General features: G+C 47.0%; 3 protein-coding genes across 9 annotated transcripts; 2 read left to right on the top strand and 1 right to left on the bottom strand.

The window, feature by feature from the left end:
- Positions 1 to 21,396: 21,396 nt before the first annotated feature.
- On the top strand, positions 21,397 to 177,126 carry Crtac1 (cartilage acidic protein 1). 6 transcript variants are annotated; one of them, XM_063245092.1, is made up of 15 exons: positions 21,397 to 21,564; positions 38,565 to 38,764; positions 108,708 to 108,904; positions 120,184 to 120,320; positions 125,731 to 125,887; positions 135,475 to 135,609; positions 138,607 to 138,752; positions 141,607 to 141,743; positions 145,538 to 145,620; positions 146,470 to 146,570; positions 146,996 to 147,164; positions 155,439 to 155,584; positions 156,245 to 156,287; positions 158,435 to 158,578; positions 177,026 to 177,126. In XM_063245092.1, exons 1-15 carry the CDS (start codon positions 21,541 to 21,543, stop codon positions 177,109 to 177,111), a joined length of 1,905 nt encoding a protein of 634 aa, XP_063101162.1. In that variant the 5' UTR covers positions 21,397 to 21,540; the 3' UTR covers positions 177,112 to 177,126. The 6 variants fall into 6 exon arrangements, with proteins under 6 accessions (XP_063101162.1, XP_003479613.2, XP_012998983.1 ...); XM_003479565.5 differs by lacking the exon at positions 177,026 to 177,126 and adding an exon at positions 166,565 to 167,167; XM_013143529.3 differs by lacking the exon at positions 177,026 to 177,126 and adding an exon at positions 166,570 to 167,167.
- Positions 169,927 to 204,679, bottom strand: Golga7b (golgin A7 family member B). 2 transcript variants are annotated; one of them, XM_013143530.3, is made up of 5 exons: positions 204,489 to 204,679; positions 176,284 to 176,409; positions 173,349 to 173,501; positions 173,171 to 173,272; positions 169,927 to 171,976 (listed from the first exon to the last, which is right to left on the bottom strand). In XM_013143530.3, the coding sequence occupies exons 1-5, from the start codon at positions 204,516 to 204,518 to the stop codon at positions 171,866 to 171,868; spliced, it is 522 nt and encodes a 173-aa protein (XP_012998984.1). In that variant the 5' UTR covers positions 204,519 to 204,679; the 3' UTR covers positions 169,927 to 171,865. The 2 variants fall into 2 exon arrangements, with proteins under 2 accessions (XP_012998984.1, XP_063101164.1); XM_063245094.1 differs by having other exon boundaries at positions 204,414 to 204,550.
- A 50,439-nt stretch (positions 204,680 to 255,118) lies between these two features.
- On the top strand, positions 255,119 to 260,475 carry Sfrp5 (secreted frizzled related protein 5). The gene is made up of 3 exons (XM_003479564.4): positions 255,119 to 255,777; positions 257,820 to 257,897; positions 259,556 to 260,475. Exons 1-3 carry the CDS (start codon positions 255,249 to 255,251, stop codon positions 259,900 to 259,902), a joined length of 954 nt encoding a protein of 317 aa, XP_003479612.2. The 5' UTR covers positions 255,119 to 255,248; the 3' UTR covers positions 259,903 to 260,475.
- The last annotated feature ends 5,751 nt before the right edge of the window (positions 260,476 to 266,226 follow it).

Consider the following 266,226-nt stretch of genomic DNA (forward strand, 5'->3'; position numbering starts at 1 on the left):
GCACAGTTACCATTACAGATGACAGAATGGAAGTAAGAAATGACCTCAACAGGAAAAAACATAGGGCTGAAACCAACATGATGGAATAGAGCAGAGAGAAAAGCAAAGTCCTGCATTGAGGTTAAAAATTAATTGCACAGGTACCGGATGGTGTAGACCTGGTTTGGCAGCAATCCATGTAAAAATGACCTATTTGTTTGTTATTCTGGAAATTGGCCACCAGCTCAGTCTGGTCCAATTGTGCTATGTGGTTGATACATGATACATAAAGTGAACATCATCTTGGCTATGTTAAGGGTGTAAGTATCTCTGGTCTAGACTAAAACATGGCCTCAGTATGCTAAGAGATGGTCAGTCCTGTCCAGAGCACCAAGCTCACCGTGGGCGTGATACAGTAGGAAGACACTGAGGAATTACAGCCTCCCTGAGAATAGCAGCAAGATGGTGCAGAAACTAAGAGAGATGCACATAGAAGAGGCTTGAGAGAGCTGGGAGACTGGTCCAGGGGAAGGGGAAATTCAAGGGATTATAACTGTGGCTGCATTAGGCGATAGTCATCATACAGAAGCTCAAATAGACCTCCACATGGATACTCTCACCCTGCCGTTCCCAACTATGTTCGTCTGCTGGCACCCATGTAACAGGTGAAGTCCATGTGCCCAACACATTCTCATTACAGACCCTAATTTAAATTCCTCATCCCCTATATATGCAAGAAATGAAGGAATGACAAGACTGTCATTACCACAACGATCAAAGTCGCGTTAGTCATGGTGACTTGGCCTCTTGCAAAGGTCTGGCGCCTGGGGAGGCATTGCAGCTCTCTTCTGGCATCCTAGCAGGGGTGGAGCCTAGCAAACAAATAACGTAGCATGACTATGCTCCCAGTACCCTGTGCTCTCATCTATTTCTTGCTAGCAAGTATGGTTTTTTCACCAGTTGAAATCTTAAAAGCTGAGAACTGGGAAGACACATTGGCAAGAAACTCAGCAGAGCAGACCTTTTGCTGGCTTTAGTTCTAGGCTGTTGTTGAAGTCAGTGTTCTCTAGAGGTCCAGTGGGACTCCCTGGCCATCCTGTGCTAAGGATAGGCCAGAGTACCAAAAATAATCATGTATTCCTTTGCCTTTTTTTAAGTTCCTTTTTTTCTGTGTTCCTAGGTCCTCCTCAGAGAGATATGGCAGGATTCCCTTATCCAGGTCTCTGGACAAGGATCACACAGATTTCCCCATGTAACCTCCATGTCATGGAACTACAGTATTAGATTTACCAAGAGAGGCTGAGGTACCTACCTCCTCCAGACTCTGTCATAGTGTGTTTGTTTGCTTGCAAAGTGGGTAAGCTCAAGCAAGTTAGCCAACCTTTCTTTTGTTTCTTCATTCATAAAATAGAGCCAGTAATGGTTCTCCCTCCAAGGACCAGTGGCTAAGATCCAAATGAAAGAATACATGTGAAGTGCCTAGTACGCGGCTGGTCACAGAGTGAGCCCCAATATCAGAGTTATTATTGACCCACCTTTCCCTTTCCTAGATTACTGACATCCCTGGGCAGAGACAAGATTAGGTGAGACTGTGCACAATGCCTGTCATGTGACAGTGACACCATACCCTTCCCTTCCAGCCCAAAAAGTGTCCAGGCAGGCAATGAGCACAAGAAACACTACTGCAGGAATAACCTTGAGTTTATACAAGTTAATTTAAGATGCAAATAATTTGAAAATTTGCCCACTTTATTTTTAGGAAAACTTGCTAGTGGCATGTTTTACAACTGATCATACTGTTGGCCACCAAGATAGAGAGTTCCTGCTCATGAGTTTGTTTCTCACAAGTGGTAAATGTGTCTGTGTGTGCCTGTGTGTGTAAGACAGGGAGCCTTGGGCACTGTAATTGGGCATTACCCAGGACAGTTTGATTTGGCAAGTTAGGGGCACTGAGCTCCTTTCCATGTTTTCTACAGTTTTGAGAAGCACAATTCCAAAAAGTCTGAGTAGGAGTTATTTATGGATTTTAAGCTCTGATAAAAGGAGGCACCATAAAGAGAAGAGTTTTATAAAAAGTAGAACTATCCAACTGTGGGGCAGACAGGGGCATGAGCTCTCTGTCACTGGACGTGCTCACCCAAGGATCTGAAGAGGATCTGCCCAGAACAGGATGCTATGATCCAAAAGCACTCCCAGGCCAAGAGTCCAACTCCCTTTCCCATTGTTGGGCCTCTAAGCTGCAGGTTAGGATGTCCATTGAACCAAATGTGGGCCTTCACTGAGCCCTGGTCAGAACAGGAAGCAAAAGTTCATTTGGGGCAACACTTCCTTACTTTGCTGCTCCTCCAGTTCGGCAAGCAGAAGGATAAATATTCAAGGTCAAAGACTTAGTTTCCCAAGGCCATTCCCAGACTTCCCTGAAGAAGGCTTGGGACGTCATTCTCTCGGAGGTGTCTACACCTTGAGAAAAGAGCCCTTGATACTGGCAGTGCACTAAGAAATTGTATATAGAAGCTGTAATGACGTTATTACCATATCATAACTTGGAATTTCAGTTTCCAGAAAATCTTCACAGCTGGCAACAACATATTAGCAGTTATGAGTCAGGGCTCTAGGCCATGTAGTCCAGTGAAAGTAGAATCTGAGCCACATGTGCCTTTAATTCTAATTTGTTTTATTTTGTTTTTGGTAGTGAGGCATGAACCAAGGGCCTTGTTCATGCCAAGCATGCACTACACTACTGACTTAAAACTTTTTTTAGAATAAAGAGAGCTGGGGGGTACAGCGCAGTGGTAGAGAGCTTGCCTAGCATGCATGAGGCCCTGAATCTGATTTTCCAGCACCAAAAAAAAAAAAACAAAAAAAAAACAAAAAACGTTAGGTTTACTTTAACAACATTATTTAATCCAATATATATCCAAAAACATTTTAATATGAAACCAATATAAAAATTATTAATAAGGTATTTTACATCTCTTTTACACTGTCTTTAAAATATGATGTGCAATTCACTAGCCTCTCCCAAGGACTCAATAACCATTATCAGCCAAGTGGTTATATTATTGGATGACATTCTTATAGGCCCGACACCATCCAAAAACTTCCTAGTTTTTCTTGCCACTACTAAATGACCTCAAGCCAGTTATTCAACTTTTTAAATTTAGTTTATTTACTTTTAAATAATAATTATAATAATCACTACTAAATGATATCAGTACATAATAATAAAGTCTCTGTTGTAAAGTGACCATAAGGCTTAAGCAAGTTAGAATGTATGCAATATTCTACTCTATCTCTTCTTTTCCTTCCCTTATTCCTTCCTTCTTCCCTTCTTTTCTTCTTTCTTTCTATTCTTCCTTCCTCCCTTTCTTTCCATCTTTCTAATTATACAATTGGGGATGCAACTAGACCCTTGCATATGCCAGGAATCCCCTCAACTACTGATCACATCCCAAGTTCCTAAAACATTGCTACATAGCAATTTCTCAAAAACTCAACTTCCTCAGGTCTGTCACATAGAAGGGGCAGGAGTTTCCATCTCTTCTTTATGGATAAGACATGAACATTTATTAAATGCTTACAGAGTGTCGGGCTTAGAGCTAGAGATCTGGATCTCATTAAATTTCTCAACATTCCCAGAGAAAGAAAATTATTGCCATGTTTTAATTATGAGCTTCAGATCGGTCATCAAACCTAAGGCCACACTACCAGAGCAGAGATTCAAACCAGGTGACTTGACTTCAAAATCATGTTTGTTTCATTGAACTATGTGGCCTGAGATGAAACAGGGTGGTTTAAGATCTCACAGAAAGTACTGACAACCATGAGTCTGAGCTGTCACCTGATTTTTACAAAACTCTTCCCTCAACCAAGCTGACTCCTTAAGGGTAGACGTATGGCACATACAAGGACCCAAGGCATTTTTGTAGAGATCCAGGATGCCTTTGAATTATATCTCTTCATTTGCCAACAAAAGGAGTTTTAGTACTTGACCTGAAGACACAAAGAGGGTGAAAGAAATAAGAGTTACTGAGGTTCACCAAGATACTCCAGAACCTTGGGACCCAGCAGTTTCCCAGGTTCTTCCATTTCTACGTCTTTAATGCCTCTAGGCTTCAAAAGAAGCACATGGGTCCTCTGGTTAGAAAGACACAGCAAAAGGACACGTCCAGTGCTTCTTCCTGGTTGCCCCAGGACACCTTAGTTTCCCACCTGCAGGTGAGAAGTAAGCAGAACAAAAAGACTAAAAGAAAGACAGGAGGCCCAAAGTATCATGACGCAGTTACAGAAAAAGCCGGGGAGAGGGAGACAGAGCGAGCACTGAAGAACAGCAATGCTGCAAAAGGGCTTTTAGTGATAATTAATAATTAACATTTCTAATGATGTCCCGGCGACAGGAAAAGGCCAGCACAGAGCCTCTGGGGCACTACTCAGGGTGACAGTGACCTCCAGCAGCCCGAGTTTCATTAACCTTCACCAGCCCTCCATGGCCTTGTAGCCGGTAGACCACTGCTGCTGAGCTGGACATTGTCACGGCAAAGCCAGGTGAAAGGGAAGAAGTAACACGACCGGACGGGATAGGCTGTAGGTATGATAAGTTTTAGAAAATTCCTCACCTGGGCCTGCACATCTGGCTCATGAGAAATCCTGGCTTTCCCGTGGCTAAGGCAAGGGGCCTAGAGAAGGAGTCCTCAAAGACATACAAAATGCCTAAGAAACAGCAAAGTTCTGACAGCCAAAAGAAAAGAGCAAGTGATAGAAGGAAACAGAAATATTTGAACAGGTAAAAGATGTACCAAGTAGAACGGGAACAGCCAAAGCAAAGAGCCAAAGGGATGGTTACACAGTGGAGGTTATGGTGGTGGCAGGCAGAGTGAATGGATAGTTGCTGATGGATTGTGTTCTCTTAAAATTCTTACACTGACGCCCGTGTTAGCCAGTTTTCTATTTCCATAGCCAATGCCTAAGATGATCAGTTGTAAAAAGAGGCTCACTTTGATTCACGGTTTCTGTTTCCAATCAATAATCAGTTGGCCCCTCAGCTTTTAGGACAGTGGTAAGGCGGTGCCAAGATGCACCATGGTGTAGCATGCGGCTGAAGAAAACTTCTCCTCAGGGCTAAGAGGTGAAAAAAGAGGGATAGAAGCTAGGGCCCCAAATCCCTTCTGAGAGGACCCCTCCAATGACCTGAAGACTCCCACTAGGCCCCACCTCTTAATAGTACCCAGCTGGGGACCAACCCATTAACACAGGTCTTTGGGGGACATTTTGAATAGGTCTTCCAAATCAAGCACAGGGATACTTTGGATCCAAACAGCCCCAACCCCAAAATGACTGCATTTAGAATTAAGACCTCTTCAGAAGAAATTACGCTTAAGGTAGGTCGTAAAAAGTGCATCTCTGATTTGTGTCAATAGAAAGTGATATCAAGCCCTTCTGTCTCCTTATAGGAGCACAGCTCTGTCACCTTTTGGAGACACAGTAAAAAAGAGACCATCAATAAGCCAAGAAGAGAGCCACAAGCTGGAGCCAAATGGTCTAGAAATCTGATCTTGAAAGTTACAAGAAAATTAATTTTTGTTGCTACAGCCACTCAGTGATATCTTGCTATGGTAACCCAAGGACATTAATACAGCAGTAGCTGAAGGGGTTATAGCAATCAAATACTAGTAATAGGCTCTCAAATGACCAACCATCCCACTTTATCCAGAGCAAAGGGCTTTGCTGAACTACAGGGTTAGGGTTGTTGGTGCTAAAATTGGGATAGTCCCAGGCAAATCAGGATGGTTGGTTACCCTAGGGAACGGTAAATGTGGTCTAACAATGACTTAATGCTTTACAGTATATTTATACTTGTTCACTTTTAAGCAATCTCATTCCCAAAGGATGTGGGATGTCTTAAGCTGCTCCCCATACAAAGCGTTTTCACAAACACATCTGCCTCACGAACTTGAGCCAACACTGCCAGCCAGACTGAAGCCCAGCCCATCTTCCTCTAAAGCCCAGTGTGGACTCAGCCAGCTGGATGGGGCAGCTCTGCCAAGGCTCTGTGTCCCCAGGAGTGGGGCCCGCCTTGCTGTGTGCCATGGCAAGACTTTGGCTTTGGCTTTGGCAGAGTCAAAGAACTTTTCAGGGGACTCTGAGAAGGACAAGGGCTCAGAGTGCTCTCTCTGCTGCTGCTTGTGTTGATTTGGTGTAAGTCTTAATTTGCACGTGATGTAAAACTTACAAAAAACTTTCAAGAACTATACCAAAAATTCTCATAGCCTTGTTACCCAGATTCAACACAACTGATTGATTCATCCATTTGCTTAATAATTTTCTTGCATTGACTTTTATTTAAAAAATAAAACAAGTTGGGGCTGGGGATTTAGCTCAGCGGCATAAGCGCCTGCCTTGTAAGCAGGCAGTCGTGAGTTCGATCCCTGGTACCGATAAAAACGAAAAAGACAAAAAAAAAAAAAAAAAAAAAAAAAAAAAAAAAATAAAACAAGTTTTACTTGTATATATGACACAAATTGACTGCTGTTCACAGATGAAACATAAGTAAATGTGTTCACATAGTGGGAGATGTGCATGAATTTTGACAGCTGAACTACGGATAACTGACAGAGATCTACCACCATAACTATTGGGAAAGGTCAGGGTCCCCTGACACTTGTAACAAAGGAGGGTGGGCTGGGATGAGGGCAAAGAAACTTCATGGCATGATGGAAACATTCTATATCTGGATTGTGATGATGGCTACCCAAATATGTAAATATACATAAATATATTTTTTAAATCCATTTAAATATATACTTACAACAGGTACATATTATTACATCAACTTATTTTTCAATAAAGTTGATTTTTTAAAGCTGATTTTTAAAATCTAATGATTTTTTAGGTTTAAAGACTGAACCCTGAATAAGTATAGATTATTTGCTCTTAGTTATTACATATTTATATAGCACTTATATGTCAGGCTCTGTTCTTGGCACTTTGGAAAAAATGAACTCATTTAATCTTCACAAAAAGCCTGGGATGTGAAGGTCTTTATGGTACCCATTTTACAGGCCAGGAGGAGAGGTTAGCTAGTGATCCAACATCACACAGCAAAAGATGACTCTGAACCGAGGCAAGCTGGCACCAAAGCTCCTGCTCTTCAGTGTGCTAAGATGGTTCTTAACCTGATGGTGAGGGGGACAGGCCCTCTCAGAACGTACACAGCTCTCCCTTGAGCCCCTAAGACCAGCCAGATACAGACTTCAGATCGCCGTCCTAGGGCTCTGCTGCCTGCACCCAGGCACACCCCCAGACTTCCCTCCACTTTCCTCCAGGCCCTACACTCACCAGTTCTGTGCAGCCCGTGTCTGGAACTTTCTGACTGTCCCATTTACAGAACATCCAATGGTGCCTGTGAGGCTGGCATTGGAGACAGAGTTGGTTGTCTGAGCCACTCTGTCTGTCCCTGAGAGATATTAACGGAAAATAAGTATCAGTGTGGGGCTTCCTGAAGCTCTGTGTTACAGCAGCCAGGGCTGATTTCCCCGGGATCCTTGGGCTTCCTGTAAGCCAGGACTCGTTGGGGGAAGGCGCAGGACCTTGTCTCAGAAGATGCTTAAGCATTGGCTTTGCCATCAAATGGCTACAAGATATAGGGCCTGCTACTTTCCGACTCTGGGTCTTACTTTCTCACCTAAAGTAACAGTAGATTTGACCAGATGAAGTGTCCTGGGCCTGTAGCATCCACAGAAGCCCAGGGATGGATTTTCAACCTTCTGGGGAGTCTCCACATTGATTGCAAAGTGTTTTCTGTATATTTAGGTGAAAGCACTCACAGATTTCATCTAATTTTCAAAGGAATCACTTTTGTCCTAAAATTTCATACCACTTGTCTGACAAGATATTTTCTAGCTCCAAAACTCTTAAGACTTTGTATCTTAATCAGAGTCTTTGTACTGCACACAGGCCCAGAAGCTTCATTTATAGAAAATAACAAAGAAGGTCCAGGACATGAGTGGCAGAGCCAGGACCTACATGGGTCTCCTGAGTGATTCACTGATCAATTCAGCACCGATTTTAATAAATATGTTATTCAGGTGAGAACTTTGACCATCATCTCCAATGTGTTCAGAGTCCCTACAATGCCCCGGGTCCTAGTGCAGCCCTCCACACATGGCACACATGGCAGCAACTCCACAAGTATTTGTTGAATGAAACTGTAGTAGATAGGAAAGCTGGTGAGATAGTAGGGGTGGGGAGGAAGACTGAACCCTGAGCAGTTCTTTAAGTAGATCAGTTACCTACTGTGGCGCAACAAATCAGCCTGAATTTAGTAACTTCAAACAACATCTATTTGTAATCGCCCCCAGTTTCTGAAGGTCAGGACTCTGGAAAGGGCTGAGCTGGGAAGTTTCACTCAGAGTCCTTCATGAAGTGGCAATCAGAATGTCAGCTAGGGCTGTGTCATCTAAAGGCCAGACGGGGGCTAGCAGGCCTGCTTCCAGGGTACTCACAGGGCCATTGGCTGGTGGCTTCAGGTCCTTATCACTAAAGCCTCTCCAGGGTGATGTTCATGACATGGCAGCTGGAGTCACCAATATGAAAACTGCGACCTTTATGACCTATCAGCCCCCATAACTTGTGCAGAATGTACCTGAGGAGGCTCCCAGTGGGCTGACAGCAGAGGGTCCTTCTGCTTCTTTTCAGAGCAAGTCCAAGACTCTGCAGGACTCTTTGCTGAAGCTTTATTGCCCAGTAGGATACTGCAAAAGAGGGAGCCAAAGTTGTGCTGGTGGCTTGGGAGAGGCCATCCTAAAGCTCAGCAAAACTTCAATTAACCAAGGCAAAGGGAGCCAGGACCGTCATTTGATCCAATGTCTGTCTTTATTCAACTATCTCACAGTAATGAATAAATCTAAATGCTGTAGGAAATGATAAAGACATCAATGCCAAGCATGTTTATTGCTACTGAAGATTTAAAAGACTCTTTAAAAAGCCTGTATATATTAGGCTCTATGTTCTCTACACCTAAGATATTATAAAAATCTGTAAGATCTAAGGTTATCAATGAATGAACGGTTGCCTTAATTTTGCTTGCCAAGGAAGGAGAGTTGAATAAAATTTTAGGAAGTTTTTAAAAGCCAACATTTGTAACAAAGCAAATCTTTTGCAGAACTTCCATCATTTAGGAAATTAAATTAATCAGACCATTTCACTTCCTCAGTAAGTGGGACTAAATTTCTTGCAGCGATGCAAACTCCCTTCTGCATTTTCCTGACACATCTACACTTCCCCACCAACACCCTCTCCCCACCCCCATCCACTGAGCCCGAGACTCTTGTGAAGCCTGGAGACAGAGGAAGAAGACGCAGATTCTTGTCAGTGCTCCAGCACATACACCTAGGGGGTCGTGCCTTTGAAATTTCCTTTTTCTCACGTGTAAAAGGGAAAGATTAAAACAAATGAATAGTTCTCCAGGTCTCTGCACTCCTAGCATTTGTCCTAAAACAGTGACGGTCAACCTTTTAGAGCCTTCAATGATAACGATCTGAGGCACACATGTCGTAGGTTTGCCACTACTGTCCTAGAATGATGCTCAGGCTGGACGTTTTTTTCCTTTTTACTTTCTGAAATTCCAACTGCCTTTTCAAGACGTAGCTCAAATGCTAGCCTCACTATACAACCTCCTATATCTCTGGGCAGAATTAATTTCTCTGTTCTTTGTGAGCTCACAATTAATTTAATAATATTAACCCATTGTGTGGTAGGTTGTGCATAACATATATGCATATTTGATCTCTCCTATCAGACGCTAAGCTCTTTGAGGATAAAAGCCCAGATCCCTCTTTCTTTATACCCCTTGACACATAATAGGAGTTCCTATTCGTGGTTTGAAGTGAATCTCAAAGTTGGGCTGTGGTCTTGATGCACACTGATGTATTTGCTGCCCTCAACCAGCAGGGGGCGCACGTTGGCTCTTAAATGAAGAAGCCACTTGTGAACTGTTTAACTCTTTGCCATAGCCTATGGTTGGATTTACAGTACCTCTAGGGGTGAGAGAATTCCATAGGATTGGGATGAGGGCAGGGGTGTGGGAAAGCCTGTTATTTATGACAAAAGAAGACATCATTTATTTCATATATTGGTAAACAGGACAGCATCCCAAGAAGAGAGAGTAGCCTTCATGATAAATTCAGAGCACTTCCTATCTCTAAGGCCAGGAAGCTGCATGCGGTTGCAACAGGGAAACATTCTTAATTAAACACTGTGTAACTTGGGGCATTAGGTCTATGATAAATTGGGAGATAGGGACCTGCAATCTCATTTCTTTTAAGGATATTTAATTACAAAATTCTGTAACAAAATTACAGCTTTATTAAAACGGTTTCTCATTGAAGAGAAGGTTTTGAAAGGTGAGACAATGGGAACAGGATAGGTGCTGTAGAGTTTTCCAAGGGCTGCGTTCCATTTAGAGACCAGAAGGAGAAGATGAAGCAGCCTACTTTGGAAAAGCCTTCATGGTTCTGCCCCCATAGAGTCCAGGGCACCCGACAGCTCAGATCCTACAGGACAGACCTATCTGATGGGTAAGTTGTCATCTCTTTAAAAGGACAGACATTGGCCACTACCAGGCAGCCTGTTAGTCATTCATAGCTTAGTATGAATTATGCCAATTTGATATCAGTTCCCCTAAATAAATGGAAAGAGCCTGAGTATGTTTGTTCAATTGGAGATTGGAAGGCATAATTTTGAAGCTTGGAAGACTCTGGAGGAGATCAGAGTGAAGAGCTATTGTGGGAGGGCTGTGAGCAGCCGCAGAGTGGCTTGCAGAACACTGAATGAGGAGGTGACCAAGAAGCAGGAGACCATACTGAGAACTATGTGAGTAGGAGCTGCTCCGGCCTCCTCACCACTGATGCATCAGACCATGTGCTGCGACCTTTCACTCAGGAAACAGACCCCCCTGGCTCGTGTAGTGACTTTACATCTTCTCACCACCCAGGAGCAAAAACAGTCTGCTTCGTCCGGGTCCGTTTTCCTCTCTTGGAGGTGGAGACCCGATCTCCTGAACTGAAGAACAGGGAGCTTCATTAGTCTCCTCGCAGGTAATGTGCTTCCGGATGTCACCTCCCCAGGGCACAGTGAGCCTCCACAGTGCCACTGGCAGTGGCGCTACCTCTGCTCTTGTCATTGTCATGCTGCTGTTACTGCGGCTGCAGTTGCTGTTGCTGTTGGCACTGTTGCTAGTCTCAGCACACACGGGGCACTCAGTGGACATTGGAGGTAGACTTGTCCAGTAGGTTGGCCTGGGACACAAAGTCTGCTGCCACTGTGTACATCAAGGCCAGATTTCAGCCCTGAGCTGCTTAACCAGGGAGCCAGAGAATGCTGCTGGAGTAAACCCAGCATCCTGGCCTGGCCTTTCCCCATTGTGCTCCGTAGGGAGTGAGGGCCGCCCTGAAGGGTGAGATGCTCTAGACCAGAGATGCCAGATGCATGTGTTAAAGCAGGAAGCCCACTGCTCTGCCTCTATCCCTACCACACTGAGGCCATGTGGTGTTAGGTTTGCCACGTAACCTCCTTCCCTCTTTCCTGCAAACTGAGCCTGCTTCAGTGTCTGAGGTGGAGTAGGATCCTACTCGATAGACACTACCCTTCTTTCCTCCAGCACTTTCTCCCACCCACCCCAGAGGAAGGCCTAGGATATCAGAGCCGTGGGGAGTCAGAACAATTATCCAGCTCTGTTAATTTTTCCAGCACAAGAAGGGGAAACCATGAGACAGTTTAAGGTCAGGTTGCCTGGTGCCCCGCCTGATGTGTGTCACCTGGTTTCCACTACCACTCTGCCCAGATCATTGTGCTGTGGCTGTCAACTTAGGGTTCAGTTCTCTGTCTTTAATTGGAATCGTGGATCTCCTCATTCTCTGAAATTGCATCAGCTGAACTCTGATGACCATTCACCGCCACGGCGTTTCCTACCAGCCGCTTGTGTCCTTGGCCATGAGCTCAGCTCTGTAAGTATTTACAGTTTGATTTTCCTCCTGGCAGTGTTGTGCCTGGTTCTGAGCTTCTCTTGACAGATGCAGAATTCTAAATTCCGATTCACAAGCCAGAGTCTGCTTCCTGGAGCACATCCAAGTGTGAGTGAGTGAGAACAGGCAGTTTATAACACTGAGATGCTAATCTACCTTTCTAGGTTCTGAATGTAGTAGACATAATAAAGTTGGAGAAGAGAATAGGTTCCAGGCCTGAATGACCAATTAAACCCCCTTTTAAATGACCAGGAGCAATATCTGTAAGATACAAGCTAATTACAAGAATTAACAACAACCACTACCGAGAAAACCTAGACACTTCAACTATATCAAATCCTGAGGACCAGAGCTGCAAGCAGTCTTTTTTTTTTTTTAGCAGCATCTGATACTTTACTGTATATCTGCCAGACTGATCCGAGTCCTAGCACTGGCCTTAGTTCATCTTTGGTCCTAAATAGCATAGAGGAGGGGTCTGAAGGGGAAGCAGGCAAGGATGACAGGAAACCACAGGGCTTGAGAAGAATCTGAGCTAGCTAGACAGAAGGCCCATGATGGGAGTCTTCATCCCCTGCCACTTGCCTTCCAGCACTCATCCAGGAAACAGCTGAAGCCACTGCTACACAAGCACCGTCCTAGGCGCTAGGGTGTGGTTGTCCTGCCCCAAATGAATAATTTCAGAGTGTGCCAGGCCCTGAGAAGGATACAGTTAATTGAAGGGATGTGCAGTTAAATAGTGAGGACTGGGCTTGAGCAGGGGTAACCTGAGTAGATGGTTGGAATCATCTCTTTGAGGCGGTGACCTGTGAGTTGAGACCTATTTGATGAATAGCAGCAATGAGCAAACCGTAGAGAGCACTGCAGGCAGAGGGTACAGCAAGTTCAAAAGCCCTGTGGGAGCGGAGCTCGAAGAAACATGAGTGGGTCTGAGTGGCTGCCGCTGTGGGTGAGATAGGACAGATGGACAGTGCCCAGATGGCAGGAGACCTGGGGAGGCAGGATAAGGAGTGGTTTAAAAGAAGCCAGACCTGGAGTTCAGAAAACCTGGATTTGAATCCCAGCTTCAGGACGGACAGCAGCTTGACCTTGAGCAAGTTGTTTAACCTCTGGATCTCATCTTTCTCGTCTCTGAAACGGGGATGATAAGAGGAGCTTCTTCACACGCTTAATGTGAGGAATAAATGAGCGAGGTCACTTTAAAATGCTTCACAGGTCAGCTGGAGCATAGTCGGTAGCCAATAAGTCTCCCTTTTGTTATTACAGAATTAACTTCTAAATTGGGGTTCATAGTCCCTGCCCAATTTCCATCGCCGCCACCACCAAGAAAGCCACCAGGTGGCAGTCTTTCAAGCGTTTCAAGTTGCAGCCTGGTCAAGACCATTTTGTCCTTGTTTTCGCCGTGCAGGAAACTGAAAAGACCCAGACCTCGGAAGGCCAGGCTGATAGAGGGTTTCTGGTATCACACAAGGACTAGTTTCTGATTTCTACCACACACCAAATAGACTGAGCACCAGCTCAGAGTCAGACTTAGATCTGAACGTCTGTTTTACTTACAGACCAGTGGAGCTTGTCAATGCATTTGCTGCTCTGGGTCTCAACTTCCCTCCTACCTGTACCTGGCGCTGTCATAAGGTCCACCCGAGCGGAACTGAGCAACAGTCCCAGCTTTGCCCCTCATTTGTTAGTTCCTTCCCCTCAGCTTTCCATCTGTATAATGGGTGCAGCGGCAGAACCATAGCCTCACTGGGTGAATTAAAACATCAAAGCCCTTGCACAGTGCCAAATCTATGCACACAGCATCCCTGTGTGCTGTCGTTATCTTTAAGCAACCCTTCTGCGAGTCCTCTTGTGGCTGTGATGGCTTTAGTCAAAGTGATTGCATAAAAAGAATATTTGATGGAAGGTGAGGATGAACAGAGACTGAGAGTTTCATATAGAGATGAACCAGGAGTGACTGGACATGTCCCCTGCCCCACAGTGCCTTGGTGGTAGAGGTCACAGTCTGCAGGAGAGGCATCACTGTCACACATCTCTCAGGCCCACAGCTAGCTGACATCTCTTTCACCACAGGTTGGGTATCAATTCCCTGCTGTGTTGTAAGCTCCTTGAAGGCAGAGAAAGTCTTATTTATCTTTGTTTTTTCACTGGCCTAAAAAAGCCCACACCTAACAAGCCCTGGATAAATGCTTGGTGGTAGGCCATCTATCCTGGGTCATATGCTGAACCAGTCACATCCCAGATGACCCTGGGCTATGCACTGAGCTGGAACTCCACTGCCGACCTCAGAATTAGATGCTCTGCCTGTGACCCGGGGATGCCAGCTACTCTGTGCTAATGTCCTTACCTATAAACATGAACAGGCCATGTCATGGTCACAGGCAAAAAGTGAAAAGGCACAGGCACCAGCTGGCATCTCTGGTTTCCCATTTGTCTGCAAGCCGTCCCTCCCCCTAGAAGGCTCTTGGGAAGGCGGCACGTGGCAATGTATGCTGGGTAATTGCTTAATGGAAGGGAAAGGTGTAGGAGAAATTGCAGAAACACAGCAAAGGGCAACTGGCACAATGGAAGGGGCAGGTCGTGCAAAGAAAAAAATCCTGCATTCATGACCCTGTTTGTCACATGAGGACTTTGGATCTTTTTGAGCCTATTTCCTAATGCCCTCTACAGTGAAAATATACATGTCCACACCTTTGTCATAAAGAATATAGCGAGAGGCACATACAAAGTACTCAAATGCTTGTTGACTACTGCAATGAGATGCTGCCTAAGACCACGCTTTGCACATACTAAATTTACAGCTGTCCTGAAAAGTCCTCCAGACACATGTGCTCACTTCAGCACATACACAAAGGGCTCTAAATGCAGTCGAAAGTCCCCTTGATCTGGGTTGGGGTGGACTGGGGGAATCATCCAGCAAGAATACCGAATGGTCTTCCCAAGGGTCATTCTTTGTCTACATTATTGTTGCATGATTTTGTATTCAACCTCATGCTAAGTGGAAATTTATTTTAAAATCTTTCTATGTTTTAGTTCTTAAGAGTAAAATGACCATTTACTCCTCTTGCTTCTGCCCATAGTACATCTTCCAGTAAAAATGGATACTCTAGGAAGATGTGGTATTTTTATATGGGATATTTTGTCTCATAGGTACTCCCAAACATCCACTTTTAAGGAGCATTGTGCAAGATCACATAGTTCAGGGGTGTTGGCCTGCATCTGCACCCTGCTCTGCTCAGAAAAAATAAAAACTTGGATTTTGTCCATGTGGGTCCAATTGACCTGAAGGTCCAGCCTGTGGTCCTTGCCTCCACACTGGCTTCCCTCTGCCCCAGTCCTTGGGGAGCAGTGCACACATCAAGCAGCAGAAAGCCCTGGGGCTCCCCACCAGGAGACTAGCTGCCTGCTGGGCAGCTCTCACCATCTGACCCTCTGATCTGCCGCCCTGGGACCTGCTTTCCTCCTCAGCCCAGCACCACCCGCTTCCACCCCACTCACCCCACCTTTGAGGACCTGTTCCCTGAGGTGTCCAGTCAGTCTGCATGTCGAGCCCCCTCCAGCTGCCAGAGCTCCCTCCCCCAGGCTCAGGCTCAGGCTCCTCCTGCTGCCATAGCTCCGGCCCTCTGCTCAGGCCTCAGGCCGACATACACACATCCTGTGAAAGCCAGTGGCTCTCCAGCTCTTAAAGACCTCCAGGGGAGCAGTTTCTACAACCTCCGCAGGAATCTGTTCTAATGTCTCACAGCTCTCACAGAGAAGAAATTCTTCTTTTCATGAAGTCTCAATTCCTCTCTGTTGCAATGAGCATGAAGTTGCTTTAATCTCTACCTGTCTGAGCTGCACTTAAACAAGCCTGATTCTCCTGATTTTCTCCCTGCCCTGCCAGCGTGTGGAACAGTGACTTGGCACCTGGTCAACCAACCCTCAACCACTGTACATGGGCTTGGGCTGGGCCACAGCCTTCCAAGCATGAACAGGTAATACTAAAGCACAGAAGACTCTTCGCCAGGGGGCAGGACTAAGCAAGGACCACCAGCGCTCCCTTGGGCTCTAGGAAGTGGCTCAACTAAAGCTGATAGAGGTGAGCTGAAGATCTTTATGGGAAACACAAAGCCAGGTCTCTAGCCTCCAGAACAGCACTGGGCAGTGAGAGATGCTCTGTTTCGGCCCCAGCTCTGATTTTCGCTAGCTGTGCTATGCTGAGCAGACCACTTCATCTCTCTGAGCTTTTGTTTACTTCATAGGTAAGCATTATTAAGGACTATCTTATTCTGTAAGGTGCGAAGCAAATTAAAGGACTCCTAAAGATTAGAGCAGGGAGAATATAAAGGCAAAAGGACCTACAGATCTGCTTTTGCAGGAATGGAAATACTACATGCTGAAGTACGAGGGGAAGAGAAAGGAATGAAAGTGAGTGGTACGTCATGGGAAGGAAAGAGGAGGCCACAGCTGGCCACAGAGGCTGGAGGAGAGAAGGGAAGAACTAGGAATGCTGGTGGAACCCGGTGTGAAGGAGGAGCTCTGCTGCGCGCGAACCATGCACACATCATCTCAGGAATGCTCTATCAAAGCCAGGGAGTGTGGTTTTATTCTCATTTTACCTTGCATCTAGCAAGACAGAGGAGCTTTAATGGAGTTTGGTGTCAGAGCAAGGCAGAGTTTCAAACCAAATCAGAAGAGAATCAAGAGGTACAGATATGGGGGAAGAAGACATCCAACAAACCATCAGAATGGAGCAATCAGAAGTAAAGTCCCTTTCCCATGGCTCCTTTCCTGAAATGCCACTAGTTTTGGTCACCTGTACTTATTTACCCTTCCTAGAGAACCCATTTCTGTCTTTTTCCTCTCTCCTTTTCCTGTGTCTTCTTTCTCTCCCTCTTTCCTCTCATTCTTCCCTCCCTTTCGCTCCCCCTTCCACACACACTGAACCCCCTTTCCCAAATTATTTCATGTCAATGTTTGGCTCTTTGTTGCTGACAAGATAGTCATGTTTAATTTAGACACTGAAAAAAAATTACATTTTCTTTCCATTCCTCACATTCCCTCCTCCCTTTCTCTCTCCTGATTCTTCTCCTTCCTTTGTCTTCCTCTGTACTCCCGCTTTCCCTCATTCCTCTCTTCCCTCAGGGTGGAAGCTGCCAAGGCGCCCCTGGCAAAGTCTTCCTAGCATTTTCAGTTAATGTCTGATACCAGTACCCAACTGCTAGAAGGATTTTCCTTCCTTCCTTCCTTCCTTCCTTCCTTCCTTCCTTCCTTCCTTTCTTTCTTTTCTTTTTCTTTCTTTCTTTCTTTAATTTCTTTCTTCCTTTCTTTCTCTTTGTTTTTGTTTGTTTGTTTTGTTTTCCTCTTTATATCAGGATCATGAGATCCTGCATCTGTTAAGAATCTGGCTAGGCTGGCAGTTGCAGCTGCCAGGTCAGAGAGAACCTGGAGCAAGACCTGCCCTCTGAGGTAGACCCAGGATCTGGAGGGACAAGGAGGTCCTGGCAAGTGGCAGGGAAGAAAGTAAGGCCAAGTTGGGGGCTGTCAGAAGAAGCTGGCAGGAGATAGGTGGCAGAGGCCAGGAAGTCAGTGGATATCAGGAATGTGGAGCGGCTGGCAGAAAAGACTCAGCCATGGGAGGAAACTAAAGAATTCTGGATTCCAAGGACTTGTGTCACCAGGAAGTGAGGAGGTGGAGACCCACTTACTGGAGCTACGAGAGCCAGACAGAGCTCTGTTAACAGAAAAGGGTAAGAGTCTTAGCTGCTAGGACCTAGGAACAAAGGCAGGGAAAGAACAAGGTCAGCAACAAGATCAACCTAAGATCTCAAGCGCTTCTATGCCGCTGATCTTGAGTTCCAGGGAGCCCCTTATCATGGGGGACACTGTTGGCTGAGCATCCCAGGCAGGGAGTGAGAGCTGTGCAGTAATGGGCCTTCCAGGGATTTGCCTTTTCATCTCTCTCTCCCTGTGTCCTCTCTTAGCCAGCCTTGGAATTGCAGGGCCACCCCTACGATAGTATGGGGAAATCCAAAGCATACCCACAGGAGGCCAGCACTCAGACCCCAAGCCATCTTGCCATAGACTGACTCGATGAACAGACATTTGCCTGCATCTCCTCCCCAGGTTTCCCCCAGCCCTGAGGAGCACTGAACTTTCTAACCAGCTGCTTCTAAAGTTCCATAATACCCTTTTTCTAGCACTCCTCCTCCTGTCTGCATGCTGCCTGTAAGAGTTTGCCTCTAGCTCCCAACTCAAGCTGTGCTAAGCTAACTCTGGCCATCTGGAAGACTCCTTCCTGTATCTACCATATCCCTCTATGGAACCTGGAACACACCATGCCTAAGGGCTTGACACTTCTCTAAAGGAGCTTCTGTCCACCATTTCCTCTACTTGCACCGCCTCAAAAGGCCATTCCATATATCAGCTCTTTACAGGCTACACTGACCCCATTGTATCTGAATGTCCTCCTGCAGAAGGGACTATACTATGACGCAGCTTTGTTTAAGGAAGGGTTACTTCCTCCTACCTAAACTTTTCCGTCTTTACAGTTTATGGTTTCTCATTTTCACTATTGCTGCTTCTCCATATCCTCATAAAACATTCATTTCTTTTGGGACAGTCAAGCTTAAAATACCATTCCACAATCTCTTATTTGCAAATCTTAACATTAAAAGATTCTGGGTCTTTGTTGTTTTGGGTCTTTGTTTTTCCAAGTTTGGTGCCAAAACTCATCTGGTGACATTATCTAAATTGATGTGAAGCCATTTTACCCCCAAATCTACTTAGTATAAAAATTCCTACATTTCATTGCAGGAATGTGAATGCATCCGATTTAGATTTGCTGCTCCAGACTTCATGGGATGGTGCAATATGTCTGGGCCCTTTCTGAATTCTAAAATGCCCCTGGCTTCAAGGGTTTCATAATGAACATGGAAGACTTAGCGGAATTAGGAATTATAAGATCAGAACTGTCCAGTTTTTTGGGCTCCATTCTCATAAGTTCAAGTGCTGAAAGCAGACTGCATTTTCTGAACAACTTCCTGGATAGAATGTCTGTCACTTCCTAGTTTTTTGCCCTTTTCTGGCACCTCTGGTCTGTTGTCCCCTTACCTAGCTAGCTGCAGACAAGTGTGAGAGTATTACAGAGCTGTTGGGAGCAGAGCGCCTACTCACATCTGGATGCCCAATGCTGATAATTACCACAGTGGTTACTAAATCTGTCAAGTTTAGGTGAGGTGAGCTCCACAGCTGGAGCTGCTGCTCACAGCTTCCTAGGCAGAGAGAAAGGTGAGAACAAAATCAAGAAAAGTGTGCTCCAATGCTTGGGACTGAGTGAAACTGGTTAATTACCAGTCACTTGCTGTCTCCTCAAGCTGGAATTTCTGGCTAAGGAATACTCATGAATCAGACAGAATTTACAACCTACAACTTACTTCCACACTAAGAAAGCTCAAGAACTGAGGTGCAGAGGACCACTGTGGAGACAGTCTCTTGGATTCCAGGCTGGGGCCACATAATGTAGATGCCCTCGGAACAGGGTGGTGGCATGACCCTGCAGGATGCCAGCTAAATGCTCTCATTATGAAGAGAGCTAGGGATAAAACTGTGACCTTGGAGGTAAAGTCTACTTGCTGCTAGGTGAAAGGTCTTAATCTAGAGCTCCAGATTAAGTTCTTATGATCCATGACCCACACCCCACCCATTGCATGCATGCATGAGTATGTGAGTAGTGTTTTGCCTGAGAAATAGATCCACAACATTTACTGACTTCCTAAAAGATACAAAAGGGTCTCTGATTCTCCCAGAAGGAGGGTGGTAATAAACCATTGTCTTAGACTCCTAGACAAACGAGGGACAATTGGGCAATGCCACTTAATTATACTCAAGGAGAGAGAGAGAGAGAGAGAGAGAGAGAGAGAGAGAGAGAGTGTGTGTGTGTGTGAATATAATTTTCGCCAGATTCTCAGAGAGATCAGAGTTAAGAACTACTACTTTTCAGAGGAAGATCACAGAGACCTGAAAGGGCTCAAAGTACAGTAATTCTGTCCAATATCTGGGGATACCAGGATCCATCCAGGGGCTGGCTGGTAGGACCCTCCATAAAAGATCACTCTGCTGTCATTTTAAGAGTCAAATGACCAGAAGCCAGTCTGGTGGATTATGATCACAAATGTCTCAGTAGTTGGGAAAATAGCCCTAGCTCCTTCCTCATCTGACAGCATATTCGGAGATCTTTCTCTTCCAAAGCTCACTGCTCCCAGCTTTTTGAAACCCCAAGTTAAGGAAGCTCGAAATTCATTCAATATTAGTGAGTGCCCACTACATGCAAGGTTCTATTTTATGTACAAAATAAGAGACTTTGCTTTCAGAGTGTTATCGACCTAGGCCAGTCTCTGCCCCACATGAGTATTTTGGGCGCTGCTGAACAAGCGCATTTTTTCCCCCGAGCTGAGTTCCCCACCCCACCCCAGGCCCCTGTTCCAGAGACGCAAAAGCCACCCCACCCACTGCGAAGGGAATGGAGCGAGGAGGGCTTAGCAGCACCCAAGGGCAAAGCAGTAAGGGGCTAGAGCTGGTGGGCCAGGCCCAGCCCAAGCACTACAAGGAGACTGGGTGGGGTGGGGACTCGGGTGGCGTGGGAAGAGGGGGGAGCAGACGCTGCCCGAAGCCGTCCTGGCCACCGCGCCCGATCACGAAGCCGTGCTCGTCCCCCACCCCCCCGCGCCGCCCGCTGGGGCCTTGCGAAGCTCTGCTCCCCATACTGAGTAGTCCCCGGGAGGCGCCGAGGCGCGCGGACACGTCCCCAGGCTGGATAAAGATCGGCTCGGCGCTCGCTCCGCAGCGCGAAATCTCGCCATCAGCGCGGCTCTGCGGCCGCTCCGGCCCGCCCGGCGACGCCAGATCCCTATCTTGTGGGGAGGGGGCCACCACCGCTCCCGCCGCCACCCTCCGCCCTGCACGCGGGGTGTCTGCGGGGTCCTGGGGCGCGCCGCGCTCCTAACCCCCTTTGCTTTCCTTCCTGGAGCTCCCAGCAGTGAGACTTGTGCTTCCCACCGACCCAGGCCCCCAGCGCCCCGCTAGGTGCCCTCTTTCCTCGCGCCAGGCCCGGCTGCCTCCTGAAGGTTACGCGACGCAGCGGCGGGGCGCAGGGGGGCACCCGCCCCCGCCGCCCACCCCCGCGCCAGCCGCGGCGCGCCGCGCGGGACCAGCAGCTCTGCTGGCTGCTGCCACCGCAATCCCGACTCCTAAATCAGCGCGGGGAGGCGCCCCTTCCCCCATCCGGCTCCCCGAGCTCCCTGGGCCGCGATTGGCCGCCCGGGCGCCCCCCAACCCTGGGCCCCCGGCTCCAGCAGCCACGCCATTGGCTGCGGGCCTCCGCCAGCCTTTACATAAGCCCGGGCGCGCTCGAGTGGAGTTGTATAAAGCGAGAGCGCGGCGTCGGGGCGGGAGGCTCGAGGCCAGCCCGGGACCGGGACCGGGAGCTGCAGACGGCAGCAGAGGAGGCGGTGAGCGCCCGCGCTCTGACGCCCCCAGGCGGCGGGGCTGAGCGAGCACGAGGATGGCTCCCAGCGCTGCCCTGGGCGTGAGTAACTCGCTCCCACAGCCCCCACAGCATCGGGCGGAGAAAGTTTCTCCAGCCTTACGGACCCCTCCCTATACGCGCGCGGTGGTGGGGGGAGCCGTCGGGAACCAGGGAAGACTGAGACCCCGAAGGCGGTGGCTTTGCTGCCAACTTGCCAAGAAGCGCTAGACTCAATTGGCGCGCAGAGCCTCCCCCGCGGGCTGGGGCCGAGGCGGGCGCCGCGCTGGAGGTGTCAGAGAGACTGGAACTGAGGTGTGGGGGCCGTAGCCCGCCACTGGCACAAACGGTGTTGGGGTGCGCTGGAGGTCAGCTGTTTGAGGAGGGGACGCGGGGATTGGGAGGGGGTGAAGCAGGTAAGCAAGGCGTGCAGGGGGCTTGAGGAGTCACCTAGCTGGGCAGGCTCAGCTTCGGCCGGGGAGGATACTGGCCTCGGCCGTGTGTTTAGCTTCCAGCTAGAAAAGAGCCCCTTGGAGAGCCGCTTTTCTTCCCCGGGGAAGCCGAGCTCTCCTTTGCACAGCGCTGGGTGGCAGAGAGCTTCGGGAACCAGACCGCGCGCGGTGTAGCTGCCAGCGGCCTTTTGCTGGACCGAGGTGTGGTCTCGTTTCCAGGCTGTCACAGGCAAGCCCGCGTTAGGCATTCAGGAGAACCGGAGCCCCCGGTTAGCTGGAAGCACACAGAGGTTTTGATGGGGCCGCAGGCTGGACTTGGGGACATGCCCAGCAATGCAGCGTGCTTCTTTGCAGTACAGTAGGTGGGAAACCCGGTTAGCCTCTATTCTGCAGAAACCAACTCAAGAATCCAAAGTCACCCCAGTCAGGATGGGAGCCTCCGAGGGGGTGGGGGTGGAGGCTTCCTCAGTGGATGGCTAGTGCATCTTGTTGCTGCTAGTGGTGGGTTCACCTAATGTGGCTTCCGTGCTTCCCTAGAGGTGCTTCAGTTCTCCACCCAGAACACATTCTTGAGTTGCACTTGAGGTACCTTCTGGGATGGGTAACAAGACTTCCCAAATGAAATCAGGTGGAAAAAAGGGCAGGGGGTTCTGAGAGTAGGAGGGTAGCTCTAGGATGCTGACTGGGGTGAGAACTTGTGGAAAAGAAAAGCTATAGATGGGAGATTTTGAACGTTTACAACTTGGGACATGAAACACCAAAAACTAAATTAGAGCTAATTCCAGCAATCACAGCATTCTCAGCCTTACAGAAGGGGAGGTGGAGGATGGCAAAACAGCACCGTGACCATTGTTCCTCTGAGGTCCTTAAAGGAGTGTATTCAGTCTCACTGGCCTGGGTAAGCACATCTTTCTGGCAACAAGTCCTAAAATCAATTTCAGAGCAATGATGAGAGTTTAGGGGCTTGATGCTAGCATGGAGGGCCATAACTAGAACCCCCAATTTTTACTTGGTACTAACGGACTCTGGAGAAGGCCAAAGGTGTGTGATAGTGACCTGCTTTTGAGCTATTCAGCTGGGGCTGTGTCCTTCCCTTTACTCCATTCCTGAACGTAAGTGTATGTTCAGGCTGCTAGGATAACTGGCCTCAGCCTGGAGCTCCTTTTTGGGAGCTCCTGATCTATACCCAAACCCCAGCTCCATTCTCTGTCTGTTTGCAGTCAACATTTTTCTGCTGTGATTCTGAAGCCTTCTTTTCACTTGGGATTTGTGCAGTGATATACTGCTTGTTGCTCTTTCTTCCCTTTTCTCCATCTGGGCTGCACCTGGTGTTCTTCTGAACTCTGGTGTTTATTCCTTGGTGCCTTGATGTTTGGTTAAGACATCTTACGGCTGGCAGCACAGTGGTGCCCCTGAGAATGTGTGGACTTGTGTAATTCTAGGGGTGATGTATAGACTGTTACAGAGATTGGACTACCGACTAGGAATAATTGCCTGTTAAACAGTTATAACAGCCTGGGTTGATTCTCAAAGCATCTTTGTTGCTTGCCAAGTTAGTGGATGCTGAAAAGAGCAAGCTCTTTCATGTCCAGAAGGGGGCGCCTAAAGTACCTAGCTCAGGACCCCTGACTTTCTCTCTTCTTGCCCTTCACTGGCCATGGTAGCTTAATGTGTAAGCAAGCCCAGGCCACAATCCCCAACTTTCACCGTTGTGATGGGAGCCCTTCCATCATATGCTTTGTGGACTTCAGGTGGTCCTGTGGCCTCAAGTGCAGTCGGTCAGGTGCAAGCACTGCATTCCAGAAAGCCAGACTATAGCCCCACTTGCTCCCATCTGCTTCTTTTATGTTTCATCCTATATTCTTTGAACTCATTAAGGTCTCAGAGAACCCACGAACATCAGAAGTAGAGAAAGGAGCCTTGGGAAGCATTTACTCCAACTTCACCCTGCCCCAGCATTCATATGTACACTTAAATTCCAGATGACAAAACTGAAGCCTGATAGTGTGTTACCCAACATTAAATAGCTATTCGGTGGAAGAGATAGAAATGGATCTTAAGGTTCCTAGTTGACTATTCAGAGCTTTTTCTGTTCTTATGAAGAGATGGGTACATGGTGTCTGTGTGGTAGGCACTGGTAATTACTGACTGACCAGATTTTCGTATATTAATGACTTTAGTAAATTTGGAGAAATTTCCTTTAAATTTGTATTCAGATAAAGATACAGATACAGATAAAGTTCTTGTAATGCATATATACAGGTCATTGAAATTCATAATTATTCTTTCCTCTTCCTGCACTCTTTTGCTTAAAGCAGCCTTCTTAGCAAAAGCAACACAACTCCAAGCTTACATTTATGCATTTAGGAATCACAAGTCCCCAGGCTCTTGCTGTGGTCTTTGAACCCAAGCCTGCCTTTTTCTGCCAAGGTATGCTGAGATGGGGTCTCTGTGGCCTGTGGTCACTCTTTCCGCTGGTGGGACTTAAACTCAGATTCTGGATGAATTGGAATTTCCAACATATACTTGCCAATTTCCACCTTCCTTCTTGCTCCTACCTCAAGGTCAGAGTGCAAGGATGTTCTATTTTTGCAAAATCCTCATGTCCCAGCTTCTTGAGTGACCTGGAAGATAATACCATTTCTGTTGCCCTTTCTTCAGTTCTGGGAGTCTGACTGTTCACATATGTGAACGATTCTTAGGAACCAGTTTTGCTATGTGGCCAATGGGCCACTCTTTCTCCTTTTCTCTCTTCACCTAGTGTCTTTACCTGCTGGGATTCCTCTAGAGCCTTGGCAGACTTGATGAGCTACCTTCAGAATTCTGAGAGGTGGAATCCTCATCAGTTCCTCAGGCTCTACTATGGGTGTTTGCTACCAGGGAAGATGCTCAGGGTTGATCATTTCACTCAGACTCACAGACAACATGGATCTTTATCTGTAAGGGAGGATGTAAATGAAAACACATGGCCCACCAGAGAGCAGCAGTCCCTTCTTTAAGCGGGGTTCCAGACTGTGCTTAAGATCCTTACCTGCTCTATGCTGTAGCAGGAGAAATAGCCCTGTCTTCTCAAGGTTTGGTCTGATGCTGGATAAGGCCAGAGCAACGACATGGAATATGAATAGAGTGCAATCCTTTGCATGTTTTTTAATTTAATGGAGAAGAAAGAGAATAGAGTTTGAGAAGTGGCATTAGACACAAAAAACAAGACATTGTCCCTATTATGTGTCCCACGATGTGGCTGCCCTGACCTACCTTTATTAGAATGGTAAGGACACTGGCCTGAATCGCTCTCCTCATATAGTGGCTTAGAGACCTCGTACAAACCACTTGACCCCTGTGTGCCTTGGTTTCTTCCTCAGCTAAGTGGTGAAGCTGGAAACCGTGTGATGAAGGTAAGGTAGCGGACACCAGGGGTGACAGGCTATAGTGTATCTTGCCCTTGGTAAGATGCAAAAAGGTATTCAGTTGGAAAGGGGTATTAGTGCTGGGTCACTAAGAACCACACAGGCGAGCAAGGCTGGGTGTCCAGGCTTGCATATCAGCCTCTCATAGCAACATCTGGGCCGATGGATGAGGTCTTCTTGGTAGGGCTGCTTTTTTGCTGTCTTCTCCCCCCATCTCAGCATTTTCACTTTGGGGTTCTACCATGCTTGGGGAAAAGAAGTTTTACAGGTCCCAGGATAATTCTGAATGTGATGTAGGGCCCTTAGCTATTGATTCCTAGGGAAGGATCTTTCTGCTGGGAGAAGCCTTCCTCAGAGCCCAGTGATTTAAGAGTGCTGACAAATCCCTGCTCACTGAGCCTTCTGCAGGCTGCAGATACAGGCTTCAGGGCCAGCTTGGACTCCGCGAGGGATTTCTGGGGAGCCGGGCTGGTCACTCAGGGGACACAAACCTGTGAACCCTTCTTAGGAGAAAATATGAAATCAATTGGTTCATTATCACTTAGACACGCTGTAGACCACTTAGGGTGTTTAAGAACCAAGAAGTAGCAAAGCAGTAAGAGATCATGCTGGAAAAACATGCAGAAGGGTTTGAAAGAGTTGGTTAAGAGGCGGGGACAAGAAGACCTTTTTTTCCGCTGAACTGCTCATGATCTTGACCTTATTGAAGTCCTTAGATAGTGACTAAAGAGGTTATTTGGCAATGTCTGGAAGCATTTTTCTTACAACTGGATTAAGGGATGCTACCAGCACCTAGCGGGTAGACAACAGGGATACTGCTAAACATCCTTCAAAGCCCTGGACCAAACAAACAGTTATCTGGGCCCAAATGTCAATGGTGCCAAGATTGAGAAGCCCTGACTGGGGCGCTGCAGCATAGGATCGCAGCGTGTGAGAGGTGGGAGAGATTTTGGAAACAGTTTTATCCAGTTTTCCCACTTCCCAGCAGAGGACACTGAGAGCCAGAGAGGAGAGGAAAACAGTCAGGGTTACAACAAATAAGCACAAAGCTAGCCTGGAACTCTGAGCTCTGTGCTCCCCTGAGACTACACCCTCCTCCAGCACACACACAATTGTTGTGAGCATTAAATATGAATTGTAAAAACACTTAGAAAAGTCTGTGAAGGCTATTACTAATTTGCTATTATTATGAATTTGGGAGTTTGGAAAGTTCTATTTCCGGCTGTGCCACGGACTCATTGTACAATATTGAACAAACCATTCCTCCACCCCAGTGCCTCTCTGTGTAAGTGTGCATTGTAGAAGGTGGTCTCTTAGCAAAAGATAAATATGTCATAATCATAATCTCTATGTTTAGAAAAAATCCAAAGATTTGCCCTTCAAAAACTCTCGACACTTAAAAAAAAAAGAGATAAAAATTTTCCTTGAAAGAAATCATGTTGACTTGGTAAGCAAAGCGTTTACTCCTGGAAAAATTCCAGTCTCCTGGCCCTGTGAGTTGGTTCCAGCCCAGGAAATCTGATCAACATCCGGAGGAGAAACTGATAGCTCCACAAATGACAAGCAACTGGATTTGTCTCCACTCCCTCCTGGTGGGAGAAATAGTGACTTCCCTGCCACCCTGTTCTGCTCAAACTCTTGGCCCAGAGATGTTCTGCAGGAACTTTCAATGAAGGATGGGAAGGCATGTCATTAATTAGTAAAACCTTGTTTACTTAACAGACATATTCTTAAAGATCTCTTCCAAGGGACATTTTGACATATTACTTTAATTAGCTACAGAAAAATCGAGAGTGCAGAGAGTATAAAATGACCCTTGCTGTTGTTTCCAGTTACGCTTATCTTTGTGCTTGAAGAGTGACAAGGTCATGGAATCGCTTCTGAGTTCTGGGTCTGTCCTGGCGACCAGGTGAGGACTGCAGGGACTTTTCCTCTCCCTCATGTCAGCCCTCACCTACCTAGAGAGTAGCCACCTTGGTGGAGAGTTCTGTGTTAGCCTTTCAGCTTCCTTTGATGTGTTTGTCATAAAGGAACCGCCAGGCCCTGCAAACCCTGGCTCATTTCTCAACAGGGAAATGGGCCTTGGCTGTGTAGTAGAGCTCTTTAGCACTGGTGGGGACAGCTTCTGTGAGTGTTTTTCTGAGTAAGATTCAACCCTGGTTTTGTCTTCAGCCACAAATTCAGCACCTCGCATGGTGATTGGCACCTGGAAGGGCTCAGCAGTGCTCCGTGGGTGAACAAATGGAGGAAGGAGTGTAGATAGCCATTCTGGGCCAGCAGTGGCTTTTGGTGTTGAAGTGGATATCCCGGCTGGCCTTGGGCAGTGAGGCCCACTTCCTTTCTATCTCCCTCGCAGAGCTGACATCTGGCAACAGGGCTGGGTAAACCTCCACTACCCCACTAGTCAAGAAGAATGTGAAGACCCCGTGCATGCTTACCCCATGAGATGGTGTCCTGCCCTGACACTGAGCCTGGCTGAGTTTATCTTCGTTTTTACTTTTCTCAGCTGCTTCTACCTCTGTTCCCTTCATCTCCTCCCCCAGGTGACTGCAAGAAAGCTCCATGTGGCTTCATCTCGCTTTAAGCTGATGGAATAGATGAAGATTTGGATTTCCACCAAAGACAAACTAGGGAGTGAATCATTGCTTAGCAGAAAAATTCCCAGGAGGATGCTTTTAAATAGCAAGGTCCACTAATGCATTTTAAATGATTTAGGGGTTGGGGGAGAAATCCTGACCCATAGACTCTTAGCCCTGGGAAAGAAATTTGGAGGTCATCTAATGGCCTGCCCCACTCCCACCCCAGGCTGCTCACATCCTGGGACACTGTCACTCACTGTTCAATCCATCTGTCGTGCACATTGCTACACCCAAACAAATGCCATTTCAAAAAATGCAAGTCTGATCGTGTCTTTACCTGACTTCACAACCTCCCCCACAGTGTGACTGCAGCCTCCTTACTGTGGCCTATCAGGCTCTACATGCCCCAAGTGCCACCTCCAAGCAAGGGTGCATCTCCTGTCTTCCCTCTTCCCTTCTGCCTCCACACTGTATCCCATCCCCGCATTCCAGTCGCAGCAACTGCATTCACAGCACGTACCAAGCTGTCTCACTTGTACAAGGCTGTACCATGCCTTTGATCCATAGGTCTTTGCCACCTGGAATCCCAATTCACCTGCTCTAAGGAGCATTTCCTGTTTGCCTTTTCCATCCCCCTCACTTGTAAATCCCTCCCTCTTATGGGTCGTATCTAAACTTTTTACCTGTTGTTACTCTGAATTTATACTGTATTGGGTGAAGGGTCAGCTCCCTGAGGTCAGGAACTGCACCTGGTCCATTAGTTCCAACCTGGCCAGTGGGCATCTTATACACGTATGAAGAATGAGTGTATGTGTCAAAGTATTCTTGGGAGTTCTGGGTTTAGAAAGCAGTTGTTTAAGGAGTCAAAGAACTCCACTGGGGTCCCTAGTAACAGAGCAAGCGTATTCTTCACAGTCTTGTAGTCCAGAGCATTCCACTCGCTGTTTGACAGCTCCTCCTAGAAGGGGAGCACCTACCTGCCTGGGCGCCATCTCCTGAGATGCATTAGTTCAGCCAGGAAACATTTATTTCTAGTGGTAATACTGTGATTGTTGTCACTAGTACCTACCATGTGTGGGCTCTCTCTGTGCCCAGTGCTATGCTCAGGAGTTAACATGCAGTAGCCAGGTTGCATCCTCAGGTTGCAGTCTGAGAAGCCTTCATTCCCACAGTACAGAACCAGAAGGCTGAGCAGTTAGTAACACTTGGGAACCTACAATGCCTTAAGCATGAGCTGGGAGACTCCATGTGTCCTCTCACTTTCAGAAAGAGCATTCCATTAGCCTAGTGTGACACCTCCTGGCCTGGGTCTTCTGGGCTTTTTTCTGCCTGTTTCTGGAAAAAACCAGGTCTCCTCACTGAGTGCTGCTTCAGTGGTGTCTAGAGCTCTCTCCAGGTAGAGGGAAGGACATGAAACCTCCTAATTTCTTGGTACTGGGGAAGATGTGTAAAATATGAATGGGCAGGTGCCTTCCTAGGGGCAGTGATGGGGTGTGCAGATCTGGAGCTCCTTCCAAGCTGGCAACCAGGACAGGGCAGGGGCGCTGGAGAAGCAGAGCTGAGGGGTTAGAATGTATGTTCCATGGCGCCAGCCTTTCTCATGTTCTGGGTGTTTTCCTGATACGCAAAACAGTGCCTGATGTGGGGTGTGCACACAAGGATGAATGAGTGAGTGGCAGCCTCTGTGGTGACTCTTTGGGGCCATAGTATTCACTGCCCAGCTATGTTCTCTGCTTCCAGCCCAGCCCTTTCATGGCCTCCTGTTTAGGACTCCTTTGTGCTTGATTATTTTGTGGGGTTTTGTTGGTTTGGCTTGGTTTCATTTGGGGTTTTGGAGTGAGCTTTGAACCCAGAGCTTTGAGTGTGCTGGGCAAGCACTATACTCCTGTGCTCTGGCCCCACTGCTGCCGTGTTCTGTCTGTGTGTCCCTCAGGCCATGTTACTCACTACGCTCTGGGCCGGTGTTACTCATGAGGGCAGAGTCTTTGCCAGCCACCTGCTCCCCAACTACACCCCTTCCCAGTAGTTGTCGCGCCCCGTCATGTGGAGGCCGGATGCTCTACACAAACCTGAGCTTCCACCATGCCTGGGCCTGTCTTCAGCCTGAGTGCTCTCTCCGCCTTGCCCCTTAGACCCTCACGCTACCTCTCTCTTAGGCCTTCCTCAGCTTCCCCAGGCAGAGAGGTTGCTCCTTTTATTGTGTTCCCTTCTCACTTGTTTTGAGATAAGTTTTGTCATGAGAGAAACTGTTTAGTGTAATGTCTACAAACATCAATTCGGAAGCTGGCATGCTTGGATACAAATTGCAGGTCCACTGTGGACTAGCATGTGACTTGCAGAGAATTCCTTGGCTGCCTTACCTATAAAGTGGGACTACAGCAACCCACCTTACAGGCTTCCCTGTGGAGTCAGAGTCATTTGTGCAAAGGGTTAGAGTGGTGCCTGGCGCACAGCCAGGGATAAGGAAGTGGCATTTTGTTACTGTCTGCTCCCCATCCCGTGCCTGCTACTTGAAATCGCAGCTCTGTGCCTCTCTGGTTGCCTCCAGTTCAGGGCCCCGAGAATGAAGCTGACAAGCCACAGGGTCAGCTGTGTGGCTCAGGAATGGAAGCTGTGTAGGAGGAGAGAGGGAAGAGTCAGCAAGTGTTGCTCTGGTTCAGTTAAGGGATGAAGGGGACAAATCCCTAGCAGCAAGGATGAAAACACTGGCAGCACCGAGAGATTTACCGCGGAGAACTGACTCTGTGACCCAATGGTTGTGAAGGATGAAGAAGCAAAAGCCAATATGACAGCAGATTTCCAGCCGGAGTGACAGTGTTAGGGTTTAAGGGGCCCAGTGAGTACACTCCACTTCCCACCTCACACTCTTGAGTCTTCACAGCGAAGATGAAATGCTAACTTCACTGCAGATCCAGCTGTATGGCGCCTAGGCTTGAGTGTGGAGTCTGTTGGGTTGCTGATGCCCCTGCACCTAACCGCAGCAGGCTCCCTATAGGTGGGGCAGGGCTAAGCATGTGGCAGAGGAGTCTGGGCAGGGAGTCAAGTTCAAGAGGACTCTTGTACCCAGATCTCTCAAAGTGGCCAGTCTGGTGAGCTGGGCAGGTGGTGGGTAATACTCAAATCCAGGATTTCTCAGCTGGACACTATTGACATTTGGAGCTGGATAATTCTTTGTTGTGGACCCATCGTGTGCATTGTAGGGTGTCACCAGCTGCCAGTGCCACCCCATTCCCTGGCTGGACAATTAAAATATCTCTAGATTTGACAAATGTTCCTGGAGGCAAGAGGAAAAAGATGACAGCCAGTGCTCTAGTCCAAAGCATGGCTTGTGGATGGACTTGACCAATGGAGAATGAGTGTTCCCTCCAAATTCATGGCCCATGGCCTAGAGATAGGCAGTCCTGAAGGGTAGGTAGAGGGGCAGCTGGGCCTCTCTGACCTGTGTGGTTTCCCTGCATAGCTCTTCTCTCCCTTCTCCTGTTCTGTCTGTCTAACTTAACATCCTTCAGCCTCCAACAATGGTACCTCTGAGACGTACTCCCCAGCTCCCCCACTGGGTCATTTAGGTCTCTTGGTGGTCCAGCCTCCATAGCACCCCTCACCTTATACTACATCTGTTGGATAACCTTCTCCCAGTGATTCGAGAAACTAGCACAAAGCCTACTCACTCCACTGTGGACCTGCAGGAAGTATTGCTGTGGGTGAATGAACTGAGCTGCTTCTGTCATGTGTTTTCTAGTTTTTGCTGTCGTCCCAGGAGCTCTTTTGTGGGTCTCTGTGAGGGTCTGGTGGTCCAGCTCATGTCGGGCAGAGGGTGCCTGTGGCTGCTTCTCTCCCCATGTCTCAGGTCTCCTAAGAGTGTCTGAAAAGGGTCTGTGTGCTGTTTGTTCTTGACATCTGAAGCATTTGGGCCTCTTGCTTTGGTGGCACCTGGGGTATATCCTTGCCCTTTGGATAATTGCAAAAGAACTGCTTGCCCTAGAAATTGCCCTGGAAGCCTCTCCCGCAGCTGCCTGACCCCATGGCAGAGGAGCCAGGTTGCTTGGTTACCAGTTTTCAGGCCCAATTCAGGGAAGTCCTGAAGCCATAGAAAACTGAGTTTGGCTGCACGTGACCCTAGAGCCAGTGTCGGAAGAGTCCTTGCCCTGCACAGTGAGGGAGGCTGCTTCCTACCTGGCCCCCTGCCCAGCCCTTACTAGAGCTCACTTAACCATTGTGACCTTGAAAGGTCAGGTGATACACTGTTAAACATGAAGGCACAAAAGGTCAGAAAGATGGGAACATGCTTAAGGTCACTGGCTGGTTGGGGTGTGGGCTTGAGACCCAGATTCAGGTCACCGACTCTAAGCTTTGGGCTCTCTGTCTCCAACTTGCGGATTGTTCCAAGAATTCACTTACGAAGCATTTTAAAGAAATTATTATTACAAAGCAATTATTCTCATAGTTGAAACAAGTCCCACCATCTTGGCCCTTATTAGGATCTTTTTGTTCTCCTTCTGCCTACCCAACGTACAGGAGAAGTCCATGTATTGAGGAACTGTGCGCTCTGGCTCTGGGCCCTGCTGAAGCTCCGCCTTTGATGGGTGGCCTTCCCTCCTCTGGACTGCTTTACTTCTGGCCAACCTTCCATGGCCCCTGCACAGGCTACCCCACCTGCTCTACTGCCTTTTGGCAGAGCACGGTGGGGACAAGAATCAGGTTTTATTCATCTTTACATTCCTAGAACTCACTGCCTCTCTAGCAGATGATACAGAGTACTACACACTGTGCACCAGACTATGTACAGTGTAGCACCATGTGCTACTCCTGCTAGTGAGTACACTCATGGTACCCTACCTAACACATAGAACCCTACCTAACACATAGTTAGATAGCGCTTGATACATGAGCATTCAAGAAAACAGAAATACTCAATTCAACCTACTTTTCCCTTCCATTTTTAACTTTTCTACCTGTTCTCCTTCAGGATTCAGATGTTTGCAGTAGTGTGACAGGAGGCTTCCCAAGTGAGCCATGTCAAATGCGAGGTCACTCTAGGTGCCCGCTGCCCTTCTGCTTCCGGCAGTATCAGCCTGCTCTGCTTTCTTCTCCAAACTTCATATTCCCTGTCTCTGTTGACACTTTGTAGCTAAATAGATTTTTTTCATATACTTCAACAAGCCGATGATGAATTTTTGTAGCAGAAACATTTTTCACTTCAAATCAGATTGCAGCTTACATTCCCATCGGGGAACCATGAGTCCAGGGCACTGGTTCTCAACCCAGACTGTCCATTAAAATCATCTGGGCAGCTTCTATAGAGATGCAGCAAGCCCAGCCTAGACCAGTTAGGTCACATACTGGCTGAGGGTGCAGGCAGCAGCTCAGTGCTCCCCAGGTGGTTCCGCTGGGCAGCAGAGGTTGGGAGTTGCTGGTTGTCAGCCTTGCTGCTGGATGTAGGGTCTGCAGACTTGTGACCCAGGTGATCATCTGACAGCTTGTTAGACATGTGGATCACCTGAATTAGAATCTGCATATGAACAAAATCTTCAGGTGATTGTCAATCACATTACACTTTGAGAAGCATTGCTTTGGAAAAAGAACAGTTTATACACCTATCACAAGTTGCAAGCAGTTTCTGCTGATTCATAGTATCATTTGGACATATCCCTTCTTTTCTTTTTCCTTCATTTGACAAATATTAATAGATCACCTCCTATGATGGTTTCTGGGTATGTGTTGGCATGTGTTGCTGTCTGGCCTGAAAATTCTCACTGTATCCCATTTTCTCTGGCCCTGCCCTTTAATGGTATCTGTCTCTTGTCTCCTTGGTGTGACCTCCTCCAGTTGCAAACCTTCCCCTCTTCTTACCTCTTTGCAAAAATTAGAGCCAACATCCCTCTATCATTCTGCATCAACTGTGGTTGTTTAACCTTGAGCTGAAGACAACAAGTATTCTGAGTATACAAAAATGAGCTGAGCCCGGAGATCCCTGCAGATTGCATAGCTCTGGGGTTGATTTCAGCCCATTAGATCTAGAGGCAGAGAGGAAAGTTCTCGATCATCTTATACCTTCACTGGGATGTGTAACTTGTTTTCATGACTCTGTGAGCTGTGGCATAGAACCAATGTGTAGTTTATGGGCCAGCATTCCCAGTGCCACCTGGAAACTTGTTAGATATACAGAATCTTGGGCTCTTTGGCAGAGTTACTGAATCAAAATCTGCATTTTAACAAGACCATCAGGTGATTCATGGGCACATTAAAGTTTGGGAAGCCTGAAGCACTAGTACAGAACAATGTTTTTCAAATTTTGCAACACATTAGAATCATATGGGAGCTTAAAGAAATCTGATTCCCGGGTTGCATCCTAGGGCAATTAAATCAGAACAGCTTAGCAAGGTGTGGAGGTGCACACACTTACAACCTAACATTCAGGTGATGGAAGTAGGAAGATCACCTTTGTTTGACGCCAGGTTGGGTTACATAGTGAGCTCAAGCCCAGCCTGGACTACATAGCAAGACCCTGTCTCAACACCTCCTCCAAAAAATCAGGCTATCTTGGGATAAGATCCATGCATCAGTACTATTTTGTTGTGGTAAAATACACAAACATAAAGCTTACTAGTAGTATTAAGTAAACTCACACTTGTGCAACCATCCTGCCATCCATCTCCAGAAGGCTTTCATTTTCCCACTTTGGAACACTATGTCTAATGAACACTAACTCTTCACTCAGCTCCTAGAAGCCACATTCAATTTGCTGTCTCTGTAAATTTGATTACTCTATGCTCCTTAAGTAAGTGAAACCCAACCGTACTTGTCCTTTTGTGACTGGCTTACTTCACCTAGCACAGTCTTGTCAAGATTAACCCATATTGTAGCACAGGTCAGAATTTCATTCCTTTTTAAGGTTAAATAGTATTCCAGTGTGTGTATACACTATATTTTGCTTACCCATTCATCCATCCACCGGCATTTTGGTTTCTTCTACTTTTTGACTATTATGAATAGTACTGCTATGCACGTGGTTGTATGAATATCTATTAAAGTCTCTCCTTTTACTTCTTTTGCCTATGTAGTCAAAAGTGGAGTTGGTAGGTCACATGGTGATTCTATCTTAATATTTTTGAGGAACTGACATACTGTTTCCCACAGCACCTGCACCATTTTATATTCATACCAGCGTGGCACAGAGGTCCAGCTTCCTAAAGTCTCACCAACATTTGTTGTGTTCTGGCTTTTTGATTATAGCCATGCTAATGGGTATAAAATGATATTCCATTGTGTTTTGATTTGCATTTACTATGTAGCTAGTAATATTTTATGATTGCATTGGCCATTTGTATATCTTTAAAGTAAGGTCTGTTCAATCCTTTGTCCACTTTCAATAAGGTTGTTTGGGTTTTTTTATGTTGTCACAGTTTATTGATATATTCTGGATAGTAATACCTTATCAGAGTTATGATTTGCAAATATTTTCTCTCATGCCGTGGGTTGTCTTTTTCACTATTTTGATAGTGTCCTTGGGTGTACATGTTTTTAATTTTGATGTACCCCATTTTATCTATTTTTTCTTTCATTGCCTGTGCTTTTGGTGTCCTATCCAAGAAATCATTGTCGGGCATGAGGATTTTTTTTAAGCTCCTTGAGTGATTCCAGTGTACTGCCAAGATTAAACTACGGCTCTCAATTTTAATGTACACTCAGATCACCTGATATCTTGTTAAATGCATATTCTGATTTATTAGGTCTGGGGTGAGGTGCAAGTTTCTATATTTCTAAGACTCCTAAATGATGCTAATGCTTGGTCTGTGGACCACTCTGAGTAGCTAGGGTGCAGAGGAGCATTTTAATGATTACTTAAGAGGATATTTACCAGGTCTTCTCCTAAGCTTTTTCACCATAACGGTTTCCTGATTCACCATTAAGATAACCCACTGCTTACCCTCTAGCTTTTGATTGAGCCAAGTGCCCTGGAGGGTCCATCTGGCATGGCAGAGGAATGATATGTAAAGAACACAATCTTCCTGCCCCACTTCTCCAGGAGAGGCCATTCACTGGTCTACCCATGCTGAGTGAATTCAGGACCCACACAAATGTTGACATGTCTCTCACGAGCCTTGGCCCCTCTGAGGAACTACTAGGACTCCTGGAAAGCTATTTTGTTCAAAATACTTAATATGCTAGAAAGGAAAGCCATATAGAAGAAGCCAGTATGGAGGCAGGGAGAGACTTTTGAAAATCTGCTTCTCGAACAATCCTTTAATCCATCACAAAACGATCTAACACGAGGCAGTGACTTGTTCAAGATCACCAAGCAAAATACTTGTTCAAGAGCACAAGTACTTAGTTTTTTATTCACCTACTTTAGGGTATTTATTTGGAAATGGGTAATAGAGAGTAGCTTCTTTTTTTTTTCCCCCTCCACCTGACTCCTTTAGTTAAAAATTCTATTTTTTCAGAGAAAAGGTAAAAATCAAGAGGCTGGATCATAGTTTTTGTCCCTCATGACCTCCCTTAGGAAATTTCTACCAGTTAGGCTCACATTACCACAATAGGACACCTGCCGTCCCTGAGGTCAGTGACTCAGGTTGCAGATGTGATGCCTGGAAGGAATTACCTAGCTTCTAGAAGGCATACCCAGTGCCGCTTTCACTTCCATGCCCATTGCAGGTGTTGTAAGCTGATCACTCTTTCCAGCCACTGCCAATCAATTGGATTTGGCTCTCCAGTTAAACTCATTTGCTGTCCCTTCAGTAGAGGTCATACCCTGAAAAGTCCAGCGATCTTCCGATTTGCGCTGTATTTCATCGTGTCTACAATGGTTACTAAATACCCTTTATCTTCCTACACCAACTCCCACTGCTTATTATCCAATTATGAGTTTCCTTGATCCTGTCAAACTTCGGCCACATTGCAGAGCTCTTACAGTGATGCATCTGTCTTTAGTGATTAGACAGCCACAGGGAAGATACTGTCTCATTCTGATGCTTCTGTAGTTTGGAATAACCTCGGTCTGCTAGTACAACTTCCAGCATGAGCCCTGTGGACACACTACAAGAACATTCTTACCAGGAAGGCTGACTCAGGTGATTTGCCCTATGATTGGAACTCTGCCCCTGTGTCTTTCACTAGCCTGTCCATCAAGGCACAGGGAGGCTTCTGCTCCAGAGAAATTCCAATGGCACTGTCTGGGCCCCTCATCATGGTCTCTGGGCTCTTGACCTGGAGCCAGGAGCTCATATTCTGGCAGGAGCACCTGTCTCGGTATGGGAGACAGTTTTCACATCTTTGTGCTTCCACATTCAAATGTTAGCCTCACTCATCCTTGCTCTCAGCTCCCAGATGCACAGATCAGACAGCAGCGAAAGTTCCATCAGGAAGAGGTTTGCTGCTTGTTGAAGGCAGGAAGATCCCTCGTGGCCTAACAGGATTGCAGTTTTAGACAGGGTGGTCAGGGCAGTGTAAGGACTGTCAAGCCCCATGACAAGGGAGAAAGGAACTGCTGAGCCTAGTGGGACTGGATCAGGCCTGGACCTGCACAGGATTTGGGGTACTTGTACTAATGAACCTTCAGAGCACTCCACAGAGGTTGATTCTACTCCTTCAAGTCCTGTGGGCGTTTCAGGGTGGCACCATGTGCATTCTAAGTGTTTCCCTTGCCCACAGTCAGAAAGGCCAGAGGCCTTCTACCTCACTGGCCATTCCCAACTGTCTCCTGAGTGAGTGCCACAGCTCCCGTAGCCCCAGACTGCTTGGCCAACACCCTGAGTTATGTTACAAATATAATAATGAATTATACAATGCATTATACATAATTAATTTATAATAAAACACACAAGCAATGGTTTAATTTCTCCAAGTGAATGATATGCTGCTTGCCAGACCTTGCTGGAATGTATCCCCCGACTGACTGCTTCTTGGTCTGGAGGCGATGGCCAGCTGCCCTAGGAAGGCATCTTGGCTTGGGAATCTGCCAAGTCCCAGATTCCCCCAAAGCCACCCCTGGGTAGGTTCCACAGGAGGACAATCCTTCACCACCTCTGTTGGTCTGTACCTGCAGACTCATGGGCTGTCTCATCCCCCACCTCTGCGCTGTTTGAGATATTAGTTTCCGCACTTTTCCAACCTTTCTGCCATTGCATGGGAGACTGTATACACTCTATCCTGTCTTTTTGCCTTCCTTCTTTCTTTCCTTCCTCCCTCGCTCCCTCTTTCCCTTCCTTCCTTCCTTCCTTTGCTTCTTTCTTTCCATCCTTCCTTCCACATATATTGAGTACCTGTTATGTAGCCTGCTTTTGGCTTGGTGTATACCCGTGAATAAAATAGACAAAGATGCTTGCCCAAGTGGAGCTTATATTCTAGCAGAAGAAAACTGGCAGTAAATAAGTGTAATAAATAATTGAATTGTGTTGAATTATGTCTAATTCTGGGTGCTACAGAAAAAGGACAGCAGAGTGGGATAAAGGTGGTCTGTGATAATGGGGCAGCTTGCACTTTTGAAGGGGGCGATCAGGGCAGTCTAAGGATTGCCAAGTCCCCGTGACAAAGGAGAAAGGAACTTCTGGCCTTAGGTGGGATTGGATTTTCCTGGCTGCTTTAGCAACAGGATTTTCAGCAACATTTGTTACTTTTGGTTTCAGGTGTTGAGGATGTTACCGCTTCTGCTGCTGCTGTGGTTTCTGCCTCCGACTGAGGGGTCCCAGCGGGCCGAGCCCATGTTTATTGCAGTCACCAACTCGGTTCTGCCTCCCGACTACGACAGCAACCCCACTCAGCTCAACTATGGTGTGGCAGTTACTGATGTAGACCACGATGGGGACTTCGAGATCGTCGTGGCAGGGTAAGTTCCTCAGAGGAACGCTAAGTTTGACAGATATAGTAATTGGCTTTTTGTAACATGCTTATGTAACAACTCCAAAACCCAGTGGCTTGTGATAATAATTGCTTTATTCATAGGTCAGGGGTACTCAGCCAAAGCCTGGTCATCTTGGCCAGATTCTGGGATGTGTGGTGTCGCTCATTGCCACAGCAGGAAGTTGGGAAGGCGGGCAGTTTGGAAGACTTTTTGAGCCATACACTTTTCAGAGGTTTAAGGCCCTCTTGCCACATGTAAGCCTGCTTGGTTATGCAAGTATTACTTCTTTTCCAGAGGGGCTGTAGGTGAGAGTGGCGAGCGATGATAACTGTACTAGGAGATGCTCGATTCTGCCTTTGCACAGCACTTTATGTGAGATTATGAAGTTATTAATTGCTCATTGAAAAGAAGGAATGGTGGGAATCAGAGGGTTATTAAGCCTCGTCTAACCATTCCTTGGTACCCACTGCTTCTTTCTCTCCTGAAAAAGCAAGAAAAGCATCACCGTGGTGTTTAAATAGGTTGAGCTCATGTCTAGATGTACAACTTTCCCTGTTTATGACCTCGAGACAGTTCCTTCTCCCTGAGATTCAGATATATCATATTAAAAAGGGATAGCTTCTTTTATATAGTAATGACTTGTTCCAACATTTCAATAGGCTACCACACGTGACAAGGCATTGTGAATTCTGCAACTTACCATTACTAATTATTATGTGTTAAGCTCTAACATGTGCCAGGCACTGTATATCGTCTTATTTCATCCTCCTGATAATGCTGTCACCCCTATTTAGAGAAAAGGAAGTGGAGGTCAGAGATAGTAACAGGCTTGCTCTCTGTCAAACAGAGTAAGTAGATGATTCAGGATTTGAACCTCAAGGGGTCCTAATTCTAGTGCTGCCAGACTACACGCTACACAGTTTACTTATCACTTCAAAAATTGATGAATAAAAACACTACAGGGGCTTGTCGACCTTATTCTGGGAAACTGAGCTTATGCAGGATCACTGAATAACATGCCAGGCAGATAACATGATCTGTAGCATTGCATGTAACAATAAAATTGTTGACCTTGGAATTGGAAGACCTGGTATTGATTTAACTATATATAACCCAGTAGTTGTGGTGCTCGTGCAATTCATTTAATGCCACAGATCAACTTTCCTCATCTGTAAAATGGGTGTAATGAAACCTACTATTCCTGCCTCACAAGGTAGTTGTAAGGGGCCATGGCAATGATGTTTTCAAAAGACATTTTATAAAGTGCCTTTCTTCTTTATTAATTTCTTCTATCTTGTGAAGAGGAGTGGTACTAATTCTAGACCATCTAGAAAGTCAGGATTAGATGCCATCCAGTAGAACTTTCTGTGATGACAGAAATGTTCTGTGCTGGTATAGTTAGTATCCACCAGCTGCATATGGCTAGTTTGAGCAAGGAACTGAATTTTTAATTTGATTTAATTTTAATTAAACAGCCAGATTTAGATTGGACAGTTCCACTTGGGGGTCTCAGAAGAAAGTACTAAAGAGAAGAATGTGACCAGGAGAATAGGAGTGACCACAGCGATCCTTTCTACCCACAGGGAGCTGAGTAGTGCTGTGAGCAGCTGCTGGCCGGGTTCAGCTCCGCAGCTGCTCAGGCTCTCTCCAAGTCAGAGAGAAGCCCTCCTGGCCGAGTCCATGGCCAGCCTGATGCTCAGAGCCATGAGTCACCTTGCCAGAGTCTCTGGTTAGAGGGCTCTGATGCACTTCTGAGATGTTCTCTTGGCCCCACCTTCCACTGGGTGACCCCAGCAGCCCTTGGTAGGAGACAAGGACAGAGAACACTGAGGCAGCCTTCCTGCCTGTCTCAGTTACCACTGGCATGCTCTTTTTTTTTTTGAATCTTAGATGGTGACATAATCTTGTATTTCCACAAGATCAAGACCTGAGATGTGAACAGAAAGTCTTTTTATCCTCTTTTCCTCTCTTGCTGGAACACCTGGCAGGAGCCTCCAGTTCCGTCACTCAAAAAGTCTCCCTGTCCCCAAAGTAAAGGCATCTCTGGTCTCAGTCCTTGCACACCCGACACCAAGCAGGAGCTCTGGTTCCCACAGCACAGCACACCACCACCACCACCCCCCCCCCCCGTCACTTCAAGAGGTCTTTGGTTCTCTCCTGCTTGGTGCTTGTTCTTCTCCTGAGGCTCCTGAGCAAGGTAAGGAAAGGCATAGACAGCTGAGCACATTCCCTGAGGAAGACACAGAGCTGTTTGTAGCTTAGCTGTGTTGTTTCTGCACTGTTCTGCCCCTTGTGATGTCTCTCTCAAGGCAATGCTTTCAGTAGATCTGTTGCTGAGGTTGATTACTGGAACCCTAATCTAAAGGTATCTTGCAGCGCTGGTCTCCCTCCCTTCCATCCTCTAATGTGCAGGGCTTTGTGTTTCCTGAGTCTGCAGCTTCTTCCTTCCCAAGCACTGGGCATGCATTTCATCTTTCTATCATGAGTCTTTTTTTCTTTCTCTTCCAAGGAACTCAAGACATTTGCTTGGGTGTCCTTTGTGTTAGAGAAGCCAGACCATTATTTATATTAGCTTATAACAATGTCTAAACCTTGGCTAGCTTGCTGCTTACCTTTGGTCCTGTAGTACACTGGAGTTGACCTCTGGAAACCACAACCCAACCATCCAGGATCTTGACCCTGGATCAGCCATTCAGAAAAATCCCTGGGAGGGGGTTGTGACAGGCAGCCTCTGTCTGAGAAAGCTTGGGATGCTATGTGCTATTTTAAAAGATGTATTTTGCTCACCCTTAGCAAAGGATGAGCTACACAGAAGAGCTCATGTGTAGATTGGGCAGCCTCCCAGCTCCAGGTCAGGGTTGGTTTTTTTGTTTTGTTTTTGTGGCTGTTGTGAACCATTGTGAATTCAGAGAGCATCAGAAAGACAAGTTCTAATTTAAGTACCAAAATACATTCCAAAGACAAATATAACTTTTTATTATCTTCAGCTTAGGATGATTTGTCACTGTCTTTTCCTTTGGGCCAGATAACCAAAAGTTGACATATTTAAATCAGGACCTTGGAAGGTCATTTGGCCCACCTCTTGCCTTCCAATAAGGCCACACTTACAGGATTTGAGAGCTTCGTTTACTACTAAGAGCAATCCCAGGGAATGTGTGTGTGACCATTAGTTATGTCAAGCCAATTTGACTAATCTAAACTCTTTATATTAGAGTTTAATCAGCCATTTCTTCTAGCTTTTTTTGTGCTATTGCCTTTGAAGCAGTAGCATGTGGTTACCACCTTTTTCAATAATGAAGCTAGAATCACTGTCCTGTCTTTCATCCCACCTGGACTTCTGTCAACAATTCTGGTTTTGACTTGTAGTCTGTTTCATCCGCCCTGCATCCATATTTAACTCTGTTTCCTTCTCTGTTTGATTTGTAGACTCTAAGAATCATGTAGCAGGAGTTGAAATTTTAAAAATTGAATTTGAATGCCTTTACCCAGGGCACCTGTGGTCCTGCTCTGGACAGGCCTACTCTCTATTATCTTATAGATCTTTCCATTACCTGGCCCCTGAAGGCATTTACTTTTGCTACCTCTGGGATAATGGTCAGCTCTCCAGTTTATAAGGCTTCCAGTACTTGAACTTGCCTTGAATTCGTTGACCTTGTAGTGTGTCTGACTCCAGTCCTGTAGCTTTGAGTATTTACTCTTTGAATAGGTTTGTTTTGTTTTGCTTTTTTGGTACCCTTGTTCTGGATATTGATGGCATTGATTCTGAGCATGTTGCGGGTGGGTTCATGTTGTGTTTCGGATTCTGGAGTTAATTGTGATGGAAGGCATGTGCGTGCCTCTGACTCTGGGAGGAGCAGAAAATGACCGCCCTTTGTTCTGTGGGGATGGGGGAGGGAACTGGCCGGCTGTGTCTCCTCTGCCACAGCTGGGCGAGTGCCTCAGCATACGGAGGGCTTATCTGTTAACCGGCAGGTGCATGATTGCGGTCTGTGCGCACTGCCGCCTCCCCACAGGGCCAGGGGAGGATTTGATCACCCTTAGAGAAGGCTGCGCACGCACAGACCATTGAGGATCTTCAGGACTGGTTCCCTGGGTAAATGGAAAGCCCAGTGGCTTCCCCTTTTCTTGGTACAACTAAACACCCAATCTACAGTCACATGGAGTCTGGAAAGGAATGCCTGTTGGTGACAATTCTGTACAATTCCTTTAGAGTCGCTTTTGTTTCCTGGGATATCCCCCGAGGTCTGAGATAACCCCCCTGCCCTCTCAGTGTTCAACAGGAGTTTGCTCAAAGGGAGAGATTGTAGTGGTTGTAAAGTGTAAATCAGGATTTAGATCGGTTTTTCTACACAAAGAGCATTCATTTGATAAAACAACGCATTCTTCACACGGGAGATTTTTATGTAAAGAGATGCTACATTTGTAAAGCATTTAAAGAGATGCTACTTTGTTTTATTTTTTTCTTAATTTTTCAGCTACGTCTGTAAACTTTGTTAATTTACTAAAGTTAATTGAATTATTTAAAAAGCAAACTGCATTCAATTAGTAGATTAATCATGATCATATAGGAGATATATTTGCTATTGAATATAATAAAATCAATGATAAAGAGTGGGACATTTATCTGTGATTTAATCAAGGCAGCAGCATTTATGCTTATTACAAATACAGATGGATATGGGGGCTGGGGATTTAGCTCAGCGGCATAAGCACCTGCCTTGCAAGTGTGTGGTCGTGAGTTCAATCCCCAGTACCGATAAAAAAAAAGACAAAATACAGATGGATACGTGTAGTATACACACATCTGTAATACATATAGACAGGTATGGTAGTTAAGGGTGATATGTATAATGTAATACTATGCATATTTAAATATGTCCCTTCACATACATACACATGCTATTAACAAAATGGGGATAAGTGTTTTTGACTTTCAGTCTAGTTGCTTAGTAAACTATAACATTTTAATCGATTTGATCATCAGTTTTGATAGCATCCTAAAATGTTACCTTTGTTGAGTTTCTCTTTTTCAACTTAAAATGTATTTTACCTTTTGTTACACTGAAATATGTTTTGCTGCCAAAGAAAAATTATACAATTAGATGAAGGTAAAAATCCACCTGTCCCAACTCCCAAGCCCATCCCAATCCCCTCTCAGTAACTGTTTCGAGCCTGGTATTTATGCTTCCAGAAATATATATATTATAGACATACAGGTAGGTAAGTAGATAGATACAGAGATATATAGAAAGATTCTGTTACATACATTTCTATGATCTATATATGCATGTCATATAATTTTGGAGGAACCACACTGATATATATTATCCTACTTGTTTTTCACTGTATGATACGTTCAGATGTGCAGATCTAGCTTTTTAAAGGGGATGCTTGGTGTGTATGTACCGTATGCACGCTGCCATTCCTCACGCGCCACTCAAGCTGTTTCCGGTCCGTGACCATTGCAAATATTACAGTACTTTATGCACATCCTCACATATGCATGAAGTTTTCTCTAGAATAGATGCCAAGTGGAAAGACTGGATCAAGTGTATGTGTGTTTTTAATCTTAATAGATATCTCCAAATTGCTTCCAGTTTCAATCTTGTTCTGTTTATTCACAGGCTAAGAATGTAAGGTAAGCTTGGGATTATTCCGTTTAACAGCTATTTGAGCACCTACTATGTATACAGTCACTTATGTTCCAGGGCCCAAACTTTATCAATTTAGATTTAACAGCTCTAAGAAGGAAGAAAAAAAAAGAAACTATTCTGTCCTGCAAAAGAAGCTGCTGCTGGGGGAAAAAAAGAAAAAACTTCAATACTTTCTAATTCAAACTGCAAAAATGACTTCTCCTAAAGCCTCCACTGCAAAAATATATTTCTTAAATGGGTCACCCTTAACCCTGAAATTCATTGTCATCAGTATCATAGAAGAAAGATTGTAGTTACCAGTTCTTCTGCTGTGGTACAGCATGGACTGTCCCTGATTTTGAATACTAACAAGGCACAAGTTGGAGCAGGAGCCAGGCTTTTTTAACCCATTCTTAACACGTTTCTAAAAAGGTCACTCAGTAGTGCACGGCAGGCTATCAGAGCTGTCTCACTGCTACAAATATACCTCTTTCTTCCCAGCCCTGGGCAGCCACAAACAAGGGGCAGAAATGCTACCACCCCACTCTGTTACAGACTCTCCTGACCACCTCAAAGGTCTAAGGCTTTGATGCCCTCTTTACCCCAGACATATACACAGAAAGGGTTTCAGTAGGTGTGCTGGAATAATGGCCTCCCAAAGAAGCCCACAAGCGAATCCCTAAAACTCATGGATATGTTATCTTACATGCTGAAAGGGACTTTGCATACCTGATTAAATTAAGGACCACAGGCTGGAGATTATTCTGAGTCATCTAAGTTGCCCAGCTATAACCACAGTGTTCAGAGCTCTAAATGTGGAAGAAGAAAAGCAGAAGAGGAGCTGAAGTGATTCCATGTGAAATGATTCCTAACTCTCCATTCTTGGCATCAAAAGTGAGAGGAGGGGCCCAGAGCCAAAGATTAAGGTGGCTCTAGAGGCTAGAAAAGGTGAGGAGCAGAACTAGCCCTGGACCCCCAGAAGGGAAAGAGGCCTTCTACCAAGACCTTGGTTTCTGCCCAGTGAGACTCAGGCCCACCTTCTGACATACAGAACCATAAGGTACTCATTTGTATTGTTTTAAACCTTTAGGTTTGTCGTGATTTGTCATAGCAATCATAGGAAACAAATATGTAAAAGGTCAAGGGCTCAATGTCATTTTTCAGTGAGGTGATGGCCTACTCCAGATGCATTTTAACAGTGTTATTTTTATAATTTCAAGCTAAAATATATTTCACCAACAAGAGTATGTTTTAAAACATCAATAGCAATACATTGCCATAGGAAAAGTTTTGAAAAGAATTCCTGAAAACACACTTTGTTTCTTGGTGACCACCCAAATTAATTCACCCAGCCACTCACTGTTTGACACCCCGTGCTAAGGGTCATTGAAGGTAGTGAGAGGGAATTCAGAGCCTTTAAAGATCTGTATGCTGGGTGACACAGACTCAAACTGGGTGAGATTCTAAGCGACCAATGCTACCCACCAGACACAAGAGCTCCTGGAAGCCAGAGATCGTCCAAAGCGCTTCTGCATGGGACTCATGAAGGCCTGGGAGGGGCAGTTGGGCAGCCTCAGAAGGACAGGTAGCCCAAGAGGTCAAAAACCTCTCCAAGTCAAAAACAATTTTAAGCTTATTTATTGTCATTTGTTTGCCTTTAAATTTATTTTTTAAAAGACATTTCAACCAAAAAAAAAAAAAACAACCCCAGATTTTCACAAAGAAGTAAGTTTTTTTTTTATAAAAAGCCATTCAAAAATAGTAATATAATTAAGACACTAAAATTGCCTCTGCTGAAAATGGCAGAGCTACTTTTAGTAATGTGAATTTTTCATCCATTCAGAAAGTCACTGTGCGCCCTGTCGCTCATCCCTTCCCTGCAGCCTCTCTCCTCCCATTTGTTAAAGGGACGGCTGACAGCAGCCTGCTCAGGGCCTTGGGCCCCACCATAGCTGAAAGCACAGGCTGAGGCAGGCAGCATGAGGCCTCTCCCCAGTGACTTCCCAGACAGCCACTTTTTGCCCTGCACCCTGAGCACTTACAGCTCTGGGGCACAGGTTGTGATCCCAGCCTCCCCTCCTACGATTTGCACATCCCCTCTCCTCTGCAGTCCCACCGACTGGGGAGTGGGTGGTTTTACTGCTTTCTCACTAGGATTTCAGAGCTCTGACTTGATTTTCCCTCTGAGGAAGAATTGCTTTTGAGGTCCAGGGTCTAGAAACCCCCAAGAGGTGTGAAGAAGCTACAAGCAAACATTTCCACCCCCAGACTTTACCAGGATCTCCCTGATTTATCTTCCCCTGCCTGCAGAGTAGGGTTTTGAAGGGATGGAGAGCAGAGGTAACATGTGTGGTATTTTACTTACATCTTCTCATGTAATCACAGCGGTTCGTGTGATAAGCAGCACTGCACTGACTCTAAATTGCAAAGTTTCTTACACTGTGATATCTCCAGAACTGAGATGTGACTTTCAATTGGCAGCTTGCATTGAAGTGGCAGACTTTTTCCTTGCCTAGAAACACATGCAATAATAGTTAGTTTTATTGCTGGTGGTGCCTAAGGTTGGGGGAAACACCTGACGTAGCGCTGTCCCTGATTTGTAGATGGGGAAGCCAACATTCAGAGATCTCCATAGAGTCATGCAGTTTGTAAAAGTTTATATAGCCCCATTAAATTAAGCTTGTTAATGTGTTATTCAAATCATAACCTTTATTAAAATTTTCTGCTTGGCTTATTAATAACCAAAAAGAGTGCTTTGTAATACCCTACTGTGCGGGTGCATTTGTTTCTCTGATTCTGTCAATTCTGTATTATAAATTTTGAGACTTATCTATTAATTGTAACTTTAGAATTTGTGTATCTTCCTGGTGAGTGGATCTACTATTTTTATGAAGCCCCATCCATCCCTAATCATGCTGTTGGTCTGATATTATTATAGTTGTCTTATTTTTCTCTTGATTAATGCTGCCAGGTTCTGTTGTTTGGATCTGAAATGTCTCGTAAGGGATCATATGTTAAAGGGCTGGTTCCCTGCTTGGCATCACTAGGAAATAATGAGAACTGTAGGAAGTGGGCTTCAGTGGTCTTCCACTCGTGGGGTGTGTGCCCTTGAATGGACCCAGCCACTGCTTCCTCTTCTTCCTCTTTTTGTCATGTCCTGAACTTGAGGTGACACTTCCATCATGATGCACCACCTTGCCACAGCCCCAGAGCAACGGGCTAACCCACCATGGTCTGAAGCTGCTGAAACTGCAAGCCAAAGTGAACCTTCCTCCTTATAAACTAATTACCGCAGATATTTGTTACTGTGGTAGAAAACTGAGTAACAAGCCACATATATCTTTGTCCATAGTTTTACTTGGAACTTTTCAAAATGTTTATGTTTTATGTGTGTTTCTTATATGCAAAATAAGTTTTTTCAGCTATTTGACATATCTTTCCTATTGCTATGTTTAGTCCATCTCCATTTATTGCAAACATCAAAATGTTTAACTTGTTTCTGCTATCTTTTTAAATTTTCCATGTTTTCAGTGATAGTTTTCTTTTCATTTTCTTTCCTCTTTAATTTGCTTTTAAAAATTGTTTTATTGAAGTGCTTTTTAAATTGAAGATGGGGAAAGTTCATTTTTCCTAGATCTTGTTTATTGGCCTCCATTGATTTGGGGTTTATTTCCTCTACTTTGTGTGTACGTCAGCAGTGTTACGATGTAGATGCAAAATGTCCCTCAAAAGCCTCATGTGCTCAAGGCAGGGACTTGTGGAAAGTGAGTGGACCCTGGGAGCATGGTCATCATCAGTGGGGTGAAATACTGGTGAGTTCACCAGTGGAGTGAGCTACTGGAACGTGGGGCAGCGGGGAGCAGGTGCTCCCTGGGGTAGGGTAATCTCCTTCCACTGTTCCTTGCCTCTCTCTCTCTTACTCCTTACCACCATAATGTGAGCAGCCCTCCTCCGCTGTGCCCCTCTGCCATGTAGTTTCTGCCCTGGAGCTGGCCAACTATGGACTGCACCCATGAACCAAAATAAACTTCTCCTCCTTTAAGTTGCAGTGTCAGATGTTGTTATCAGTGTTATCAGTGAGTAGAGAGGGAGAGCACTAGGCATTGAACCAAGCAGATATATTCACACCTCTTTTTATTTTTTATTTTGTGACAAGCTCTCTCTAAGTTGCCCAGGCTGGCTTAAAACTCAACTGTTTTCCTGTCTCAGCCTCTCGAATAGCAGGGATTATAGTTTCATGCGACCAGGCCTGACTTATAACCTCTACTTCTGTCCTTTCTTCAATTTACTTTGAAATTTTATGATACCTGTAACTTTACAAACTCTAAAACTGTCTTAACTTCTTTCTACAACAATATAAGGACTGTAGTTCACTTGAACTCTGCACCTGCCCTCCTGGCATACATGAGGTATTTTAGTCTTGCCCTTTATATTTACATCAACTTTTAGTATTTTAATTATTTTTCTTTCTTTCTTGCATCTTAAAAAGATCTGAAATAATTTTTCTTCTTGATTTGCCTCCTTTAGAGGCATTTTTACTGAATGCTGGTAAACTCTGTTTTTTTTTTTAGTCTAAAAATTCTTTATTGTATCCCCACACTTGAAAGATCGTTTATTAGTTGACAGCTATTATTCTATTGTATTCTATTGTCTTCTGACTGCCTATTTTGACACCTATTTTTAGTAATGACATGCCTTTTAGGTGATGTCTCCTTTCCATATTTTTCATCTTTTGAATTTTTCAGTTTTCCTACCATATGTATACTCAAGGCTCTCTTTTCTGTAACCCAGCTTGTATTTCCTGGATCTTGAGCAGTTATCATTTCTGAATTATTCTCAATCATCATCTTTTTGAAAGTCTTTCCTTCCTTCTCTCTTCTTGGTCCTTTTGGTCCAACTAGACAAGTCAGGTTTTTTATTCTGGTTTTCAAATTCCTTAACTTCTCTCTCCGTGATGCTGCATTCTTGATATTTTTCTAGGTACAACTTCCAGTTCACTAATTCTTTCTTCAGTTGCATTTGAACTACTGACTCTTCATTTCAAAAATCTTTTCATTTCTAGGAGTTTTATATGATTATTTTTCAGAGCTCCCTAATAATTTCTTTTAGTGTGTTACTGCTTATTTACTTTTGTGATTTTGTATTTCTTCCTTTAAACATTTTATGCATACATACATATTTATAGTTCTACTACCTTTAGTATTTGGAGATTGCATGTGTTCTTAGTTGTTTTCCTTGCTGTTTAATTGAGGTAGCTTGCCTTCTTATACTTGCTTGATTTTAAAATGTGGGGATTCTATAGGCCCAAAGGAAGATACCATTTACTAGAGGGAATTTGTATTTACCATTATTGAGGGTCACAGATCCTACTGACCTTGGAACATGCTAGCGCTTTCCAAGGGTTTAATGTGAGATTCTGGAGTTCAGCATCTCTATCTTGCCACCAGCTGAGAAGTTAGTAGTATTCTTCGTGGGACTATTGGTCCCCCCCTTTTTTTTTTGTTTTCCTAGTCGAAGTTCAGCTCACTTTTCTGTGGCATAGGGTTATTCTTGGGAGAGAGTGGTTCTTAAATTTATGAACTCAGTAATACACTAAATGGGAATTACATGTTCTGTAGTGGTAAGATTCTTTAGAGGTACACATATAAATGGAAATAGAAATTTTGCGCTATCAACAGACATAGCGTCCCCAAAGCATATGATCTTTTTATTACAAGAAGACATGTGTATGCAACCAAAGGAAGCACTGTTTAAGAGGTTTTGCTTCTTAGCTGTTCAGATATGCTTGAACTTGCTTCTTGCAAAATTGAAAAAACTGTACGACATTGAAGACTTGGCATGAGATGAAGAGGAAGAAGTGTGTGTGTGTGCGTGTGTACATATTTACATGTGTGCACATGAATGTGGAAAGAAGTATGCCTATTAAGCTTTGCATACTCATGTAGTCAGGCCAGACCCTCCAGCTGGGCCTTCCTGGAAAAGCACGGGACAATTAGGGTCAGAGTCTGTTGCCAGTAAGGATGATGCTGCCAAAGTCACTAGTGTTGACTTTGCCAACCAAGGATTTATGTGAGTGCATGCATTATAAGGTTTCTTATTATCTAAGACTGTCCCCAGTGTCTTGATCTGAGTTTAAATATAAGTATTTATATATTTTTTAACTATAAGAAAGAAATCTTCCGTTTGCCCTTAGATCATAACACAACTACCATTTGCCCCATCCCTTGACTCTGGGAGGAATCCGGGATAATGAAGAGACACTCAGAGAATTCTGGAAGCAATCAAAGCCTTGGGACCGGTCCTTGAGACCCTATACCTTTTGGTGGCCTGCGACTCTCCCTCCGAGTTGAAATACCTTTGTATTTCCCCAGTACGTCCTCTTCACCTTTCTTTTTCTAGAGCCACTTTTCTCATCTACTACCAAAACTCACAGCTTGTAAATCAGACAAAGACCATCTCTTAGCAAGCCAGAGAAAGCCTCTTATCTGCGCTGTGTCACAAATTAGAACATGACCATATCTAGTCCCAAAGGAGATGTTGTAACTATTTAGTTGGAGGAAAGAAGAGTCTTAAAAATATATATATAATAGTTGACAATCTGTGATCAATATTAATTTACATTTCTGAAAGAATTTTTCCTGTTGAAATGGATCTAAAAAGAAACACAAACCCCAAAATTCACAGTTATTTAATTAAGCAATGCATTCTGATCAATAATTCTTTTTAAGATTTCTTTTATCACACTAGATTGTAGACTCCTAAAGGCAAGAATTTTATCTTTTTCATCTGTGTACTGACCATGCTTAGCACATCGTTGGTGTTCAATGACATGAAATAGGCAGGGGTCTTATGGATGGATAAAGGCTCTTAGGTAAGGGGACTAATGAAAATAATAAGCATTAACTACACTGAGAAGTGATTGATTCAAGGAACTTAGCCCTGAGAGCAACATCAATCAACTCAGTAAACAAATCCTATATGCCATCCTGCCGCATGCATAGCTACGTGCTCAGTGCTTTGGCAGATACAAGAGAATGATCCTTTCCTTCAAGCCATCTTACCCATAACAGAGATAACAGATATGTGAAAATAACAGAGCAGAATGTTATATGTGCTAGAGAGGAAACACTCATTTGTGTTCAGTGCACTTATCAGGTTCATGTCCCCAGTGAATATTCCAGTTTCTTATAAATAGTGAATTTCATTTGAAGTTGCAGTAATACGGCTTTTTCTTCTCTTCATGGAATTTCTCTAAGATGTCTTGGGTTTGATCTTTTACAATTGCAGCCAGAGTCCCTGTGTTCATTTCCCTTTCATTAAAGTACAGTAATTATTTGTTGACTGAGTAGTCACAAGGGACTGACAATATCATGGACCCTACAGTCCTGGTTCTTCCTTTTTCTTGTCTACAACTCAGAGAAGTAGTGAAATTCTCCAAGCTATTCTTTCAGTTGGTTGTACAAATGACAACCCTATTTCTGTTTTTGTTTTAATTGAAAAATAAAATCATAGGTATTAAGTACAACACAATGTTTTGAAGTACGTATATATTACAGAGTATCTAATTTCAGCTAATCAACATATGCATTGCTCTACATGCTTACTTTTCATAGTGAGAGAATCTATGTCTTAGAGATTTTGAAGGGATATAATACGTTGCTATTAATTATAGTTACCATGGCATGCAAAAGATCTCTTGAACTTATTCCTCCATCTAAGTGAAATTTTGTATCTTTTGGCCATCATCTGCCAGCCTCGCCCCACCAGCCCTAAAAACTACCGTTCTGCTCTCTGCTTTCCTAAGCTCAGTGTGTTCACATTCCCCACATAAATGAGATCATGTGGTGTTTTTTTTCAGTGCATGGCTTATTTCACTTAGGATAATAGCTTCCAGGTTCAACCACGTTGCCACAAATTATAAGATTTTCTTTGTTATTATGGCAGAATAATATTTCATTGTGTAGGTATTTCCTAATTTGCCCATTGGTGGACACTTAGGTTGATTCCATATCTTGACTGTTATGAATAAAGCACCAGTGAACACCAAAATGCAGATATTTTTCCAACATACTGATTTTATTTCCTTTGGATATGTACCCAGTAGTGGGATTGCTGGATCACATGGTAGCTCTATTTTTAATTTTTTAAAGAACTTCCATATTCTTTTATAATTAGCTTTGTATTTTTGAACATCTATATTTCCATCAGTAACCTGTTGTACTTATCCTTCCTCCTAAGCTAAAAGCAAAATATAGAAAGAGGAGGAAGGAGATAGCTAGCTATTTCCCTCAACCCCCTCCACATAAGATGGGTTGTAATTCTAGTTCCTCCAAGATTTTTTGAAGTTGCTTCCTTACTGTAGGAGCTATGACAGAATCAGCCTAAGAGAACACACTGCATACTCCTAACTCCATCAGCTATTGCTTCTTGTGACTTTCCTGGGAAGGCCTCAGCCAAGTCATTTCAGCACCACACTCCTGGGCAGCATGGGGGGGGGGGTGGAATGTGGAACAGGTCAAGTTCTCCTGCCCTCCCCTGCTGCCCCTCACATGCAAATCATTTGTTTCCTCAAGTTAGAAAGACTTTGAAAAGTATGACAAGTCTCATTATAAAAGTTTCCTTTCCAGACAATTCATTAATGTCAAAAGGCAAGAGCTAGTGAAATAACAGATATCTCAAAGATTCCAAGGCATATCTAAAATCTAAGTCAATCTTTTGAACACATCTAACATTTCATGGAGAAATAAATCTTTAATTTAAAAGCTAGATAGAAAAAGAAGACAAGTTCATTCTTGGTTCAAAAAGCCAGAGAACTGAAAAATTTTCAAGGAACTCCGGTAACTTTCTGATGGCTATCAGATAATAGTACTTCCTAAGTTGTGGTGAAGACAAATGAGATAAGGCACACAAATTGCTTAGCACAGCAGCTGGCACATACTAAGTGCTCAATTGGTAGTGTGTGGAGGGTGCTTATGTTTATTTAATGCGTATTATAACAGGAGAAGTCTACCTGAACCGACCTTAACTTAGAAACCTCAGCATCTCTCTTTCCCTCATTCCATCAATAGGAACACATGATACTGTATAACATTTTTGTTTTTAATTAGAATTATATACCCTCTGTTGTTAGTTTTTGACATAGTCTTTTAAGCACTATTATTCTGTGTTGTCTGCAGACCTACAACCCTAAAATAAGTTCTCCTGTATTTTACTTAGTCTCCTATAAATCAATGTCATACCTAGGAGAAAGTGTATTTACCCCTGTTATATTAGTCGGCTCTTATTCATTCATTTTACAATTATTTTTTATTAAGCTACCATGTGCCAGGCACCTTGCTGAGCCCTGGAGGTTAGTTGTGAATGAAAGCAACTCCTGCCTTCACAGAGCTCAGAGAGAATCAATATGCCTGATGGATTAAAGAAATTCTTACTTTGGGAAATAAATCTTTCATTAGAATTCATAATTTGTAACCAGAATCATTTCTCATCCCCACTGTCCATTCTTACCAAGAAAAGCTAGTAAGGAATGAAATGATAAAACAAAATGGGTGTAGAAAGGAGGATATGAGTTGGGCAATCCATGAATTAATCAGCCTCTGAATAATCAAGAGGTGATACATAAAAGGTAAGTATCATAGATTATGCCTTTTTAAATAATTAAAAATATTAAAGACGGGACAAAAAGATCACATTTCAGAAGAAACTAGTAACCTTAATGCGGAGGGTGAGCAAACTAGAGCTCTGAAATAGCATTTACAAGCTTTTCTATACTGTAACAAGCCAAGCAGGTAGCAGTAAGAGGGACAGTTCCATGGATCCTCCCAGCTGTTAGGAAGCAGTGAACACCAGCCTAGACATCACAGAGTTATTACAACGCATCTCAGAGGCCATCTGTGCATGATCATTTTATCAATAGATAGGAGTACAGATACTAGTATATGAAGATTTTTAACATTAAAAGGAATCTTCATACTTGAAGTTGGAAACCATGGCCTTAAAGATAGATGCTTATAGATTTCCATGAAATGGAATCAAAAGCACCCAGAGAAGGATCATTGAAAGGAAAAGAAAGTAAGACTTCAGACTAGGCATAAAAGAGGAGAGAACAGAGAAATGGGAAAAAGGAAAGGAGTTAAGAAATGTACACAAAATGTAGAAGGGAAATTAGAGGGTTACCTGTTGAGATTTGTAACGCCTCTTCTTAGCTGAGAGAAAGGAGAGAGAGAGGGAGAGAGAGAGAGAGAGAGAGAGAGAGAGAGAGATATTAGGGAGATTGAAAGATCCCACACTCTGTAAACTGAAGAATCAAGAAAGCTAGTGATGTCATCTGCTAAGTCTGGAGACCTGCAAACCAGGGGAATTGATGATGTAAACCCCACTTCAAGGACAAGAGAAGATGAAATCAGATGTTTGAACTCAGCAGTGAAGCAGGAAATAAGGGGCAGATTACTCCTTTGCCTGCATTTTGCTCTCAATGGACTGGATGATGCGAATTCACATTGTGAAAGCCGATCTACTTTAGTGAGCCCACAGATTCAGATGCTAATCTCATCTGGCATTATCTTCACAGACACACCCAGAAACAGTGTTTAATTGAGGCACTCAGTGACCCTGTGCCAAGGTGACATGCAAAATTAACCATCACAGCAGTTAGACAAAATCATGCATGCAATGCTTGGTCCTGCATTTGACATATGGAAAAATACTCAAATACTAGCTAACTCCACAACCACCACCATCATTTCTTGCTGTCCCACTCTGCATTTATCATGAGATTCTGCAGTCTCATCTGTCAGCAAATACCTGACTGCTACTTTGTGGTCAATTGTTATATTTTCATAAATTGGATTAGCCATAACTTTTGATGCAATAGAAACTAACCTTTTGCTATTCTCCTTTACCACTAAGAAAAAAATAAAAAGATCTGGTGGAGATATTCAGGGACAACTAGTATGACTGAAGACCTAATCAACTGAGTCTTAAAAAAGCAACCACATGGACATCAGTGGGACATCAGGACTGACAGGAGCCAGAAACCAAACACAGCCAGGATTGCTCTTTCTGTGTGCCTGCCTCTCTTCCCTGTATCTGTGTTGTGATCTGTCAGATTAATTATTTTAGAGCATCTTTCTCCATGAGTCTAGCACCAAAACTGCCAGCAATTCTGCATGTATATCTGACTACCAGACAGAAAGTTCCAATTACAAGAAAAGGATTCTTGGTGACCATATTTTTATCCCTGTGGCTCAAGGAAACTGTATGGCTGGGAAAGAGAAAGGGTTGGTTCTCCAAAAGTAAGGTGTTCTGTTGCTAGATCCAAGAAAAGCTATTGAGTGGACACTCCATTATGACATAGTCGTTCAATACACATTCATTGAGTACATATGGTTTGCTTAATCCTGTATTCAGCACCAGAGACACTTAAGTGTCTGAGATACACAGGTCCCTGCCCTCCTGGTACTGTCATTCTAATGGGAAACAGCAATGAACAAAGAAGCTGGAGATTTGAATTTCTGTAGAGAAACAGGTGCACAAATTTGCATACACGCGTGTGAACACAGGAAAGCCTCATCTCCAAAACGTCTGAAAGAGCCTTGTGTTGGCATGCATGCATCACCAGGCCGGGAGCCTCTGGCATGGTGCCCTCACCTTTCTTGGTTGCCTTGGAATGCCCTGGTTCAGTCACCCACCACAACACACATGGATCTTCTCTTCTAACCCTGCATTTTAGTCCTATTGAAACCTAATGTGATCCAGCAGTGCAAGAAAGATACCAGCTAGATTTCCAAGAAGGTTTACATGCTCAGAATTACAGAGACCTAAAGCAATGTCCAGATGAGCCCCTGTAGGCAAAAAAGAATCATGGAGAAGAACAGCAAGCAAAATCAATGTCTCAGAGTATGTCATTTATGAGAACAGTGGCTTGGAAAGGAGTTAGTGGGGACCTTCCCGGGCACTGAGGGCAGTTGGGCTCCAACTCTGTACTCACAAGTGTGACGTTATATTTGCATATGCATGTTTTTCTAATATTTCTAAAGTGAATGTTGAAATTATGTGAATTATTTAGATAACTCTCTCTTGGCATTTCTTCATTTTTTAGTAGACAGACTGTCCCTGACTTAACAATGATCCGACTTATGATTTCTTCACTTTATGTTAGGTTTATTGAAACCTTATCCAATTTTAAAGTGAGGAGCACCTATCCTGTGAGTCTCAGAATCTGGAAATGACCCAGTCCTCACTCAAACTGCAGAAGGCTCCGCCATCAGCACTTAACGAGCACCTGTCCTGTGCCCTTGACAGGCATTCTCACTCATGAAGGTGGTGCTTTGTTTCCGGTTTATAAAGGAGGAAAATGAAACCAGAAGGACAGGCCCCTTGCTGAAGGTTATGCAGTTAGTAAGAGGCAGAGCTGGGAGGTTTCCTGGGTTTGGCTTCACAGCCCAAGCTTTTCCTCTCTGCCCATGGTCCCCAAATACCTATTCCCGAGCTGAAATGGAGTCGTAAAGGTAAAAATATTCCATCTAAAAGACTGATGTTTTTAAACTCTGAAGATTTTGTCCTTGCTTTTTTAATGTTAAAAAATATTTTATCGTGATATTGTAGGCAAGTTTTTGTTATTACTGTCCTTAGTTGGCCAAATAAAGCATTGGCAATGCTGTGTGAGAGCTCAGAAGTTTGGGCTTTGAAAATTTACTGTGCCATGAAATTTCAAAGTCTGGAAGACACTGCTGTGTATGATGTTGGCATCTCAAACAGGAGGAGCTGCCCTTCACTGGGTGCCTGCCATGAGTGGGCAGGCTGCAGTTTCCATCCGTTACCTCTGGTAGATCATACCACTACAGGAAAGTGTTGCCTTGGTTTCACAGGTTAGGAAACTGAGCTACAGGCCTATGAAGGTCCTTACTGAGGGCTTTAGGGACTAAGCCCTATACCTCCATTGCCCCATGCATGGTTGCAGGCTATTGGTTATCCCCAAATCTCTTTGAGTGTCCCTGCCTTCAGTGCATTTCACCCCACGCAGCTCCCCTCAGGTCCTTCAGCCTTTGCTCTGAACCAGCCAGCTCCCTTGTAACCTGCCAGTCAAGTTCCTTTTCATATGAGTTAGCAGAGTGCATCTCTGTTGCTTAAACTCAAGGAACCCTGCTGAGAACATCACCTCTTCCCTGTCTTCAGCCTCATCTTCTCTTCCCCCTTCCTCTTTTCCAGAGTCCAATCCTTCCCCCTACACTGCAGCTCTGATGGCTCTTGGAGTCTCCAGAAACAGCATGTTGGGGGCTGAGGTCAGCTTTTGAGTCCCTCTTTTGGTGCCATGACTTGGAAGAACTTCCCAAGAAGCCCAGTAGGGAGGCTATGAACTCAATGTTTTTTTGTTTTTTGTCTTTTGCTGGCCAGGAACAACCGAGGTCAAATAGGTTTCCTAGAGCTCTTGGCAGTTCACAGAAAGATCTCTTATTTCAGTAACAAGCAGACTGGGGCCAGTAGCTGCCTCAGGGCCTGCCTTGCATGATTTTCCCTCTGTGTGTAGTGAATATAGGGTGCCCGTCCAGTAGCTAGGTTCCTTGGTAGCATCCACATAGGGAGGTTTGGCACCTTGCAGAGGCAAGTGCACCTCTGGGCTAGCCCAGGCTGTTGTTACTCATGCCCCAGTTCATCCCCTTCATCCAAATTGACAGCTACACAGTGTGGCCTCATGCTGCTGCGAAATGTAGCTATGACAGGCAGACACACAAGCAGGAAGCGCACCTGTGCTCTTCACCAGGAAGAGCTGAGCTGGCCCTCTGGATCTGTGAGTATTCTGAAGGACGTGGACACTCCCTGGCTGTCTTTGGAGAAGATGGACCAGATCATAGACCAGTGTATTTTTTAGAAAATATAAGATAAAAGACACAGACTCCACCAGCTCATAGTTCTGGAGGTGGCTAATGAGGCCAGTGTAACTCACAATGTGAGAAAAAATGTTGATAAAGAGAAACGTGTAATATTGTGCAGAACATTATTCAGTATAGTAAAAATAGTAAGAGGACTTATCTGAGGTTCCTGTCTATCATTCTTTGTGCCTTACATTTACTATCTCTTCCTAAAAACACCTTCATTTTACCCTTCTCTCCTAATACGTGCTGTTTTGGAGAAGGAATACTGCCCTCATTCTACAGAAGTCAGAAGGGTCCCTGAAATTTCTTCCACCCAACTGCAGAGGTAGAGCACAAGAGGTGGGCACAAAGTCTAAGCAAATCCAATTAGAAGTTTTCCCCAAGGCTTCCATTTTTGACCAGAGCAAGGCAAGGATGGACAAGTTGTCTGGAACTTAGTTATTTTAACTGCAGCACCTGAGCTAAGTCATGGGGGGTGTGAGCTTTTCCTGGAGCTGCCTGTTACATGCCTAGCCCTCTGTCCTCCCCTTTGGACCGGACAGCTCCTCCATAGCCTGCCAGTCAGTTTCCTTTTCATTTATATTACACAAAGCAATTTCTGTTGCTTACAACCAAAGAACCCTACACTGTGCATCACCCAACCAAATGACTGCTGTCCTCTCCACAGAAGGCCACAGAAAGGTCATGTCCTTGGTCCTGTGGTACTGCCACCCTGAACTGGAAGTGACTTTGAGAGCCTGTTTCCATACCACACAAGAACACAGGCCCTTATAATCATGCTTCAGTTTAGACCCAGAACAACATTACCAGCTCAATCAGCTGGATATTCACCAGGCTTGGCTACAAATGCCAAAAAGCCTCTTGACTGTTTCCAAATATAAAATACAGCTTCATAGGAGGAGGATCTGCTACCTTGTGCTTATTCCGAATAATGTGGTATCAAGTTGAAGAACATTCTCAAGGGAGCACCCACAGTGCCTGGAACAATGGTAGCATCCCAATGGTTGAGATAAATATCTGGCATCCCTGATGGCTGCTCAGAAAAGGAAGGATATTCATTTGAATGGCATACTCTCATAAGTTGATTGAAGGGTCTATTTTACTATCTAACAGTCATACTCTGTGGTGGAGCCATGTTCCCAAGACTGAGAATTAAACTTAGAACCTTTAGGAAATCCCTAACAGGCAGCCTGAGACCCCTCCCCATTCCTAGACATGGCCACATAAGAATTTCCTTTTCATGTGGAAAGCTGATGAGATTTAACAGGCAAAGTCCATTGTCTCTTGTTCTTAAGCAGAATGTATGACTTCTGCCCAAGGATGTGCTGCAAATCTAAAATAAAAGAATATGTAGCATCCATCACCAAGCCTTTGCTTTTAAGACCCTGTGTGGGCATCATGTTTCCTTTCTCTTTAAGGTTCTCTTAGACTGGGAAAAATCTTGCCATTAGATTTCCCAAACGAGTGTGGGCGCGCATGCGTGTGTGTTCTGATGACATAAACTGAAACATTCAAGTGGATAGGACAGGATGTGTTCTTGGCATGGCTCTCTGGCTTTGCCAGTCTGGCAAGAGGAATGGATGCATCCTCTGATACTCCCCTCCATGTTATTACTAGGTACAAGGTACCAGACCATCCCAACAATGGAAAAATCCTACTTTCAGGCAGGGAGGAGAAGAAATGTGGCCATTCTTGATGTGTCTTTTGATAGGAGACAAAGGAAAAGTGAAGCTTTCAGAATTGACTTTTGTCTCTTGGTATCTTACAATTTCCATCTCTTTGTGATCAAAAGATCACAGATCAACTGGGGGTGGGGTGGGGAAGGAATCTCCACTTTTGGCAGGCTCCAAGGCAGTCTTGGATTATTTATTTGTTCTGTAACTCATTTCCGTCAAACATTCTTTTTCTATCTCTTGTCATAAAAAATTGAAATGCTAGTTTCTCAGCGGATGTCTTGGCTTTAACTATCTATCTGACCTTGGACAAATTACCTAACCTCTCTGAACTTGTTTTCTTGAGTGTAAGCACAGTGCTTGACACAGCCTAGGTGCTCAGCAAGATGTGTGAGAGAGTGAGGTGGTTCCTGAGGTTCTCTCAACCCTAACTCTGAGGTCCCTGTTAAGAGAAGCAAGTCCAGCAGCAGAGTCCTTCGCTAGCGCTTGGCATGTTTTGTATTCCTTTGGTACTTATTCTTAAAGACTTGTTTTGCCAGTTTCCTGAGCATGTTCAGTTACCGCCTTTAGCATATAAGGTTCTTTTCAAAGGTCTAGAATTAGGGTCCACAGAGTTTACCCAGCAGCAAGACTATCAACTGACCATCATTCAAGGCTTTTGACTTTCGCTTATCAAAAGTTTCTTCTCTGTGATTTGAACAAATTTCCATGGGCAACAACTTCTCTCTTTCCTTCCTGTCACATCACCCTTTAGCAAATAAGCTAGACCATAAACTTTGTTCAAATGTTGTGACACTCATTTTAATTCCTTTTTCTCAGTTGGCCACTGCCTGAGTTCACACCATTGAGGCACTTCTGGGGTTAATCTAACCCTTTCATGAAGTTGATTTACAAAGTGTGTCCCCTAGCAACTCACCTCCTAATCTGAATTGTCAACTGGGGACCGTTAGAGATTGATGATGGGGGATTATGATTGTCTACGTGTTGCACTTTCATCCAATTTTCTGATGTGTTTTGGTAATGATGTTGACAGTTGTGTGAAGATCTGTTACTGAAATTAAAGCCGCCGCAGCAGCATTTTTGAGCCTGATGATTAGATTTGATTAGATCAGAGTGGGTTTTACTTCTCCCTCGGAGTCAGCAGAGATTTACTGTCCATCGACTGATTTAACTTCTTGCTGGGAGATGGTTAGTGACATAACTTACCATCAGGAAAAGAAATGTCAAAGAGTAGCAGAATGAAACCCAACATTGTGTGGGTATTGGGTTGACCTTGAAAGGTCTAAAAATGTGTATATTTTCAAAGATTTCTGCCTGGAAAGGTCCACAGGGAAAATAAATGGTGACACATTTTGGTAGGAATTTGTACTGATGAGCATCTTCTAACAGTAGCTATCATCTGAATGAGTGAGTGAGAAACTTTCATGAAATCAGATAAAGCAAAAAAAAGGATAGGATTATTGTTTTTTTAGTTTTTCTTGGCCCTGGAAAGAAGTAAAAGTAGCCACTTATGAGCCTAAATCTCAATGACTTAAAGCCACAGTGAGATACAGGAAGGAAGCAGCTCTTGTATGGGAATTTCTTATAATGTGATACCTATAATTTCACTTTACACATTCTTAAAATAATCCCAACCAATAATTCACAAGAGAAGAGATGCAAATGGTCAGATATCTTTATCTAACAATTTCCAAGATATAACGTAAAGTCAGATCCTAGTTTCACTAACAAAACTGGCAAAACTTTAAGCAGATTACACTGCTCACCATTGGCAAAGACATGGAAAGATAGATATTTTCACAAACTATTAATGGAAATTCAAAAGTCTGAAAAGAAAACTGTAAAAACAAAACTACTAAGAGCCTTAAAAATATACAAATCTTTTGACTGTATAATTCTACTTCTATAATCTGTCCTAGAGAAATAGTCAGAAATATATGGTCAAAAATTTATGTTCAAAGCTATTTGTTGCACTGTTTTACAGGAGCAAAAAATGAGAAGCAACTTTAAGATCCATTAATAACAAAATGGTTAAGTAAATTATGAAACACAACATGGTAAAATAGTGTGTGGTCATTAAAATTTTCTTCAAAGAATTTTAAAGGGCTCGAGTGAAATATGATGTAACTAAGAGAAAGAAGTATAATATAAAGCTTCATCTAGTATAATTCCAACTTTGTGAAACATTTAAATGTGCACAGAAAAGGGACTAGAGGGAAATACACTCAAGTATTAAAAAGTTGTTCTGATTTACAGGTAATTTTCTTTTATGCTTGTCCAGTTTTTTTTCAGTTTTTGTAAAATTTATACAAAGTACATTTTTCTATAATGAGGAGAAACTCTTAATGATCATAATCACAGCATCCAAAGGGTCACCCAAGAATTTTTTTCAGCATTTCAGATCCTAAGGATGAGAACAAAAAGACAATTATGTTTCTCTTCACCCAATTTAGAAAGTTTTAGCAAAAATTCTGTTGGCTCCAGATGCCTTGTTTTTTCAGCTGTTTGATGATTTTCTGCACCTTGTCAAGAATCAGAGGAATTTTACTGGTTCTTTTGTCTGATACTGTAGAATGGAGCTGAAACACATTCTTCAATAATTGTCTTGATGGAGAAGATTTCTGAAATGATCATTCCGGAGCTTAGTGACAGATTGATTCTTAGTTAGCATCTCTTCATCTAGGACTAACAAGGGAGCTGGTGACTATGCTATGTACCTGTGGGGCTCAGATATATACGCATCTTAGAATATTGATAGAATGGTAGGCACCTCGTGGGAATTCATTTTCTATCTCTTCTTGGTAGGCTTCTTTGAGATTCTTCCCTGGTACACAAATACCCATGTTTCTCTCCAGATTGGGGCCATGAGCTGGCAATTAAAAGTCTTCTACTTCCCAGCTATGGTATGAGGAAAGTAACAGTGTCATCTAAGGTGCCTTCAACTCCAGAAGCCTTGCTTCTGTGCCATTTGGAGTGGTTTTCTTCTTGTCCCCTTATTCTGTGTGTTTTTTGATACAACGTCTCGCTATATAGTTCAGGCAGGTCTTGAACTCACTGTGTAGTCCAGTCTGGCCTTAAACTCACAGTGATCTGCCTGCCTCAGCTTCCCAAATGCTGTGATTACAGGTGTGTACAAACTGAATGGTAGCCAAGTGTGATGGTGCATACCTGTATCCCAGAACTCTGGGAGGCTAAGGCAGGAGGATTGCTAATATGAATCTAACCTGAGCAACAACATGATACCCTGTGTCAAAATAAAAAGGAAAAGAACTAGGGATGTAGCTCAGGATGAAGGCTCCGGATTCAATTCCCAGTACCTCTAAACAAAACAAACACCAAAATGGATGTTTTGTGGAGGAATTCCAAGGATTTCCTCATGGGCAGCTTCAGTGGAGAAGTCTGAAGCTCCTGGAGTGGAGCACACAGCACTGGGGGCTTTGGAAGGTTGGAAGCAAATGGTAGACCTGGTCTCAGATTTAAAGAAAAAGCAGGACCAAACATCTGCCTAAAACTGCAATGAAAACAAGCATATTTGCTGAAGGCAGTTTCCCAGAACCACCTTGTATGAAGTGTTGAGCATATCATATGGATCTGATCCTCAGCCGTCTTCTGGGATTGATACTATTATTTCTCCTGTAATGCGTATGAAAAGAAACAGAGGCTCGAGAAACTTCTGAGGTTGCTTCAAACTGCAAAACCGGACATTAATCCCAGGCCATTGGGCCAATGCGTCCCCAGCTTGGTTGGAAGAATGACCTGACTGGATGTTTGTTAAAGAGATGGCTTCCAGGCCTTGCAGCTTGTCTGCCTTGGTGATCTTGGGAGGGACCTGGGAATTAGTAATTTTAACAAGAGCCCCTGGTGATTTTTGGCATGAGGCCACTGTGGGAGAATGGGTGTTTGACAAGACTGCAGTGGCTCTCAGCCCTGACTTCAAGTTAGAATTATCCAAGGAGCGTTTCAAACCTATTGGTCCCCAGCTCCACCCTCAACACGTTCCGATTTAATCAGACTGGGTGGGATCCAGGCTCTCCAGGTGATTCTAAAGTGCAACCAGCACTGAGAACTGCTACTCTGCTGCCTCCACTGATTAAAATTAAATTAGCCTGACTCTACAAAAACACTAGTAAAAGAAGAATCACTTAGTGCCAGCCAGCTGTTCCCACTTCCAGCCCTGCAAACAGAGGGTGCTATGGGGGAGGGGGCAGTTTGAAGAAAAGCCAGATAGCCAGCAGGGTATGACAGCATTCCTTTCACCCACTATTCCACTCCTGAGTGAACTCCAAAACCTGATGTCCTTCTGATGCTGCAGAGGTCAGAGTTTGTTCAGAGAAAGGGATTTTCTTGTTTCCTGGCCACACTGGTTCTCACACTCCTAGGTATGTCAGAAAGACATGGAAATCTGGTTAGAATGAATGGCAAGACTCTAGCCCATGGTTTCTGATAAACCATGGCCAGAGCAGGCTGATGGAAGTAGATGAAGAGGTCACTCTTGTATGTTGGCTGCTTTGGAGGAAGAAGGGAGTTTTCATTGGGTTTGAGACCCTTTGATCTTTGTGTTTTCAAGAGACACCACTAATGCAACCACACAAGTAAGACAGGCCAGCACCACCTCCATCACCTCCCCAATCATTAGTTCATACACTGCCAGACCCCATTGCTAATTCATCAGATTCTTCAATAAAGCATAATACCACCAGGAACAGAGCGGTGTTCCACTGGTTGAAAGAGGGACGGTAGGCAAGTCAGACCAGACTTTTACCTTCATGGTGCTCTGGCAGAGAGCTACCAAGCACAGCAAACATAAGCAAGGCAGTTTCAAAGTGATAAGCAATTTGAAGAAAGCAAACCAGAAAGAGCAGCAGAGAACAGAGCATTAAAATGGGAGAAGCAGGAAAACCTTTCTAGAGAGAAGATACTGAGACTTCATTGACACAGGAGCTAGTTCTTCAAGGAACTGGGTTAAGACTTCTGTCTTAGTTACTTTTCTCATTGCTGGGACAAAATACCCACCACCTAAAGTTAAGAGGGTTTATTTAGCTTATGGCTTGTAGAGGTTTCAATTCATAGTCAGTTGACTTCAAGGCAGTGTGGCATTGCAAAGGGGCAACTGTTTGTGGTGGTGGAAGATAGCAAAAGCAACAAGAACAAAAGGGAAGGAGCAAGCCTCTTTCCATTCCTTATATTGTACGCAGGGTACCTGTCTTAGGGCAAGTGAAGCACTCACGCCTCCAATCCCAGCACTACACAACGAACCAATTACAAACTCTAGATTCAGCCACTTCTGAAAAACTCACCCCCGCCATGATTGCATAAGGCTTTGGGGGACGTCCAGACAAAAACATAACACTCCCCCTATCAGGTTTGTTGAAACTAGTGTGTTTTTTTTAGGTGCTGTTGTTGTTGTTGTTGTGTTGGGAACTGAACCCAGGGCCTTTTCCCATCCTATTATTTTTTATTTTGAGATACAGTCTTCCTAAGTTGCTAAATTGCCCAGGCAGGGTTGGAATTTGTGATCCTCCTATGTCAGTCTCCCTGAGAGCTGATGTTACAAGTGTGTACCACCATACATGATTGATTCTTAAGTATGATGAGAGCCTTAAGGAATTGACCAGTGTCATAGAGCAGAATAAACAGATTGCACAAAATTTCTTGAAGGAGGAATGAGCTTGGTGTATGTGAAGAAGAGAAAACATGCTGAGGCCCATATACCACAATTATCACATGTCCTTCCTGCCTTGATAAACCTCTGAATGTCTGTTATCTCCTTGGAGCCTCATGATGTAAGAGGAAAGAGGATATTCATTCACAATTTGTATTGTGAGTAATTGTGAGTCTCCTTTATCCAATCAAACTTGGTACCTATTTGCAGAGCTCTTGTAGTGATGCATTTGCCGTTAGGGATTAGACAGTTGAGAAGATGCTGTTTTTTGTATGAAAAAGGACAAGGTGAACAGTGGTACAGAGACAGTCCCAAGCCTGGCAGATTGTATCCTTGGCACGAACCTCTTCGAACTGTAACCAGTGATCCACTGGTAAGCAGTGAAGTTTATGGCAATACTTTGCCATGTTTCATGTGCATGTGAATCACTAGCACCCAGTTAAAAGACAGAATCTCACTTGGGAGGTCTGGGGCAGGGTATGAGTGTCTGAATTTTTGCTGAGCTCCAAGTGATGTCACTCCTGCTAGTATACGGGCCATGCTTAGAGAAACAAGGTTGAAGGTCATTATGATTGTTGACCATGGCTGTGTGGTTAGAATAGAGTGGGGGTGAGGATTATTTCACATTTTGACCCCGCAGACTGTATCTTTAGAATTAACCTCTTCTAACTGTAACTAGTGATCCTGCATCAGAGGTTAAATCCATTGAGATGCTGAAAAACAGCTCTGGAAGTGGGCAGCAGGGAACTCCCCTCCCCTCAGGAAGAGAAAGGCCCAGCTGGTGTAAAATCCCTCCTTTGTTTTAGGCATAGCCTTAGGTCAGGCTATACATACGGATGTTCACAGCATATTGGTTCCTGCCACTCTGATTTACACTCAGAAGGTGCTCATTAATTCCAATAGGGATCTGTTGAGTTATTTTAGGTTTCAGTTTTGATAGCAAAAACCAACTCCATTTGGTTTCTCTTCTTAGTTATGTTTCCAAGTTTGCTATAGCTGTTTCTGATTCTTTGCTAACCGGATCAGTTTCAGGGTCTCAGAGCTGACATGTCTTCCCACACTGCTTCTCCAGGCTCATGTTTGGATTGGAACCCTGGAGACTGGCCATTAAGATTATCCCAGGGGAAAAAATCAGCATAGATTGTAAACAGCTGGCTTTCTTCCTAACAGCAGGACTGTCATTGCATAAGCCACTGGCATTACCCAAAGAGGGAAAAGACTGGCAAGCTTGATTTAGGGGAAACTTTTCACCATACTCTGCCCCATTGGGTGAACAGAAAGCACCCACTTAGATGTAATTATAGCTCTCTTTTTGCCTTGCCACACTCTCATGTGCCAGAAAGTGTACCTGGACCTGCTGCTCTGCCGTCATGTCCCAGATACCACATTGCAGCTCCTGTCATCATGAACTGCTGGCCAAAGGATTTAGAGACTTACTACTAAAGATGACTGAGTAGAGCCCCCTTATCAATTACCCTGGTCTCTTACCTATCAGGGGCTCACCTGGTCCAGCTGCTCAGAATGTATCCATATTGTCCAGGCAAACCCAAGACTAATTTGGCAGTATGTGACACATAAATACCAACTGCACAGAACTTGGCGAATATTTGCACTTTTCCTGCCACATCTTGATGGTCCAGCAAAGACTCCAAGGCACTGAAAGAATATCTTCATTGTACCTTTCAACAAGATGATCCTTGGGCCTACGCTAACAAAAATGACTGAGCTGGCCTGTGTCGGTATACATTTTATTCAGTTCCACAAACACTGAGCTGTAGGAAGGAACTTAATCAATTACTCAAGGAGGAACAAAGATGCATAAAGTGCAGTCCTGTGTTCAAGATAATGTTAATCTATGAAAGCTGAGCCCACAAACACATGCACTGATACCTGATACACAGAATGGAAGCAATAAACTCAACTAGAGGCAAGATGAAAGTGTGGTTGGGAGATGAGTGGAAGAAGAGATTAGTTCTAACTGGAGAAGTTGGGAACAATCCCCTGGAAGGGTGACTATGAATCTGGCTTGTCTGCACAACAGAGAGAAGTTCAGCCAAGTGATGAGCATTTGTAGTGAAACTAGCAATCATTCTCTTGTACTAAGCTCTCTTCATATATCAGATGCTTTACATGTGTTAGTTCATTTAGTCATTTCTTTGTCCCATTAGATGATGTTTAAATTATTATCCCTGTAGTACATGTGAGACAGGTGAAGCCCAGTAATACCAAGTAACCTGCCCTAGGCTGAACACTAGTCCAGGGGAAGCTGAGATTTGAACCCAGACCACCTGGATCCAGTGGCCCAACCATTATCCACACAACTCTTTCGCCTCTGTGTATAAAACACTTGGTTTTCCTTTTTATTACTGTCATGTTTAAATTGGTAATCAACCCTGTTGAGCTTTGTTAGAAGCAGAGTGAGCATTAAGGACCTTCTGAAGATGTTTGTTTATTTCTCATGACGGGCTTTTGAGCCACCTAATCAGCCAAGATTTGGATGAGAGGAAGCTGCAGCAGCCTGCCTCTCCGAGCTCTGGAAAGCCAAGGACAGGCTCTCCAGGCTTCAGCTCCTCGCCCTAGAGAGGTTCTCAGTCTTCAAAGGCCAGCTAAGCCTATCTGTCTTCCCATAAGCTTGGGGCTCCCTCTAGAAACTGTAAGCTATAAATTGTTAGTGGAGAGGAATGGGGCAGAGGAGATGCCTCCTCTTTCTTACCTGGCTTCAGGGTGTGAGACTGCCAGTGGCTTCAAGAGGCAGCAATCCGGCGCCTCACCTGTGGGCCCAGAAGTAGGCTGAGCCAGGCGTGCCTGGCTCCCTCTTTTAGTGGAAAGAGTAGAGAGACAGGCCCTTGGTGCTGAGATGAAGGGAGCTGGGAGCATGGCTCTCCTCTGTTCCCCAGTCCTGCCCTGGTCTATGCAGGCTTAGAAAAACAGACAATTTGTCCTTCCCGGAAAGGGTTAGACTATGCCAAGAGATGTGGCTGACCGTGTTCCTTAACAGAAATAGTGCCACATGGCCACAATCCTGCGGCCTTAATTAAGGAAGAGGAACTGGCATCCCTCCTGGTCCCAACCTAGGCCAGAGTACCCACAAAGCTAATCCTTTTTCTCCTCAAAGACGGATCTCTCAGCTCCTGTTCCCCAAAGATAGGGAAGAAAGGGGGGTCTGCAAGCCCACTGCACCCTCCTCACCGCCAACATCTCTGTCTGATACCTTTGTACACAGGACCAGGGAGCCTAAAGTCTTTTAGAGCCCCCAGCAGCAGGGAGGTCCAGGCGGGTCCTCCCTGAAGGACCTCTTAGCTGGCCCAGATCTCTCTCTGCCCCCTGAATTGGGACAGGCACTGCTCTTTGTGTTAAATGCTGACTTATAAATTTGTAGTCAATCTTTGTGAGCAAATTGGATTCCTTCACAGGGCCTTAAGTGCTGCCATTTAGCCAGATTTAAGGATAGGTTCTGGCCTGGCTGCTGCCCCTCTGGTGCTGCCCCTCCAGTCCCTGGGATCGATCCCCTCCCAGCCTCCTGGACAGCCTGTGTCCCCGCATCCTCTTGGCTTCCTCTGCCGTCTGCCGGCTCCCTCTCTCCGCTCCAGCCTCCCGCTCCCTTTCCCCCCAGCGTCTCCCGCCTGCCTGCCCGCCTTCCCCTCTTCCCCTCCAGTGTCTCCCTCCTCCTGTCTGCGCTGTGGCAGCTGCTTCCAATGCAGCGAGATGCACCAATTCATTCAGCCTCGCAGACTCTTTAAGGTCGTTACTAAATATATCAAGCAGAAGAAAAGGGTCTTTTTTCCTATCTCTGAGCAGGGAGCATAAATGCCGGCCTTAGGATCCTAGTACAGGAGGCAGCCGCAGCTCCCAACACTGCCACCACCATCACCGAGGCAGGGGAGATCTCTGGGGGTGAAGCAGGGTGGGGTGGGGTTGCCAAGTCCAGGGAATCAGAGAAGAAATCCACTTTTTATTTTAAAGGAGTTAAATAGATCCAGAGACTCTAAAAAGAAAGCAGTTCCTCCCTCCCCCTCATGATTAATATTTTTTTCTTTATTTTGAGGAAATTGGAAAGTGTTGAAAGAGGTCGACTCGCCAGTCCTAGACACGGAATTCTAGTCAGAAGCTCTAAGCAGTGTTGTCTGAATTTTTTTCTGAGTTGTAGGCAGATGACTTTGCAGCCTGAGCAGTAGCCAGAGGTGCTAGCACAGGGAAGCACCAACTTCAGTGTTGTAATCAGAAATGTACCACAGAGTTAGTCCGCCTGTTAGCCAGCAGGGTGGTTCCTGGTGCTGGCTGCTCTGAGGCCACGGCTTCTGTGCAGCGGCTCGCTGTATCCAGCCCTCCTGGCCACACATCAACACACAGTTCCTGGGCGTCTCAGACTTCTTCCCTTCCTGCTCTGTGTAGGCAGAGCTGGCTGAGCTGTGACTTCAAGAGACACCTCCCCATCCAAGAACATCTCCCACACAATGCATGCCTCACCCATGGTTTAGAAGTTCTTTGAAAGAAGATTAAAAATATAAGCGATACTTTTATTTTATCTTGAAATTGAAAGTAGATAAGGTCAGTGAAGAAAATACAGGCAGTCGTTTTTACCTTTCTTTTCTTTTTTAAAAATTTTATTTATCTATTTATTTATTTGGTCACATGATGTCTTGAGACAAAGAATGCCGTGGCTCTCTCACCAGGCAAAGCACACTCTGATCATTGTAGGACTCTGAAGTAGTTTTAGGAGAATCAGAAACCCTGAGAGGCTACACACAGTCCCAACTGACCTCCAAATGACAGTCAAAAGGCCAAGAAAGGAAACCTGGGAACGATGGCATTTCAGCAGCTGCCTAAAAGAAGATACAGTGGCAGTGGTCAAGGAGACATTGGAGAACATTCTAGAAAAGTCATCATTGAAGTAGCAAACTGAAAAGGGGCTCAGGATGAGGAAACACTGCCCATCAGATGTCTTGGAGGCTCAGAAAACAAAGACTGAGAAACATTCTCATTAAAATTAGAAGTTATCGTATAGTCCCAGCACTTGGGAAGTGGAGGCAGGAGAATCTTTCTGAGTTCGAGCTCAGCCTGGGCTACACAGGGAGTTCAAGGTCAGCATGAACTGCGTAGTAAGACCCTGTCTAAAAAATAAAAAGAGTTAGAAATCAAGTAAGTCGTGGTGACCTAGGGGAAAAGTTCCACTGAGAAGGAGACAGAAGGAAGTCAGACTTTCAAGATGTGGTCTAGAAGCAACAACAGCGGGGACAGGAGTGTAAAAGGCCCTCTTCCAATTCTCAGGTCACATGGGAAGAGACAGTAAAGAATGGGACTGCTCCTTTCTGAGTGGGAAGGAAACAGGAAGTGTTCACAAATGAGTCCATTTTCTAATGGGTCACTGAAAAATAAATAGGAATTCAACAGGCAGGTAAAGGGCTAGAGGAGGATGTGTCGGCAAGGAAGAGCATTTCCAAGAGATGGAAAGATAGGAGACCACACCATGTTTGAAGGCCCAGAATAATTTGTTGGAACATAGATAATGAGAGGAGAGCAGGGGGGAAAGATAACACTAACAAGTGAGACAAGAGCCAGAGGTAAGGGCCTGAGGAGTTGGTTCCTAGTCCTGTCAGGCAATGAGCAGTCCCTGAAGAGAGATTTCTAACATAGTGAGTTTCTTTTCTGATTTAAAAATAATACAGACTCATTATAGAAATACCTGAAACAGTAGGGAACAGTATAAAGAAATACAAGTATGCAATTACTGTTAACATTTTGACATATTACTTTCAGTCCTTTTTTTTCTATATACTATTTCATTAAATCTAAGACACCATCATTTGGGAGTACACCATTACTTTTTGTGCCACTCAGAATGCACAGGTAATTACACTTGGCATAGGCTTCTCACCAGAGAAAAGAGGCACATCCTATTTCAGATATGTGGAAATGTGAAAAAAAAGTCTGTGCATTGGAATTATGAATAAGGCTATGTAGTTCCAAAGTTAAGTTCTTACCATATTTCAAATTTAGTATTTTGCTTCTTTGTTCAGAGTTACATTACAAGAGTTCTCCAGGTTACAAAGTATTTGGCAAAATAGTTTTAACAGCTACATAATGTTCCACTGCATGGCTATTCCACAATTTACACAATCCTTTCCCTATCAACAATAAATACTGTATTGATTTTCACCATTGTACATGGCACCTCAGTGACAAAATAGTTCACATAAGCGTTTTTGTTTATAATATTTTACTTAGAGATAAATTATACCTCAAACTTAATGTTCCTATAGTATATTCACTTATGTTTGAAAAAATGTGTTACACTTTGTTTCTGAGGTACCTAAATAAACTGCCAATGAACTTAACTGCAGTTCCATGTTCGATCCTGTAACTTGCTTTTTAAAGCTGTAGGGAAATATACATAGCAAACAATTTACCTTCCTAACCATCAGTAAGCATCCAGGACAGTGGCACTGAGTGCAGTCACATTGTGGCACAGCCATCACCACTGTTCAGCCACAGAACTGTTCTTTGTCTTTGCAAACTGAAACTCTGTGCCCACTAACCTACAAATCATCCTTCCCCTTCTCCCCAACCCTGGCGACCACCATGCTTCTTCATACTTCTGTGAATTTCACTGCTCTAGATTCCTCATTTAAGTGGGTAGAATCATGCAAGGACAATCAGTGATTGTCCTTGTTCTGAAATTCACTCATCATAATATTCTCTAGGTTCATCCACGTTGTGGCATGTGTCAGGATTTTACTCCCTTTGTAAGGCTGAATAATATTTGTGTGTATATAATATATATTATATGTAACATTCATATATATTGCATTTTGTTATTCATCCATTGGTGTGCATATAAATTTGTCTGAACTTCAGGCTCTCTAGAATTAATTGCTAGTTATCAATCAAAAGATAGGAAAAAACTAGATTTTCGATATACATTGCTAAATTGCTTTCCAAAAGATTTTTACACCATCTCTATCATTGTATAAGTGTGTATGTCAGTGTTGGACATAATTACTTGGTTTATTTTTGTTACTTTCACATTAGAAATATAGCATGTAACTGTTTTAATATGCATTTCTTTGAGCATTCCTAATGAAGGTGAACTTTTTTTATATAACTTCATTAGCCAGAGTGTTTCCTTTTTGTAAATTGTCTTTTTATGTCCTCTGATTATTTTCCTATTAAAGATGTGGGGTTTTACATATTACTTTACATGCATTCCTTATAGATGAATGATTCCTACATTCCTGTAGAGTCTGCTATCTTGTGTCAGGCATATCTGGGCAGAGGAGATACTAATGTGAATTATCAGACACACTCCTCGCCCTCATGGAGTTTACATCGTTATGAGAAGGAAAGACATTAAACAACACCTGCACTATGATAGGTGGTGTAAGTACTTAGGAAGAAAGTTAAAATGGGGAAGGGAAATAGAAGTGTTGGGGCTGCTGTCAAGGAAGGCCTCCCTAAAGGGTAAGAACCAAGCCCAGAGGAAGCAGGGGAAGGAAAACAGGCCCATTGTTATCTGTTTCAGGCACAGTTTGAACCTGAACAAAGACCCAAGGTAGGGACACAGGAGCCATCTTGGCTGAAGCAGCCTGAGGAAGAGGAGAACAGGGAAAAAAAGGTCTCAGTGTGACCAGAACCACAGACCATACTGGTCCTAAAGGCTACATCTTAGTTGGTTTTCTGCTACTATCACAGAATACCTGAGTCTGAGAAATTATAAAGAAATTAGGTTCATTTGGGTTCATGGTTCTGGAGGCTGAAAGCCCAAAATCGGGACATATCTTTCGGGGAGGGCCACAGGCTGTTATATGACAGACACCAGAAGGGCAAGAGAGCACATGCGGAAGAGCCAGACGTAAGGAGCAAACTTTATAACACCCACTCTCACAGCAACTAATCTACTCCTCTAAGAAAGGCATTCATCCCATTTAAGGGCCCAGTTACCTTTTTTAGGTCCTACCTTACAACACTGCCGCAAAGACCACCAATTTCAGCATGAGTTTCAACAAGGACCAGTCATATCCAAAGCACCGGCAGGCCAGTTGCTCAGACTTTGGCTTCTTTCTTTACATGAGAAGAAAGCCATTTGTTAGGAGCGGGATTCTGAGCCAAGGGGCAATGTGTTGTGACTCACACTTTAAAAGCATTGCTCTGATTTCCAGATTGAAGGAAGGAAGGAGGAGACATGAAGAGAACTATTGGGAAGTTCTTGCAGTAATCAAATGGAAGTTGGTGGGGCTCAGACCACAGATTAGCAGGCATGTGAGGAATAATCAGATTCTGTGTGTACTGTAAGTCAGGGCCAACAGGATTGCTAATGCATTGGATGTGGGGTGAGAGAGGAGTCAAGTAAGACTTCAAGGTTTTGTTCTGAACACCTAGAAGTCAGCAGCTGAGAAAGGAAAGACAGCAGGAGTAGATCTAGATGGGCATTTGGGAGCTCTGTTTTTGACAAGTTAAGTCTGAAATGTCTATTAAACATTCAAGAGCAATGTCAAGTAGGCAGTTGGATATATGAGTCTGGAGTTCAGAGAAGAGGTCTAGGGTAGAGATATAAATTTGGGGGTTGTCAGCGTACAGATGGTATTTAAAGCCTCAATACTGTGTGAGGTCACCAAGGAATGGGAGAAAGCAGAGATGTCCAATGAATAAGCCTGCTGCCACCACTATCAGAGAGATTTAGGCCTTTTGCCAGGGGTATCGGTCTGGGAGACGTTATGGATGAAGAGAAAAAGATGTGATGTAGTCCATGTTTCAGATCCCTGGCTCGGTAGGATCCTGCATGGTTTATTCCATCTCTCCTAAGCAGAGAGAATCTGAGAGCTTCCCATCAGAGTTCCCAGCAGGCAATGGTTAATACGTCGGATTTCCATGGTTACATTTGACCAAAGATCAGCTAACTCTTTAATCTCAAGACTCATCATCAACAGGAGGAAGCACATTGCCAGCCCTTTGATATTGGCAGGGGAAAATGCAGGCTCAGGAGAAAGAAAAGAGGATAAAGAGAAAGGAAGGGCAAGGAGCCCATGGGGAGGCCGGGGCTGGAATGGCAGCCTCCTCGCTATCTGCCAGCTCCTTCTTTTAAGTAGTGATTGTCAAGGAGCTGGAAAGGGGAGGCACACCTAAACACCCAGGAAGTTCTGTCAATCTATTTTTACCTGGCCTCCAAGAATCCTGAGCCTAAGAAATTCTAGAACGTTCTGTCCCCATTGGGAACATACATTTTCAGTGATAAATATACTCTCAGACTGGAGCTGAGGTAGACTAGCCATGTTGAGCCAGAAATGAGGGCCACCAATATGTGACTTCTTCCCTGCTGCTCAGGGACATATTAGTGCTGACCAAAGTGACCATATAATTTTTCGTCAAACCCAAGATACTCTTTGACATGGTGAGGAAAGGGGTCCTTCTGATACCCTGGACAACAAGTGTAAACTGGGACTGTTCTAGGCAAACACCAGTATTAAGATTACCGCGCAGCTCCACGTGTGGTTGAGAAACTCCAGTATCAGCATCACCTAAAGAGATGATCTGAAGAATAAATCTCTGAGCTTATCTCCAGATGGCTCAAAATTCTCAGGGATGGGACCACAGTCTATGACATTTTAGTGAGCAGCCTCCGGTGTAGTAATTCTATCTTTGTCCCTTCATCTCTGTTCTTTCCCTGAGAAGTGACACCTGGCCTTTTTGGGCAAGGCTTTCACAGAAAGGAGGAACTGCTTGCTGGTCAAGGAGGGGTTCACTTTTGTGCAGAGTGGCCATCATGTTTCTAGAACAACCGAAGTGAGGGCCACGCTGCTGTCCAGGGGAACTCACCCTTTGTTCAGGATGGTTAATTACTTGTTTCCTTTTCTTGGACTCAGCTGCCTCCCCTCTCCCTGATTAGACCCACGATTAATGCAGTCAACACAAAGAACTGTCCCTCAGACTATCACACTCTTAAAGAAACAGTCGGATTAACTCCTTAGATGTCCTAGCTAGTGTCTCTCCTACAAATCCGCATCGTTCTCCTTTCATTATCCATCCTGGCTTTGCCACCTGTGAATTTAAAACCCATCTGAACTTCATTTATATTTTAAGCCTATTTTCTCTTCTATGGATTGCAAGTGCCGTAAATTCTCCACCTGTTGAATAGTGTTTCCTTTATTTGTCCTAAACGCTGCCTCTTTCTCTTTGTCTAGATCTTAGACTTCTGAAACCTTGAAGACAATGATTCCTTTAGGGAGCCATATATACCTTCTGCCTTTCCTTATGTGGCACTTCTCTGTCCATGGTCACAGGGCTGCAAAGGACTTTGAACATAGTTAAATTGAACTTACTTCTCAAATTCTACCCACCATATTTGACATCCTTCCTTGCTTTGTAGACACTAGGTCTGCTTGACTATTGTCAGTGGCAAAGGTCTTACTACCTCCAGAGGAAACCAGTTCCAACTCTGCAGAATTCTTTTGCCTCCAGGAGAAGGGTATATAAAAAGAACTAAATTGTGTTATGTGCATGTGTCATCTTTTCACAATGAATGTAATCATCATGTACTGCAAACATGTACTAATAAAAATTAAGAATTATTTATCTTGGGTCAGTATATACACATATGTTTCCTTGTTTCAGAGACCCAAAAACCAGGTGATACCCCAGGAACAATGAGGTACATTTAGCCACCAGATCTTGGTTTCTAATACCATTCTCCAATAAAAGAAACCAGGACACCTTGCAGAAATGACTGTTTTTATGACAGGAGCAGGAAATATGCAAGACGAGCCTGGAGCATCTGGGAATGCCAGAGTAAGGAAGTGCTCAAAAAAGCCTCAGCGATGGGGTATGTCAAAGAGACACAGGTGCCAAAGAAGACCTAAAGAGAAACAAAAACTCCCGCTAGAAAAAGCCAGTGCTCCGTGAGCAACAGTAGTATTGGGTTATAACCAAAGGTATAAAATAAATATCAGTGAATCTCTACGGATATAAATAAATGATTGCATAAATAAATATATAAGGGAGAATAGATAAATCTCCCATGTAGAAAAATTTTAGATAATTTGATGTGAATATTTTACCCTTAAGAAGGTGGAGTACAACTCCACACTCCTTAGGTGTGGCTCCGCATAGAAACTTCCTTCCAGGGAGTGCAGTATGCAAAAAGAGGGGGAATTGGACATGGTGGTACACGCCTGTAATCTTAGCACTAGGGGGGCTGAGGCCAAAGGATTGCCGTGAGTTCAAAACCAGCCTGAACTATACAGCAAAACTCTGTCCCCCCCCCAAAAAAAAAAATGAGAGGAGCACAGTAACTGTACAGAGGATAAACCTGACAAACACCACTTTCCCTGGGGGATCAAAGTCAGTCTAACCACAAGAAAACATCAAACAAACATCAGTTGGAAGACATTCTGCAAAATACTTGCTCAGTAGCGCTCAAAAATGCCAAGATCATTAAAATCAAGGACAGTGAGAAATTGTGGCAGCCAATGGGGGCCAAGGAGACATGAGAACTATGATACAGTATCCTGGATGGATGTGAAACAGAAAAAGGACATTGGATAAATACTAAGGAAATCTGAACAAGTATTTATAGATCATAAATAATTAATAATCATGAACAAGTAATTAATAATCATGAATTGATATTGGCTCCATAATTATAACAAATGTAATATGTCAGGTATTAATGATAAGGGTATTATGGTATATATGGAAACTACTACAGTGTGGTTGCGATTTTCTATAAATGTAAGACTGTCCTGACCTAAAAAGTTAATTTTAAAAAATTAAAGTCAGTCTTTCTTGTATTGTCCTTGGTTCTGTTCCAAGCCTGAAACAACTCAGAAATTACCTGCCATTAATATAACAAATATCTGAGCTAATCAACCTACAAGGAGATAAGGTTTATTGAGTCACAGTTATGGAAGTTCTAGTATATGAATGGTTCCATGGCTTTGCGCCTTTGGGGAGACCATATATCATGTCAGGAGCACCTGGTGGGACCAAACCTCTCACTTCATGGTCAGGAGACAAAATGGAGTGAGGAAGGAGACTGGGTCCTACAGTGCCTTTGCAGTCACGACCCACACGCCCTCCCCCTGTGACTGAAAGATCTCCCAGTAGGCCCCATCTCTTCATCCTGATTCCCCGGCTCCAGGCTCCAAAAGATAGGGCTTTGGGGCCATTTAAGATCGAAACTATAGCAATCAGTCATCCCTGTGGTCCTCCCAGCATGCCATCATAGTCATCTCTGCCCTCCCCATCTACCATCCACCTTCCCAGTCAGATCTCGCCTTCATTAGCTCCTCTGAGTCCTAGTTTCTGTCCCTCACTGGCCTGATCACCCTTCCTTGGGCACAGATCAGTTTGACAAGTACCTGATAAAGTTCACTGAGGTGTCCGGAACTTTGGCTGTGGTTACCTAACTCAGGAAAGAATGGACCGGTCACCTCCTTCAGGCTGCTTACTCGTGTCTCTAGTGTAGTCCACAGTGACGTCAGTGACTGTAGGGTGGGAGGGAGCCCTCTCACTTAGTATCTCCAACTCAATCCAGTTTTTTCCCAAACAGCTCAACCATAATCAACATAAAGAATAACTTTCTGCAAATTTAAAGCTTCCCTGCCCCAAGACAAAAAGGAAGGAAAAACATGGGTCTTCCAGGAGTAGTGAATATTCTAGTACTGGGTGTATTCCAGTGTGCGTGAGACCTACAAACAGATAAGATATTTTGTGAATGGAACCAGAAAAGGCAATTGAATCCAATAATGTGTTCCGTCTTTTGAATAAGTTACTTATCTCCATTTGCCTCAGTTTACTCATGTTTAAAATGAGGCTGATGGTAGTTTATTTCGTACGATGCTGAGAATTAAATTAATCCATGTAAAGATGCTTGGACCACATTGCCGGCACACTGTAAAAACTACATAAGTGTTTACTATTGTTTGCTGTTTAGTGTTTTTTTCTGAAGGTGGAGACAGTCCAAATAGAACTTCTTCCACCAGCCCCTGGTAAATCACCTGTGACTCATGAGTCTCTTTTGAATCTCAGCTCTGACACCCACTGTTGCTCCCTCTTCCGACTTTATGTCATTTATTCATTTGATCAGTTGGCCCATCAATGTCCTTTCCAAGTCATCTGCATGAATACTGAATAGACAGGTGTAGGGCAGAGCCTGGTGGCTAGTGTGATAGGGTGATAGGGCTGGGCCCCCTACCAGTTGGACTGGTGGCATGCCAACTAGCGTGAAATGCCTTCCATCTCTGGGCACCAGATTCCTCTTACCACAAATCATGACAAACGCCTCACAAATGCTAATGACCAACTTCCTTTGGTTTTAAAGACCAATCATTTCAGGAGCATCATGGTAAATGATGGGCTAGGTAGCTATCGAAAAAGGAGTTAGAGGTGCTGGCATCTGAACTTAATTAGACATCTGTGCTCTTTATACAGCCTGATAAGGTCAGGCAAATACATTCAGCGTTAATAACATTATCAGCACTGCATGGTCGGCAGGCCTTGCCAAAGTCGATATGTCAAAGTTTTTGTAGCTGAGAACATGTGTCTTCTATTCACACTCAGTCTTGTTTCTTACATACTGACAGCTGGTTCCACATCTGGAGAGGCTGTTCCTACTGTAGCTTCTTTTCTCCTATGAGTATTTTATGGGATGCTCCATCCCACCTCAGTCCTTTTCAGAAAAAAAGGGCTTCTTCATTCATTTGCTGACAGCCTGTCAGGCAGCAACCCCGCTGCCTGCATTTGCCACTGGTAACCAACATGAGTAAGACTCACACATGCCCGGGCATGGGCCTCACACAGATCTGTACAAAATCCTTATTAGAAGAAGGATGCCTAGCAGAGAAGCATTTCCAGCCATACTCCCATCTGTGCTTGAATTTAGGCGGCTAAGGGTGCACAGCCTGGACCTCTGGGTTTCTCACTTGCTCCCCAGACAATCTGATGTGGGTGACCTAAAGGGCAACCTTCACCGACTAAAGGCTTGCAGTCCCCTAATCACTAAGTCATCAATAGAATCCAAAGTTCTTTTTGTTTTGAATAAGGATGAGAGGGTTTTAGAAGACTGTCAGTTCTCCAGGTAGGAGAAGGGGAAATGGTGTGCCAAAAAGAGGGACCCAGTCAGGCCAAACCATGGACTCTTGAGAGAAGATGGCAGGTGAGTGCATGTGGAGAGGACGTTCACATTCGATTTGAAAGGAGAAGCAGTTAGGGCATAAGCTTGGGGACACACAGACCTGAATTTAAACTCCAGCTCATCACTTGCTACCTATATATTCTGAGGCAAGTTACGCAACCTCTCTGAGCCTCAGTTTCTTCATCTATAAAGAACAAACTCCTACCTCTATCATTCAAAGCTGCGAAAAATTTTTAAAAATCAATACTTGGTGTTTACCAAAGTGGCTGGAGTAGTATAGATGCTCTGAAGATGACAGGTATTAATAAAAACTCTACTAATAACAAATAACAATCAAATAAATATTATTCTACTGTACTGAAAGGTTTCTATTTTTATACCTAGGAGTAGCCATCAGCATTTTTAAGGCAGAAGCCATATTCAGTCAGCTAATAAATATTGCTACACACCTAGTATGTGCTGAGCTGTGCCAATAACCGAAGCTGATGAAATGTTAGATGGGAGAACATGGCGGATAGATAACAGCAGCTACGGAGGCTCTCTGATATACCATGCTTAGAATCCAGGAACGGTGCGGTGTGAGGAGTCCTAAGAAAGGGGAGATATACCCTGCTGACCCAGGAATGAACTAAGCTGAGAGAAACCAACTGGAAATGCAATCCCAGTGCTATAACAGGAACAGATAAAATCTCAGCTCGGAAGCTGGAACCCGCACCACTGGAAGCCACGATTTGAATTTCCTGCTGCCGCTGCTGTGTCTCAATCAGCACAGCAGGGAGAGAAACGCACGAAAGCTCTGAGAGTGGGAATCGGCTAACGGAGTTGAGAGTGGGACTGGCAGGGAGCCCTGTATCGACCTGCAGGAAGTGAGTGGAAGGGGGACCCTTTCATAGAGTAGGAGGCTCCAGCAAAGGACATTCTGGGACCAGGCAGACTAGCCAGAACAGGACGCTGTAGTGACTTTAGTCCCATATTCCCCTCTCAAGCAGGATTGGTGGGGAGCACTTGGCCTGGGTGACACCGCTGACTAAGACCCAGTAGGCTAGCCCAAACCAGGTCCCAGCACCTGGAGGTGCACCCTAGCAGTGAAGCCTTTGGTAGGTTGACCTGGAGGGGCAGGCCCAGCAGAGGCTGCCCAGGTCTGTGTCTCCCTAGTACACTGCAATGGGCGGGAACACCTAGCCGGCAGATTCAAACAAACTGTAACCGACAAAGAAAAAAACTGGGCCTCCTATATACGCTTGTATGGAAGGAACAAAAAGTATGGGAAGGGGGAGCAACAAAAAGCATCCTCAGTCCCCAATCCTGAGAACACTGATCCAGGAAATGCAAAGGAGGACAGAAAACATGCAATATCAGACACGGCACCATTAGACATAAAGCGATATCTCCGGAGCCTCATAGACAAGTTCAAAAGTCAAGTATTTAATGAAATAAAGCAAGAATAGTTAGAGAAATGCTAAGCACCGCCCAAGAAAAAACAGATGGTGGAATGGAAGAACAGAAAAAAAGGGGAGAATTGTTTGATGGAGAAAATAGAGAAAACATAGAATATGTGAAGCAGGTTCAAAGAGATTACCAGGAAACTAAAAACTCTATCGAAAGTTGGCATAACAGCTTGAAAGAAACTAAGGATAGATTATCTGAACTGGAGGGCAGATTTGTAATGTGGGAGCATGAAATGAAAAACTTCTTTAAAATAACAAGAAAACAAACAGCAATAATACAAAGGCTAGAAGATGATAAGAGGATCTATAACTTAAGAACATAAAAGAAGTAGGGACACAAACAAATGGACTACAAAAGCTATTCACAGAAATAATCCAAGAGAATTTTCCTAATTTAGCAAAAGGTAAAGATACTCAGATGTATGAGGCATACAGGACCCCAGCCACCTACAACCCAAACAGAGCTACACCCAGGCATATAATAATCAAAATTCTAGAAATCCAATATAAGAACAGAATATTAAAAGCCATCAGAGACAAGAAACAGATCGCTTACAAGGGAACATCCATCAGAATTACAGCAGACTTCTCGACACAAACCATCAAATCACGAAGAGCGTGGGGGGAAATAATTCAAGCTTTGAAAGATAATCACCTCCAGCCAAGATTGATATATCCCGCACAACTGACCCTAGAAACTGATGGAAAAACAAGGTGCTTCCAGGATAAAGAGGAGCTAGGGGAATTAGCAACCACCAATTCAACTCTACAGAGAATCCTGCAGGATATTCTAAAAAAGGAAAATACCAATATTCCAGAAACAGTGGCAGAGGCCATGATGAATTGAGCAGAAAGTGAAATGAAGAGGACAAACTGACAACTAATGACAGAAAAAGAGCTCAACGGAAATGAGGCAGAGAAGGTTGGATGGTAGGAACAGCTATTTTGGAGAAAACAAGACATCATAATAGCCAGTACTGATTTAGTATCATCTTGTTTTGAAGTCCCATCAAGCTTTTATTCTTCTGTCTCCATCGGTCTTAACAGGTTGTATCTTATTGGATTTTATTATATGTGATAATATAAACAAAAACTTTTATAGACAAGGAGATTTTACAGAAACCATTATTCATTTTCTGATAGGTGGTTCTAAATACCCTGTAATACTGTCATTCTCCTGAATGGTTTTTACATTGTCTTGATATGTTGGGTGCTACAATATATGAAGTTATACTCAAAGATTTCAAGGAAAGAGACACTATGGTAACTACTTTTATGTCAGGATATCTTATGGTGAAACATTATTTTGCTTAAATGGTTATGTTTGGACCTGTGCTGTTTTGTTGTTATGCCCTCTTTTTTCTCAATCTCCTTTTTAAAATTATTTACTTTTTTATTTTTATCTTTTTAATTAAGGGAAAAATAAAAAATAGCAGGATATATTATAGTAACCCACTTTGATTTCCTATTAACTTAATTTGAAAATCTGTATTGCCCTCACCATCTTGTTTTGACTGATTTTCCCCTATTCTGCTTTGCTTGATAGTACCAAGTTCGAAAGTATAGGCAACAACTGTGAAGACAATAAGATTCATTATGACGCCCATTCTGGTTGACTGTTATCTTCTTTTAAAGTCCTGTAATGTCTCCAATGTTTTGGTTTTATTCTTTACTGTTTTGTTCAATTTTATTATAACTGATGATATAGGCAATTCTTTTTAAGATAGCAAGAGGCAGTATGATAACCATTGTCAATCACCTTGTATTTTGTTTTTACATTATGTATTATGTCCATCCTTTTGATTTGACTGACTCTGTTCTGTTATGTCACATTTGGTTTTACTCTCTTAAAAAAAAGTAATAAGAACTGTGGGAGTAAAAAACCCAAAATGTGTAATTGTCATTGTACAAAAGAAAGGAAAAGAAAGTGCTCCTCTAAAGGATATAACTGCATGTATATATATATATATATATATATATTTTTTTTTTTTTTTTTTGTCTTTTTCCTTTTTATCGGTACCAGGGATCGAACTCACGACTGCCTGCTTTCAAGGCAGGCGCTTATGCCGCTGAGCTAAACCCCCAGCCCCTACTGCATGTATATTTAAGTATATAAGATAGATAACCATATTACTGAGTTTTGTTGGATCATTGAACAGAACTGTTTGCAGTCTCACTGTTTGAAAATCCACTTTATATGCTTTAATTTTGTAACTTGAACAACTATTTCCAAGATAACAATATGTAATCTATTAACTAGTGATTTCCTACTGTTTATTTTTTCTGAAATTCTATATAACTTGTACCCTTTTTCTGTTTTTTTTTTTTTAATAAAATTAAAAAAAAAAAAAAGAAATGTTAGACAGCCTGCTCTGCTAGTAGGAGGGGGTCTGAACCGCAGGCAGGAGACCATTAGAAGCTGTTATTATCCATGGTAACAGGTCTCAAAACTGAAAATTCATCAGACTCACTTGGTTAAACGTACCTATCTCTCAATTGGACAGAGTACTGGTCCTTATCCTCAGAGTTTCTAATCTGAAAATCCTGGACGAATCTGATAAATGCACATATTTACAAAACTGCCAGACTATGGCAGTATGGTTATTCAGGAGACCACACTTTGAGAATCACTGTCCCAAGTAGCAGAAGGCGCAAGCCAGACACGCAAAGACAGAGGACACATATACCAACTAATGATGGTGGGGTCCTGTGCTAAGCCAGGCTTTGGAGGTAACAGTGGGCAAGGACTGATGACAACAGAACCCCCAGGGACACTACCTCTAAGTGCCCAGCTACCTCTAAGTCTGGCCTCAGGGTTTGCTTGCCCCTGGATATCCTACACACTATTGGGGCCCTGCTGACCTACCACCTTCTATGGACACAAGGAGGGTGGCCACTGGTCCTGGCTGTAAATGGGAGCCATTAGTCCTGTCCTCCAGCTGAGACTGGCCTCCTAGTGTGGTCTCTTTGATCCTAATGCTTGTCCAGAGGAGCAGCTGCTTTTTCTCTTTTCTTCTCCTGTCCCCCATTCTATTCCTCCTGCGTTGTTGGTGCTGCCAAGATGTGAGACGCATGGGTACTGTTCCGCAAGAGTGCTCGAGGTGTGTATTGAATTTCGGTCCCGGATCATTTAATGTGTGGTGACAGAGAGAGTGGATGTTGTTTGGATTCATGTAGAACTCTCTCCCACTTCTGTTTTCTGTGTGGCAAGACTGCAAAACCTTGCTTTGTAGCTCACCCCCAAATTCTGATTCCCCTGTCCCCATGGCCCTGCCAGAGCTCTTTGTGAAACCCAAGCGAAAATTGGAATGTTTGTGCAGGTCTTCAGAGCACTGTTTTATTTAAGCTCCCCACAACCCAAGTTTTACTGAATTAAACATCGAAACAAACAACAATCAATAGCCTAATAATATTACACTCTGAAATGTGTCCCTTAATAATGACTGTGATGCTGTTTGGGGGAGGAATGAGACTGTATGTACACTGAATGGTGATCTATGTTAATTCTGTTACAGCTGTTAGTTTTGAAAAATGATTGTGGGTGTTTCTTACTGATGCAATGTCCTGTTTTCTGTGGATTAGAAACTTCTAGGAAGTGGCCACCCTTCATCTTCCTCGGGAAGATGGATCCGAAGATCCGTCATTTTTATTCCGTGCTTTTGCCTGGAGTGTTGACTTAGAAGCTTAGAAGCTCGATAGAGAGATGCACCCCTGACCCTTGTGACCCATGTGCAGATGGACAGTGGTGGAAAAGATTGAGTGTTACACATCCAGGGACAGGGATTTGCATGGTTTCTGAGCAGTGACATTCTACAGTTTTCTGAAAATAGTTAAGGACAAAAACTGTCTTCTAGGATCTCGTGTTCTAAAAAAGACACCACCAAAGAGGGTAGGTATAAGGAAGCCTCAAGCAGTAAGTAGTATGGAAATTAACCAGTTATCTTTAAAATCAGACTGTAGCCTTGGGTAGCTGTTTATCCTACAGGAAAGCATGAGATTGATGCCTGGAGCACTGGGTGTCTGCTCACAATTTTCTACTTTGGCCATCACCCACCTCAGGAGACGAATAAGAAGAATTTCATTTTGTGCTTGGTTTAGTATTTTTCCCTTTTTTATTTTTAAGACAAGCTCTTGCTAAATGGACCATGCTAGAGTCAGTCTCATGACCCTCCTGCCTCAGCCTCTCAGAGTGCAGAGATTCCAGGTCTGTGTGCCACCGTGCCCAGTCTGTTTCTGTTTCTTATCTAAGTGTCAGTCGTGGATAGAACATCCTAATGGCAGACATAGAGGGAAGGCTTTCAGTCTTTCGCCACAGAGTATGCTGTTTTCTGTGAACTTTTCATTGTTTGTTTGTTTTGAGGTACTGGGAATTGAGTGCAGGGCCTTTGCATTAAGCTACATGCATAGTCCATTTTTAAAATTTTTAAAGTTTATATATATATATATATATTTTTTTTTAAAGGGGATAAACAGAACAATAAAATGAAACAAAACAATAATAAGACAGTAGGAAATCTACATATTGCATATTGTTATCCTCTGAATAGTTGCTCAGACAACTAGCTTTAGGCTTGCAAAGTCAATCAAACAATACAGTTCCTCTGAGTCAGCTGATTGCTTACAGATTCTCTCTCAGGCCCTGGAGCTGGCTTGCTCACAGCTGGCTGGCTCACAGGGTCAGGGGGTGGGGGGCATATAGCTTCCTTCCTGGTTCTCCCCAGTCCACGCACCAGCTGGCTCACCAAAATTTTTAAATTTTGAAGCAGTGTCTCCCTATGTTGCTTGGCCTGGGCTAGAACTTGTGATCCTTGGTTTAGTATTATAAGGCCCTATAGTACTTAATAATTTCTGCAAGATCTTGTGTCTTTTTAAAAACTTTATTTTCAAGAGAGTAAAATTAAACATAACAGAACAAAACAGAACATAAGAAAACAGTATAAGAGACACAGATTTCAAAGCAAGACAATCAGAGATCTTCACTGTCTGTCATATTGCCTCTTGTTTTCTTCCAAATAGTTGTCCATATCTTCACATAACGTGAGTTCATACAAAACAACATAGTATAAAACTATGATTTTGTGTCTTATTTGGTCTACTTCCTGTGCCTTCCAACCCAAGACCCTGACTGTGTAGGTTTTCTAATGCTTTCAACATTATTTTGGTTGATTTTTAAAACAAAAATTATATTGAAAAAGTTTATACATATACAAGTTAGCCAAATAGTTTAATTAACCTCCTATAGTTTTGATGGACTGCTAATGACATTTTTTTCTCCTAAGTACCGATGTCTTGAAGTGCAATCTTGTGGTTCTTTTTTTGTTTCCTTTTCTTGTCCTTTCTTCCTTCTTTCCTTTTATTTTTAACTGGGAATTGAATTCAGGGCCTTCACACTGAGATATATCACTAGATTTTGGTTTTTTGAGACAAGGTCTTCACTCAATCACTATGGTAAGTTACCCAGGCTGGACTTGAACTTGTTTGAAGTTACAAAGAAAGAGAAAGAGAATTGGGGTTGTAAGTTGCAAGTGAAAGAAAGAAGGTAAAAATTACACCTTCGTCCTCTCCACAAGGACCTGTGTAGATAAAGCAATGTCTACTAAGGAAAGCCCAACCCAAGGTAGATGAGGTGCACTTGTACTCATCTGAACTAAAATTACAAGACAAGACGCAGCCGTGACCTGTGACAATCTAGAAAAATGCTGTCAGGAAAAGAAAAGGCAAATTATTTCAGATTGGAAAATTAAAGAAAGGTGGCTTCAAACAAATGGCTTACAACATTCCAGGGCAGCTTGTGATGATCACCAGGAACTAGCCCTGGCTACGTAAGGATAAGTGACACACAATCACCTGTTTCCTTGCAAAGAGGCATTTGGCTGTTGTGTTGGCGGAATTCTGGGGACATCATTTCTTTTTACTTTAGTAAGGTAGTTAACAGTGTCCTCATACTTCGACCTATATGTCAGGTTTAGTTGTCAACTTAATTCGGGAGCCACCCAGGGTATTAGTAAACCGCACTTTTGGGGAGGTCTGGTTAGGCTGCAGAGGCATGACCTTGGGGACTATACATAATTTCTGGTTCTTTGCTCCCTGGCACTTGTCCTGTTGTACTTCCGACTGCCATGAACCGAGCAGGTTTCCTCTGCCGTGCCCATCCACCATGAGTCAGCTAACTGTGGACTGGTGAGCCACTGGTGAGCCCCCTGACCAGTGAGCCAAGTTAAACCCTTCCTCCTTTAAGTTGTGGCTGTCGGGTATTGTGTCCCAGGGACAGAAAGCTGACTACTGCAACCTGACCGCTAGAGGATCCTTTTCTTAGCTAGAATCACATCCAAAGGTGGATTCAAGAGCATGTGGGAAGGCTCTGTCCAACGTCCTGCTTCACTGAACCCATTTTTATCAATGACTCAGCTAAAGACTTGGAAGGGATACTAATCAGAATTGTATCATAAAGGACAAACCAAGACCAGAGATGGAAGGATAAGTCTTCAGCATTTGGAAAGGAAAGGTTTATTAAGTGAGAACTTACTTTATATTAGATGCTTTATCACTATATACAGAGAGAACATCTTGAGAAAGTACTGGATTGTGTTCTTCATTTCCAAAAATGTTCCCCCATTTGATGTGCAGGATACTAGTGTGATAAGAATGTGTTTCCTTGCTGCAGTGGAAGTTACAAATATGCAAGATTGCTGACAATAAGAGCTACAGTTTACTAAACATTTGCGATGTGCCAAAGAAAGTAGGCTGTGTAGAAAGGAGTTACAAGAAGCCTAAGACTGCTACCCTTAGAAAGACCTGCATGCAAGGCTGGCCTGTGGCTGTGACCTGAGATGTTGGACGTGGGAATGGTCCCCAGAATGGGTATCATTAGCTCTCTGTACCTAAACTGTTATTAACGATGATGTGGTTTGTGCTAAACACCTACTTTTCTTGCTGGAACCTGGAATCTCAGTTCACACTAGATGGAAGGTGCCTGTGGGACCAGCCCCCAGTAAAAACCCTGGACACTGAGTCTCTAATGAGCTTTCCTGGTAGACAACACTTCACACACATTGTCACAACTAGTTGTTGGGGAAATTAAGAAATTGCTATACTGGGAGAGGATTCTGGCAGGCTTGTGCCTGGCTACCTCCAGACTTCACCCATGTGCCTTTCTCTTTGCTAATTTCACCCATATCCTACCACCACAAGTCTTAGCTGTGAGTATAATTATATGCTGAGTCTGTGTGGCCTCCACACAGGTGAGTCATGGAGCCTACAGTTTTTCTTGGGGACCCTTGAGCCACAGGCACTTGAGACTCATTATATCATGTATTTCTTGAGATCATGTTGCACTTACAACTAAACTCCCAAGGCTTTTGTAATGGCTTACTGATCCTTTATATCCAGTATTAATGAAGGCTCCAGCACCTCAGTGGGGAGTCCTGCAGATCTTAGGGTTCTAGAGTCTCCCAGTCTCTCCTCAGTTTTTTCCGGAATGAAAATAAATACCAAGCCAACAACCCAAAACAACAAATGTGCAGCGGTCCCTATTTTTTTAGACAAGGTCTCACTGTGTAGTGCAAGCAGGCCTTGAATTCACTTATATAGCCCAGGCTGGTCTTAAACTACGGTGATCTTCCTACCTCCACCTCCTGAGTGCTGGTATTATAAGTATGTGTCACCACATCCGGCAGAGGTCCCTATTTTCAGGGCCTGTGAAGTTTATTCCTGTTATTTGCATCTCAGTGGATCCTCTCTGCCTGCCTCTCTTCCTTGTTATCTGCCTCCTGCAAGACAAGTGGTTGTATTTTCTGGCACAGAAGATATGGACTATCCAGGGCTTAGGCATACGTGTTGGCTGTCACTTTGTCTGCCAGATGAAAATAGACATGCTCCAAAACCAGAATGTGCAACACCAAAAGTGAACCCTAGTGTAACCTGGGCCTCAGGTAGTGTGTTGTGTTGGTGTAGGTTCAGCAGCGTGACAGTATGTCACTCTGTGATGTGCATGAAGTAGGGAGCAGGGGCATCTGGAAATTTCTGTTCTTCCTGCTCAATTTTGCTACAAAATCTCTTAAAAACTAAAATCTATTAATTTTTTTCTTAAAAAAGGTCACGCTCTAGTTCTCCAAGTATGGTTTAAGGTATAGATTAGGATAGCAAGTCTTAAAAGAGTGACTAATTTTCAACATTCCCCCACTGCTTTCTCCATTAAATGTACTGAAATGTCTTTGAAAAAGAAGAAATCGTCCCCTTTCTTTTGCCAACTGGCATGTGATGGGCTCATCTTCTTCCCCAGCCTGAGAAGGTACAGAACACCCAGTTCTGTACTGAAACTGCATCCTTCACCTTAGAAGCCCTGAGGCTGAGAGAGTCAGAGGCTTGCTGTGAAACTGCCCTTTAGTGGGTATCCTGTTCCCCCAGTGAGCCCACTTTTCCACTACAGCTGTGGCAGGACCTGGCAAGGGATGGAGGAGGCACAGAAAAAAAAGATTTCCCATTTACAGCCATTGGGTATGATAGAGGATAGGGGTGAAGGCTCAGAAGACCTGCTCCAGTACCCCCAAATTCAAACCCACCTGACTGACAAACACAATTTGTGTTAATGAATACCATTGCTCCCTCCAGTCTCTAAGCCTCCCCCTTTACCATCCCTTCCCTACAGATTCTCAGTGGTCTTTGACATCCCACAAACTTTCAACTCAACCTCCTAGATGTGATGAATCTGTTGCATTCCAATATAACAGACACAGACAATGCCAGGGGACTGTCACCACTGTATCAAAAATGCACCTACCTTCAGAAAAAAAGGTGTAAAGGACACCCAGATGATAGGAAAGACACGAAGAAAACTATTACAAACATGAGTTCTCCGACTGGGCTGTGCTTCTTTTTAATTGTACAATCTCAGGCAAGTTACTTAATTTTGCTGAGACTTGGTTTCTTCATGAGTAAGGGGACACAAATAATAGTTTTTGCCTTACAGAGCCTGAAGATTAAATGAGATAATTCATCTGAAGGGCATGTGGCTCACAGAAACCCTCACTAAACATCAGCTCCTCCTGCTGCGGCTGCTGATGCTGCTGGGGCTGTTGGTGGTGCTGTTAGAGGCCTTAGTGCGCCTTTTAACGTTACTCCTCTCTCCATCTCATTCTGCTACCTCTCTCTGCTTGTCCTAATGAGTCTATGTCACCCCTTAGAGACAGACTCCCAATGTCAGGCACACCCTCCTCCCAAAGTCTTTTTAAAGCCTGGCCTTCTCACGCCAAAGAAATAAGGACATGGCCTGCTTCTCAGTATGCACTTCCCAGAGTTGGCTCTGCCCCGATGGTGCAGGTGAGGTCATTGCTTCCCCCCAGGCACCTTGAGTCTAGGGCCTCTGAAACTTTAGCCCTTTGAGAGTCATGGTTGCAGCCTTTTGTGATATAGAGAATGAGCCCAAATAAATTGTTTTTCTTTTTATTCTATTGTTGTTCATGGTAAGATTTTGTTTTGTTTTGTTTGATTATCATATTTCCGTATATAACATTTATTTTTAAGGATAGGGACCCTGTTTTATAAAGATGTCCAAGAGCAGGCAGTGTGAATTCTCCTCAAGACCAGTGATCCTGAGCGGGAGACTGTGTGCTGGGTGGTGAGCACCACCTCCAGAGAACATGCAAACCACACTCTGAACCGGGCACTGTTACTCTACAGCTAAGTGACCTTTGAGAAGATGCTTAAGTTTCTGTGCCTCATCTTTAAAAATGGATAATGGGTTCATTTGGGGGAACATGAGAACATGCTTAGAAGGTGCTTAGCCCAGTGCCTGCCAGGCAGTAAGCAGTCGATACATGCTGAACTGTCATTGTGATGCATTCTAAAATTCACTCAGGACATGTCCTCGAAGCAGCTGTTCAGGAATATATGGAAGAGTTTGGCGTCAGTCAGCCTGCCTCTGCGAGCTCGTATGTTTCATTCAATTTAAAAGCAAGGGTAACTGTGGGCCTTTAACAGAAGCAAGTCTGCTCCTTTTGCCACTTATCATAGATGGCTCCTTTCAGTGAGGTGTGCTCAGCCATTGAGGCTTCAGGTGCATTCTACAAGGTTAAATGGAAGTCCACAAGTAAGGCCAGGTGTGGTGGTGCATGTCTGTAATCCCAGCAAGATTGGGAGGCTGAGACAGGAGAATCACCTCAAGGTTGAGGCCAGTCTGGGCTACATAGTGAGTTCAAAAGCAGCCTAAACTACACAGTGAGACTCTACATCAAAAAAAAATGGACAAGTAAATATGTACAGTTAACAACAATATTGAGAAATTCCTGCATCTCCTATAGAACTCAAATTGTCACAGCAGCCTCTTTGGAATCCTGCCTGAGGCAAGGGGTGCACTTTGAATGCATCACCTTGTACCCATGCATGTGGTATGAACACTTGGGCACCACGTGGATAACCCTCATAGGTGAGCGGAGGAGAGCGGCATCGCGTGTTATTGTAGGCTGTTACTGTAGGCTGCCAGCATCTCCTGCAGAAACTCAGTGAGGAAAACAACTGGATCCAGCTGTTCTGGGCAACATTTTCATTTTCCAGAAGCCCTGTACTGCATACCAGGGGAACAGAGCAGTGGACGATTGCATAGTCAGTGAGAATAACTACTCTTTCCAGAGTGTATTTTAAGCACTATCTGTGCATTAACGTACTCAGTTCCTACAAGTGTTTCCATTGCACAGATGAGAACTATGATGCTCAGAGAGTTTAGGAAACTTACCCAAGAACAGCCTAGCAAGGAGGTTTGACACCAGCTGAGTCTGACTCCAGAGATGGGGCTTCTGCCTAGACAATACCAGCGTAGCCCTGTGGAACAGCATACCAATCTTAAGCAGCACCCTCATATAGCAATCAAACCACAGTTCCTCCTGCTGTGAGTTGAAGGGGACTGAGAATTTCTTGTCTTCTCTCTCTTTTTCTCTGGGGACTGTTGGGCTCCATAGGACACAGTCCAGAAGTTCAGAAGAATTCTGTTTTCTCTGTGAAAGGAAACAGAAGTGAGAGCTCCTCAGGGTTGTTGGGAAGATTAAATAAATTGTTGCAAGTGATACATTTAATACCCTCCCGAGCTACTGTCATTCTTAAGCTAACTCATATGTTCTCCAGAAAGTAAGTGTTCATCAAGAGTGACATACAGTGGTCAATGGTCCCCCAAATCTATGTCCATGCTTTTGGCCATGGAACCCAGACACATTACCATATATGGCAAAAGGAAGTTGGAGGGATTGCCAAGAATTTATCTTGAAGTGATGTAGCCACAATCCCAGTAGCTCATGCAACCATCAGAATCTGAGTAACACAAGTCTCACTTCCTCCTCAGAGCCTCAGGAGGGAGTGCAACCCTGCTGGTCTCTTGATTTCAGATTTCTGGCCTCCAGAATGCAGAAGGGCACATTTGTGTGTTGGGTCACAGAATACTTTGTTATGGCAACCAGGAAACTGAGACAGGGTCTTGGCCACAGTGTGGCCTCAGCCCTCATACTGTGTATGGGATTTGCCTTACCCAAAGAGAAAGGTGTTGGGCAAGTGCCATGACCCTTGAAATAATGCATGAATGTGCCCGTTTCATTCCTGCACCCAGGCACGCAGGCTCTGACAGGAATCTCTGCAATTTGGAGACTCCTCAGAGGGCAGAAACTTGGTTACTGCTCGACTTTCCACTTTCCTCCTGAATCACAGCTCCAGCAATCACAACGGCGAGTCAGTTATTTGTAACACCCAGATTGTCATTTCTGACAACGGGCCACATTTATCTGTTGAGTCTAATGATCGTGCAGACAGGAGCCTTATTTGTGCTGTCACATTCCCCTTTATCACCGTTCACGTCCAGGCCTTCAGGGGACTCTCCAGAGGAGCAGTAATACCTCCTGGATGCTGGATATGCTGGCCACGTGTCCTTTTCCCAAACTTTACTTCAATATCAGCCTTTTCTGGGCAACAGGAGCCTGGCTGAGCTGAGCTAAGTCTCTGCTTCCACAAAGTGACCAAGAGGGTCTTGAGAGGGGTCCAGCATGTCCTTCTGTGATCCTCAGCAGCAAAGATGTCCCTCCCAGAGCAACTGTACAGCCATCAAGCCATAAAGACTTCTCCAAGGCAGCCATCTGGCTCTGAGTTTTTCAGCTCTACCTCCTGAGAATTTGCCAGAGGCACAATGCAAAGAAGTAGTTACTGTTTTTTGGCCACCACACCTACTGAGAGGATGTCACGTGCTCACTCTGCACCCACTAGTGTAATTTGGAGAAAGCTTTGCCAAAAGGAATCCCTGGTCTAGTTAAAATAATACATTAGCTTATGAGCAAGAGAAAAAGAAGGCATTATGGTGAGGCAGGAAGAATTAGAAATTCTATTCTGAGAAACCAAATTCAGGGCTCAGCCTTGTCGCTTTTCAGCTATTTGAATTGGGCATATGATTAACCCCTGGCCTTTGTTTCTCATTTAAGTTGGGGAAGATAAATAATGATCCTATTGGATTGCTGAGAGGATTAAACCATCAGTGTGGGTAACCTATAAAGTACTGTGGGAACTGCAGTCCATAAAGATGGAAGGGAATGCTCTATCGTTTTAACTGTGTTTTGAATTCTGAGGTCAGAGCCAGGTAGCCCAACATAGGCACTGTTCCATTAAAGGACCACCGTTGGGGGTCTGCCGCCTCAGGACTATTTATCCAGGCTGCAAATCAACAGAGTCCGACTCCTGTTACACACTGTCCCAGCTCAACTTGAAGCACACTAAATTTCACAAGGTGCTGCTGACTAGTTTCTTTTACCTCCAAAAGAATGCTGTGGTAGGAGTCTGCCTCTTTCTGTGGAACTAAATACATACTTCATTTGAAGGAGGAGGAGAAAGAGAAAGAGAAAGAAGAAGAGGAATCATCCTTGCTCTGCCATCCCAAAGGTCTGAGTGCTTGCTGAGATTTGATTGGACCTGTTCTGACCCTTGTACTGGGAGCAAAGTTGGGCAGAGCTGCAGCAAAGTTGGGCAGAGCTGCAGAGGAACAGTTCAGCTGGTCCTTGAAACGGCTGGTGAGCACTGCATGAAAGAGAGGATTTCTAGAAAAAGCTCAAGAAGTACATGCTGGCTTCTCACTGTTCAGTGCAGGACACTAGAATGGCTGAGTCTGGGCCAGTCTCCTCCAAGTGACTCACAAGAATACAGAGTTCCTTGGACTAGGACTCATCTTAGCATCAGGAGGAGAATCAGGAAGGATGAAGACTACCAGCCTGCCCTCAGGGAAGACATATATTCTCACGTGTGGAAGGGAGAATTAAATGTATTGTGAAGTAATCAATAATATCTTCATGGGATATTTGTACCACAGCTTGTTCTCATTGTGTTCAACTATACAGCTATGTTGTTATAAATCCCTAAATGGCAGGAGCAAGCTTCATCCATATCTTTTCATATTGGACTTAGAACATCACGTATTAGCTTGTCTTTAATTGGTCATAAGATGGAAAGGACCAGAAATTCATCTCACACCTTAACGAACGTGAAAATCATCTTAGAGTACGTTTGGAATGCTGGTTTCTGAACTGTGATTCAGTATGTCAGGTGGTCCTTAGGAATTTGCATTGTAGCCAGCTCCCCAGGAATTTTGGATGCTCTTTCAGTGCCTCTGAATCCTTGATGTGCACATAAATCCTCCAGGCATCTTGAAAATAGAGATTCTGATTGAGAAGTCTAGGATAGGGCCTAAAATTGTGTATTTTTAACATGCTCCCAAATGATGCCAACCACTGGTCCCTTCCCTGTACTCTCTATTCTTCCTGCAGTTGGAATGAGCCAACTCTGGCAAGGGCTTTGCTCTCTACAGATGATTCAAACCATAAAGTGTCTGCTGACCTGATATCTTAGATTACAGCCATGTCCATTTGTAATTAACATTAGTTTAACTGCCACATAGATAGGTGACTTTTATGTAGCGAGCACTTTAAAGAAATAAATGTCTAGGTCCAATTTGGTGTTTTTTCAATAATACTTAATACACAACACTTCCCATTCCTAAACTTTAATGCACATTTGTTCCCACAGCCAGATTCTGATTAGTGTTAAATCATGGCTAAGGGAATTGAAACTAGCTTGGCAACAAAGCCCCTTCTGAATGAACGCCTTTCGTAGTTGGCAGCTCTGTATTTTTTTAAAGCAAGAGTCTCTTCTAGAACTATTTCCTTCCAATCAAAATAGAGTCGAATTCATCAGTTAACACTCCATAGCAACTAGAAGCTTTTGCTGCTTCCTCCAGCCATTATTTCTCAAAACACAGCCAGACATACCCCATTAGCTGCAGCATGAGAGAGAACTCCAGAAGAAACTTGATTTCCCCATTGGGATGAGAGAGCCAGGGAAAGTAGGAAGTAGAGTCCAATAAGCAGAACAGTTTGTGCACAAGGTACAAACAGCATATGTGGAGATACTGGTGAAGGGAGACAGCGTCCAACACAGTGTGGCCCCCATGTCCTGACAGGCTTAGAGGACTTGAGTAAATAATCATCATGGGGGAATTTTATCATCATGAAGAGGGCCTAGCTACTCAGAATCTGGCCCAGGACCCTAGCTGGACAGAGCCTGGGCCAGAAAGGCAGCCTTTTCTGATCTGAGGATGACCATCTCCATTCCCCACAGAGCTGTAATCAGCCTGAGCCCACCTGGTCCTTGTCTTTGCATGGCAGCCCTGACCTTTGCCAGTCAAGTCCTGTCTGCCATTTGCCCCTCAGAATCTGCCACTAAACCTGTGTCTCCTTGCTTGTCCAACCCAGACATCAGACCAGGCTGGCTCGAAGCTGCCTCCTGAACATCTCCAGGCAGTCCTGAACCCCAGACTTCCTTCTTTTTGGAGAAAACCACAGCTGCCTGCTGCCCAGCTCTCAGAAAATTACCACTGTCTCCCTTTACCAAGGCATCCCTGCAGCTCAGTGGGCCTATTAGTCAGTTCCTGTCGAACTGGGCCGAAGAGGCTGGGCTCCCTAGAAGGTCTAGATGGCTGCCTCTGCTGCAGACAATAGCCATATACATTCTGTGTGTGCATGTGTGTGTGTGTGTGTGTGTGTGTGTGTGTGTGTGTGTACACAAAGGCTATAGCTGCGCGGTGGTTTACATGTGTTAAATCATTTGACCTTGAGGCATAACAAATATTATTAGTACCACTTTATAGATGAGGAAACTGGATCCCAGTAAATATGAGCAGTTTCTTTTATCAAGCATTGTATTTGGGCTAGAGGAATAAAATATAGTCTAGAACTCTGTGGAGTTCAGTCTCCTGTGCTCAAGGCTACTCAGGTAATAATAGTAATTCATTCTTTCAAAAATATTTATGGAGTTCTGATTGTGTGTCAGGCACTGAGTATGTAAGGGAAAGAGAACAGACTTGCTAACTAGTATTTACTGAGCATTTACTCTGTCCCAAGCACTGTGTTAATCACCTTACAGATATGATTTTCATCTTCAGCATGGGAGCTGATGTGGACATCCTCACTGCACAGTGAGGAAACAGGTCTGCGTGGGCTGGGTGCTTGTCCCCGAGTACCCACATAGCTGTAGGGTTGCAGCTCAGGCCCTACCTAGGTATTGTCCCCACTGTCACGAGTGCTTTGACACTAAGCTGTTCATCTTTCAACCTGCACATGCCAACTCCCAGGCCGGTGCTGTCCCTGCTGGTCTCTGGTGCCTCCACAGAACCCTGAGACTTCACTCTGAAGAGTTGGGGTCTTCGCCACCTTTACCCAGCCAACTCTGCAGGGCTTGTCTTGCCCGCAGCTTGATTCCCTGAGGCATCCCTCCCTGTGCTCTACCTGTGCCTGTGCCTTCCTGTCCAGCTGGACTCCTGGGCCTCACTGCTCCTCTTCCAGTACAGGCAGCCTTCTCCGTGGGACCTGGTTTCCACCCCACCCTCTGCACCTCAGTGGACCCAGCTTCACCTGAGGAAGCAGCTGGGCTCTGCACAGGCTAATCAGCTGCTATTCCAACTCCTTCCAGCCGTGGCTCCCATGCCCTCCTCTCAAATAAGAACCTCGCCCATCATCTATGAGAAGACTCTGGGCATCACTTTTTAGTTACTCTCTGCCACCTTCATTCGTCCTAATTCCAGGTCTAACCCATTAGCTAGTGCTCGACACCCTGTCCCCTCTTCTTCCCCCTCCACATCTTGCCCAGGTGCCACTGCTTCTAGGGCCTAGATCACCTCTTCCTCTTTCCCACACATTACAGCTTCAGAGTTTTGTGAAACCTCAACCTATAGCCGTTGGCATGTCCAAAGCCTTCCTACCCCTTTTTGTCCACAATGAGTTCTTTGCACTCCTGCCCAAAGCAATCTCTAAGGAATCAGCCTCCCTGGAAGCCATCGATGGTTTCCAAATAGGCAGATACACCTGCCTTCCCAGGCCTCAGAAGCATTTGTTACTGCTGGCTTTTTTGATTTCTGTTCTTTCTCTACTACACTCTGTTTTAGAAAGCATTTGCCTGTAAATTACAGAAAACTACCAAGTTAGCTCAGAAGAGCTTTTTGGAATAACTTAGGAAAATCTCATGGAATCCAGTTTTCATTATTCTACACTAATGTTTCATTTCTCTCCCTTGGCCAATCCTTCATGCACACAGTCATCAGACAATGCTCTCCACAAACGTACTTTGATGTAATGATATACTCTGATCGGAATCCTTTAATCACTCCCCATTTCCTACCAAATAAAATCTAAAATCATGCTTTATATTCCGTATCTTCCACGAGGTTAGCTGCCGTGTAGTTTTCCAGTTTGCTTTCCATGATTTCCCACTGTTGTGCAACGCACATCTCTGTGTTGTCCAGCCAGCCCAGACGCATTCCCTGATCATGCTTTTCTATTCCCCAGTCTGCTTAGATCACACTGTTTATTTGATCAATGCCTGCCCAGATACCTCTTAATTAAATCCTTCAAATTCTAGATTAAATGTACCTTCTTTTTTGATAATGTACCTCAGCAAACATGACCTCACCTGTCTTTGAACACTTGGTAGTTAGAGATTCTTATTGTCCCTATAAGGATGACTTTCTGAGCTATTGCCAATGTATCCATCATGGTACATTGCTGTGTGACATGCCTAGGAGCAGGGTCCCTGTAGGGTGATAGGAAATCAGTGACTGACATCTTTTTTAAAGAAAAATGAAACATTCACTGGCTATTTGCCCCACCATTTTGCCTCTCAGTTGGCCTACAGTCAACTGAAGGAGAGATCAACATCTTTTCAAACAGCAGCTTCTGGGAAGTTTGAGTAGAAATTTAAAGTTTTCTATGACCAAGTAGCCAGTCATTTGCCTGAGTCCACAGCATGCCTGAGGTTGAAAACAAGGTCCATTTCCAGAATAGTTAGTCAGTTGACTCACATTCACTGTTACCCTTTTCTTGGGCTTCTCAGGGGAATGCAAGAACCTTGAATTATATCTGAAGACACAGGGGCTGGTAGAGCCAGGGAAGCACTGCCTCCATCAGTAGGCCTTGGGAATGTCTCCAGAATATACAGACTAAATGTGTCATTGTCATCAAGAGACATATCCCTCACCCTCCCAGACACTTGTCTCCCTGAGGATGATACATGGCTGCTACCAAAGGCTGTCAGCCACAGGGTCCCAGCTCCTGGCTCTTGGATAGACATGTGATATAAACTGGGCCAATCAAAGCTCTTCTTGGAGGACTCTTCACATTGAAACTGGACTAAGAAGCATTTTCTACTCAAGCTGAGACTAGCACTCAGGTGCAAGGCTGGCAAATTACCAGTGGTTAGGCCTTGTGCGGAAGTATGGTATGAGAGAATGAATGCGCCCAACAGACAGGAAAAAAGAGGGACGACTTGTTGGCTGAGAACTCTCATTCCCGCTCTCCCAAGGCCTAGCTCTACCCTTGGTATTCCTGCAGTTTAGACATCTGAACTGAGACATTTCTCAACTGGTTCAGGCTGAATGTCAGTTACAATCAAGGAATCCTAATCAACACAACCTTCATCTGTACCTGGAGTCCCTCTTTGACAGCCTATGGAATCCTGCTTCCCTGTATCTCTGTTTCCCTGCAAAAATGCTTTGAGCCGTAGAGACACTGTCAACACCATCATCACCACCAACAACAACAACTAGAAATGAGCACCCACACTTTCCTGGCATTGTCCTAGGTCTGTTGAGGGCTAGAGCTATCTATGAGGGTCTCCACCTTCTGGGTGCTTCTGTGCTCATCGAAATATAAGAAATTCCAAGGGCACAGAGCATATGCTGAGCACAGATCTTTTGTGGAGCAAGGCATAAATCAGTCAGTCTGTGTGGACTTTTTACAGAACACGGACACTTATTACTGCAGATTATTCTGACCTTCTGACACCAAACATCCCTTTCTTGAAAAACCATCCGCCCCTCAGGACAAAAGGTTTTTCTCCATCTTAAAGTTACTTTCTTCAGTACAGCTTTCATTTTGGGGGTCTCTCTTCCCTGGACAGCTCCTAAATCAGGATCAAGTCTGATTACTGTCCCCCGCCCTGGGGTGCCCTTTTCCACCTTGTTCACTTTCTTCCCCTGAGTGATCTCTTCCCAGACTTTTCATCACTCTTGGAATCATCCCATCACCAAGGCTCCACTCCTTTAAAGGAAATACCGGCCTCCAGACAATCCTAGTCTAGGATGTAATCTGGAAATCTCTCGTTTGAATGCCTTCCCATATGTTTTCTAGTCCTATTGAACTTCAGTGGCTTTCAAAAATTAAATATGTAAGAAGAAAAAAATTACACATACCTCCAAAGAAATAATCTATATTTACAGGTATGTATTCGAAATGGGAAACATTTAGATATAGATAAAAAGAAAAGAAAAAGGAGGAGTAGAAAGAAGTGTGTCTGTAATCCCTGCATTTCTCACTGCCCTTCCACTTCAGGCTCTGCACAGACTCTCTGCTATTCTGAGATCCAACACCAACTCAACTGGCTGCAGACCTCTGCTGGGGAGAGATGTTTCCTATGAATTCACATGGTTATTCTAGAGAAGCCCACTGATTGATAAATAATATTTTTTCTTCCTTTTCCCCTTAGGCCTATGATAATAGACTCTCATTATCTGCTCTTTTCCCCTAAAAACTAAGTGGCTTTAAAATAATTCATTATTCTTTACATTCTGTGGGTCAGGGCCCAGCTGGGCAGCTCTTCTGCTCCACATGATGTCAGCCAGTAACCTGGCTCAGTAAGGCAATGTTAGGCTGGGTTGGGCTGGGCTGCAAAATCTAAGAGGCACTTGCTTCCATACGTGATGCCGTGGTGTTCGTTCACAGAGCTACCTTGGTCTTCCCGCTGCATGGTTGTCTCAAGGTAGTCCTACTTCTCACACAGTGGCTGACTTTCCCAAGAATGGCCCAGCATCACTCCCACCATATGCTGCCGGTCAGGGCAGGTTGCAGTCAGCCAGGTTTCAAGGGAAGGAAAAACAGACCGCTTCTTGGTGGGTGTGATAGTGTGTGCAAAGACAGAAGAAAAGAAACGCTGGTGGCCATTTTCAGTGAGCACCTGTCACAGCCCTTTTGTCACTAATTAACTTAAAGGACTCAAGCTGTTGCCATTTCTTACCCTCAGACATGGCCATCTGGTCCGCAGAGAGGCCATCTATAGAACACCATTCTCATCTTGAGCAATACTCCTCACTCTTCTTTCCTTTCTCAAAAGATGCCTCGATTCACAGTCTCCATCCTAAGACCTAGCACCTCCATATTCAACCTTCACTCCCCATGAAATACTATCTACCCCAAATCAGTCCTTTGATAATTTTTGTTTACTTACGATAAAGAACACTTAAATCTTGTAATTACTCAAAATATAAGGCTGATAACCCTTTATTTTTTATTTAAAGAAAGAAAATAAAATTTGAGAAACAGTAGAAAGAAAGAGAAAAAAGTAGAATACAGAGTTTAAAAAAATTAACATCGTAAAATTGCTAGTTGACGCATTACATATTGTCATCTTAACAATAGTTGTTAGAGTTACAAAATCAAAGCATAAAAAGTGGCCAGACACTCACACATTGACAGTGCAAACGCTTCTTGTTCAGTGATCTAACAGAAATTTCACAATATGGCCATCTATCTTATACACTATACGTAGTTATATCCTTCAGAGCACTTTTGCTTTCTTTTCACTTTTACAATATCTATTATACTTTTTAGATCCCCTTACTCTGTCTGTCCTTATTATTTTTTACACTAGAGAGACAACGTGATATTTACTAATGTGAGTCCTGTTTATTTCACTAATGAGGATATTCTCAAGTTGCCATTACCTATAAAGGCCTTGAGATCGTCCTTTTTTATAGCAGAATAATATTCCATTGCATAAAACGACCACATAAGGCTGACAACCCTTTACACCAGTGTTTGACATCTTCAATCAGCTAGTAAAGAGCCAACTAGTAAATAGTTTCAATTTTTTGGCCATGCAGTCTCCATTGCAGCTACATTTCAAAATGATGATATGGAAATAAAAGAGCCAGGTCCATGTTCCAGTAGGACTTTATTTATAGACACAAGCAGCAGGCCAGATTTGGTTGTCAGGCCATAGTTTGCTGATTCCTGGTTTAGAGTAAGGGATAAGTTTTTCAGTTTAGTTTAACTAGTAATTATCTGTTTAACTTTCAGAAAGTCACTTTTCTCGGGAACTCACTTTTATTTAATTTATAATATGAGGATATTTATGTGACCAAAATCAAATACCTTCTTTTGCTTAAAGTTATGAATGCAACTGATCTTTAAAAAGTTTTAGAGAAGATGCCTAAAGGAACCACAAAATGGAACTGCTTTTCTTGGGGAATAGCTCAGAGTTCTGCTGATGCGTTGTGACTTTGAGTCTTCCCATGTCCGTGGGTCTCTGTTGGTCTCTGTGGGTCCGCAGATCCCCTTTTCCGTTCCTATGCTTCTGTGTCTGTATGTATCTCTCTTCCCTGCTTTTCTCCCCGTCTCTCCCCTTCTCCCTTCTCCCCACATGTGCATTTCTCTGGCGATAGGCTCACTGTCCCTATGCCCATCTTTGTATACTCTGTGTGTCTATTTGCTTTCTTTGTGTATACACATATCCATCTCCTCTTTCTACCCCGCCTTCTCCTCTGACTAGAATAGCAGGCTAGTGAACGCTTTCTGGTATCTTTTTTCAATGGAAAAGTTGCCTGTTCTTAATTTTCAAAATAGATATTGTAAGTTATATGTCTTTCAAATCTAAAAACAAGTTTCTATTTATGTAGAATGAGATCTCATATGGTAACTACAGAGCATAGTATCTGGTGTACAGTAGCTACTCAAGGTACATCGTTTTATCTGGCTTTCTTTTATGGGACAGCCTAAGTGATTTTTTTTTACAGGAATCAACTATTCTAAATAGAAAAAGTTGATTTATGTATCTATGTGTCACACTTACTCTCTCTCACCCTTACCTGGGACACCAACTCTCTACATCCTCTTTGTCACTGCTCTGTTTGTACACACGTTTTGAGAATTAGTGAAAGAGAAGACTCAAAGACCAATCAGGAGAGAGTGGCACAGTGCACCTTCTATTCAACCACCTAGGACCGTCTTGTACCTTCCTTCTCTTTGTCCACCCTACAAGTGTCTTCAGAGCACTCACTATACCTGGATAGTGAGGAGACAGAGGTGCACAGACAGACACAGTCCCTAGCTCTTAGGGTTTCCTAGGAGAAACCGGCACTAAAAATTGAGCAGTTAAGGTGACTGTAGAGGTTGAAATGTCAGACAAGGAGACCTCTCCAAGGAGATGCCTTTTAAAATGACACGAAGAGACGAGAAGGCACCAGCTGTGAGGTCAAGCAAGAGTGTGTGGAGCAGAGAGAGCCAACCTGCAGGAAAGCCCTGGCCTGGCGACGTGCCAACTGGAACACCAGGATCCAAAGACACCTGATGGCTGGGAGGTATCCGACCCCGTCAGGCACCACACTTAGAGTGGTGTCCAGTCTGGGTTGCATTCCAACTCCATGAAACACACCAGGTATTCCAGCCTGGAAGATCGCAGGATCTGCTATGGTGGAGCGAGCGCAAGAACAGAGAGAAGCTTCCCAGGGAGGGTGACGGTCTGGGAAAAGGAAAGACTGAAATATTTTCAGAGGTGGAAATGACAGGAAGGGCTGATGGATTAGATGTGAAGGCGACGGGGAGGGAGCACCCGGGCTTCGGGCTTTAGTACCTGGTGTCTGTTGGGGGAGGAAGGGGCAGAGAAATCAATAGTTCCATTTCGGTCATGTTCCATCAGAGACGGTTGGAGGACGTGTGAGGGGAGATGTCAGGTGAGCTGCTGAATATATGAGTCTGAGCTGGGGCTGGAGATATAAATTTGGGGGTTGTCAGTCATGGGAGTGGATATTATTGGCTAGTGAAAGGAGGAAGGGGAAGAGAAGGCCCAGGGCCAGGCTGGGGAACCCCAGCATTAGGAGAGAGGAGAGAGGAGGAAGAACCTGCAACCAGGAAAAGGAGAGGAGTCTGGAGAGAGAGAGGACAATCAGGCGGTGGCTTCATAAAGTGCAGAAAGGAGAGCAGCTTAGCGGGAGTGAGGCTGGAAACAGGGCCAGGTACGGGTGAGAGACCGAAACTGGAGAACAGCGTGGGACCTCCTAGCTGTGGCCACATGACAGTCACAGGTGACAGCAGTGAGGGTGGCTTTGCAGGACTTGAACACAGCAAGTGAACTAGGTAAGAAATGAGAGAGCTTATGAAGACAACTCTTTTGAGAAGTCTGGTTATAAAGGGAAATAAGCATACGACATGCACAGTGGTACACACACACCTACAGGTGTGTCTCAGAGACTTAGGAGGCTGAGGCAGGAGGATCACAAGTTTGAAGCCAGCCTAAGCAACTAAGAAAGACTCTATCTCAAAATAAAATGACAAGGACTTAGGATATAGTTCAGGGGTAGAGCACCGCTGGGTTCAAGATCCATTATTGCCAAAAAAAAAAAAATTTAAGAGAAAAATGTGCGTGCAAAGGATGAGCTGCTAAGATGGGACATTTAGGGATGAGAAACACCAAAGCGTGTTTGGAAGCTGACAGAATGATCACTGGAGGGCGAGAGGTCGTGGCTCAGGTTTGTTGTGTTTTTTAAATAGTGATGAGAACTTCTAACTGTGTAACTCTTCACAGTTTACCAAGTGTTGTCACACACACTCTCACACTTAATCCTCACAACCATCCTGTCAGGAACGTGGCAGCCTCCAAGCTACAGAAAGTTTCCGAGAAGTAAGCTGAAGTTAGAGGAATTGAGTAACAAGCTCAAGGTCAGAGCCAGGGCCAGGCCTCACCCCCACCCCCACGCTGCTGTTACCCTCTTTCCCCCACTCCTGGCTCACCCATCCTTTGATATGAGAAGCCAAAGCGGCCTTTCAAGAACACAGGACCTTGTTCCTTTCCTGGCCCATTTAACTGTGCTTCAAAGCCTTCTGAATTTCTATAGTGCCTGACAGTCTCTGGCAGGTGTCAGGGAAAATGTGCAGCTCACATCCAGCTCCCTAGCTCTTTGGGTGGGGACCGACCACGGAGTGACTAAGAGCAAGACATCTCAACTCTGCCCCTGCACACATTCTGCCAGGATCCCCAAACTGGGATTGCCATGGAGGGCAGGAGAGTTCGAGGGTGGGAAGTGCTCATCACAGGCCCGGCGCAGGCGCCTGTCTCTCTCACACTCTCTTCTCTGATGTCTGCAGAGCCCTTTCTCCTGTGTGCATTGCTCTAAGCATGGCACGTGATAGCCACAGTCACTCACATGTTTCTTGGGTGCTGGAACCTATCTTTAATGAGGGAAGAGATGCCGGAGCACAGACGCCTCTGCCCTGGCAGCAAGGTGCAGACGCTGCAGGCACCCAGTTGGGGAAGGCTTCATGGGATAGACTGGGACAGTGGGGAGAACACTCCCTATGGAGGAGGTGCAGCAGCTGAGCAAAGACACAGGCATGGCCAAACAGCAGAGCCAGTTCTGGGGAGAATGAGGAAGCCGACAGGAGCATCAACTCCCTAGAGAAGAGGGAGGGCAGGCAGCTGGTTCTGTGCATGGCTTTGGGCATCAGTCCAGCAAGCCCATCTAGGCCAGCTGATGAGGCAACTCCAAGTGCTGCCCTCTGGCCTTGCCTGGGTCTGGTCAAGAACTCTTCTGGGCTGGCTTCATGTTTGTTGATGCTAGGGAAGCAGGGTGGAGGAGGCTAAAACATCAGTCATCAGCCCACACCACTGTGGAAGTCTGCAGAGGCCTCTGCACATGCTCATCCCCTAATAGATCAAAGAACTTGACCAGCTCAGCAGGCGCACCCTATGACCCCTCTAGGGGGTCCCCTGGAACCAGCACCCCATATTCTTCTAAGAAGAAATAAGTCAGGGCCATCTTTTCTCTAGGGCCACTACTATGGGTACAAGGACCCTGTGTGTACCACAGCCACCCCAGATTCAGGACAAGCAAGACTTGCCTTGAAAACATGGATGGAGGGTATTGACCTCCCATCCCCTAGGAGCTGACTCCCGGGGGTTGAGGCGAGGGGGTAAAGTCAGCTATCAGTGCTGGAATTTTTTTTTTTATCTTTTTCGTTTTTATCGGTACCAGGGATCGAACTCATGACTGCCTGCTTGCAAGGCAGGTGCATATGCCACTGAGCTAAATCCCCAGCCCTTCAGTGCTGGAATTTATAAAGTGGAAGCTGTGAGAAGGGTGCTTGCTCACTTTGCCCATTCTGCAAGGCAACAGAGCTCCTCGGCCAATGGCTTTTACATCCCAGCTCTGGAATGCCTTGCTCTGCCTGCTAAGGAATGTGTCACATAAATAAAATGTGTCAGTGTAGAAATGGTCTGGTTGAAACTGAGAGTGGAGGTCCAGAGACAACCCCACATACACACTTACTAATGCATTTTGCAACCTTCTCATAGAAACCAATTCTTTCCTGTTACAGAAGAGAAACCTAGAACCTGGAGAGGAGTAATAACCAGCCCGAGGCCACCAGCTTACGCTTTGGCAGAGCTAGAAAGAGCTTTAAGAGCAAAAAAGACTAGAAAGTACTTTATAAACTGTAAAGCATCTCTGCCATTTATATAAAATTCTCAGGAATTTCTCCTGGTCACTACTTTGAAAGAAGCTACCAGGAAGAAATGTGCAAAGGACAGAGAGTGTTGAAGTGGTAGGCAGTTTGGAAAAAACCAAAGATTTGGACCCTAGAGACATGGAGGCTCAGGGATGCCACTTATGGACCATGTAACCTTGAACCCACCATGCCTCAGTTTCCTTTTCTAAAAAAATGCCTTACCTGCTTTGTTCTTGGGATTGTGTGGGGTTCAGGCAAGACAGCGCATGAAGAAAAATGCTTTCAAGAAAAATTAGAAAGGGGCTGGGGATTTAGCTCAGTGGCGTAAGCACCTGCCTGGCAAGTGCGAGGTCCTGAGTTCGATCCCCAGTATCTCAAAAAAAAGGAGAGAGAGAACTCTATGAGCAATCCTCATGTGAGGTAGACAGAGGGGTGATGGAAGAACAGAAGGTCCAAGGTTTTTAAGACCAGAGTTTAGTACTTGCTAAGCATTTCCCGTCCTGAGGGCCAGAGCCAGCTGCTGACAGTGCGGGAACCAAGCGCTCCATCTCCCATGCCTAGACATGTCTGCACAGCACCCTTGATGCGTAGCCCTCAGATGCACTCTGTCAAGGTGTCCAAGGCACCACCTTCCCTCACCTTGCGCTGACTCAGCCCCTGGGACCCCCAACCCTCCTTCCCCACACAATGGATGCCCAGAGTCACCTGGCCAGCTGCCCCAAGGCCCCAAACTTCACTGGTTTCTGCATCTTGGTGACAGAGGAGAGGGCCAGGTTGGCTTAGTTTCAGGAAAGAAAGAAGTGATTTCTCTCCGTGACCTGCAGAGCACTTTTCACCTCCCCAGGCGTTCTCAGCAAGCATTTGAGCTTCACTTGGGATAGATGGGATGGACGATAGACTTTTTTGACTGAAAGCCTAGGCAAGCAGCCAGGGACTGTACGGATGGAGGTGGCTGGGTTTCTTTTCTTCAAAGGCTGCTGCTCCCAGGAGGCCTCCAGACATTCCTGGCCGTACTGCCTGTGGGGTGACCTTGGACACCCTGCTCTCCTGTCAGATCCTTATTTTCTCCAGGTGGGAAGGCAATAGAAAGACTGTGGATCACTTGTGCCCTTAGGGGTCAGGCAAGAGCTGTGAGGTTTTACTCATCCAGTCTTTCCTCAAGTATCTGTTGAGCACCTGCTCCGGGCAAGGTACTGGTGAACAAGCTGGACTGAAAGTACTGTCCTTTCGGCACTGATATTCCAGCAGGACCAGCACAGAAGGAAGAGATAAACAAGCAGGGGACTGGTGGCAGAAGCTGTAGGGAGGAGAAGAGGGAGAGAGATCAAGGGAGGAAGACAGGGCTGCAGATTGGGGAGTGTGGTCACGGAAAGCCTCGCTGAGGAGGAGCAAGAGAGCAGGAGGCGGAGGGAAGCCAGCGCCTGACTCTGGGGCAGCTGCATGCTGGACAGAGGGAACAGCAAAATCCCCGAGGCCAAGACAGGCCTGGGGCTTCGGATGGGGCTGGGAGAGGACTGCGAGTGCTGGCCTGGGAGATGAGAGTAGTTCCATCCTTGTGTCTCTTAGAAAAAGAGATCAGCCATTGAACAAAACTGTTTGCAGTCTCACTGTTTGAAAGTCCCCTCTGTATGCTTTAATTTTGTAACTTCAACAACTATTTCTAAGATGACAATATGTAATTAACTAGTGGTTTCCTACTGTTTATTTTTTCTAAAATTCTGTATAACTTGTGCCCTTTTTCTGTTTTTCTTTTTTCTCCTTAAATAAAATTTAAAAAAAAAGAAAAAGCGATCAGCAGGGCCGTCTAGTAACCTTAGCTGTTTTCACATTGTCCCACGCAAGATGCTAGCACCCCACGACTACTACTACTTACATGTGGGGTCTTCCTGCTGTCCCACACCTCAGGCCCTCCAGGGCTCACACAGGGACCTCAGGAATGCAGAAAGAGCCTGGGTTCAGATCCTGCACCTGCCGCTCTCTGTGTTACCCTGGGAAAGGAATCCAACTTTTCTGGGCTTCAGTTTCCCTGACAAAGCTCATCACTGGCTTTGTCTGTGACATGGGTTAATTCCACAGCTTCCTTGCCAAGCTCACTTAATGGGTGTTAGTTTTAAATTAATAAGGTCATAAATGTGAATGTGACTCTTACATTGAAACGTCCAAGATACATGCCTGGGAAGTTTTTGTTTTCTTCAGCGAAGTTCTTAGTGAGGGAGTTGCCACTGGCTGCCCACTCCCCTCTGTACCCTTCTGCCTTATAATATGTCCGATACGGGTCCAGTGGACTCTCATTTTGCATGGGTCCATACCTAATCCAAGGACACTCATCAGGTGCCCAAGGACCCCTAAGGTGAGGCTCCCCAGCATGTGGGGACCCCAGCCCATTGCTCTGCCTGTTGGGTGGGATGGGTAGGCCAGCTGTGCGTTCCAGTGTCCCCTCCCTGTCCTCCTCCAGGTACAATGGCCCCAACCTGGTTCTGAAGTACGACAGAGCGAAGAAGCGGCTGGTGAACATCGCTGTAGATGAGCGCAGCTCACCCTACTATGCTCTGCGGGACCGGCAAGGCAACGCCATCGGGGTCACAGCCTGTGACATTGATGGGGATGGCCGTGAGGAGATCTACTTCCTCAACACCAACAACGCCTTCTCAGGTAGGGATGGAGGCCTCGGGTTTCTTCCTGATTCTGCCTTCCTCCTCCCAGAACCAATTATAGGGAGGACCTGGGAACCCTGGTTGCATCCTTACCTCCTCTAGGATGTGCCTGTGTTCATCAGAGAGCACCATGATGATCCCGTCTTCCTTTGTGATGTAGGCTGGGCTAAGATGGAAGGGCATGACCAAAAGAGACCAGTGCACTCCTTCAGGCTGGGCTTCTTCAGCACCTCCCAATCTGAGCAGCACCTCCAGCCCCCTACCTCTCTGGCCCATTACACTGTCCTGCCATAGTTCACATGCTTTGTCCCTGCTCCCTTAAGTCACTACCATATCCAACAGATGTCCTTAGAATCACCCTCCACACTGCCTGGGGGGGGGGGGCCTTTCTCAGATGCTTAGAAACCCCAACAGCAGGTATTCATTCTTGCCTATCACCTACTACGTACCAGGCAGAGGGCTCACTTGACAGGGAGGTGAGTGGAAAACTGGGAAGCTTTTTCCACTGCAGTGTGTCAAAGTCAGCCGGAGGGTGTGCAGAGTCAGACGCTGGCCCTGCAGGGCTGGGGCTCGAGAACTGCATCTGATACCATCTGGGCCTGAAGAGACACTGCAGGTCCAGGACCCACCACAGAGTAGCAAGGTTCTAGTGCTGAGGGATGGATGAGGGAAACTGATGCCTAGAAAGCTAAATAATAGTCACAGTAATAGCAGCCAATGCTTAAGGAGCACCTGCTGTGTGCCAGCTCTTGACCTCAGCACTTGATCTCATGCCTCACAGCAGCTCAGTTAGGCAGGTACTGGTAGTCCCATTTTGGAGTTGAGGAAACAAAGACATCAAGATGTCACCTAAATTATCCAAGACCTTGTAGCTTACAAATCCCAAGATTCAAATATTGGGGTCTGAGTAGATCCACCCTTTGAATCAAGACACACTATAGTTGTCTTAATCCTGTGTCCTTCAGGTGAGGGGCATTTGGTGTTTCGTGAGTTGGGGAATGTCTTCTTGGGGCTGCAGATCAAGGTGGAGCCTCATCTTGATACTACATTTTCTCAGGCCTGACCAGGGCCTACTAGAATCAAGTCCACTCCTGCAGAGCTGTACCATCTGTGGGGAAGTTCTGGGTCATGGCACTTATGGGAGATGCAGGCTGGACATGCACTGAACCCTGCCAGAGGTCATCAGCCTTTTGAATTGGCTCTGGATGAGACCTCATGGTTCTGATCTATGCAAACACAGTTCTGGGCTCTCCATCCTCCTGCAGGGTAACAAGTACCAATTCACAGGAACCCTGTCTGCTGCCCCTAGCATCCCCAACACATAGACTCTGACTTCCCCTGGGCCACACCTACTGCCTCCACTGGCTGTCAGGCCCGAGCCAAGCCGGCCCCCAGATTGCCCCTGGTGTTGAGCTCTGCCAGATGCATGAATGGAGGGGAAGAGGTTGGGACCTGTGCCAGGGCAGCAGTGGGCGGTGTTGACTGGCTGGCAGCCAACCCTGTGCAGCCAAGAGACAATGAGCCACGGCCCTGAGTGGTGTTTTATGGGTTTTCATCTCATCTTGCCACCGAGTGAGGCCGGAGAGATGGTAATTATCCCTACACAAATATCAGGGCATGATTACCCAGCTGGATTTACTGCCCCCTTTCCAACCAAGCCAAGATTGGATTAGGACACAATTAATTGATGGGCTGATCAATTCTTTAATGTGGAGCAAGGTCAGGAAGGGAACAGCATCAAGGGACACTTGTAGAAGGGATGAATCCCCAGGAAGAGTCTAGAAGGCCAGGAGTTAGAAACAGGACAGTTGTGGAAGGGCTGTTCCCTTGGATTTGGCACCAGGAAGGGACAGACCCTCCCCTACCCACACACATACTCCCCAGGCACAGAGCACTTGTATGGGACCCCAGGTGTCTCAGAAGCAGCAGCCCTTCCCACGCTCTTAGGGTGCTGCAGTGATCTCAGAGCTGTGATTCCCGCACAGCCTGGGCAGTTCCTAACAATCTCAGCAAAGCTGCACCTGGGCGTCAGAAGGCTGGATGTAGGGTCCACTTATCTGACTATGAAAGAGAAAAGCCAGTGTCACAGAATCATAGCAGTCCCATGCTCACTTCAACAATAGTTCCAGTCTCCCATTAATGTATTCACTCACTGAACAAGTATTTATTCAGCACCTACTATGTGTTGAACACTGTTGTAGGCATTGAGCATGTCTCTGAGTGTAGATCACAGAAATCCTGTCCTCTTGAGGTTTACATTCTACCCTAATGTGGCCTTAAATTTCTCTAGTATCTGACTCTCCTTTCCCAGCCTTCTGGACTGTAAGCACCCTCAGGGAACAGCCCCTGTATTGGCCATCTATTGTGACCCTCAGTGGCCCCAGCTAGACCTTGACTGTCCTCAGAGCTCCAGTCAAATTGGATAGATAAATTCCAGGAGGAACAGGTGGGGCCACGCCACTGGGCTGAAAGGAGATTCACCAGTAGACGGATGTCAAGGGGAAGCCTGTTACATTGAGGCTTTAGAAGGATGGATAAGTACCCATCTGGGGGACTGGTGCTAGGCCCTGGGCTGGAGTGAGGACCATGTGGCCCAATGGCCCCAGCCCAGGCATGCACTTCCTGGTGTCTTTCTGCAAACACGAGGGATGTTTGCAGATCTGAGTTAATTTTTCAGTTGAGCAATTCATTGGATGCATCGATAGGGGGCAGGACACAGAGCCAGGACGCTGGTACCTTCTCAGCATCTCCTTGGGTCTGGCTGGCCTGGCACTCAGCCACAGACACCCTGCCCACTGTGGGAGTCCTGAGAGCATGTCCAGGGCTTGTCAGGGCTCTGTAGGGAGCTGGGGAAGGACAGTCCTCCCCTTTCCCCCAGCCAGCCACTAGAATGTTAGTACTGGGCTCCCTGCGGTATCCTACGGGCATCAGTTGGTACCAACTGCAGGTCTGCCCCTTACTACTGGTGAATGTGTCATCTGTGCAATAGGAAAAAATACCAGCTTCATACAGCCAGCTCCTTCCCATGGCTCTGCAGACCACGTGCAAAGTCTTTGCCATGGTGTACAGCACGCCAAACGTGACCAGGTTGCCTCTCTGAACTTTCTCTCTCGGTTGTTTTTCTTACTCAGTGTAGTTCCTCCAGAAGGATTTGTATTTGGTGTTCCCCATTCCTGAAATGCCTTTCGCATTGATTTCTTCAGAGTTACTCTTCAAATAAGCTCTCCATGAGCACCTGACCTAAAATCACACTGTCATTGCTCCCTCTGCTCTTTTTGTTTGTTTGTTTTTGTTTTGTTCTGTTTTGGTAGCGGGGATCAAACTCACAATCTCACGCTTGCCCGGCAGGCATTTGTGCCGCTGAGCTAAACCCCAGCACACCCTGTGCTCTTGACTGCTTTATATGTCTCCCTTTGCAGCATTCACCCCACCAGAAGGTGTGCTGTATTCTTCCTTGTTGTCCACTTTCTTACCAGCATCTTAACTGTAGGGGTAGAAACTTTGTCTGGTCCACTGTCATGCTACAGGACCTGAAGAAGTGCCTGGCAGGTAGGAAGCATTAAATATGTATGTTTGAGTGAACAACTGGCAGTTATTATCACGTGCAGGGCTTACTAACTACCCTCAAACAATAGCCATTGAAACTCTGTGGCTATGAAAAAGGCCAGAGCCTCTAGAAGTTTGCTGGGCACAGGGCCACAGGCCTTCCTCGTGGCCTGTGGCAAAAAGACCCTAGGAGCAAAATGAGAAAAGGTAAAGTGTAAAAAAGGCACTGCTCAGGTGATGGTACGGAGTAGACACGAGTCACAGGTTAAGAAAAAGGAAGGTAATGGAAGGGGTGAGCGGAAAGATTGACCGGTATCCCACGAAGGCCAAAACCGTGAAACCCAATAAAGGCTTAACTGGCCTGGGAAATACCAGCCATGGCACTGTGGCACCCAGGTAGGCAGGTACAGGGCAGCGGGGGCTGAGGGGCGGGTTCCAGCCCTGCCCGTCACAGCCAGGAACCCAGGCCCTCCTGTAGCTGCTGGACAGAGCTGTCTGCCTGGGGTCCTACGCTGACCCACGCCAGTGATTCTCTGCCTGGTCCTGAGCGACCCTGAGTGCATGAGGGATGGGAGCGTGAGGCGGGGACGGTGATGTGTGAACCCCACCACTCACTATGTGTTTACTCATTCAATTTTTTACAAGTGGGTATTGGACATCTGCTTTGTACAGGGAAGGTGCTATTTACAGAGGGACGGATGTCCTTGTGGCTACACAAACCTTTCACTCTTTCCACTTTCCACTCTGCTCTTTCCACTTTCAATGCATTTTTCTATTAATTCATGGCCATATATGAAAAACTTTCCCATCTCTGGATGGCTATGTATTGCCCCATTGTACAGACTTGTCATCAGTCCACCCTTTACGGGTGAACACTTAGACCATTTGCGATCCTCTTATCCTGACAAAGAATGCTACCAAATAAATAAGCTGTTTCCCAGGATTGCAAGGATATCTGTACGTTCACAGAAACACGGTGACTGTTGGAGAAATTTACATCTGTGGTTCTGATCGATGTGTGAAGTCCTGTCCCAGGGACAGTGCTCATTCCTCCCCGATCAGCCATGAGCCCGGACGAGCACTTCCCAACACTCAGACACAATGTTTCATCAATTTGTTTCTTAGCATTTGCCAATCCAATAGGAAAAAATTGATTTCCAAATGTAGTTTTAATTTTGATTTTTCTTAAATGAGTAAGGATGAGAATATTTTTATATATTTGAATCTCTTGTCCGTGCGTAGCCTTTGCCCATTTTTTTGTATTGATTATTGGCCTTTCCCTTGATCTGGAACACCTCTTTATAAATTAGGGAAATTAGCCCTCTGTCTGAAATACAAGTTGCAGATGGTTTTCCCTTGTCTGTCATTTTTCTTTTGTCTTTGTGCCTGTGAGTTTTGTAATGTGGAAAACTTTCATTTTTAGAGACTTACATTTATGGCTCATTTTTTATGGCTTCTGGGCTATGTCATACCTACAGAGGTCTTCTGCAGGGACACTTGTCACCTCTTGGAGATGGGAAGAGGCACCAGTCACTGTGCTAGAGGGAGAAGGAAGGGTCAGCTAGGCCGCACTCCCGGCCTCTCCTGCCCACACTCCAGATGCATCTTCTGCTCTAGAGAGAAGCGCCTTTGTCCAGTGCTATCCTTCTAGGACCAGCTCCAGCCACACCCAGAGGCTCTGCACTGTGCAGCTCTCAAAGTGATGCATGGTGGGCAGTGTTGGCGTCTGCTGGAAGCTCACAAAAAAGCAGTTCTTCAGGACCCACCACAGACCTCTGCACCAGAATTCCCATTTGCATCTCCAAGGGATTCTTGTGCTCAGTAGTCTGAGATACGTTATCCTGAGCCCCCCAACACACACACACACACACACACGCACACGCACACACACACGCACACACACATGCACACACGCATATCTTTCCTAGGGTTCTCTGACCCTAGCATGGATTCTTAGCTCTCCTGATTGATTTCCCGACCCTGTTTCACAGGGCTGCCAAGTCCTGGTTTTCACCTTTCTCTCCATATGGCCCCATTTAGGAAGCTGAATTTGGGGACTGTCACTCCTCACATTGTGCCTTATCAGACGTGGCTAATTGATGAGCAGCAAGGAAGAAGCAAGTTGCCAAACAGCACGATAGAGTCCAGCACAGAGTCCACTCCCTTGGTAGTCTTGGTAGTAGCAAAGAACAAGTTTCTGTGGAGGCCTGGGGCTGCCTGGAGGGGGCTTCACAGCTAGGAACACTGTGTGAAGTTCCACATTGCCATTGACAGCACCTGGGTGACCTCAGGCAAACACAGTGACCCAACCCTGCTTTTCTGGAGTGAAGACTCTGTCTTCCCAGCAATTATGGGAGAGGTGTCACTCCCACCTCTTCACCTTGGGATGGAGAAAGGAGGGCTGGGGCTGGGAATTGTATCAGACCAGGGGAACCTGGCTTCATTCTTTTTAAACATGGCCTTTGCCTGAACTAGTTCTGTCTCCCCCTGAGGCCGGCACTGCTCTGCTGGTTTTCCATTGACTGGGTCTTGTAAAGCATTTTAAACCTAATGCTGCAGTTGCCCCCTGGGATGTGGCTCATTGAGGACCTGCCTGGTCAAGCCCTGCATCTGCAGGCGGAGACGTGGAAGAGGATGGTGTTTCATGTGCTTAGCATGTGCCAGCCATTATTCCAAGCGTATCACATACACTAATTTAATGCTCATGACAACCTGATGAACAGGTGGCTTTCTCATTATCCACTTTCCAAATAAGCAAAAGGCAAGTGCGTGTCTTGCCCGAGGTCCCCCCTGGAACAGATGCTGCTGGCTGGCTGCCTGCCCCCATGGTCTTTGGTGGTAATCTCTGTGCCACAAAGTAAGGTTGGGGCTTACGTCTCTGCCCTCTCATGCACCCCTGCCGTCCACCACAAAGTCACCTCCCAGCCCTGGGGGAAGAGGCACGACAGCCAGGGACCACTATGAGTCCTTTGTGGCCCTAACTGTCCCTCCCAGTGGCTCCAGAGCACCTGGGGACAGAGCTGGTGTGAAAGGATGTTGGGTGGTGAATCAAGCACCGCTTACCTGATCTGTCACCACTGCTCCAAGCTTCTTGAAGGAAACCCTTTCCCTTGTCTGAGTACTGCTCTTTCTCTGTTCCTTCTCCCTCCAGTACCCTAAGTGAGGCTGCTCTGGTCTTTCTCTGTCCCCTGCCTCCGCCTCTTCTCTGCTGACCATTGTTCCTGACCATTGACCTCCCAGAGTTGCACTCTTGACCACTTTATAACCACCTCAAAAGCAAACCTGGAGCCAAGCTATGTCCCCACCCCACCACATATATACACTCTGCACACACAACTGGCCATGCCCCTGCTTGAGTCACTGTCCCCCTGTTGTTCTACCGCATGCCCAGCTGGTCCCCTCCTGCCCTTTTCCTGTAGCCTCCTGCACGCAGACTTCCTCCCACCCATAACCACCCAGCAAATCAGGCTTGAGCTACCAAACCCACCTAGTGCACCTTTCCTTGCGACACACCAAATGCTCAGCCTGCGGCCAGCGTCACCTTCAGCGGATACTGCCCCGACAGGTGTTCCCGAGACCAGAAGCACACTGGCCTCTTTGATCCCAGCCCTGGGAATACTGAGTCTCCCTACTCTGCCCTATTTCTCTTCCTCTGCCTGTAAACCCTCTGGGCAAACCCAGGATCAGCTCTGTGCCTGCTTCTTGCCATCCTGGCTCCCTAAGATACACAGGACTATGTTCAGTGTAGCTTTGGAGTCATGAAGATCTGGCTCTGAATCTGACTCTGTTTACCTGCTCTGTGATCTTGAGCAATTGGCTTCACCTCTGTACACTTCAGTTTCTGCATCTGTAAAATGGGATTCTGTTGTTTCAATGAGATGATTGTTGAAAAAAGAAAGAGGAAAAAAGAGAGGAAGGGAGGGAAAAGAAAAGGAAAAAAAGAACAAAAGAAATGAGAAGAAAGTATTTCAAGCCACGTATGGCCACACCAAGCACTGCATCCCAGGAGTTGTTACTCAATCTCTTCAAGACCCATGAGGTACCTCCTCTCTTAGAAAGCCCTGCCTGTGTACAATGACCTGTTCCATCCTGCTTCTGTATGTCTTGGTGCAGTGGTGGAGAACCTATGACACTCGTGCCACAGTACACTGTTCATACCACTGAAAATTCTAAAAGGCTCGCTGACACTGATCTAGGGTATTGTCCACTCTTGTGCCCTCTGGTCTCTGTAGAGTTTTAGGCAAGTTTGCTTGTCTTATATCTAGGGTATTTCATCTGTAAAGCAGATATAAAATGTGCACATTGTAGGGTGGAGAGTGAATATATGTGAAGTGCTGGGCAAACAGTGTTACATGCTAGGTGTGGTGACACACAACTGTAATCTCAGGGCTCTGGGAGGCGAGGCAGGAAGATTGCAAGTTCCAGCCCAACCTGGGTAACTCTGTAACTTAGCAAGACTGTCTCTCAAAATTTAAAATGTTAAACAGGGATGGGAATGTAGCTCAGTGTAAAGGCCCAGGTTCAACCTCCAATAAGGAAAAGGACAAAAGCATTTGAAGATGCCGAATTTGATGCCATCCCAAAGCATCTCCTTTCCCCACGCCCAAGTTCCTGATAGACCATAAGCGTCCTGGGTCGGGGCAGAGACGCTGCTTCTCTGTGGCCTCACACAGCACAGTGTATGGCATTCAGCAGTGTGTGGTGACGCTTGAACTCCATCGACCAAGCCCTCCACAGCCACTGACAGCAAGTGATAGTCCCGCTGGACTCAGGCTATTCAGGACTCCTTGAATATCAGAATCAAAGCAAGAGAAGGAATTTCCAGATTTGCCTGTCATGGACTTATGACCTCAGAGGCCCCTGTCCTGGCCCTGAACACCGTCCTGCTTCTCTCGGGCCTGTGCCTCTCAGAGTCACCCCCAGGGACTGAAGGGAGTCCCTCTCTACTCTGCCTCGCAGCTTGTCCTTCCTGTGTAGCTGCCCCACCTTAGTGAAGGACCCCAGCCAGGGCAGAGTGCAGCTACATGGAGCCCGGAGGCAGCCTCCTGCACTGATGCGGGCTCGGGCCCGTGCTGGGTGTTTATTGCCTGTGCCATCGACCCGCACAGCTCGCTGTTTATCTGTCTTCCTGACACACCTAATTACCCAGGTTGCAGCTGCCAGCGCGTTTGCTCTTCCTAAATCACGGGCTCCCACCCCTCCTGTCGCCCAGGCCCCCGGGCCTCTGCCTGCAGAAGGGCTGCCATTGATTTTACCGTTCTCGTTTATGATCTACAAGGCTCTGCACCGCTGTTGCACATTTTACCTTAATTAGTTTATTCTTCTGGGCGTCCCTAGTGAACTCAGAAGCCAAGAGGCTGGCAAGGGGAGAGACCAAGAGCACATGGCACCCAGACTCCTCCTACGACAGAGCCCAGGGCCTGCTCAGACACCAGCTCCCTAAAGCAGCAACCTGCTAAGAACAGTGCTGGCTCTGCAGGGTATTAGTAGGTGTTCTTCAAAATGGGGTTCCCTGACCCAACTGTGCTTGAGAAAGGTTGGGTTCAACAACATTAAACGAGTAATTTACTGCGAGACTTTTCAGTTTTAATAGGCTGATGTCTATGGAGTCTCCAAGAGCTAGGCAACTCCAAAGTCTTTCCCAAGTTCATATAACATGGAATCTTTTCTCTGGGCAGTTCACAGAGACCAAGGATCCCACAAATCACCCTTTCAGAAATGCTGCCCTAGCTTGACAGGAGAACTTGGGGACAGTGAGGTAAATGGGTATAGAGTCTCCCTGACCTATTTTCCCATCTCCTCTAGCTGAAGCAGGAGCTTGGTGTCTGCAGAAGTTTCTCCCACTGAATCCAGAGGTGCTCATGAGAGCATGGCACGCTCCAGCTGTGAGCAGCCAATCTCTCACCTGGCCCAGCTCTGCTGGAATGTAACCAAGGTATTTAGGAAGGACCATGCTAGCTAAGGGGAGCCTGACCTGACAGAGACGGGCAAAGGTTGTTTGCTATTGGTGGAGGCTGAAGAACCAGGAGCCTGCAGGAGCTGTCTTCAGTGGCCCCAGGCATCGGAAAGTGATGGCAAGCTGGCGGCTGCCGGAGCCACCATGATAACTGCAGTCCACATCCAAGTCCCTTCTCCACAGTCCTGGAACCTAAATTCTCAAGCAGTTTCGAGTGCTTTTTCTTAAGTTTGTGGGAAATCCAGTGGGTAGCAAAACTTGTCCTGAGTTGATATGAGCTATTTATAAGCTTTATTTATCCCACTTAGTGTGAATATTCATGTTTCACTGCAGAAATATTAATGTGTTTAGTTACGGGGTGCCACCCCCAGTCCCTGCTGGGTGTTATATAATCAATAATACGCTACCTTTCTAAAACATGGAGGAAAAATGTAAATTTCTAAACACAGTGGGCCCCCAGGGATGTCAGTGAGGGGCTGTGGACCAGCAGCATCATAAAACTGTCACTGCTCTATCACCAGGCCAGACCCGTGACCCAGTCACAAGTGTTTTTCCCACATTGTGACCAAGGCACACTAGGAGCCACAATTCCCAGATAAGACCAAGGCCAGAAGCAGGTAAAGAACTTAGCAGTACCTCAGCATCCCCCGGAGCATTCCTCTCAGCTGCAACAGCTCTGTGCACCCTGCATCTCTGACTCCACTGAAACCTCCCCACCGCAAACACTCCGCAGAGCTCCCACATCTGCCTGGCCAGCGGCCTTCCCTCCATGGCAGCTCTGGGCCTCGACTCCAAGCGTTGGGCAGAGACAGAGACAGGGTGACTGCCCCAGGCACCAGCTCCCTGTGTCCAGCCTGCGTCCCTGAGTGTAGTCCCTTGGTCTCAGGGGGTTCAGATGAGGCTCCTCAGAGACTAAACCTCTTGTCCTTTCCTGGACTGGGCCACCTGGGGGCTATTCGTACACCGCTCGCTCCCTCCCTCTCTCTCTCTCTCTCTCACACACACACACACACACTTGTACTTACGTCCCATACTTATACTCATTGCCACACACATTCTGATACTCTCCCATACCACTTACCTGCATCCACACACTCTCACCCTCATCGCTCCCCACTCTCGCACCCTTAGCCACATGCTCACTTCCATATTCACAGTTTCATGCTTGCTCTCACACACACACTCACTCACAGAATCACCAAACCTCTGCACTGCAGAACCGGTGTCTCTGAAGGAAGCGCCTTGTAGAGTAGTTAGTCTCCAAAATGGGAAGAGTCGTGGTGGCCTAGTAATAGCTACCAGGGGGTGGCAGAGGCACCATGCCAAACCTCTAATATATGTCATCTCATTTATTACTTGCATTAAACTTGAACATAGTTATCACTGTTGTGCCCATCACAAATAAGAAAACTGAGGCTCAGAAATGCTAAGCAACTTGTCCAAAGTCTAGAACCTTGGCGAATCTGGGTAGAACTGAGATTGGTACTTGGGCTCATTTTCTGTAAACCCCAAGTTTGTAACCACTGTCCCATCCTGTCTCCCTCAAACTAAGCCTACTGGCTCTTCCCTGGATCAGCCAGAGAGTCCAGTTTACAACTGGAAACATGAGTACCCCAAACAGAGAGGAGTCTCAACTGCTTGAGAGCCTCCTTTCTGCTGACGGCCCATCCATCTTGGCCCCAAACACCTTGTGGCAGGTGCCAGTGGACATACCCAAAAGTCGGAACCTGAACCCCACCCACTGTTAACTAGCCCTCCTTTCCTTCTGTCTCCAGGAGTGGCCACATATACAGACAAATTGTTCAAATTCCGAAATAACCGGTGGGAAGACATCCTGAGTGACGAGGTCAACATGGCCCGTGGTGTAGCCAGCCTCTTTGCAGGACGCTCCGTGGCCTGTGTGGACAGAACGGTGAGTAGGGGGCCTGTAAAGAAGTGGAAGGAACAAAGTGATGTAAGAGCCAGGAGAGGAACTGCCAGGTAGATGTCCCCTGACAGAATGATGACAAGCCACCACAGTGTCTTACACATAGAGAGTACTAAATACAAAGAACTAAGACTCTCAAGAGAAAGCACAGCCTTTCTCCCATGTGGCCATACCATGGCCTATGAGGAAGTGGCCAGGGATGTCATCATTTTGTCCACTGGACACTTGAGGGGACTGAGGCACAGCTTGGAGCAGTGACTTGCATGGAACCCAGAATAGGCTGTTGGTATGGCTAGGACAGGAAGCAGGATCCTCTAGCTCTAGATCTTGAGCCCATTCATTCACACTGACATTTAGTAAGTGCCTCCTATGTGCCAGGTATCGAGCTCTGGGACCCTCTGTAAATGTTTATGGAATACACAGAGGCACAACAGGGCACTCATAGGAACAATAGCAGTTTTCTGAACACACAAGAACTTTAGTTCATCAGTGACTCCATCAACAGCCCGTGTACTGCCTGCCAGTGCCCCACCCAGAGGTGCCAGCCCAGAGTAGATGGAAGTCTGCTCTGGAGGGACCGGAACAGCCATAGCCATCTGCTCTGTGTTGGGGGTTCGGGGTGCCTGGAGCTTGGGTCCCACCAGGTCCTACTGTGGAAATAATTTATCCTTTCTGTCACCTGCTCCCCTGCCACCTACCTCCATGGCTTTACAGTCATCACTGCATCAAGGGCCCAGCTGCTGCCCTGCTCCCATGGGATCCTCTCTGGCCTCCATTCTTGGATGGGGTGAGGTGGGGCTCACTTTGGATAGAGATGGCACCACAGGGATTGGGGATTCAGTGTGAATCTTCACAGCAGGGGCCTCCAGGCCTTGGGAGAAAACAGGTGCCAGGTATAAATATTTATTTCTTAACAAGCTGGTACTGGGAGGAGAAGCCAAGCTGGGCTGTGAAACCACATTTAGCCCTGACCTGAATCTGTGCCACCTGGACTTCTGCCTCATCAGAGGGGATGTGAGACCCTCTAGAAAGAGTGGGGGCTGGAGGCCTCGGGCCTGGTCACAGCTCGGAACTTCCTTTCCTCTCCTGGCTGCCCACTGCCTAGGTCACCATCGAGCTTCCATACCAGCTCAAGCAGGAAACTTGGAGAACTAGAGGGAGGGACGTGGAGCGTAAGCATAGAGAAGCACTCTTTGCCCTAACAATGTCACCTGCACACACATTTAACCACAGGACAAAGACAGCAGGTGAAATCGAGAAAAAAAGAAAGCCTGGCACTAGGGCACCATGAGTGGCATTCAGAAGCTGCCTGCTTCCTGCTCCGACCCAGCATCCAGCCTCCCAGTCTGCAAGGAGCTAGAGAGCCCTGCAGACAGTCTGCACAGAGGAGGAACAGCCTTCCCAGTGCAGCCACCCTCCCGGAGGCCAGGAGCTGTGAGGGAGATCTGGGAGACCGCAAAGCCAGGGGGGAAGCTGGGTGGCAAAACTGAAGTATAAAATAAAACCACCTCACATTAGATTGTCCAACTAATCACACACCAAGCTCTGCTCCAAGTGCTCCCGGCCTCATCTGAGAATCCTTACAGTCATACTGTGAGGCAGAGGCTGTCACTGTCCCACTTTACAGATATGAAAACTAAGGCCTGGAGCAATTATGCAACTTGACTGTGGTCACACAGTAAGTAGTAGACAAAGTCAGGAATTCAATCCTGCCTGCCTAAAATGAAGCAGGTAACCGTGTACCCCTCCACTACCCTGCCTCTGGATGACACCATATGACATAGGTTTCTAACTACAGATTCTATTACACCACTCAACCCACCCTCTCTCCTTTAGCCCCATGGCCCATGCCTCAGACTTTCAGTCTCTCTACCTTGTCAGTGCTTCTCGAAGTGTGGACCCATGATTAGCGACATCAGAATTAAAAGTGAAAATTCACAGGCCCTGTCCCATGGTGCCTTCCAAATGCACTGAAATCTAAAGCTTTTGGGTGGGGTCCAGCAACCCGGGTTCAGCTTGCCCTGCAGGTGATGGTGATGCCTGCTGGACACTGAGAGCAGAAACGCCCCAGCCTCTGGCACCAACAGCGCTCCCCTCTCCCGTCTGCCCCTTGTTCATCCTCCGCTCCACACCCAGAAAACCTGCCCATCCTCTATCTTCGGTTCCCTCATCACTCAACTTTCTGGATCTGATTCAAAGCTGATCTCTTACAAGAAGTGTCCCCTGGTCGATAATGATTATGCCTCATGTTTATATAGCATTTTTATCTTTTCAAAGACCTTTCACATACGTTGTCGAATCATTTCATCTTCTCAACAACCCTGCCAGGAAGCAGAGGGAATCTGATCCCATTTAACATGTGCAGAGACGCAGCCTGCAGACGGCAAGGGATGTGCCTGAGGACACAGAGCCAGCGAGGGGCGGAGGCTGGACTTAGACAACTGACCTACACCAGTGATTCCCAAAGTGAGGTCCCTGGGCCAACCACATCGACTTCTTGGGACCATGTTAGAAATGCACATTCTTGGGGTCCCCCCACCCCGCTCTACTGAATCCAAAACTCTAGTGATGCGGCCAACACCTATGTTTTCACACAACTTCCCAGTGACTGATACAGACCACAGAATGAAACTCAAAGCTCCAGAAACACCTTCTCTCCTCCAAAATCATCTTACCCTTTAGGATTATTGTGGCCAAGTTCACATGTGAATTTCTGTACTATTCTACAGGTATAACACACACACAGCTATCCATTTTGTTGCTCTGATACATGAAGTAAGGAACTAGGTGTAACTGAATTTTATAAATCTCCTAATTTCTGGCAGAGTGCAATTCAGCCCATTTAGGCTTAATTGCTCATTTGTTGAGGCGCTTGCTGACAGCTGGTGGGGTTAGGAATGGGTCATGTCAGTGCACTTTCCCATTGGGCCCCTTCATTCATTCTTCATCCGATCATTCTACACACGTGTGCAAAGCCCTGGCAATGGGGGACAACTCTTCAAAATTCTCTCTTCACCAGTGAGTCATGCTGAAAGCAATGCATCTCAGACTTTAGTCTTGCTAGGAGTTTTGTAGATTAAATGCATATTCTGATTGATGAGGTCCAGGGTCAGGCCTGGGACTCTGTATTTCTAACCCGATCCCTGGCGTCACCAGCCTGCTGCAGATCTTGTTACTTTAAATAAGAAGACATAAAGCACAGTAAAAGGATAGAATCCCAGAAATCCAGAACACAAGGGCCAGCGGAGTCTGCAAGGAACGGTTTTGTAACCCCCTCCAGTTTCATCCCTTCACACTTCCGGCCGTGCACTCACCATTCCAGCCACAGTGAACCAGCTGCTTGTGTTTCCCCGTGTGCATCTACTTTTCATCTCTGTCCAAAGATTTTTGCCTTCCATTTCACCTGGCCGAGACTCCTCTTGGAAAACCTCTTCTGAAATTCCCACAGTGAGGCACCTGCCTCCGGCTTAGGAACATCTCTTCTGTGCCCCAGGAAAGCCTCTCCATGGCCTCTGCTGTACACTTGTAGGCTTGCTGATGCTTCTGGGTCCCCCAGAAACCCTAAGCGCCTTCCTCATTCTCGCCCACCTGTCTCACAAGCTCAAGTACCTCTTAATCAGCTTCCCCAAAGAAAGTAGTCCTAAGACGGTGTAAAGTCAGTGCCCAGTTACTTGGGACGAGGGGTCTCATGATGCCACGGGACAAGACGTAGCAGCAAAGAGAACCAGGAAGAGGGATAACAGTGCAATCCTGTTGCCCACGCTCACCAACGAGGAATGATCTAAATATATAATAGATGTTTAAAATTCTTAAACTTTATTATAGTGAAAGACATATTGCCATTAATCCCTCTCAGAACACTCCCTCTCATTTCAAACACACTGCTACTTTTTGAATCAGTTCTGGCAGTTCTCTTTCATCTGGATCTTTACAATGTGTGATTTAAAAAAAAAAAAAAAAGCGTGGTATGGTGGTGCAGACCTGTAATGCCAGCACTCAAGAGGCCAAGGCAGGAGGACCACCCCAAGTTTAAGGCCATCCTGAACTACATAGTGAGTCCAAGGGCAACCTGAACTACGTAGTGAGACCAGTCTCCAAAAAAAAAGTGTGACAAAAATTATGGTGAACACTATGGCAGTGGCATCCAGAAGAAAGGCAGGCTTCTGAAAACATTAGGTTGTGTCTCCATCCACCTTATATACTAGATCTGGCACCCTGCAATTTAAGCCTCTTCCCCAAAGTCAAAATGACCATGAACGCTAAATGTTTTGAATTAAGACAAAGAGGCAGCTTCAACAGTACAACTAAAGATACTCACGAAGGAGGATTCCACCCCTGCTTCAGAAAGTGGCAAGAACCATTATAGGATCTGTGGGTCTGAAGCAAGGGGAGGTATCTTGAGGGAGACTGATCGCAATGTGTATTTTACACTAATATTTTTTAAATTTAAACATCCACCGCCATTTCCCACCACACCAGATCTGTCCTTTTTTATTTATGGCTTGCCTGTCAAATTAGAATCTAAGCTACCTAAGGACAGGGACTTTGTCTTCATGTCACTTATCGAAGAGCACCTTTCACAGAGTTGAAGCTCCAGGAGGGAAGTGATGAAAGGGGAGGGAGGAAAGCCAGAAAACTGATTTAGAAGCAGCGTGGTTCTCAGGAAGAGAGAGGAATCCACCGAAGAAATAACACCATTACAGTCACAGACAGAAAAGAAGCTTTCATCAGCAGTGCTTTGGACTACAGAGGAGCATGGCTACAGCAAAGAGGAGCTGGCGCCCAGGGCTTCTCCTAGATGCAAAGAGAAGAAAAAACTGAGACAGTAGCAAGGCAGAAGCAATGAAATATTTCTTTCAGGAAATTCAGAGAGAAGAGGAGCTAGAAGGGGAAGAAGACCCCTGGAAATCTGTGCCTCTCATGCTACCAAGCAGAGAGATGAAGAAGCACAGGGAAGGGAGGAAGAGAGGGAGCCAGCTCGGGAATTCGCTTGTCATCTTGGCTGGAGTGGGCTTGAATGGGAGAGAGAGACTGAGAATAATGGGGATTGGTAGATCAATCAATCAGCAAATATTTATTGAGCAGCTACCCAGGCTGGCAGCTGGAGAGAGCTCAGCTGGAGGGAGGCACATTAGAAAATTGTCTATAAAAAGGTGGTTGTGGGGGAGAGGGAGGCACGTATTCTTCTGGAACAGGATAGAAGGAGAAGCAGGGCTGCTTTGTTGTCCAGCTGGAGGGGGTGGGTGCCATTCACAAGACAGCCTTTGTGAAAAGCCCCCCGGGCTGTGTTGGCAGCAGACCTGGAGGAGAACCTAAGCTGTGGTCCGGGTGTAGGATAATTTCCGGAGTGGCTTGGGAGGGGCCTCCTCACCAGTCTTCTCCCCTTCCTCCTCAGGGCTCTGGACGCTACTCGATCTACATTGCCAATTATGCCTACGGTAATGTGGGGCCTGATGCCCTCATTGAAATGGACCCTGAGGCCAGTGACCCCTCTCGGGGCATCCTGGCACTCAGAGATGTGGCTGCTGAGGCTGGGGTCAGCAAATATACAGGTATGCAGAGGGACATGGGGGCCTTGGGATGGGCTCCAGGGCCCTACAAAATAAAAACGAGTCTAATTCATCAGAGGTCACAAGAAGAGGAAAACTTTATTCCACGAGGCCACCTCAAGGGCCAGTTAGATGCCTGGCGAGTGTTAGCTTGGGAGAGCTGGCAGGGACGCTGGGCAGAGGGGCTTGCTGGAAAGCGGGGTGCAAGCACCCCCCCCCACATCATTCTTCCCTGCAACCTGTCTTCTGTCTCCTGCTCTGACCCCAGTGATGGCTTCTGTAGGAGAAAACTGACAAATCATAAAGACTGAGATTTAAGGCATTCTTTATTGCCAAACAGCAGATAAAATTATTTACTTACACGCAGGCGGCCACGAATTGAGTGGTAAATCCCTAAGCTTCAGCTGGGTCCCATCTCGGATAACTGAGCTCGGAGAATTGTGTTTTTGTTCCAGAACCTCTCCAGCACTTTTCCTCAAGGCCCACTCCCCCTTCCTCTTTCTGGGTGGGAGACCTATTGTCAGAATCTCGGACAGGGATATCTTTCCAGGGAAGGCTGTTTTTCTAATTCCAGCACAGTTGCTGACTAAACTCTGATAATCTGCCAATAGACTGCTGATGGCAGAGCAATCCAGCTCCTGTTTGGATGCCAAAAATGAGGAAGCCAGGGCTGCGCACAACCGCTTTTCACGTGAGCGCCAGTCTCACTCAGCTCGCCCAGCTCTCAGGTGTACAAACTACCTGGTTAGCTGACCTTTCCATATATCCCCCTCCCCCAGGTCATTTCTAGAGAGACTTCCAAAGCGGTCGCCAGCCTGAATCCTTATCCTGGTGGCTAGGAGGGAGGATTCTTGAGGAGTATTTGGGCCGTCCGCCCCCAGCCCATCTCCAGACATTGGTTGGTAGCAAAATCTCTAAACCCTACCCGGAAAATGTTGTCCCTGCGGTTTATTATGCCCTTCACTAGCCAACTTTCCACCGTGGTGAAAGGCAGAGATTAATGTTGACCTGTCTGACAAAGTTTGTGGGGACAAATGACTAGACAATAAAATAGTTTGCACAGCTCAAGCCCCATCAAAGTGCCTGAGAGCTCCGTGCGCAGATATACCTCGGAAAGGCTGAGTGTCAGTAATAAACCACGTTTCCCTGGGAAAGGAATAAACATACAGGCGCTTCAGCCTAGATTGGTACAGTCAATTTTTCTGAGTAGCTCCCAGTTCTGTGTACTGGGCCCGCTTGGGAGTAAGTGCCTTGATCTTGCTGGAGAGGGGGGTGGGCTGGAGTGGGTGTGGAGCACTTGAAAATGATGAGACAGAAGGGAGGTGAGGACTGGGAGAGCGTGTTATACACAGAATGGATGGATTCGGGCTGTTTGAGCACGAAAGGGGCATTGTTCACACTGGCTGGGCTGGCACCAAACCCAGGAGGAGGAGGAGGGGACCCCAGGGGGAGACAGCTGAGGAATAGGATGGGGTGGGAGCACCAGCCAACTGTGCTGGGCTGTGCTGGAGGACTGGGCAGCCCAAGGAGGGACAGCAGCTTCTGGGGAGGCAGAGAGGAAGCTGGGGCAGCTGGTACGCCCAGAGGATGCATCAGAGCAGCCTCGCAGACTTCCAGAAGCCATTTGGCCAACAAGAACCTATTTGGCCCACCACGTTACTGTTCTGTCTACCCGCCTTCCTCAGCCCATCCTTTTCCTGCCTGCCAAGCCCCTAACTCTACCCTGCAGCACCCCCACCACTTGGCTAATGACGACAGACATCTGGCTAGAAAACCAGCCCAGAGTACCCCCTTGAGACCCAGGAATGGACCCCAAATGTAAGTAAGGGCTGCCATGCTGAGCCCAGCCTAATGGCTCAGACTCTGGGCAGGTGGCCAATGCTCAGCGCCAGGCCAGTGCCAGGGGGCCAGGCGAAGAGCAAAGCAAACCCTGGCCAGGTGTGCACTCAGAGAGTTGAGGCCTCCACAGCCAAGCCTCACAGCACCCATCTTTACAATAGCCTAATACCTGAGGGTACCTCCGACTTTCCAAAGTAACAAACCAGGTCCAGAAAAGAAAAGGATTTTGCACAAGGTCACACAGGAGATTGTAGAAAACTCGAATAGGGCAGCATCTGAATGCTAACCTGCTATAACCAGCTGACTTCTCTTTTGACCTCTACCTTGAGAATCCCTCTCCAGGCTGGAGAGAGGATGACCCCACACCCACTGGCAATGCAGCCCCAAGCATGACACTCAGGCCCTAAGCTGTGCTCCTGGCTTGCAAGACTGATGCAGCTGCTGGCCTGGGGTGCTCAGGGCTCTGAGAGAGGCCAGGCTACTGTGGAGCCTGCGAGGCAATGGCGCTGTCCCCACATTGGCCGTCTGGCTCTGTAGGAGGGGGAGGGAAACCTCTCCAGACACCATCGATTCTAGCGGCCACTGCTGCTCTGCTGGGTCACAGTGCCATCTAGTGGCCACCGTGCCTGCTCTCAGGGGACTCGAGAGCCCCTGAAGTGCCGTGGAGCAAGTGTAGTTGGTGCCCACTATGGCAGTAGAAAGACGACTCCCCCAGTGCCCTGACTCCCTAGAATCCCAAGCCCCAGTATCTCCAACGACCCAAGGCCTTTTGGAGCCAGGACAATGTTAGAAGCTGCCCCACACAGGAATCCAGAAAACAGGTTCCACCACAGCAGGACCCTGGCATGAAACCTGAGAAGACAACGAAGAGCCAGGAGCCTTGCGCTGGCTCTGTGCCCAGTGACCTTGAGCACATCTCTCAGCCACTCTGAACACCCTGATTAGGCTGGCTTGCAGAGCAGCTAAGGAGACAGGGTGCAGAGCGGGCTGCCTCGTGCAGACTCCGCTTCCACGGCACCCTCCAGCCACGGACAACACCAGCTCTCCCAGCTGATGCTTTCTCACTGGCACAGAGGGGATGTTGAGGAGCGAAAGGAGGGAACAGGGAATGTATACAGCAGATATTCACACTCAGGCCCTCTGCTGGGCAGCATTGGGGGTGCACACAAGGAACAGGCACAGCCCCATCCTGGAGGCGCTCTGTGTGCTCAGCGTGGGCACAGCATGGCAGCCTCAGCCCTGGAGTCCTCTCTCAGCCTCCTTCCCACTGGACCCAGTTTCCCCTGGGCCTTTGTCTGTCCCTACAAGCCCTGCATTTGGACCTTGCCCTTTAAGGGAGCATCTGCCTGGGCTGCAAGGTGGTGATTAAAGAAGCCTTAAAAGAAATTTGGAAAGAAAATGAAGGTGGATTTATGATGCTGGTTGGAGAGTTTTGCTGTTGGCTGGGAGCAGTGTGGAACAAAGCGGAGGGCAGATCTGATTTATAGGAAGTCATTATTGGAGGAGACAGAGAGGGCTAAAGCCCAGCTGGGGCCTGCTGGCAGATCCCCATCAGCGTGACTGAGGGCTGCAGGGCGGGGCCACAGAGCCTCCAGGTTCTCAGACAGCAGTGGTGGTCTTTCAGCAGAGCACAGCCAGGTCTGATGGCCCGGGTCAGACAAGGCTGGAGGTACAGATTCCTCTGCCAGGCCTGTCTGGGGTCCACAAAGTCCAGATACACAGGGACCATCTCCATTTGTATCAGATGTATTCAGTGATTGTCAGGAGAGAATATCATTTTTCTTTTAAAACACAGATATAGAAATATGAATTTTATATGCAGTTTTCTCAGCTATCACAAAGAGATTTTAAAGAAACATCAAGCCTGTGGCTGGCCATTCTGCATGCCAGTACAAATCCCACCCTTTAGAGAGGGGACTTTAGCAAAAAACATTTGAGAAACAGACTGGAGAGAATAGTTTATAGTCTTCAATGTAAGCTGCTCCAGGCTGGCTATGATTGCTTCTCCATGAGCCACGGTTTCCTCACCTAGAAAATGGTGGTAACAGGAGTTGGGTTTGAGCAGATGATGATCAAAGGACACAACCTTTTAGTTAGATGAGAGGAATCAGTTCTAGACAACCAGTGTCCAGCACAATGACTATGGTTAATAACAGTAGTGCATTTTATTCTTGCAAAGTGCCAATAGAATAGATTTTCAGTATTCTCACTACAAAAATCATGTGTATGTGAGGTGATGAATATGTTAATTAGCTCAATTTAGCTACTTCACCATGTATACGTTCTTCAAAACATGTCATTGCACTGTAAATATATGCAATTTTTAATTTCTCGGTTAACCACAGAAAGAAAGCGGTGGTGACAAAACACATCTTGAGGTGTCATGAGACTCATGTGAGCTGCGTGTGTGTGGTGCCAGCACGGGACCCAGCCGTTGGTACTAGAGGAACTCTCACTGGGACTCTTCTGCCCAGTCATTGCCTTAAACAGCTTCTCCATGCTCCTCACTGCTGGAAATGAGCGTGGGGAGGAGCGGTCCCCGCCTGCACCTCCGGGAACCAAGGTTTGAAAGTCTCTCACCCAGGGAACGACTGATGGAGGCTGTCCATGGACACCTTGCAGAGACAGGCCAGGAAGGACCAGGGGAAAGTAGAAGCAGCCTGACCAGCATCTGTGGGGTCACCAAGCACCAACACAGACATATTCTTTCAGAAGTTTCAGGAAGTTTAGATGGGAGATGCTGACAGCATCTTGTCCTTTACCTTCACAACACTGCCTCTAACATGCACCTGCTCGTACCCCACTGCCCTTCCACCTCAGATCTCCCAGTGTCTAAGCCCTCCTCTTGCACAATATCCTGGTGTTCGTGGTTGGAGCTTGAAGTCTACCAGCATCCTACTTCCATCAAGATCTCAGCACATCAGTGTCATGTGTCCAAGATCTTTGACTGATAGACCTTGCCTCGAAGCCTCCATAGGACAAAGTAGGCAGGAAACAGCCCCCAACACCCAAATCCCATGTCTTTCCGAGGGTGCATGACATAACAGATGAAACTGGAGGAGCCCCGGAGATCGTACGCCCCTATCCATTTCACAGGACAGGTCTGGAAGCCTGACAGACACACTTTTCAGAGAGAGGCATTTTATAACACCATGAACACTGTGCTGCCTTATCCCTGGTCACCAAGACCACAGTTTGGAATAGTTTAGCAATGCACGCCCTACCCCACAAGCTTTCCCTTCCTCACCCCTTCACCCACAGCTGGCCTACGGGCTGGCCCACATGCAGTGTGAAAGATAGGTCACCTACCCCTGAATCACACTAGCATCTGTACTGCTACCGTTGGTTCATAGGCCTGGGAGGTGAGGTTCTTGCCCTAAGTCTACCCTGTAGGTTTGGGCTTAGTGAACAGATTATCAGGAGTGTGGCAGGAGGAAGTGGGGGAATGTTTCTCCTCCCACCCCAGCAGAAGTGCTTGGAAAGAATAGGAAGGGAGGAGCATTCAAAGCCCAACAGCCTAACAGGGAGGCCTTTGAAGCTTGAAAGTGTTGAGGAAAAGTGATAACTGGTATTATTCACCCAGCAGGTGGTAAATAGTCCCAACTAATGACCATGTGGCACCTGACATTTTCCAAAGTACCTTCCAAAAACCATCTCAATATTTATGATCACCCTGAGAAAGAGCTATTGTTCTCACCAGTTTCACACCAGAATGAAAAGGCAGAAGCCCAGTAGAGTTAAGTGATGTACCAAAGGTCACACACCTCCAACTCAGACTTGCTGATTCCAAGACCACAGGCCGGCCGGATTCACCACCAGTATGGCCTCTCGAGCCTTACCTGGGGAACTGTTCTCCCTGAGAGAATGTGCTGTCTTCAGATACACAAATTAACTGACATAAAGTGACATCAAATCCCTACTAGAACATCCTTCGCTAAGGCTAAATAAAGATGTCTCTAATGGCCCCCTGGGTGGCTCCATATGGTGTGTCTTAACCTCAGGAGGTAGAGTAAAGGGCAGAGTGACAGAAGAGGGAGAAGAAAGGAAAAGGTCCTGGTGGAAGACACTTGCTAGTGCCTTTGTCACTGTGAGCAGAAGCAGAACTTCAGACTACGCTTACAGTGGTGGGTTTCACTGGTGTGAAGAGAACTTTCGTATCAATCTGAGAGTAGAGCTCCCCGAGGCCTCAGCAGGGGGCTCTGTCCCTGCCTCAGTCCCCACGTTGGCTGCCATCCTAAGACTGCTGGTGCTGGTGCCCAAGAAGCTGGTTCCATGACTGTCTACTCACCTGCTTCCCAACTGTGCAGTCAACTTGCCAAAAAGAAGTTGTGGGTAACATCTCTGTTATGGTCTGGTTGCCATGGCAATAAATTGCCACTAATTAGTAGTGTGGTTACCATGGCAATTTTCTAGTAATTACAGGTTACAAATGGTGCAAGGCTTCAACCCAACCCAATTAGTTAATTAGAAAGATTTAGAAATTTGTCCAAAAGGGAAATAACCTGCTTTGTAGAAAATGAAAAGAATGTGTCACAGCTTGGGAACCAAAGGCAGAGAGGAAATTGGAAGATGCCAGAGGGAAGAAAGACAGAGTTGCACAGTGGCAGGTTCTATGGCCCATTCAGGATTTTCAGAGGCCTGGAATAGGCCAGGACCTCTCACAGGACCCCATTCAGGGGTGGGGGGCTGCAGGCCAGGGCAGGGACAGCTGCCAGCAGCAGCCACTTGGCAGCTCTCGCTTTAATGAGTAGAAGTGGCGCTCAGATTATGGCTCAGCACCCGTAGAAAGGCCTCTGACAGCCTTCTCACCTCACTTCATATAGGAAAGCGACGCCGTCTTGGATGACGGTCATCAGTAGCGATGTAGATTCAGTGGTTCAGTTTTCATGAGACATGGACTCCCCTTGAGAGTGACCGGGTTAGCTTGAGGGCATCCCAGAGGTGTTAAGAAGGAGTCTAATCATGGAAACATTAAGAATTCTAATGCCTGTTGTCCTACCCTGTCCCCCTGGGTGCCCCATGACTTCCTCCTGTGGCATCTCTCAGGATGGGAGGGACCTAGGAGAACACCTTTCTCAAATTAGTATAAGTCCCTTCAGGGAAACCTCTGCCCTGTCCAGAGTAGGTGGTGGGGAGCCTGGCCCATCATCACCCAGCTCTGCCTAATTTCTCATTTATTTTAAAAGAAAAGTTCTAGAGTACTCTTAGAACTATTCTTGTTATGCTAAATAGCTTTTTAGAGTAATATATTTCAGATGCTAATGCACACACGGGAGTCTTGTTAGGATGCAGGATCTGATTCCATAGAGCCTGAGAGTCTGTTTCCAGCAAGCTCTCGGTGCCATTCCTGCAGCTGGTGCAGACCCGACTCCTGCTCACAGTCTGTCCACCAAGTCCTTTCATCTCTCACAGCTCATTTTTTAAATAACATCTAAAAAGTGTATATGTTTATCATGCAATGTGGTGTCTTGATATGCATATACAATGTGGAATGACCGACTTAATCTGATTAACATTTGCAATATCGCACATATTTAACACTTATTTGCTATGAGGTCACTTAAAATCTATAGTACTGTCCTAGCAAGTTCAAGTATATAGTGCCTCATTACTGACTATGATCACCATAGTATACAATGCATCCCTTGAACTTACCCCTCCTGTTTAACTTTTGTGCCCTTTAACCAACATCCTCTGTCCCCTGGCCATGACAGTCACCATTCTACCCTCTGCTTCTGTGATCCCCACATGAATGTGATCATGCATATTGTCATTCTGTGCCTGGCTTATGTCACACAGCATAATGTCCTCCAGGTTCATCCTTGTTATAAATGACAAGGTTTTCTTCTTTGTAAGGTTGAATAATACTTTAGTGCATAACTACCCCACATCTTCCTTACTCCTTCACACGTTGTGTCCTATTTGGGTTGTCCCGGGTTTGGCTGCAGTGAATATGCTGCAGTGAACATGGGCGTGTAGATGTCTCGTTAGCTATTGAGCTTTCATTCTCTTTTGCTGTATATTCAGTAGTGAAATTGCCGGATTATATGGTAGTTCTATTTTTAATTTTTCAAGGAACCTCCATACTGTTCCCGTAATGACTGTACCAATTTACCTTTCCACCAGCGATGTGCAGGATTCCGTTCTCTCCACACCCTGCGGACATGTGTAATCTTTCATCTTTTTGAAAATCCCCATTCTAACAGGCATGTCTCATCTCATTTGATTCTCTCAAAAACCCCAGAGTAGAAAAGGCAAATCAGACTACCTCCATTTTACAGATGAAAAACTGAAACTTAATGGGTAATATAAGCTTCACAAGCCCCTACAGCTCCTAAGAAGCCACGCTGGGACTGGAATCCCAGTCTTAACTCTAATCAGGCTTGTAAGAGTTTCCAGCATTTGAAGGTGTGGAGCAGGCAGAGCTGGACAAGCAGGAACTTTATCTAAAACCCAGTGGTTAAGACGGTTTGCTCAGCACATACTAAGTTTGGACTTTTTGACACATGTAGTTCAAATTTGTTCTTAGAGGTTTCAAAGCCTAATGTACAGCTAACTTGTTTTCTTTCTTTTAAAAATAATGTGTACTTCATTGGATTTTTCTTTGAAGTGACAGAAGTGATTCTTACTACAATGAGCAAAACAATACAAAGACATTCGTGTTGTGTTTGATGCTATATATGAAGTTATACTCAAATATTTCAAGGAAAGAGACACTATAGTAGCTACTGTTACATCAGATTATCTTGTGGTGAAACACTATGTTGCTTAAATTGTTCTGTTCTGACCTGTCTTATTATGTTGTTATGTCCTGTTTTATCTTAATCTCCTTCTTTCTTTTGATTTTTTTAATTAAAAAAAAACAATACAAAGACATTGAAAGGCCATCTCTCCTTCCCTCCCTAGTCCTACCTCTCCAAGATGCCAGTATTAACAACTTGGAATGTGGCCTTCCCTACTCTTCTCCAAACCCAAACAAGCTGTGTAAACATGTGTATTCAGAAATGTCAAGTATTTTCTTATCTTTGTGTAAAAGTAAGATCACACAATACTATTATTTGGCAGATTGCTTTTTCTTTTAACAATATATCATGGGCATTCCTCCAAGTCGATACATATGGATCTATGCAGTCTTTTCAGGAGCTACAGAATGATCTACCATATGGATTCACTGTAATCCATTCCACCAGCTTGCTATTATTGGACATGATTGCTTCCTATGTAAAACAATGCAAAATGAACATGCTTGCACCTATGGCTGCTACCTACAGCCGGAACCTATAGCAGAACTTATTTTTGTAGGTTCTTAAAGCAAGAACATACCCAAGGGTTCTGACCAGTATATTTGGGCCTCCAATGGGGTCTAGGGGCTGTCCAGGGACCTGTGAGTGGACCAAAATGACGTAGGTAGAACCAGGCTATTGTAGTCTAGCTTTTTGTCTTATAAGGGAAGTAGGTTGGCATATGGGGCTACAGTCAAGCCTTCTAAGTTCTTTGGTGCCTGAAATCATCCCTGTGCTACAGAGTGACTCAGTCTGACTCCTTCTTGGCCTCATGCTCAGTGACATCTGATTTATGGAGACTGTGAGCCCAGCATTGGCTCAGAGAAGCACCCGGAAGGTCATACTTCTCCCAGGGCTCTTCTGGGGCATCTCCCTGAAGCTTCTCATAGGCCTTGGAAGCGGCTCCATCCTCTAGCTGGGCCTGGGATTTCCTTCTATCACTCACTATGGGTCCGTGTCCTCTCCTAGGGGGCCGAGGTGTCAGCGTGGGCCCCATCCTCAGCAATAGTGCCTCGGACATCTTCTGTGACAATGAGAATGGACCCAACTTCCTGTTCCACAACCAGGGCAATGGCACCTTCGTGGACGCTGCAGCCAGTGCCGGTGAGTAAATGCAGCCCTGCTCTGTGCCTTTCAGTCCCCACACCAGGGGACTCCGGGCAGCGCTGCCTGCCCTGCCCCACCCAGCCTTAGGGAAATCACTTGTCACTTGTCAGGTGACGCTTTTGCCCCCAGTTACACACACACACACACACACACACACACACACACACACTCAGGCCACAAGGAAAAGGAATCGGGGACTCCTGACCATTGTCACTTTCCAATAACTGGCATTGATCTGTGATCCTCTGAGTCCCACTGTCTCCCAACATCAGTTTCACCTCCAAGCTGTCTCTTCCCATGTTGGAGCCCACCCCATTTATCTTAAGCATTCAGTTTAACCCCAAAACTTGGCACTTTTGCCAAGTGCCTGGTTTGTGCTAGGAACTGAGGATGTTGCCATAAGGCTGAAACCACTTCACATACAGAAAATGCAAACCTTCTAGAAGCATACATATACTCCAACAACTATAAGAAGCAGGGTTAGTCCCACATAAAAGAGGGCCCATGGCTCCCAATTTTGTGAGCCTTCCTCCCTTTGTGCTTATCCCCCATCAACCTCAGGACCTTCGCATCTGCTATCTCCTCTGTAGGACTGCTTTTATTTGTCTATAAAACATTTATGTGTCTTTTAACACTCATCTCAAATTTCACCTCCATGAATTGTTCCCTGACTCCCTCTGTGCTACTTGGTAGAGACTGGCCCTTCCTCCTCTATGTTCCCACTGCCCCTTATATAAACTTCTCACTCAGGGTTCTGCGTTACCCTCTTGATTGGTCTGTGAGGTCTACAAGGAGGGCGATGACGTTCTATTCATCCTTGATATAATGCTTGGTACCCAGTGCTCATCCAGTAAAGTTTGCTAAACGACAGAATGGACTGCTAGAAGCTGGTGACATAATCAGTCTGCTCTCCGGCCCCAAGTTCCTAGCCGTTTCACCCCCACCTTGCAACAAGAAATGGCAGGAGGGGAAGAAACGAGTAGGGAGAAAATAACTTCACCAGGTGACGGGGAGTCTAGACCATGTGTCAAAGGCCCAACTTCAGCTGTTGCTGACAGCTGGTGTCCACTCCCTGGGCATGTGCAGGCTACTGTCTCTGACCCGAGCGTATCTACTCCCAGAGTCTCCTGCTTTGGATTCTCATTTGGGGAGCCCCTGTCTGGAAGGCCCCCCGCGCCTGAAGTGTAGCCTGTCGGCCCCCCCTGCTTCCCGTCTCACCCCCCTGGCAGAGCTGAGGTTGGGCTGCCCTCCCCCAGCTCTCTTCCTGGTGTCACCCTAGCAGCCAGCACTGTAGCTGCTGAAAACTCAGAGAGCAAAGCGAAGCAGGAGTGGAGGAAGCCGGGGAGAGGAGACGTTACAGAGATGGAAGCCAAGGTGGGCAAACGAGGTGGAGTGGCTGGCAGAAGGCGGCGGGCAGGAGACGCGAGACAAGGTGCTGGGGCCGTAATTGAAAGTCAGAAGGATTGCAGGGGCTTAACGAGACATGTCAAGAGGGCATTCGTCACCCAAACAAATGCTGCTGGGAAAGGCAGCCTGGCACCGATTAGTCCTACGAAAAGGAAGCAGATCCTTGTCAAGGTGCCTCACACATAGGAGAGAAACGGGCCGACAGAGAAGGCCACCGACACTCGGACTGGGAGGTTTGCTGAGAACTAATGGGGTATTAATCCTGGGGATTGGTGGCAACCCCCAGCACTGTGCAAACCTCCTTCCTCAAGCGTGAGTCCCACTACCTCTTATTCCACTGTGGCCCGTCCCCCACAGCGGTGCCTTCCACCTCCAGGCTTCTCAGGGGCCCAGCGTCTGCTCTCTCCTCGCTCCCACCCTCAGGACCTCCCTGTTGGCAGCTGTGGCTGCCACCCCATTATGTTGTCGTATTCCTTGCCACCCATGGGCCTGTTGACCTCCAGCTCTTTGTCCGCTGGAAGGGTCAGCTTTTCCCAGCACTGGACCTGACCTGAAGAGCAGGCCTGCTTCGGACATCCGGGAGGTCAGGTTGTCACTCAGAGCACAGCCACCTTCCACCCACTGGTAAATGGAAGGCGGGTGACACTGGATGTAGGTTTGTATAAGGCATGCTCTGGTTTGCTCTGTCACAGCTGCAGTATTTCCTCTGCTGTCACCAGCATCCTCAGTTTGCCTGCTGTCAAATTATTTATGTCTCTTCATTCATTTGCAAGTACTTACTGAAAACTCCCAGGCAGCCACAGGCTGAGGCAGCCACTGCCTGCACACAGGTGAACCAAGAGGACAGTCCTGACCTCACAGAGCATGAGGTCTGGTGGGAATACTGGGTTCCAACCAAGTGAAACAGAAAGGGACATAAAGGCACCTCGTGATCGGCACTGTGAAGGAGAGACTGGGGAGCTTGACAAGGTGGCCGGGAGGGGCTGTGCCGATGAGGTCACTTGGGAAGGCTTCCCCAAGGAGACAGTGTGGCTGTGGCGGAGAGCAGGAAAACACAGCTAGAGGCCTCCAGGGGGAGTCCAGCCTGAGCAAAGGCCCAGAAGGTGGAAAGGGCCTGGTTCACATGAGTGTCCAGAGCTCAGCGAGTGTGGGGTGAGTGGAAAGGTGGGCAGGAGCACAGTCAGGCAGGGCTTTGGGATTCCTGCACAGAAATTTGAACTTGACCCAATGCAATGGGGAGCCCTTGGGAGACAAAAGAGTGATGTGTTTACCCTAGTGACTCCCAGGCCATGTTGGGGTGGCCAGGAAATGATTTAGTTCACCGAAAATTTCCACTTTTTTTCCTCGACCCATTCTGCCCCAAACTGAGTACAGTGTACTTGCTGTGCATACAAGTCTCTGGTCCCCTTTGCCCACAGATGGCTGTGCCACCTTCTGCCTTTATGGAGAGCTTGTAAGACACAGCTGTGTCTTCCCATCTCCCAGGAGGGCAGGAACAGTGCAAGGGCCACCCTCCCCTGTTGCTCAGGGTGAGTGTTCATGGAGTATGCACAGACACCACCCTGAGGTGCTTGCCTCTCCCCCCAGGTGTAGATGATCCCCACCAGCATGGGCGAGGTGTCGCCCTGGCCGACTTCAACCGTGATGGAAAAGTGGACATTGTGTATGGCAACTGGAACGGCCCCCATCGCCTCTACCTGCAGATGAGTGCCCAGGGGAAGGTTCGCTTCCGGGTAAGAGGTGTTTCTCTGCTTCCATTCGCCCGCTGCCAGGCCTGAGGAGGTGGTGCTCTTCAGAGCCTGGGGCAGGTCGAGATGAAGATGACATGCAGGAGATGATAGGTTCCGGCCTGGGCTTTATGAGACTCCTGGGCTCAGAACAGAGAGCTGGGCAGGCACCAAGGAAGAATGGCCTCCATGGTGGCTGGAGCCCCAGCCTGTGGATCACTCTCTAGATAGAGGCCACTGTTTATGGAGGCTCCTGAAAGACCTGACCTGAAGCTGCAGCTTGAGCTTTCCAAACTGAGGTTCAAATCCAGGGTAGAGTGTCAAGAAAGAGGGCGAGAGGGGCCACAGGGTTCCCAAGGCGTCCCCTAAGACAGATAGTGGGCTGGGGGAACCCTTCCTGCTCTCTTCCTGGACTGTCAATAGACCGTGACGCTGAAAATTTCTCAAAGGGCCTGTTGGCATTAATGGAAGTGCTACCAGCATGAGGAGCTTGACTTGGGACTTTCCCAGGGAGTGCAGCAGAGATCATAGATCACTGAAGCTGATACTAAGCAGCTAGAGTGGTTTGAAGGTACTTGAGTCTTGCCAAGAACACCCAAGAGAATGAGAAAGCTCTAGTAGTTTAACGTGCCTAGTGCAGTGTACAGGGTACTTTGTGTTTCATGCCCATGGATAACCCCCCCTCCAAGCTCCTGCCCTGTAGGAGCTACCTTGAGCTCCATCCTACAAAGGGGAGACCCAAGCTGTCTGGGTGGAAAGGAGGCATATTCTAAAATCACGGCTCTAGATCCTGAGTTCCAAGATGACACCCATCTTTAATCAGCTGTTGTTCTAATCCAGATACTCAGTTGAGACAATTTTGCCCTCCCTCCCTTCCCCGCCCCTGGACATTTGACACTATCTGGGGACATTTTTAGTTATCACAGCTAAGAAAAGGGGTACAATGGGCATTATCTTGGTTACTTTCCTCTCATTGTTGAGACAAAATACTTAACACCCAAGATAAAGCAAGGAAATGTTTATGTAGCTTACAGTTTTTGGAGGTTTCAGTCCCTACTCAGTTGGCTCCAAAGCAAGGTGGCATGGCTGAGGGGGCACCATTCATGGCAGCTGCAAAAGACAAGAGCAAAAGGGCAAAAGAGGAAGACATGCCTCTTCCCTTCCCCTATATCAGAGGCTGGCTACTTGCCCCTGGGTGCGTACAGCATTCACACTGCCAATCCCAGCACTAGATAACAAACCAATCACAAATGCTAGATTCAGCTGCCTCCATGACTGCATGAGGCTTTGAGGGGACACTAAGATACAGACCATAACAGGCATCCAGTGAATAGAGAGAGCTCGGATGCTGTTGAATGTCTCTCAGTGCACAAGGAAGCCCCGCAGCAAAGAATCTCAGTGTACGGGGAAGCCCCTAGCCCCAAGTATCAGTGTGCTGAGATTAAAAAAGCTGTTAACCCTTAAGCCCCTCACAGAACTCACAGGAACAATCAACATCATAATAATAAGTGCCCAATTTGTCAAGTGCCTCCCATGTGCCAGAAACCGTGCTAAGAACTTTACATACATTATCTCAGAAGCCCAGGCATTCAATGGGGGCAATCCCACGGGGGCTGTGTAGGTTTCCATTTTTATAGGATCGATCGAACAATAATGAGTTAGAGATCCTGAGAACTGCTTGTTCCTAGCTGTTAAGGCCCAGCTTAGCCCACGCTGACCAGCTGACCCAGCCCATCAGCAACTCAGCCGCGCTAATGCATCAGCTCGGTGCTCCCACCCTGTCTCTTTGCTCAGCTCACAACTAATGCAAGCCAGGTCCTTCCTGTGGCCAGCAGAGCAGGCCCACATCCCAGAAATATTGGCTGTGCCCTTCTCAGCCCTCTCTATTTGGGCCCTGGCATTTGGACAGGTACCCAGGATCTTTAAGGAACAGCCCTGCCTGTGGTAGAGATAGTCTGCTCAGAAACAAAAGCTCATCTTGCACAGCCCTTTTCCTCTTTAAGAGACAAATCCCATACCCAAGACCTTTGCCAGGCCCTCCCAATACTTTGCTGAAACTTGCAAGTCCTGGTCAGGTTTGGATCTCCACATAAGTCCCAGACATGGAGAGCTGATACTGAAACTTCCTCAAAGCCAATGTTAAAAAAAAAAAAAAAAAACCCTTACAGTTTCCAAGTAACAGTATATATACGGTAATAGACACAGTGAAAAACAGCTAAACCTTGGGGCCGGTTGTGAGGCAAGGCAACACAAAGGTCTGTCTCGTCCCCACTCTGCACCGCACATTTGATATGCAGTCCTCACAGCTCTTATGAGCCCCATGTCACTGATGAGATCTGTGAGGCTAAATCTCTTACCTAAGTTCACACATCTAGTCAGTGCTGGAGCCCAGATTCAAATGCACACAGTGCATTTTTATGCCTTTCCAACTTCCAACTCCCCACAGATGAAGGAGGTACAGCAGAAAGAGCACCACATCCACAATCAAAAGCCCCAGCTTCAACCCCGGTGGTTGCCATGGCTACTGTCGATTCCCTTTCCCTTCAGGACTCAGTTACCTCACCTGTAAAATGGCAACATTAATACGAAGTTGCTCAAAGGACTATGGGAAGGGTTAAGTGTGGCCCAGACTAGAGACAGTTAAGTGCTCACTGGTGTGCGCTGTGCCTGTTGTTCTTCCTCCTTGTTTTCCTCCAAGCAGCCTGAGGTTCATGTTCTAAACAGGCACCCAGGTCCCTCCTACGGAGGTGGGAGAGGAGGCGTGGGCCCCTTGGCTTTGTGTCCACACTCACAGTGGAAGGGGCAGCCTCTTGCCCAATCCCACTCTCCTGTGTGTTCACTCGAGCCCTTTCTCCTCCAGGACATTGCCTCACCCAAGTTCGCCATGCCCTCCCCTGTTCGCACTGTCATTGCTGCCGACTTCGACAACGACCAGGAGCTGGAGATCTTCTTCAACAACATCGCCTATCGCAGCTCCTCCGCCAACCGCCTTTTCCGGTACGCACTCCAGCCTGGTGGCTGGGAGCTGGGCGTCAGGAATCAGAGGGGAGGCTTGCAAGGCTTCATGGATTCCAAAACTCCTTTTTCTTTGTCTACCATTCATTGTCCCTCCAAGAGCTGGAGATCTTCTTCAACAAGAGCTGGGAATCTGAAGCTGGAAAGGCATAAAAAATTGTGTACATTTGAATCTGGGCTCTACCACTGACTAGCTGTGTGAACTTAGGCAAGAGATTTAGCCTCACAGATCTCATCAGTGACCTGGAGCTCATAAGAGCTATGAGGACTGCATGTTGTCAGGGCCCAGTGAAGGAAAGAACAAAAGAAATAGAGAGGAGGGGAGGCCGGAGGCTGAGCAAAAGGCTGCAGGATAGAGGCAGAGTCCTGGACTATTGCCAGGACGTGGCCCAGCGCGTGCCCGCTCCTCCCCCCATCTCCAGCTCCCTGGGCTAGAAACCCCCACCACCGCAAAAGGCATAAAGGTCAGGTCTTTGGGTGAACCTGGGTTAAGCAGAGAGGCAGGTTTATTTACCACAGATTTCTGGAGCCTGTATCGAGACCACAAGTGTTTGAACTTTCTAAAAGATAAATGGAGTGTTCCAAATAGGTTTGACCACAGAACATATCTTTCAAAGGCTTTTCTCTCAGGATTGGTTCTCTGAAGAACATCCTTTGGGAAACAGTGGAGGAGACAATGAATGGTAGACAAAGCAAAAGGAGTTTTGGAATCCAAGGAATCAGCAGTTCCCTGGGCACGATGTCTGGAAAGAAAGGTAGAATTTCAGAGGTGACATTTCTCCCCAGTGGGCCAGACACCTTTAGCATCAAAATCACTCAGGGTTCCTACTTATAACCCAGAATCCCAAGGCCCATCCCAGATCCCCAGGGTCAGAGTCATAGAGGACGAGGGACAGAAATCTATATTTCTATTCTTATCAGGCACCAGATGATTTTTATTACACTAGCAAAAAACACTGCTGGGAAAAGCCTCAGGACTTGTGACCAGAGAAGTCCCTGTTCTGGGCCTAAAGGTTGCTCACAGAGTTCAGGACCATATGGGGAGAAGAGGGTGGACCAAAGGTCTTGGAGCCAGGAAATGGGTCAGATCACCTGCTTGGTCCCCGGAGGTCCCTACCCTCTCTTTCAGGAAGGTCTAACTATTATTAAAAGGTGTGAGCTGTGACTAAGCATGTCTTAAAATATAATTATTAACCAAACATCAATCCCGACTGGATGTAATCACCCCCCAAAGGCATCAGATTTACTAATTAGGTACCTTGCAAAAAGCTTATTCACAACTTCCAGATTAATTGCAAGAGATCAATTGCTCGTTAACAGAGACAGTGCTTTCCTTCTTTGGCTAATAAAGTGTCACTTTCCAGGGCCCCTAAGCACCTAGGAGTCTACTACTCTGGTGTCTGTGGCCTGAGAATCCAGGCACCCCCCCTCCCAGCCATCTCTCTAGTTTGCTGCCAACCTCCAAGGCTCTCCTGATGCTGCACATAGGCTGGCACAGGCTGCCTGTGGACAGTCACCACATGGTCACCCAGTGGGGTAGTATGTTTGCTTCTACACAGGAGCTACCTCTTAAGCATGTGCCTTGGCCCCAGGTCCCTGTGGCAGATGGCTGGGTCCTGAGCACATAGCTCAGGAGCTACAGCTGGGACACTGCTCAGCTGGCTGCTCTGCAAATTAACCCCACCTGTCCCACTCATGCAGGCTTTTCACCTGCGGCTGAACAGGACATCAGAACTTCATAGGCTCCTTGAACCCAGTGCTCTCTTGTGGCGTAGCCAGGCACTGGGAACCCAAAGCTTCATATGCTTGAGTCTGTGGGTCTTTAATGATACCAACATCCATTCATCAACCAAACCAGACCCAAACCAAAGTGGAAGAAGTGTTGTTAATAATCACTGCAAGACAACAGTTGAAACAGGAACTCTTCCCAAGCCAACTGGAATGTATATGGTCCCCCACTTCCGCTTCTAAACATGCCTCTGATGTGTCTTCAACTCTCCCTCTACACCACTCCATGGTCTCTCTGGGAGGGTTCTTGTACCCACCTTCAGCTCTTCTCCCTTCCCCAGTTTTTGGTCCTGCAGAACAAGCTACAGGAAATGTAAATCTACTTTGGAAACTCTCCATTGCTTCCAGATAAGGCCCCCAACCTCTGGACTTTCCATTTCCCCATTTATACCGAAGGCACCTGAGCTCCTTTCAGCACTGGATTCCCCTGGGCCCGGGCTTGTACACTGATCCCACATTCTAGGCCCTGTGCTCCCTCTTCATCTGAGTGGACTCTGACCCCTTCTATGCTGGGCTCTGCTTGACCGGCCTTCCTCCAGTTGCCTCCACCTGGGTGAGCTCCCCCAGCTCCATGCTCCCCACGCCAACCTTCAACCCTGTGCATTGTATCTCCCTACTGACGTGGACTCTGAGCTGTGTTCCCACCTATGATCACTGTACTTCATGACCTCATCAAGGCAGTGCATGGAAGCTGCTACAGAAGAATATGTTCGCTGAATACAAAAATACAGTGCAACTGCTGGGTTTTCTCCTTGGAATTTCCTAATTCCTTGTCACCTGAACCAACAGGTGTCTGCCCAGCTGTGGCAGAACCTCCATGACATAAATGGTCAAAGGAACCATGGACATCAGCAGACAAGAAATGTACCTCCGTCGGGTGTGCACACACTCATGCACACTACACAAACCCACACCACCCAGAGACACACATGGACATACTCAGCGTGAATGCCCCGTGTGGACCTAGGACACCTCATGGGCATCTGCTCAATCCTGCAGGCACCTGCAGCTCTTCCAGCTCTCCCTGTCCTCCAGCCACCTCCAACTCAGGGGACCTTGTCCGCCTCCTGAAAGTATTGACCATATATCCTCATCCTCTTGGTTCTCTGTGCTTTGGGTAAACTGTGGCAGGGGTAGGGGTGCAGATTCCATATATGCCTGCTTTCCTCCCTTCCTCTGCACAATCAGGGCATAGCACCCGTGCTGGAAGAATCTAATGACAAGAAAAGTTAAAGAGTAAAGCACACACCATCACCATTAGTAAACTTAATATGGCCACAGGGCAGAACTTTGATAGCAGATATCTCTGAAACAAACCCATATGAGCAAGATTCAGAGTTCAAAATAGAACCCCTGCACCCCACAGAGAAGCCTTTCCTCCTGTTTGTCTCTGGAATTCATCCTCACGTCCCATAGACATGCGCTTGGAGCTTTCTGAGAGCTGGGCAGTGTTAGATGCTGTGGAGACGCTAAGATGAATAATACAAGGTCCCAGCCTGCGGAGAGCTCACAGACCAACCGGGAAGATAAGATGTATTCATACAGAACGAGAACACAGGCAGGAAGTGATAAAGGCCACAAAGGCGATAAAAGTGGGGAAGGAGGGACTGCTTCCAGCAGGACAGTCAGGGAGGGCACAGAGGGGAGAGCATCCGCACAGGGCCTGAACTCTGGGTAGTGTCCAGAACTAGGAAACCCAGGGCCACTCGGATAGAGTGAAGGTCAGTTGAAGGTATTTGTACACCTGCCCTTCTCTATCCATCAACTGCCCTTTCCCAGACTGTCTATAATTCATCCATTAGAGAAAGAAAAATCAATATTTACCAACATAAATTAAAACCCAAGAAGGGAACCACTGGAGTGTCAGCAGGGTCTGCGAGAAGAGAATAGCTTTGTGGGCATCTAGGTTAAGAGACAGAATGGAGCAAGTGGGCCCCTAGACCCCCTCCCAGGGGCTACCAGAGAGCAAGCCTGTCTCCTTCCTGCAGCGTCATCCGCAGGGAGCATGGAGACCCCCTCATCGAGGAGCTCAATCCCGGTGATGCACTGGAGCCTGAGGGCCGAGGCACAGGTGAGGGTACCCGAGACCTGTGGCCTGTGCACCCCCATCTTTCTGCTCCCTGCACACCAGGGGCAGGAGGTCCAGCACAGCCAGTCCCCCAGCAGGCTTTTCCTGTCCCTGCTGCCGTGAGAGTCATGACCCACAGGGAAGGTACCAGCAGAAAGGGAGGAGCCTGGGACACTACCAGGTAGGGGGTAGAGGCAAGGACTGTCCTTCAGTCCCAGGGCTAGAAGGACTTCAGGAGTCCGGGTCTGTGGCAGGTAGTTTCTCCAGCCAGGCCTTGCCGTGGGGAGGTGGGAAGGGAAAGAGTGGGTCTTTTCTGCACCCAGGCAGAGAGTTCTGTGTCTGCCTCCTCCCTTCTTGGCACTCAGCTTGCTGTGAGGCAAGGAGCACTGACCAGGAGTCCCAAGACCAGGATCCACTGTTGCCTCATTTTGTAGTCTTGGCAAAACTGCTTCGGTTTCAGGGTCTTGTTTTCCACCTAAAAGGAGGGATCATTATATCCACCCTCCTCACTTTCTAGGTTGTAACAAGGACCAAAAGGAGACCAAATTGATAAATTGATCAAAAACCCCACCTATATGAATGTAAAGGTATATTATTCAAATGACAACAGCAGAGCAGTGGAGGAATAACTCACACTCCACCCTCTATGCTATGTCCGAGGAAAGGGAGAGGAGTTGTGTTCCATGAATTCCTGTGCTGAGACTGACCCAAAGCCCTGTCCCCGTCTCAGTGCTGAGCTCTTTCTGTACCTCCCATGCTCAGGGCTCTAGTGGCTGGGCCTAGCTGGGGGCTCCTTTCCTCTCCTTTCTTCTGCTTGCCAATGGCCGGAGGTGAAATCTGCATTGTTCGTAGGGGGCGTGGTGACCGACTTTGATGGAGACGGGATGCTGGACCTCATCTTGTCTCATGGAGAGTCCATGGCTCAGCCGCTGTCTGTCTTCCGGGTGAATCAGGTGTGCACTAACCCGGGACCCTTAGATCCCAGCCCAATGTGTTCTTGAACCCAGGGCACAGGAGCCTAGGATGCTTGCTGGCCAGCCTGGTGGGAATGTAAAGCCCAGGCCTAGAGAAAGCACATCAGTCCCCCACAGCACAGTGCACCCCAGGAAGGCCCCCTCACCTGCCGGGAGAAGCCCTGGGCCCCTCTGCCTTCCACTGTCACTGCTCTGCCAAAACTTTTTCTTGGGTCTCTTGGCCTCTCCCAGCCTGCCTTCTGTTCAGCTGATCTGTCTTTGCCTTGTTTCTCTTTCTGGCCTCTTTCTCCTCCCTCTGCCCTTTTTGCCTTCCTCGCCCTCCTCTCCCTCCTTGTCGTCCTTCCCCTCCCTGTTCCTCCTGCCCACCTCTCTGCTGCCATGCCTGCCTGTCTCCCTCCCTCCAGGGCTTCAGCAACAACTGGCTGCGAGTGGTGCCACGCACCCAGTTTGGAGCCTTTGCCAGGGGCGCCAAGGTTGTGCTCTACACCAAGAAGAGCGGGGCTCACCTGAGAATCATCGATGGGGGCTCCGGGTACCTTTGTGAGATGGAGCCCGTGGCACACTTTGGCCTGGGTGAGTTGGGGCCCAGTTGGGGCTCAGTGAGTGGGTCCTGAAAATGAGTCCTGCGGCATGCTGCTTGCTTTAGGGACTCACAACACCAGCATCTTCGGGGCACCACTTCACTGTGACAGCACAGAGGACATCAGCTATTGGAGGCCAAACCTGTGTGAGATGAGCCTATATTCCAGGGGAGGGAGTGGGAAAGACTGACTAGTATTTCCTGCCTCTCTCTCGTAGGACTCTCCACCTAGGACCTGGAAGAAATTAGTTCATTTTGAGTCAAGGCGTTTAATCCTCCATTTATCCAAGGCCATAGCCTTGCTCTTGATATGCTGGTCTGTACCAAACTTGCCCACAGCAGCTGTTCCCCTGGCCTCTTGGAGGCTGGGCCAGTGTTTAAGGCTTCTCACCAACGCTTAATGTCTTCCAGCAGATAAGAGTTTTGGAGCAAAGCTCCCACACCTTGCAAGAACTTTATGTTTAACAGCCAAAAGCTAGGAACACTGTAGATGTCCTCCATTAGGCTAATGATTCACAAACTGAAATGCATCCGTGCTGTGGAATATTCCCTAACATCAGAACAGTAAACCAATGGTATGGGCATTGGAGTAAGTGAAGAAAAGTTTGTTTCTGAAAGTCACATGATTCCATTCCCATAACCTTCCCAAATGCCAGAGAACAGCTTGGTACCTACCAGAGCTGGAGATGGTGTAGCAAGAATGGCACGTCTGTCATGATGGGACAGTTCTGTATCTTGACTGTGATGACTACATGAATTTAAAACTACAAATTTAAAAGATGCCATAGAACTGCACACACCCCTTTACCTATGGCAAACCCCTGGGTGTAAGGCAGCACTGCTGTTATGTGCACTGGGACAACTGGGTGGTGGGCTTAGGGGACCTTTCTGTGCTATCTTTGTAACTTGCCATGAATCTTCAATTATTCTAATGTAAGATGTTTTTTAATGCATGGAGTGATTAGGGAAAGGGTATAAAATTTCTTTGGGGATAGTGTGCAAGGATTACAATAAAAAAATCACTGAGAAGCACACTAGGAAGCAAGCCAAGAGTTAAGAAAGCAATTGAATCACAAATTCCTAGGTTCAAACCAGACACCTTCCCATGTGTTAGCACCTCATGAGGTGATATGATTTTAATATAAAAAGATTAGGCAATATGGTCTCAAATTAATAAACATATACCAATGTTAATATTATACACACATTATATATGCACAGAAAAAATTTGAAAGAAAATGCAAAATGTGTGAACAGTATTTCCATCCACTTAGCTAAATTACTAAAGTAGCTTCACATACTGCAGATGCTGTGCTGGGCACTGAATTCCCTTTACTTAGTCCTCACAACTACCCTGAGATGGCCATTATCATTCCCATTCTTACAAATGGAAAAGCTGAAGATCAGATCTGCCCAAGGTCGTGTGATACCCACAAGCACAGCTGGGTTGCAAACCCAGGCCTGTTGAGAGTGTGATTTTTATTTTCTTCCATGTTTTGGTATGTGTGTGTTGCAGTTTATATAGAGAACACATAATATTTATGAAGTCTGAAAAGAAGTAGTAAATATTCAGTGGCCCCAGGGCCTGGTTATATGAGTATGTTCTCAAGCCATTGCTCCCCAGATGGGTTGGCCTGAGTTTGGGGCATCTATCACTCCTAAGGCAGCCATTTCCTATGCTGGTCCTAAAGGCGCAAGGTGACTTTTAAGTACAGCATCTTCTCACAAAATAGCAGTAGCCAGTGTTTTTGGAGCACTGGACTAAGTGCTTTGCGTAAAGATTTCATTCAGTTTCAGCACAGCTTGGTGAATATCATCACCTGTCAGAAAAATGAGGCTGAGATTGAGGGACTTGTCTCCAAGTCACACCTCCGGAAGACAAGGAGGGCTGGATTTAGATTCTATTTCCTTGGACAACATGGTCTGAGCTGTGACTGCTGTGACTCACCACCTTCCTGGCTGGTGTATGCCCCAGTCAAGGTCCTCTGCTCTGCTGCTTTTTTCTTGGACATCGAATCCCCTCAGGCGACCCAAGGGAGAGTATCCAACCACCAAGGTGACTGCCGTGGTCTCAAAGGCTGGATTTTTATCCAGGTACCTGGATCCCACCAGATAGACAAGGACAATGAGAGCAAATCAAAAGAGTGCTCGGAACTGGGGTTAAGGTTGTCCATCCCCACATCCCATGAGCTGCCTCTACTATTTTAAAATATACATTATGGACCTCTTTGGGTCCCTTCTCTGGCCAAGAATTTGCCAGGAAAACAGACCTTCAGCTGGGCAGGCTTTCCAAGTGATTTGGTGGGATTCAAGGGCTCCAGAACCATCAGACTCCCATGCTCCAAGCAAAGTACACTGCACCTGCTGGGCCCCCTCCCGGTGTCAGTCTGCCCTATTTTTGCAAGGCCACAGGAGTTGTTCTTGGTTTGAACTCTAACTCAGACCACTCCTCTAAGAGGCTTCTCTCACCTATCTGCAGGGTTTCCCAGAGTATCTGGGATCCCCCAGGAGAGTCATGGCCAGCATCACCTTGAAAGAGAGGTGCTACAAAGTGGCCTCAGGCCACCAGCAAGGGCACAGTCCTATGCCAGGAGCCCTGGAGAGAGAACAGCATCTGTACTTATTCTTAACAGCCTTTTTCTTCCTCTGTCTGATTTTAGAATAATATACATAGATCATAATAAAATTAGAAAATATAACAAATCATTGGGGCTGGGGATTTAGTTCAGCGGCATAAGCGCCTGCCTTGCAAGCAGGCAGTTGTGAGTTCGATCCCTGGTACCGATAAAAATGAAAAAGACAAAAAAAAAAAAAAAAAAGAAAATATAACAAATCATTAATAAGGAAGTAAAAATCACGCACAATCTCAGACCATGTTTGGAATATCAAGTAAAAAGTAAACCTCTCACCCTTCCTCCTCCCCCAGTACTGAATACATTTATTCAGTTCCCATATCCTGAACACCTACTATGTGCCAAACACTAAACAAACATCCTTACTAAAAGCACTCTCATATTCTAGTGGAAGGCATATACAATAAACATAGCCAGTGGTGAAAATATAAAATGTTAGCTGATACTCAGTGCTATGAAAAAAGAAAATACCAAGTAGGGAAGGGAAGGAGAAGGAGAAGGAGACAAGTAGTGAATTTCAAATATGAAGACTAGGTCGTCTTCGTCAGCATTCCAGGCTTTTTGCTATGCTTTCATCTCATGCAAGATACATTCATAGATATGTACTACTTGAGATTTTTTTAAACAAAAATGATGATATTCCTCCACTCGTTCTAAAAATTTGCTTTTTTCCTTTCCTTAACAATATTGTCTGACCGTTACTCCAAATCTACGTAGAATTCTTTTGTTTTCTTTCAATACTGTGGAGTATTTCACTATGTGGCAGCAATCATAAATTATTTACAAGTCCGCTGTGGATGGTCAGCTCGATCATTCCTAGTTCTGAGCAGGTTGAGGGAGAAGGGGGCTGTCCAGAACCCAAATCCAAGAAAGGCCTGCCTTAGGCTCTGCTTAACGTAGAAGCAGCGCAGGTCCAGGCTGCGCGGGGAGGAGAGGGAAGATCACACGCAGAGGGGCTGCGGGCAGCAGCGCAGTCACAGCCAGCACCAGTGGCCCTGCTCCCATCCTGCCTCCATTAATCATGCCCAGCCTCCTCCTGACTGTAGCAAGGTGTTGTGAGGAGGCGCTGGACATGGGCATGGATGTGAACACCACACTCGCGAGCCTCTCCACGGACATCTGCTCAGCCCTTCCTTTCCCATGGACACCAGGACAGCTCTGAGCTGCATTCACTGGCACTCAGCTGCCTCAAGTAGCCCCTGCTGGTGCTGCAGACCTTGCTGGGTCTTCATGCCACCCAAGTCCCTCTGCAGAGCTGGGCTGCATGACACTGCACAGTGAAACTCAGGCCTTGCTCTCCAAGGGTCCCAAGGGCCTGTCCAGCTGCACAGAACACTCCAGGGCCCTCTTAGAGGCCTGTCCCTCCCCAGTGAACCCTACACCTTTTTGCTCAGTTGAGCCCCAGCTTCATTCTCCAGCTCCTCCCACATGCCAAGGCCTGTCCCCACCCTCCCAGAGGCAGACCCAGCGCCCACCTCATCACCAAAGGGTCCTGCTTGTGGTGTTGATAATGCCCCCTCCCAGCCTCCACCGTGGCCACTACTGGGCATCACATCCCAACTCACCATTTCCTGCCTGCCGGGCTGAGCCAGCTCACTGCCAAATCCAGGAAACAAGAACAACTGCCAGTAATCTCCCCGCCCCAAAGAGCCCCCACCGGGGGTCACTCCCTCCCTCGGGCAGCCTCCTGACACTGGTGGTGCCCCCCACCCACACCGCTACTTCCTCTCAGCTAATTGTCTGCAAGTGACTCAGCTGCCTCTGAGCCGGCTGGTGCTCATTTAGGGAAGGAAAATTCAGTAACCCACATAAAAATGGCTTTATTAAAGTGCAAAAATATTCTACCAACTGTATTCTCACCATCTGTTTCACTTGTAATTCCTCTGAAAAGTGCAGTTCTCTGTGCTTCCTTGGCCTTTGTCCTTTAAAAGCTGCCAGAGTCAACTCCCTGCTGCTCCTGGCCTGCATCTCTGCGGGTTGACGGGTCCTCCTCTGCACACCCCTCCCTCCCTTCCCAGCACAGACGGGTCAGCTGAGGTGCAGTGTCTGAGAGCCCAGCTCCCCTCAGCTGGGCAGCTTCATGAACACTGGATTTGGCTCCCAGGTGGGGCAGAGGATTAAATGGTCCAAGGACAGGAGCTCTAAAGTCTCTCCCTAGTCACCTCTCCTCCTCTTACCACTCCTTCGCCTTTTTGAACGTCTCCCTGGGGTTCACACACACTGTTAGCTATGCTCTTCTCTCTGCCTGCATTTCCCTTCCTTCCTTTCTCCATCTCACAAACTCTTACTCCTCCTCCAGAACCCAAATGAAATTGCCCACCTTTCTGAGTGGTACCAATGCTATTCCTTCCCCTTCCTGGTTTATTATAATATAATCACTTGTGTTCATTGCTTCCACAGGAATCAATTCCTCCAAAACAAGATCTGGGTCCCTTCCAGGCATGCTGGGCTCGTGGTCACTTTGCAATGCTTGGCACTTGGTGGCTGCTGGACTTGCATGTGGGGCTGTTACCAGAGGAGGGCCTCAGGGGAGATGTTCCCAGTTTCTTGGTACCCCAAACAAAGAACTGAATAGGACAATGAGCAGGAGTAGCAAGAGTGGGATTTATTAAAAGCCAGTGAGAAGAACCTATGGGCCCCATAATGGCAGACACCACGTCTCTTAAGGACCTGGAATTATGGGAAGATCTGTAGCTGGGGGCTAATAGTAGTCATGACCAGGGCACCTGACCCAGCACACCAGGTAGAAGAAGAGTTTCTGACCATACAAGATTTTTAGGGAAAATATGGCATCCAAAAGCCCCCAGCGAGATAGTCAAAACTGCAAAGCAAATGAGGTTTGTGAAAGCTGGGGTCAAGGCCTTTTGGCTTGCACATGCCTGGGGTCTTGAGGCACAGGATGCCCTCTCCTGTCGGCGTCCTCACATTTTAACACCATTGCTCTCAGTCCTCTGTGGGTCACGGTCCCACTCTCCTTTCTACCTCAGGGTGTGCGGTGTAACAAAGGTCCTGAGACTGTGGGCCACGGGGGCAGACAGACCTTGGCTCCTCACCGGGTCTCGGTTTTCTCATGTTTAAAGTCATGGAAATAATAAAACCAGCGTCTTCCTTTCATACTCATTTTACAGCTGTTCTCTTGAGCTGTGAGGGTTTGGTGCAACACCCCCATAAAGCTCCTGGTACAGTTTGGGACACATTGTAAGCATTCACTGTTGTTAATAAGAGAAAGCCCTTTGGAGACTGCAAGGTGACACCCTAAGAGCTGATGGTGACAGCATGATAAGGGTGTTGATTAATTAGAGGGGCAGTGTTTATACTGCAGGGCAGAATTATGTCTCCCAGGAGTGTTAGGGCTCTGGGGCAGCACCCCCATCTTACAGACAAACTGAGGCCCAGTGAGCTCTCTCAATCCTCCTAATACTGTTTCTCAGCTCTGCCGGGTCTGGAGGGAGGGAGGAAGAGAAGAAGCAGGTCTTGGAACCCCACCGCAAGCACAGGCTTTGCAGAGTCTATGAATATTCCGTGACTCCTGAGTTATTTGTGGCACTTCAGTCAAGCTGGAAAATGTATTCATGTAGCTGTTCTGTTGGTGTCGCTGAAAACATTTGCTGGGTTTTTTTTTTTTTTTTTTTTTTTGTCTCCTTTAATTGAAATGTTTATTCTTTTATCTACACCCCTTATTTGGGGCACTGCCAAATCTCTTGCACCTCAAGATTCTTCAAAACAAGGAAACAGAACTTGGCTGGCCCTGCCCGCCTCCATTTCCAGCCCTTGGAGTTAAAGATGAGGGCGGAGTAGGGACTGAAGTCTTCTGCTTGATAAAGCAAAACCCTGAGTCACGAGCACTGGCACTGAAGGAAAGGGAGAAACGGGACTGTGGCTATGGGTCCCTGCCCTGAGCGTCTCACCGTGGCTGCTGCCCCTGCTTGTCCTGTCCCAGAGGGACAGCTGGTCCGTGCCCCCCTCACTGCCTGCACAGCAGCAGCAGCAGGACAGCGGCACGTTCTAATGGACTCTGGGGCAGGCAAAGTGGGAGGAGCAAGGTGGACCTGATACAGGGAGGACTGTGAAGCTGGCTGATGTGGCTGGCCGGGCTGCCCATGGAGTTGGAACTGGGAAGAGATAAAGCTGGGCCCTATTCTCCAAAACGGTGCCATGAGGCCGTTTGACCTCTGTGCACGGGTGCCCGTACTAGAGTCTCTCAAAGTGTTTGTGGAGTTTCCAACTCTGGTTTTTGTTTTGTTTTTTTTTAAGTGCTACAACCTCTTTTATATATCAAAAATCTCACAGACAAGACTCTACCCCCCAGTAGCTACCAATGTCACATCCATTGATGGATAGTAAAAACCAAATGCCAGTATCAATTCACCAAGGTTTTAAGAGCAATTGGTTTTCTAACAGTGTCTGTCTACGTTTGGGGGAAAAAAAGTAGTAGTGGGTGATCTGTTGTTTATTCAGCCTAGAAGTGAAATTTATGGAAGCCTATGGATTGCGTTTCCCCACCCCACCCTACTGGGTGATTAGTGGTAGCTCTACCCTCCCTCCATCTATGCCCTGTGACTGGGCCAGGGGCACTGCCCCTCCTTGCAGGTGAAGTCCAGCCACCTCCTTCACACCCCAAACCATCACCGCTAGCCTGACTTTCCACAAGGACCCATTTCCCTTTATACTTGACAAATCTTCCTGCCCTGCTTTCTGCCAAAGATACCGTACATGGCTTTAAGGATGTGTGCACATGTGAGTATCACCTCAGCTTTGCCTGTCTCTTGTACACATCTCAGCTGTACAGAACGATGTTCTTAAGTGCCCTTGGCCGCATCTCTTCCAGGTCTTTATTAGAGCTCAGGTCAAAGGTTTCCTCCCTAAAGCCTGTCCTGGGCACGCTAGATAGAGGAGCCCTCCAACAGCCACCCCATCCTCTTTACCCTGTTACTCAATTTTTGTTTTCTTCATGGAGCTTGTCAATGACATGATTTATTTGTTCATATATTTGCTTGTCTTCCACATGGAGAATGGAAACCCCACAAGAACAATGACATTCCCAGTGACAAAAGAGGGGCTGGTCCCCAGCACACTTCTGTCAATATAAATGAAAGAGTCCTGCCCACGGCTACACAGTGAATGAGCTGCAGCCCCAAGATTCATCCCTGGGCCTCCTCTTTCCACCATGTTCTTTCTAAAATACCCAGTAAGTGGTAAACTGCTGGATCCCAACGTCAAGGTGTTACCACCAGACCTTCCGTCTCCCCAGGTTTAGCCTCCTGCTGGCTGGACTGTCAGCTGGAATGTGAGTTCTACAGCTGCGCTGTCCAATATGGTAGCCACTGGCCATCTGTGTTTATTTCAATGTGAGTTAGTTAAAATTGAATGAAATTTAATTTACTTCAAGTACTCAACAGTCCCAGGTGACTAGTGGCTACCGCACGGGACAGGACAGATCCATAAGACTTCCACCAATGAAGGAATTTCAGCTAGCCAGCACTGCGCTAAAGAGAGGGCGCCTGGATCTGTCTTACTCATGTCCCCAGCCCTTGGAAGAGTGGTGCATTAGCAGTTTCATTACAGGGATGAGTACATCCGTGTCCATACGAGAGCCTCTGTCTCCTCTGCCACTGACCTCTCTCCTTCCCACAGGAAGAGACGAAGCCAGCAGTGTGGAGGTGACGTGGCCAGATGGCAAGATGGTGAGCCGGAGCGTGGCCAGCAGGGAGCTGAATTCTGTGCTGCAGATCCCCTACCCCCGGGATGAGGACAAACTTCAGGACCCAGCCCCACTGGAGGTGGGTCAAGGCATTTGGATCAGATTCCCAGAAAACCAGGCATCAGCTACAACCCACAGGCCTGTAGAATGATGAAACTCTTAGCAAAGGGCAGGATTCAAAATTATTCCTCCATTTGTAATTTGCACAATACCATCACACTCATATCTTTTCTGCTTCTCATAGAAATTCTGGAGAATCTTCATGTCAACTATTTTGCACCCATTTACATAGGAGGAAAACTGAGGCCAAAGAGAGGGGCACCCTAACCATACCCAATTGTAAACAGGGTTATGAATTGACCCTCAGTCTCTGTTACCCTCCAGATTATTTCCAAGGCTCTGAGGAGGACTCCTAGTGCCCTAAGGCTGGTCTTGGGCCCCATAACAGGGCCTCTTGGGGCTCTTTGAGGAAGCAGCTGTGGACTGATCTCTGTTAAGGCACACAGATCCCATATGCAGGGAAAGGAGCACAAGTTTGAGTTAGATGTTGTTGGTTTCCCCTCTCCACATTCCCAGTGCAAGGGAAAATGTCCTAGGAGGGAAGGCTCCCCCAGGTGTGAGGCTAAGCGCACCCTTCATGCTGAGGTCGGGTGACAGCTGCCCTGTGGCTCTGACTAGGAGGGGACCTGAGGTAAGGCCTCCCTGTCTCACCAGTGTCTCTGCTTCTGCCCCTCTGCAGTGCGGCCAAGGATTCTCCCAGCAGGAAAGGGGCCACTGTGTGGGTGAGTTGCCCGAGGGCACCGGGGAATGGGGCAGGGCTGGGGTCCCTCGGGCCCATCAGTCAGACCCACAGCAAGGTCCGGGGTGCAGACAGGGGCAGGAAGGGAAGGAGAAGAAGGTGCTGTTTGTTCCAGGACTCTGGATACCAAGACAACTGCCATGTGACTCACCAAGTGTCACTAGTGACTAGGAGGCTGAGTCACCACAGTTCTGGGACCTGGCAGTGCCTGTCTGCCACGGAGATAGAACACACTGGGGAGGAGACACACCACCACATGAACATTGCAGTCCAGGATGACTGGGGGCGGGCACGCTTCACCCTGGTACAGGTGGAACAGCCACATGCCTTGGCCAGGCAGGGGAGCAGCCAGCAGCGGGGCTGGTGGGCAAGCATGAACCCTCCCTGGGGCATCTAGGCAAAGCTGTGTGGGGCAGGGCACAGTGCAGATGGGCGCCTGCAACTTGGGGCAGTACTGGAGGTCAGGTCACGGTGACACTGCCAAATGGCAGATCCGTGAGGGTCCAGTGACCTGCTAGGAGTCCCCAAAGGCCTGGATGATGAGAAAGGACAGTCCCAAGGCTAACATCTTCCCTCCCAGTGCAAGGCAATGAGGGCTCGGCCCACAGGAATGAGCCGAATGGACACAGCCCTTCCCCTGCGGAGCTTGTGGCCGATGGAGACGCCCACCCACAAGGGAATAGCTTATGATCTCACAAGGGGATCGGGGCTGGGATGGACAGAGGCAAGAGCCTGGGAGCACAAAGGTGACACTTAAATCAGTCTAGGGAGAGTCCTTGCAATTGACCTAGAGTGGTTAAGCTGGAACCTGACAGGTGAGAAGGATTTGGACAGGCACCGATCAGGCAGCAGAGGCCTTGCCAGGAAGCCACACAGCTACAGGAGTCGGGGAGCGAAAGGTGACTCCCCCGTACTCTATGCCTCCATGCTGAACAGGGAGCACATAGAGACCCTAGTTTCCTCTGCATGCCAAAGACTCTTAAACCAGTCAGCCGCCCCCTTCATCGTCCAACAGCCACGGATTGCCTCCTCTGTGGTACCAAGTAGCACCCTGGCTGGGGATGCAGCTCAGCCACTGCCCCGAGGAAAGCGCACTTTAGAGAGGGACACAGACCCCAAACACAGGGTCACACGGCTAGGCAAGGCAGCTTATGAACCCTGTAAGCGAGGAGCTCTCTGGAGACTCTTCTGGGTGGAGAGGACCTTTAAGCCAAATCTGAAGAATGAGAAAGATCCAGCTACAGAAAGAGCTGAAAGGAGAGTTTTTCTGGACGATAGAAGAGCAGAGACAGAGCTGCCAGTGCATTAGAGGGGCTGCACACCTGAGATGGAGAGGAGGCAGGAACGTGTCCAGAAGGGGCTTGAGGCTCCAGGAAGGAGTCCAGACTTTGTTCTCAGGGCCCTTAGAAGGCAAGCAGAAGAGTGAGCTGATGTAATTCAGGTTCTTCAAAGATCACTCTGGCTGCTGAATTGAAGACTGGGTTGGAGGGAAGAGTGGAAGCCCGGAGGCCAGTAAGGCAGCACCCACAGAAATCCAGGCAAGAGATTGTGGTGGCTGGAAATAGGGTGGCGGCAGATGAGTGAAAAAGTGGACAGAGAAGAGTGTACAGTGGGGAGGAGGGCATGGCGTGGGATTGCACGTGGTGCGAGAAGAAGGGAGAATTCAAGGATCGTCCCAATTTCTGCTGGAGCAGCTGAGTGGATGATGGTGGCATTAACTGAGCTAGGGTGGGTGGGGAAGGGACAGAAGAGGTGTCAGAGCTGAGAGAAGTCCAAAGTTCTGTCTTGGAGGTATTACTTTGTACATAGTAGACATCCAGGTGTGAAGGAGGTCGTCAGTGATTGGATTCCTAAGTCTGGGGCGCAGAGAAAAGGTCATGGCTGAAGTTTGCAGTCATCCGTGGACGAAGGGGTCACCTGCAGGAATTATGGTGGCAGAAAAGAAGACCACGCCTAGAGTACCCCTCCCCCAGATGCACAGGTCAAATACAAAAGGAACCAGATGGGGGAACTGAAGTAAGGGACAGGGACATGCCCAGTGAGAAGGGACATCCCCGAGGTCACAGGGTGGGCAGGCGTACTGCACCCCTCTCTGCACACCTCCCTGGTGAGTGCCGCCCCACCTTTCAGACACCGACGAGTGCATCCAGTTCCCATTCGTGTGCCCTCGAGACAAGCCCGTGTGTGTCAACACCTACGGAAGCTACAGGTGCAGGACCAACAAGAGGTGCAGTCGGGGCTACGAGCCCAATGAGGACGGCACGGCCTGCGTGGGTGAGTGGGGCCCTAACCGCAGCCTCGTAGCAAGAGGAGGTTGCCCTGCACTGGGGAGCCCTGGGGCCCAGCCCCTGCCTTCTCCTGTAGGGACAGAGCCACTTTAGATTCATGTTGGGTCTCCAAGGAAGACCATGACAGAGGCTTGGAGAAGCCCCGTGGCTGCTACCACCACCTGCATGACCTCGGGTGCTGTGTCCTGGCCTGAGGCTTTTGCTCTGCTCTCATCTCCTAAAACTCGTGTTCCTACCCTGAGGTCAACCTGTATTTTCATAGCTTGGATGTGAACCATGAGTCATCTTTGGCTGAAATTCTGAACTGGTACTTGTCTTCTTCCTCCCAAACTCTTCCCTCCCCATTCTTCCCCTACCCCTTTCTCTCTTCCCTGTTCTCTGCCTCCCTGCCTTACCTTTTCACAGCTCAAGTGGCCTTTTTAGGTGGGTATTCTTCGGCTGCCTTTAGAATCTCTGAGCCTCTGTCTCAGGCCTCATATCTTTCTCTAGGCCTTGGACTTTGCCTTCAGCTATATGCACTTTAAATCCCATCAATAAAGGAAAAAACAAAACAAACTAACAACCTTTGTGGAAAAGTAAATCTCTCTCCTGCTGCCTGTCTTTCTGTACACCGGGTAGACTCTGCCTCCTGCTCCCTCTGAATGGACAGCAGGGGCGGCCATCTTTGAACAGGAAAGTTTGTGAAATACTGATCCAACCACAGTTGTTTGTGAAGCCTTTCTTTGCATGTTTTCTGAGAAAACAAAGAATGTTTCCCTTGTCCCCATCCAACCTCCCTTGCTCCTTCTGAAGAATCAAGATAGTCCTGTCTCTTCTGTACCTTCCAGTGTCTTGAGAGCTTCTTATTTTGCCCTTTACAAACATGGCTCTCAGGTTGCTGGTCTGGTTGATCTAATAATGTATCATGTGCCTGCTGCTTTGGCCTGTGCTGTTGCTGCTTTGTGTGTCCTGAATTCTTGTGGTAGCAAAAGCCTTACTGGAGTTGATGGTGATGATGGGAGGGCAAAGGGTGGTCCTGTGGGACTTTGATAAAAATGGTAAAGTTCGAACATGCTAAGTCTTCCAGCTTCTTCTCTGGAGAAATAATCCAGTAAACTCTCTGCAAGATATTAGCACCCAGCTGGTAGGGGGAAGAATGTGTGTGGTCAAGTAGATGTTGGTTGGAATGCTGAATTAGCGGCAGGCCTCCCTCCAGGAGATGCTCGGAAGGCAAGTCATGACACAAGGAAAGCGCCACTCCCGGCATGAACTGTGCTGTGGGTGTACGCAACCATCTTCATATTTGGGGAAGCATTTGGACCGGGAAGGCATGAGCGCGGGACAGACAAAGAGGGAGTACTCTGGGCCTTTTTCTTGGGGGAAGTCACATCTCCATTACAGGACTCACTTCCCCTAATCTAATGGTGAGAGGATTGGGCTAATATTTCCCAAAGAGCATTTTGTTTTATTTTGTTTTGCCTTGCTTTGCTTTCCTTGGCTTTGCTTTTGAGAAAGAGACTCACTATGTTGTTCCTACTGGCCTTGAAGTTACCATATATGCCAGGCTAGCCTTAAACTCACAGCGACCCTCCTGCCTCAGCTTTCCAAGTGCCAGGATTATAGATGTGCCTTACCACGCCCCAGGAGACTCTTCCCTTTCTAAGACTTCTCAGTGTGTGTCTGGACACAGACATGGCTAATCTCAGACTGCCCTGATTTCTAGAAAGAGTCTTGCAACTCAGTGTCTTAGAATCCTGGAAGCTTCTGTGGCCTGAGCAGCCTTTGGAAATGATGTAACACCACAGAATATGCTCACAACGAGCCTCAGGTAGTGAAGGCATAGTATAAATCAGAGATCTATTCTTCATGGGGGAAAAAGTCGCTCCAAGATATAATAAAATCGCACTTAAGAATGCAGCAGGCCTTTTAAAAACATATTTAACAAAAAACTACCTTTTTCTGATATCATAATAACACTCCCAATAAATCACAAATATGAATTTCTTGTAGTTAGTGCTGTTTTTACACTTAGAACAGGAGCTTAAATGAAAAGTTTTAAAATAAAAACAGCTACAATTTCCCTGAGAAGCATATACCGACTAAAAATCACTCTATTTCTAGAAAGCTCATTCCTGTCTATCGATATAAATTAAAGATCTGGAAAGGCCTGAGAGACGAGACTTAGATGAAATGATCAAGGTCACTCTGTCCAAGGTCACAGAGCCACCTGGTCCCTGAGCCAGGGCAGCAGCCTTTCCCGCTGTGTCACAGGGGCAGTAGGCAGCTCTGTCATGGCTCACACTATTCCCTAATCATTTTGGAAGCTGCTGCCTTGTTAGAAATGAACAAGTGGATCTAAGATCGTGAGATAAGCAAAACCCCGAAGCACACCGAGGAATGCTTCCAAATGCAGTGGTAAATGACAAAATAACAGAGCCCATTAGCTGGCCACACAGAACAGCAGGAGAAATGAGGGACAGAACAACTAGTGAGAAGCCTATCAAGGACATCAGGATCTTTGGGATGACACCAGATCTCAGAGGAGGCCTTGTACTCCTGCACATTGGATTTCATTGGTGGCAAGGGCCAGATTCATAATAAAGAGGAGTCCAGGACCCCAGCCAACTACAGCTTCCTCACTTCTGTAGGGGGATTTCCATTTGATCCATTCATTCACTCACCAGATATTAGCTGGACACCTGCTGTGTGCTCCAGACACATGGTGTTAAGCAAACACAACATGGTTGTTGTTCCCAACTGCCTAGCCTTCATCCTGATGGAGGAGTGAAGTTCAGAGATAGGAGAGGGACACCAAGAGACTTTCTGAAAAGTCTAGCTAAATTCTTGGGTTCCTGCAACAGCGAGCAAGCTCTCTTTATCCATTCATTCACCTACATAGTCACTCAGCAAGCATTAATGAGAACCTCCTGTGTGACAACTCTCAGTCCCTCCCATGAAGAAGGTAACAAGCTCCTTCCAATGAAAGATGATTGTGTGGGGAGAAAATATGAAGCTAAAGAAACCCAGAGGATGCGGAGGTACTGGATGAACCTTTCCTGCCTCCTGAAAATAAGACCCACGCAGTGAGCTAGGAACCCAGGTGCCTCAAGTTCAGTCCATTTACCTGCCATGCTGTACCAGCCTCACAGATACGCAGCTGCAGAGTTACACCCTGGCTAAACAAGATCAGAATTCCCACAACCTCTCTCTCCTAATTCTTCCTCCTCTGAGCCCCAAACCCTTGCTGTAGCCTTCTGAGTTCACAGTCCATCTTTTCTTTGTCCCATGGCCCCACCTGGACTCCTGGCATCTTTTTTGGATTATGCTGGGCATGAAGATGTAACAAAAACAGCAGAGGCTGTCAGGGGCAGATGAGCAATGAAATGGGCTGGAGAGGGATGGTGCAGATGGAGGGGCCACTGCCCACTCCACCAGAGTAGGAACATGGGCCTATGTTGCCAGGTTTCCCATTTCTCAGAAAAGCCAAAAAATAACAGTAGCAATAGTACCATTTTCATTCTGTCTAAGAATAGAGCCTCTCCCCTTGAATGTACCCCTGGAAATGACAGTAACAGCTTACTATGAGCTCAGCATGTCTGGGTACGATCTAAACTCTTTACAAGAATCAATTCGCTTAGTCTTCACAGCAATCCTAACAGGAAAGCACTATAATTATCCCAGTTTCATAGATAAGCTAATTGGTGTCAGGGTCACAACAGCTGGGACAGAGGTAGGCTTGGGTTTCACTCGTGACCTCTTCATTTGGGTGGCCAACTGGTTTATCCAAAAGCTATGCCCTCTCATGCTGCCCTGAGTGACAGACTTGAACAGGATGGGGGAAATGGAGTCACTGGTAAGCAAGGGAACCCAGCCCATCCTCCCCAAGGCCACATCCATTTCTGCAAAAGGAGTCGACCTTACTGGTAAGGAGAACACCTCTCTGGGGAACATGGCCAGCCTTCTCTGGGGCAGAATAGCAAATAATCTGCCACCCACTTTCAGCATGTACACAGCTTCCAGCCCTGCTCTGGGAAGGCGCCATTCTGAGGGCCAGGAGTTTGATTATGAGTCACTCTGGCTGCTATGGCCCCTCCCAGGGCCTGGGGATCACACCCAGGCTTGTGTCCCAGAACTCCAGCTCAAGCAAAAATTCCACCCTAGTCTCCAAGAGCCACATGGAGACAAGAGAATAAATACTTCATTTTTTCAGGGAGCCAGCCAGGCTTTCTCAGATCCCACACCAGTCCCTCCACCCAGACTCCAGCCCAGGAGGCAAGCTGATGTGCTCTCCTCATCTCCCTCCCCACTGTCACCCTTCCTTTTGCTCTTCTGTGTGGCCAGAACCCCAGACATGAGGCCAGGAACCTGCCAGGGACTGATGCTGCGTCTCTTAGCAACAGGCACGTCCTAGAAGGAGGAAGGAGGAGGGCAGGGGAGCTCCAGCTGGTTAACACCAAAGATAATGCCAACCTCTGCATTCTGCAGCTCTGTCCTCTTAGGGAACTGCAGTTGCACAGTGACGTGGTCAAAGGGTAGGACCTCAGAGGAAAAAGAGAAGGAAAAGATAGCCTCAGGAAAAGGAACTAACATTCACGGGATGCTCGCCATATGCCAATAACTTTACATATGTGTCTCCATTCACCCTCACATCCATCCTACAAGGCAAAGGTTAATAATCTTTCTTATTACCAGAGAAACTGAGGCTCAGAAAAAATAAACTACTCAAGGTCGCCACTAGCTAAAGTGGCAAACACTGTAATTCAAATCCAAAACTGTTTAGTTCCATTGCCTGAGTCCTAGAGCCTTATGCTGTGCAATCTCCAGATAACTGACAACTGGGAAAATTATTTAGCCAGTTTTCACTCAAGTGCATTGCTTAGCCATGGAAGGGGAATTATTCTAGTGGTTGGACGTGTACACCTCGGAACATACTGATGAAGATTCCTGCCCAGTGAGGAATGTGGCAAGGTCTAAACAGTAACTATACAGTGTGTTAAAAGATACCAAACCCTAGCTGTGGTGTATAAGGCAAGATGGGAGTGCCAGATGGAGGTAGACTGTCACTTAAAATAGGATGGGTCAGGGTGAGCTCTCTGAGAAAAAAGCATGTGAGTAAAGGCTTAACGTAGGCGCGAGGTGTCCCTGAACCTCGATTGCTTATCTGTTAAATAGGGATGAAGCCTCACAGAGTTATTTATTAAATTTGACAGAATTAACTAGAACTGATACCTTACAGTCATTGTATGAAACAAAACAGTGCTTGTTACGGAGTAAGCCCTCCCCAAAACTAGAAATATTATTACTATGAAGTAGCAAAGCCCAGGGTGGAGCATATTCCATGCCAGAGCTGCTCAGCCCAGCATCTCTCTCTCTCTCTCTCTCTCTCTCACACACACACACACACACACACACACACACACACAACCCAGATGCCTCCAAGCATTTCAGAAGTGCAAGCACATGAATAATTTCAACAATAAGGGTGTCAGTGCTGATTCTTCCCATTTTGCTGACATAAAAACTGAGCCAAGGGTTGGTCCACCAAGTAAGCAGAGGAGCTGTGCGTAAGCCTTGGAACATAACTGGGACTAAACTGGGAATGAAGGGATACAGTGTCAGAGGCAGCTGAGCAGGTGAAAAGAGGAAAGCAGGGTCAGGAGCCCAGGGATAAAATGGAGGCACAAGGAGAATCTGTGTCCTCTCTCCAGGAAGTCCCTGAGAGAAGGGAAGCAGGCTGGCGTCACATTAATCCCCACGAGGTCTCTCATCTGCATAAACAGCCCAGAGCAGACCAAAGACTTAACGCCTGAGTCACTGCTGCACCCCAGTCCATAGGCTGACTTTCCTCCCTCCGTGGAGCTCTAGAGAGGGAGAAACACACAGCCAGTTCCTCAGCTGCTCACAGGGACTGTGGTAGAGACGCACACTTAGACCAGATGTACAGCCTGTCTGCAGTTTCAGGTCCCAGACACAAGGCAAGAGGGACGTGGCAGTACGAAGCTGTCTCCAGGGCACTGTCAATGCCTAAGCCCACTGGTAACGAGTCCTCTTTCCACATTTTTTTCTTAGACACCTGAGGAAAAACTCCTGTGGCCCTCCTTCATTCCTTCTTTCCACCTATCCTGAAAATTTTGTCTTTATTGGAAACTCTAAAAATGACTCAGATTTGAACCCCGTACCTGCACTTTGAAGTGGCCTTCAACCACAAAATAAAGCCAATAACAACATCCTTGAGGGACAGTGGTGAGGCTCCCATGAAATAAAGCATGTAAGGCACTCTTTCTTCCCAGGGACTGGTCTGATAAAATGCAGAGATTATTATAAACTCTTCTCGGCCTTTTGACCTCCTGGTTTCACCTCCAGCAAGCCTGATTTTACAACAATCTATAAGTCATTAACTGGGGTGATATTAGACCTAGAAGAATCCTTCCCAACAAGACACATCCATCACTCAGAGTTCGTTCGGGGACTGGGTGAACACAGCATCTTCCCTTTGAAGAGTCCAGCTCTGTGGTTAGAGCTGTACCAGAAGCACAGGGCCAATCTGTACCCATCCATCCATCTGCCTCTCCAGGGTCTCCAGGGTCCATCTCAAGCCAAGCAGCCTCAGACCCGTCAGGCATCTCTCCACAGCCATCTTCGCTATATCCATCCACTTACCCATCCATCCATTCATCTATCCACCCTTGGTACTTCACCCTCTGGAGCCCCAGGCCCAGACTTCTAGACAAAGCACGAAGTCCCAGAAGGATTTACTGTCCCCTACTTAGGGAACCAGGCAGAGACTATCAGATATTTGCTTCCTTTTCTCCTCGCCCAAGAAATCAGAGCAGAGTCACAGGGACACCACCAGAGATGATACCGAGTCTGATGCCCAGCACGGGGGAAAGCCTGTGGTCACTACTTTTACCCTTTGAGTTATGCAGTGACCACTTCAGTTAAATTGCATCACTCAGTGACCGTGGCCATCTGCCTCAGTCTGCATTACCACTTCTCAGCAGCACTCTGCTCCTGGCTTGTGGATTACAGGCTGTCCCCCCACTTCCTACCCATGTGTGATGGGCTGCACCGGCCGCTCACCTGCCAACGGTGAAGCCTTATGGTAGGCACTCAGGTGGGGAGGAGGAGCTAGAAATGTGTAAGACAAGACCTTTACTCAAAGAGCTTACCAATTAGGGGCGAAAGAGGAAAGAGCCCTCTGCATATCCGCGGCCTTGTGAGCAGTGTGTATCGTTTCCTCTTCCAGGGCCTTTCTCAACTCTGCTGTCAGGTGGTAGCTGGTCCCCAATCACTTTTCCATTACAGAAATCGATAATGTGAATTACTCCAAAATAACGAGCACCTCTATGCCTTTGCAAAACTAATTTTTCTGTGTGTGCATTTGCACAAGTTTCACCCTGGGTCTGGAATCTGTCTTTATGAATCAATGAATGCCATCTTGCATCTGACTGTGACATACTGTTGCAGAATGAAGCAGGGTTTGGAATCAGAGACTTAGGTTCAGGTCTTTGTTCTGACCCTTATCAGCTGTGGGCCCTTGCCAAACTACCCGACAATCTGGAACATCAGTTTCTTCATCTAGAAAATCAGATTTCAAATATAGCCACCCACCAGAGTGTTAGAGAACTAAATGGAATAATAATGTACATCGATGTTACTGGTGTAGATTAGGGAATCAGTGAACCCTTGGATAATTCTGCTCTGTACAAGAATCTGAAACCTGCCATGAATCTGTATCGTGAGGCCACTGTATAATAAGGTCCTAGTATCGCTTCCACATAACAATAATATCTTACAGTGGAAAAACAGATTATCATTTACAAACAGGCAACCCCATAATGCTCTCATTTTACAAATGACAAAGCAGAGATTCAGGAAAGTTAAGGAAGTTATGGAGTCCCTGGCTGGAGCAGCCCTCTGATTCCCTTCCCTTGGATTTCTGCCTCCTCCTCCTCCTCCTCCCCTCCTCCCTGACCCAAAACACAATCCCCAGCACAGCGCCGGGAGGCTGCGTGTGAACTCTGCTGAGGGACAGGCCTTTGGAACAACCTCTTGGAGGAAGAGCTGAGCTCGAACCAGTCGGCTCTTGGTGCTGCCAGAATAAATCCTCCCAGAAGTCACCTGAGAAGGGCCATGTGGTGACTCCTAAGGCTGGACTCTGCAAGCAAAGAGAGAAGCTGATATGGTGAACCACCTGTTTCATGCCCAGCACATTCACAGCTGGTTTCTCACTGAATCCGCAAAATCAGTTGTTCATAACCCCTTATGGGGCAAGAATCACAGACCCCTTTGAAAATCTGCTCAAAGATTTGGATTCTCTCCCCTCAGGTGAAGGCACTGATGGTGTACACAAGTGCAGGGAGATCGAGATTAAGACTGGTCTGAACTTGGTCTATTTTAAGATTTTCTTAGGCACCGAGAGCCTTCTTTTCTGGAGGCTCACCCCTATCATATCAAACACTTTTGTTTGTATCCATACCTGACAGTAAAAACATATATATTTATATATGCACATATATACACACCCCAAATTGAATTCAGTTGACTGGATTGATATGTGTTACATTTGTAGACCTTTAATAAAAATACATTTCAATTTTGTGTTCTCTTTTCCTTTTTTGGAGCCAGTAAGCCTTTTTGGTGAATTTTATTGATACATATATCACAGGTACAGAGTAGTGTGCAGATCACATGTACAGAGCAAAGAATACAGGGCAATGAACTCTCAAGGAGTGAGCACCCCTGCTCCCAGGACTCTGGCCAAGAAGCAGAAAATCAGGAGCTCCCAGGAGTCCCAGACCCCTTTCATTCACTGCACCCTGCCCAGGGGAATCGCGACCCTTGTTCTCACAATGTAGATCGGTTTTGTCTCTCTCTGAGTTTATGTGGAATCATAGTTTTTCCTTGTTTTGCGTCTGGCTGTTTTTGTGGAACCAGGCAGTTTTTTATTCAGGTCTCAGTTGTCTTCAGAGGCCTATAAAAGACCCCTGGGCTCTTGGCATAGTCAGAACCAGGGATTCTTCACCTTGCCTTCACATTACAATCACCGGAGGAGCTTTTTAAAATCCTGATGCCCAGACTACTTGGGGGGGGGGGGGTCCCAGGACAATTAAATCAGAATCTCAAGGGATAGGACCAGGCACTGGCAGTTCTCCATGACTGCGGGAAAAGTTGAAAACCTCCAGAGTCTCCACCATGTACTGATGTCATGTCATGAAGCTGGGGCTGAAATTTAGATCTGACTTAGCGTGGTGTTTGTTTTATCTCCTGTACTGATAGTGAGGCCAAAGCCAGGTCAAGGCACCCTCTTCGGGAACCAAAGATGTGGTGTGGAGGACAGCGGTGTTCAGAGGCAGCCCAGCACTGGCCATGAGAAGAAAGTCACCACCCCTCAACTCCAAGCTCCTCCACACCTCTAGAAGCCATAAAGATTCCTTACAAATGGCGACAGCAGGGGCTGGCTTAGGGAGTAAAGGGGGAGATTCCCAGGTGGCTCCCTCTGACACTGCTCATGACTCCCGGGTGCAGTTCATGATTCTGCCACCCAGTGGCACTCACACTTCTATAAGCCCTGCGATCGGGCACACACATCACAGGCTTTTGGCCAAAAGCAGGAAGCCCGGAGAAAGTGCAGAGAGCTGTGTGGGCGCGCCAGAAGGGCTACACCCCTTGGAGGGGGCAAGGTGAAGTCTTGGGGGCAGCCTGGCTGGGGCAGGAGCACAATTCTCTTGCTCCCCAAGTCCTTATGGCTGGCAAGGGAAATACAGGGGCATGGCGGCAACCAAAACCAGGCTGGAAACGACAACCCTGAAAAGGAAGCCGACAGAGCCACCACACCTCACCTGGCCTGAGAGAAAGGTCTTTCCACTGTCCTTTGCTGGGCTGCCCCTGTGGGGCCCACACACCTGTGATGCCTCAGGCATGGAGGCACTGGCCCTGTCTCAGAGCCCAGATACAGCTCTTCAAATCCTTCCCCGAGAGGCTGCTAGATCCTAGCCCTCAAGTGGTTGCAGGGTATCTGAAGATGAATATCTGCATCTTCTTGTGACTTGGAGTCAAACTGACTCAATTTAAAGCCAAGCTCTGCCACTTCCTAATTGTGACTTTGGGCAATTTAACATTGCTGTGCCTTGATCTCTTCATTTGTAAAATGGGAATAATAATAATCACACCCTAAAAAGCTGCTAGGAGGATGGAACAGTGAATTATGTAGCCTTAGCCTAGTGCCTGGTGCATAGTAAGTGCTAAATCAGTGTTAGCTGTTTATCACCATTATTTTTGCTATCATTTCAAAGTGGGTGGACTGAATGCCTCTCAGCACTCCTCGGATTTTACCAGCTTAGAAATCTTTAGTCCTTTGCACAGCCTCCTCCCTTGAACAGCTTGGCTGGGGTTCAAGTCTGGCCTTAGGAAAAATAACCTTCCTGCTATAAAATGACCTTCTGTGCACACTGGAGCACAGCCCTCTCCCCTGCGCACTCACCACCCAGGTCTGAACAGAGGTAGAGGACCAGGCTGTCCAAAGCTCAGGTAAACGCCTAACTGTCCCACTGTGGCAGTGAGCAGAGGCTTGAGAGCATTCAGAGTCACATTCAGCACCACCCAGAGGGGATCCCATTCCCTATCCCCACAGACCCAGCTGTTGCCAAGCTGGTCAGAGCTGGCCTTGAACAGACTCTTGGTCCACAGACTTGTTATGGTCACACTACACCCGCCCTGGCAGACCCTGACTCCAGCCTCTCCGCAACTTCAGGTCATGTCCTAGCTGGGTTTCATTCCCATGGTGTCACAGTGTGCACTACATAGGGAAATCCTAGTTCTAAACTCACAGAACAAACAGTTCTGTGGCTAGGGGTAAATTATTCGACTTCTCTGAGCCTCATGACACCTTTATGAGAAGATTCAGGACAACTTTAAGTCCCCTCCCACCTGTAGCATATGGCTCACAGTAGGTGCTCAATAAATGTTTCATTTTATAAAATCCAAGACATAATTGTGCTGGTTCCAACATGCACCTACTTTCTAGTCTTTACTACTGATCCAATCCCTTACGAGTCCCAACCTAGGATAAGAGCTCAGGAAATGGGAATAATCTAATTCATTAATCAGATACTTTTAGACTAGCTTTCACTTGAACCTGCTTCCCTGACCCAAGGTTGTAAGTACCCCCTCACCAAAATATTCAGATTAGAGGACCTGAACTGTCTACCTTCCCCACTAAACTATCAACTTTAAGAAGCCAGCAGCCCCCAGCCCCATGTTGGATCTGTGTCTTCCACAAGTGTGCACCTGGCCAGCTGGCTTGGGCTCCCGTGCATCTCCTCAAGTAGAGGGCAGAGAAAGCAGCATGGATCCTAGAGTTGGCCAAGTCCTTTTATTGGAAAAAGAAATTTTTTTAAAAAATCTCGCAAAGGAGATGCACAAGTCAGACACAAGGCCCAGTGACTCAGGGGGTCAAGTGGGCATAGGTGACAGCTGGGAGTCAGGGGCCCAAATTGGAGTCCATGGGGCTGCAGCTCTCTGGGGGATCCTTGCACCAGAACTCTCTGGAGTGCATGTTCCCTGAGACCTCAGGGTTGGGGCCACTCTTCTCCAGCTCTCTGGGTGGAATCCTGCTCTCACTTGGGAAAACCAGGCTCCTCTTTGGTTCCAGAAAGCTCCCTGAAGGGACTGGTTCTTCATAGCCACTTCTAGCACCTCCTGCCAGCTGAGGTAGACAGCTCCTTTCCGCCCATCTTCAGGGAACTGGGCCCAGGCTGCTGCCTTCCCACTGACTCCTCTGCCCTCAGGAGCCAGAGTACTCCTGACTGGCCACCACCTTCCTTGCAAAGAGAGTCTGCCTTCCCTCTTGCAGGTTGCTGGCTCTTTTGAATGTCTGAGGAATCCTCACTTCACAGCCTGAGAGCACTGGGACCTGGACAGGCTGAATATGCAGTGTTTATAGCCACTGTCCCATTGTGGGGCTGGGAGAGGGGCACCAAAAGCCACCAAAAGGTTGGCTCTACTCTCCTAGTACCCCGTCCTGTCTTCTGCTAAAATGTGCACAGGGGAATCAGAAGGTGGGAGAGAAACCAGAAGGAAGAGCCAAGTTGGCAGCCCAGGCAAAGAACCGGGGATTTTAGGACATTAACTCACAGGGTCAGGCTGGACCCACACAGACACGAAGCTGTAGGCCATCATGGAATGAGACAAAGCAGGACTCAGAGAGAAGCCATCAGCACGGCACCCAAGGAAACACACAAGTCATTCTCACACAGACACATGCACTCACGTGCTCAGATATTCATACTTACGCATTCATGTATACTTGCACTTATGCAAGCACTTATGTAGTGCTCTTACACACATCTTCATGAAAACATTCACACTCATGCTCATATATATGTGCACTCAGATAAACATGCATTCAGGCACATTTGGGGACATACACTATACTCATGTATGCGTATAATCATGAATGCACACACACGTATCCCATTTACACATTTGTGCAGCATGCACACAAGTACACGCACACATGCATCATCATACACTCAGAAGCACACATACACACACAGAAGTTCTGATATCCAAAAATTGGCTCTGATACAGAAAGTTCAAACTCCCCACAGCTCTCTCTTGCAAAGACTTGCTCCACACCCACACAACCTCCAATTGTGTTTCTTACAACCAGTGCCCAGTGGCCTACAAGGTCTCAGAGTTGGCTGCTTCTTGGCAAGGCTGAGGTGGCCTCCAGCTCCAGTTGGAAGACAGGAAAAACACAGATCTAGGAGGGGTCAGGAGCAGCTGAACTGCTCCCCACTATAGCATTCATCTCCCCAGACCTCTGATTCCACAGAGGCAGGATCATGGACAGGCAGGGTCTCACGGTGACCAGAAGGAAGTAACACTGGGAGACAGTCAGAGACAGTAAGGAAGTCCTGGGAGACATGGGCTTTGGGGTGAGGAATCATGCAGGGTGGGAAATCTCTGGGCCCTCTTCAGGGTGTTGGGGAAGGAAAGCAGAAGAAAGAAGCTGTCCTAACTGTGTGCTCCCCACCCAGCCTGCCCTAGGTAGGTCTGGCTCAAGTGACACTAACCAGCCCCACAGGGAAAGGCAGGCCCCAGTCTGAAGTAGGGCTCCTGCCAGGGTGGATGGTAAAGGGTGTGGGGATGTTACCCTGCTTCCCACCTCGGGGCAGCAGGGCAGGACCCAGAGAATGACTCAGAAGCGGGTGCTTTGGTAGCGCAGCCGCCGCAGGTCTGCAAGGCCCTCATTGCGGCCATACACCTCCCTGCAGGGACTCTCGGCCAGTCACCGGGCCCCTGCCCCACCACCCCCAGCACTGCTGCTGCCGCTGCCACTGCTGCTGCCACTGCTGGAACTTCCACTGCTGCACCGGTCTTCATAGATGGAGATCTCAATCTGGGTTACTGATTAAGGAAAGCTGCAGTGAGGGGTGACGCAGGGAGCCAGACGTGGGCTCCTGGCTGGTGGAACTGGAGAGTCCTGAATCTCCCAAGCCCATCTCAGTTCACTCATGTACCCAGCAGTTACCCAGACTTACAGGGCTCAAATCTGACCTGGACACACAGCCAGGATCACAGCAGACCACATCCTGCTCTCAGGGAACGTTATCCTGTCCGAGGCCCTGGAGGTGGTGTGGCACACATCAGGAAGCTTGAGGACTTCAGTGTGCTGAATTCAAATCCTAGCCTGCCACCCACAAGCTAGGTTAGTCATGGGAGGTCACGTGACTTTTAACTCTCAATATGACTTCTGTGCCGTGGGTAAATAGAATCTTGGGATGGCTGTGACAATGACATGAAATAAAGTAACACACCAACCACGATTCTCTTAGTATTTTTCTTCACTTCAGTTTTGTAGTAAACATATCTCAACTCCCCTCGAGGAACACAGTCATTATGTACTGCCGACTGTACTAATAAAAGAATACAAATCGAAATAAAGGGATGAGTTTATCTTTACCCATTCTACTCTCATTGCTGCTCCTGGGGTGAGTGTGGTGTGTGCATACCTGAACCCCACTTCTCAGGTGGAATCAGCAGAACCTACCCACCCTCTTCCCAGCCTCCTATCAGGACTGCAAGCCTGGAGAACCTCCTGATCTTTGACTTCATTTCTCTCACCTGTGAGCAGGGGACAATGCGATCCACCGCAGGAGATGCCAGGAGGATCAAAGGTGACCAGAGGATTTATATATGTTGGAGTGTTGGAGCTTAGAGTGAGCTGGGCTCAAATCCTGCCTCTGACCCTGACCTACTGTAGGACTGTGAGCCGGGTGTTAACTTCAGTGTCCTTGGGTGCAAAGGAGCGTAAGCTCTGCCCATCTCTTAGGGTTGTGATGAGAGATGCACGAGCTCACATTTTCAAAGCCCTGGAAATGACATCTGCTTACAGGCTGCCCAATGGTGCAAACCTGCCCCTCACAATTAGCCCAGTCACTACTGTAGAGGGAAAACGATGATCAGCCAAGTCATAACCTAGGAAAACACCACGCAGAGGTCTTTAGGATGGTCCCCAATTCCTGGCAGCCTCATCAGGGTGCAAAGGACCTGTCTGCTCTGCCTCTTCACACAGAACAGTCAAGAAGGATACAACCCTCATCCCGCGCTCCACAGGGTCTGTGAGCAGGAGGCCCCGAGGCGCAAAGATCTTCTCGTTCTGCTCCTGGATGTAGCGGGAGATCTTCTTCAGGACCTGTGAAAACAGGCCCATGGGGTGAGCATGTAGCAGGAAGCCTGGGGAGGGGACACAGGAGTCAGGGTGGTGCCACCTTCTCGTAGTGGGTCTCCATGCAGAGGAAGATGAAGTAGGCGGTAGCACAAGCCAGGCAGCCTTCAAGATAGGAGCTGCCCCCGATCTTCTCAGCCTCGGCATAAAAGCCATTGAGGGTCTTCACAGTCTCTTCGAAGAGCTGCCGCTCAATCTGCAAGGGAGAGGGACAGGGCAAGCCAAGGTTAGCCTCCCCAAAACATAGACAGGTCGAAGGGGTCTGCATCCCATGCGTGCACGGTTGCCTGAGAAGCTGTCCTGCCTGCAACCATGATCATAACAGCCGCTACTGATAAGCATGTCCTGTGTGCCAGGCATTCTTTTATGCAGTCTCACTGAACCCTCATGACAGTTCTATCAGAAAGGATTACTGCCACCCCACTTTACATGTGAGGCTGGCTCTGTTTTGCTGAGACCACATGGACCCTCTGCTCTGTGGTCCTGGCCACCATCATCTCCTGCCTTGTCACTTGCCTCGCCTGTCCTCACTCCCTTGCCTTGTCACTTGCCTCGCCTGTCCTCACTCACTTGCCTCGCCTGACCTAATTTCCCCTTAAAGCCAGGTCGTGTCAAGATCTGATGAAGAGCTCCCAGTCTTCTCTACAAGTAAAACCCAGGGAGGCTTTACCATGCCCAACAGGCCCCCGTGGCTGACCCTTCAGCCCCTCTGAGCCTGTCTCCTGCTCTCCTCTCCATTCATCCCCATCTCAGGTCCTCTGTGCCCATGTGCTCACCTGCAGTACTCTTCCCCACACAACCTCAGACACATCCTTTATTGCCCTCGGGTCTTGCTTTATCCAAGAGGTCTCCCCTGCCTGAGCACATCGCCCAGCCTGCCCCAGTCCCTTGACACACCCCCTTCTAATATTTGTTATCACCTGAGCTACTACCTGTTTATTTACTTGGCTTTTTATTTTGTTTTCTATGCTATCTAACAGAAAATTAAAGTCCATAAGTTCACTCCTCTGTCCCCAGTGCCTTATTATATATTAAGTGATCTTGTGAATGGTTATACAACTCTGACTCCAGAATCTGTGCTTTTTACCATAACCAGACACCTGCAAGGTCATACTCCAAACTCACACCTGATAAACTGCCACCTCATTTTTCAGATTCTTCGGAATACCTCCTGTCCCTTCACACTCACAGGGGTAGAACTTCCCTTTGCACAATTTAGGTACCTCTGTGCCCATCTAGGATGAAATTTCTCCCAAGAATAGTGAGAACTGTTGGGTCTCAGCCTCTGCCTCCATCTCTGACACATACACTCAACATGGAAGGAAAAATTCTGCTTATCTGTTCATGACCCAAGCCCTGCCACTTGATTAAGAGTCATCTTTCTTGAAGGCACAGACATGGTGTAAGGCTCTCTAAGAGCCACTGGTGGTCAGACCAGCAGAAATGGGCCCTGTTCCAACTTTCCCAGCCCATCTGGATCTGCCTGAGCTGCCGAGGGGAAGGATAATAACTGCCCTCTGTCCTCCTCCAATCCTCGGTCAGCTATAAGACAGCCTGGGACAGAGACTGCATTCAAATCTAGAATCTGGAGCAAAGCTCAACAGCTAATGACTCTCAAAGGGCCCATGAGGCCAGCACTTGAGTGCCTGAGTCTAGAGGACAGGCCATGGACAGAGCCCTTGGCTGACTAGCTTTAATGTCACTCAGTAGGAGCAGAGGATCCCTGGGCTCCCCCATCATGTAAGTCAGAAGGAAGGAGAGAAAAGTGGCCACCAGGTCTTCTTCTGGGCTTCTAAGTTTTTCCTGCCATGACTGTGACAACAAAGATCTAGTTTTTCTATGCAGCACTCGCTAAGGGTGTAATGGCGCCAGGAAGGATATCAGCATCCTGTAGAAAAGCAGAGAGGTGAGATTCTGGGTCCTTCTGGTGCTTTCTGACTTTTGAAAATCACTTTCTCTTTCTGGCTATCAATTTCTTGAGAGGATAGATTCACGCAATGCTTCTCAAGCTTTAATGTATAACTTAGGGATCTGGTTAAAATGCAGATTCAGACGCAGGAGTTCTAAGGTGGACCTTGAGACCTTCCATTGCTACAAAACTCCCAAGGGATGCTGGGCCTGTCAGCATGGACCACAGTTTTAGAAATGAGGGCTAAGTCCTGCTCAGCTCTGGCTGTATACTAAAGTCATCTGAGCAGTTTTTAAGGCTACAATGGCCAAGTCTCCCCTTCAAGAGATTATGATTCTTATTCAGTCTGGGAAAGAAAGGTAGCAGGGCATTGAAGGCCACTGCTACCTTACCCTATCCCACAGGACACCCGCAAGGCACATTTTTCCCAAAGATCCCAGGGCCCTAATGAGTGAGAAGCAGCTTAGTACTAGAACAACAACTGCTGGATTGTGAGCTACAAATCAGTTCCCTCTCACCTGGAAATCCTTCATTAAAAATTTAAATTTAAAAATTATTATTAAAATAAACTGTCAGTTTATTATTTGAAAATTAAGATTTAGAACAATGCTGATGCCTGGGCCCCACTCCTAGCAATACTGATTAGTTGTTTTGGGGTGTAGCCTGGGCGCTCCCTAGGAAATTCTAATGTGCAGCCCAAGAGCTGCTGCAGATCAATGGAGATTCCTGAACCACAGCCCAAACTGAGTCAGCGTCTCTTCATGATACGTAATCTGACCCACTAGGACTTGGGGATTTACATTTGTTTAACAAGTTCTCTGGTTGATTTTCATGCAACTGAAATTCAAGAGCTGGTGGGCAGGAAACTCTCTAAGGTTTCTGCAGAGAACTGTCTATGAAGAGACAACAAAATAATGCTAAGGACTTTGTATTCTCCTGTTTGAAATAGTGGAACAAGTTATGGTCTATGACACTATGTGTCACATGATCCTGGAAAAATATGCATTCCAATAAGAACCTGAGTTTCATCAAAGCCGTGGGTTACAAGTTCATAAGAAGGCATTCTCACCCGGCTGTCCAGCTCTGGGGGGAATTTGGTCTGGAACTGGCAGATAGTCCCATCGCTGTAGTCTCTCTGGATAAAGACCTTGGTGGCCAGCGAGGCACTTCGCCGGAGCTCCTGCAGATTGTGGACCTGAGAAGATGTACAGGAAGTGAATGCTAAGAGTGATCATCCGACTCAGTTTACCCAATGCTGACAAGCTTCCTAGAATGTGGGCAAACAAATACGCCAGCCATGTGCCAGTGCTCAGGAGGCCCATAGGAAAGCAGGACTATGGGATTTACCCAGAAAGCTACTTGCTATTGTTCAGGAAGATCGAAGAAAGCCTAAAACAGGCCCAAAAGTGAGCCAAGTGAGAGGTCTGGAACCAACCACAGCACCAGAAACAAATTTTCAAAGAGGAACAAGACACCTGGTGGCCAGCCCCATGTTTGGGGAAGACAGAGCTACAGCTTGTGAGAGGACCAAATGATAGGGTTGGAATCAAGGAACTTGTGGGACAAAAAAGACCCTCTGTGCCCCTGCATTCAGAGGGAGTCCCAAGTTCAGGCCAACACTGTGGGTAAAATGGGGCTCAGGCCAGAGGTTGAAGCACTAGCTTTCCCTGCTAGAAAGGAGTAGGTTTATTTCTGTCCAATGTCTACACGTCTGACATTGACACAAGCTCTAGCATTTGAGAGGAGTGGGTCTAGCATTTGAGGGGAGTAACCCAGTTCTGTAGAACAAGACTTCTTCTTCTGCCTTCCAGTCCCCCACGTTGGAAACAAGCAGCCAGCAGGTGAAAAATGGCCAACACTAGGACTATGTGGAGACCAAGCCCTGCAGGCAGAGTGAGCAAACATCCAGCTCATACCAGGTAATCAAGCCGAGTCTGTTCAGTCACTTAGTTCTCATTTATTGAGTCCCTTCTAGTGCCAGGCTCTGGGAGTGCTGAGCAAAAGACAGTCTGAGAGCTCCAGGGAGGAACACAAGTAAATATATAATGAATTAGACTGTGATGAATGGCACAAAGCAGTAAAATGAGCTCAGAAAGGCTCACTCCAAAAAAGGCTTTCTACAGCCTGCACTGAGTCAGAAAGCAAGGCTGGTGTTACCAGAGGAGGGGACAGGCATGGAGTCAGAAGAGGGAGGAGAAGGCAACCAGGCCAACAGAGCAACACCTGCAGGGTGATGAGGAAAGCAGAGCTGATCTCCTCCAGGGGCTACAGGCAGAAGTCAGGAGGACCAGACTTCCTTTCCGAATGGATAACAACAGGGGGAGAGTAGCAGAGAGGGAGGCCAGGTTAGACCACAAGGCTGGACAGGTTTCTATTGATGGAGGACTTAAAATAGGAGCTGCTTAACAGCCGGGAAAAAGAATAAAGGGAAAAAGATTGTCAATAAGGTAAAAAAGAGCACATAATTGGGGCCTCAAGTTCCTGAAAAGCTGGGAGTCAGAGAACACTATAGAAGACTTTTCCAAATCCAGTTGAACTCTGTGAAAGAGAGATGATCCCAAATACTGACACTGAATTAAATAATAAATACTCTTCTAGTCTTAATAGTCCTTGATTTCTCTAAGTAAGGTCTTTGTTGATAAAATTCCCTTGATGTTTCCTTGATCCTTTAATTTTGAAAATACAAATGCTTTGGTAATGTAAATAAGTTAAGCACTAGGGTATCTGCTCCCTCTGGCTATGGTCTCAATATAATATATTGTTTCAAAGAAAAGGGAAGTGCTACAGTCCTCCTCTGCCTTCTAAAACCAACTAACAGGAGTCAATCACCGACGTCCCTAGCCCTAGAAGACTTGCTCTGGCAGTTTTGTGGGAAGTGGGCAAGCCCAGGGTACAGGCCATCTGGAGGGAGGGATGGTTCCCTGGATAGTAAGCAGTTCAGAGAAATCTAAATTATGCCTAAACAGAGAAAAGTGATGGTAAGAATGGAAAGAAAGGGGGAAATAGTACTTCTACCACTGACATGAATTCAGCTTCCTTCTGAGTCCCCTCCTTTGTCCAAACCTGAATGCCACCTGCATCCACACCTGTATGCATACGTCACATGTGCGTGTGCTACCATGAGAGTCTGTCTCTATCAACTGTTGACTGGTCATTTCTTTTTAAACATACAGCTAAATTAATTCCCAAGCTCTCACATAGTTAAGAGTGGCCAAATGACTGAGTAGAAGGGACCAATGTCAGGGTAGGTTAACTCACAGAGACCTAACACTCCTCTTGCTCTTCTCTCTTCCACAGAAAGCAGTGGAGCCATGTGTTAAAGATGATTGGAAAAATCTGGGTCCTGCAGGACATCTGTCTCATCCAACATTTCACTGAACAGGAAATAATCTCTTGGTTTTGAAACATATGTTCTCAACTGGCTAGAATAGGAGAGTTCAACACCCATTTCCATCCAACAATATCCTGAGCCTTGGGGTACTATCCAGGATCTGGGTGACTAGAGTTTGGAAAGCATATGTGAAGCCCAAAGGAGTTTCTAGAAGATGAGATCAGACACATTGTATATGATCGGGCCTCAGTGTCCAAGATCCACATAGGACACATGTACAGTGGGTGAAGAATAGAATTTAAGACAAGGCAGACTCTCCTGGCTCTCTCCATCCATGGTGGTTCATTGAAACACCAAAAGGCCCCGACTAGAAGGATAGCCTGTCGGGGTCGCTCCCGGCCGGCAGGAAAGACACACGACAAAGTCTGGCGGTGTGCAACCTTGCCTTTATTTGTCTCCGCGTGGGCCCCGCGAGGCCTCCTCTCTGCCACCAGCCCTTTCTCGCCGGTGGACTCTCTCTATCTCTCTCTGTGCTTCCTCTCTGTGCTTCTCCCTCGTGGCGGGAGAGGCATTTACTTTTATAGGGTAACAGTGGCCAATCAGTTCAAAGCGCGCGATGCGGGCTGATTGGCTAACATCAGTTGTTGCTAGGCAGACTATTCTATTGCGCGGGCTGCTTACGTCGCCAGGGCAATCAGGGGGCAGGAAGCAGGCGCCAACTTGGCTCACTCGATGGGAGGGGCAATCTAGCTCAGGTTCCGCTCCCACCCACAGGCCCTACGTCCGCCAAGTAAGGCGACCGGTGTCGGCCGCGGCTCCCAACAATGGCCCTCTAATGAGGTGGTCTGGAGGGAAGAGCAGTGGCCCTGACCCTGGGGCGAATAACCCTGGGAAAATCTGCTCTTCTCTGGGTCTCTATTTTCACAACTGGAAACTGAGATGCTGGAACGTTGCTATGGGCTGGGTCTGGATGTTCTCCAAGGCCTCATGTGGTCATAGGTAGAGCCTTTTCAGAGGCGGCTGAATCTAGAATGTGTGACACTGAGACTAAGGGTGGGTGATTATTAAATCAGGCCACTGATTTGTTTGGCATCACCCTAATCCCAGTAGCCTGGATACAATATAAGGGACAGAAAGAGGCTTGTCTTCTCCCTTGCTTGCTTGCTTTTGCTGTCTTCTGCTAGCCATGAACTAGTTTCCCTCTGCGATGCCAAGCCACCCTGCCTTGGAGCCAATCAGTTATGGACTGAAACCTCTACAAACTGTGAGCTAAATAAACCTTTTAACTTGTGACCGTTGGATATTTGGAGTCAGCAATGAGAAAAGTAACTAAGACAAATTATATAATCACTGAAGCCCCTCCCTCACTCTTCCTCTGATATTCTGGCCTTATCAAGGACTGTGAAAACAGATGTTTTCACGGGCTGAGGAGCGAGTGGACCAGTTGGGTCTATGGCTAGTTAGAGAAGATGAGCCCCAACTCAAGGAGGAGGTCGATCAATGTCTTGTGAGAGTATGTACCCACATTCTGAGTTTTCAAGGAAAGTGATAAATCCAAACTTTTTATCATCGAATATCCTGATTTGTAATATATCTGATAAACATATTTTAAATTTACAAGCCCTAAGCAGGCCAAATAAAACTCCCCTGTGGACCAGACTCAATCTTAGAGCTACCTGCCAATGTAGAAACAAAGAACCCCACATCAGGGGATCTTGAATAAGAGGTAGAGCTGGGGCTCTAGCCTCTTCCCTGCTACTCAGCCTTCAGGAAGTAGGAAAAGGTTTTCAGCAGAGATAAATGGTGCACACCTCTGTCTGAGGCTACAGCCTCTGTGTCTCCCCTGGACAGATCCTGACCCAGAGACTTTTTATCCCTTTCCTCAGCCCTGCCCCTATCCCCATCACTATTCCTCAGCCTGCTGGCAGCTACAAAAAGACAAGACCAAGAGATATTTCATAAGGAAGAAAACCAGTGGTGAAATCTGGGGGCTCCACTCTTCAAACTGCAGTGTGACAAGGAAGAGAAGGCTGCCTGGAGAGCGGGCACTGCAGGCCACAGAGCCAGGTCCTGTACACCTGATGGCTGGACAGACTAGGTCGGGGAGGAGTAAGACTAGAGCAAATGAGCTCTCAGTCCTGGTCTGGCCAAAAGACACTGGAGGCCCCACCTGGCCCACATCATCCTCCTTAAAAACCATCTCATGTCATGGGATGCAGGTGAGGCTCACCTCAAGAATCAGGGGATTCAGCTGATGTGCTGGCACTGTGCTCCCTGGCTAGGGTGTGGTGGTGGTGAAGATCATGAGTCACAGGCAGCCAGGTCAAGCCTAAAGGATTGAAAATCGAGCACCAGGCCATTCTTTTTCTCAGCCTACACCTGGCCCCCATGCGTTCTCTACTGCTTGTTAATTTCATGCCCCAAAGACAAAACTTCCTAACACTCTGCTTGGAAAATGCTACTTGGGTGCATTTAAAAATCTCTAAGGAGCCAGACCCTGTCACTTGGAGAAGCCCCTCCCAAGCAGGCATTTCCCTGTTGTCCTTGTCCATCTGCACTGTCTCCCAGGGCAGTCCTATTCCTAGTGACACACATTCACAGAGGCCTGCTGCTCAAGAAATAGGCTCATTTCAGCTCTTCAAATGAGGTCAGTGTGCCGCTCAGGAGGCTCCACCCTCCTCTGTGAGGCATGCACCTCTCCCCCAATGCTAACTTCTGAACAGAAATTGGGGAGCAGAAAAGATCCAGTTTCCATCCAGAAACTTCTGTCCCTCTTGCCTGTCCCACCGCCTTTTTCCTCCCTTTCCACCTCTGCGTCTCCCCTCTCTTTCTTTCACTACATCTGTTGCTGGAGCTGAGGACTTTAGAGTGCTCAGGAATGACCATGAGAAGCTCGAGTGAGGTTTTCTTTTTCCAACAGGTTTTTCCTGATAATCTCAACTCATTCCTACTGGTAAAAACAGCTTAGGAGAATGAGTCACTCCAGCCCAGATACTTCACGCATCCTGTGCCTTGGCAAAGGCTTGGGTCTGTCCATCAACACAGCCATCAGGATCCAACTGAGGCCAAACTGTCATGTAGGAGATGTTTTCCTCGGCTGCCTGGCCCTCCTGGACATTCCCTGGTCCTTCTGCCTCCAAGCTGACCCAGCCAGGCCAGTTAGAGGGCCTAAGTCATCACACTCCAGTGCTTCTCAATCTCATTTGCATCAATCTGTTCATCAAAGTGTCATGTCAGGACCCCAACACACTCCTTTCTACCTGGCACCATAATGGCTAATTTAATGCACTAACGCTGGATGCTACAATAACTAATAGCCACAGAGGTGTAAGACTAAAGTTCCTGTCCTGGCCCTTCCATTTTTAGCCATATTTTCCTAAGTCTAGGCATTCCCATTGCATCATCTGTAAAATGGGATAATGATGCCTTCTTTGGCTTCTTCACAAAGGCCAGGCAAGCATCTGAGTCTCAGTTGTCTCATCTGTTAATTGCAGATAATGACACCATCTCTTCCCACTTTACAGGATTGCTGTAGGGCTCAAAGATGTGTGTGTGTGTGTGTGTGTGTGTGTGTGTGTGTGTGTGTGTGTGAATATTGCCTTGTACAAAGGAAAGGGCTATATTCATAGAGGTGTGAAGTGCAGAGTCTCTCTCAGCGGGGAGTCAGGCAAGACTACCATCAGCCTCCTGAAAAGCCAGCCTCAGCCTGGCAATGTGAACCTGATGGCTGGAATCTATGGGCTACAGAAAAATTAAGAGGGAGAGATGCTGGGATGGATGGGCCTGCTGGAATCAGTCTGATCACATCACACAGGCAGTGTCTGCCCAAACTGCTGGCCCAGTTATGCCAGTGTGGCTGACATCCCCGTCTGCCCAATACCAGCAGTCTCTGCTGTAGTCTGGCAGCTCTATCTGGACAATGACCAGACCCTTGGCCATTTCTCCCATCATTCTTCCTACTGTTCTCAGAATCTGTGGCATTTTCTAAGTCTTCTGCACCTTTACACTCTAAACACCAGACTCCAATATCTACCCATGGCTTATCCCCTCACTGGGTCCTGGGAGGGTAAGAGTCTTTCCAAGCTAACCTGCTCTTTGTCAAAAAGCTGAACAATGCCAAGCAACAGCACCTTTTCCTGTGGAGGAGACTTCAGTGGAATAACAACAATGGCACTTGGTATTGATGTCACGCTGCTCCCCAGGATGTCCAGAGGCCCTGCACAGAATCATTCAAAGGCCTCTGCTGCCCTCCTGGATGTGTTCCAGCTGGGATGGAAATGAGGAGACACCACAAAGGAAGTCAACACCAGAACTGGGGAGACCCTGTTGTCCTGGGTTCCACTCTGAAAATTCAAAGGAAGAAACTTCCAGCTCTGCTGATGACATGCTGTTTGAGTGTCATCACATCGGTCCTCCCCTTCTCCATCTATCAGTGTTATCACTTATAGAGTGTGAGCAGAGAGAGCTCCCATCTCCTGCACAAAACAAGGGAGACAAAGGGAACCCCCATGGCAGATGGCATGGCCGTGGGGGTATTGCCTAGCTCTTAGCATTGCACCAAAATTCCATCCTTTGGTGAACCTATAGGCGCACCTCGAAGGAGGCAGCACCCCTACCAGACACAAGACAAATGTGGATACCCCGAGATAATCAACTTCATTTCGGGGGCAGGGGGCGGGGGGGGGGTAAAGGGTGATTTCAAAAGTAGGGGTTAGTACAGAAAGCTCATTCCAAACAACCATTTGGGTTCTGGGTATGAGATGTCTTTGTCCCCTCCCTCCTCCAAAGGAAATGCAGATATAGGGCAAGTCTGTCTTCCCTCAGCCGTGCTTTGGGTTCAGAAGTGGAATAACTGCACCGCATAGCAACAGCAGCGCCCGCCTTCCCTTCCGTTCCACTCGCGTGGAGATGGCTCTAACCCTCTCGGGAAGTGGAAACCTTGCAGTCTAGAGAAAGGGGAAACCCCGGCCTGGGTCCCAGGAGCGCCCCGGGCGCTAGCGCCAAGTACACACTTCAGGGCTCCACGGCATGGGGAAGAGGGGCACCCCGGGTAAGGCTAGCCCTCCCCGCCCCGCCACTCCGCCTGCGCCCTCCGGACGGACCGGGGTCACCGCAGCCCCGCCCCGCCCGCCCTAGCGGGGCTGGCCCCCGGCCGCCGCGGGCACTCTGCGCCCTACCTCAGTAGCCATGTTCCAGGCAGGCTGTCCGGCAGGGTCGCGGGTGGGCTGTCCGCGGTGCTGACCCGGGGAGGGGCGCGGAGGAGGCTGCGGCGAGCCGGGCCTGGGGAGCTGTCCGCGGTGCTGCCGTGGGCGCCGCGCCCGGGCGCAGCGGGCAGGGGAGCGGCGGGTGTTGGGGTGCCGGAGAGGCGCGGCGCCGTCCGCCCAGCTGCTGCAGGCTCCCGGCCGGCCGGGGAGGCGAGGCCGCGCCCGAGGCTCCTCCCGGCCCGGTCGCCCGCCGCCGTGGCTCCTCCTGCAGGCGGCGGCCCGGTTTATCTTTGACAGCTGCGGCGGCGGGGGGAGGGGCCGGCGCCTGGGCGGGGCGGGGGGGGGGGACCCCGACTCCGCGTCTGCCTCCCCTGGGAAGGCGCCGGGAGCTCTGCGCTCTGGACCGCGGCCCCGCGGGAGAGGGACGGCTGTGTCCGGAGCAGGCACTCTGAGAAAGGGGGTCCGTTCGGGGAGCCCGCAGGTGTGTCTCTGCCTTCCGCCCCCAGCACCGGCTCTAGCCCTCCCCGCGCCCCACACTTGAGGCTTCCCCTTCCGTGTTTTCTATCCCGATTCGTCTCTGCGCCTTCCCAGCCACCACCTGGCCTTGTGTAGGCGTTTGCGCCTCTCCTCCTTGAACCTCGTTAGCTAGGCGACGAAGCCATACACCGCGGAGAATTAAGAATTGTTTCTTCCTTTAAACACGGGCTGCATTTTATCCCCAGCTCTGCCCATGGTCCCTTCTTACAGGGAGCTCCAAAGTGAAAGCCAGTCTGTGTGCTGCTCCCCTGACCCCGCCTTGGCCGCACTCCTTACTCTCCACTCTCTGCTTTGCAAATCGCAACCAGCAGCACCCAAAACCCACAGGCGGAGAACACCAAGCCCGGGCGGGGGTCACCGCAGCCCCGCCCGCCCCGTCCGCCCTAGCGGAGGGACGTCCACGCTCCCAGGTGCAGTCTGGACCGGTGCTGCCTTCCCATTTTCCACACCGCCCCTCCCAACAGAATGGTTATGTGCTTAGAAGCTAAAAGCAAACCCCCAACAGGTGCCCTCGACACGCCCAGCACCCGCGAGTCTTTTTGAGGGGAGATGGTTGTGTTCTGGTCTGGTTTGCCGCTACTTAAGAATCAGCAGCACAGGGAGAGTCCAGCAGTGGGGGACGCGAGTGTCCCCAGGCTTCTCCAGCTCTCTGATCCCAGGTCTCGCTTTCTGAGCTCATAGTATTCTTTCTATAAAACATCAGTGTTACACTTCACTAGACTATTTCTAGAGTCCTTTTTTTCTTCAGCCTTTTATTGTGAAATCTGCCAAACATACAAAAAGTTGAAAGAAGAGTACAATACACTGTACTATCCAGCTGCTTCAACAATAGCTAAAATTCTACCACTTTCTTTATTGAAAATGAGTAGAAACACAGATATATTGGACTAGATTATTACAAAATAGCAGACACTGAAATGTTTTATCTTTAGTACTTCATCATACCTCTTATAAAAGTAAAAGCACTCTCCTACCCAGCCACAATATCATTATACTTTTTTGTACCAGGAATCATACTCAGGGCCTCACACTTGCCAGGCAGGCACTACACTGCTGAGCTACATCCCTGGACACATCTCTTTTTTTTTTGTACTCGGTATCAAACTCAGGAATTTGCACTTGCCAAGCAGGCATTTGTGCTGCTGAGCTAAACCCCCAGCCCATGGCCACATCATCTTTTAAAATCCAGTATCATGTAGTATTCTAGGGTAGTTTGTTGTCCTGAAAATGCATTAATAGTAATTCCCCGGAACGTTTTGCTTTTAATATCAAACATTTTTTGTGAAGTTACTGTATGCCAGCCCACATGCTACACACTTTACATGCACTATCTTATGTAATTCTCACAATCACTCTTTGAGTAACATGTTATTATCTTTTTATTGTTGTTGTTTTATTGTTCCCACTTTACAATTCAGGAGCTGAGAAGAATAAGGTCATGTGACTTATGAGAAATGGAGGCGGGATTCCAACACAAGCAGGCAAGCTCCAGGAGTGCTGATCCTTCTAACTGTACTCCTTCCCGCTAGCACCTCATAGAACATAAATCAGAAGAGCAGCAACCACATCCCCAACTGCCTATTTTGCAGATGAGCACACTGAGTCTCAGAGAATAGTGCCAGGCCAAAGAGGTTGAAAGTAGATGTTTGTTTCTATATATAGTTCAGCAAACATTTCACAGCATGGAGAAAACTGAGAATATCTGTGAATGCCATGGTCACTGGTAATCAGGAAACATCACCTGATGATCTCCATGTACACCTCACCATTCCTCTCACATTATTTTTATTATACTAATTAATAACTCTGAAAATGACTCTCTTTACCCAATAGCTAGAGGCCCAGATAAGGTCATTTGACAAATCCATTCATTTAATGTATATTTGTCAAATATCTACTGTGTGATAAACTCTTCTGGGAACTTGGGATATAGCAATGACTAAAAATTATATAGCAAAGACTATTAAATTTTCACAGTAACGGGGCATCACAATCTACAACATAGAAGCAAATAAGTAAAAAAAAAATTGAGTTGTGGCAATTGCTAAGAAGAAAGATGAAGTCTGGTAAAGAGATAGCCAAGGAGGTTATTATAGAAGGAATAGTTGGAGAAAGCTTTTTTGATGAGGTGAAATTTGGGGAGAGGCAGAAAGGGGTGGGAACCGGAGACAAAACTTTAAGTCTCACTCAAATGTGAATGGTGTTTCAAACCATGGAGCTAAATAAGGTCATTTTTTTTTTTTTTTTTGTCTTTTTCGTTTTTATCGGTACCGGGGATCGAACTCACAACCGCCTGCTTGCAAGGCAGGTGCTTATGCCGCTGAGCTAAATCCCCAGCCCCTAAATAAGGTCATTTAAGGAGTAGGTATAGCTTGGAAAGTTGCCCAACAACTTATTGGGCACCTCATCAATTACACACTAGAAAACAAAAGAAGACAGTGAAATAGGAGGCCCAAGAGAAACTGGTACCCAGGAGTCCAGCAAAGAAGGACGAGAGAGCAGCTCTGTCTGCTAAGCTGGACACTGCTGACATGCAGGATTCCATGAGGATTGGGAAATGACCATTGTACCTAGCCGCAGGTAACCTTGAAAAGAGCTATTTTAGTGGTGATTCTGATTAAAGAGGCTATGAGAGTTAGATTGGAGAAGAGGAAGTAGAAAATCTGAGCATACAGAGAATTCTTTAGAGGCATGTTGCTGTGGAAGGGAGTACAGAGTAGCATGGAAGTCTAAGGGGAAATGGGAGCAAAGAGGTTCTTTCGGAGATGGGAGACGCTGAGTTTGCCTGTATGCTGACAGGAAGTCTAGTGGGAGAGAAACATTGACGGCTCAGAAAATAATGAACTGCCAACAGGAGCCAGCCCTGGGTCAGCACAGAATGGGCTCTAGGGGCCAGCACAGAAGGGATGGCTTTCGAGAGGAGAATGGCCAGTTTTCCACACAGGCAGTGAAAGAGGCATGGTAAATGGCCATAGATGGGGCTGGCTAGGAGCTCTTGTAGTGCGAATAGAGACCTGAGCTCTGGTCCTTGCTCCACTTCAACTACCAAAAATTACTCAGGACCTTTCTCAATGAGTATTCACCTCTTATGTGTACAAAGATTGCCAAGTTCTAAGCATTGGTGTTGTCACTTTCCTGAGAAGTTCAGAGAGGATTCATCCCACTGACACTATAGGACTACAACTCTGATAAGGCCTTGAGATCCACACCAGGGCAAGAGATTCCTCTTACTATCTAGCTTAAAACAAGGGAAAAAGTGTGAACGGCCTCGACCTTTTTCCCATCATTGCCTCCAGGCTGGTTATAACAACCTGGATGGACCTCCCAGTTTTGAGTCATCAAAATGGAAACCATGGAGAGTGAGGAGAGTCATGCCATGCTGACTCAGGCTGGGATGGGATAGCATAGGATGGGAGGTTCCCACACCCCTGTCATCTAAACTGGAACTCCTCAGCCTTTGAGATTTAATCTGACTACTCATTACTATTCCAATGCCTTAGAACAACCCAATCCTATGTAGCAGCCCAGGCCTTTCATGTTTCATGTTTCATTAATGAGTTCACCCACAAAATGACTTCAAAGATCCACTAATTCATTATTATCATCTTCCAATCTGTGGCTGCACTGGATGGTCTCCCAAAAAAGGACCATAGCCTGAAAAAGAAACCAACTGAAAGATTTGGAAATGCTGTTTATCTGGAAATAGATGAGAGAAAAATGAACTGCAGACTGCAGAGGAGGCAGGGAAAGAGCTCACAAACCTCAGGAATTGGAGAAAAAGTAGGAGGCAGGGAGAAACTCAGTACTTGGGTCTGGAAGGAAAACAATCCTCAAATGCTCGAGGGGAAAACCGTGGTCTGGAGAGTCCTCGTTCCATCACACCACACACCGCGGAGACCAGGAGGAAGCAGGAGCTAAGAAACTGCTTCTGAAGCCAGAGGAGACACATTCAACCTCTGGCTCTGCTATTTATTACATAATCATAAGCAAGTCTCAGTGTCTCAGAGCTGAGGTTCTCTGATCTGTAAAATAGTGGCAATATGCTCCCTCCCCAGGTAGGATCCCCTTAAGCAGAGGAGGCTTTCCCTTGATTTACCTGATTCTTCTAAATTGGGTCTTCCAAGATAAAAACAGGTCAAGATTTACAGAGATGCCTTGCCGGAGATCTCCCCACAGTGACAGTTTTTCCACTCCCAGCAGAATTTCCTAAAGCACAGAAACGGTATCAGCAAACACAATTGATTTTACGTGATGAGCAGTTACTGACCATTTGCTGGATGCCAGACAGAAAGATGACCACAGAATACTCCAAACCTCACAAAGACACCAAAATATAATCAAATGGTGACCAGTGCTATGGTTTAAATATGGTCTATCCCCGCTGAAATTCATTTTGAAATTCAATCACCATTATGAGATACTAAGAAGTGGGACCTGTGAGAGGTAATTAGGGCCTCGAAAGTAATAAATTAATGGATACTGATTGTTTCAGAGTGGGTCTTCTATGAAGTTTAGTCCTGCCTTTCTCACACTTTGGGAATCTCCCCATAGGATGCCCCGATCCACCTCAGGACTCTACCAGCACAAAGTCCACCACCAAATGCAGATCAGAACCAGGTACCAAAATTACCCTCTTTCTTTATAACTTTTCCAGTCTGTGGCATTGTATTATTAAGCAACAGAAAATAAACTTAAGACATCCAGGGTCTGTGCTAAGTGCTAAGATGGAGATAAATGCCTCAAAGCTGGGGCCAGGAAAGTTTTACAAGCTCATGGCATTTGATCTTGGCCTTCCAAGATTAGGGTCAAATCCCCAGCCAGCCAGCAAAAGGACAGTGTGTGAAGGCAAGAGGGTTTGAACAGTGCCTGGAAACACAGACTCTCTGGAACTTCCAACTCAATGAAGCAGTCATCAGGGACTGCAAAGGGCTCAGAAGCATGAATGGAGGGGACCTGTCCTAACAATAGTACCAGAGCAGCAGACCATGACACATGTCTGCAGGTGGAGTCATGAGGAGGTGACTAAGCCGAAGGGGGTTGCCTGCCTTTCTTAACTTCATTCATAGTCATCCAGTCCCTCTCCCACTCTCCCCCTGTCCCCAGAGGAAGTGGAGTGGGAGGCGAAGTTCTATAAGTAGAATTCACAGCCACCCCAAGAGAGACTACAGACACTGAGATACATCTGGGAACTGTTGGCCACCATGTTCAACTGTCATTACAGTAGCCACCCTGCTGGAGGCCAGACAGGATGCCCAAGGGACCCGTCCTGATCATGGCTCCAGAGACGCAATGGAGTAGCAGTCATGAATGACTGACTGCAGAGTCTCGTTTCCACGTGGAGCAAACCGGTAGCAACCTCACCACTGCAAATCGTAGCCAACTGGGAAAACACCGAAAGGCTTCTAACTAAGTTAAGAAAAGTATTTCAGACAGGAAATAGGCATGAGCATAAAGAGTAGCAGGTGCTTTAAAAGCATCGTTAATTATGAGAACCAAGAGGGATCACAGAGTTCAGACCAATTTGAGCTGCAGAACCCTTTGTTCAAACAAAATCCCACATGAAAGACACATATACCAAACAAAGAAATTAGGCGTAGATGAATGAAGACAGAATTGCTTGCTCTCCCATCCCCTCCTCTCCTGTTCCCCACAGAAGCCCCAAGGCACTGCTCCCCATCAAGGCCACCCTGGCGCACAGCATAACACATGCTTGTGATTTTTAAAATCTAAAGTACAGAAAGGCTTCTAAGAAAAGGCAAGAGGCCCTTACCTACTCTGTAAATCTTCCCACCCTGACATTCATTTGTCCTCTAGAAGAAATGACTTCCTCACTTCTCAGTTTACTTACACTTGATTTTCAAATTAATTTTTATCAAAATAATATATGCAAACAAGGACAAAAGCTACAGCAACGAACAAAAAGCTGGACCCTGTCGCTTCCGTCTCTCCCACGCTTCCCATTGCAGCTTGGCAGGTTGGCTGGGCAAAAACAGAACTCTCTGCTTCTCTTCTTATTCTCTTTCTATAACAACTCATCACCTTTTCTAGCAAACTACCATTTACTTCTCATGTCTTCTTTTTCTCTTGCCTACAAAATTGTAAGCTGGGCAGAAATCTTTGTTACACTCATCATAGATATCTCCCTAATGCCTAGAATAATGTCTGTCTCAAGAGGTATTTTGCTGATTAATTAAATCAGAATTCTGTGTAAAGAAGAAACAGTTTATCTGAAGTAGTGTTAGAACTAATCATTTTCCATCTGATTTCTCCTATAGAAATGGGTATAAGGTTTTATTTTTAGATGGTCCAAAAAATTTTAAGACAGTAGGGGAGACAGTAAGCCATAATAGATAAAGCACTCTATTCAGGGCCCCCTTTATTGACTTTGTTTTGCTCCTTGAAAAGAAAGTGACTCTGCTTAGTTTGGTAGAGACTGGAAAGGAAAGTGACAAGAAAGAAAAGGAATTTGTTACTCAAGGACCACTCCTGCCATAGAAAAGAGGGGTAAAGCATCTTCCTCTGTGAGGAACCAAGACACCAGGGGTCTCAAGCCCAGGGCCATAACCATCACTCAGATTATTCCCTGGCCGCTGCTCTGGACACCAGCAGGGAGGAGAGAACTCTGCCCAGGCACACCCACCCTGGCCTGAGGGCTCGCATCCCAGAGGAGCTTCTGGGAGTCGTCAGTCCTGGGCACCTTTCTTGGCTGTCATACACACAAAAAGAACTTTCTAAACACCTCTCTTCAATTCTTATCTTACCAAGCTCTCCCTGCTAACCTCCACAGAACTTCTGGAATTCCTGGCTTTGGCCAGGTCACAGGGCAGGTTCCGACAATCAGAACATTTCCATAGCGACACAAGCTGTTCCACATGTCTCCCGTCCTCTGCCTCCATGTCAGCTGCTCCTCTTTCTGATGTTTCTCTATCCCGACAGCTTTGGCTAGAAAATGTCACTGGCCTCATACGCCACAGTGCCAGAGCTCCCATTTGTCCTGGGTCCCCATCTGGCCCTTCCTCTCCTTGTCAATGCCTTCTCATTACCTCTCTCTCTCAGTCCCCACAACAGCCATAGCCACAGTGGATTTCTATTTTCCAGTTCCTCTGATATGTTCTTTTCCTTCCCACTTCTAAGCCTTCATAAACACTCTACCTGAATCAGTCTTCCTCCCCTTCACCTGGCTAAATGTCTCCAGGCCTCAACTTAAATTTCATTCCCTTGATGTCTTAGTGTAATGTGTGCTAATGATAACAAAACACCCAAGTCTGGGATACACATAAACAAAGCAGGCCTGGTAGCACGCATCTGTAAGTCCAGCACTCTGGGAGGCTGAGATAGAGGACCATAAATTGAAGCCCAGCCTAGGCAGCTTAGTAACTTGCCAAGACTCTGCCACAAAATACAAAAAAAGGCCTGGGGATGCCTGGGGTTCACTCCTCAGTTCCACAAAAAATAAAAAATTAAAGTAAAGAATAGAAAGTTCTTCACAGCTCTGGAGGCTAGAAATTCAAGGTCAAGGTGCCAGCAAGCTCATTTTTCTGGTGGTGGCTGCTCTCTGCTTCCAAGATGGTAAGATGGTGCCTCGCTGCTGCAGCCCCAGAGGTGAGGAATTCTGTCTGCACATGGAGAAGGGGAAGAGGGCCAACTCTGTGTGGTGCTTCTTTTATAAGGGCCTTAACATCCATTTACAAGCAAGGAGCCCTTCTCAATATCTTGTAAGACTGTCACACTGGACATTAAGATTTAGTTCCTCAGTTTTAGAAGGGATGCAGTATTATGGGTTGAATCTTAAGAGTTCCCCAAAAGCTCATGAACCAGAGGCTTAGTATGATGTACTACTGGGAGGTGGTGGAAACTTCAGGAGGTGGGGGCTAGTTGGAGGAAGTTAGGTCACTGGGGGAGCCCTCAAAGGGTATGTTAGGACCCCAGCTCCTCTTCTTCCCTCCCTCTCCCCTCCCCCTCCTCCTCTTCCTCTCCCTCTCCCTCTCTCCCCTCCTTGGCCTCTGTGAGGTAAACAGTTTTCTTGTGCCACATGATATATAGCCTTACTATGGGCCCAGAAGCAACTAGACCAAGTGATCAGAGAATGAAATCTCTGAAACCATTTACCACCTTTGATCACAGGTATTTTGCTACACTGATGGAAAGTTGACTTATACACACCACATCCAAACCATAGCACTTGAGGGAGCCTTCCTAAAACTTTAGTCATGGTGAGATGCCCTTCTTATGAGCCCCCAGTAATTATATTTGTTTGTCTTCCCTGTTAAACCAGAACCTTCTTGAGGGCAGGGACTTTGTGTCTCGGCTGTATTCCAAATGCCGAGAATAGCACTTTGATCAATGTTTGCACAGGGAGGCTGAGAAATCTGCTTAGACACAGTGGATGACTGACAAGTGTCCCGGGTAACCACAGAGACAAGAGTTACTGAAGAGGGAGGATCCCATTGGTCCTGGTGACTGAAGGTGTTTTGAAAGATGCGCACTTGCACTTTATGTTTAGAGGAGGAGGAGGATGGGGAGGATTGGGTCAGTGGGCAGCTGGAAGTTCAGAAAGGGAAAAGAGCCTCTGAAAACAGCAGAGCACACTGAATGATCTGAACTACTTTGTCTAGAAATAAAGCTGGGCCTAGAAAAAGAAGAGCCATTAAAGCCAGGACACAGTCACACAGACAGCAAGAAGCCATGAAGGAGACTGTTGTGTGAGGCATGTGGAAAGCAGTGCATCGGGCTGGTTCAGCTGGCAGCAGCCCTAGGACGGAGGGAAGAGGAGGCCCCTGGACCAGTCCAGTGGGACTGTGGGACAAGAGAACTGTCCAAGCCTGAGGCACAGAGGCGGGAACCTCCAAGAGCTGCTGCTTCTCAGCCAGGCAATGGTGAGGTGGTGGAAGGGGACAACAGGAGGAACTCCAGTGACTTCTCAGCACTGAGGGGATAGTGCAGGACCACCAGAACCTGGGTTTCATATCCAAAAAGAAGTTCTTTAAGGACTAGGTAAAATGACCTTCGGAAAGAGTTGAGTTCAGTTCCTGGTCCACGGCACATGTTCAGCAAAAGTGATCATGATGAGAAAGAGTCAGGAAAAAATAAAGATGGGGCTGGAGACCCTGGGCCCTGGAAAGTCATAGAAGCCCAGGGGGAATCCTCTAGAAGGTGGCGCCAGGTATTACAGAAAGTTCGAGGAGAACTAGATTGGCTAATTACATTACGGCGCCTTTAGAGAATGCAATTCGGAGGAGTACAGAGGGAGCCAAGGAACAGAATAGAGAAAAAGCAAGAGAGAAATCAATACAAAGACACCCCATCACTAAGGATATTTAGGCTGCAAATAGATCATCCTATTAACATCATTTCAGCAGAAAAGACATTTAATTAACAAGAAGTTTAAAGGGCAGCAGCTCTAGGATTAGCCCAGCAGCTCCCTGTGCCTCCAAGACCTCGGCTTTTCCCATCCTTTCTCTACAGCATTCTGAGCACGTTGCTTCATGATTGCAAGATGGCTGCCCCCATTTAAACATCTGTGGGCAGGAAGGAAAACAGAGAATCTCCTTTCGTTCCTCAGTTATCTAAATCTTTCCTGGAATCCTCCTAGAAGATGGCTATTTAATTCTCACTGGCCAAGACAGGGTCACTTGGCCACTTCTTGTTGCAAGAGAAGACATGAAACTCTGAGGTTCCTTTGGTGGAAGGAAACAAGGAAGAAAGGATGGGAAATAGCGAAATTAGGGAAATAGACCAATGCCGTCTGCCACACTGATCATTTATGAAAGCTAAAGATCATAAAAAGGGACCAGTGAGGATGACAGGGAGGAGGGAAGGAGGAGGATCCTAAAGAAAGGAAAAGGTCAGACTTGAGAGAGGAGAATGCAGTTCTGCAATGGGCCTAAGGGGAGAAGGTGGCCATGGAGACAGATCCTAGAAAGAAGAGAGAAAATTTAACCTCAGCAAAACCAAAGAGTAGCTGCTTTGGGGAACCTATCAGAAAGTCAAGGGGAGCACAAGGACGTACTACCCTCTAGGTCAACAAAGATTCAAAAGGCCCACAAAGCAGGCACTGAGATGCAACAGGATCTCTGCACAATGGTGATAGGAGTATCTGTGGCTCCAGCCACCTTGGGAAACAAACGAACCCATAACCCAGCAACCCCTCGCCTAAATCTGTACCACTGCACAGTTTTGTCCAGGTATGAACTGATATGTTCACAGCAGCACTCTGTGCAAAAGAAAAAAAATTAAGGCAACTCAAAAGTCCCGAGGCCAGAGAATGAATAACTAAAACATAGTGTTGTCCCCTTTCAGATACTGTACAATGCAATGACCTATGTGACTCTTAATAAAATGCTGAAAAAAAAAAAGCAAATGGTAGAAGAGTATTACAGTGTGGCTGCATTTATATAAAGTTAAATAAGACATTACTGGAGTAAATTAACATAACAGTGAAAATATGAAGAAAACAAGAAAGAAAAGATAAACACAAAATTCAAAGAACTGTTTAGCTGTAGGCCAACTTGGGCACCCATGTCCAGGGTATTCCAGATGGGAGGGAAACATTCTCACACTGAGTGATAGTGAACAGATTTCAATGTGCTCTTATTCTTCATATTTTACATATATTACAGATGTATTACTTTTGTACCCATGAAATAGCTAAATAAAGTGATTTTTTTTTCAGTACTAGGGATTTTCTCCAAGCTAAATCCTCAGTCTCTTTTATTTTTTTAATTTTGAGCTAAGATCTCAGTAAGTTGCTAGTTTTCCAGGCTGGGGCTCAAACTCAGATTCTCCTGCCTCAGCCTCTTGTGCTGGGTGCAGAGTACAGCTCATATCACGTGGCAAGTCAGCAGGAAGCCGGGCACCTACAGCAGTGGAGAGTGGGCCCCTCACCCCACCCCGCCAACTTTCGATCCACATCAAGCACTTGACCTTCCATCTATCCTTTTTTCCCTGGGCCTGGGCTACCCAGCATGGCATATCTTGTCCCTCTCCAAGAAATCTCCCCATGCCTTTCCCTGGCAAGTCCTGCCTACTACCAGGAATCCGCTGGAATGCCACCTGCTGCAAGACCCTGCTGGGCCACATTTGTTCCTCTGTCACTCTCCTGCCCTGAGCTCTACCTCTGCCCCATGTCCTGTCCACATTAACCTGTTGCTCCACTTGCTTATTTCTTCCTCCAGCACTGGAGTTAAGCTCCATGTGGGCAGATCGTACCTCCTCTGCTGCCCACAGAGCACCCCCACTGCCCTTCTCTGTGTCAGGCAAATGTAGCAGCTCAGTACTTTGTGGGAGGAGTGCAAAGCTGACCCGTAACAGTGCAAGGAGGCTAAGATGAGAGACACTTGGACAGAGTTCTTCCTTGTCTTTGCTCAGAGAGTCCTCCAGCCACCCTCCCTGTGCCCAGGAAAGCACTTGGTGACCCTCTCTGCCATTGCACTGGTATCTGGGCATTGCTGGGTATCCAGATGGCCCTGCTCCTGGCAGGTCACCACTCTGCTCAGCAGGAATGCTCCTTCCCTCTCTTGGTTCCTAAGGATACCTTTCCTGATTGCAGCACTAGGCTCTTGGCAGCCACTGTACTAGAAACATACTCTGGAGTTGGAAGATGTTCAGAGATGAAATACGTGGAACAATGCAGGGCCAGGGGAAATGGAATAATTAGAACAGATGAAAAGACTTGCACTCTAGGCTTTGCCAAGTGAAATGAAATAGGATAATTGCGTGCAGGACTCTAGGGGTGTGAAGCCCTCTGTGGGGGGTAGAGGGAGCATAGCATAGGGGATGACATGGAGGATATAATTATGTGAAATGGAACAAGATGAATCCCTGGAAATTTTAGGCTTAGTGACAGGAACCATTTCCTCCCAGTGAAACTCTGAGGTTGAGCAGCAGTTTGCTAATGGAAGGGATGGGAGCCACCCTGATGGCATTTAAGGCCATCTTAAGCCAGGCCTGGATACAACTACAGTGGCCTCATTCCAGAAGCTGGAATCAGCTGCCAAGGATAAAGGTGATCTGGTGGCAGAGGGAGTTATGGCCCATTGCAGCAGCTCTGTGAGTAGAGACAGCTGGATTGCAGTCCTGGCTGGCAGCTTTCTAGCCCTGTGATCTTTGACACACAATTCTAGGACCTAGAGCCTCAGTCTCTGTATCTTTGAAATACTGACAGCACCTGTGTTATGGGGTTATTGGAGTGATTAAATGTGATAACTTACATTTTGCTAAGTAAACACAAAACACATAGGTGACAGCGACAGTCCTTGTGTGAAGACAATGACTGGATTTCTCTGGATCTCTGGTCCATGCCACCTCCGGGGCCTCAGGCTTTGCACAGCAGCTTCCCATCAGAGCTACTTAGAAAGTGGGCACAAAGCTAGTGGCAGCTCCAGGGCAGCTCTCACCGCAAGGTGAGAGGCCTGAAAGTAGAGAGTGCTTAGCTGGAAAGCCCGGGATGAAGGTGACACATCCTATCATCCTTCATTTTCTGGTTAGTAGAAACCAACCAAACTTCAGCCTGGCATTGGCCAAATACATACCAGGCCTCTGGTGTAGGACCCCTACTTTTGTCTTCCCTGACCCCTCCTGCCAAGATGAGGATCTGTTTGTGAGCATCTGCGCAAAAACAGACTTGTAGAAAGGCCCAGTCCCTATTTATATTTTGGTTTTGTTTTTGCTCTTTTGAGACAAGATCTCACTATATAGCTTGGGCTAGCCTTGAACTCATGATGTAGTCCAGGCTGGCCTTGAATTTGTATCCACTAAGATTGCCACATCAGACTGGATGTGATGGTGCATGATGCATGGCTGTAATCCCAGCTACTGGGGATCTGAGGCAAGGGGATCACAAGTTTGAGGCCAGGCTACACAATTTAGCCAGATTCTGTCCCAAAAATATTTTTTTAAATTTTTTCACTATGTAATCCAAGCTGGTCTCAAACTCATAGCACTCCTCCAATCTCAGCCTCCCCAGGAGCTGGGATTACAGGCATGTGCCACCACACTCAGACACATGTCAAAATGAGAGAGAGAGAGTGCAGTTACGGATCTGTAGTAAAATACTTGTCTACCATGAGTGAGGCCCTTGGTTCAATCACCAGCACTACACATACATAAAAATTTTCTTTTTTAGAGATAAACCAGGTCTTTTCTAGCAGGCTGGGGAAAGATGAAGCAGTGGCTAGGTAGGAGAAAGAAAGTGAAGGGACCTTGTAGGTTTGCCAGGAAGACACAACCAGCAAAGCTCAGCATCTGCCAGGCTCGCCCTATGAGCTCTGGTTGGGGCCCGGGTTCCCGGCTGTGTCCTCTAAAGCTGACTTGGCCTCTGAGCTCCTTGGAATGAAAATCAAGGCGACCATTGCCTTCAACCAACAACTACAACATAAGAAGCCAAGATCATACAAGGGACATAAATGAAGTGCTCAACGGGGAACAAAAAACAATTGAGTTCTTCCTTTTCTAGTGGATGGGGAGACATCTTCCTGGACTGTGAGCTCAGGAGGCCACAAAGGCTGGGGGAGCCTTCCAGGGGATAGAAGCAGCACTTGAGGGTACAGACAGAATGGAACCCATGGTCTCTATAATTGATCCCTTTGGAATTGGAGAACGCACTCATTTCCACCATCCCCGAAGTGTCGCTGGCCTCCGGTGACCTAACAGAGCTGATATGAGGGAGTAGGTCAAGAGCTGGAACGGGACATGAGAGCAGGGCTTGCCCTGGCCTCCTGGCTGTTCCTGTGGGGTGCCATGGAGAGAGCCCCAAGCAAGCAGGCAGAAAACCTGACTTTGAGTCCAAGCTTGCTTTGTGACATGTGACAAATCACAGCCCACTCTGGATCATTAACAGAGGGTGTGAGCCTCACAGCCCTACGGCCTTCCCAGGCCTGATATCCTGAGGTTTGTAAATTTCCCTGCTTACACTGTTCATATGTGTCTGTGTTCTTAGAGTCATGTTCATTCATTTGTTTGACTGACTGATTGATTGATTTGGTTTTGTTTTTTTGAGACAGGGTCTCAACTATGTCATTCAGGTTGGCCTTGAACCCACTATGTAGCCCTGGCTGGCCTCGAACTCATGGCTGTTCTCCTGCCTCAACCTCCTAAGTGCTAGGATTTTAGGCCTGCGCCACACATGGCCTTAGACAACTGGAGCTTAGGGTCCTCAGGAGGCCTCTGGAAAACTGTAGTTGCTGGGTGTCAGATGGGGCTGCCAAACATGATGGGCTAGGACTCTCTCCTGGGCTCCAGGGCAGAAAGAGAAAACAGAGCAACCGTCCTGCTTGGAGAGCCACACCCAGAGCCTTCACTCTGTGATGGGTCCCAGTTGGGAGCTTTGTGTACACCATCTCACCAAATCCTACAGCCACTCTAGGAGGCAGGAGGTACATCTGCTGCACTCACTTTATAGGTGGCCAAGCATACTGCCCAAGATGTGACAGCTGTGCAATAGCATCAGGATTCTAGCCCAAGTCTGTCTGTCACCAGATCTTACTCCTTACACAGGCGTCAATACTCGCCTCATGGGAATTCAGAGACCCAAGCCCAGCCTATTCCGAACTCCTATCCCTGCCAGCCTGAAGTTCTATTAGCCACACCTCAGAATGAAAACATAGCATTTGACGGCCCTCAACGGTGGCTCTCGGAGTTTTTCCTAGAGAACTGGGCAAGCAGTGTCTAAGGGACTTTCCCAAGCACCTGCAAAAACTACCTCCCTGAGCAGAGAGGCCTAAGGCTAAGAGCTTCAGAGAGAGGGCATCAGCGTGAGCTCCAGCTGCAGGGGCACCCACAGTTGCAGCCCTGCTCCCAGGTCTGACTCAGGCCATAGCATTCTGGGGCACTTGGGCACCCAGCTGCTCTGAAATCTGAAGTTGTTCCTCCAGAGTGAGGCAGCACACGGCTGCCAGCCACTCAACCCCACCGCTCATGAGTTGCCTAGTGAGAGGGAGCCCCATGGAAGCTGTTACGGATTAAGAACTGGTGGTCAACTTAACGCCAGCTGGATTACATCAACATGGCATTGAGCGAAGATGCTCCTCCTGAGGAAAGTTGCCAGGATAAATAGGTGGAGAAGAAGGGAGGGTTGAGGTGTTAAGGAGGCATTGTGGGTTCTCCTACGAGTTGCTGTCTGAGCTATTGGTTCTCCTGGAGAAGCTTTGATCCTCACATCGAGCATTGCTTCCTGGCTCCAGAGGGGAAGACGTGTACTGTTTGGTCTCCAGGATGAACTTGTCATGCTGCTTTCTGGCACGTACCCGACTGTGCTTGTCGTCGGAGGGGCTCGGGGCCTCTGTGTCACTAAGGACAGCTGTGGTGTCTTCAGGATATCCCGGGTCTTTGTTGTGAATGTGACTTCCCACTAGCACAGCTCCTTCATCCTGCTGGCATAGACTTTCTGGCTTCCACCGCTGACCCTTGGGTCTTCCCGGCATAGATCCATAAGAGAGTCTGGCGTGAGTCCTTCTTGTGGGCTCTGGACCTCCAGTTGGACTCGTGGGAGGCATTTTCCTGAACTCTGGATTTTTATCTGGACTCATGTGGGACATTGCCATGGGGTTTAGGCTCTTAACTAAATAATCTATGTCTTTGGTGTTGCAGATAGATTTCCTGCATTTTCCTATGTTAACTCCTGGTGACCATTATAAAAATATTATAAACTCCATGTCCTAATCGTAGTTGTTCTCTGTGTACAACCCCTAACTACAACAGAAGCAGAGGGGCTGGGTTTGAAACAGGCAGATGTGCAGGAGGGGAGGAGGTTGGCTGCGGCTCCTGCCTCTGGGCTCCTACAGCAGAGGCAGAGAGACCACGGTCAGGCTCCAAAGAAGGAAGGTATTTGGAGGTCCCTTCTCAACAACCAACCATATACAGCAGGAGGAATCTGTCCGACCCACCCTCCATGCTCCAGAAATAATAATATCAAAATAGCAATTTTCTAGCTCAGATTCTGAGCTAGATGTTGGTGATACAGTGAGGCATAAAACAGACAAAACCTCTACCTTCATGGGACTCATATTCTATAGGAAGAGACAAGAAATAAACAATAAAAATATATAATGTGTTAAAAGGTGATACCCCTGAGAAGGGATACAAAAGAGGGAAGGATATGGGGAGTGCTGGCATGGGGCAGAGGGAAATTCACAATCTTTGATAGCCAAAGGCCTCATTATGGACATCTGCATAAAGGCCTGAAAGAGACCAGGGAGGACTGAACTTTGTAGATATCTGAGGAATCACAAAAGTGCAAAGGCCCTGAGGCAGGAATAAACTGTGGCTACAGCAGAGTGATAGAAGTGGAGAAACATCCAACACGGGGAGAAAAGATAGGGATATTTGGGTCCCACAAGGCCTTTCAGACTGAAACAAGGACCACATTTTCACCAAGAGCCAGTACCCTGGAAACTTCCGAGCAGAGGAGGGACCTGATCTGCCTCTTGTCTTAGACTCACTCTTGCTAGGGTGTTGAGAAAAAGTCAAAGCAGACTGGGCAACCCCACTCTTACTACCATCATCATCACCGCCTCTAACTACTGTAGCCACAGCCAGGCCCTGGGCCTGTTCAGATTTACTGTCATGATCTTAGCTTATACCCCACGACAACCATGGGCAGAGAGATAGCTGGGTTTTCCCATTTTACAGCTAAGGAACTGAGGGCAGACCAAAATCAAAAAGTCACACAGATACCTGCCCTCAGCTCTCCAGCTCTGCCCACCTATCCCCGTCTTCCACACCCCTCATCACCGGCCTCATCCTCTGCCCCAGGGAGCTACTTCCGGTTTCCCAGCTCCACACATCCTTCAGGCCCCCAGCGTAGAAATCCTCCAGCTCAGGAAAAGGGAGCACTGCAAGGACTTGCCGCCAGCCTCATGAGCTCAAGGGCAGGACTTGTTCACCTTGACTTCTCCGGCAATCAGTTTTGCGCCGGTGGGTCTCAGGTTCAAGTCCTGGTGATGCTGTCATCCTAGAGATTTCAAATTTCTGCAGTGCAGTTGTAATATAGACATTTCCTTCATGCATGGTCACCTATGTGACCGTACTGGGCCAGACAAACAGAGCCTCAGACAGGTGGTACTGCCATGCTTAGGAGAAGGATGTTCAATCAGAGGAGATGGCACACAATGCTGAGGGAACCATGAGTGTTCAAAAGCACTGGATGCAAGGCCAAGTCCTGCCCTGCCTCTCACAAGCTAAACAGGCAGTTGTGCAGCACAGGCCTTCTATGCGGTACTCATCCATCAAATCTGGCAAATGTATTCTCTTAGGCTTAGAGAGAGCTGAAAGTAGCACAAACACAGTGCCTGGGTGTGCATGTGCCCTTGGAGATGGCATCAGGGCCCCTCTGGCCACCCATCCTAGTTCCACTTGGCCACTGTGTTCTTGGGAGACCTCACACTCCTTGGGGACTTCTGCAATCATTAATCCAGAGTCTCCCTCCTACCCCAAGGCCCCGCTCAAAGGCAGGGCCTGTGGCTTTGCGCAGCTGTGCAGGCCCCAGGCTCTCCGGCAGAGCGTGCTCCCTTTCAGGAGCCCTCTGACTGTCCCCACTGCCAGAGCATGGTCACTCCTTTTCTCCCCCACTAGCTGCCCTCCTGCCTGGGCAGCTTGCCTCACCTCCAGCAGACACAAAGGAAGAAGTGAGGAGCAGAAGCGGCTTTTTTGGCAGGTGAGAGGATATTCCACAGCAGCAGCAAAATGGGTCAAAATGCGAATTGATGCCAGAAAGTAGGCTTCTGGTCTTTCAAAGTATTGCAATCTATCAGGCTAGGAAGATTTAGAATTTCAACTGCCTTACTTTACAAGTGAGAGACCACCAAGGGTTAGCACCTAGCTCCAGGTTCCACAGCAGATGAGAGGAGCAGGGAGTCTGACGAGAGCTTTGGACCTGCCTGTGACTGGGGGCTAGGTTTGAGCTGGATGAGCCAATAGGCTGAGCACCTTGCCGAAGCCCCTGTTTCTGTTTCCCTGGAGAGAAAACACCAAAATCCTTCCAGCACCGCAATCCCAGCAAACATGGAATAGCGTCTTCTGGCTGGTTTCTTCAGCGGCCTCCAAGGGAACCATGATTCGGTTCTTGGCAGCTGCTACACCAGTTGATGAAGCTGCATAGTCATGAATCCCTGAGCTGCTTGCTTCTCCACCTGCTGATTGTTCCATGCTGGGGCTGCACAGGGCTTCTGATCCAAAATGTGCCTAATGCAGGGGTCAGGGGGAAGACAGCCAGGACACATGAAGCCCAGCCTTCTGTGGTCAGCATCACAGACCTAGAAAATACTGGGCTGATGTGCAGGCTGCATGAGACTCAGGCCCTCTCAGTAGGCAGACAACACGGACCTGTACTGTAGACAGACTCTCCAAAACCCAGAGGAAACCCTGTTGCAGTGCAAACTACCACGCTCTTACCAAAAACTATTTGTTTAGAGACAGGAAACTCACTACCTCACAGTTCCCATGTTCAAGCACTGAGCAAAAGGCTATGAATCGCTTACATCAGCTTCCTGGTTCCTCCGCCTCCTGCGGCTAACCAGTGTCTCTCCCCTGGGGAGGATAATCGCCCTATCCAGGCATACCCTTGGGAGCCCCAGCCTCCCAGATACCCTGGAGACGCCTCATGTTCACCTCTTTGGGCTAGTAACAGACCCTGCTCATCCTCCTGCCTGCGGCTCACACACACCCACCTTGGCTGTGGTGATGCCTAGCCACTCGTCCCACTTAAAATGTGCCAGAGCCTGGGCTGAGCACCGGCCTCAGACCAGGGAAGGCCCTGATGAGGAAGAAGCAGGGCCAGCCTTCTGGGTCCAGTAGTGACACTGGCTCTTGGCACCATCCTGTCACCTTTAGATCTTCCCAAACAGAGAAGATATGGTGCTGCACACCTGTAATTCCAGCACTTAGGAGGCTGAGGCAGGAGAATCACCAGGAGTTTGAGGCCATTCTAGGCTACACAGTGAGTTAAAGGCCAACCTGAACTATCTAGTGAGACCCTATCTCAAAAAATAGTTTTAAAAAAGTTTTTTAATCACACACAAATAAAGAAGAGAAAAACAATGATCACTCTGAATAAGAACATTAGGCTAGAAATCAGAACACCTGGGTACAGCCTCCACCCGATCTGAATGTGTGACTTTGAGCACATCCTTGGCAAACTGAACTGCTGGGGGAAGCTGAACAAGCATCAGAGCCACAGCGCCCTTCCAGGTCAGTATCAGGTGCTCCCCATCTCCGCCTGGCCTCTGCCAGCCCCCTTTCTGGTCCTCTGGAACCTGGAACCTACACAGCTGTGGCCGGGCACAAGGCTTGGCACTGGCTGATGAGCGAAGCTCCCAGCAGTGGGCTGACTGGTGGCAGACAGGCCTCGTTAACACATCTGCAGGACATGCCCAGCACAGTGCGGGTGAGAGGGCGCCTCAGTAAATGTCAGCGGTGTCTAACTCAGCAGTGCCACCAAAGAGAATAAAAATATAACCACATTCCTGACCTTAGTACTCGTCTGCTTCAACCCATTCATGTTACCTGTGAGGATTCTGAGACCAGCAAGGGCTGGTGACTCATCCGAGGTTCCCCAGCAAGTGTGGCCCATACTGGCTCAGTTTACCCACAGAATGTAGGGCTGCTGACATCACAGCCAAAAGAAGGACACCTGGGGCCCCAGCCCTGCTGCAGTGCCACTCCCTTGAGCTGACAGTGCTCCCTCCATCACCCTCAGAGGTGGAAGGTCTGCCCTAGACAAGTAGGAGGCCCTTGGGACCTGGGTGCTGCCACCTGCTCGGAGACAGGCCAGGCTGGATAGCCCGTCCCTCTACCAGGTTATTTATAAAATGTTTGTGGCTGAGTCAGCCACAGAGCTGCCCCACACCCTCAGGGACTGCTCCTGAGGAAACACTATGAACCAGTTGGATTCTTGGGACCCCTAGACCCACAGCAGCCTGCTCCTTGTGGCCAGGGAGAGGTGGGCCCTGGGCCAGCGCGGTTGGTGGGGTGCTGTGATGCTCTCACCAGTAGCCTGAGCCCTGAGCAGGCACATGAGCCCTGGCAGCCAATCTAGTGGGGACAGGTAGGGAGCTGCAGGCACAAGAAGGTATGGTGCACGGGCAGCTCCCAGCCCAGAACACCTGCCCTTGCCCTACCCGCCACTCCCCGTACCTTCCCAGCCCAGGTGGACAGACGGGCAAGCTCAAGAAGACAGCTCCCACCTTGTGACCAGCACCAGCTACTCACACGTCCACTCCCGTGTGTATAGCGCTCCATCTCCTCCCGGGGACCAGCTATTTATATCTCTCTGCAAAGGGAGCCCAGCCCTCAGAGCATCTCTGCTTCCTGCTTCTGGCAGCACTAATTACTTCCTCAGCTGGACGCTGCTTTCCACTCCCAGCGGAGGCCACCAGGCATAAAGGCACCTGCACTCACACCCCGCTTCCCACGCCTGGGCTGCATGCCCCGCAGACAGCACGGCAGCCCCAGGGCTGCTCCGGGCAGGTGGCTGGACTCCCACACCCAGGCCCAGGGCCAGGAGGCTCTTTTGAACCCACCTCTCCAGGGCGGCCCCCACACAGGCTTCAGGGGCCACCTGCTTGCTCAGCTGACCTGCTGTGCGCCTGGCTGAGACTCAGCTCTGCACAGGCGAGCACTGGGGCAGGCAGGGCGATGAATAAGCCTGTCCGCCCTCGAGGGAGGCAAACACATAAACAACTCATTATGCAACAGGGGAGAATGAAGTCAGTGCTAAATTAAGGCACAGGCTGGGCATGGAGCCTGCGGGCCCTCAATTCTTCCCTGCTTTTTCCCTCTTATTTTAAAAGCAATTTTTATTCACTGTACAAAGAGTTTGTATATGCAGACAACAAAAGAAAATTATAATATATTCATTCTACAACCACCCAAAGACAATTTTGTCCAGTTTGATAGCCAGATTTTCAGACTTGAGAGTCCAGATTCCAGATTCAAGGGTCCCTCCTCCAGGGCCCCCCAGTCTAACCATGGAACAAATGATATTTGTAAGAAATGGATATAAAAATTTCAGAGTGAGATAATATGGGTAGTTTGACACATTTATGTAAAATAAAAAAAACACTACATCAATACCTAGGGAACAACTGGGAAGATCTGTATTGAAAGGTTGATATGAGTTAGTCCTCGGGAGGTAGGGAGCAAATAAAGGATCTTTTTCTTCTAGAAATTTCATTTGAACTGGCACAATAACAATAATATTTTTTACAATTTTTTAAAAATTGTTTTACAATTTTTTAAAAAATTACCTTAAAGCTTTTGAAAATTTGCTACATAAATAATTTCCAATTTTTCTATGCTGTATTATCTTTGTACTTTGAATTAAATAATCTTAGAACTAAAGAGATGTACAGGCATTGTGGAAAGCAGTTTGGGCACTCTTCAAAAAGATATAGACTCGCTACATGATTTAGCAATCATATCCCTTGGTTTATGCTCAAAAAAATTGAAAACAGGTGCCCAAATACATGCTGATTCACAAATATAGCAGCACTATGGACAACAGCCCACGTGTCCATCAGTAGCAAAAGAAATTCTGGTTATATCCATATGAAATATTACTCGGTCATGAAAATCCATGAAGTGCTAACAGATGCTGCAACCTGGATAAACCTGTCACTTGACGCTGAATGGAGGAGGCCAGACCAAAAGGTCACAATGAACTGATTCCTTTTACACAAAATGACCAAAACAAGCAAGTCTTTGAAAGTAGATGAGGTTGCCAGGGACTGGGCAAAGAGGAAACAGACAGTAAGTACTGAGTAGGTGGAGGCCGATCTGGGGTGATGAAAAGGTTATTAAACTGTTCCGAGACCCTCATCGCACGGCGTCGTAAATACACTGAAAGCCACTGACTGAGCTGCCCACTTACACAGCTAATGGTGTTATGTGGGCTTCACCTTATGGGAAAAAAAAATGAAACACTAAAAGAAAATCAGTCTTGGCCTTCGTGCCTCCACCTCCCCTGTCCCTGCCCCTGACCTCCAGCCTGGCCTTTGAAGGTCATGAAGATTTCTTCTACCTGCCCCTGGAGGGCAGAACCACACTGTTCCAAGCAGATCACTCAGGCACAGGGAGAGTCTGAGTAAGAGGAGAGAACGGCACAGAGCTGGAGCTGGGCAGGGAGGACAGACAGCAGTCCTTCCGTGTGGTAGGTCCAGGGCCTCTGCACTGCCCCAGGGCCCCGGCCTGTTAGCCCATTTCTCAGATGGAAACATCAGGTTTGGTGTGACTTGGAGGCAGGGCTGGGCCTCCTGACTTTAAGGACCGATGGGAAAGCTGGCACAGCCCCCAGGCAGCCCACATGTGCTCCTCATGGCCACCTAGGGCCAGCTGCTCCCCACTCACTGATCCCCACTCCTCACATGTCAGCATCTGCTGAGGGCAAACCAGGAGCACAGAAAAGAGGCAGGGGCACAGAGGCGGCAGCCCTGAGTAAAGGGGAGGGCTGGCCCTGCCTCTACCCCAGGAGAGGGAGTTCTCTGGCTAGCTGAGCGGTCAGCACCTCTTCCTCGGGGTTGGTAAAGGATAGGGTTTAGCCTCGGGTCCAGGCCTAGGCCCAAAGCCTCGGTAAGTAGTGTAACTGCTCTACCATACAGAACATCCATTTCCTTCGCTGCTGAGTGGGGCCCAGGATACAAGCCCAGCCTGTGAGACTAACAGACGAGAAACCCTGAGAGGACTCAGCAGAGTGATTGCTCCATGTCTTACTGAGTCAGGCATTTCCTGGAATCACCAAAGCGTCCAGGGTCCATGGGATTCAGGCTTCCCCACCACTGCAGAAGCCCCTCGTGACCGCAGCTGGCTGTAAACACACCAGCCCTCAGAAGCCCAAGGCTGGGGAACTAATGTTTCTGGGTCCTGCTCCACCAAGCCACGCCCCACCTTCCAGAATTTGCTTCGTTCCTAGAGAGCCAAATAGCTGAGATCTGCCTACCTAATTCTTCATAAAGGTTCCAATGGTGCTACCTCAAATAATTAAGGTCCCAGTACCGTTTCACACTTTATAGTCCATGAAGCACTTTCCCAGTTATTTTACGTGCCTTGAAACTGACCAAGATTCCCACTAGGTGAGACTCATTGTTTCCTGTATTATAGACACAGATTAGAGATGGAACTGTAGCTCTAGCCCTGCGGGTAACGTCCTTGGTCTTGAAATCTACTTTTTTTTTTTTTTTTTTTTTTTTTTTGTCTTTTTCCTTTTTATCGGTACCAGGGATCGAACTCACGACTGCCTGCTTGCAAGGCAGCCGCTTATGTCACTGAGCTAAATCCCCAGCCCCGAGATCTACTTTCGTAATAGGAATAGAGCCATTCCAGCTTCCTTTTGATTAATAATACAGATGGGAGACCTCTTTTCATCCTTTTTACTTTGAACATATTTTTGGTCTTTATAAAGAGCATTTCTGCACAGTGGCATGCAACTAAATTGTCTTTATCCAATATGACCATCATGGGCCAGGGGTTTAGCTCAGCAGCATAAGCACTTGCCTGCCAAGCATGAGGTTGTGAGTTTGATCCCTGGTATCCAATATGACCATTCTAACTGCTGTTCCGACGATTTACATTTAATGAGGTTATTGATAGGGTTCATTTGGAGTAATTCATCACTTTACTGTTAGTTTTCTATTTGTTCCATCTGTATTTTTGTTCCTTCTTTCTCTGCTTTCTCCTAGACTGTTTTTGATAGTTCCGTTCAGTCTCCTTTGTTGGCTTATTGGCTGTGCCCTGTACTGTTTTAGTAACTGCTTTAGCGTTTGCACCCTGACTTTCCTGCTGTCCATCTTTAGAGACGCTGCACCACCTCACACCAGGTGTAAGGACCTCACAATAGAGTGCTTCCCTTTCACCCCTCCTGACCTCGGTTTTGCCTCTCTGTGTCAAGACAATAAGGAGGGACAATTATCAAGCTTTCTGGGATCCTGAACTTTGTGGCCTGATGTCTAGTGTCTTGAAAATCATCCCTTCAGGGATTTTGTCTGTTTTGGTTTGGTTTTTAATTGTTTCAGGTGGGAGGGTAAATGCAGCCCATCACCCAGTTAGGGCTGCAAAGCCAAGCCCTGATATACATCCAATAACGCCAGGACTCATGGGCACAGTCCTTTGTCCAAGGCCAAGCAGCTGGCAGGTGGCAAGACAACTGTCCCAGCCGGAGCCTGAGCTCCTGCACAAACCTCCCTGAGAAGGCAGAGCGCTGTCAGCTGAGAAAAGTGGACTTTTGTCACTGCAACAGAAAGTTTGACACTGCACCATCACAATTATTTTTGTGTAGGTTGCCCACTAAATGACGACTTTTGACCTCCACCTAGACTCACTTTTAAATGTGCTCTCTGCCTCTTCAGATGGGGTCCTATGTGGTCTACTGTCTAGGGCTTCAGGGCCTGCCAGGAGGCTCCCCACGAAGTCCCTCAATCCATAATCTGATGTGACTGATTAATCAGCCTCCCGACTCACCCTTCCATGAGGCTTTTCCCTGTGAAAACATAGTTGACAGAATCCTGTGTGTGTGTGTGTGTGTGTGTGTGTGTGTGCGCACGTATGTGCATACCTGTGCTCAGCTGGAGAGGAGGGTGCTCCTCTGTCATGCTCGGGAAGTTGACCTCAGAATTACTTTGGGAAATCATTGTGTAAACAACAGGACCAACTTCCATTCTCATCAGCTTCTGGTAGCATAAATTTCATTTAAAACTCTGTGATGCCACATGGACCTCAAGCTGTACAAGACTTGGGCTCCTACTGCAGATTGAGTCTGAGAAGATGGACCTCTGGGGTGATGCTGGGTGGCACAGACCAGGAACTGGAAGTGGAGCCTCTTTCTACACACACATCCCACCCCCCTGGCATTACCACAAGATACCATCAGGCTCATTAGGCTGTGGCTCACAGCTAAACCCAGGCAAGGAAACCTGAGGAACTGCACCCACCCTGCTCCAGCTAGACCGGGGCTTCTCAGGTGCTGCTGGGTGTAAGGATCCTTGGGGAGCCTTTAAAAACCCCATCAGCCAGGTTGCACCTCAGAATAATTAAACTCTAATCTCTGGGCAGGGGGCCCAGACATCAGGAAATTCCAAAAATCCCCGGGGGCTTCCATGTACAGCCACCCTGAGAACCGGTGTTCTTGTGCAGGCATCGTGAACTTTCCCCCTGCTGCACCCTCTCCTTCTGCGCCGTAGACCCGGCCCACACAGGGAGCCTTGCTCTCCCGGGAGGCACCCCCTGGGCACTCCAGGACCCTCCTGTGTTTTGTCCTTTCAGCACTCCAGGCTCAGAAAGGAGGCATCACTCTCAGGGTCATTTCAAGAACCTGACTTCACTGCTAAGACCCTGAGAACGAATGCCCATGTGCCTTCCATTCCTTTGTCCCTGCCTGGCACTCCTGTCTCTGCCCCAGCCCTGCCATCAACAGTTCCAAAGGGAAAGAAAAGCAGCCTAAAATTCCACCTGCCCTCTCACTCCAAGAACACATTTTCCCTTTGAACAAATCAGCCATGATTCCAGTACTCTGGCCAGCGCCCAACAACTTTAGGCCACATGGCTGAGATGGAGATAAGATGGCTCCTGCCTGCCACCCAACCTCTGTCCCATTCTCTGGAATTGGCCCCTCACCTGAGAGACAGTTCTAAGAGTCCAGGAAATGACAAGGCTTGGCAAGGGCAATCATGACCTTTCCTCCAGGTGCAGGGCCAGAAAAGGTGGAGAAAATGTCGATTGCCCTCACCTGCAGGAGCCTCAACTGTGCAGAAAGGGCTGCTCAGAACAAGGCTCCTTCAGGGGCACTGGGCTGGGGCCAGGTCCCAGCCTTGCCCTAGCAAACATCCGTGTCTGGCTTCATGCCCTATGTATTCCAGCCTCCTCCTTTGTGTAGCTCTTGTACTTGAATGACCTTGACATTAGCTGGGGAACGTTCTCTCAGACTCTGTCGCAGGGGGTCTGCATTCTGAGCCAGCACTCCAGTGATTCTGACCCAGGGAAACCACGCTATGAAAACCACTTCTCCAGGCCTTGGAGACACCAGCTCAACATGTTGCCCTCCCGCCACTTCCCACCCCAGCTCACGCTGTTGCTGTCTCTCCCGAGAGATCTGAGGAGCTCATCACTCTGAGGAGTAGGAGTCTTGGAAGACTTGGAGGAGGTGCCCTTGAGGCTCCCCGCCCTCCCCTGGGAAGCTGCTATCAATCTTCCCATCCATTCAGACTAGCGGGAATGCTGGAGGTGACCTGGCAGGGAAGCGCTGAGTGAAGATACCCTGAGCATGATGCCCGAGTGGGTGGGGAGGCTGTACCACGCCCCAGCACGCCTTCTGGGGAGAGCAGCAGCCACTTTTGCTCCTTCAGCAGCTGCCAGGTAGGAAAACAGACTGAGGCTGCCAGATCTTCTGATTTGCTCAGCGAAGCCAGAAATCTGATTTTCACGGGCAATTTCCAGATTTCTAAAGCAAAGTAAGCACCCCTGAGAGTCCTGCTTGCAACCTGATCTAGAGAGGGATCCCCTGGAGTAGGAAACCCTGGACAGTCCTCATACTCTCCGCTGCCTGGCACACTCAGCCATGCCAGTAGATGTCACCAACAAACAAAAACATGAGGTGAGGGGACAGGCAAGAGGCCTGAGGCAGGCCTTGCTGGTCAGCAGGGCAGACCCTGAGTGAGGGGCCCACGCTCCCTCAGTCTCTGCGGAGGGCCAAGCCGAGGGGTAACTCACCCATACCTAGCAAGGTCAACCCCAACATCCATGGACGCCTGTGAACACCACCAGCTACAGGTGTCTCTTGGGTCTCCAGCTTGACTGTCTCCCTTCTCACTTTAGGCCGCTTCTCAAAAGCCACTGTCTAGGGTACCCCGCCACCTGCATATTCCCACTCCTCTGAGCCCTACAGTGATAAAAGCCAGCAAAGTCAAACAGCTGTCCCTGAGGGATAGACCCGGCCCAATGTCCCTAGACACATCCCTGCCAGAGGAGGCATATGGAAGGCCTCTGCCCCCCAGAAATGAAAACCGACTTCACCAGTGCCATGCAGTGCAGAGGAGCCTCCCCATCAGACTGAGAGAGTATCTGAAAGTCATGAGGCAGTGAAGTCACTCGGGGATAATGTGAAGCACGCGGTATAGAATGTGGCATCACATGAAGCTACTGAACGTGATAGTAAGTTTTCCATTGCCATAACACAGTACCTGAGAAAATCAGCTTAAAGGAGGAAAAGTTCATTTGGGCTCATGGTTTCCAAGGTTTCCATTCATGGTAAGACGGCTGCATTGTTTCTGGACCTGTGATAAGGCAGAAACATCAGGGTGTAAGGGTGTGGAAGAGAAAGCTGCCATCTCATAGCAACCAGCAAGGAGGGAGAGAGAGCGTGCAATCCAGACTGTGAGAGCACAAAGGGCCTGAGTCATAAAGGAAAGGACCCAGGACAAGACATGGTCACCAAGGTCGTGACCCATGACCCACTCCCTCTAAGCAGGCTTCACCTCCTACATTGCTACTACCTCCTGATAATGGTATCAAAGTATGTATCCATCAGTGGACAATTCACACACAGTGTTAGACCCCTCATGAGCCAGTCAGCCTTCAAAAGTTAGTGAAACAAGCCCCCAGCACACAGCCTTTGAGACCCAAATCATAACTTAGGGATGGAAGGTCAGGTTGCTATGAATGGTGGAGGTGCCACGGGAAAAGGGAAAAGACGTCTTCCAGTGTGTGATGGAAAGGTTTCATTTCCTGATCTGGATAGCACTCAGGGGCATACACATTAAACACACACACACACCGAACACACATAAGGTATATAATACTTTTAAAGACTTGTGACTTTATGTAAATTTTTGAGACAAGTTCTCACTGTGTAGTCCAGTCTAACCTAGATCTCTCTATCTAGCCCAGGCTGGCCTCAAACTCCCAGTGACCCTCCTGCCTCAGCCTCCTGAGTGCTGGGATTACAGGTGTGTGCCACTGTGCCCGGCCTCAATTTTATGTAAATTTTACCTGAATAATAAGAGAAAATCTAGCAATGGTAGAAAAGAGGAGGAAGGTCTCTCACAAAGGACACTCGCTTGCCTGCTCTTTGGGAAAGTTTTCAAAAAGCGCGAAGGCCAGGGAGGTGTGAGGACCCGGCTGACCTCTGCAGCTGCAGTCCCTGCGTCCTTCAGTGGGCAGTCATGGCTGCTCTTTGTGTTCTCTCCTGATAGTGAGTTACTTCAATTTTTTTTACATTGTAATGACCTGTTCGAGTCAGGAAGTACCAACTCCTTATGAATTAAAGATCAGACAGGAAGCTTCGGCTACCTTTCTCACTCACCGCAGACTTGAGCAGTGTTCACACTCACCGGGGTGCTCTGGGCCAGAAGGCAGAAAAGCGCTGATCCAGAGCCTCCAAGCCAATTTATCAGCGGGCAGTTTTTATCAGAGCATCCAGCTCGGCAGGTCAGAAAGATAGCTTAGGAGCTTCAAGACCAGCATTCCAAATACATGGCCAGAAGAAACTAGTTCAGGACCAGTACTAGCACAGCCAACCCCCAGAAAACTAGAACCAGGTAGAATAAGACCATAGCACAAGCAAAAAGCAACCCGAAGGAGACCTTTCCTCCTGGAGAATGTCTTCATGCCCCCTTGAGCCTAGAACCCAGCGGCAGGGAAAGGTCCTTAGCTGGCTAAGGATAAATGGTAGTGAGTGGCGCCTGCCTCAGGGATACTCACCATGCTGGCTGGATAGCTGCCTCGTGCCAAGAGCACTGTGCTATGGGCCTTTTCAAAACTCCACTGGGCCCGTTATTATCACTGCTTAACAGAGAAGGAAACTGAGATCAGGAGAGCTTAAGCCAGCTTCCCATGGTCTCCCGCTGGTTAATGATAGAATCGGGTATTAAACCCCAACTCTGAATCCCTCCTCCCGTACTCCACTTGCCTCCTCTTCCAGCCTTGAGGCTCACCCCGCACATACTAGTCTCGCTCTCTTCTCCCATGATCCCTTGCCCGTCACAGTGCAGCTGGTGCTGAAGTGCTGCCAAGTAGCAATCTAGTGACACCCAAGTGTGCTCTGTGTAGCCCCCATACCCCCTGAAAGCTCTCTAGAGACCAGAGCATCTAGGTTAGGCTTTGGGCTGCAAGAACAATGTGTCACTCATGTAATAACACTAACACAAGAAGCCTGGAGGTGGCGGACTTGCAGTGGCGCAACAAAATGGGTCACATTCTCTTGGTTTTACTCAATATGGTCATAAATGGCCTGCTACAAACATCCCAGGCTCACACAATAACATCCAAAGGCAGGAAAGGCTGTTTCTAGCCCTTGTCTTAAGAGCCATTGACATTCTCCCAGAGAACTAGCTATGTGTTCCCCAGACCCATTGATAGGCCAGCAAACAGCCTTCTCCTGCCCAGAATTAACCGAACACCAGGGAGAGGACTGCACCTGTAAGAAGCCAGGGGTAATCATGGGTAACCAGACAGGGCTAATTAACATTTGGCTTTTGGAGCTGGAGAAAAGTGTCGTGAGACAGATGATCACATAAAACCAGAGTAAAACCTGATTTGGTCTTTGAGGGAGGAGATTGGACAGAGAATGGGTGGCTGTGGGGCCCGAGGTAGGGCCTCCTCCATCTGGACATGAGCCAGGTACTCAGCAAACAGTACTGGCAGCAGTGAGTGACACAGCCAGTCCCAGGGATGATTTAACACATCATTCTCCCTGTCCTGAAAAACGGCAATGTCAGTTACTTTGCAGAATGTCAGGTTAAGAAATATGTGTCTATAAATAAACATACAAGTCATAGTAGGTAGCAACAGTGTCAATCTCTAATAATATCAATAATCTTATTAGCCAATATTTCTTTCAGCTATTCACTCTGTGCCGGCCATCCCTCTGTCAAGCATCAGAGCTCCAGATGCAAGCATTGTCACAGTGAGGATGGAGCATTTGGCATCATGATTAGCAGCATGCACTCTGGGGCCATAGCCCACTTTGCTGCAGTGTGACTTTGGAGGGTATTTAATTTCTCTAAACCTCGTTTTCCATGCCTACAAATAGGGGTCATCATAGTACTATGGCCTTGGTCTGTAGCTGATCTTGGATTCACATCCCAGCACTGGTAAGGACCAGCCTGTAACCTTAGAAAAGTTTCTCTTACCTTTGTGGCTTACATGCCTCACATGTAAAATGGGCATAATAAAGTCAACCTTCTCAAGACATTGGAAGGACTAAACAAACACAAATAACGTTTATAGCACAGAGTTATCATCCATGAGCATCTGGAGGTTGTAGATAAAGACTGCTCAAAATCTCCAAGCATCTTGGTCTGACGGCACCTGTCCAGTGTCCAAGGGGCTGACATCTGGAGGGAGCATTACACTGGCCTGGCCTGGCTGCAGAGAGCAGAAACAGACTAGAGGGTAGAGGTCTCAGGGAAGAGTTAGACTGAGGAAGGAGGATCCACCATCGCTGTGGCGAGCAGCGGCCTATGGGTAGTGCATACCATCAGGCAGGTTCCACCCCTTCAGGGTGCCAAGCACATGAATCTAACCAAGGACACCACGCTCCAGCTCTCCCAAATGTGTCTCATCTACAGTAGTCCTGAAGCTTGTGCCCGCTCACAGCCATTTGGTGAATGGATCTCAAACTCTGACTCCAAACCCTACTCTTAGAGTCAACCTCTGGGGCTGTGGGTACTCTGCATTTCTCATAGAAATTGCCCAAGGACCAAGCTTAGGAGCCCTGTCCCTGCTGCTGCAGAGACCCCAGGTGCAGGGCAAAACTCAGATTAGAGTCATGGGCACCCAAAACCACTGTGAGCTAAGGAGACACATGGGGAGAATCATCCCTGCTCTAGAAGGTTCTTGAGGAGAGCACAGAGCAGGTGCTAGTAAATTCCGCTCCTAAGTCAGGTATGGCACACAGCAGCAGGAAAGAGAAAATTTACCCAATGCCATCTTCAGAAAGGCCTGGGTGACACGGGGAGTGCCCCTCTCCAGTGGCCTCATGGAGACAGCCCTTGGGGGTAGAGAGCCTGGGCAACGTACTGGTGTCTTTCACCCTGCATGGGCCCTGCGTTCCCAAAGCCTCTTGGTTCTTAGTAGTGGGTAACTGACTACTCTTTGGGACCTGAGAGAGTATGAACTAAATTAGAACTTCAGAGTAAGAAGGGGACAGATCACAGATCCCCATCTGTGATCAGGCCAGAGCATCCCTGCAGAAGCCAGTTACAAAAGTGCATGGCCACCTCTGTCACCTTGGTCACCTTGCAGGCATCTTCATGCCTGTCATTGCAAAGCTCCATGTAAGCACCATGGATTCTTGGGTTATTTAGGAACAGAGAGGAGACCTTTTTAAGGAGAAACCAGCAAGTGGAGTTTTTTGCATGATTAATTGGAAAAATAAGAGCCACAACTGGATTTTGGCAAGCTGATAATTTAGTGCCCATTCAAACTATTGTTTTTAATTATTTACATAATATGTATTTAGCGAGGATGAGAAGAAAGTGATATTCTCACATAAAACTTGAATACATTTCTTCAGGTTCAAAAGAATGGATTTATTACATGCATTTATTATAGGTAATTTTCTAAACCAGACAGCTTCCTGGGAAGCAGAGACACCGTTTAAAATTTAGATGCAAAATAAATCACTTGTTCTAGTAAACAATCTGTGATGGCATTAATCAGTTTCACCGGCTCAGCTGACTGGGCTCTGAACTTCCTCGACCTCCAGAGGGTGGATCAGGGCGGGGGTGGCACTGTGTCCTGTGTCAGTAGATACTAAAAAAACACTCTACAGAAATGGGTCAGCGATGGTGAGGATGGACTGTTCTGTTTCGTTTTTTATTTCTGCTTAAGCACACTGTCTTCTTCAGTCTGAGCCAAACTAATTAATATAGACCATGGGTCAGCTCTTTTGCTCAAAGCACTAGAGTTAAAATTTTAGGCACTGCAGACCAAAAGGCACAATTGAGCAACTCATCTAGCTGAAGGGCTAGGGAATCTTTTTTTTACATTTTACAGTTTGCATTTTAAAATGTGAAGACTATTCATAGCTCTCCAAAGGTACAATACCAGGCAGTGGGCTGCATTTGGTCTGCAGGTCTAGGTTTGCTAGCTGCTGATTCTATCAGGGAGTTATTGAGGAGCATGGGAAGCCGAGTGCCAGGCGCCAATGGTGCCACCTATTAAAGTGACACTGTAGGATCTTAACTGGCGCAACCTCATGGCTAACAATAATTCTGAATGAAGGAATGCTACTTGATATTAAAATAAAGCTGAGTAAAACAGTATTATCTGATATTCGCAGAGCACTTGGCAATTTCTTTCCCATCTTCATAAATGTCACCATCACCACCAAGCCAAATATCCAGGAATCATTCTTAATTCCATCATAGTCCTTAGTTCCTACCAAGTTCCAATAGTCCTGTTCCAAACTATATCCCCAAACCGACGACAGATATTCATGTGTGGGGGTTCACAGCACATGATTCTCAACAGCTGCGAGGTAGAGGCAACCCAAGTGTCCATCACTAATGGGTGAATAAACATGATGTGGTCTTTCCCCACTCCACTATCACATAGGCTTTAAAAAGAAGAGAATTTTGACACATGCAGCAACGTGGGTGAACCCTGAAGATACGCTAAGCGACATAAGCCAGCCACTACAGGGCAATACTATGACTCCACTTCTACGAGGTGCCCAGAGTACCCAAGTTCCTTGAGACAGAAACTAGAAATGATGGCTGCCAAGGGCTGGGTGGGGGTTCTCAGGGTTAATGACAACAGGGTTTCTACTTGGAATAATGAGAAATTTCTACAAATTGCTGGTAGCAATGGCTGTATTAAAATGTGAGTGTATTTAATGCCGCTAAACTGTGTATACTTAAAAGTGGTTCATGATAAATTTGTGTGTTTTCCAAAGTTTAAATTTTTAAATATATTTATTTTTTTTTAAAACCCAACCAAGGCACTATTTCTCCTGCCATCACCCTAACCCAGTGACCATGATTTCTGGTCTCCTAATTAGTCTCCTGCTCTTCCTACCTGGTCCCTACAGTGTACTCTCCACGGAGCCACAGAAATCCGATTTTCGTATTCTTCACTGAAGCTCTCTAGTGGTGTTAACTCATGTTGTTCAAGGCTGGACGTTAATCCTGTGAGCACCTCCTGAGAGAATGTGTGAACGGGAGGACAGTGTGGCCCGGCCCTGCAGGTCTGAGCACCACTGTACGCAGCCGCCAGGGCTAACCCATCCATCCTCCAGCCCCAGTGTCCTCCCTGCCTCTGCCTGGGGCCAGAAAAGTTCATTCCCAATGTCAGCTCCCTTTTGCAGCCTCCTTTACAGAGCTAAGCACGGTGCTGACTGAGAAACAAGCAGAGGCTGCCTTGCACAGAGATGGAAACCCAGAGCTGTTACAGCCACTTAGAGTCTGAGCAGAAAACCCAGAGAGCAGCAGAAATGTCATCGAGCCACTGAACCAGTATGAACAGCTACTTTATGTTCAGGTGAAAGAAATAAAGTTCTATTTGTTGATGCCACTGTTGGTCTAGTTCTCTGCAGCACACATATCTCTAACTTACAAACCAGGCTTCCACTGCCCTAAGAATAAAATGCAAACTTCCTGCTGGTACCCACCCAGCCTGGGCCCTGCCTGGCTCTGCCTCCTCTTTGCGCCCCTCCCAGCAAGGCTGCTCACACGCTGTCTCCTGTGGTCGGTGGGCTGCCTGCACAGAGGGTGGTCCTCCCCCGATCCACCTGAAGCCAACTGAGTCCCATCAGCCCCTCTCATTTTATTCAGAGCACTGAGCCCCCTGAGAAACCCTGGCCTCGCTTGCTCACTGGTCTGGTGGTGGTAAGTTTTTCCTTGACACAAGCTAACATTTAGATCCCATGGCAGCAAGGACCTCACCTGAGTTATGTCTCTCTTCCCTCAAAGATACCATTTCTGTAAACCACCATTGACTAAATAATGAATGAGCTTATGAATATTTGTCACATCCTCATTCAACTGATTCTGTTACTCTATGACTTAATAAAGTCATAAAGAATAAAGACATTTAAAACCACAGCAATGCTCATGAGCAAAGCAGGCCACAGAGCTGGAGGTCCCCAGGTATACCCACGGTGCAGTGTGTAACTGACTCACAGAATCAAGTCCCAGCTTCTCCCTTTGAGCTGCTGCATGACCTTGAGCAAGTCACAGTCATTATGGGGCAGCTTCTCCTTTGAAAACAGAATGTACAGTACCTTCCTCATAAGATCCTGGAAGGAAGAAAAGAAATCATTCATACATAGCACTTAGCACAAAGCCTGGCACATAGTAAGCAGTAAAGAAAAAAAAACTATTATCATTATTAATTCACATTCATTATTCATTGACATCTGTAATGATAGCACTATAATTATCACATTACTTAAATATTTTCAATGATAATAAATGTCATGTTCAACCCTGGTGCTTGGATCTTCTAACCTCAGCTCCAGCCAAAAGCCCCCACTGTGCCCAGTCCCAGTCCTGTCTCACCCTCTGCACCTCTGCCCTGTGTGTGAGGGCAAGAGACTGTGGTGAGGGATGAGAGGTACCCAACAGTGGCTCGGTCAGCCTCCTTGTTTCCTTTGGGGCCCAGCCCTGCCCACCAGCCTTAAGACCCAGTCCATTAGCACCATTTCCCAGCAACACTGGGCTGCTGGTAAACTCAGGGGAGCTTCTTAAGGGCCCTCTAAACCTCCCTGCCAGGGCCTGAATGACTTCTGGGAACACTTCCCTGTGGGCTGGACCAACTCCTCCTCTGTCTCCTAGCACACATTCGTGGGCGGAGTTGAAGAGAGAAGCTTAGGGTCTGTGTGCGCCTGCACCTATGTTCATACTGGGGCAGGTGGTGGGGAGGTGGCTCTCTGAGCCCTTGACCTGTGATAGGCTGGCTGAGGTGACTGGAGGCTCAGGTGTCCACTCAGCATGGAGCCCACTTGCCTCTGCCTGCTGTGTGGCCTCAGAGTCACTCTGTATTCTGTGCTACTTGATTGTCCTCCAAGAGGCACTCATCCTCCTTCCCCTGCCCCACCCACTGCAACTCACACATCCCAGCCCCTCTGGGCAGAGCAGCCAGCCCCCCACATTGCTGCTTTCCTCCAGGGGGGCCCCTGTCTTTACCATGGGTCGAAGAGAGTTGGACCTATGTGGTAGGCAGGCCCTGCTCATGCTGGCCAGCTATGGGATACGGGGTGGACCCCTCAAACCCTCTCAGACATGTGGTATGCACCAGCCTTCAAGGACCAGAGCAGAGAGGAGGGCTCCATCCAGCGTGGCAAGGATCGCATTCCTAACTTCTCCCTGCCACAGGGTCACTCTTCTCCACACCCTGTCCCTACAGTCTCCCGAATGTCTTGAAGCAACCCTGTCGAGTATAACTATTATTAGCTGCATTTTGGCAGTGAAGGAAAAAACAAGACAGAAATGTCAATCAACTTATTCAAAGTCACACAATTGAATGTATCAGAACCAGCTTTGGATCCAGGCCCATGAATTTTGTGACTCACAGGTCCTCCCTCTTATTCCATCAGAACCCATAGGATGAGCACAGCATGGCCCACCTGATTGCCCCCATCCAGCAGAGACCAGCCAGAAGCAGAGGCTGAGCCCTGCAGGAGAGGAGGCAGAGCCCCCGGGCACTGGCCCAAGTCCTGAGTCTTCTTGGTCTAGGCCTTTGATCAGCAATGCCAAACACAGCATCTGGTGGCCCAAAGGTCAGGCAGCTCCACTTATAAGATCCCGCCAATGGACATGGAAGCCACTAATGAGGGCATCATGACAGACAAAGACCGGTGTGCCAGCTTCTCCCTCATACCAGGGGCACTGCGACGGCACTGGGGAGGAGCAGGCCCTTGTTGGGACCAGGTGTTCCTGGTTCAGGCCTCCACTCCCTCCCATTCCTCGGAAACTTCCTTCAGGGCTTTCTCCTTCTCTGACCACCTGGACACCAGTGACTTGCTCTGTCTGAGTAATGATCTCCTCCTCTCCTGCGAAGCCAAGGGAGGACCGAAGCAGGTATTTGTCTTCCCATCCCCTTCCCCTGCCCATTCATCTAAGTTACTGAGACTCAAGCAGTGCGGAATCAAGACCAGCACAATATGTCCCGTGAGAAGGACTTTAGAATTATCTTACCCACAGTTTCTCACCAGGGCATAGTATTATCCCTTTGGGGCAACTGGAAAAGAATGAAGTCATTTGCTTAAGATGGTCACAAGTCCTAGAAATGCTACTGGCATTTAACAGGCAGGACCCGGGGATGATACATGCCCTCTGTGTCATAGCTCAGTGAAGAATTATTCCACCCAAAGTGCCAACATCGCCCCACCACCACCACCATGAGTTGTTATAGATGAGAAACCGAAGTCCCGTGAGGAGTTTCACTGTGCTAGGAACTGCAGTTGCCTATCAATCTCCTGTCTACCTTAGAAAAAGAGCCTACCAGCAACCCAGGGCCACCCAGCCCAGAGATCCCATTACCCCACTTCCCTGGCAGCCCCAAGGGAGCTGTATACAAGATCTGTCCACGAGATTAAGCAAGTGTTACAGAGGCCTGCTCAAAAGTCAAGGAGGTCTCCGGCCTTTCCCTGCCCCTCCTTCTCCTGCTGCCTGAACCACCGATGCAGCTTGGGCGGCACTTGGACCACATGGCAATGTCCCAGGAATGAGGGCAGCAGAATGGCAGGCATCTAAGCCTGACAAGGAAGTCACCACACAGCCACGAACCTCCTACCTTCAAATGACTGCCATACAACAGAGAGAAATAAAATGTCTGTTGACACCATTTATTGTTTGGGGGAACTAAACTGACATAGTTATGTAATTGGTTCAGATTAATATGCACCAAATTGTCACGAACAACTGAACATGTTGTTCCTTAGCATGGGGATTTTTGTGGGCATCACTTTAGGAGTTCTGATTCTCCATCCCATGTTGAAGGTGAACTATTAAAAAACCAAAGGCCTAAAATAAGTAGTAACTTCCTTCACTAGGGCAAGGAGCGAGCAGAGGATCAAGCCAGCCCTGAGCACAAACCTCCTCCCTCTGTCTTTGCTCCTCCTGCTTGTGGCAGGCCAAGAGGAAATTTTCTAAGGGTGGCACCTCTTGTCTGGCATACCCAAGTCAGGTGTGTCTTTGACCAGGGAGAGCCCCTTTGTGATGACAGCAGGCCCAGCAGGCCACACTGTGTCCTGTAGCAGGGGAGACCAGGGCTACTGTTTCTGGAGGGAGAAAGTCACAGTCATTTACTCTTCCTATAACTCGTAGTCACAGTGGTCACAGTGACTCAGCCCAGTTCTCCACTGAGGACAACAAAAGGAAGGTGGGCCAAACAGCTAGAAAAACATCCCCCCTGGAAGCTGCCGAGGATTACAAACTAGTGAGGAGTTGTTAGGCTAGGATCTGGAAGAAGACGAGAATCGAGAAAGAAAGGAGACAAACCCTGCCTACAAAGCTGCGTTCAGCCGAAGGACACTGGATGACGAGAAACCTTAGGGGAAGACTTGGGAGCAGGGCTGGAGGGAAACAAGTGAAAACGCAGAGCTTATCAGAGGTGCAAAGGCAGAAAACTCATGTCCTGCCCGGAAGTCAGACCTGGAGAGGTCGGGGAGCTGTGCTGCACTGCACCTGCTCCTGCAGGCTCGGCTGGAGTTCCAGACTTCCAGCCGGTGCTGTCAGGCTGCATCTGCAGCAGGTCCAGACCGCCTCGCTCACAAACAGCCCTCGGCTGCTCCGCGGGACACACACACATTCTTTGCTTTCAGGCAGCTCTTTCTGTTTACTCTCCTTGCTCCACCTTCTTAAGCCAACAGCTAGAGCCCCTTGCTTTAGGCTCCTGGGGTTCATATTGGGCATGGATCTTGTGCATCCAGAACTCCAGAGACACAACTCAGACCCTCGGAAAGGGGCTCTTGGAAGCCCACTTTAGCAGGCTTGAAGCCAGAGGAAACCTCCTCTCCATTTAGGTTGGTACCCTAACTGCCCCATTGGGCTGGAACGCATATTTTAGATTCCTACAAAGACATTCTCTCAAAATTCCCCCCACATCTCAATTCCTGACCCTCTCTCACTGCCAATACAGGTGAGCCATCCCACAGGCTCTAAGCCAGTATCCTGCCCCACAGCTCCTTCTACATGGAGAATCCTCATCTTCATGCCTTGGCCAGTGGAATGGACTGCACAAGGCCTACTTACATGTGCCACTACAACTCAGTAGATGAAAGTATTCTGGAACAATAATAATCACTAGAAGTCAAAACTGTAGGGAAATTTTGTTTACTTTGTATACTTTCCAGATTTTCTTAAATGTATTATTTTACAAGCTAAAAAAATAACATTTATAAAATCAAAAGATACGTTGCTGGAGCAAAGGCTGGCAGAATCACCTACCCAGAAGCCATTGCCTACCTACCCAGAAGCCATTGCGTCATTTTGGCCTCACTAAACAACTTTGCAAGAATTTGTCCATGTGTTAGGTAGCTAGACCTTCAGAGGAGAAAGATCTCTGTCTTTTCCTAGGACAGAACCTTGATCACTGGTGGTAATGTCTTTGCCCCTGTTGAAGACTGGCTTAGGAAAGAGCATGTGACCTGATTCTATCCAATAAGACATGGCAGAAAGTCAGCTGGGGAGACTTCCAGGAAAGATTTCTTTGCTCTCAAAAAAAAAATGATATGGTAAATACATTGTAAGATAACCATATCACAGTGTTATTCAATGCAATAAAAAAGAGGTGACTATCATGCCATGAACACACATGAGGGGGTCTTAGATACATACTGCTAAGTGACAGAAGCCAAACCTAAAAGCACTCATACTATAGGATTCCAACATATTACACTCTGGAAAAGGCAAAACCATTAAGACAGTAAAAAGACCAGTGGTTGCCAGGATTGGAGATAGGGAGGGGTGAACAGGGGGAGCACAGGGCTTTCACAGGACGGTGAAGACACAGTACTCTGCATGGTACTGTTAGGGTGGATTTGTCCAAACTCATAGGATGCATAGCACCAACAGTAAGCCCTCGTGCAAACTGGCTTACAATATGAGTCGTAACGATGTGCACTGTACTTTCATCTGTTGTAACCAGTGTGCTTCTCTGGTGAGGAATGAGGTCTGTATGTGTGTCAGGACAGGGAGCATAGAGGGAGGTATATTTTTTGCTCAACTTTGCTATGAACCTAAAACTACTCTGAAAAATAAAGTCCATTAAAAACAAAAAGTTTTGGCCATTCACAGACTAACGGGGGTGAGAGAGAAAAGGCCAAAAAGTTTTGGCCATTCACAGACTAACGGGGGTGAGAGAGAAAAGGCCACACCAGGAAGCAAGCCCAGCTCCATTCATGGGCTTTCGCCAGACTGGAACCAGCCCTACCCTAGCCCCTTCCAGCATGCGGGATGGCAAACAAGAAGTACCAATCCTCCTACCCCATAAGCACTGGCTTATCAGGAGAAACACAGGCTGTGATGAGGATGATAGCTATCAAGGTGAAATGCAGTTAGGTGCCTGTGATGCTTTGGTGTTTTACTAAAATTGCAGTGGTCTGTCATCAGCCAGTGGACTGATCAAAGGTTCAGAGGATAGCGGTACTTGGTGTGACATCTAGGTGGCGATCTCCTTCTGAGGGTTATAGCCACTGTTGATTCCCTATGGTCTTGTTTTGAAGTTCTGTATCATTTCCACTGTTGTGTTGGGTTTTGTTCTCTTTTGTTTTGTTTGATTATGTCAAATCCAATGGCAGGAGCAGCTATTTCAAAGATAGCAAGACGTATTATGGTAGCAACTTTGGATTTACAATTGGCTTGTTTTGAAGTCTTTTACTGCATTCATTGTTTTGTTTTTATTGTTTCTATTCTATTCTGCTGTGTTTGATTTTTACTATGTCCAGAGTTATTTGCAGTTGTTTTGAAGACATAAAAAGTCATTATGGTAACTATTGTTGATTTTGTAATGTTTTGAAGTCCTGTATCTCTCACACTGGTCTATTTTGATTGGTTTTATTCTGTTTTATCCTCTTTAAAATAAAATTTTAAAAAGTTTTTAAAAGACACAGTTCCTTTCCCTGTGTTTACAATGTTTTATGAAGTGTGTTGCAGAGTTCTGTGAGGCGGTATGGGATGAAAGACCATCCCTGGGCTATTGGCAGGGTTGGGCCAGAGCAGGGCAGTGGTAGGGTCATCCCAGGTACAGGCAAATGAGTGCTGACAGGGAAGTTTACAATACTAGTAAAATAAACCAGAAGTCAGTCTATGTCTTCCTGTCCGCAAGCAGCAATTCTAAACTCTATCAGTGAAGAACTGTCCTTTCCCTTAAAATTCCTCTCTAGTCCAAGTTCTAAACCAGCACTGTGGTTCCTGCTACCCAAGCCAGTTTCCAATTTGCACATGTTCATTTCTTAGCCTCTCATGAACATTCACTACGACAGGTAATTCAGGAAGCTCCTAGCTATGCGGTCTACATATGGCATTTTTTAAAAATCAGTAGACTATTTTTGGAGCAGTTTTAGAGTTATAGAAAATTGAATGCACACCAGCGTGGGCTCAAGGAGAGTTTAAGATCATTACTCCCAGTGGCTAAGGACCCGCCCAGCTTCCAGCCACACTAGACTGGGCTCTGCAAGTTTCGTGGCCTGGCTGGGCCACACCCTACCTTTCAATCCGGGGAACTGGGGCTGCAGGAGGTGAGTTCCAGCATCCCAGCACAGCCCAGGAGAGTTTAAGATTATCGCTCCCAGCGGTTAAGTGCCTGCCCAGCTTCCAGCCACACTAGACTAGACTTGGGAGGTCTTTGCAGGCCAACTAGACCATACCCGTGACCTTCTTCAATCAGGAGAGCTGAGGGCATGTGAAGTGAGTTCCAGCGCATCGGTGCTAGCCCAGGGAGAGCTTGGACCATCACCCACAGTGGTTAGGAGCCTGCCCAGCTCCCTAGAACACCGGAGGTGGCACAGGAGGTCCTGTGGGCCTGACTGGACCATGCTCAGCAACCTCCACTCAGACCCAGGAGCCGAGGGCATGGAAGGTGATTTACAACATACTTTCCAACTGCCAATCTTCGTAAGTAGCAAGAAAGAAAAAAAAAATACTATTGTCTAATCTGTTAACCGTGGCTACCTATGGCACAGCACAAATGAAAGAGGATAAAGGACGTAATTACTACATTTTTATATTATATACATCGCAGTATTGTTTAAATTATAGCAAACAGTTTTTCAGCACTTAAAATCACTGGGGGTGGAGCAAAGATGGCAGATAGATAACAGCTGGCTACAGAGGCTCCCTGAGATAGTCAACTTAGAATTCAACATGATTCAGTGTGTGGAGCCCCAAACAGAGGGAGATGAATTCTCTTGTCCCAAGAAAAACTAAGGTGAGAAGAAGCAATCAAACATGCAATCCCGGTTCTATTATTGTAACAACTAAAGGATCAATGCTCCCGCTGCAGCAGGCAATTTGCTGAGCCATCCGAGGTCCGCCGCTTCTACTCACTGGAGGCACAGTCACACCGAGGTTGGGGGTTGGCCAGCTGAATGGAGAGCTGAGCTAGCAGGGAGCCTGCATTGACCTGTGGTGAGTGATGGGAATGGAGCCATTCCACAGAAAGGGGGGCTCCAGCAGACTACATTCTGGGACCAGGAAGGACTGGCAAGTACAAGGGGCAGCAGTGACTTCAGTCTGTTGTTCCCTTCTGGAACAGAACTGGTGGAATGAACTAGCCCTGGGTCAGGTGACCTGAGTGAGACCCAATACGTTATCCGAAATCAATTCCCTACGGTGGCGGTGCACACTAATGGAGTGAAGCCTCAGAAGTTTGACTAACCCGGAGGGGAGGCAATGCATATAATACAGTGCAGGCCTCAGCAGCTTGACTGATCCGGAGGGGAGGGGCCAGCATAAGCTGCCCCTGTTTGCAACTCGTTAGCTCACTGCAGTGAGAAGGGTCACCTAGCCAGCATGCTGCAGAAGAATTGTAACCAACAAAGAAAGAAACTGAGGCCTCCTGGAAGAAACAAAAAAGATGGGAAGAGGAAACAATAAGAAAAAGTCCCCAGGGCCCAACCCTGAGAACACTGATCCAACACAGGTAAATATAAAGGATAATGAGAACAGCAAACAAGCAATATCAGACACGGCACCAGTGGCCATAAAGAGGTATCTTCGAGACCTCATAGACGAGTTCAAAAGTGAAATATTGATCCATCTCCCCATATACTTGGAGGACTGTGGAGTTCTAAGCAAGCAGGTGGGCGCCCACTTTCCCTGGAGCCCAGATTGTTTGGGACACTCACACTCTCTGAGTGCACTGGAACAGCTAGGCGGGTCTGAGGCGCCTGCATCCGCCTCCCTATGTGCTTGGAATACTGTGGAGTTCTAAGCAAGCAGGCAAACACCACCAGTTCGAGGCCTGGCGATCTGGGGGAACTGGGTGCCAGAGTCCCAGGAGCTGAGGGCATAGAAGATTTCCAACAGACCCTGAAGAAGCTTTCAAATAACACTTGAAACACTTAAAACATAGAAATATAAGAAAATGACAAAATGAAAGACCATATTACAATCTCAAACCTCCAGCCCATCCCAAGAAACCTTAGGAGCAATGTATATAGAAGAAAATATATGCCATACACCTCAAATATCGGACATAATAGCAACTGAAATAAGGAAGCAACTCTGGGAAGCTTTAAAGGAATTCAAATTAGAAATAATCTCCTAGGTAAAAGAAGAAACGATAAAAGTAATGAAAGAAATGCTGAATACATCTAAAGACACAGTTAAAAAACTAGAGAAATAAAGCAAAAAGATAGAATCCCTAGATGAACAATATAAGAAACAGACAGAATACATAAAGCAGATTCAAAGAGATATACAGGGAATAAAAAATTCCATTGAAAGTGGTCAAAACTGCCTCAACAAAAGTGAAGATAGAATTTCAGACCTCGAAGACAAGATTGCAGTTAGTGAACAGGAAAGGAGGCGTCATCCTCGTTTGTATAGTGGTGAGTATCCCCGCCTGTCAGGAAAGGAAAGATCTTTTAAAAATAACAAGGAATCAGGAAATAACAATTCAACAGCTGCAAGATGATTCAAAGAAAAACAACATAAGATTGATAGGGATAAATGAAAAAGAAGGGGACAACACAAATGATATCAAGAGGCTATTTACACAAGTAATAGCTGAAATTTTCTCAAACATGAGAATGGAAATTGACACATGGATTAGTGAAGCATATAGAACTTCAGATAGCCATAACCAAAATAAAACAATACCCAGACATATTATAATCACATCCATAAATCCAACATAAGAATAGAATATTAAAAGCTGTTAGAGAGAAAAGACAGATCACCTATAAAGGAAAACCTATCAGAATTGCAGCAGACTTCTCAACACAAACAATGAAGTCAAGAAGAACATGGAGTGAAGTATTTCAGATCCTAAAGGAAAATTACTTCCAACCTAGACTTAATGTACCCTGAAAAACTGTCCTTCAAAATGGATGGAGAAATAAGATACTTCCATGACAAAGAACAGTTGAAGAAGCCAGGTGTGGTGGCTCACGCCTGTAATCCCAGCACTCAGGATGTTGAGGTGGGAGGATGGTTGTGAGTTTGAGACCAGCCTGGCTATAAAGTGAGCTCAAGGCCAGTGTGAACTGCATAGCGAGACCTGTCTCAAAAAAGACCAAAAAAAAGAACAGCTGAAGAACTTCATGATCACCAAACCAACCCTGCAAAGAATACTGAAAGACAGTCTAGATACACATAGGAAAAAAATCACTAAGCAAGGCAGACAGTTAAACAGAATGGAAAGGTAAAGATGCAACAGCAGAAAGATAGAAAGATAACATGTCAACAATAAACCAACATATAACAGGAAATAAAACCATTATAACCATTAATGTAAATGGTCTTAATTCACTAACTAAAAGAAACAGACTAGCATAAAGGATCAAGAAACAACATCAAGCCATATGCTGTCTACACGAAATCCATCTAACCCAAAAGGAAATTCATAGATTGAAAGTCAAAAGATGGAAAACAACACTTCATGCAACAGGAACCCAAAAAAAATCAGGGGTAGCTATTCTGTTTGCAGATAATGTGAACTTCAAACCAAGAATGATCCAAAGAGATAAAGAAGGTCACTACATACTAGTTAGAGGAAATTTTCAAGAGGAAGAGATAACAATCTTAAATATATATGCACCAAATTCCAGAGCACCCAGTTATACAAAGCGAGTATTAACAGAAATGAAAAATCAAATAAGCAATAACACAATTATAACAGATCTTAACACACCATTGATGCCAAGGGACAGATCAACCAGACAGAAAATCAGCAAAGAAATAACAGAACTGAATCACACCTGTGAACAAATGTACTTGATAGATGTATACAGAGTGTTTCATCCAACAACATCAGAATATACATTCTTCTCAGCAGTACATGGGACATTCTCTAAAATAGACCATATACTAGCCCACAGAACATATTTAAGTCAATACAAAAGAGTTGAAATTATCCCTTGCATGTTGTCAGATCATAGCACCATGAAACTAGAAATTAATGATAAAAGAAACTGCAGGGACAGACAAGAAGATGGCGGCTTGAAAGGTAACTGGGTGGAGAGCCTCTCTGAGAAAAACAGCTCAAATACTGGAATTTAACAACATAGAGGGCCAGATGAGGGGAGAGGGATTCTCGAAACCCAGGAGGAAACTGAGAAGGAAGAAAAAGGGGAAGAGGAAGGTTACAGGTGGAGTGCTGGAGCCAGACGCACTCATTGAGATCAGTCCTGCGTTGTGCTGGGTGCACCCTGGAGTCCAATGATTCATGGTCGCACTGAAGCGGCCACCAATAATGGGACTTGGTGAGTCCTGGGCCCTTGGCAGGAGGACTCAGTGCAGCGTGGAGTGGAGCCAAGGTGGAGAACTGCATTAACTCGTCAGTGCTAGAAATTGGGTCCTGCAGTGGGTGGGGCCAGCTGGAGGACATATTGGAGTTGGGCAGGACAGGTCTTGGTCCAGCACCATGGTGGCATCAGTCAGCTGCCCCTGGCCCAAAAAGGACTGGTGGGACCTTCTTGGGCTGAGTCACACCCCTGGTCAGGACCCAACTGTCCTGAACCTGTGACGTCTGCCACAGCACAGCCTAACTTGCTGAAGGCACTCGGTGGTTGACTGGCTCAGAGGGGAGGGGGTAGCCCACAGTCCCTGTGTGCACCTCAGATAACAGCAAATTGGAGAAGGCAGCCAGCCCCCAGCCAACACGCTTCAGAAAAACTGTAAGCAATACAGAGAGGGCCTGAGACCTCTACCACACACATGTCTGAAAGAAACCAGAACCATGACAAGAGAAAGAAACAAGAAAAAACCTCCAGCCACTGACCCAGGGAAATAAGTCCAGGAGAGGTAAATACAGAAGAGATTCAGGGCAGCAATCTTGCAATATCGGCCACAGCATCAGCAGACATAAAGAAATACCTTCCTGACCTCATAGATGAACTTAAAACTGAAATTCTAATCCAAATGAGGCAAGATATAAAAAGATTGATAAAAGAAATGCTAAGCCCCTCTCAAGAAAACATAGATGGAAGAATTGAGGGACCAGAAAAGGAAGAGAAGCCTTTGGTGAAGAATATAAGCAAAATCTAGATACATGAAACAGATCCAAAGAGATTACCAGGAAATCAAAAACTCCACTGAACGCTGGAAAAATGCCTTGACAGAAACTCAAGTTAGCCTTTCAAAACTTGAAGATAGATTTGCAATGTGTGATCATGAAAGAAAAGATCTTTTAAAAATAACAAGGAACCAGGAAGTAACAATTCAAAGGCTAGAAGACGACAAGAGGATCTATAACTTAAGAATAAAAAATGTAAGCAAAGAAGCAGGAGTAACCACAAATGAATTACAACAGCTATTCACAGAAATAATTAAGGAAAACTTCCCTAGAAAAGGAAAAAGAAATGATATGCAGATAAATGATGCATACAGAACTCCAACCAACTACAACCAAAACAGATCTACACCCAAACTTAGAATAATCAAGATTCCAGAAATTCACCACAAGAACAGAATATTAAACACAGTCAGAGAAAAGAAGCAGATCACCTGTAAAGGAAAATCCATCAAAATAATGACAGACCTCTCAACACAAACTATCAAATCACAAAGAGCCTGGAGTGAAGTAGTCCAAGCCCTGAAAGAAAATAATCTCCAACCCAGATTGATGTACCCTGTAAAACTCTCTCTCAAAATTAATGGAGAAACAGTGTTTCCAAGACAAAGAGGAACTGGGGGAGTTTGAGACCACCAATCCAACCCTACAAAAAATACTGAAGGACAATCTAGAGAGAGATAGAAAAAATACCAGGGTTATTAGCAACAGTGGCAGAGAGGCCTCAATGAATGGGGCAGACAGTGGAATGAAGGTGAAAAGTAGACAAATAGCAAAAAAGCAGAATAGCAGAGATGAGGCAGAGAAGGTGGGCTATAATCTCTAACATAGATAGCCTTGATACACTAACAAAAAGAAATACAGGCAGAGTAGATTTGGAGGCAGGACCTATCGAGGTGCTTTGCATAGGAAATATACTCAACCTGAAAGAGGGTTAATAAAATGAAAGTCAAAGATGAGAAAACAATGCTCTGTGTGACAGGGAACCAGAGAGAAATAGGGACAACTCGTCCAGCAGCTGCAGATAGGCTGGAAAGTCATGACACTTTTGTGCAGTGAAGATCTACTCAGCTAGAAGGAAAGAAAACCTTGTGGCTTTAGTAAGTAAAGGAATACAGCTCAAGATCAAGCTCAGGGGTAAAAAGGTTCAACATCACTTAGACAGATAATGGGTTGCCCCCTAATCTAAAAACTAAAGGAGTTAGTGGGACCCAAAATATACAAAGCACCCTGAAAAAGGGAAAGGGGAGGAATTGCCTAAAAAAGGAAGGCAGAGGACATTGTTAATAGTGTATCAGGATTTAAAAGCCACATTAGTCTTATCGCTCTGTTTAGTTTGATTTTATTTTGTTCTGGTCTGTCTACTCATACTAGATTTGAGGGCACAGACAGCTATCCCAAAAATAGCAGGATATACTACAGTAAATATCCTTAATTCTCTATAAACTTAAACTGAAGCCGTGTATTACTTACATTGTCTAACTATGACTGATCTTATTTGAAGCTAGTTTGTTAGACTGCTGTTTTGTCTTGACTGATTTTATTCAAATTTGGTTATGCTTGACAGTATCAAGTCTAAGAGTAAAGGCAACTACTTTGAAGATGACAAGATGTAACAAGATACCCATTCCAGTTTGATTATTAACTGCTTTTGAAGTCCTACAATGTCTCCAATGTTGTTTTTTTATTAAAATTGCTATGTAATGCTATGTTCAATTATTTTATGTCTGATGATGTAGACAATTCTATTGAAAATAACAAGAGAAAGCATAATAACTACTGTAGATCACCTAATATTGTGGTTTTATATGTCTTTTTCATTTCATATTTTTCTAGGAATTTGTTTTGTAGTCTTATTTTAATCTATTTTTCCCTATAATACAGAAAGGATAGGAGATTCACACATGTGGAGAATTTCTAAACAGTTTACGGGAACAGATTATATAATGCACAATGTAATGAATAGATACTCTGAAGAAGAGACACGAAGATACCCAGTGCTAAGTCTGTCGCATTATGATATAAAATCTAGCAATATTATTATTCACTATTCAGAGTGATATTGGTCTAATCTCTTATGTTTAATTTTAGCATACATAAAGATATGGACAGCTACTTCAAAAATATGGACAGCTACTTCAAAGAGAATGAGAGACATTATGGCAGCCATTGTTGACTTTCCTAATGTCAGGTCTTGAAGACCTAAAAAAGCCTTCATCATTCTGTTCTGATTAGATTAAAACTATAATGTTCAGTATGTATTCACTGTGTGTGAAGATGGGGACAACTATTTGGACTATTGTAACAATATGATACACAGTGAAGATCTCCAGTGAACTTGCTTTTGGAATCTGTGTTTCTTAAAATTGTTTCCTTATGATCTGTTTTGTTCTGTTTTGTTATGTTTAATCTTACCCTCTTTAAAATAAATAAATAAATAAATCTGCAAAAAAACAAACACGTGGAAATTGACTATTACACTCGAGCAATCAGTGGGTCACAAGGGATATTAAAGACAAATTAAACAATACCTACAAGCAAAGGAAAATACAAGCACAACTTACTGGAATCTGTGGGATGCAATGAAAGCATGCTCAGAGGAAAATTTATTGCGCAGGTTCCCACATCAGGAAAACAGAATGAACACAACCTGATGCAACACCTCAAACATCTAGAAAAAGAAGAGCAAGTCAAGCCCAAAGCCAAAAGAAGGGAGGAAATTATAAAAATCAGAGCAGAAACACAATAGAGACTAAGAAAACAATCCAAAGAACCAATGAATCAAAGAGTTGGTTCTTTGAAAAAATAAATAAAATTGATAAGTGCCTAGCCAACCTTATTTTAAAAAAGAAAGAAAAAGCTCAAATTCATGCAATAAGGAATGAAAAAGGTGAAATCACTACAGATTCTGTGGAAATACAGAAGATAATCAACACCTATTTCAAAACCTTTACTCTCATAGGTTCGATAACAGAAGAAATGGATAGATTCCTAGAAACATATGAACTACCAAAGCTGGGTCAAGAAGATGTTAAACTGCTGAATAACCCAATTTCTATTAACGAAATTGAAAATGTAATTAAGTCCTTACCAGACAGATTTACTGCAGAATTCTACAAGAAATACAAAGAAGACCTAATGCTGACACTCCTCAAACTCCTCAATGAAATTGAAAGAGAAGCAATTCTTCCTAAGCCATTCCTGGAAGCAAATATTACTCTAGAACCAAAACCTGAGAAAGACCCAACTAAAAAAGAGAACTACAGGCCAATCTCCTTAATGAACACATGCAAAAATCCTCAATAAAATATTGGCCAACAGCATGCAGCAAATCATCAAGAAGATTATACCCCACGACCAAGTGGGATTCATCACAGGCACGCAGAGATGGTTCAACATACACAAATCAATAAATGTAATCCACCATATCAATAGAGCCAAAAGTAAGAATCACATGATCATTTCTATAGATGCAGTTGCTTTTGATAAGGTCCAACACTCATTCATGATAATAACCTTACAGAAAATTGGAATAGATGATCTTTACCTTAATATGATAAAAGCCATTTACGACAAACTAACAGCCAGAATCATATTAAATGGCCAAAAACTGAAGGCCTTTACCTTAAAATCAGGCAAAAGACAAGGATGTCCCTTATCACCGCTCCTATTCAACATAGTACTGGAAATACTAGCCAGAGCAATTAGACAAGAGGGAGAAATAAAAGGCATAAAGATAGGGAAAGAGAAAGTTAAATTATCATTATTTGCAGACAACATGATACTCTACATAGAAGACCCCCAAAACTCCATTGAAAGACTCCCAGATATAACAAATAAATTCAGCAATGTAGCTGGATACAAAATACTCAAAAATCAATAGCATTTCTATACACTAACAACAAAATCACTGAGAGAGAAATAAGAGAAGCCACACCCTTTATACTAGCATCCAAAAAAAATGTAATACTTAGGAATTAATCTCATGAAAGAAGTAAAATATCTATACAGAGAAAATTATAATACTCTGAAAAAAAATCAAAGGATCTCAGAAAATGGAAAGACATCCCTTGTTCATGGATAGAGAAGAATAAATATTGTGAAAATGGCCATTCTCCCAAAACTGTTATACAGATTCAATGCAATCCCAATGAAAATACCATCAAGATACCGCATAGATCTAGAGAAACCACTCCTAAAATTCATCTGGAACCAGGAGAGACCTAGAATAGCAAAGGCAATTCTAAGCAGCAAAGGCAAGGCAGGAGGCATCACAATCCCTGACTTGAAATTATACTACAAAGCTACTGTAATAAAATCAACATGGTACTGGAATAAAAACAGATCTGAAGATCAATGGAATAGATTAGAAGATACAACTACAAACACAGGCAACCACCTTATCTTTGATAAAGGGGCTAAACGTTCACTGGAAGAACAACAGTCTCGACTTCCGGGAGAACATGGCGGACAGATAACAGCAACTACCGGCGGCTCTCTGAAAGACTCGGCTCAGAAGCCAGGAATGGTGGGGACTAAGGAGACATAAGTCGGTGGAGATATGCTCTGCTGACTCAGGAATGAACTGGGCTGAGAGAAGCCAACTTGGAATGCAGTCCTGGTGCTAAAACAGGAACAGAAAAGACTCGGTGTGGAGGCTGGAACCGCGCCATTGTAAGCCGCGATTTGGGTTTCCCGCCGCGCAGCGGCTGGCTGCCTCTACAGCGGCTCGGCAAGGAGAGAGACGCGCGGAAGCTCTGAGAACGGCAATCTGCGAACGGCAGGGAGGCGTGCACTGACTTGTGGTGAGGTGAGTGAGAGAAACTGACACTCTACCACAGTTTGACTCCAGCAGAGGACTTTCTGGGCCCGAGCAGTCCTGCGGGAGCAGGGCGCGGTGGCGACTCCAGCCACACATCCCCCTCTCGGGCGGGATTGGTGAAAAGTGCCTGGCCTGCGTGACGCTGCCGGCGGACCTGGTAGACTGTCCCAACCCAGATCCCAGAGCCTGACGGTGGCCGGGAGGGGAGACGCGTAGGCTGCCTGGTCCGTAACTCCCTGGTGCGCAGCGGTGAGCGGGAACAACTAACTGGCGCAATTCGATCAGGCTGTGGCTGACTGGGAGAGAAGCTGGGCCTCTTATATAAGCTTGCATATATAAGGAACAGAGAAGAAGAGGCAGCATGGGAAGAGGCAGCAACAAGAAAGGCTCCTTGGCCCCCAATTCTGAGAAACAGGCAATAGCAGACACCACACCAATACACATAAGGCACCATATAGAGAGCCTCATAGACCAATTCAGGAATGAAGTTATCAATGACCTGAAGCTAGAAGTATGCAGAATAGTTAGAGAAATGTTAAGTACCACCCAAGAAAAAACAGGTGGTGGAATGGAAGAACAGAAAAAAAGGGGAGAATTGTTTGATGGAGAAAACAGAGAAAGCATAGAATACGTGAAGCAGGTTCAAAGGGACTACCAAGATACTAAGAAGTCTATAGAAGACTGGCATAACAGCTTGAAAGAAACTAAGGACAGACTATCTGAACTGGAGGGCAGACTTGTAATATGGGAGAATGAAATGAAAAACTTCTTAAAAATAACAAAGAAACAAACAGCAATAATACAAAGACAAGAAGATGATAAGAGGATCCATAACTTAAGGATTAAGAACATAAAAGAAGAAGTAGGGACACAAACAAGTGAACTACAAAAGCTACTCACAGAAATAATCCAGGAGAATTTTCCTAATTTAGCAAAAGGTAAAGATACTCAGATGTATGAGGCATACAGGACCCCAGCTACCTACAACCCAAACAGAGCAACACCCAGGCATATAATAATAAAAATTCCAGAAATTCAATACAAGAACAGAATATTAAAAGCTGTAAGAGACAAGAAACAGACCACTTACAAGGGAACACCCATCAGAATTACAGCAGATTTCTCTGCACAAACCATCAAATCACGAAGAGCGTGGGGGGAAATAATTCAAGCATTGAAAGATAATAATCTCCAGCCAAGATTGAGATATCCTGCACAACTGTCCCTGGAAATTGATGGAAAAACAAGGTGCTTCCAGGATAAAGAGGAACTGGGGGAATTTGCAACCACCAATTCAACTCTACAGAGAGTATTGCAGGATATTCTAAAAAAAGAAAAATACAAAGAATCCAGAAATAATGGCAGAGAGGCCACAACAAATGGAGCAGAGAACAAAATGAAGAAGACAAACTGACCTCTACGGAAAGAAAAAGAGCTTAACAGAAATGAGGCAGAGAAGATTGGATGATAGGAACAGCTATTTTGGAGAAAATGACATCTTAATAGGTAATACAGATTTAGTATCATCTTGTTTTGAAGTCTCATCTAGCTTTTGTCCTTCTGTCTCCAATGGTCTAAATAGGCTGTATCTTATTGGATTTTATTATGTACGATAGTATAAGCAAAAACCTTTTAAAGACAAGGAGATTATACAGAAACCATTGTTCATTTTGTTAGTCAATTCTAAATACTCTGTAACGCTGTCATTCTCTTGAATGGTCTTACATTGTTTTGATATACTTAATGCTACAGTATACGAAGTTGTACTCAAGGATTTCAAAGAAAGAAACAATATGGTAACTACTTTTAGGTTAGGATTATCTGGTGGTGAAACACTATTCTGCTTAAATGGTTATGTTTTGATCTGCGCTGTTTCGTTGTTATGCCCTCTTTTATCTCCATCTCCACTCCATTATTTACTTTTTTATCTTTATCCTTTTAATTAAAGGAAAAAAAATAGCAGGATATATTATAGTAACCCACTTTGACTTTTCATTACCTTGATTTAAAGCCCTGTATTACTCTCACCATCTGGTTTTTAACTGATGTTCCCCTATTCTGTTTTGCTGGATAGTATCAGGTTCGAAAGTTTAGGCATCAGCTGTGAAGATAATGAGATTCATTATGACGCCCATTCTTGTTGACTTTTATCTACTTTTGAAGACCTACAATGTCTCCAATGTTTTGGTTTTGTCGGTTTTATTCTTTACTATTTTGTTCAATTGTATTATAACTAATGATATAGGCAATTCTATTAGAGATAGTGGGAGGCATTATGGTAACCATTGTTGATCACCTTGTATTATGTTTTTACATTATCTATTATGTCCACCCTTTTGACTTGACCGATTCTGTTCTGTTATGTCACATTTGGTTTTACTCTCTTCCAAAAAAGTAATAAGAACCGTGGGAGCAATGAAACCCAAAATGTGTAATAGTCATGGTACAAAAGAGAGGAAAAGAAAGTGCTCCAAACTATATAACTGCATGTATATTTAAGTGTATAAGATAGAAAATGATATCACAGAGTTTTATTGGATCAATGAACAGAACTGTTTGCAGTATAATTGATGGAATGTCCACTTTACAAGCTTTAATTTTGTGACTTGAACAATTATTTCTAAGATGACAATATGTAATCCATTAACTAGTGATTTCCTACTGTTCATTTTTTTTTCTGTAAATCTGTATAACTTGTACCCTTTCCTTGCTTTTTTTCTTTTCTCCTTAAATAAAATTTAAAAAAAAAAAAAAAAAAGAACAACAGTCTCTTTAATAAATGGTGCTGGAAAAACTGGCTCTCCATATGCTGAAAAGTAAAACTAAACCCATGCCTATCACCATGTACTAAACTAAAATCTAAATGGATCAAAGATCTGAATATTAAAACAGAAACACTAAATCTGTTGGAAGACAAATTAGGTAAAAATCTTGAAGACATTGGGGTAGGTAGAGAATTCATGAACGGGAATCAAACTGCATGGGAAATACTTCCCAGAATCAATAACTGGGATCACGTCTTATTAAAAAATTCCTGCATGTCAGAAGAAATCTCCAGCATAGTGAAAAGAAAACCCACAAACTGGGAAAAAATCTTAATGAACTGTCCTTCAGACAAAGGACTTCGGTCTATTATATGTTTAAATAAAGAATTTTTTTAAATCAGACCCCCAAAATTCAAATACCCAATCCAAAAATGGGCATCTGAGATGAATGCACAGTTCTCAGATGAAGAAATACAAATGGCAAATAAATACATAAAAAAATGTTCATCATCATTAGTCATTAGAGAAATGCAAATCAAAACCACACTGAGATTCCATTCGCTCTTAAAAAAATGGCCAGGATCAAGAAAACTACCAACAACAAATGCTGGAGAGGCTGTGGGGAAAAAGGAACTCTCCTGCACAGTTGCTGGGAGTGTAGACTGGTACAACCATTGTGAAGGTCAGTCTGGAGATTCCTCAAAAAGCTAGGATTGGAAGTCCCATTTGTTCCAGCTATCCCACTTCTAGGCATATTCCCAGAAGAACTGAAAGCATCATACCACAGTGATATATGTGCACCCATGTTTACAACAGCACAATTTGTAATAGCCAGATCTTGGAAACAACCTAAGTGTCTATCAACTGAGGAATGGATAAAAAAAGTTGTAATATTTTTATACAATGGAGCACTACTCAGCTATAAAGAATGATCACATTGAGATATTTATAAATAAATGGATGCAACTTGAGACCATACTCATCAATGAAATAAATCCAACTCAGATGTATGAATACCATATAGTCTCCCTAGTATAAGAAATGGTAAGGGTACATAAGATTTTGTGGTAATCATGATTCCCCATCACATTGCTTTGAAGTCTTATGGTTTCATTCATTAGGTGGAATGGTTTTATTCTGTTTTGTTTGATTTTATTATCTGTGATGGTATGAACAGCTATTTTGAAGAAAACAAGACATTATGATAGCCACTGCTGATTTAATACCATCTTGCTTTGAAGTCCTACCATGCTTTTGTTCTTCTGTTTCCATTGGTTCTATCATGTTGTATCTTATTGGATTTTAATATATGTGATAGTGTAAACAAATTTTTATGGACAATGAGATAATATAGTAGCCATCGTTCATTTTCTGTTATTTGGTTCTGAATGCCCTGTAATACTTTGATTCTCTTGAATGGTTTTATGCTATTTTGTTATGTTTGATACTAATGTATGTGAAGGTATGCTCAACTATTTCAAAGAAAGAGACATTATGGTAGCTACTGTTATATCGGTTGTCTTGTGGTGAAGTACTGTGTTGCTTACATTATTCTGTTCTGATCTGCTTTGTTCTGTTCTCTTCTGTCTTAATCTCTTTAAATTAAAAAAAATTTAAAAAAGAAAATTGAATACACATAGTTTCCCTTATTACGTCTTTCTTTAATGTGGTACATTGGTTAACAATTGACGAACCAATATTGATACACTGTCACTAATAAAAGCCAGAGCTTACATTAGGGTTCACTCCCAACTGTGCTCTCCGGGGGTTTTAACAAATGTACGGGGAGAAGGCAGCATCGCGCAGCGCGGTTTCTCTACCCCGAGTTCACCTGTGCTGTTCCACCCTCACAGCACAGATCTTACTTCTCCACAGCGTTTCCTTGTCCCGAGTGTCACAGAGTGGACATCTCACAGCGCACAGGAGCTTTTTTACTTCAGCCTGTCACGCGGGAACACGCACTTAAGTTCCCCTGTGTCTTTTTGTGAAGTGGAGCTCACTTCACTTCTTTCCCTTGCTGATCGGTGTTCTAGTATGTGGTTGCACCACACTGTATCTGGCCCTTAGAGAAGAGCATCTTGCTCACTCCCCATGTGTCTCTAGTGTGAGCTCAGAGCCACTCGGGGTGACTTCAGGTGCAGTCTGTGTCCCAGTACCCAATGGTCTCCACATTCCTGTGTATAAAGAGTAAACTAGTCCACCAATCATGAAAAAAAAAAAAAAAAAAAAAAAAAACAGGACCGGGTTCTTTCACGTCTGCAGTTCTGGGGACCCTTGAAGGGCAGCTGTGATATAGACCACGAGAACTGGATGCTTCAGTCTGGTAAGCGCAGTTTTTTTTTGTACATGAAATAGCTTACTGAATTCCAACACTATCTTTAAAAATCACATTTCTTTTGTGTTGATGAACACATGAAACAAAATCAGTTGTGGAAATCATTTTTACTGAGCATCATAATTATTAGTGAAAATAATTTTGTCATATTGGAAATTCTAAGAGGGTCTCCTAGATTCCCAAGCCCTGGTACATGTGGCCTATATAATTCCTCCCTTGGAGTATAGGGAGGGCCAGGGAATACAGTGGAAAGTTGTAATCATTTGCTTTTGAGTTACTGAAGAAGGGAAGTGCCCTGGGTGGGTCTGACTTAATCAGTTGAATCCTTCCAAAGACAGTGACTCATTAGAGAGGTGTCCCCACCTGGCCTTGAAGACACAGCCTCCACAATTTCTGTAACTGCAAGGGAATTCCAGGCCATGAGCCTGGAAGAGGAACCCAAGCCTCTTCCTGCCCTAACCTCCAATGACACACTGACTGCAGCTGTGGAAAGCTCTGAGTAAAGATCCCAGCTACTGTATTTAGACTACTGACCCACAGAAACCAAGATAACTGTTGTTTTAAACTTCAGACTGTGCAGCAATTTGCTGGAATGACAATAAAAAAAAAAACTAATACACAAGCGCCCAGGGCCTCACAGCTGGCAAGGGCAGAGCTGGGATCCATGCCCCTTTAGCGCTCACACTGTGTGAGAATCTGTTCTGCTACTTAATAAGCCAAGATGCTTAGCCACAGTCACACCGCTGATAAGTGACCATGGCCAGAAGCCAGGCCGGTCTGACCCTAGAGCCTTCCAGAGGCTTTGCTGGTACTGTGGATGGTACTGTGGGTGGACTGAATGTGCTTCCTATTGTCAATGTCAGTCCTTGTGGTGAAACAGGGGCCTGCAACAGAGGGAGGCGCTGCAGATGGGCCACTCCACTCACAGACCCACTGGCTCCTCCAGGTGACAGGTGGTTTCCATCGTACCCACCTGCACTTACCTCATCGGTGCGGCTTCCCTCCACCCAGCTTCCTGTTGGACCGTCAGCCCCAGGAGGACCCGTGTCTGCGGAGGTGCTCCTGTACCAGGTGCCCTAGTGCAGGGCAGGGACTCAGTGACATTTGCTGAATAGATTAGGGGGTGAAAACTGATGGCTTCTGTTCCTTTGGATGCCATAGAAGATCTAGGCTGAGAGCTGAAATTCAGGCCCAGAAAACGCCATCCTTTCTTCCATTCCTTTGGCCCCATCTCCGGGGAGTTGAGACTGATCCTTACAGAGAAGCCATAGTACACAGCCTTTGCCATTGCTGGATTTGTTCCAAAACACCCACCTTGGCCAGCCTCTGGCTGAGGAGCTTCTGGGACAAGAAGACCCCCTTGCCAGGCAGCCACCTCACTGGATCCTACCAGGTTCCTAGACACAGCACCTGCTCCCTCTGCCGGCAGAAGGAGGAAGTGCTTGGACCTCTCCACACTGCAGCAACTGGTAAGGCAAAGGCTGGACATCCAACCAAGTCTGAGGCAGAAGGAGCAGGGTAGAACGGGCTCCTGACCACGCAGGGGACTTCCTGCCCCCAAGCTGCAGGACTAGAAATCAGCCTTATGTCTCTGTTGTCCTAAGGCCCGAGTCTTGAGGCCAAAAAGGAGGACACTGCTTTTCCCAGGAGATCACACTTTTCAGCAGGAGCCTGACTAGCCTGTCCCCTGATAACAGCTAGCATGTACACTGCTCTGCACACTGCTCATCTGGACCACTGATTGAGGAACTGAGACACGATGTAAATGGTGGAATGGAAATCCAGGCCCAAGCCCACATGGCTCTGATAACATGTGCTCATCCAATCCTATAGCCAGGGAGGCCTCTCTTCCCCAGCCAGACCCAGGGTACTTCAGAGCCAAGGCTGGGTTAGGTGTGGCTCAGCCAGGGTTGCCGGGGTGGAGAGTGATCTGGTGAGTGGAAAGGGCCAGGCCTCGGGACCAGATAGCATGATGGGCATTCCACTTGCGCGGACTTGGTCATGTCCCTCAGCCTCTCCAAGCCACTGTTGTCTCATCCTTAAGAGAAATGCAGATGTGGTGGCACACACTTGTAATCCCAGCACTGAGGGAGGGTAAAGCAGGAGGACTGCATGTTCAAATCCCACCAGTGCAATTTAGTGAGCCCTCGTCTCAAAATAAAAAATAAAAAGGGCTGGGTATGTAGCTCAGTGGTGTCTGCAATACCACAAAAATATAACAGGAGGAGACGTAACAAGGCTAATAGTAGTAATGCCTGACTTCTGAAGTAGTTTGGGGACTAGAGACAGTGTATGTTGGGCATCTAGCAGAAAAGAGCTGTTACTGTTTGCTCTGGTTGTAAAATATGTCCGAGTTCTCAGGCAGTCTCAGCCCTGGAGAGTGGGCTGTCCCGGTGACTTGTCTCTCCTGAATATCACAAAGCAGAAGTGACGGTTGGTAGCCCCAGAGATAGGTAAGGAAGGCACCAACCTCCTCCACACAGGCTGTCTCACCTGCCCTGGAAGGCCAACGGCCCCGTGTGAGGACACTGAGGCTGCCCACACGGCCTGGACCAAAAGCCATGTGAGTGGCTTGGAGCCAGATCCTCCAGCCCCAACCAAACCTTTGGATGACTCCAGCCAGCATCCTGATCTTTTCAGCGACCCTGAGTCAGAAACACCAAGCTGAACCATTTCTGAATTCCCAATCCTCCGAAACCAATAACCTAATAAATGTTGGTCACTTTGTTGTTTATTAGTAATAAAAATATAACAAGCATACTTTAGAATCAGCATCCTTGGGTCAGTTTTGGAGTTGAGATGTTCCATCTCCCTCAAGGCTGTGATCATCCAAAATCTGTGTGAAGAGAGGTGAGCCCTGTGGGCCCAGCCAGGAAGGAAAGAACTGTAAAACTAACACTGACTGAGCACCTGCCAGGCATCAAGTCGCATGGATCTTCCTGGCCAAACCTCCCCAAATCAAGAGAAGTAGATACCATTATCATCCCTAGGGTGTGGGTGGGAAAGATGAGGTACCAAAGGCCAAGCAAAATTGCAGAGGAGTACCGAGCTGGAATCACACACCGCAGTTCAGCACCCAGGTACCCATCCAGGGTGTTACATGGCCCCCAAAGTACACAGTGGTTCAAGGGCTAGTGTCCAGCCACGGCTGTCACCCCCTTGCTCTTCTGTGAGGGTAACTAAGAAGACACTGGGACAAACGCATCCAGTCTGTGGTCTCTTAGCCAGCTGCTCCCTCTAACCACACACGCCTCTGTCTCTCTCCTGCAGCAGCGGGGTCAGCCCCTCCTGTACCAGTCACTGAGACCTTCAAACCACAAGGACCCTTCTTGACACTAAGTCTAATCCTCTTTCCAAGGTAGAAACAGGGGCCCCGGGAAGTGCAATGATGTATCAAAGGGTGCAGAGGCAGATGAGGAAGCTCAGAAACAGTCTCAGCCCAGCCCCAGCCGGCACGCCACCTTCCCCAGGATAGACTGTCCCATGGCTGTCAGTAGGCTCCATCTGCCTCTTCAGATACCTAAGACTGGAACAGAGGCCACACTTCCCAGCAGCCTCCACTGGCCCAGGTCCCTGGGAGCCAAGAGGAGGGGGCTTATCTGCACCTGTGATGTGGGGTTGCCTCACCCAGCCCAGCCCTCCCTGCCAGGCTGCCTTGATTAATGGGCTGCTACTATCTTATCTCCTAGCCACTGAGGGGAGGGAATGATGGAGGTGGCGGGCCCTGAGGGAACACGCTCACCTCACCAAAACGGGAGGTGACCAACGGGAGGTGGGAGCAGGAAGGAATCCTCTGACTCCCCAAGAGGATCACTGGGGGTCAAGAAGCAGCAACTGGCTGGCCAAAAAGATAACTAGGGAGTCACCTGTGCCCCATTTCAGCATCAGTTTCCCCAGCAGTAAAGCAGACATGGTATGAAAATGGGGTTCTTGAGATGACAAGATTTTTATATTATTTTACTAAGTAACCTGGGAGTGGGCTTGAGGGGTCTGTCTAGCTGTGGGATTTAGCAAATCCTTTCACATTCTGAATCTCAGTTTCCCCATTGTAAAAGGGGTATAATAATCTCTACAGCCTCCACTGTCAGGATGCATTAAGTTTTAGAAAGCCCTCAGGGCCATGTCATACTCATGTGCAGCTCTGACAACCCAGAGGTGATCAGAAACCAACCTCTGACCTAGGGGCTGACCTATGTGTGCTTCAGGTCACAGTTCCAATCCCAAATTCAAGCTCAACTCAAGAGAAAAAGGGTGCCTACCAAGGCTGGGACTGAGGAAGAAGAGTTAAAGGTTCCACCTTGCCCAGCATAGTCTAAGGTTAGCATAGCACCCAAAGGAACAAGGTTTATGCTGCTGCTGGGGAGGGGTGATGGGGAGGGCCTATCTAACCTGAACCAAGTAGCCAGCATGTCCAAAGTCAAGCAGTTAATCTGGTCAAGATTCAGACTCAGAGCCCTCTTGGCTGGGCTTGAGCAGCATCAGAAGGACCCAGGGGACTGACTCTTCCCTAGAAATATGTGGTCACTGTAGAGAGGGAGGAAAGAAACTGATAAATGAGGGGGTGGAAGGGAGAGGCAGGATCTGTAAGTGAAGTCAGTCTCCCGAATAAGAGGAGAACAGATGGACTGAATGAGAAACGGAAGGAAAATGGGTGAATGGATACAGGGGTGAAAGGAAGGACAGAAGGCTGTTGGAAGGATACAGGGATACATGGGGCAACTAATGGATGCATGGATGGATGGATGGACAGGCCAATGGATCAAAACGAATAGAAATCAGCTTCTTGATGGCCCCCCTCTTAACCTCGTTAACTGGGCAAACAGGGAGCCCTGCAGGACCCCTCTAGGACATACAGATTGACTCCTTGGGGCCCAAAGAAATCAGGTTTTCCCTCCCCTACCAAAAACATTCCTAGGACCACTCCTTCCTCTTTGCTCTTCTCTGCTCCGGCCCTTTCCCAAAGGGCAAAGGGCAGCACCACCAAGGAAAGCTATCTACTATCAGCCCTGCTTCTCCCAGTCCTGTTTACTCTGAGTCTGCAATTAACAGAGGCTCCTTCCCAGATCAATTAATAGCGAGGGGCCTGCCAAGGGCACCCCAGACCAACAGGCCAGGTTACTCATTGATAAACAAGGGGGAACAGATAGCAGCTATTCCCTAATCCACTAGCTACCCCTCCTATCTGTCAAAGAAGCCCAGATTCTAGCAGTGAGACTGACATGAGAAACCTTGCCGCGAGGTGTGTGGGTGGCTGCATGTGTGCGTGTGAGTCTATGGCACATGTGTGTACATGCATGCTTTTTCTGGGATCCTTGATCTGCCTCCTCTTGGCAGCTCCAGCGTGAGGCTGAAAGACCATGGAGTCTCATGGGGAAGATCTCACACCTCAAGAAGTGCCAGACTGAGGTTCATAGCTACTTCAGCACTCTGAGCCTCAGTCTCCTCAGTCCCATGAAAAGGTAGACTACCCTACTTTTATCCCTGTTTCATAGGACAGGAAACTGAATTTCTCAAATGGTTCTGCAGGGCCTGAACAAGGTAACACGCAGCACATATAGCCTCAGTAAAACCTCAAAATATGGTAGATGTCCATGCCACTGGGCAAAGCTTTGAGCTTCTTTGCAGAGCTGGGAAATTTTTCTCTGTCTTTGCAATCTCTGGCTCCTTCAACCTCCCCACCATGTGTCCCCCAGGGACCAATAGGCAGGTGGAGATCCAGCCCTCTCACTTCCTGGAAGGACACCAGAGGTTCTCCAGTACTGGGGCCAGCAGCCACATCTGATATTTAATTAATTAAAATAAAGTATGATGGGATTGTTGAAAAGGAATGCAATATCCTTATATGCTACAATATGGATGAATCTTAATAACAATGTTAAGAGACATAAACTCCCACAAAGCATCACATACCATAGGTAAAGATATTCATATGAATCGTCCAGAATAGGCAAGTCTATAGGGATGGAAAGCCTTGTGGTGATTTCCAGGGGGACAGAGAGAAATTGCTTAATGTGTTTAGGGTTTCTTTTGGGGGGGACAAAAATGTTTTGGAACTAGGTAGATGTGATGGTTGCTTTCCATTGGCAGTGTACAATGCCACTAAACTGTTGGCTTTAAGATGGTTAATTTGTGGTATGTGATTTTCACATAATCAAAATCCCTTTCCTCAGCACACTGAACTGGAAAGCACAAATAGGAAACATTTTTATTATTACAGAAATTCTACTAAACAACACTGCCCGACAAACATGATCTCCGGGAAATCAAATAGTTACAGCAGTAAAACCTCTCTGCAGACTGTCTCACTTGAGCCTTTTTCATCTCCTTTAAGAGATGAAAAGCCAGCACCCTATGAGGAAAAACACAACTCCAGCATTTCCAGGAAGTGGCAGGCCAGGGGCTTACACTGGCTCTTTAGGCATAGCACCCTGGCCCCCACCACCCCAAAAGGTTTGGGCCCACCAAGGTGCTAACCAACCCCTCTCTGGCTGCTAGCTCCGCTGCCCACCATGCCTCTGGGTCTGCTGTTGGATCTGCTTTCTCCTAAGAGGGCCTGGCAACTGTTTAAAGCAGGAAGGGAATGAAAGTGTGTGGTCTGGAAGTAAAAAGGTACTCAGTTCCTGTTTGCAAAAAACTGTGGGGAAAAGAGCGGATTGCCAAGAGATTTGGAATTCTAACAAAAATTCCAGGAAGCCAGAGGCTGAGTGATGTGAGCTGAGGGGAAAGAATGCACCTTTCCCTGACCCCAGCTGCCTCATCACACAACCAGGTCAACAGGCTACTGACCTGTTTGTCTGCAGGGGACACGGAGCTGTCTTTACAGCTCTCCCGGGTGGGCTGGGGGAGCTTTCCGATGTGGGTACAATCTGGACTCATGAGGCAATGGCAAAAGCACAGAATATTAGAAGAGTCAGGGTTTTGTTCAGTTTCAGTTCCATCACCATCTGAATGATCTTGAGTAAGTTAACCTCCCTAAGCCTCAGTTTACTCCTCTGTAAAATGGGGGTGTTTGTGCATGCCTTTCTCTATTGTTGTAAGAACAGAATGAGATAGTAAATGTGACTCACTAATACCCTATTAACATGAATTACCCCCCAGGACACCAGTAGTTCTCAGGTGCGTCCTCCCGGGGATCATTTCTGATGTCTTCCTTAATAACGCTACTCCATTGCACCGGCCAGCCCACTGAAGGGTATGAAACCCAGAAGAGGCCAGGGCTGGCACTCCCTGATGTGTGTAGTGGAGTCACATCCATCTGGAGGCCTCCCTACTGTGTGACTTATCATCTCTGCCCTGCCATCCACATCCAGAGGAGGATGGTGACACTACCTCACGGTGCTGTCTGGAAGCCTACACAAGGCAACAGAGTGCTCAGTTCACACTGCCACACAACTGTCCCCTAGCACTATCATCCCTCACAACCCCGTGCTGGGTGCTGAGCAGATAAGAGCAGCCTAAGTTTAACTCACCACCTGGGCAGAAACAAGGACTAGGGCAGAGGAGGGGTTCTGGGTTGTGTGGAGCTTCTAGAAGGAAAGAGTCCTCATCTCTGCCTGAAGGAGACCCATAAGTAGGACACTAGAGAGAAGCTGTGACCAGCATGGGACAGGACAGCCCCTCAAACAGCCCTCCCAAGACAGCATTTCTCATCCTGATCCAACACTGACCAATCAAAGTGGGGTTCTGACCAATGAGAACAGCCAGGTAGGACACACCCAGCTGCAGAGCGGCCTCTGATGTCACTGGATGAGGTCTGGACAGAGTTCACACTGGGTGGGGTGTGGACCATGGGGCTCTGGGCTACTCTCTTTTATCTGTTGAGTTCTCACACACTAAATCTGTCACTGGGGAAGAAAGAGAAGCTCTACTTTAAAAAAACAATAGTGAAAAGTGTGGGGCTCCCAGTGCTTCTCAACAGGGGTGCTTTCTACATTTGGGCAGGACTCTTCTAGGTCACACCGGGCCATGGAAGACATTGCCCACTAATTGTCAGTAGCAGTCCAGTCGTCCTGGGGACCAAGCCTAGGGACCAGCTCAAGCTGGGACAGGCTATACCCGTCCTATTGAGAAGCACACATGGCTCAGCACTCAGGCTTCACGGGGGAAGCACTTGAGACCCGTCAAGCCAAGCTGACAGCCACAGAACAGCAGTGCAATGAACAAGAGAGCCGCAGGAGGCAGGCTAAGCCCAGCCTCAGAGACATCTAACAGGGCCGCAGATTTCTTGAGGCAGGGAGAAGGGATGTAGGGCCCCTTTCAGAGCACCTTTTGTGCACACCTATACACTGTCCTGCCAGTAGAAGAGGCAGGAGCAAGTGGTCCCTCAGGGCGTCTGAACTCTCAGCACCCAGCATAGAGGCCAATCTGGGGTCAGTCTGGGAGGCCAGGAATCCAGCTATTCCCAGGCTGAGGCCCCGGCTCCTCCCATCAGAGGACAATTGCTCCATTGGCTGAGGTCACAGAGAAGAGGATGGGCTGCTGTGTCCTAGTCCCCCAGCTGTGGTCATGCCCAGCCCCACCCCACAGCACCCTCTCCTTAATGAAGCCATTGTGAGCCCAGGATTCCCCCAACAGCTGGCCCCCACCCCTCACACTCCTAACCTGGGCTTCCCCTCCACAGTCCTGCCCGGGAGCCTCCCCGGGTTCCCGACTTCCTCTCCTGCACTCAGAGAACAAAGTCCCTAGAGGCTGCTCTGACCTACTGTCCCCCTTGTGAGCAAATCATCCCCCCACTCAGTCTGTTTTTTATGTCAATCAGAGCTTCAGGGGCTGTCAGTTGACTTCTGTTCAGCCTGAGAAGGAATTCAGTGCTGAGAGCATGTAACTCCAGCCCAAAGTGTAGAAATCCGCTGTTTTATTCACAGGCAGTGAACTATTCTGTGACCTGGGGAAACATGGAGAATCATTCAGGAACCTTGAGCACCGCCTCCACTAACCCTAACCCTAAGGCCCAGCAGAACAGAGGACAGCTTTCAGCTGCCACATCTTACAAAGCCGGGGTTCTAAGGACCCCACATCACCACAGCAAGAGCTACGAGTAGGGGCCCTTCGTTGTCCACATCCCACAGCTGCACAAAATCCTCTAAACCCTAACACTACAGGAATCTCACACACTTTCAGTTCAGCTGCCCAGCAAATTTGCAAAGAAACTCTTCTTGTCCCTGTTTTTGCAGAAGGATAAACTGAGACACAGGGGACTGTGTCAGATCCAGATCCCCAAAGCCCACAAGCAATGCAGCCAAACCCTAACAGGCAGTGGGGCCTTGGCTCCACAGAGGTGGCTCTAGAGCACCTGACCCCTTCCAGCTGGGAAGTCCCCCTTGTGGTGACAAGTTCCAGTGTGGCCTTAGCTAGTCTCCCTTCAGACTGTGAGCTCCCTAAGATCAGAGGCCCAGCGAACTTGACTCAAACCTGCCACAACCTTGGTGGCTGGAGGTTCTGTTCCTCTCAGCCCAGCACAGCACGGGACAGTGCTCCTCAGGACTGCATCCCCCTCTCACATGCAGCCACCGCCACTGAAGGAGTCCAGCACTTGAGTCCTGGCCTTGCTTCTTGGCTGTACAACTCCAAGTGGGTCACTTATCCTCTCCGAGCCTCAGTGTCCTCATATAAAAGAGAAATAATAATGTCTCTCTCATAGTACAATTGGGATAATGAAATGAAATAGCATAGGGAAAGCACAGAACATAATTCCAGGTACCTAGGAAGCCCTAAGCAAGTACTCAGGAAGGAAAGGAAAGGAAGCCACCAAAACCAAGCAACTAACATATCATTCGACTTACTCCATTCTGTCCCCACCTACACCTGCACAACCACCTTATAACCTTCCTGATCTTCCCTAGGCCTTCCAACAATTCCAGCAGAGCCCAAAAAATATTCTAGATACAATCTGAGACTGACTGGTTCCAAAGACTTCTTTCTTCAACACATCCTCCCACTAAGTCTTCATCCATCTGTTCAGGGAGTCATTCATGCAGTGCTTACTGAGCATCTGCTATAGTGACTGACAGTGTTGAGAGAAACCAAGATGAGCAGACCAGGCCTTGACCTTGCAGAGCTCTCGATGTAGTAGGAAACCAGAAATTGAGCCAATAGACACAATTATACAGTGACCAGTGTGATGAGGGCTGCAAAGGAAGCTTCTCAAGAGTCCCTAGCAGGAGACTGCCCGAGGCAGAGCCTGAGTAAGAACTTCATCTCCAAAACAGCTGAAGCCACTTAGGGTCCCAAACTGAAGGTGAGGCCATCAGGTTTGGGGTGTGAAATGATCACTTCAGCTTCTGCAGAGTGGAAAATGATGACTGGAGGGCGGTGGGGGATGAGAGGAGGGTAATGAGGAGAGAAAAGGTGACTATAAGGGGCACCTCGGAGTGAGGAGCTGCAGAATTTGCTGTCACCGAAGAACATGGGCACACCAAGGTTCAGTAATATTAATTAACAATTATGGATACATCTTACTAAGTGCATCTGGCTAAGTAATTTTTAAAATTAACTCTATCCTTCTCAATGGTCCCATAATAAATTAATGTTATAAAGATCGCTGTTTTAAAGATGAGAAGCTAAAGCACAGAGAGGCAAAATAGCTAACCCAGATCAAGTGGGATCACTAGAATTAAACTCCTTCTGGCTCCAGAGCTCACACCCTTTGAGAACACTGATGTCTCTTGGACACTGTCTAGCCAGGGCTGCGTACTGGCTACAATCTAGGGACGCTCAGGGGTGCTGGGGACCCAGGAAGAAGAGCACAGCATTCTTCTGCCTCTCTGCACCGACAGCCTTCCAGCCACGGGCACATCTACAGCTCAGCCAGTCCCAGCCCCAAAACAAACCTGGCCTCCGCTTCTGCTCCCTGGGTCATGAACTGCACAGCAACATGTGCCCAGCAACCCCCTGTGCTACCAAGGTGCCCACCAAAGCCCAGCAGCCCTGCCTGAACCTGAACCGCTCACTAGAGCACAAGCTGCCCAGCAAGGAGTCCCTTCACAGCTGGGAGCTCTAGGACAGATGTTACCTGGGTAACTGACAAAGCTAACAGGCTGGAGATGTGGTCAGAAGAGCATAGGACTAGAGTCACAAAGGCCAAGTTTTGGGTTCCTCTTATAGAAAATGAGGAGAAGGGGACACATAGGAATAACTGGTTCCTGTCAGCCCTTAGCCTATTTATTAAAAAAACTACTCTCGCTGGGCTTTCTTCTGAACACTCCACACAGCAGCCATCACAAGAACTGTGTCGCAAGGGAAGTCCTGAGGCTGTAAAGGGCAGATGACTTCAGCAGACACTGGGGCACTGCCACCACCGCATCTTACCACTCCGCAAGGCAGGCAGGCAGGCCTATTCTGCAGGACCTCCTCATGGTCAGAGGATGGGAAGGGTGTCAGCCTCACCACCACTGCCAGCCCAAACTTTTTCATTATCTCATTTGCTCTACAACTTAACCCCATGAAGAACACAGAGTAAAGTGGTCTTGCCCATTTTGCAGATGAGGCAGTTGAGACTCAGTGTGTAGAAGTACTTGCTAATAAACTGAAAATGCAGAACTGAGATCTTTACAACTGAAGCTTCATGCAGGTCCCCTGTTCCACAGTGCCTCTACTAGGAACCTTCTAAAGGGGCCTGAACAGAGCAGACCTGGCCCCTGGCTCTGAAATAGCACTAGTCACAGGGAACTGTGACCAAATCCTAGCTAAGTACTGGTTCATAGAATTATTCCCAACGCCCATGGAGTAAAAGAAACAAAGAAATATATTTCATACAGGTAGAACCCCAAGCAGAAAACACAAAAATTATGAAGCTTTATGCTCCTAATAATATAGCTTCAAAGTATATAAAGCAAAACTGGTTAAAGGAAAAAAAATCTGGGTATGATGGCCTCTTAGAGCCTAAAACAGGAGGATTCCAAGTTCAATATCAACCTGGGTTTGATCCTCAGTACTGAAGGAGAGAGAGACAGAGACAGACAAAGAGACAACAGAGAAACAGAGAGACAGAGAGACAGGGACAGAAGCAGAGACAGAGTCAGAGACAGAGACAGATAAAGGGAAAAATCAACAAACTCATATGCAAACTAGATTTTATACATGTCTCTCAAAAATAGACTAAGTAGTCTAGCAGGTCTCACTTTGGTCTCAAACACCTCTGTCCCCTTAAAAATTGAAGGCCCATAAAGGCCTTTTGTTTATGTAGATTTATACCTGTGGTTATGTACCATGCTTGAAATTTAAATTTTTTTTTTAGACTAGTCAAGTGCAGTAGTGAGAAGGGGGGAAAGAGTAGAACAAGGAGTTCAATCTGTACTGACTGTGAACCATCAATTGAGATAACTCACTGCCTTCGGACCAGCCTTGAAATTTAAATTTAAAAAAATAAGAGTATTAATTTGGTTAAACAATTATTATATGTTAATATGAATAAATTTTTATGAAAAATATATTTTTCAAAGGGAATTTAGAAAAAAGAGTGGCACACTTTTTCATTTTTGCAAATCTCTTTAATGTCTAGCTTAACAGAAGACAGCTGGGTTCTCATATCTGCCTCTGCACTCAATTTGTTGCCACGTACGTTTCAGTTGAAGAACACCAAGAAAATCTGATCTCACCCAAAAATGTAGTTAGAAAAGGAAGGGGGTTCCAGATAATTGTGGGTTTTCTTCTTTGACCACATCCCCAAAAAAATAACACATGGCCATTTCTTAAGTGCTTGCTGTAATGTAGACTCTGAAACCATATCAATAAACTGTTCTTACTCTATTACCTTAAATTGGTTTATCTTGTACTTTAAATCACTGAAGTGTGTACAGTCGGCCTTCAGAAAAGGTCCCCCTGGGGAGCCATGACTTATTTAGAGAACCATTGAAATAAACAATAAAAAGGTAGAAAAACGTAGGATTTGATGACATAATCAACATTTGATCAAAGTGGTGTCATTGATCTAAGAGGCATCTGAGCAGGGATCTGCACAGAACCTTACTCATAACAAACAACTAGTACACATTCTTTTGAACAAATGGTCCCTCCATCACCTGGAGAAACATGTGCCTAGACAGACTGTAGACACCCGGGATGGACAGATGCTCAGCATGCCAGGTGTCCCACCAGCTGAAGAGGTCTTGGGTCAACCTCATCATGAAGGGTACCACATCATAGAGCAGCCTTCTTCCACTGCTGCAGAGCCCAGGTGACAGGCTGGCCACAAAGGGAGGCTCCTGACAGCTGTCCAGGGTAATGCCCTGGCCAGGTTCAGTTCCTAGGAAAGGCTTCCTGCCTCACTCTCCCCACCTGTCCATGTCCTAGTCAGAGCTGCCATGTAAACACTGCCCATCCTGCTCTGCCCAGGTCTCACTGCCCTGGGAGCTCCCAGGAGGCTGCCAGGTACAGACTCACATGTGCCTTGCTGTGTGTTGTTTTGACATAAGCAGCAGCAGGAACAAAACTCAGCGCTGTCCAGGTGGGGCCCTGGGACACCAAAAAATAGCACAACCAGCCAGCATCTTACACAACCACCTGGGGACCCCACTACCCACAACAGTGCCCAGGACTACACCTCCCCTGGGGAACAGAAGTCTGTCACCCCATAGATGGGGGGATCTGGAGACCAGGGAATAGAATTACTGCTCTGAACCCTAAGTCAGAGCTAGAGCCAGACTGTCAGAGCTAGAGCCAGACTGTCTGAGGGGGCTTTCAGAACACCACTCTCTGGCCCTGCAGAGAACAGTCATTCACCCAAGTGATCATCCACAGTTTTGTTTGGTTGGTTGTTTTTTGGTGTTTTGAGATGGGTCTCACTAAACAGCCCACGCTGTTCTCAAACTTGAGATCCTCCTGCCTCAGCCTCCTGAGTGCTGGGATTACAGGCATGTACCATGACACCTGTCTGCAAAGCCTCTTAATGGTAGGGATTCAGAAAGGCAGAAGGGGGAAGAAAAGGTCCCAGATTGCTGTACCTGAACCTAATTTGATCATCCTGGACCCTATGCTACGCTTTGCACACAATTGGTGTTCAGACAATTAGCTGAGATGAAAGGAGTAGCCCCGACCTCTCCATCACCCCTACAAGGACCAACTCAAGAGAAAATGAGAGCCCTAGAAAGGTAGAGGCAGTAGGAACTGCACTCCCCCACCCCCCGACCCTTCCCACCAGAGGCTGGAAAAGCAGGAGTGCAACAAGACTCTTAAGAAAGTCCCTCCTGGTACCACCAGCCTTTCCTCCAATTCGGTCTCAGGAGAACCAAAGAAGGCATGGCCTAGACAGGAAGGAAAGACATCCAGCCTGAAATCCTTGAAAGCCACCTCCTCTCTGATGCCTCCGTCTTCGGTGACAATATCAATTCCTTCCTCCTCCAATATTGTTTTCCACTCCAGGATAAAATCTATATCTTTTGGCACCGTGGTTATGCCCTGGCCTTTGGAGACCCACACCTGGGACTCAAATCCTGGCCCTGCAATGAGCTATGTGGTTTAGGACTAAGCCCTTTACCCCTCTGAACCCCTGTACCGACATTAGGCCTGCAGAATCAGAATCCAGACCTCCTCCTTGTTTCTGGTTCCTGCCTCTAGAACCAGACTATCTGGGTCCAAATGCTGGCTGTCATCCTCGATTAATCTCTCTGGGTCTCAACATCTGTGTGTGTAAAATGGGGATGATAATAGCACCTACTTGCCTTGTAGCCACGCTACCAGAATTAAATAAGGTAATCCAGGCAATGCACTTAGAGCACTCTTGACACATGATTAGTACCCATTAAGTACTAGTTATCATTAGCACGGACGTTGATAAAGTTGTGCAGTGCCTTGCACCATCCCTGGAACTTAGTAAGCGATCGTAAAATAGAAGCCACAATTACCTACACACACACACACACACGCACACGCACACGCACACGCACACGCACGCACGCAGCACAAAACACTTATCCCTCTCTGATCTGCCGTACTGGGCAGGAGGAGCTCAATCAATGAACGCATTGTTTCCTGGACCTGCGGGTGTGCTCCAGGAGAACAGTACCGAGGTGTAGGGAAGAGAAAACGCAGCGCCCAGGCGGAGTGATAAGCAAGAGAAGTGAGTGAGAAAAGGAACAGGAGGAAAAAAGATAAGGGAGACGGATGGAGAAGGCCAGGGGCCAGGGAAATGCCAGGGAGGTGAAGGGGCACCAGCCAGAGGTGCAAAGCGAACCGAAAGGGCGCACTGCCGGGCGCTGGGCGGGAGCGCGGGAGCGGGCGGGGCCGGGCTGCCGAGATTGGCTGGGACGCGCGGCGAGGCCAGGCCAGGAGCCCCGAGGTGGGAGGCGCCTGAGCACTTGTAGCGCCCGGAACGGAGCTGAGCGAAGGCTGCCACCCACTTGGGCCATTCCGCAGCGGCTGCAGGGGCTCCCGGGCCGAGCGCGGCCATGCGGGCAGCGGCGGGGGTCGCGCGTACGGCGGCGCTGGCGCTGGCGCTGCTGCTGGGGGCCCTGCACCGTGCTCCCGCGCGCGGCGAGGAGTACGACTACTACGGCTGGCAGGCCGAGCCGCTGCACGGCCGCTTCTACTCCAAGCCGCCTCAGTGCCTCGACATCCCCGCCGACCTGCCGCTCTGCCACACAGTGGGCTACAAGCGTATGCGACTGCCCAACCTGCTGGAGCACGAGAGCCTAGCCGAGGTGAAGCAGCAGGCGAGCAGCTGGCTGCCGCTGCTGGCCAAGCGCTGCCACTCGGACACGCAGGTCTTCCTCTGCTCGCTCTTCGCGCCCGTGTGCCTCGACCGGCCCATCTACCCCTGCCGCTCTCTGTGCGAGGCCGTGCGCGCCGGCTGCGCGCCGCTCATGGAGGCCTACGGCTTCCCCTGGCCCGAGATGCTGCACTGCCACAAGTTCCCTCTGGATAACGACCTCTGCATCGCTGTGCAGTTCGGGCACTTGCCCGCCACCGCGCCTCCAGGTAGCGTCGCCGCCCCTGCTCGCCCTATTGCACTGGGCGCCCGCGAGCCAAACCCGGACAGGTGCCGCCCCCAACCCCGCAGCACAGCACGGCAAGCACAGCTCTGTGCCACCCTCCTTAAACGCGCGCACACACACACACGCACACACGCACGCACACACACACACACACGCACGCACGCACACATGCATGGCGCTTCACTCTGCCCTGCAACCCGGGAGTAGCCTCCTGTCGCTTTGCCACCCCCAACCCTTGGGTTGCCAGAGCAGTGCCACCCTGCACTCCAAACATCCCCATGGTTCTCCTCTATGCCAACCCTCACGAAACCAGCCTTCCCAGGCCACTGAATCCTTGGTGTCCTAGGGCTCCTTCTAAGTACTGTATTGCCTTCTTCAGCTCAAGAATGCCTAGGAACCCACCGACCAAAACCACTGCTATCCCGTGTTAGGACCTTGGGGACGGAAGCAGGGGTAGGGAAGAACTGGGAGTTTGGACCCCTAACTTTCCCCACCTTCTGTGATTCCCGGACTAAGTAGCTGGGTAAGGCTTAGTGATCAGCCTGAAATCCTAGGGAGGAACCCTTAGGGGAGCCACTTAACTTCTCTGAGCCTCTGGGTTCCATGGTTCCTGAAACCTGTGAGAGCCTCTATCCTGCCTCCTGGCCACACAACCAGTGCCATTACTCCTGATTTCTGCTTGGTGTCAGCCTCCCCTTTACCGTGCTGGTCCCCGCAGATCTGATCCCCCTTTCCCTTTCTCTCCAAGTAACTCCTTTCCAGGCTGGCTGGTCACCCAGTGCCCCAGCAGGAGGATTAACTGTGACACCCAGGGCAGCCTTGCCTGGGCATTAACATGGGGCACCAACGAGCCTCTAGTTCTGCTCCCCCAAAAGACAGCACCACTGCTTTTCCTGCCCTCCCTACTCCCCTCAAAGCAACCGAGCACCACCCTGCCTCACCCCAACCCAGGCTAACCTTCCCTCCAGTGTGCCCACCCCTCCCCAGTCCATGCCCTTTCCCTGATTGTCCTGTGCCTGGGGACAAAGGGAGAGTCCCCAGCCTGCAGGTTAGAGTCCAGCTGCAAGCTAGAGAAAGAGCCAAAGAAGCAGAGAGCCATAGTTCCCAGGTAGGATCCCTGCAGGCTCCTTCTCTGGTTTCTTTTGGAGGCCAGACATTAACACTCTGAGAAATCCCACTTGGCCAGCTCTGTCCACCCCACCAGCCCACGAGTCCCCTTTCCCCAGTGATAGGCACCAACCTAGAGGCAGGCACAGGAGAAGGTCAACACAGATCAAATGCTGGGTACTGGCCTGAGGACCAGAAACATTTTTTGGAAAAGTGTTTTTGTGATCAAAAGACAACACTCAGAATATTTCATATAAAATTGAAGAATCTTGGCTTCCCTTGGAAAATGAGAAGTTCTGGCAGTGCTTATTGGCTCACCTTGGAGAGGAGTGCTCTTCAGTTTACAAGGTCCCAGCCCTGCCCTTCACTGTATACCCTCCAGCCTAGTATCTGCAAGCAACCCCATCCTGCTGCTACATGGACAGTCACAAATACTGCATCCTAAGCTGGGTTCTCATGAGCTCTGCAGACTTGGATGACCACTCTAGGTCTAAGCTTCCCTTCCTCTAAGAGAAATAATAGTAATTGCTTCAAAGGCTGAGAATTAGATGGGATAAAATTTAGAAGATAGGGCCGTGGATTTAGTTCAGTGGTGTAAGTGCCTGCCTGGCAAGTGCAAGATTGTGAGTTCAATCTCTGGTACAAAAGAAAAAAAATTTAGAAGACAGTGCATGTCATGGCTGCAGCTGCCAGGGTTGTGGGGCAGTAAGTGTGTCCACCTGGGCAGTACTGTCACTGCACACTTTTGTCTCTTGTGATTGTCACAGTCATTCTCAGTGGTATTATCTCCTTCATCTCTTCCTGGAGGCATGAGGGGGAGTAGCTGGCCAATGCGGGAGTTCTGCACAGTAAGTGACTCTTTGGACTCCAAACCCCTCACCAACTGCTGCCCACTCTGTGCGTGCTTTCTCTCTTCAGTGACCAAGATCTGCGCCCAGTGTGAGATGGAGCACAGCGCCGATGGCCTCATGGAGCAGATGTGCTCCAGTGACTTTGGTGAGTGAGGGCCACATGGCCATGCCCTGGCACTGCCCCAGCAGTTTTCTTGACACTTAGACAGACTAACACAGGTACCCACATCCATCACAGTAGACCCCAAAAGCTTCAGTCCTTTTAGAATCTGATGATCCCGTAAACCCTCTTCAACAGAAAAACCACTTTTTGTACCTCGTCCCAGAGGTTTCAGAAGCCTCTCAGGATCATGGTCTATAGGCCTCAAAAACCAGCTCTGCTTGGGGCTCCTGTAGTCTTCCTTGACACTGTCTTCAGAGGGGCATCCCCTGCTGAATGGTCTCTTTGGGGAATGTAGGCTTAACCCAGAGAGAAGGGACCATGGTAGGCGAGAGGGGCTCTAGTGGAGCTAAAAGTGGAGACCCCAGCCTTGGGTATTCTGCTCTGAGTACCCACTGTTGCTCTGGCCAGGCATTCCACTGGTCATCTGTCCCCTCGGCTTCATCCTAGTCTCCCCTTCCTGGGATAACAACACCAAGTCTAACTAGGACCTGGCTCACTCCTGGGCCACAAAGTTCAAGTGTAGTATTTGCTAAGTCAGTTCCCTGCTTTGTGTCTTATCTTCCCTGTCAATAAAAAAAAGCAAAATAGATAATAGTAAATCCTTTCTTCAGAAGTCTTTCATGTCATTAGCCTCCTTAGAAAAAAATGTTGCTATTTTGCAAGATTGTGTGTGTGTGTGTGTGTGTACAAGTGGGGAGGAGGGAGAAGAAAGACATTTTAGGGCAGTTTCCTTCCCTGGGAGGCAGTGTCATTCCCTGAATTCTTATCCATGTGGGGAGCCAAAGGCCTGAAGAAGGGAGAGTCTAGCCTGGGGGATTCCCACCTACCCCTAGCCCAGGACTTCCTGTCCCCAACTGTATTAGACCCTTTGGCCACCATGGGGTAACCTGACCATGATTCTGTGGCCATGGGCCCTGCCTTCATCTCCCCTATACACTCATTTCTACACATACCTAGACACCCTCGCAGACCGTACATACATTTCTCACTCAGTGTCAGTATCTCTCGCTTACCTGTGTGCGCACGCACACACACACACACACACACACACACACACACGCATGCATGCACGCATGCACATGAAGGTGACAGTGGTACGTTCATCCACAGCTGCTCTATGTGCATTCCTCCCCAGCTCCATGCCTCAGATGTGATGTGGTTGGTCATGGTGGGTATCAGCAAATGCATCCAGGAGGAAGGCTGCTCCTCCCCATTGCTGACTGCAGCCCGCCACCGCTCCATGCCCTCACCATATGAACACATGTGCCCCCCACACCACGCCCGGTTACTCACAATAGCCAGAAACCCCATCAAAATCAGGTCCCATGATCACGAAGCCCAGCTTCCCTCCAGGAGGACCTCCTCTAGGTGCTCGGCCCCACCTCCAGCATCCCCACCCTGGGCTCAGAGCTGGCCGAACTGTTCAATCCAGGTTCTGCAATTCAGGCAAGACACACCCTCTCCACACCACACTTCCCCTCGTGTACTTGGAGTATACAGCTGTGTAGGTCCATGAAAGTCCTAAGCCCCACCCCTCTGAGCCCTACAGCACAGCAGGCTCCCTGAACTCTGAGGAGAATAAGGATGCCCTGTCCTGAGACCTGATCCTCCCCGGGCTGCCCCTCTGCTCTTTCCCACAGTGATCAAAATGCGCATTAAGGAGATCAAGATAGAGAACGGAGACCGGAAGTTGATAGGAGCCCAGAAGAAGAAGAAATTGCTCAAGCCAGGTCCCTTGAAGCGCAAAGACACCAAGAAGCTGGTACTGCATATGAAGAACGGTGCAGGCTGCCCCTGCCCACAGCTGGACAGCCTGGCAGGCAGCTTCTTAGTCATGGGCCGCAAGGTGGATGGACAGCTGCTGCTCATGGCTGTCTACCGCTGGGACAAGAAGAATAAGGAGATGAAGTTCGCAGTCAAATTCATGTTCTCCTACCCCTGCTCCCTCTACTATCCCTTCTTCTACGGGGCCTCAGAGTCCCACTGAAGAACACTCCTCCCTACCCCGCCCAGCCAGTGTGCCTTGCCCTCTGCCCCTGCCCACCTGGCCTTGTGCCCATTCCTGGGCTGACCCAGTCCCTGGCAGAAGGTGGCTTCCTACAGAGCTATTAGTGACCAAAGCCCCAGGGATGGGCCCAGGGGAGCGTGGAAGGCAGCCTGAGGAGGGCCTTCCCAAGGGCACAGTGGGGTTGGCTTTGCTGGGGGGGAGGGTGCCTTACAGAGGGGTCTTGGTGTTGGGCTCAGCCACTTGAGGGACAGTTCTCCCCGCTGCCCCTTTTGTGCCCTCTAAACAAAGGACTTAGGGTCACCTTGCCCCCCAGCCATACCTCCTGCATTCACATCTCTCCGAGTCCTCTACCCCAGGCCTCCAGCCCAGCCTCCCCTCCAAGGGCTGCTTCTTGGGGCTCCTTCCTCAGCTGGTGCATCTCCCTTTTCCCCAACAGTGCTAAATTATTACTACTGCAGTGAAGCCATGGGTTCTAGATGACAGATACAAGCAGGGCTTGGTTTTTTTCACTTTTTAAAAAGTTTTTAATTAAAGAAAATAAGTTGGTTTGGACTGATGACTTGTTTGCCAGCTGGTTCTGAAGAAGTAGGAGGTAGGGAGCTTATGAGCTCTATTAGCATGAGGCTGTGACTCTAACCTGGGATGCCTAAGAAAAGCAGTCCTCTGTTTCTGTAGGCTTCCCCAAGAGTACATGGCAAGGGTCACCCTCACACCCCAAACACTAAGTGAGGGGTGCCCCTGTGAAGAAACAGGGTGCCACGGAGTTCCTCAGCTTGCTGCCTCCAGTCAGGAGACTCCCACAGTGGGAGAGCATCCCTCCCTCAAGGGAAGTGCCTGGTCCAAGGAGTCTGAAGTGGCCAGGCCCCTGGGCACTACACCTGGAAAGGCAAAAGCCTCAGCTGCATAACTCCTCCCTTTGGGCTTTCAGACACCCCTGGGCAAAGGTCTGACCTGTGGGTGTCAGCTGCCATAGACCTGCACTACACTAAGTATGGTCCCCGGGGGCAGCAGCAGCAGCAGCAGGGGCAGCATGGCCTGGGAACTAAGAAATGCAGACTCTCAAGTCGAATTGCGCTGAGCTACATCCCCAACCTTTTTGATGTTGATAAGGTCCCACTAAATGGTCCAAACAGAGTTTGCAATTTCCCTGAAAATTCCAAAAATGCTAAAATTATAGGTTTGAGCCACCACACCCAGCTCAGAATTTGCATTTTAACACATGAGCATTAGATCATCGAGGGAACTTTCATATAGCACCAAGCCCCACCCTGACACAATTAGAATGCCGAGGAGCCAGAAATAAATATTTTTGGATGCTGGGTGATGTGCAGCCATGGTTGAAAACCACTACCAAGGTAAAGTAACACTTGAAGCAGGAAGACAAAAGGGGCTCAGGTCTTTGGTGAGCTCAGAGAACATGGAGGTGGCTACCTTCAGGTGGATGATGCAGAGATGGGCAAAGACTTGAAAGGTGAAAAAGACAGCTGCCACCCACATGGCAAGCATTTGGAAGGGCTGGTGCCAGGAAAAAGCTCCCTGCCAGGCCCTTGGCAGATGCTAAGGGATAGGGATGGTGTCCCCAGAGCAGGAAGAGAGAACACCCTGAAGGTCTCTTCTTACTAGAAGGGATGGAGCTGGGAGGCAAGTCCAGTCAAGGCCTGCTAGTCCTTATCAAGACAAAGGAGCCACCAGAGGAGGGTAACCCCAGCTTCATAGCTCTTGGGAGCATGTCAGCTCTGAGGAATGGGGAGGAGGCATCTCCAGAACGGGAAAGCCAAGTTCCCACACATGCATCCTGGTCTCACTAACAGGTGGTCTGACACCTGCCCATAAATCACCCTCGGGCAGTCAGGTGGCCCCAGCAAGAGAAGAAGCCTCTTGGTTTCTTCTTACCCAAGGAAGCCACTGCCACCCACTCTGCCCAAACACTGCCCAGCCTACCTAGTTCCCTGAATCTGCCCCTTGTCTCTCAGCCTCCTACCCCAACAAAATATTTATGGACACTTCTCTGGTCAACCAGGACTAGGGATTATTTTTCCACTGAGCACACAGGACTCGGCCCACCCCTGGCTGAAGCACAATGCTGACCTCTGTCAGGTGCTGGCAGCAATGCACAGTGCAACAGGAGAGGAGAGGGCTCCCTCACCCCAGGAAGGCCACTCAGGGACTCCCTGCCACCTTCCCACCGGATCCCAGGTCTGGTCTGTATATCTGCTCTGCCAGCCTCCCCACGAATCTTTTCTGGGACCAAAAAGTACCATCCCAAACACTAAGGAGGCCCTGCAAGGGCCCTGTCCTTCCTTCCCTCCAGTCCCTGCTGGCTCCACTGTCCTCTCTCCTGGCTGGTGGGGACTGACTGCAGCTGGGCCCAGTGAGTCAGAGGACTGCCTCTGACCTCAAGAACACAGCAGAAAGAGCAGTGCTCTGGAAGCGGACAGGTGGGAGGTCTGTGTCCAGACTCCTGTCTTCCCGCCCTGTAGGCGAAGGAGGGCTTTTGTTCTTGTGGTTACAAGATGGTGCCTCTTCCTCCCAATTTCCCAACCACATTCCAGGCAGCAAGGCGGGGAAGGGCTAAAAGCAAAAACCACACATCAGCTGTCTCTAGCCCCTTGGATCAGGAAAACAGTTATTTCCCAACTAGTTCCATCTGGTAGATTTCCACTGCTAGTTCACTGGCCAGAGTGGCATCACATTTTCTCTTCATATTGCAAGACAGCAGAGGAAATCAAGTTTTTCATCTGGGTATAACATCAGAGTTCTAAAACAGGAAGGATTTGGAGACAGGTGACTGACACACAGGGTCGGGATGAGAACATGCAGTGGAGCTCCGTTCTGGCTTCCAAATATCCTGTGACTTAATGACTGTGTGACTGAGAACACAGCCAGCTACAAAGTGGAGTAAAATGTCTCACTGAGTGTTCAGAGTTAAATGCATGGAATGTATCTGGAAACAATGCACAGGGGGCTGGGGATTTAGCTCAGCAGCATAAGCGCCTGCCTTGCAAGTACATGGTCATGAGTTCGATCCCCGGTACCGGGGAAAAAAAAAAAAAACAATGCACAGAATTCAGAAAATGTTAGGCAGTTGTTCATATTTTTATTAACCCAAGCCTCCAGGCACCTAGCAGTACCTACATATAATAGGTGCTCAGTAAAATCCTGATTCCTTAACCAAGGTACACAAGTGGCAGAAAGGCAGGGAAAAGGCAAGAGGATTTGCTCTAAAATCTGGAATAACAGAATCAACATTTGGGGTCTTGCTTTAGAATACACCTCCTAAGCCTGGGCTGGTGGCACACACCTGTGATTCCAGCACTTGAGAGGCTGAGGCAAGAGGATCACTATGAGTTCAAGGCCAGCCCAGGCTACATTGTGAGCCCAAGACCAGACTGAACTACATGGAGAGTAGTTCAGTAAAAAAAAAAAGTAGTTCAGTAGTTCATTTAAAAAAAAAAAACCTACAGTGCACATCCTATCAGTGGGTAAGCCAAAATTAAAGAGTAAGAAACTTCTCATAGGGAAAAGTCACTATTAACTGGGATAGGGTGAAGAAGGAGGAAGGGAAATGGGGAAAGATATAAATTTGTAGATATATACATAAGATAGCTAAGGTGACTATACTCCTAATTCTGTTAGTTAGATCTACTCCTATAAGTAGTATATCTATATTTGGTAACCTAAGCAACCCTTCTGAAGATAACAATGTGCAATATAACAACCATTGTTAAATTCCTATCATCTTGTTTTGAAAGCCTATATTGTTTTTGGTTTATTGATGTTGTGTTTGTCTCTTGCTTTTTGGTTTTTTTTTTTTTTTTCTCTTTTTTGAATTAAAAAAATCTAAAGAGAAGGCATCTATTCCCACAAGCAATACATATCAAGGCCAGTGATGGGTAGGCAGCAGCCCTAAACACCTTCATACTCTGTGATTCCCAACAACCCTTGGAGTCAGTGCCTTTAAATGACGGTGGCCACTGCTCTGGGAGTGAGGAGCAGGGAGGTGTGGGACTGGGACCTCCCACTCTTCAGCACTACTAGCCACTGTCCACAGACAAAGCTGAGGACAGCCCAGGGGGAGCAAATGGCCACACCCTCATTACAGACCTGCTTCCGGGAGCCCCACTCCTGTCCTTCTGCCGGGGCCCAAAGGAGGCAGAGGAGCCAGAGGCTTTTCTCCCCACTCCCAGACAGCCTGCCCGCCCCCTCCCTAACACCCCCACTCCCCGCCAGCACCAAGCCCAAGTCCCTACAAAGGAAGCTCACATCCTACAACTGTTTAGTCGGCTATACTCTTGACTAAAGTTCACAACTTGGGAAATCTAATGTGGGGGGCAGCTGCTGCAGGAATGTGTGTGGCTGGGACCCAGTGTCCCAGCCCAGACAGTAGGCTCTGCTAGGGCTGGGAAGAAAGCTGGCAGCCAGGGAAGCCCAGAATCCCCAGCCCCCAGCCATGCCAGAGAATGGAATGTGCTGCACTCTGGGTGTCAAGCCAGGAGGTGGGGTTCCTGGGAGCTGGGAGAAGCAGGGGGCTCCTGTCACAAGGCTGCCTCTGTTCTGTTGGAGGCTGAGCCCACTTGGCTGGGGCTGGGCTGAGACAGAGGAGGAAGGCTAGGCTTGAGAATAAGCCCTTCTACAGCTCAGTGGCTAGCTCCTGGGCTGGGGACCAGGCAGAACAGGAGGTGACTGCCAGGAATGCAGTGCGGTATTCCTCCAGTTTCTCTTATGAGGCATCTATCAGCATCTGCAACAACTCCCATCCTCACAGTGGCTTCCTAGGTCTGTGATCCCAGGCAGGTTGCTTAACCTGGCCGTGCTTGAATGCAGTTAACCATGCAATACTCATAGCTGCAGGACTTGTGAGGTGAAGTGCTGCCTGGCACAGTTCTCAATGAATGGGGGTGTTAGTGTCCTGAGGATCACCAGCTATAAGACAGCAATGGGGCAGGTCTCTCATGGGAGCAGGGATGATTCCACAGAGACTCAAGAGGATGGAGCTTCATTTAGTTTTAGCCCCAATGGCCACCGATCCTCAAAACCCCAGAAACTACTGCCAGCTCCAGGCACTCATTCCACCAAAGGAGACAACAGAAGACAGAAGCCAAGGCAGGTTGCAGGCAGGCATCGTGGGTCTCCCCCAGAAGGTGCCAGGACTGCAGCAGAACCTGCTACCTGTCCCCTCCCACTGGGCATATAAGGACAAAATGGAAATATGTCTTTAAATCACACATCCAATCCTACATAGGATAGTCTGTCTCCCAGGGCATCATCCTCTGTGTAGGTCCTTCTCACACTGTTGATCCCAATCAGCTAGAAAGTGCCATCCAATCCTGCCAAATCCCTCTGAAGCCTCATTCTTCCAGTTAGGACTTGAACTCTGAAGATGATATCCCTTCACTCAGGAAGCTGAGGCAGGAGAATTCCAAGTTTAAGGCCAGCCCAGACTACACAGCAAGATAGTTTCAAGAAAAAAAAAAAAAAAGACGTTTCTCGCCTGCTCTCACATACACCTCAAAGATACAAGACAGGGTCCCCTGGTGTCCTTTCTGAGGCTACCGACCACCAAAGAGGGAACCTGTCTCTCATCTCTGAAACCCACTGGCTGTAAGCACAGCCTGCCCCAAGCTCCTGCTGTTACAATGGGTTCCTCATCATTAGGCACTGTTTCCTCTGTCCAGAAATAAAATGATATTGACACTGCTTTTACAAACTATACCCATGGTTCTCCCTAACCTTCTTCTCTGAAACATAATCTAAAGTTATTCTGGGGCTTGAAAGGAAATTACCGTTCTAAGTCAGGCAGGAAGAGGTGTCTGTTTTCTGCTCAAAAGTTGCCGGATGGCAGCACAGTCACTGTCTACTGAGGATCTACTGTATGTCAAAGCCATGCATCATGCCTCACATACACTCGGACTCTGAAAAGCAGCCCAAGGCCAGCATCGCTGTCCCCACACTCCCACTTTACAGATGAGGGGCACAGCACAGGAAGACTGGGGGCACCGATGACCAGCACTGCTCCAGGCTGGAGCACAGCAGAGAGCAGCTAGACCACAGCGGGCCTCCACCTCGCTGCTGCTGCTACTGCTGGGTACTTCTAGTCTCCGTTCTGCAGAGAGCAGTACCCACCTCACAGGCTTGTTGTGGGCATCAAGATAATGTAAGGTGCTACCACAGCATCTGGCACCCAGGAAACACCCAACCCACCCAACTTTCAAGACCCTGCTTGTACCTCCCATTTCAAGAGCCTGTGTACCTCCCAGGATTGACACAGTCAATCCTGCCTGCTGATTCTCAGCCTCCATGGGC

This window comes from Cavia porcellus, unplaced genomic scaffold (genome assembly GCF_034190915.1).
Source record: "Cavia porcellus strain 051 isolate PalLab524CR breed Dunkin Hartley unplaced genomic scaffold, mCavPor4.1 scaffold_2, whole genome shotgun sequence".
Classification (NCBI taxonomy): Eukaryota; Metazoa; Chordata; class Mammalia; order Rodentia; family Caviidae; genus Cavia; species Cavia porcellus.

Coding starts and splice junctions, on each gene's coding strand:
- Crtac1 (XM_005008056.4), top strand. CDS start 21,541: ATGGCTCCCAGCGCTGCCCTGGGC. Junction 138,753..141,606: donor AGGGGAAGGTTCGCTTCCGG/GTAAGAGGTGTT, acceptor TTTCTCCTCCAG/GACATTGCCTCACCCAAGTT. Junction 147,165..155,438: donor CGTGGCACACTTTGGCCTGG/GTGAGTTGGGGC, acceptor TCCTTCCCACAG/GAAGAGACGAAGCCAGCAGT.
- Golga7b (XM_063245094.1), bottom strand. CDS start 204,518: ATGGAGCGCTATACACACGGGAGTGGACGTGTGAGTAGCTGGTGCTGG. Junction 176,410..204,413: donor TGTCCACCTGGGCTGGGAAG/GTACGGGGAGTG, acceptor ACATCTTCTCAG/GTCCACAATCTGCAGGAGCT. Junction 173,502..176,283: donor CCCCAGAGCTGGACAGCCGG/GTGAGAATGCCT, acceptor TCTCCCTTGCAG/ATTGAGCGGCAGCTCTTCGA.
- Sfrp5 (XM_003479564.4), top strand. CDS start 255,249: ATGCGGGCAGCGGCGGGGGTCGCGCGTACGGCGGCGCTGGCGCTGGCG. Junction 255,778..257,819: donor GCCCGCCACCGCGCCTCCAG/GTAGCGTCGCCG, acceptor TTCTCTCTTCAG/TGACCAAGATCTGCGCCCAG. Junction 257,898..259,555: donor GATGTGCTCCAGTGACTTTG/GTGAGTGAGGGC, acceptor TCTTTCCCACAG/TGATCAAAATGCGCATTAAG.